This window comes from Cygnus atratus, chromosome Z (genome assembly GCF_013377495.2).
Source record: "Cygnus atratus isolate AKBS03 ecotype Queensland, Australia chromosome Z, CAtr_DNAZoo_HiC_assembly, whole genome shotgun sequence".
Taxonomy (NCBI): Eukaryota; Metazoa; Chordata; class Aves; order Anseriformes; family Anatidae; genus Cygnus; species Cygnus atratus.
The window spans coordinates 3,536,955-3,822,990 of NC_066396.1; the positions used below are offsets into that span (position 1 = coordinate 3,536,955).

Below are 286,036 nucleotides of genomic sequence, written 5' to 3' on the forward strand. Positions count from 1 at the left end.
GTGCTCTGTTTGCTCCCAGAGATGCCTTGAACATCCTAACACTACAGCCAAGTCTCCCAGCATTGTGGAGAAGTGGCATTTCTTCCTCCCCCAACAGCCCTGCTGTCAAGGATGGGTAACTTACTGTGGGATGGCCAGGAAAAAACACTAGAAGTATTTTAGGGCAAAAGGGTCCAGTCCTGCAGCTGGATGGCTTGAGTCATCACAACACTGCCTTTAGGCCCTAGGGTTGGTGCTGTCAGCATTTTGCTGTGAACTGGAGCTGTTTGGAGCAGCAGCACTTGGGGACTCAGCTTGATGAAGTGTTTACCTTCTGGAAGCATAACAGGGAGATGAGCTTTGCTTTTCTCACAGCCCCCAGGATTTTTCTTTTTCTGAAGGCTCACTTTTGTTCTGAGGGTTATTTATTTTTCTTGGCGGACAGGCTGGGCTTTTCTGCAACCCCAGCCCATACTCGGCTTCCAGCTGAAATGTTTCTGCCTGATTCTCTCTGCTGTGGGCTGTTCCTGAGGGGGAAAGGTAGTGGTTGTGAATGCACTGCTGCAAAACAATTGGGAAAATGTTCTGGGTCATCATCCACCCCACTGGACCCTGAGCCCCCTGGGACTGGCAGCACCCATGTGTGCTCCCTCAGGGACAGCATCCCCTCCATCCCTGCCATGCCACCTATCACATGCTTGTCAGAGATGTCATGCAAAGGGGCCCCATGCACCTTTCTGCTGCTTTCCAGAAAGCAGAGACATGGAAATAAAGCAGCAGATTTAAGGCATGTCCCAGGATTTCAGCAAGAGAAAGCTGTATCATAAGGAAGGACTCTTTTTTTTTTTTTTTTTTTTTTTTTTACTTGGTATGATTTTGAGACCTTGGAAAAGCCATGCTTCTGTTTCGTCTCAAACCTGTGCTTTTTAACCTACTTGGAAGCTGTCTCTGAATAATTTGCTTTATGATGTTTAATAGAAAGATTTCCCTTTCCAACAGGAGCCATAAAATATATATGGTGCATTTTTAACTGTTCGCTTCAAATTATTGCAGGCTGGTGCCTGCTGAGTGCTGCTGGGGAGGGTGGGCTACTGAAAACCCCAAAATGTATCTAAGAAGACTTTAAAAAGGCTTATCTAAGAACCTCCTGATGTACCACACAGGACTTCCCATATCCTTGGTCTGGGCAGCAAACCATCCAGCACATCCCACTTCATTCATCACTTGAGGAGCACGTGGCTGAGCTGTCCCACAGGTAGGGTGAGTGGTGGCAGGAGGCTCTGTATCATCCTTCCACAGCCCTGCCATAAACTCAGCTCTGGCTCCTTGCATTAGTGCGATTTAGTGCCAGGCTGCCTGCCTTGTTTGGTGTACGCTTGAGCTATGCTGGAGAAAGTGAGTACGGTTTTCCATGTCAGTTCTTAATTAAGCTTCATTTTCTATGGAAAGAACAAAAAGCAACTTTGAATAAGAAATTATTTCTTTTTTGTTCTTCCCACTTTGTCAGGCTGTAAATCATCTGCTCCTAACTGCAGCTGAGAGTGACCCAGTCCCGTTTGTCCTTCCCTTACCTGCCCTGGGAGAGAAAGCAGCTGGAGCTGCATGTTTATCCCCTGCTGCATGTGCTGGATGTTGGGCAAGCCTGATGCTGACATCCCCAGGTGCTGGGCACGCTTTGTGCTGCAGTGTCCTTCTGACCATCATGCTGCATCATTTATTTTTCCTTTCCTCCACCTATCTTATCTCAACGTTTGCCTGTCATAGCTGCCAGATGGGTATGTTTGTGCTTGTGCTTGGTTATTAATCTAAGTTTTATTTCTTTGGTTGACCAAGATGGGCAGTTATAAGGACAGCTTGTGTACGTGTGTACGGCCCATGCAGTGTCGTCTTCTGCCTGTCATATATATTTTACTGAATGCTGAATTCATTTGGTTGGCGACATGGCCTGCTATCTAGGGGATGGAGTTGCTGGAAGCAGTGGTGTGTTGCTGATGGGATGGAAGTCTCCAGACAGATCCTGGGGATGTTTGTTTTTAATGGCCACTGGCCTGTCTGGTCAAAAAAAAAAAAAAAAAAAGTAAAGTAGAGACCTCCATTATCAGTAAGGTGATCCTGACACCATGAATAATGGAGAGGAAATGCAGACCAGTGTGATATGGTTGCTTGGTGGGTCTCCTTTTTCACCTGCCTGTCTGTCTTACAATCACATGTCTGGGTAACACTAAGTAATTTTTCATGAGGTTTCTGAAGCTGTTACAGGCTGTGAGGAGGAGAAATGCTCCTGTTCCTGCCCCTTGGCAGCTGGCACATGAAGGGAAGAATCAACAAGACAATGTGCCCTCGTCTGAGCCATTTTCCAAAGAGCTACAACCGTGACCGACACATCCGGATAGAGTAGAACCAGATTGTTAACTGACCTGAACAGGGCCCAAGGTGGCACTGGAAAAAGAGAGGTCTCAGCACTGACCGATGAATAAATAATAGCGAAAAAGAAGAAAACCCAAAGAGCAAGAGAGACAGAAGGGGAGGAAGAGGAAATTGCCTCCTTCAAGGAGGTGAAGGAAGGCAGGAGGAGTCAGAAGCAGGGGAATTGTTGGTAAGGGCACGGGACTCCAGGACATACAGTGAGCCACGGAGGAGGAAGAGCACTGTGAAATGAGGGCAGCCTGGCCCTAGGTGGGGACAGAAGGACTTCAGCAATCAGTAGAGGAGCCAGGACAGGTTGCAGAAGTCAAGTCAAGGCAATTGTGGTGTGTTGTTTAAAGTGTAGGGGTGAAAAACAATGCTATGAAAGAAAAGACCCAAAAGAACAAAGAAGAGGAGGAGGAGGAGCAAGAAGAGGTAGTGGAGGAAGATGGGGATGATGAAAGCCAGGAGAAGAAAAGCAAAAAGAAATCAAAGTCTGAGGACTCAGAGGATGATGGGGAAGTGAAGAAAAAGAAGAAGAAAAACAAACGAAGAGAGTACAGCAGTGAGGAAGAAGAGGACTACGAGCACAGAAAGAAGAAGAAGAAAAAGAAGAAAAAAGGCAAAAAGAGCAAAGAAAAGAAGAAAGGTGACAAGTCGAAGAAAGGAAAGAAAGAGGACAATTTTTTGGAGTTGTACGAACAGGAGCTTCGGGACTATCACTCAGACTCCTCCAATGCAACAGAGGATGAGTACAACAAAAAAAAAGGTCAGCTCCATCGTTTCTCATTCCCCCCTTGAGCAGGCAGTTGTGCTGTTAGCCCTGTGGATGTCCATCCCAGGACCTTTCCTGGGGGTGCAGGCACTTGTCTTTCCTTTGTGGGGAGTATTTCTAATTAAATGAGGACTTTTGCTGTGTGAGATGGCACCGACAGATTGTGTCTGTATTAGCTTTCCAGTTTATGAAGTCGCTTTGCTGTGTGCATGGTACTGCTGTAATTGCGTTCTCCTAATTAACATTATTTGCACTGTGGTGCTGTTCAGAAGCTGGATCAGCAGTCAGACTCCCCTGTGTAAGCAGGGTACATAGCCAAGATGTGAGTTCCTTCTTTCGTGCATGCAGCAGGAGCGTGCCAGTGACTTCAGCCGCTGGATCGAGCAGGCAGTGCACCGCTTAGGATGGGTGTAGTGGCAAGATTCTCAGCACACAAACTCTTTTGCTGTTGCCAGTAACCAAATAGGTGGGGAAATATGTCTAGTTGTGTCTAAACCTTAATACTGTGTATGATAAAATAGTCTATTTTATATGCACAGGGTACTTTAGATCAATGCCTGGTGAGTTGTTCAGTGAGTTAAGGTTTTTAGGTGATGCACTCTGCTTCATTTGAAGAGCATGGTCTAGAGAAGGGTCATAGCCATCTACATTGAGGTAGCTTATGGAAAAAGGCTGTACTTGAGCATTTTATCTGCTGGGCTGGAGCATTTTGTCTCTTTGTATCTGTACTTGAGCACTTTATCTGAGAGCCCTGGGTAGGAAGGAGGGTGCTCCCAAGCACAGTGGGGTTATCTTCTTATCAGGGTGGGCAGCAAAGAGGTAAAGGACTGCCAAGGGGTGACACTAGCTCCCCATTACCTGTGTAACAGGATCTTGGCAAGGTGTTTAGCCTCTCAGCACTTTGTTAATTGGGGTAATGACACACCTTATGCATGGCAATTTGGAGAACTGGGTGTGCCCAAGGAGTCTTGTGAGGTATCCACACTCGTGGTGTGGATATAAGTTAACTATAATTGATGACTTCCATAGCGGTGCCTTATGGATGTACTGGGAAAGGGAAAATGATCCAAAAGCTGTCATGCAGGCAAAGCAAAATCCTTATGAATACAATGTTCAGGCCATACGCATAACCTGCTTCATTTGTGATGGCTCTTTGAGACAACTTCTTTCCCCTCATACCACCATTTTATTTTTTTAATAGTAGAGAGATATTAACTTTTGCACATTACAAAGGGAGAAGTTCCAGCAAAAGTTTGTAACAGTTTCCCCATGGTCTTCTGCTTAGTTTGTCAACAGTTTTTCCAGTGGAGGTAATAGCTTGTGGTTAAGTATGCTGAGAAATGAATTAAGCAAGGACTGGATTCTCATAGTTCCCATCAGAAATTAAAAAACTTGGGCCAAAAGCTGCAACACTTACTATTGTGACAGTTCCAGGGCCCCCAAGAAAATTTTCATGTGGCCAGACGTCCCAAGAGTGAATCACTGGTTGCTGCTTTAGTTCAGGGACTCTCCTTCCTCAGCTGTGGATCAGGTTTTTTACACGCTCATTTTCCAGATATTTATGGAAGTGAGGGCAGGGAGGGGAGAAAGGCATTGGGTAGGACGTACCCAAATAATGACCCACTGAGGTTTTCCTCAGTGAAAATCTTCTGTGGGCAATTTGGCATGAAAAGCAAAAGCTTAGGAGCAAGCTCTAAATTCCCTATTCTCTTACTTGGGTTGCAACTACTCCCTCTGCCATGCGCAATCCTGTTGAGCTTTGCATTTTGATTCAAAGCAGTAGATTTTATTTATTTATTTGTGACCTGGTCCTAGAGGCCACTGCTGTTTTTTCTTCCAAAGGACCACTGACTGAAGGGACTGATGTTGGTCAGGCTTCCAGGAAATGTGTAACCCAAGCAAACAGGCTCCCCGCAGCTCTGGGGATGTCGGCTGCCCTTGGTACTGGTGAATATGCAGTAGAGATGCTTTTCAGTCCATGAGCCACGATTCCTTTTGCTGTGAAAAGAAGAGAGATGTTGTAGATGTTTTATAAGCAGGGAGTTGATGGTGTCTGTGTCATCTGATGTCCTCTTATTGTACTATCAAGCAAGAGTAGGATTCCCTCTGCCTTTGTCGCATTCGACTGATGACTGAAGAACAAGGTGAATCCGGTTCCCAGGGACAGGAAAACAAAAGACTGACTGCGTGATAGCGTGGAAATTATAGCAGAGATAGCAGGAGTTTTTAACTCCATTGTAGCTCCTGCCTGTTCCTGTGATCCTGGTGTTAACCAGGACAGTTATTAATAAGTATTTGCAAAGTTTCTTCTGCAGTACATCTTGAATTGCCAATAATGCTACAAACAGGGCACCCTGTGTAATGTGAGGTTAATCGTGCAAGCAGTAGATTTAAAGCAAAGCAGGCATCCAGAGGCTGTTGATATTGCCACCTGGTTCCCTACCTGTCACTAAAGGCTCTGTAGGTCCCAGCTGGCTGAGGCTAGGATGGATGTCAGAGGCCTGAAACCCAGTCCTTGCAGGAACTCCATCTCTTTCCAGAACTCCTTCTCTTTCCCCATGCTGTCTTCTGGATATCTCCAGGGACTGACCTGTGATACAGGGGAGGGAGACTCGCACAGTTATTTATCCTCCTCCTCATGTTTGGGGTCAGAGGACCAAGTGTCGCTATCTGCTCTCTGGGTCACTTCTCCCAAAGCCACAGATATCTATGGGTTGGTAGGAAGAAAGAAAATATTTCTTTCCCCAGATCCTTTTGTTCCCTGAACCAAGTCTTCCTTCTGGCTGAACTGAGAGCTGCTGGCTGGTGACTCCAGCCTGAGCCACTCGGGGTGGTGGCAGATGGGGGAGAGCCCAGCCTAGGCTGGGGAGCTGCTTCTCTCCTGTGCTGGTCCACAGGGAAATGCTGCTGGCTTGGGACCTCTCAGGGCTTCTCTGCTTGCATAGCTGTCACTGAACAATATTTTCTAGGCCCAATTGGTGAGAAACTGCTTTTTTTTTTTTTTTAACCCCTCTTTCTCCCAGCAGAATTTCAGAACTAGGTATCATCCCCTTAGAGTAGCAAATCCTATAGCAGGTTTTCCTTGTCTCTTGGAAGTGTTGCTGTAGCGTGCAGCCAGACCTGACACGCTGTGCTCACTCAGCCTCCATCTCCAGGGTTCCCAGGAGTGTTTCATAAAGGATGAAAGATTAGGCAATTCCATACATATAACTGTTTAAATGACAGGTCTGCGTGACAGTAAATGACTAGGAAAGCCGAGGTGGCTCATGATGATAAAGACACTGCAGAGGTCCATGAGAAATGTATGCTCGTATGCAAGGAAGCAAGGCTTTGATCAGCTCCCAGGAGATGCAGGGTTTTGAGGCTGCAGTCTTCCCTTTCAGGGGTGGACGCTGAGCACTTTGTATGCAGTGCTGCTGGTTTGTGCATAAGGCACGATGATGGGGGATGCTAGACTTCAGTGATCTTGGCAGTGATGGTTAATAATTATAAAATGAAGGAAGCTACTCTAGAAATATATGTTTTATTTAACACATTGTCTCAAACAGTGATGGGAGGAGGGAAATGGCCAACGTTGATTTGTGAGTAGATATACGAGTAGCTCATCCTTTCTTCTGATGTGCACCATCCATTTTATTGTATTACATCTATCACACTGTGTTCCTTTAGCAACTGCAGTGAAGGGTTGCATGGAAAAAGTGTTCAGGACATGCTGAGTTCTCTTGAATGCGATTTAGGAGCAGAATGGAGGAGGAGAGCAAGTGCTGTGTGGTGGTCAGCTGCAGCTCTCCCTGTGCTATATTCAGGACTGGGCAGATGTATCACATACTTCTATGACAGATGATCAGCAGTTGCAGAATCACCTCATCTGTGCCCTGCACCCACTGATCTTCCCGAACTGAGCTTTTGGTTAATATTCTAAACCAGAATCTTCCTCAGAAGACTGATTTTTCTCCTCACCTCTAAGATGTGCTTTGGTTTTAGGTGCAAAACATTCAGAGAAGTGTTTAGTACCAGTGGCAATTTAATGGCTTGTGATGCAATGGGACATGCAAAGCCTGCTGCTGAGAGGAGGTGGTGTCACACCTGACTTGCAGATTGCCCTTCTTTACATCTGTGTTTTTCATAGTTATAAATGATGCTATGAAATATACATTTTGAAATGTTTAGATCACTTCTGGAGTTTGCTAGGTGAGTACACCCAGGAACTATCTGCTTGTGTGACAAACAAGCTAGCATTAAGCTAACTATGATAAAGTGTTGGCTAAGTTGCAGGAACACATTGATATTTTAATATGGGCACCAAAAATACTTGGGCCTGGCTATTCGACATCCCCACTACATGCCTGAATAGCCCCACTGGAGAGTTGAAAATGTCTGGAAGTGCCCTGCTGAAATGAAGACATATGAATCAGAAATGAGTAGCTAAAGGAATAGTTAGTGGTTAAAGTGCTGTGGGGGCTTTGTGGAAAGAATTCCAATGGGTCCTTGTCCTCTGCGGTCAGCCTTCCGCCTGCCACGGCTCTGCTGCTGGTTGTGCTAAGGGAAACTGGCATCACAAAGCTTTTGGAGCAAGTTCTCTGTGGGAAGAGCCAGCCAAGGGTCTGGGCCCCTGCAGATGTCCTCTCTTACTTGCAGCTTTGTGTCGAGTTTGTGTGTGAGAGGCTGGGGGGAACGAGCTTGGCTTCTGGGCCAAGCACTTGTGTGCTCTCCTCCCTGCTTGGGCAGGACCCAGCAGCCCCAGGCACATGCAGAAGCCATCCTTGCCACACGTATGTGACCCATTGGGGACAGCTCAGCCCAGCTGGCAGCACCAAAAACAGCATGAGGGAACAGCTGTACATGCTGGGCTGCCAAGTGCCCCTGCAGCTGGTGTGCCGGCTGGTGCCTGGAAAACCCACAAGCGCAAGGGCCGCAGCTTTCAAGCAGTGCTGCTCTCCTCATACCCCAAATATTTAAATGTGAGCAGAATGGCCAGTTCAGTTTTATATCCTTAATTATCTGTGGCTGCTCTTTAGGCTGAATATTTGTTTTTGGACTTTACCAGAAGAGAGTTTCTGAAGAGAAACTGAGCAAGATTTCACTGGGAAGCAGATGTTAAATGTAGATTAATGTATTCAGGTCTGAACGTGCTTCCTCCAGCCCTTGTGTCCCTTCAGCCTGGATTTAATTATACGTAGCATCCAAGGTGTAGGGCAAGGTGTCCTCTCTGGGGAAGGTGACCTTGAGAGGCTGTAGGATCATATTAAAAATAAAAATTAAAAAAAACACTATTGAATTATTTCAAACTCTTAAACTGATTGCAATTACTGTGGTGTGTGTGTGTTTTAATCCAAGCTTTTCTTAGGCAGTCTTTCACTCTCTGTTTGGAAGAAAGAAAACTGAGCAGCTGCTCTTGCTCACAGGTACAGCAGTCCCCTTCACTGGTGTATCAAATTCCCAGTTTCAGCATTGCACTTGTGATTTAAGGGTTGTGAATTTTGGTCCCATTTATGCTTTATTAAATGTGTCTTTTGAGCTATTTATCATCCTGTCCCAGGGCACTTGGTCCATTGCCTGAATACTGTGCCATTAAAAAGGCAGAATTGCCCTTATCTGGATGGAAAGCCCAGGCAGAAAATTGTGCTGAACTATGAGGCGCTATAGCACTATGAACTATAAGCAGAGAGGGAACCAGGGTAAAACATTTTTATTTTTTTTTTTAATTCCAGGTTTAATTAATCCCCATGCAGCTTTAAATGGGATGGTTTATCCATCTAAGTATCACAAACACATTTGTGGTGGTACTTCAGAGAATGCAAAACAATTGTGTTTTTTGCTGATGAATTGACAAGTGTCACTGGACAGATATCAGAAAGCACTGGTGGTTCATTGCTGTTGGTGGTGGTGGCTTGTGGAAACTATCAGTCTTTCATACTCTTCACCCTGGATGTTCAGACCTGCTGTATTTTTCTGCATCAGTTTGGTACACTTGCTCCACTTGATACATGTTTGTATAACGGCACCTCTATCAGACTTGCTCTGTTAACTGAGTGTTAATCAGAAGATAAGGTAGAAAAGGAGGAGATATGAGGTAGGAAGGTCATAGTTTCTATCAATTCATGTTAAAAAATTCTTTTTAAAAGTTCTATTTGGGGAGTAGCAACAGTCTTTCATGAATGATTAAGTTGGGGTATTATGATCAATTCATAATGACATCTAACAACCTGTGTGTGTGTAAACATAGGCAACACATGCTGCTTGTTTTTATAACAAGCTTCTGGCAGGTATCAGCCCCTGCTTATGCAAAGCAACAACAGGAGCTGGAAACTATGTCTGAGGAGCAAAAGGTGCTGGTTGCTCAGCTGGGGTGTTCAGATGGCACCGTGCCACCCTTCGCCTTGCAGGCCCCGGGCCTGTCCTAGGCCGCTTGTCCCCTCTCGGGACATTGCCTGGTCCTTGTGTGCTACTGACTTTGCCAGCTGTTGGCTCACGACACTGAACACAATCCTACTCAGTTCTCTGCCTTGGGATGAGTGGTTTTGAAACATCTCATTGCCAGCACCTTGTCTGTAAAAGCAACTCAGTCGTTCTCCAGAAACTTACTGGGAGAAAGGCCTTGCTCTGCGCACCCTGGGGAAGACGCTGCATCCAGCCCATCAGTGCCTCCAGGCCGAGGGGGGCACAAAAAGGGATCTGTGGTGGAATTACCCTTCCTGCTACCTGGTGCCTTCTGGGAACTGGGATAAGGAGCTGGCAGCAAGGAGAGCATTTCTTCTTCATCTTGGTTGTCTGACTGCCTGGGCAGCTGGAAGAAAGCGGGGCTGTTGTTGGAGTCTGGTCCTGGTCCTGGATCAAATAGTGGGGAGAGATTTCCACTGCATTCTGCAGATGCATTGTTCTGCTGCAGGCTTTGCTTGCTCAGTATTGCAAATAAAATCAATATCACATTTTATCCAGGCTGCATTACTTTCCACTGGACAGTAACATCTAACTTTGTTGTCCTTGGTCATGATTCAGAGAAACCCTGTGCTCTGGCTGGCCTTCCCTGCCTCCAAAGATAATGAAAGAAGCTGCACAGGTTTTTCTTGCAAATGTTTCTCTCCCCTGAGGCACTCTGTTTTCCTCCAGCACAATTTAAACTTGAACAACAAAAATGTCGATTGCTAAGCTAATTCTAATTTGCTGTTCCAGCAAAGAACTGATGTTTTTTCCTGGTGGTATGAAAGCAAAAGCACTTTTAAGTGATAGCTGGAGCACCAGATGAATCAAGTTTAGCTTCCCATGGTGCATGAGAATGAATCGCTGATTTTGCAATAGATGATGAAGCATGACAAGCCCCAAAATACAGCTACCCCGCCTGTGGGAACTGGTGGGACAGTACTCAGCTTTGGATTTAAGTTCTGAGAGAGAAACGAGGTTTCAGAGCTCAGGATAATACCAGTACGAACAGACAGTGGTAAGCTTGTGGGGCAACTTCCCTAATTCATGTCTGTGAAGTGTCTCAGAATGCAAGATAGAATAATTTCACAATTCTTTATATAATCTATGAATGGGAAAAATGGATAACAGTGTGTAACTAGTTCAAATAGTCATGGAAAAAATCCTTCTCTTTTGCTTTGAGTAATTAATTTGGCATCTGTGCCAGACGCAGAAGCTGCTTTTGCTAGAGCATATAAAGAGCAAGAGATCTCTCATAGTGTGTGAGGCCCAAATCTGTTCACGGTTTAGCCAATATGAATCCGAAGCCATTGTGTTCAAGTCAATGGAGTCAGTCAGGATTTGCCCCAAAGAGAACGAGAGAAGAATTTGATTCATTTTGTGTATGACGAGAGATTATTGCTCAAACTGTGACCTGATAAAAACAAACAAGATGATTTCAAAGGCCCATCTTCACAGTGGCTAAAGGATGGTCCCTTGATGAGACCCTAACCTCAAAGAGTGTTTAACTGTCGTGTTCATGTGCATTGAGAATCATTTGGGCAGCTATAACCTGAAGCAGTCAGCACAGGTGCTTAAAAACTTCCAAGGGTTTTTGTATAAATGTCAAGGTGCTCTAAGACAAACATACTGAAGTGCTTCAGTATCAGCCAGGGTGATAGGTACATTGCATGAATCAGCATTAAGCAGGTACTGAGAATGTGTGAATATTGAGGATAATCAGTGAATTCCCAATTGGAAATAGTGAAGTGCAAACAACTGTTACAGGTGCTGAGGTGAATGCATCCTGCTAAATGGATGAAGGTAGCTCTGATAGCCACAGGCTCAAAGCAGTTGATGTTATTTTGGGTTTATAGGCAAGACAAAGACAACATCTGGTTATTTTCTTGTACTACTGTGGTGTAGGAGGGTTTAATTCTTGTTCACCTTGTGCATGCAGTCTACAAGTACAGGCTGGGGTTGCAGATCTATTTGAGGCAGTAGGTAATGATGATGGAGATGAGAGCTGTGATGGGTACGGTGTGTGAAGGTGCTTGATAGGTGAGCTCAGGGAGGGATAAAAGGCAGAGGTACTGAAGGGTGGCAGCGCACTGCAGGCTGCCTCTAGGGCACCAGTGTTTCATGTCTGCAGTTGCCCTGGAGCATTTGTATCCTCTATTTCCTTGCTCATGCTCACAGCATGGCTCAGCTTCTTTTCTGCTTTCCTTCTTCCTTACCTAAACTCTTTGACTCCCCACTAGCTTTGATGTCCTATTCCATGTGTTAAAACATTCTTGTGACATAACCCTTATTTATTTATTTATTTATTTATTTATTTTTACCCAGGGCCACTCCTCTTGCTAGACAAAGTTTTAGGCACCGTCATAACCTCTAACTCAGTTCTCACTACTCGCTGTATAAGAATGTGACCCAAGGGGATCTGCAGTCACTGCCACAATTGGTGCCAAGCAGTCCCATGTAGTTGGAGCCAGAGAAACCCAAATTAATCAGCCAAAGCACTCTTCTGCCCTGAAGAAATTCCCTCCCCACTGAGCTAAGGAACTTTTGTGTGCCTTTTGGCTAGAAGATCTCAGTCTCTGCTTGCTAGTATTTACAGTAATTTTTTAGCAACCATTTTGAAGCAAATGTTTCTCTTCTCTGGCTGTTGAATGGACAGTTAATAGTATCTGCTCTTTCTTTAAGACGGGGAAACAGATGTAAGTTCTTCCAGCAACATTGCAATGTAACCTGATACTGATTTTATTCTGTCTGTATCATGTGCTTGAAATGACTGGTTTTGAATGCTTATTTTCAGAATAGAATCTAGTGTCGATTATCTCCCTTTTTGCTCTTGTGTATGCCCATGAAAAGTAGTAATGGGTTTGTAGTCCATAGCAAATCAGCTCTGCTCAGCTTGCTGAAACTTTCACCAGTTTCTGAAGTCTTAATGCCAGATAGCTGAAGAGTGGAGTCAGCTGGGGATTTGGTATCTACCAGATGAGATAAGTGAACCAAATTCCATTTGATTGAGATAATATTTGGAACAAGAGTCTGTATCAGTGGCTGTATTAAAAGCTTTATATTGACTTTGCCTAGCCCACTGGGAGAAAAGCAAGATTTGGAGACTAGCCTGAAAACCAAGCATTCCCATATATAACACTGTAGATTACTGTAACTTGACTGTCTTGGCACTCAGAATAGACTTACTTTGACCTTAGAGGTGAGATTGTTTGTCAACAAAAAAGCACCCACGTGGCTGTCTTCCTTTGAGCAGTGTCCCACATGGAGATTAATGTCTGTGCTGGGATCTGATACTCTCCCTTTTGCTTTTGTGACAGTCCCACCTCTCTTTAGGGGTCCCCTGCCCATGTTGCATGATGAACTCAGCCAACATTGGTAGGAACGACACAGATAGACAGGAGCATCTTAAGACTGGCTGAATGGCCTGACCAAGTAGCAGCTTGGAGGAAGAGGCAGGGACATTTGGGACATCCTGTCCCTATCTGAAGGGAGGTGGGTGACCAATGTCAATATTTGTTTTGGGAAATGTCCTTGTTTGCACCTTGTATTTGACCAAGAGGGAAATAGGAGTAAGGTAGGTGCAAATATCTGTCTGTGGAGAGGCTGAGAGCCTTCTGCTGAAGTAAGTCTTGATGTGTAAGACAGGCAGAAATCTGTATAAGATGAGGTTTTCGTATTTTGGAAATAAAAATTTATTGCAAATCTCTGAAGAAAGTTCGTGTTTCAAATCCTGCTGACCAGGATGGGAAAGTCAGAAACTCTTGAGGTGTGCAGCTGACAAAACATTGTGGTGTCTGCTTAGGAGTGCTGCCTCTGCTGACCCTGTGGAGATGTCAGCGTGGTTCAGCTGGCCCCCCCAGACTCCGCTCCAACAGCAGAACTCTTTGAGGAGCTCAGTGGTTCCTCATTATTACTCTCGTCGGTGTTAGTTGGAAGCAGAGCCATTACATGCTGACATCCCATAAATTAGAAAGGGAGGAGCGAGATTTTGTGGATGCACTTGGAAGCTTCAGTGGTAGCTATAAAATCCCTATGGATGCTCTTTTTATTTGCATTCAGTGATTGCTTCTGTCGAGCAGGAGTCTAAATAGCAGGACACAGCCAAATCTGGAGTGATATACCGAAACCTTGTTCTCTTCTGAAAAACTTTGCTATAATTTGTCTTTAGCTGTAGGACCACACAACAGCCCCAGGAGATATCCTGAAATGACAATGAGCATCATCATCAAAGGATGGGAAAATAGTAACCTTTGTATCTTATTACTTTGCAAAGAAATATTGCATTTTTTTTACCTTTTTACTTTATAACATAAAACGGATTTTTTTAAATTTTCCTTGGTAATAAGCATGTATTCCTTGAAAGACTGAATAAATGGGTGGGTGGTCAGATGTATTTATAAAGGGATCCTTTTAAAAATGAGTTAGCAGCTTCTGGCAAATTTGGGCAGATATTTTCACAGAATCACAGAATCGTCTAGGTTGGAAGAGACCTCCAAGATCATCTAGTCCAACCTCTGACCTAACACTAACAAGACCTCCACTAAACCATATCACTAAGGACTACATCTAAACGTCTTTTAAAGACCTCCAGGGATGGTGACTCAACCACTTCCCTGGGCAGCCCATTCCAATGCCTAACAACCCTTTCAGTAAAGAAGTTCTTCCTAATATCCAACCTAAACCTCCCCTGGCGCAACTTTCGCCCATTCCCCCTCGTCCTGTCACCAGGCACATGGGAGAATAGACCAACCCCCACCTCTCTACAGCCTCCTTTAAGGTACCTATAGAGAGCGATGAGGTCTCCCCTGAGCCTCCTCTTCTCCAGGCTGAACAATCCCAGCTCCCTCAGCCACTCCTCGTAAGACTTGTTCTCCAGACCCCTCACCAGCTTTGTTGCCCTTCTCTGAACTCTCTTGAGCACCTCGATGTCTTTCTTGTCATGAGGGCCCCAAAACTGAACACAGTACTCGAGGTGCAGCCTCACCAGAGCCGAGTACAGGGGGACAATCACCTCCCTAGACCTGCTGGCCACGCTGCTTCTTATACAAGCCAGGATGCTGTTGGCCTTCTTGGCCACCTGAGCACACTGCTGGCTCATATTCAGCTGTCTATCAACCAGCATTCCCAGGTCCTTCTCTGCCAGGCAGCTTTCCAACCACTCATCTCCCAGCCTGTAGTGCTGCTTGGGGTTGTTGCTCCCCAGGTGCAGGACCCGGCACTTGGCCTTGTTGAACTTCATACAGTTGACTTCCGCCCATCAGTCCAGCCTATCCAGATCCTCCTGCAGAGCCTTCCTTCCCTTGGGCAGATCAACACACGCACCTAACTTGGTGTCATCTGCATACTTACTGAGGGTGCACTCGATCCCCTCGTCCAGGTCATCGATGAAGATATTAAAGAGGACCGGCCCCAGCACTGAGCCCTGGGGGACTCCACTAGTAACCGGCCTCCAACTGGATTTGACTCCATTCACCACAACCCTTTGGGCCCGGCCATCCAGCCAGTTTTTAACCCAACGAAGCGTACGCCAGTCCAAGCCGCGAGCAGCCGGTTTCTTGAGGAGAATGTTGTGGGAAACAGTGTCAAAAGCCTTACTGAAGTCAAGGTAGATCACATCCACAGCCTTCCCCTCATCCACCAGGTGCGTCACTTGGTCATAGGAGATCAGGTTCGTCAAGCAGGACCTACCTTTCATAAACCCATGTTGACTGGGCCTGATCGCCTGGTTGCCCTTCAAGTGCCTTGTGACGACATTCAAGATAATCTGCTCCATGAGCTTCCCTGGCACTGAGGTCAAACTAACAGGCCTATAGTTCCCCAGGTCTACCCTCCGGCCCTTCTTGTAGATGGGCGTCACATTTGCTAGCCGCCAGTCGACTGGGACCTCTCCTGATAGCCAGGACTGTCAATAAATGATGGAAAGCGGCTTGGCCAGCTCCTCCACCAGTTCTCTCAGTACCCTCGGGTGGATCCCATCCGGCCCCATCGACTTGCGTACATCCAAGTGCTGTAGCTGGTCGCCAACCATTTCCTCGTGGATAGTGAGGGCCACATCCTGCTCCCCATCCCCTTCCACCAGCTCAGGGTACCAGGTATCCAGAGAACAACTGGTCTTGCCGCTAAAGACTGAGGCAAAGAAGGCATTGAGTACCTTAGCCTTTTCCTCATCTTTTGTAACTAAGTTTCCCCCCGCATCCAGTAAAGGATGGAGAGTCTCCTTAGTCCTCCTTTTTGTGTTGATGTATTTGTAAAAACTTTTTTTGTTATCTTTAACGGCAGTAGCCAGATTGAGCTCCAGATGAGCTTTGGCCTTCCTAATTTTATCCCTGCACAGCCTCGCAACATCCTTATAGTCCTCTTGAGTAGCCCACCCTCTTTTCCAAAGATTATAAACCCTCCTTTTTCTCCTAAGCTCGAGCCGCAACTCTCTGTTCAGCCAGGCCAGTCTAGTTCCGTGCCGGCTCATCTTTGGGCACGTGGGGACAGACCGCTCCTGAGCCATTAAGATTTCCTTCTTGAAGAGTGCCCAACCTTCCTGGACTCCTCTGCCCTTCAGAAACCTCCTCCCAAGGGACTCTGCCAACCAGTGTCCTGAACAGCTCAAAGTCAGCCCTCCGGAAGTCCAAGACAGCGGTTTTACTGGTCCCCTTCCTGACTTCGCCAAGAATAGAGAACTGAACCATTTTGTGGTCACTCTGCCATCAGTGGAAGATTTTAGGGGCTGGCAGTTTTGCACTGTAGAGGCAAATCTTTGAGTGTAAGTACATTCTTACAAGTGAAAACAGCCCACATTCCTGAGGATAATCACAGCAATGAGAGGCAAATTCAGAGGGACTGAGAGGGGAAGAGGAATGTGGAAATTGACTCAAACAGGGGAGAAGCTTGGAAAGCTTGTGATGGCACCCTAAAAGAAAGTAAGGGACTTGGTGGGAAGGGGGAGACCTAGCTTTCACGATGAAATAGATATTATACCTGAGATATTTCACTTCTGTCTTTTGTTATTCTTCCCCTTCTCAGCAGGGGCACTGAAGTAGCAAAATCAATCTTTTCAGCCCAGATTCCACATTTGGTTAGAAGTGTGACTTCCACAGAAATCCAATTTCAAGCTTTTCAGCTAATTCAGCTTTATTGTCTCAAATCGTAAAGTACAAGATGTTTATGCCTGGGATTTGCTAAGGTTGGACATGTTCTCTCAAAGCCAGAATATCCAATTATTCAGGAGAAAACTCCTGGGGTGGTTGAGAAATGTCAGTACTCTGCAGCTCTTGTCTTATGCCACGGATGCTGTGCCCAGCGAAGAGGCTTGGTGTACAAAATGTTGCCCCAACAGCACCCTGACCTTTTCTACCTGCTGGGTCTTCAAGCTGCAGAGATGATCCCCATCAGGATCGCACCCATCAGCTGTCAGTGGCTGATCAAAAATAAAAGTGAAAAAAAAAAGGAAAAGGTCCAGGTTCCAAACCGCTGAGCTCTCAGGCTCCTTGCATTTGAAGGAAGCAGCTAAATAAGCTGCATTTCCCAGGTGTGTTTTCTAGAAAGATTTAGCACCAGTAGTAGCATTTAACTTTTATTTTCTTCCCCCAGGGGGAGTCCTGGGCCTTGCTCCCATGACACTGCTGGAAAGCTGTGACATCATTTATTTGCACAGCTGGCAGCACAGCTGTAGTGATGGAGAAGAGGTGGCAGGGCTCCTTTCCCCTCCCAGGGGCACACTGTGTCTGAAGCGTGCTGACGTGCTGGTGTCACCAACACAGCCGTCGCTTTGTCCCTCTGTGCACAGTTAATTAAACCAGTGTTAACCACAGCATATGCTCAGTAATAACATGAGCTACTTGGGCTCCGGCACATCTGTCCTCTACTCCCGGATCTGCTCATGGTAAAAGCTGCTGATCCACCTGCTGCCTGCTCACTCTCTGCACAGAGGCTGAATTTGGGGTTGTGAACCTGAAGTGCAAATTTGTGCATGCTCGTGTTTTGAGGCTTCTGACAGCTGCATGACTCCTGTTGTGGGGACTGGAGAAGGGTCTTGATTTTTTAGGGGGGAGTATTTTGTCTTGTTGATGGTGTTAGATGTGTTGCGTTGGCTGGTGGCTGGTTTTGCATGCAATGCTGGTGGTACACAGGGCTCCCTGGTGCTGTGTGCCTCTGCTGGTGGCTGATGGCGAGAAGTACTGATGGTGAGATGTACTTACATGATACAGATAAGTTGTAATATGCTCTGAGATGACCGGACATAAAAAGCTGCTGTAAATGAGTGGAGCTTAATGATGCAAGCTAGCAGTTTCCAAAGCAGAGGCGATGCAGCACTGAAAACCATGAAGTTAATTCACAGTGAATCGCAAAGGCAAGGTGGATTACATGTCCTTCTGTTAACAGTTAAGGCGACCACTGTCTGTCTATGTTGTGCCAAACACCCCCCATTGGCATGTGTGAATGCTAACAGGAGGAAGATGTATGTACAATGTTTTCATTTCATCTTATATGGAAGCTGTGGACTTCATGTTCTTTTTCGCACTGCTACATAGAAATCTCCCCCTCCCTAAGCCCGTAAATAAAATATGCCACACCAAAGCATTCTTAAAATTTAGCTGAGCACAGGTTATGCCTTACTGCAGTTATTATGATACTGTCCCCTTTCTGTCCTATTCACATTCATGGAAAGGTGAGGTTAGGAAAATATTGTGGTATTTTGTTCTGTCTCAGTGCAGTAGAGCTACTGGAAATGAAGAGTTAGTTCCAATCAGTTGTACCTGAGTGGTCTGTGTTTTGCTCTAACACTCAGTCTCCAAACCTTTCAGTTAAAATTCTGTTTTAATTTCCTCTCCAGGATGCTTTGAGCAAATAGTGTTGGGGGGGGGGTGGTGGTGGGGAAACTGTGAAGCTCAGAGTAGATAGTCCTTTTTGATCCGTTCTTAATAAATGTGTAATATTGTAAGTAAAGAATGGGCCCTAATAAGATACGTCCCATAGATGGGTCTGATGCATCCATGAAGAAAGACATTTTTACAGTGTTAGGTCTGAGAAATCGTGTACTTACCAGTCAGGTTGTGCAAGATGAAGTGCTCTAAGTTTAGCCTTTCCTCTAGCCTATTGGTCTGAGCCTGAAGTAAAATACTGTTACCAACTAATGACCACTGTGTAGCCTAAAGCCAAAAAGAGCCGTCAGGATACTTGGTCTAGCCATAAGCAGAGTTTTATAACTTCATCTATTCTCTTCTGTACTGAGCCCACCAAGATATGTCCTTCAGAAAAGTGACCTGTTGTCAAGCCTGAAGTCTTGTTCCAACTGCACTCACCATCCTGCTAAAGAGATGTGTGTCTGACTGTAATCCAAATTTATTTTGTTTTACTTTCTGGCCATTGGATCTTGCTATGCCTTTCTCCACTTGAGCAGAAGCCTCTTTTCTAATTGTGCTTCTCCCAGGAAGGTATTGATGTGTGGTGATAAAGTCACCACTCAATCTACTGCTCAGAAAGCAGAGCATTGAGAGTCTCAAAGCTCCACAAAGAGTCTAATTTAAACATTTTCCTGCCTTATTCTCATCGTGATTTACCATTTGGTCTTTGGTGAAGTCTCCAGAACATCTGAAAAGCAAACTTTCTGGCTGTAGCAATTTCTCAGCTTCATACAAATATATCACCAAAGCAAACAGGGAAGTGTGCATTGCCTTGACATGTGCATAAATGAAAAATGGCTCAACAGCTTTACCCTAACACCTCACATAAATTCGTCTGTTATATATAATACATGCACATACATTACAGTATGGGAGGTGAGGTAGTATGTGTTCGCAGACAGAAGTGTTCAATTTTCAGCAAAATCTGTCATAACTCAACCCCTGTCTGCCTGTGTGTCAGCTTGATGTGGTGATTTTCACCAGTTGTGCTGATCCTTAGCAGCGATGATGCTCTCTGCCCAAGAGATGGGTTTTGGTGGAGGGTGCCGAGATCCATCTCCAGGGTTTGCAATTCAGCTTCAGTTTGGGAAATGACTTGGATCTATACTGCATGGGGTAAGGAATTTCTCTTGTTGTCCTGATCTTTCTCTTCTCCTTCCACAGTTTACGAGGTGGTGACAGTGACAGGAGATGTCCGTGGAGCTGGAACCGATGCCAATGTCTTTGTTACTCTCTTTGGAGAGCATGGGATCACTCCCAAGACTCATCTGACGAGCAAGTGAGTGTCTGGAAGGAAACCTGTATCCTTCAGGCCTGTTCTTCAGTAACGTTTATTGCTTTTTGATGAAACATAATATTGTGCTGACGGATATAAAGAGAATAAATCTGAAAGGTATTTTGAGATCACCAAGGAAATTTGAATTTTTGCTGTTACATACTTCCTACCAAATCCCTTGCAAACCTGTATTCCCTTCTGTAGGTGGAAACGTGTGTTCAGATCCATATTATGTAAGGCTCACACTTGAAAGGTGTGGGGATACTTGCTTTTCTTAAAGCTTAAACAAGGAGCTCCCAATTTAGGAGCTGAGAATATTTGCTACTTTTTCAGAGTGGGCATGATGGTCCAAATTCGTATGCCTAAATCCCACTGAAGCCTGTGTGAAATCAGGTACAGAGAGATAAGTTTCCTAAAGGTTTCTGAAAAGTAATTCAGTGGGTCTGAAGTAAATTTGATGGGTAACCACCCACACCCAGCTGTAGGAAATTGGAGGCAAGCATAAATGGAATAATTTAGGGTGAAAACAGTGTAATTTAGGAAACAGCCTCTCTGCTCTGTGCATAGTTGCACACCCGCTGTGGTTGCACCATTCTGTTTTTCTCCAGCTGATGCCAATCCATCCTCTGGATGAAGCTCCACAGTTCCTATCACTGCATTGAACTTGGTGGAAAGCATATTCTATAATTTAAGGTCATATTATGAGGCTTTTGACTCTGTCCACAACTTTATTTTTTAAAAAACAAACAAAACAACAACAAAAAAAACACAAACCATCAGGGTCAGCAGGTGCTCACCTCCCATGAAAACAAGGTGACTTTTAATAAAGTCCCATATCTGCATGCACTAATTTCCCCTTAGCCAGAAGATTGCACTAAGGAAGGACAAATTCCTTCTCCATGGGGTCTAGGACAGGCTGTGTGTCTCTGCTTTTCTGTGTTCTTATTGTTTTGGTTTTCTTGAAAATGTGCTTCAGAAATTATTAAGCCTGTGCTAATGTCACACGGTAACTTCACATTTTCTCCATTTCTACAGCACCGACAAGAGGTACCTGCACCTATTCTAAATTTTACCCTCAAAAGAGCTTCTCTTCCCAGTGAAGCAACTCAAACATGAGAGTCTGTAAAGAAAATGATATGGGAATGGTAAAGAAAATACATGAAATTTCAGCCCTGTTTGCCATATTTGAAACTCAGAAATCAGAGCTAGCCCAAGGAGTTTTATTATCTCTTCACCCTCAGAAACACCAGGGAGAACTTAATTATGTCATAGGTCTAATTTAATTATAAAATACCTAATCAAAATGCTTTGTTCTGTGATTTTCATCTGGATATCCCAATGAACTTATAAAACAGAGTAACATTTCTCTCAATTTCTCAGAGAAGGAAACTGAGGCGAGGAAGTAAAAGATGCCGTGGCCCCGTGGCAGGTCTGAGCTGGGAGCAGCAGCAGCTCTGCTGGGGGAAGAGCTGCTAGTGCCCAGACCTGCCTCCGAGTGCTTGGCAAAGCCATCAAAGCAGCTTCTGCTTTCCAGGGAGTTTTCTTGTGGTCAACATTTACATAAGGAACCATTTAACTGGGAAAGTGCTCTTCTGCACGTGGCTATGGAAAGAATCCAAATGTTATCTTTCAAAACTAAAAACTTAAAAAAAATACTGCATGCCCTTTACAGAAGAAGTCAGGAGATCCCATAATAGATTTCTTAATCAGCCGTGACCTTAAATGAGTTAATGGTTCTACGAGTCATCTCAGCCTGCTCTTTCCTCCTGTACTCACCACTTTTTTGTGTGTGCGACAGAAATCAAGGATGCACAGGGATGATTTTAGGTTGTGGCTGAAGCAGTCTGAGCCTGTCCAGATCTGGGTAAACATTTTGGGCCTGGTCCCTGTTGCTGCAGAGAGAAGATGAATGAGCCATTGGTAAGACAGAATGAAAGGATGGGAAGCCAACCTTCTGCAGTTCAGGGCTCTTGAAACCAGCCCTGTAGGAGGTACCCTTTAGAACTACAACTGTAATTTTCCACTGGGGGTTTCCCAAACATCAGCAACACTTCTGCATCTGAAAGCAAAGCCTCCTGCATCACAGTGATCAAGGAACAACGAGAGGAAAAAAAGCTTCTCTGAACTTAGAAATTTCTGCAGATATGCTTAGCTGATAGTCTTGTCTTCTAAATATTGAAGCAAAGCATGAAATAGTCCACTTGCCCCCAAATTTATTATGCAGCTTTGTGAATATGGCAAAAGGATGGAATCTCATGCATCTTTCAACTAAATGTTTACATGATTTCACTTATGACATGACTGCAAATGCATGACATTTTTATAGGTGTTTCCATTTCCCAGTGTATGATAGAAAGACAACATATCCTGCATTGACTAAAGATGGTACTACCCTTTCAGATTCCAGTTAGAATAGGTTTTTCTTATTTCTTTTGTGATTGTGTGCTGGTAGTGAAATACATGACATTTCAGCTCTTTTTGTCATGTACAGTGAAAGGAAGACATGGCAAGCTGTTGAAATATCATGTGTTTTTATCTTTTGTCAACAATAAGGTAACTGTGAAAAACAGACACAAATCTTCATAATGAACTGTTGAAGGAACATCACCTCTGGAAGTGGCAGCACCCAAATTCTGTCCAACAAGATGTATTTATTTAGGCCAGGAGGTTGAGCCAAGTAACTTTTGGGTCTGGGGGGGGCTGGAATAATTCCTTGTATTTGTTCTCTCTGAGTTGGGGATGGCAGCATCTCTGTGAGTGGTCCCCATTGGTGTCCGAGGAGGTGGCTGGGTGCTGGACCCAGCTGCACTCAGCAAAAAACCCAGCTCACAAAGCTCTCCAGATTCCCACCTGCCATCCTGCACCAGCTACAGCTCAGCCAGAGGCTAAAAGCATTGTTGAATTTAGGCTTCTTTTCACAAGCTCCATCACTAGTTTGAGTGAACACCAAGGCAGCTGTACTTGCATTGCTTGGTGGCATTTTGGCAGCCCCTGTGGCCATTGCTACAGCTATGAGCTGCTTCTCTGTGGTCCAACACAACATCAACCAGCAGTGCTGATCCTCCTCAGCATTTTGTTTCTTCTTGCTTGTGTGCTCTCTACCACTTTGGTGTTAAGAAGGGATAGGACTGATCACAAAACTCAGCCAGTCACAGTGTTCAGCAGCAAATTTGTGTGTTTAATGTAAAGGAATTCACTTTTCAGTGACAGGTTTACACTTTGTGCATGTGGCAACTGTGATAAATACTCATGATCCCCTGCCACCTTAAAAAAAATAAAAAATAAAAAAAAATAGCGGCTCTGGCACTGAAAGAAAGATGAAATAAATGCTAAGTGACAGCTGGCTTCTTGCAGTGCCACTGAATTTGAGAACTGTGCAGTAGATTTATTTATTTATTTATTTGATTCCCCGTGCTGAATACCTTAAATTGGTCATCCCTTCTACCAAGTCTTGAGTTACTGTACAGAGCTTTTCCAGTTCCCAATGCCAGTAAGTACAGATGAATTGCAGAGTATCTATGTGGTGGTCTTAAGAGCATGTTCATCTTTGTAGCCCTACTGCGACTGAGCTGTACCAAGTTGCAGAAGATCTGATTTAGTAGTTTAACAGCTCTGGAGTAAATGAACAAATACTCTCAATAATAAAAACTAAGTTGGAAAGTATTAGAAAGTTGGCATGGAAAGAGCTGTCCAGCTAGAAAGCAAAAGAACAGGTTTCCTATGAACCACAAGAACAGTGGAGGAATACCTCTTGCATAGCTGCAGAAGCACTTCAGAAATGAGTTGCAATACTTTTAATGGCACAGGATATTTCCTGTGTTAAAGCTGTGTATGTGTCTAACCTCCCTCTAATTTATGCTGGTACAAACCTGCAACACTTAACACTGCACTGTGAAGACTTAATGATCTGGGGCAGAGTGACCTGACAGCATGCTTTGGAGTCTAAATTTGCTTCTGAAAAAGAAACCAAGAGGGAAATTTGTTCCTTCTCACCCAGTCACACTGCCTCTAGCCTGCATCGAGCATTTCATGGACAAGACCACCTGAGAGGGTGCTTAGTGATGTTGAACAACCTGAAGATTAAAGCCTGTGGGATTGGTGTACATATAGATATAATCCACGTTCAACAAGACAAGTAGCATCCGGTAGTACCAGCTACAGGCAGGTCAGGACTTACAGGGAGGAACAGGAATTTACTCAGATGTTTCAGGGAGTTCAGCTGCTTGATCAGGTCCCTCTTGGTCAAGTGTCAGCATCAACTACTGTAAAACCTGTCTGGTTTTCTCCATGAGATGAACGTAAGATGCCTTCCTGGAACAAACCCAACCTTTCTGTCCTGTGCAAAATCCTGTCCTCACCCCAACACACAGTGGGTTTGGTCCTCAACAAAAGCGTGGAAAAACTTTTTCACATACAATACATTAATCTCAGCCTTAAAAATGTCTAAGCTTATTCTTATTAAAATTTTGCAGAATATTTCCCCAGGGACTGAGACAGAAACTTTCAGCAGATAAAAATTTGTCCCCAAATCTGCTGAAGTAGATGCAAATCAAAGTGTACTTTAATATTGGGAAATGCTGACTGAGCTTTGCAACATTATAGATGGTCCTATCTGCTTTGTATACAGTTTGTCTAGAAAATAACAGACAATGTGTAGATAACAAAGACATACTGTATAGCTGAGATTATCTAAATTAAATACAACTTTTGTTTTCTCTGCAAATCATGCCGCTGAACATGAAAAACTGACATTAAATTATTGTTGCTCCTTGTGATGTAAAGTGAAGGAGCTATTCAATGGGTGTTATTAAGGCTATTGAAATCTGTTCTGTGAATGCTTATGGATAAGACAAGGGCCATTTCAATGTGCCCTATGGCACTTTGTAAAGTTTCAGGGTAAGCTCAGACATGGGCTCTCATGGTGCTGGGCTGGTGTTTGGCTCCTGAGTGTCATCAGTGTTCCACAGTAATTTATCTCGTTCAATTAAATCTCCTCAGGTGGGACTGTTTTTTCATTATGTGGTAATTCTTCTGTGCTTCTTTACGCAGAATTTCTTCTGCTGGTCAGGTTATTTGTAGAAAAAAAAAAAAAAAAGGAAAATCATGTCCTCTGTATGGAGACATTTGCAGTCGCTGTTCTTTTCGGCTGGTTTCTTCTCCATCTGGAGTATTTTTAGATGCATGCTGCCTTATGCGGTATTTCCAGCCGCTCGCTGACTGATGTTGTCAGCTTCATGACAACAGTCTTGGCAAAATATTTGCAGTCCAAACTCTCTGGAGTATTCGCTCAGTCCAAGAAGGAGGTTAATGATGGTGCTATTGGAGCTCTGCGTTAAGGGTAGATATGGTTTGAACATACGTTTTTCTTCAGCAAGGCTGTCCATAAGTCCATCCAGGCAGTGTCCTCTCTCCAGCAGTGATCGACAGTGGTTGCATAAGGAGAAATAGAATAAGGTAAACACGTTGTAGGCATTTTCCCAATATCTTCTTGCATCTTCTGGCAAGCTGCATTCTCCATCAGAGCCTGATAACCCAGAGATGCCCAGCCTACAAGATATATAGAATGAGGATGACCAAAGCTGTTGTTTCGGGCCAGGAAAACCAACAGGGACAGAAGAATACTCATTCCTGCCACCTGCATGTGTAGAAACTGTATTGCCCACCTCTAGTCCATGAGAAACGTTCCTCCTGTGAAATTACAGGTGAACCAAACATTATGTTTCCCTGTCAAGTGACATGCTGTAGGATGGTTTTCCCTGAGTGACTTTCTGAGATATTCCCCTGCTGCTCTGCTCCCTGCTGCTGCTGCTAAACGTCAGTGGCAGGAGCAGGCGGACCTGCAAGGAGATGCTTTTGGGAGCTGGCTCTTCCCCATGTTTTAATGGAGCGTCTCTACAATTTGTTTGAACAAACATCCATGGTAGAGCACTTTGTGCTTCTGTGCCTCCATGGTCTCCATGGGCTTTTGCAGGAGGTTCTGTGTGTACAGAGTGCCAGATAAAACACTGAGCATAAAGGCAATGTAAATTGTCATTAATGCAGTGGTTTGGAGCTGTTGGTTCAGGTTGCTTTTGTGCTGCTAAAGGTTCTGGTTTTTATTTTTATGCCTCTGCTATGATCAGTACTCAGGTTTTCCTTCTGTTCCTCTGAGCCCACCTCTGGAAAGAGTTTTGTTAGCTGGTCAGAGGTGAAGATTGTTTTCTACAAATAGTAGTTTCTCTTTGTCAGCACACCAAGTAGCAATGAAACTCTCCTGGCACTGTCTCTGTCCTCTGCACTGGCGACCTACAGAGGAGATCCATGCAGAGATTTAGAAATACCACGCCTGAGCATGCACCAGGTCTTGTGGTGCGTTTTAGCACTGTGAATTACCCAGGCAGGGGACAGAGTGCTCTAAATCCTTGTTTGTACATTTGCAGTGCTGTGAATAGTGAGTGCAACCTGCAGGCAGTCATTCAACCAAATTAATCTGAAAACAGCTTCAGATACCAAATATACTGAGCATTTCATGCAGTAATATCTAGTGAGCTTCCTTAGATGTTTTTTACATTGCATGTGGGTAAAACACTACAGCAGATTTTAAAAAAAACAGAGCTGCTAAAGTCAATTAAATATGAAAAACAAACAAACAAACAAACAAAAACCAGTGATTGAAATGTATTTCTGAAGTCACCCTGGCCTGAATTCCCATCCAAATGTTAGAGTGAAATTCTTCCAAGATTTAGAGTAAGCCTTTGCTTATGGCAATCCATGCCCAAGCCCTGGGTTTGAACCCAGTGAAGCCTGAACATTGGGGATTTAGTGCTACCATTTCCAAGTCAGATTTTTCTCAGCTTTATTTGTCACCAGAGCTATGCAACCCAGTGTGCTGCACTGTTTGGCGTAATAAGTTCCTGATGGCAATCAGGCTGTGTATTTCTCAGCCCAGCCTGGACCAGCCTCTGACATGGCCCAGCTGAAATTTCTCTTTCTCCCCCCTCTTTTTGGATGAAATTCACTATAAGCCATTCACTCTTAAGCAGCTCAGACTCTTCCTACCCATTGACAGCAGGAATTTGCCTCAAGAAGCATCTCCTGGAGCATCTTTTTGCTGGGCACTGTGGGGCCATGCTCCACCTTTCCTCCATTAGACCAGCGGCTGCCAGGACTGGCACATGGTGAGCTTTGGACTAATTAGTCCCACTTACTACTTCTGAGCCATCTCCACAGCTCCATATGCTGTCTGCAGCGCTGCATCGATCTCTGTTGAGAAGCCACTGTCATTGCAGCGCTTGCTCAAGCCTGGCAAACTAATTGCCTACCGCTTGCTGGCTGTTTTCCCTCTGACAGCCAGGCTAGGGGAAGCTGGGCTGGATCTCTTGTCTGCAAGGCAAGGTTAACCGGTTTAGCCTTTTCATGTAGCAGCGATGGTCCTAGCACAGTGCCTGGGACAGCAGGACGGAGGAGGAGAACACATGAAATAACCTTTAAACAAAGGCGCGTGCACATCCTTTAATGATGCGGAGAAGAGTGCTGAGCAAAACCAAAGCCCGTTGCTTGGGTTATTAATATTCATTAACTTCCCAAGTACAAGCTGCTTGTCACTGCGGCTTTATGCTGCTGAAGCACGGCAGTTTCTTGTTCCTTTTAATATGACTTCTGGATTTTGCTGTGTTTAATCATCTGCAGCAATGCTTAGGATGGGTTGCCCAGGGAGGTGGTGGCATTACCGTCCCTGGGGGTGTTCAAGGAAAGGTTGGACGTGGTGTTTAGGGACATGGTTCAGTGGGTGACATTGGTGGTAGGGCGATGGTTGGACCAGATGATCCTGGAGGGCTTTTCCAACCTTAATGATTCTAGGATTAGCAGACAGGTGAAATCGAGGCCGGTTAGGGAGGGCAGGTGGGAGAGGCTGTGTCTTGAGAGCAAGGGCGGGTTTTGCCTTGACGTTATTCACAGTGGAAAGTATGAGCTCCAAATGATGGAGGTACTGGCCAACGATCACACCACAGGCTGGAGGCAGAACTGGGAATTAAATTCTACATCTCTTGACCTGGGCCAGTGTACTTCATTTTGTCTTCTGCCTGCACCTGTGAAGTACTAACTGCACACTTCCCCCCCCGCCCCAGAAAAAAAAAAAAAAGGAACAGCTCCCTGTCCTACTGGCGTTTGGCTTTAAATGAGATACAGACTGCAGGAGAAAGATGCAAAGGAAGTTCCAGTGGCTGTTACAAAATCACTGGCAGATGGGAGCGGAAAGAAACCCTTGGGACAGGCGGATGCTTTTGTCTCTGGCTGAGCTCTGGCAGGCCCGCAGGGAGTGTGTTGGGATGTGGAGCACCTTTGGGATGTGGAGCACCTTCAAACCATGGAGCTCCTTTTCCGTCACCCAGAGTGGATCTGCTCAATGCCCGGGGACTAAGATGGCAGGAGAGAACACCTCTGGGAGTGGGAAACAGAGATGAGGAGTGTACTGAGGGCTGTAACGCAACTAACGTGGGTGTGCACAGGTCTAGATTCACCAGTCTTCCACCTAGTTCAGTCAACAGGGGCTGGTCAATAAGAGTGAAATGAAGCTTCTGCTTGACCCCTCCAAATGAGGACTTTGCAGCCACCCCCGAGGGCAGCAGCTGGAAACATCCTTTAGTTTTTGCTGTTGCCTTTGTGTTTTAGTAACCGATGTTTGGGTTGGTGGAGTTGAGCAACCACGTAAGAGGTATTACCAAAAAGCTGGAGCTCTTAAAGAGTTGGAGCTCTTAAAATAAGTTTGGCCTCCTTAGTACTGCCTGGATATATCTTCACCAGAAATTATTTTCAGACACCTCTGAAAACCACTTGCCAGCATGAACGTCTTACAGTCTCCCTTATCTCTTACCTGTACAGGGATTTAATTGAGGATTTTTAAAATGTCTGTCATGTTTTACTCTTGGAGGCGATATGGAATGTGATCCAAGGCTTGCATCTACTTGGGCCAGCATTGCATTTCCGCCAAAGCTCTGGTCTCAGCTTCTGAGAGGATGCTTAGAGTTCGAGAAGGAAAAGGTCTGTTAAACGTCAGCATGTAGAGCTACCTGAAACTTACCATGGCAAAGAGGACATTGATAATTAGGTCTGTCCAGTGTTAGAAATGACACTTCGTCCTGAAACCCCAAAGCGGGCTGGCTGGCAAGGTTATTTTCTTACCATAGCTTTTGTTGCATGTGTATTACAGGAGCAGCACAGCCTTCGAGAGGAGCAAAACAGATGTGTTCCGAGTGAAAACCAACAATGTTGGACAAATAAAGAAAATAAGGTAACCGCATAACACTGCCACCAGACAACGTGCTCTGTGAAGTGCTAATCGAATGACAGGCTGCAGGGGTTTTAGTCTTGCCATGTTTTATTCATTATTTGTTAACACGCTCCCATCAAGGTGAAGTTAAGGGGTGGTAAAAGCTTGTTTACTGCCTAAGATTTGAACTGAAGCATGAAATCACCTACGGTATTGCTTATAAGTATCCACGCTCCCCATCAGGAATTGTATTCCTGTCACACGCAATCACAGAGGAAAGGATTTAAGGCTGTTTTTATGTTCTGATGGAGTTAAATTGGGTTTATTGTTCCATTCTGCTGAATTAGTGTAATGTGAATGACAATTATTATGTTTAACCACCATCTGACTGACCTATATAAAATTAAAAATTAGAAAGGAGTGCAAAGAAAGCTGGTAAGACTGGAAGAGGTGGACAAAGCAAAGAAAAAAGATCCAGGGTAGGGGGTAGAGTCACATATATTTTTGAAATGCAGTAGAAGGTGAATAAATGCATATGCTGAATGAACACGCAGGTGTGCATATGTGTGCATTCCTTAGCAGATAGTAGCTTACCTGACATCTTCACACGAATACATATGGAAGGTTGTTATTTGCAAAATATCCCATAGAAGCCATTAATCCTGTGAAACACTTTGGATAGCCAGGTATAAGAAGGCATTTTGTGTACAGTTACCCTAGCCTTGTCTAGTATTAAATATTCCCCAAAATTATAGTGCTAGTGTCCAACCTGAATCAAAATATAAAATCCAGGCCCTCACACACTGGTTGTTGTTCCTCCAGGATTGAGCACGATAACACCGGACTGAATGCAGGCTGGTTCCTGGACCGCGTGATCGTGACCGACATGAACAGACCTCACCTCCGGTTTTACTTCCCCTGCAACAACTGGCTGAGCAAGGAGGATGGGGATGGGCTCTATGTCAGAGACCTCATAGGCAGCCTGAATCCCATGGATGTGCCCAAAAGTAAGTGTTTTCCAACGGGCTTGGCTTCCTGGTGCCTTGTCAGAAAGGACAAGGTTGCTTTCAGATTACTTCAGCCATACAAAAAGTAATCGTGTGGTCTAAGCTAATTTAAGTTTTTGTTACAGTCAGTGGAGAGGGAAATAGGAAGACACAAGATGCCTCCAGAGGGTAATTCCTTTTTCCAACATTACACTTGACATCTCAGGGTAGGATAAATCACTATTTGGAGAAGCTCCACTTGTTGGTTGAGTGCAGGAGAATACATGATGATTGCTTGAAATTAGATTAAATGTCTGCAGAGGGATGCATGACATCCCACCCCAGAAGATGTAGCTGGCATGGTGTGTGTTATTAGAAGAGGCACTGTGGTTACATCCTAAGCGTGAGGTTCAGTGTTTCCAGGCTCTGGTGATGACCTGCCAGAAATTTCCACAGACAAGCCAACCCTCCGACTGCAATCCTACACCACTTTACTGAATGTGTATGATATCCATATTGAACTGGTGCCTATTTTTCAGAGTGGTTTTAAGCTAATGATGTTGAAACAGAGCCAGGACAGCTTGCAAACCAGACATGTACTCCCAAATTGATATCAGCATGTAGGCCGTGTGGTGATGTACAGCACATGTAACGTGAGTGGGGAGGCGAGCGAGACATGAAAGTGGAGCCAGCAAACCAGCCTCAGGTGGTCAGCAGTTTGTCTGCTAGCGTTAATGAGGAAACCAAGTTGTATTTCTCTGTTCACCTTGCCAGTCCACCACTTCTTTATTGGAGTTTAATTTTGGGCATGGAAAGTGAAGTGCACCCACCATTAGTCGTAAACCTAAAGTAAGGGAAAGGTGTAGTTTGGTAGAAAAGGGGAAAAACTTGTGTTTTTGTTAGTATCACGTCTTTTTGAGTTGCACTGCCATTGTTGATATGACCACTTAGCAGTGTTTTAGGGGGTAAAGCAGTTTATTGGAAGTCCTAATAGAGTGCTTTGAGTATTGATGGATGCTCTAGGAGGGCAAAGCATTGTTATTTTATTGATACCCTGTTGAAGTTAACAGTCAAACAATACACTGTGATGCTGTTTGTCCCAGAATTGTTGGATGATTTCCCCTTGCTAAGATGGGATCTCCTAAAACAGTTTCAGTGTGTTGAAGGTGTATGTATGAAAGACTTCATTATATTTATAATATACAAATAATGCACATTGACAAGAAATGTATGTGGAAGTATCTCACAGATGCAGACCTCTCCAGGGTGGATGCCATCAGGGGATGAGATAATGTCTGGAGATGCTCTGCCAAAATCCCCCACCCAGTGGCTGTGGGACTGAGAGCATCACAGTGCTTCACTGCTCTTTTATCCTCTCAGTTCGTGAAAAAGAAGAGCTTAGCATACTTGTGCTGGGTGGGGAAGGAGGGTTCTGGAGAAGGTAGTGGATGAGTCAAAGCAAGACACAATTAAAGAGAGGTTCCCTCGAGGAGGAAGTCAACTACTCAATCTTAATAGATCTTTAAATGACACAACAATTTCTCTGAACTTATTATTGCTCCTGCCTGGGAGAGCTGATTCAAACGAATGCCTGTGATTTCCTCCATCCTGTTCAACACCTGTCTCTCAGCAGGGAAAGATTGGTGGGCTAAACCCTCAGCTGGTAAAAATCAGTGCAGCTACAATGAAACTGATGGAGAGACTTTGCATTTCAGCAGCAGAAAAACTACTCCCAAGCACATGCTCTTCTGGAGGAGTGGTTTTGGGTTATAGATCAGCTGCTAACACTGTGCTTGGCTCTTGATGTCCAGGAAAAATACAAGTGAGATTGTCCCTGGCCTTAAGGGTGTGAAAGAGGAGATTCAAGCAGGCATTTGTCAGAAACGCATCTGTTCTTGTCACCTTTATCAGATAGAAAATGCCACTTTTGAGTGCCACAGCCTGGGAGCTCTGCAGCTGCCCCCATAAATGCGGGGAGCTGGGCTGAGGCCAGAGGCACGGGTGAAGGGTTGGACGCCTTCCAGGTGGCAGGTCTGAATCTGTAAGAGGAGAGGGTTAGCTCAGCTATCTCAGGTTGCAGTTCCCCTTGAACCATAATTAATGAAGGATAAACATTCCCAGGTTGCTGAGGTGAACTGTCAGCTGCAAATGTAAATTCATCTGAATTCATTTGGCTCCCTCTGAATTCATAAAGGTCTGAAATGAGATTGTGATATGATTTTCTTCATACATCTAAGTAATTTACCCTATTTTGTTATTTTTATTTCAAGTGAATTGAACGGTTGTGTTTACTCTTTGAGTATTCGTATTTTCTAGACTACTAGACAAATGAATAATTATGTGGTTTGGTGATTTTATGTGCCTGTAGAGAAAAATGGGTCGCTCCCTCTCAAGTCTGTGTTCCCATTAGCAGCTTTTACTGTTGTACTCTTCTTTCTAGTCATGTCTCTTCAGTCATTGCTTTCCTTTTTTCTTTATTTTTCTTTGTAAACCGTCCGGGCACTGATGTTAAAGACCTTAGTCCTGTGTTTGCTTTCATGCTCCATTTGCTGCCACAGTCCATTATGTTTTGGAGGTAACCAAATGAGTTTCATCCATGTTCCTTCTCCTACAACATCTTCAGCTTTTGATCTTCTGCTGGAGAACTTTCACATCTTTGTTGTGAAGATTTACCTTTCCTTTCTCAAAGGTCACTGCTGGGACGTGCATGCTTTCTGTGATGTGTGTGGGATGTGGACTGGTGAAAAGTAGAGTGATTTATTTTGTCAAGTTTTTGTTTTGTTGAAGTTCTGCAGAGGCTTTGTATCTGAAAGAGATTGTTGGTTTTGGACCAAAGCCTAAAGCCATGGGTAGATTTGGTCTCTTTTTTGGTACAGAGCACAAATCAGTCAGGGAATCCCTGTAGGGCTGTGAGCTTTGAAGGGGTTATTTTAAAGTTAAAAAAAAATGGCATTATTAAAAAGGCAGAAAAAAATATGCACCCCCAAAATTGTCAACATGTAATTGAAAAAGTGGACCAAAAGGGAAAAAAAAAAAAAGCAGAAAGCAGGAAGACAGTGATTGCAGACAGCTGAATGACTGCATTTGCTTAACTGGATAAAATGACTCCTGTTAGGTTCCCCATTGAATGCCACACATTTTTCAAGGAGAACAGGTTACATTTTAAGTGCTCCTGCCTGAATGATCCTCTGTTCCCTGTATTCACATCCATGGCATCATATGCCCATGGTGCTTTGATAGTGATGGTGTCACAGATTCTTATTTACCCAGCAGCTGCTATTGGCAGCCTGGATTAATTTACATTACAGGTATTAGTTACAAGGAAGGACTATTGTTCAGCCTTATGCTCTTTCACTTGTGTTTATGAAAACTTGGGTTTGTATGTCTGTGGCTAAGCCTTAATGCATGGGACTGGCTCAAAACCAATTTAATCTGATGGGTTTTATTTGAGTGTTGCAGGTGTTGGATCACTCAAAGGGTGTCTGATGTCCTACCTAAGTGATGGGGGAGGAGAGCATTAATAATAGCTTGTAGCTGCACTAATAAGAACTACTGACCCAATGGAGATGCAAAAGCAAAGAAAATTTGTGTGCCTATTCCCAGCCTGTTGTCTGTTACCTGCAGAGCAGACAAGAATCACTTGTGCTGTTCCTTGGAAGGACAATTATGTCCCACACCCCATGGTGATGCTCTTTTGGTTGGGCCTCACCACCCTTTCCCTGGTGTTTTGCAGCCCCAGGACTGCTCTGCAGCTCCAGTCTGAGCCTGGGACTTGGCATGAGTTATAACAATTGGTCTTCAGAGGGGCTGAAGGGTGTCTCAGGAGATGTAATATTGGAATATTTCTACAAGGCTGTATTTTTTCATCATTCTTAAAAGAATCTGAGATTAAGTAGGGTCAGATGATGTGTTAGTTATACATGAGCCATCTTCTTTTTGGGGTAACAACAGTCTGTTTATCAAGAGAAAGCAGAAACATTCATTTGCAAAGGGTCTTTTTCTCATCTGGCCCTTAAAACCATGCAAAATAGCACAAATACCTGAAAAGTGATTCAGACTTCCATGCAATTGTAATTTATACTGACCTGTCAAATTTTGGTGAAGTCTTGCCAACCTGCCTGTTGCAAATGAGTTTCAGAGCCAAGGACTGCTTTCCAGTTGGCTCCTTGGCCATCGGTGCTCTAAATTTATTTAAGATTGGACATGACGGGCTATAAATGTCCATGGGATGGCAGCTCATGTGAAACTATCTCAGGACATTTTATTCACAGTAGGACAGAACTGCATGCGTGTGACCTCAAACTGTAAAACTGTTCGATTCCCTTAGCTGGTAATAGCACTTTTTTTTTTCTGTGTAAAGTTTAATCTTATTTAGTCTAGTAATAAATGAGGGTACTTACAACTGATGTGTTATGCAGCACAGTTCTGAGGAGCAGGGCAGTCACAGTGCGTCGTATACCCACACCTTGAGAATGGGAGCGTCCAACGGGTTTGTGTTACATTTGATTTTCCCATACTTAAAAGTGCCAGGCATTGGTCACTTACTGTTTTTAATTATTATTAATATCGTGTCCAAAAAAATGGATTACAAGTCCAGATTAGATGTAGCTGTGCTGTATCTAGGGTTTAATCTACATGGTTTTATGCAGGCAGATATGAGGTTTATTTCTCGCTGTGACAAGAATGAGTGTTGAACTGGAAGGTTGGTGGTTGTGTCAGTTCTGGCCTGATTTTGGGTTGCTATATGGTGCCTCTGAGATTTTGCACCCTGAATAGATGCATCCTAAGAGGTAATGCCTGGGAGGTCATGTTGGAGGGACCAACTGGAGTCCTGTGAAGGCAGATCGGTCGTGCAACGTGCCCATGTGTTTGTGCATGCAGAGGGTGGCCTTGCCTTTACAGAATGAGAACAATATTTATTATACTTACAAATGGTAGAAGTTCAGCTGATCAAGTTGCAGGTCAGCCCCAATCCATTAGTCTTTCATGAGTTTCCTTGACCCACCAGTCTGTCCTCATCTGGGGCAGAGTTAAAGAGATCACCCGAGGAGGCTTGGACAGCTTGTGTTCATGGCGGGTCAGAGGAGAAGACCATGGGCACAAAGAAGCACAGAACAGTTCCCTTCAAACAAAAATAAGACAGTCTGTGCACACAAAGCAGCAGCCTGCACTAGACTTCTCTGTCTGGTGTGCCTTTGAGAGCATCTGTGTAAGCACAGGTAGAGTTAACAGGTCCAAGAAATTCTCTGAGGTTTTTAGATCCACGAGGACCTAAAACTCATATGTTTGAGCTGGGAATGTGAGCTGTTTTAATTCCTTCTTCTGCAAAGGAGGCTTGTGTTAAGACTTCACCGTTCATTGTTCAGTTTTAATGTTGTCTGACTTGAAGACTTATGAGGGACGGACCTGGCTGTAGCTTGAGGAGACACTTGGGGCAGCAGGTATTGATGCTTACGCTTGGCTTTGAGTCAGTAGCTCAATCCTTCCTGTCCTAGTGGGAACCATGTGTGCCTAAGGGCTGGACTGGATCTGAACTGATGATGTGGCCAATATTTCTCCATAACGTACTACTAATAGAAACTCTGATAAAGAGAGGGGGTTTGGATATGAGGCAGCAGTAGGTGATGTCCTATGGGCTTTGTACCCTCATTTTACACCAGGCCTGGAGAGTGGGACTGGTCCCCCTCCTGTTTCCCCTTGGTCATGGTTCAAAATGTCATGTTTTGGAAATTTCATGATCAGAAAAAATAAAAAGGTTATTTCTGAGAATGTGAAAGGGGGAAATTAAATATTAATAGGTGTTACCAGCTCATTGAAACTTATATTTATTTGTGCTGAGAACTGGAAGTGTATAATCAGCACATGAAAATGCAGCTAAATATATTTATGAAATAAATATGAATTGTTTACTTTTGAATAATGACAGATATTCACTGTATTAAGGATGAAGCCTTGCTGCATGCTGAGATATTCAACAAACGTTTGTAGAGTGAGTAATCCCTTTTACTACCCAACTGATATCACTGGGGAAAAAAATAAAAAAGAAAAACCTGTCAAGTTGTTACCTGGCAGACTGAGCATTCAACAATTGTTGTTGTTTTTGTTCTTTCCTCCTTCTCTCCCCCCAAAATAAACCAGTTGATCTAATAAGGATTTTACTCTCCTTATGGACTCTGTCCTTTGTATACCTTTCAATCACCACTCCTTAAACAAGTCAGCTGTGAGCATTTTATTTGTCATGTCTGTTTTGCTTCTTGTTTTGTCTCTAAAACAGGACAAGTGGAAATGTTAGGAGAAAAAAATGTTTAAAAAATGAATCGAATTAAAATGTTAGAAGAAAAAAAAGAAGAAACACTAGTGACTTTTAAACCACAAGGAAGATGAGATACACAGAGCTCAGAAATAGGATGTAAATAGAGATTTATAATTCACATAAAAGATCTCATGCTTCAAGGGGAAAAAAGTTTGGAGAGAAATGAGACATCTCTATGTATAGCTGGTATATATAGATCTATGTGTATCCAACACAGAACAGTGCAGCACAGCTGTGAAGGTGGGCATAATTTTCACCAATTATGTCTAGATATTGTAAGTATTTAAACTGGTATTGTGGAAAAAAAAATTAAAAATTTGATTTATACAAATAAGGTTGAAGTACAATGATAACAATATGATTGTAAATAGTCCTCTAAAATTATGTCACTGTTCATTCTGAGCAAAAATATTTTACCCAGGAGGTTCTTTTCAGTGATTTCCCCGAACCTGAATGTAACAGATCCAGAGAAAGCTGGAAGTGGATGTTTCTTTTTTTTTTAAAGTCTGTTTTTTTTTTTTTTTTTTTTTTTTTTTAATGGGCTGCCACCCTGGGGCTGAACTAATGAAAAATAATGAGAAATCTTGGAGAATTAGATGAACAAGGGCTTCCGTGCCGCGGTAACAAGACGGGTTGCCCCGTGCTAAGCTCCATGCCTCTGCAACTAAACTACTGTCTCTTGAGCAAGGTCATTTAAAGCTCACTTCAAAATATCATCATCACTTTGAAGTCACAGTAGGAACATCAGTTTAACATATCCTGCAACCAAAGGCTCCTGCATGTGGTAGATTGCCTCTCACAGGCTTTGCAGAAGGATGATCCAGGCTGAATCCTAATATATTAACTGTTCTGATGCATGCTCTGATTTCCTGTAAGATCCATGCATAATGGGGCTGAACCTTGTGGTCTCTGGGCTGGATGGAGAGACCAAGCAGCTGAGTTCATTACAGGAGGTGCACAAGGCAGTGATTGAGGATAATGTAATATTCAGCCGAGCAAACATACTCATTTCCTTTTCCTTTGTGTTATGACTCCTTGGGTAGCAGCAATAATCTCTCCTTCTTCAGAGCACGGTTTCAGAGAGCTCTTCTGAGACTATCAAAATGTTAACACAGGGTTGCACCAACCTCACAACCTTGACGCTGCCCTTATCGATGTGCACCCAAAGCTGTGCAAAGGCTCCTCAGCATCTCTCCCCACTAACACCGTGAACAGAACAGGACAGAAAAGAGATAAATTCAAATGCTTGCTCTGAATCTAGTGTCTTGGGTAGCCACAGGCTTCGTGCCTAACCATAGGCTGTCTGAACTTTAAGGTTGCTCTGACCAGCTGTCACCAAGGAATATGCTGTCAGAAGCGGTAGAAAGGAGCTCCCATTTTGACAAGTCATCAAGAAGAGATTTTGCCAGAGTGTTTTGGGTGAGCTGGAATGACTGACTCAATCTGACAGCGAGGAACTGAGGCATATGGAGGTTCAACCACCTTCCTGAGCTCATGCAAAAAGACTGTGGTGGGCTCAGGTTGAGCCCCTGCCTCCCCCTCCAGCAGCAATTCTTTTTGCTTTTCATACTAGCCATGCATGTATTTCTTTGGCAGCAGCAATTCAGGGACATCAGCGCTGCCTCTTCCCTACCCATTCCCCTCCCTTCTTTGCTCTGAAATCTGCCTGCTTGGCGCTGAGCAGTGCAGGGTGGATCTTAGACACTGCCACCCTTGGGAGCACTGTGAAAACAGAAGGATAATTACTAAAAGTTGCCTTATGAGAAGAATCTATCGCTGCCTATGACTCAGTTCCCAGCTTTTAACCCGGTGTGTTTCGCTTCTGAAGGCTCTGACGTTTCCTGGTTGTTGGATGCTGTGCTGCTAACCTGCTCCATGGCAGGTCATGCACCAGGGAGGGAGGCATGGATGTCTAGCGGAGGATTCACTGTGCCCCACAGGAGGTGATAACTCTCGGTAATGAAGCACGATCGAGTTTGTTTCCCTGCCTAAATCGGGTTCTCCTGCTGCTACGAATTCTGCAGTTTGTGCATTAACACCTTATCTAGTGCCCCAAACATTTTTAGCCACAAGATTTCCTTAGGCAACTCCCTCCTGCGGTGCTTCAGGTGACCACAACATCGTATTGCTAAATAAACAGCACTAACAGCTGAACCTCACATGGCTGAGCAGCCAGTTGCAGCTTGCAGGTGGAAGGATCTGGCTGGGATGCCTCCCTGCATTTCTCACAGTCAGAGGCAGGGGTGAGGACACATGAGGGCTCTTTGGGGTGGTGGGGCTGGGTAAAAAGGTCCTGGGCAAGGTGTTGGGTTAGCGCTGCACCCTGTCTCCTTGGGGTGGAGGTGGCAATGGGACCAGCCTGTATGAGGTGTACCAGGAGGGCGCACCCCTTCCTCCCCCAGGAGCAGCACCAGGAGTGCAGCACTGCACCACTGCTCTCCCCAAAGTTAAAACCCTTGGCTCTCACTGGGAAGAGCCCGGGTCTAGCCCATGGTGCAACGTTCATCCTCCCTCTTAGCTGTTAGAAGCTGTGTCTGAGTTGGTTAGTAACAGATAAACTGCTTGTTCACACCTCTGCTAAATTAATGCCGCGAGGTCATATCAGTTAGTGCCATCCCCCTGCTTCCCTGAGGGAACATCCTGGAATTGTTTCCAAATGCTTTCTCAGGGCAGCTTTGTGTGTGTCAGCGTGTCGGATGAGAGGTGTCAGGGCAGCTGGATCGTCCATAACTGAGCAGACACCCCAAGGCAGAGAAAAGGAAGGTGCTGTAACCATACAGGGCAATTGCAATTGTGTGTTGCGATGGGAAGAGGAAAGGCAGCAGAAAATAGTTAATGCTCTTCCTGCTAAATTTTTGTTAGCTGTTTTTCTCCTGGTTTGTGCCTCTGAAGCTGCTAATTTCAGTTCCAGGAAAGCTCTCCTCTCCGTGCCTGTGCTGCAACGAGCCTGCACTGCTAGATGGAGTCACAGCTTTTACCAGTCTTACATTAGCACTTCGCATGTTCCTGGTGCTAGGAGAAGCATTCAGGAAAAAAAAAAAAAATCCAGGCAACATCTTGATCTCTGTTTTGTAGATGAACTTGGAGCCATGTATTGAGGTTTAAAAAAGCCAAGTGGGTATTTTTGAAAAGATGATGTTACTTTTTTAAATAATTCATGATTAAGGGCTTGCAGAGTAGGGAACGACATCCACCCATGCCTGTAATGGAGGGTGCTTGACTTCAGCCAGATCTCTGCCTGAGTACAATGACAGCCTTTTTCTGCATGCTCCCAGCAGCTGAATCCTCCCTGCCTTTTTGAGATGTAGCATCTCTTTCTGTTTAAATTTGCATCTCTACCATGTAATTCTGCAAGATGAGCTGATGTACGAAGGAGAGAAGGACCCCTGAGCAGCATGAAGTGCTGCTCCCTCTGCTGTAACTGAGTCCTGGATTGCAGAGAGGGAGAGGGTGGTGGCAAAAATCCAGCATAGCTCAGCTTGATCCTACTTGTTCTCTGAATGTGATGGAATTAAACCTGGTCCTGCATGCAGAGCTGAGCAGGACAGGTATGGGGCATGGAGGAGAGGCATCCAAGCGTATGCCGTGCTTATATGTAAGGGGGCAGAGTGAACTCTTGCAGTTGTCATGACATTGCATGTCTTAGATTTGAAATAGAGCAATGTTGAAAACCTTTTCAAGGCATCAGAAGGGGCCAAGATTTTTGCCAGGGTTTTGCTTGCCGATCAGCTCTGTTTCTGCAGAAGCTGTTCAAGGTGCCCTTCCTATCCTGTTTCTGGGCACTGCTGGTGATTGCTCTTTGTTGGCTTGCTCTCTACCTGTCCCCCTTGCTGCATGTGTTCAGGCATCCTTCCAGACTATTCTTTGGAGGCTTTAAGCCTGACCCTACTAGAGTAATCTAACCTTGGCCACTGACGCTTGCCCTTCTGTGGATCCTTTTATCCTACCAGGCTCTTCTGACCCCTGGAAAACAGAGTGGAAAATTAATCACTGACATCAGAATAAATAATGTAGAGAAGGTGCACAGAGCAAAGCTTCTTGAAAAATGTGGTCTGTGATTGAAGATCCCGATGTACAGTGGGTCACTTTTAGTTGGAGCAGTTCAGTAACCACATGGGAGCTGTAAATTGCAGCGTCTCTATCCTTGGCTAATGCAAACGAAATCTGTTGGTGTTGGTGTATCTCCAGCAGGTTGTGAGAGCTCTTCGAACTGAAGAAAAAGAGTTAAAGAGAAATATTATCGCATTGCTCCCTTGAAAGAGGAGGTTCTGCCCTCCTCTTTCTTGTTATTTAGTATTTATTGCACTTTTATCATTATCATTTTATTTGTAATGGCATGTTTTGCGATGGGGCACCAAGAATGTCAGCTTGATTTTTAGCCTTTTTGGAGCACATTCATTAAACCATGACAGGTGATTTTCTCTTCTCTTTGGGCTCTGTCCTTGTTCTCCTCACCCTGGGAGCTGAGCACATCTTTATAATTCAAGGAATGGTCCAACAACCTCTCCTCATACGTTTGCTCTCACTTCCTCTGCCTCAGGGGGAGCATGTGCACCAAAGTGCCTGCTGTCTTTTAGAATAATTTTACTATACACTGATCAAGGTGGAGGAGGCAGGTGACCTGCTCTGAGAGTGGCAGCTCAGGGTTTGTGATGGCCTGTAGCTTCTGAGGGAATTAATTGGTTTCTGGTGCTGACTGGGAAGCCAAGACAAGATTCTCCACTAACTTTTCACCTGGCAAAGAGAAAAAATTCCTTACCTTGGATCACGGTGCAAAAAGCTTTATTTTTTCAGGGGAGATGTGTGTGATGTGGTTTGTGCCCTTGTCCCTTTTGCATGTGCAGAGTGCCCAGGAGTCAGACAGGAGGAGGTGGTGGAGCACAGAGCCTGCAGATTCAGCTAGCCAGGACTCACTAACAAAGGCTGTCACAGATGCTTTGCTGAGGGCATAGATCAGGTCACGTACTGTAGATTTTTATTTTATTTTTCTTAACCGGACAGAGTAGCAGCATGGTCCCCTTCAGGTTTTGGGGCTCCTAAAGTGTGACTGACCTTTCCTCAAAATACTTGGTGTCACCAGCCAGGCTTAATACAAGCTGAGCTGCAAAAATAGCTCTAGGAGAGCATTTGGACCACAGGGGTCATGTCTGAGCTGGAGCAGATGGCTGGCTCTGTAACTCATTGATGTTTTGAAAAAACAATGACTGTGTGTAGGTCTGAGGTCACTTAATGGCCATGTATCAACATCAAAATTTGCACCTTCCTCTCACCTATTTCAGCTTTTGGTGGAAAAAAAAAAAAAAAAAAAAAGGCTCCCACCATGTCAGGGCTTGAAATTGAGTGATCTCTGCCTCTTGCCATGAGCAGCAAATACCCAAAGTGCCAGAGCTCTGTGTCTCTGTCCACTGACAATGTCATAGACAGGGCCTCTGTGGATTTTATTTCTCTTTTGGAGAATAGAAAAAAAGGTTTGAAGATCAGTGTAAAAGGATCCAGGAGCAGTGGTTCAGATGTGTTTTCAAGATAGCACAGCACAGCCTGAGTTGATTTGTACTATTATGTTTTTTAAACATTGAGCTATTAATGAGTTGGGATTTCTGCCTCTCTCCTTGCAGTCAACAAATACGTGGTCCGAGTGTTCACGGGTGAAGTCAGCGGCAGTGGAACAGATGCGGATGTCTTCATTAATATCTTCGGTGAGAAAGGAGACACAGGTATTCAAATGTAAATCATTTCCTAAAATACTCTTTCCTGCTCTGCAGGCCTGCAATCTGAACAACGCACAGCAGCAATCTGGCAAATGCAGAATAATTTGGCTGAGCGAAAGGCACAACAAATGCTGTTGTTAGTGCTGGGGTTTCTCACATCCACAGCTCCTGGAAGCTGGGTCTGCAGGGCAGCAGTTGTTGTGGGCTGTGAGCATGGCTGTGGTCACCCACCACCAAAAATCCCAAACCCTGAGAAAATGCACCACCAGCAGAAACCAGTGTGATAGGCACCAGTTCACCGAGGGTCCCAAAACCAATGTGTTATCTACAGTGCATGCAATGTGTGCTGAATGTCACGGAATTACAGAGTGGCTGAGGACAGAAGGGACCTCTGGAGGTCATTTGGTCTAAGCCCCTTGTGCAAGCAGCACCACCCAGAGATGGGTGTCCAGCACCACGTCCAGGCAGGTTTTGGAGATCTCCAAGGAGGAAAACTCCACCACCACTCTGGTCAAATGTTCCATCCTGTCTCTGACCCTGGAAGGATAACGTTCTCCTTTCAGTGTGGCACAGGTTGTGTCTGAGCCTGTCGGGTCATTCAGAAAAATAATTTGTCCACATTTTTTATTAGCTTGCTTTAAATTGATGGTGGTATCTACTCCTTAATACAGAATGTATTGCAACAGTGGTCCAAAAACTCAAATTTAATCTAAAAAATATATTTTAATCTGAATACTAATAAGATGTGCCCAGACCAAAGTCTCTGGCTCACACCATGGTGAAGAGCAGGTTGAAATTCCTGGAGACTCAGCTAGCAAATCTCCTCTCTCTTCTGTACTGCACATATCCTGTCAAAGTCAAGAAATAATGATATGATGCCTGCCAAGTGTCCTTGAGCAGATTATGAAACCTAGTGGAGAGGTCTCATTCTTGATTAATTCTCCAGACTTTTACAAGGGGATTCATCTGATCTCTCCAAAGACTTTTGAAAGTGGGTGTCCAAATCTCAGCCCGTTGTCCAGGCACCCTGTCAAATGTACACAGAGGAATAACACCTCTAGAAAATGATTCATCCCCTTCAAAGTCAAGTGGGATGCATTGCCCCTGATGCCTTTCCTGTACAGATTTGGCTGGGTGCCTCGGGCAGACTCTGTCCTACTCTCATGCCACCAGCAGAGAAACAGCGCTGGTTGCAACCTGGGTCAGTGCTTTAATTCTTTTCATAATGATAAGCGCCTGCAAGATCTGGAAAAGCCAATGCCCCTGGTCAGGACTTAATTTGAAAATAAATCCTTCCTGTGTGATGCGGTGAAGAATCCTGTGTCCTGAAATGTCAAAATCTGCTGCATGTGACCAAGCCTCTTTTAAACAGTTTGGAGATTTTAAAAGACATTAAAAATATAAAAGGAAAATGTGGTGGTAGGGGAAAAAAAAAAAAAAAAAGGAAAGAAAAAAAAGATGCAAGAGCCATCTGGATATACATTTCTGAAAACTCTGAAAGCTGTAAATAACTCTGACATTAGAGTGAAAATCCTTGCCTTTTCTGTGCTCAAGGAAAGGTGCCTTTTTATTAGAATATAAAGTCCTCTGCCTTTACCTTGGATCCTGAGAGAGATCTGGTACCTGGAGAATATTTTATTTAGTCAGCAGTGGCATTCCTAAATATTTCTTCAGTTAAAAAACATACTTGTGCCAACAGCTCCTCAGCTTTTGTATTTTTGTATTTTTCAGGTGTGAGGAAACTGGACAATGACAAAGACAACTTCGAAAAGGGAGCAGAGGACAAGTTCACACTTGATGCTCCAAATTTGGGAAGGTTAAGAAAAATTAATATAGGCCACAATAACAAGGGTGGCTCTGCTGGCTGGTTTCTTGCAAAGGTTAGTTACTCCTTAAATATTTAAAGTAAGCATGTCATGGGATCAAAATATCTCAGTTTCTACCTTTTTAATGGCCCAATGCCCAGAAATGCAGGGATGTTTGGTGGCAGTGTGGTGCATCATTTAGCTGTGTGTGCCCACAGCTTCTGCAAATCAGGTGCAGAAGTTTTCTGCAGCAAGTATTTCAACTGTGATGGACCTTTGGGTCTGGGTAAATTGTCCAGCACCTCACAGGGCTTTGTGGCAGTGAGAAAATTCAGTTGTTAAGACAGGAATTTACCTGCTCTATTAATATTTCTCTTGTCTTTATCACTGCGGTTTCTGTGACAGATGAGGGGGAATTCTCCAAGCCAGTGCCTCCAAGCCACCCCCCCTCTTTATTGACTTAACTCATTACTCAGTAATGATACCTGAGCCCAAGAAATATATATTGAGTCTGTTCTCACTGGAAACTTGCAGAGACTTATAGGTTGGGAAAATTTAAGTGATTTGTCTCTGGCACGACTAAAATATAGACTTGCCACAAAGATTACTTCCTCTCCCACTTTCCTCCACATTTTAATCTCCTGCTCTAAAGAGTGAAGGTATTGCAGCTTTTAGTGAAATGGCTGAAAGAATATTTAAAAAGAAGAAATAAATGACTTTCTCCTCTCATCTCTTTTCTTATTTATTTTTTTTCCTCTGCTGGTATAGTTTAACACAGCTGGCTTAAATCTAACCCCAAATTTGTAAAACCTAGATAGCAGGGTGGTTTGATGTATTACCAATGCAAATATTAGCACGTGCTTTTCCACCATCATGATATGCAGCACTAAAAGTTATTATGTTGACTGTCCATGAAAAATGCAGAAGATGAAAATCAGAGCTGTTGTGCTACCTGTAATAGGCAGAGGAGGGAAAATCAAGGAAAAGAAACCTCATTCTCGCAGTACAGGTGTGGTCTGCATGATATGATTTTTGATGCTGGTTATGTAGGTTGAGTGCCATCACCCTAAGCAGTGACTAGCTGCATCCAATGGTTTAATCCCATGTTCTGCAAGAGAACCTCTGAGATGTTTGTAATTAAGTAAAAGGCAGCTTTTGCTTTACAAATTCAGCTGGGAGTTTGGAGGAAGAAGCTAAACCATAGCCCCATTATTTTCTACTGTTGGTTGATGTTTTTATTCTAATTTGCTCCAATATTGGGGACTCTAACATTGTCACTCCTGAATGAACTTGCTAAGCATCATTAGAATTTCCTCTCATTTTTCTTGTGCTTTCAGTGTAGCTTATACTCAGTGTTGTATTTCTAAATAAATGAATGAATAGAATTAATACTTTAACAGGAATCCCAAAAGGATGAGCTGGTAGAGGGCAATCTGAATGTTGATATTTCTCCCGAACCTCATATATTTTACTCTCTAACACGCCAGCACAGTGCTGCTTCCTCATGCTGAAAATCCCAGCCCCAGGAGACACTACTGTTCGTGTCTATAGAGGTGCAACAAGAATCTGTGATGCTACAGGCTATAGTACAGTGTGGGATGAGTGACAGAATGGGAAACTGGTTCCCAAAGAATGGTCTCACAAGTCTATCAGGAAGGACAGATTCCAGATTCTCCTTTTTTGCTCTTAAGGGAGGGGAAAAAAAAAAAAGAAAAAAAAAAAAGGGAGGGAAAAGTAGCAATGACTTTCTATCTTTAATAGTGATTTTCATTCTCTGAGACATAAGCCATGCAGGTAAAATAGAGATTTTGATTTCTTCTTTTCTGGCTGAAAATCTTCAGTACTCTTTGCTTTTCACGTGTGTTCAGAATACTGCAGTAACTCTATGGCAAGCTTCAGGAATGGTGGTAAGAAATGCCTTGCAGCAGGATGTGCAAGAAACTCCAAGTGGTTAACACTGCCTTAATCTAATATTAAGGAGGAAGATCGTTTCCTGCCCTGTTGCAGCAGAATATGTCTCTAGAGTACAGCTAAGAGCCAAATCATTCCAAACGAGAAACTATTTCTACCCCAGGGTTTCAAGGCTGTCTTTGCAAGTGTTTCCATCCCGGAGTCACTGAGTGGGATAAGAAGGTATTACTAGGTCACACAAGCTGATCCAACGGTCTTGATTTGTCCTAAAATTCCTTGGTATTATTTCATAACAAGGCTCTGAAGCTGAGAGAGAACGGAGACAGCCTGTTCCCAAAGCAGAACAAAGAGCTGCCATTCAGCTGCTGGAGAAGAGTAGCCAGCAAAGGGGCTCTGGAGAGAAGGAAGACAGGACAGCCAGCTGGTCTTGCTAGCAGAGACATCTGGTCTCGTACACTGCGAGAGATGCAGATTGAGTTCACTGGAGGGAGAAAAAAAAAAAAAAAGAAAAATGCCTGTTTTTTACTCACTGATTGTCTGAAATTCTATCTGTGCTAATTAGGGAGTGGCGAGGGATCTGCCAGAGTGTTGAATATATTAAATGTCAGGTGAGAGCGTGTACATTCAGCTCCTGCTCTTCTGTCACCTTTTTGTCTAACACCTTTGTTTTTATGTCTAACACCTTTGTATTTTCCACATGTATTTTGCAAAGTGCTGTTTCTTTCGTCTTAGGTGATCATTGAAGACATTGGCAATAAATGCGTGTACCAATTCCCAGTTGGGCGCTGGTTTGCTTTAGATGAAGATGATGGAAAAATCCAGAGGGACATCCTTGTAGGGGGCACTGAAGCCACAGGTAAAGGCATGTGCTGAATCTATGGTGGGAAATGCAAAGATACAAAGGTCTAATTGCTGCTTCTAGCCATGTTTTCGTTAGAAGATTGAATGCCTTGTGCTCAGGGACACCTACACTGGGCCAGATGTTGGTGACAGGCAGTTTTGTTGCAAAGGTCCCTGAACTGTCATTCCCCTTCCCCCCTCCACGTCTCACTGGTGAAACTGTGCAGGACCTACATGCTGATCTGTCACCCCATACACCTGGATAAGGGAATGACGGGCAAAGGATGAAAGGTCCAGCATGTGTTTGTGCAGGCCACTCACCAGCCTCCAGAAGGTACACAGCTGCTAATCCCACAGTCACCAAGGTGCCTCACAGTAAGGCATGTTATACTTCAGTCTGGGGAGCTGTGCATCGTTTTGCAAAACAAGAATGATGATGCTGATCCCCAAAACTGGCTTTTTGATTATTTAATGTGGTTAAAGCAGAGAAAACAAAATGCTATGTCATTGTTAAAGGAAACCTGCCTATAAAGTCGATAAAATAAATTACCGTGATGCAGAAGATGTCTTGGATATTATATGGCCTGTTTTTATTCAGTAGTATAAAGGTAAACACTTTGACTGTGGTGTTCCTTACTTCATTTTATGGTCTTACAACATCTGTGGTCTTTGTATTGCTCCCTGCATGTGCACAAAGAAAGTGATTTGGGTGCAGGATCCTGACTGCAGGATACATGCTGGGAAAAATGGAGAGAAGATGGGGGAAAGAAATCTTTCAACTAACATGCAATTAATTTACTAGAAGCTTCCTTTATTCTTTCACCATTCATAAATGTGTACTTTTCCTGCTCTCATGAGTCCTGTTGAAGATATTCCATATGTATGGGAAAAGAAGCCTGAATACAATTTTTAATGTAACCTTTAAAGAAAGAGATGGTTGTTTAGAAAAGAGTGAGTTCTGATGTTTTTGCGTAGTCCAAAGAACCTATTGAAATTCCTGGGTGATGTTAGCAAAGGAATGACTTATCTTGGACCTGAACTATTTTATACTTGGTCCCTTAAACACTGTTATACCTACACAGGTGTCTCCTTATTCACCACCGTGATACAGGTCTAAGATATGCCTGCCAAAGAGCTTTCTGAGAAATAAGGCTTGCAGGAAGAAATGGTATATTTCTTAGCCTAACAGTTACAATGGAAAAAACAAGCAAACTTCTGTGCAGATAGACTTCCTTTCAGAAATATTTTTCTTTTTTCTAGCTGGGACAATACCTCTCCCAAGTCTTGCTTTGCTGAGATCTTTGCTGAGACCTCTCTCTCACATTTCCAGAGTTTTGTGATGCTACAAATCTCACCACCACTGTTTGAAGTAACAACTCTCCATCCTTTAAGCATCTTCTGACATATCTGGTGCTTGGGACCTCTCAAAATCAGGCAACTTAACTGCCAATTCATTTTTTTTTCCTTTTTTTTTTTCACCTAATTGTCACCATATGGTGATTTAAAAAAAAAAAAAAAAAAAGTATTTTTCCATTGGGCCATGTGACAGGGAGTTTGTCAGCACAAACCTGTTTCTCTCAGACTCTCTGAAGGTAGCCATGCATTTCTCAGAGGTATGTGTGGAACAAAAACAAATGAAGCGTTGCACTGCAAGTTGAAAGTTAAAAAGACCAGTGGGAAATCAGTACAGCCCAATGTAAATCCAATAAAAAAAAATCTTACATTCAGCTTTTCTTTTTCTTCCTAACTGAATTCCTGATTCCTTCAGGTATTGTGTACAACGTTGCTGTAGTGACAGGAGATATCAGAGGAGCTGGCACAAACTCCAAGATCCACGTAATCCTCCATGGCTCCAAAGGCTTAAAGAACAGTGGGAAGATTTTCTTGGAAGGAGGTGAATTTGAGCGTGCCAGGACAGACCTCTTTAATGTGGAGATAGCAGCTCTTCTCAGCCCTCTCAGCAGGGTCACCATTGGGCATGATAATTGTGGCGTCAGTTCTGGCTGGTATTGTGAGAAGGTGAGACTAAGATGTCTGTAGGCAGCTCTCAGGCTGTTTCCTATTCATTCATAACCTGACCCCAACAACCAAACAAGTTTATTAAAAAAAAAAAAAAAAGTCTGCCTTTATTTGGATGACAATATCCATAGTTTAGCAAGTCAATATTATACATAATGCATGGCAGTAGCTGATTGCCTCAAAGGCACATTAGATGTGTAAATCAATCACCTACTAATTGGACCGATTGCCTCTTTGCAGTCACGAAGACAGAAATTATTTTTTGCTCAGCACCAAAAGCACCTTCAGATGTTTGCCCAATAGGCCACGCAAAAATGCAGTCTTGGATTGTGCTGAGCATTTCAAAGTTATCATCTAAATTCAGACTTTCCTGAAGCTTTTAGATGCTGCTTTGGAGCCCAGAAAAAAAAAGTGGCTGGTCACAGCTGTTACTGGGAGGTAGTGTTGCACGATGGGACGTGGGGATGTGTACAACATCAGCTGTTTTGCCTCTTCTTGCATGACTCATTTTGGTGTAACTCTGGAGAGGTGTGAATAACAAGACAGAAAGGTCTTAGACATATTTCAGATCGGGAATTGTGCAACCGGTATAGTTAACGTTGGTGGGAAAGGCTGAGAAAGCCTGGCTTTGAAAGCAGGACCAAGATCCCCAGCTCTGTCTGCATCAGTTACTTAAGATGTCAGTACCAGGGTCCTGTGGGCTGCCAGAGATTGAATATAAACTCACCTTTCCAGTCTCTTTCCCTAGGTGGTGGTTTACTGTCCATTCACTGGTATTGAGCAAACCTTCCCGTGTGGGAAATGGCTGGACGAAGATGAAGGAGATGGCCTCATAGAGAGGGAACTCTATGAAATGGTCTCCCTGCGCCAGAGAAGACTGAAAAGTAGGTACAAGTGCCCAGTATCTCCTGTGACACCCCCCCCCCCCACCAAGTGACAACACCTTGCATGCCACCCATTTACCATGACATGGGTAGACTTATGACAAAGTAGATGTATAAATGAACAGGGTCCTGTGAGACTTTTGGCTTCGAACATCCTGTCTGGGCACTTAAAAAACAAACAACAAAAAATTAAAAATGAAACTTTAAAAATATTTTGAAGAACAGCACTCATTTCCTTACAAAAAGGAATTGGACCTGGCAGCCTTCCTAGGGTCACTGGGCTGGGGCTGCCGCAGCCGCCACCTCACCTTTGCAGACAAGCCAGGCTACGTGTCATACCGCTACAGAAGCAGAGCGTGGCTGCTCCAGATGAAACAAAACCTAAAAGGACAAAACTGGAGGAAAACAGGAAGCAAAACACAAACTGGGAATCATGCAACCAATCTAATTCATGGTGGTTTGTGCTTCCTGCTGAAATCAACATTTTACTCTTGGTTATTGAAATAAAAAACATCTCTTAGCCCTGTCCAGCTGCCAAATGTGATGTGTGCAGGTTATTTGAAGCCTTTTCTCTAGCAGGGAGCAGGCACACATGTTTGTGTGGAGGTGCAGCTCTGGTGCAGGGCAGTACTCTACCTGCACCACTCCAGCACCCGGCTGTGCTGAAGGGGTTTGTGCCAAACACTGGGTCACTGCTCTCTCGCCGGCGTCGGTGTGCATGTGTGAGCAGAACATTTTAATTAGGATAATAGACACAGTTTAATCCGGATGCTTCGGGTGGGCTCCTGCTTAAGCAGCAGTTCATTTAAATAAGCTTTATCTAAATGTTAGTCGGTGTTACAACCACATTGCGCCTCTGCCTCGGTCCATTTAACTAAAGCATCTGCAACCTTTAACCCGCTATTATCAGCTCTGATTGTTATTGACAGGCTAATTCCCCTGCTGCCGCAGTGCAGGAGATAGACAGAGAGCATTAGCCCTGAGAAATCCATGACCTTTAGCTGGCAGATTATAGAAGCATAAGACTCGGCGTTAGACAAGCCCTATTATGTCATCTCGCCTATCTCCCTGTGCACGCAGGACTGTCCCTTTCTGCAAGTTGATCAAAGCTTGGTTCATCCTCGCTTTGGGTATCCATGGCGAAATCAGTCCCTGCACAGCGTCTGCAGGCTGCTCCCCAACGGATTGGAGCTCGGCGTGTAGCTCATGTTTACCCCCAGTCTCTTTTTTGCCTCCTTATCTTGAATGTTATCGGGAAACAGTTGTGTCAGGTCTAGCTCTCCCTGGTGCTCGTACCCTGGGGGAATATTTGCTTTGGCTTTGAGAATTCCCGAGCTGCCTAGATGTGAAGGGGCGTGCAGATAAGGGATTGGGGAAGGTGCCCACGAGCCCCAGGAGACAGATGACGGGTACCTGGGGGACACCCGGTCCCTGCAGACCTGTCTCACACCAACTTCTCCCTGTGTGGTTTCTCCCTGACAACCCTCTACCAGCATTTAATCCCTGTACAAGCCCCTCTTGCCCCTCCCTGCATGCATCACTTCTCCTTTCCCTCAGCAAAAGGTCAGAGGGGCCAAACCCTGCAGACAAGAGTGGTCTCTGGTGTCCCCGTTGCCCTTGTTCTTTTCCCCGGGGAGGCCAGGCTGCTGCATCACGTGCTGTGCGCTGACTTGGCTCTGCTTCATTGCTGCTCAGATAAAGCTCGCTGCTGATTTTCAGAGGAGAGTCTTCATGAGCTTTTTGAATATTATTAAAATAGAGGTGAAACTTTTTTTAAAAGAAAAGTTGCTTTTACCCATCTTTTTTTTTTTTTTTTTTTTTTTTTTTGGTAGCTGTCATCTCCTTTTTGCAATCAAATGCTGAGGAGATCAGTAAAAGTCTAATTTATATGCATGTCATTGTACTTTTACATTCCATTCTGGGCTCTGAAGGTCAATCTGTGCTCATGCAGGCTGGGGCATACTGAAAGGGTTAGCAACTCTTTCATTAGGATTTGTTAATAATTCAGCTGATGTATGAGTCAGGAAAGAAACCTGTCCCTTCTCCTGTAGGTGCTGCAGATATGAAATACAGTATTACCAATTAAGAATGCAGATGAGGGGCTCTTCAGAAGAAATAATATCACTTTCTCATATGTGCAGCCGTCCTCTGATGAAAACCAATGTAAAGTCACTGGAGGTAATGGTGTTGGAAGCTAGAGTTTTAGGTGCTGGAGAAGTACACCAAAGCTACACAGATGGAGCACATCCTTGGGTCCTTACCTTATTAGTAATTTATGACATAGAAGAATATGGCTCACCTGCAAAAAAGTGATTTATGTGTTTTCACATTTTATTTTAAATGGAAACACAGAATTATAATTCTAGGCAATCTCATTTCTGTATGCCAAGTGGCAGCTGATTATGTTTGTGCAGAAAAGGATAAAATGTCCTGATTTGCTTTGCTACCATTCAGCCATCTCCACCACCCAGAGAAAAGAAGGAAAGAATTCTGTTTTATTTGTTTGTTTGTTTGCTTTCAGAAAGTCCCTGGTCTCTGTGGATCTGGACAAGTGACATTAAAAATGCAGGGACAGACGCCACCATCTTCTTCCAGATTTATGGAGACAAGGGGAAGTCAGACGAGATGAAACTGGACAACAATTCAGACAATTTTGAAACTGGACAGACTGACAAATTCATGGTGTGAATCTCATGCTAGTAATAAATTTGACTTAGCATTGTTTTCCAGGGCGTTAGAGTCAGCTCTGTAGAGAAAATCAACATCATGAGACCTTTACCTCTGTATATCGTTCTGAAGTGGACATGAAGTCATTCAGTTTGCTGGTGATGCAAATGATTTCCTCATATGTGGATGTGGCCTGTCTTCTCCAAACAGGGCTTAGGCTGGTGTTCCACATTGCTCAGGTGGTGATGACTTCAAGTTATGGTGGTACTTAATTGCCACATCTTCTCTGTGGCTCCTGAAGGAAATAGTCATTACCTTCAACCCCACTCACACCCATTTAGACCATGTCTTTTTAAATGAGAATTAGCTATTTACAGGAGAATTTATAGAAGTGTTTCCTCTCCTTTGTGATCTGGTCTTCAGCCCCCATGAATGTTATGGGCTGAACTTGTATGGCACATTGAGTCTGGATGCTGGTGAGGGTCTTCTTGTATTCTCATCTCCTTTTTCTTTCAGGAAAAAGTATGTTCCCAAATTTAATTGGGGGCTGGTCAGGGAAACCTTGAGAAACAAGGGATTTTAATTCGTGGCTGTAGCAAAAATATTTACCCTTTTTGCATCAGCAGCCACAGCTTGCCTTCTGGAGGAAACATGGCTCTCCTTTGCAGGCCCTGCTTGAGAGCAGGCTTTAGCTCTTATTAGCTCTTAATGGTTTTAAGCAGCTCTCATGATCAAGAGTGTCTGAATTCAGTCTCTGTCTTCTCCCCTCCTGAAAAGAGAGGCCACGAGTTGTCTCTGTGGGGTAAGGTTCATTACTTTTAAAGAACATTAGTATTTTAGTCTAGTTTTCAACTTCTCTCTCATTTGTCTCTTAAAAAGTGTTCAGTGGTGTCCTTGGTGTGGATGTTTTGCTAACTTACAAAAATGTATAAAGCTCTTTTGTTTTCCCCTCTATAGATTGAGCTCCCTGATCTGGGCACATTTTATAAGCTTCGGATATGGCACGAGAAAAGAAATCCTTTTGCTGGCTGGCATCTGAATAAGGTGAGAGGACAGCAAGGAAGGATACACCTGACAAAGCACATTGGCCACAGAGGTGTGTTGTATCAATCCTGGGTCACTGTGTTCCTCAGCTGGCAGCTGAGTTTGATGTGCAGTGGTCAAAGGTGAATCCATTTACAGACTGAGGGGTGGAAGTGGAAATCGTGCATGAAAACAAGATGTAAAGGAGAGCACAGTGAAGCCTGGGCAAGAATATGCAGGGAGATGGATTCAATGCATGATTCTGGGAGGAAATTCTTTCCCATCCCTCTCAGTTCAGCTCAGCTTTGTATGGGAAATGAGAGCAATGTGAAGGGGCAGCTCCAAACAGCCCAGATCAATGGTGGAAAGTGCATTCCCCCTTCTTTCCAGTGTCAGACCACTGTAGTCCCCCCTCACCGCCGCCAGAAGGTTTTTCCCTTGCTTCTCAGAAATCTTGCTAGTTTGAGATTGCTACTGTAAAGAGTGGAAAACTGGTCCTTTTATGGCCTATTTAGGCTGGTCATAGAGACAGACTGACTTATGGGAGGCTCCTACTATACAGTGGAGTGTAACCTGTCCCGAAGTGATGACAGCCCTGTTGCTGGAGGTGGACCTGTGCAGACTGGAGGAGCCCATGGAGGCCGTGCAGCAGAGAGCAGCACTGTGCTGTCTGGGGGATAAACACAGTGATCTGCTTGAACAGACACATTTTCTTTGTTCCACCAGCAATGATCTACCACACTGTCAGCCCTCACCTAGGTCTGCAGAGCAGCAAGTTCATCTCTGAGCTTCACCCATACTCCTTCTGTAGTGCTTTGAAGACTTTCTCTGCACTTAAGAAAACATACACTTTGCTCTGCAGCCATAAATAACTGTGATGATAAATCACAATTTACCACTTAGGGATTTGTCTTGCATGCCTCTGACATGCTTTGACAGATTCTACTCTCTTGCATTGTCAGGGAGCTGTGAAAGCATACACAGCCAAACACCACTCCAGTGGGGAGAGTACTCTGGTGTCCTCCACACGGTGGGAGAAGGTGTCTGGCTGTGGTCTTCATTAAAAAGAAAGTGCTGGTCAGACATCAGGCCAGTGAAATTTTGTTGAACAGTTTGTCTGCAGATGGTAAGCAAGAATGCTTAGACTTTCCATAGCTTGACATTTCCCTACGTATGTCTTCTTTTCCTGCACAGAAATTGTGTTCAGGGAAGAAAAGAAGGATCTCATAATGTATTTAGGATTCACTTTGGGCCAAACTTCCTGACCAAACATGGTGATGATGCCAGAACTCAATTTTCCTGTGGACAGCGAGTCTGATGCTTTCTGGATGCATCAGGCTGACGGCACATAAATCCCACTGCTCGTGTATACATTATAGCATCCCAGAACTTCCAGCTGAAAACTTAACAATGGTTCCTTAACAGGTTCCAGTCCTCTCACATTTCATGCTGGGCTTACTCTTCTTTCGGGCAAGCATACATTTTCTACTACAAGAAGAACCATACTGCTCAGTCCAAAAATCCATCTAGCCCAATGCCTTCTCTCCTATGTCACATAAGTGCATGATTAGAGAACAGTAAGAAAAGGACAAGCATTTATGATATATTCCCCTAATATTCCCCCATCTTTTGACTTTTCCCAGTTGGAGACTTGCTTCCGAGCAGATCTACTAAATACAAAGAGTTTAGCAGGTTTCTATTCCATTTATTTGCTCAAAAGTTTCTGTCTCCCCTTGAACATTTAAACTTTTAGCAACCATAATGGCTTTCAGCAAGGACTTCGCAGGTTGATGGTGTCCTTCTCTTTGCTTTGAGCTTTGCTCTACTAGCATCATTTGATGTCTGCTATTTCTTGTAGCAAAGAGAGAGTGAACCCCCTCTGCCTTCTCTATTCCACCTGTGATTTTGGAGACCTCCATCATACCCTCCTTTTAGGTGCTCTTCCAGCCACCAGCAGACTCCTACCTTATTTGCTTCTTATTCATTTGGAAGCCACTCCACAACTTCGATCACCCTTGTTGCCATTTTCTGTGTGTTTCCTATAAATGCTATGCCCTGATTTTGTGCTGAGGGGACCAGAAGTGCAAATACTGTCCAAGATTTGCTTTGTGGATTTATACAGTAGCACAGCAACAGTTTCTGTTTCACTGTTTGCCTTTTTTTCCCTAATAATCCCTAATATTTTTTATTATTATTATTAATATTATTATTTATTTTTTTTAATCTCTAATCAGGACTGAGCTAGTATTTCCATTCTGCAGTTTGACTTAATGGTTGAAAACTAGAACCAAGGTCCTCAGTTTGTTAGTGCTAGAGAAACAGGGCTACAGTGTTGCAAAGAAGCCAGAAAGCTGCATTTTACATAAAATTTCTTTATTATTTTTGCCCTTTACTTTGGGTAGGGTAAATGTTAGGACCCAAGTTGTCAGTAGCAAATGTGTAGGCCCTGATGGGCCTACCCAAAGGGTAGAAGATTCCTCCCTACAAAACCCGTTCTCGTTGGTGATTAGCAAAGCCATCACGACAACCGTGCTTTAAAAATAAATGCATTAGCACACCCTGCCTGCTCTGCCTCTCTCCATCTCCATTTGAGGAAACAGATTACCTGTGTTTTGTCTGGGCACGATGTGGCATATGACAAGCAATTACTCAGGGCCACAGTATCCATCAAAACTTTCACAGGACGATGGAGTGATGGGGGAAAAGAGGAACAAAGAGGCTTCAGCTATGACAGCCCGTGCTCTTTTCGGAAGGCGCCCGGGTGCGCTGTGACAGTCTCATTATTAATGTGTGTTATTTCTCTGCTGCGACCTGCTCTTGCTTCCCAGGCACAGCCCTGTCAGGAGCTGGTTGCTTTTTGTCTCTAAGCCTCTGAACTCACGCAGTGTTTTGGTTTAATGAAGGTAACTCTGCTGAAAACGCTGACAAAAGAAAAATACTCATTCAACTGCGGCCGCTGGCTAGATATAAATGAAGACGACAATGAGATCGTGCGGGAGCTCCCTGCAGAGGGGACTCTGGTGACTGAAGTCATGCCAGGTGAGATCCACGGGCTCTGTGCAGGGGCTCACTTGAGGCCTGAAAAGGAAAAAAAAACCCTCTTTGTCTAAGGGATGCACAGACAGAGCGGTGCCATTCAATTAGCTCCTCTTTCTGGCACTTTCTCTCTGCAGTATTTTCTGCGTGCATCATTAGCTGCATGAGGCATCAGAAATCCCAGGCTCTGACTCCGAGCAGATTTCTCTCTGCTGGGAGGTGGGAGAGATCTGGCCGTAGCATCACTGTTCGAGCTGTATTTTTTTCTATTTCATATTTTCTCCAGTCTCCCTTAAAACAGGAAAGGCTAGGTTTGAAGGGAAGTTCATGGATTGCATGCTTAGCTGAAAACCTATCTAAAATTTAACGATCATTTTTGCACTTTACAGTTTTATTTAATTATATGCACATTTATGCAGCTAAATGTATAAATGTATAGACAGTTGCAGAGAACAGTCATGCAAGAGCATTAGCTATCTTTCAGTATGCATGAGCAATCACAAATATTTATTGGGTAAATTATTGGCTCAAACTGGAAGTTTAATTAAGGCAAGCCACAGAACTTTGTGTTGGCTTCCTGAAGTGGTCACTTCTATCTTGACCTCGGGTCAAGAATTAAATGCACATGGAGGGAGAATTTTGGAGAGCAGAACAGCTCAGGATGGCCACTGGGTTTTCTTTCATTTCTGCTGAAGCACCCAGTGGGGATCCACACTCTACAGACCACAAGTCCCCTCTTTCCTGAAATTTCCGACAAACTCAGTGATCTGCATGCAGCTGAACTGTTCCTCAGAAGAGGAAGAGTAATGGTAATTACAGAGGTTATTAAAATGTAAATAAATTTGTTTTTGAAATGTATTTTTAATCAGCTGTGGAGAGGGCTGCTTGAACTCAAATGCAGACTCTCTCCTGTAAGAAGCAATTGTGCTGAGAGGAGGCAAGATGTGACACCCGCACGTGGGGGTTTGGGAGGCAGGGCTGGAGCATTGCTTCTTGTTCCACCTGGAAAAATGGTAGAAACTCCCTGAAATCATCCAAGACATGGGTTCTTCTGTGCTGCCTCCTTGCTTGTTGAAGGAGATCATTACTGGCCTGTGCCATCAGCAAGTCCCTATCTAAAGGATAGGCTCTCACTCAGCATTAAGGAAAAAGCGTGGGGTTTGAGTATACAGAGGTCAGACCCGGGGTGATATCATGATCCTGTCTGCCATGGAGAAGGGATCACACCTTCTTCTGCTGAGCTGCTCACAGGGCTGTCTGCACCCCTCTGAAATTCAGTGATCCTGGGCTTCTGGTCTCCCTTCCATGAATGTTGGTCTGTGGGCTGGTCCTTCATGGTGACATTTCTTCTGGAAGTCCCTCCCACAACAGAACAGGAGGTCACAGCTGAGGTTGGGGTGGGGGGAGGAAGGTGGTGACCCAAAATCCCACCAGAAAATCCTGAAGAAATATCTCAGAGGTGACAAGGAGACAAGGCACGATCCAGCCTCCTGCACTGCAGGGAGGCCCAAGGAGATGGGACCAGTTGGCCTTGTTGCCCCCACCATGTAACCAGCATACCATTTAACTCTTTTTGACTCTTTCTCTGCCCGCCATGCCCATGGATGCCAAAACCAAGGCTTTTCCCTGAACAACTTGTTACAAGGCCCAACAGGAAGGGGAGGCAGGAGACCTGGGATGAGGCCCCAAGAAAGCCGTGCACTCCAGTTTGTGAAGTTTACACAAAGGGGAAGACACTTCCATATGCTTCTTTGGAGGGGTTTTATAGGTTTTCTTAACATTTCAGGCCTTCCTTTTTTTTTTTCTTTCTTTTTTTTTTTCTTTTCCTAGTGATAACATGGAAGTATAAAAGTCAACACACATACAGGATTATCAATTGGAAGTGTGAACGCTTAAAATTAATTGCAAGTTTGTGGAAAATGCTGTAAATTTAAATGACAATTAACTGTGTTGCTGAAATTGCTTTATTAATTTATGCTTCCACAGTGATAAAATACCGAGTGACAGTTTGCACAGGGATGGTAAGCGGCAGCGGCACAGATGCCAATGTCTTCGTCTGCCTCATCGGCGAGCAGGGAGACACGGGAGAACGGGTTCTCTACAAATGCATCAACAACGTCAATAAATTCGAAAAAGGCAATGTAAGTTCACGCAGCAGCTCCTTAAGATGGGCTTGAAAGTGCCAAACAAAGCTTGTGATGGTTTGTAGATGTTTGGTTTTTTTGAAGATGTGCATTTGCAAACTTGGCTGATTTCCCTGCTGGTTTGGCCTAGGAAAGTAGGGAGAAGGAAATCATAGCTGCAGGGTACCATACTGGTTGCTTTGGGAAGGGGGTTTAGGTTAGGGACAGTATACCCTTGCTTGACAATGTTATTGTCATACACAAGCGTCCTGATTTGCTTCCCAGCTAAGTAGTGGCTGTTGAAGTTGTGTCTTCAGTCTGGAGAAGGCTTCCAGGAAAGCTGTCCATCTTCCAAGAACAAGGGGAAGCCTTTCCCCCTCCATCTGTGATTGCACAAATTTGGCTTCTGGGGCAAAGGAAGGAAAAAAAATATTTTTTAATGTGAAAATCAGAACCAAAAGCTTAATGTGTTTTTTTTTAATTTCCCCCAGTCTCACCTCAACAGTGCATCAATTTCCATGTCAAATATTCAGTCTCTTGGTCAATGTGTTTTGTATGGTTGGGTCCTGAAAGCGGGGGGAAATGGCCTGAAACGAAGGCTGAGCCTGTCCTACTGAAAGACGGAGATTATGAAGAAGTCAATCTGTAGCTAAAGCCCCTGCTGCATTAACAAGCAAATAATGTGCAGATCTGATCTAAGGGGTCAACCTACTTAATATATATTCAATTATGAGGCACACATTGTATCTCTAGGGTCTGACTTAAACTGATAAAATGTAATCAGTATCCCCTGGAGGAGGAGAGTTTGAGAATCTGATCACAGAACTCTGCAGATTTCCCGTCTTCTGTGTCATTATTTGGTTGAAGATTTGGAAAGGAAAGAAAATGAAGATGAAAGGAGGTCATATTTTCAAATTTGACCATTGAATTTAGGCTTCTGAAATATACATTAATGCTTTCCATTTACCTTTGAGTGTTCAGAAATTCCAATACTTCACTGAGATCACTGATTTTTTTTGACTTTAAAATAACTTTTATCAGTTTTTTCTTGTGCTGGTAAGACTTGTCTGTGGAAACGCATGATATTTACATAGTGGTAAATTTCATTCTGCTTCTACATGATATAAACGTTTGCAGACATAGGCACTGCAAACATTATATTTTTGCCTATGTATTTGCATAATCACAGAATCACAGAATCGTCTAGGTTGGAAGAGACCTCCAAGATCATCTAGTCCAACCTCTGTCCTAACACTAACAAAACCTCCACTAAACCATATCACTAAGGACTACATCTAAACGTCTTTTAAAGACCTCCAGGGATGACGACTCAACCACTTCCCTGGGCAGCCCATTCCAATGCCTAACAACCCTTTCAGTAAAGAAGTTCTTCCTAATATCCAACCTAAACCTCCCCTGGCGCAACTTGAGCCCATTCCCCCTCGTCCTGTCACCAGGCACATGGGAGAATAGACCAACCCCCACCTCTCTACAGCCTCCTTTAAGGTACCTATAGAGAGCGATGAGGTCTCCCCTGAGCCTCCTCTTCTCCAGGCTAAACAACCCCAGCTCCCTCAGCCGCTCCTCGTAAGACTATTTAAGATTATTTATTTTTATAAGATTTAAGAATTTATTTTTTATAAGATTTAAGAATTTATTTTTATTTTTATTTTTATTTATTTTTATTTTATTTTTTTAAAGATTATTTATTTTTATAAGACTAGTAAGATTATTTATTTTTAAAAAGTAGGTCCAAACTATAAAAGAGAGTCATTTTGTCATTTGGGGAAGTCTTAATGAGTCATGAGTCATATTGGTTTGAAGACTGTTTCAATGGAGTCCAAAAAAAAAAAAGATACTTGGTCACAGAAGACTGAAGTTATTTTGAACACAGACTATTATTATTATTATTATTATTACTGTATTATTTAATCCCAACAAAATGAGCTATAGGGTAGCTTCATGAAGTAAAAAAAAAAAAAAAAAAAAAAAAAAAAAAGGAAAATAGGAAGAATAATTTTGGAAATCAGTTCATGTGATTAATAGTATCCAGATGATATAAGCCAAACTGGAATCTGTTAATGAATAACTGGTCTTTTGGCATGAGGAGCTGAAAGCTGGTGAGTGAATTGAAAGCTGTTTATGGATTGATCCTGACAAACTTGGAGCTCATATGTTCAAGAGACCGAACAACTATATCTACACTGATTAACTCAGATACGCCATTATAAAGAAATGTGGCTAAGTCACTGCAGTCTTTAATCTACAACCACTTAAACCAATAGCACCTTGATTACCAATTTAACTTGAAAAGTTTGCTTGCAGATGCAAACTAACAGCCTGTATAGATGGTAAAATTTAAAGATGTCTTTAAATTAAGTGTTTGCCCTGCTTCAGTTCCATCCATTTACTTACTCATTAATTTATATCAGCCGTTAATAAGTAAGATGAACATCAGACCTAATGAATCAGACTTCATTGACTTAGTCTGACTCAGTGAGGTCTTGATAACTTAAATCCCCATGTAGCAGTTTTGAGTTTGTAAGTAACAGTTGTTTGTGGATAGAAGCCCATCATTAAAGTTTGAAACAGTGGTAGTATGTTTAGTTGTCTATATTTTAAAGGTCAGTTTTGAGTCCTGAATGATGGAAGAAATTATGATTTTATTTATAATTATTGTTCTTCTCCAATTGAACACCATTATCAGGCCACCATGCTTTCCAGGAGCTAACTGGGTATTTGCTACTGTCATATGTGCTTCACAGGCTTTTGGGAGATGATAAAGAATGAGCAAATTGCCACATTTGGTTAGCTTTCTCTTACCTAAGACAGCATCTCAGCCAGAGGGTAGCCAGGGCAGTGGTGCCTGGTAGTTGGTTTGTATGGGTATTTAAGGGTATTTAGCTCCTGGGCTAGGTTCACACCAGCTTCTGAATACAACATAGACATCAGGATCCTGAGCACCTGGAAATACCCCTGTGCATCCACGTCTGACACCTGCATGCGAGGAAGTGTTGGGAGACCAAACTGTGCTCAGTAGTCCATGTCAGCTCATTTTAATGTGTGGTGGTGTCCTCAAACTGTACCTCCAAATACCTCTGAGGATTTGGTCTAGAGTGACCTGCCCAGGTTCTCCCAGAAAGCTAATATCCAAACGGCGGTTTGAGTGTGGATTTCCTGCCTCTCTGTGTAAACTTCTTAATAATCAAATTAGTTTTCTTTTTCTTTTTTTTTTTTTCTTTTTTTTTTCTTTACAGTTGTGGAGGGCAAGCAATGATGTGGAAGATTTAAAATGCTGGCAGATCGTATATTTGTAAATCTAATATTATACTTCTAGCACAAATATTCAAGCTTTCATTCTTTGGTAAATTAGTTTGTACTTACACCTTCATCTCGTGAAGAATTATCTTACAGCATGCTGATGATGTTGGTTTGATTGCAGTAATAAATTTGGGTTGTTTGTTTTTAAGGAGAAATACTGCTTTACCTTTTTGTCTTTCTCCTTCTCAAAGGCTGATGAATTCTTCGTTGAAGCAGTAACGCTGAAGCAGGTGAGGAGGGTGAGGGTAGGGCATGATGGCAAAGGAGGAAGCAGTGGCTGGTACCTTGCCAAAGTGATAGTGAGGGAAGAAGGACAGCCAGAAAGCGAGGCTGTGGAATTCCCCTGCTACAGGTACTGGAAACAATGCTTGTGCTTGCAAATCATGCCTCCAGCTATGCATTTGCCAACCTTTAAAGAGCCTAGCTATTGTTCCAAGACTGGAATTTTCTGAGCACAGCTTAATCCTTTTTATTTATGCATTCATTTATTTTTGCTAAGCCTGAAAGCAAAGAGTGTGGATTGGGAGGTTTAAGATACTGTTAACTCCCCTTACCAAATGAACAGCAATCTGAATTGTGAACTTTTCAGCAATTAGTTCAGTAATATAGAGAATTTCCAAAAGGTAAAACACAACCTTCCAGTCCCACATAGAGTGTCACTGCAATTGCCTGTTGCAGTCTGCAATCTGCTGCAGTTTGCTAGTTTTATTGCATGTGAGGGACAAGGTTTTGCTCCCTTGCATGCACATCCCATCTTTCCAGGAGCAATGGGATGCTATTTTTGTGTTGGGAGAATGTAAAATTGTTATGCTGCCATCTTGAGAGCTCCTTGCACGAAGGGAAATGCATATCATGCAGACAGAGATAGTTGTAGAGCAAAGGGTTGTAACTCAGCCCTTCGGTAGTTATAAATGTATTCTTCTCTTTCCCAGACAATCAAGTGGCCAAAAGAAATGTGCGGTAGAGAGGCTGCCCATGGGGAGCCAGATGCAACATCCATTCTGGCATTACCTGGGGTCCTCCACATCCTAGCACAAACGAGAGATAACTGGGTGAAAACATAAGAGAGAGTCATTCGGTGTAGTTCAGTGTCCTGTGCAGTCCCACTTGACCTTGAAGAATGTCCTCCCTGTAGGAGGGAAGTCTACTGAGTTCCACTTAACAGTATCAAGTAGCTGTTGTAAAAAGTCTTCTCCGGGGGAACAAGTGGAATTGTAAAATGCAAACACAATTATTCTTAAATTGCAAACAGGGGTAAACCCGCTAAGCTGGCTACTTGTCCCTTGTCACTATAAATCAGGCAGAACACCACTATAATCAGGGGAGTCAGCCTAATATAAAACAGGAGCCGGTCCCAGCCCCTCTGAATTGCTAAGCCACATCACATCAGAGAGCACATTCATTGGGGAGACAGCACTGAGCAGCAGATGCAATGTCATCTTGGTTGTGAAAAGCAAGCCAGCCTCTCCCTTTTCAAAGAACAAACCATGACGTTATGTCATTGCTGCCTTTTGATACATATTTAACAACCATATGTTTTACTGAGTTAAGCAACCCAGCTAGACAGGTTTTTACTTGGACATGAAATGTCCACGTGAAGAGCTGTTTTGCTCAGATCCTTCAGAGATATTTCCATGTCTAAATGCACTGTGCAACTGGCTCTTTTTAAAGATTTCATTTTGAATTGCCTCCTTTTTTGGTTGCTTATGTGTCTTCCCTCAGCTTGGAGTGATGACCTTGTTCCCCCTAGGTTTTCTCCTGTGTATCAGAAGAGTCCACAGGGCGTTCCCCTTAGGCCAGGGACTAAAAAAAGAGGAAGAAAAAAAAAAGAATAAAAAAGGGCTTTATCCCCAGGATATATAGGGTGCATTCAGGCTCCAAGTCACAAACGATGGAATTCCACTCTTCTTACCTTTCTTACGGTCTGTTTTTCCAAGTAAGATATGTGCTGTTTGTGCGGCTTTGTTTGCTGTCCTTGTGCCAGCATTATCTCCTCCCCTCAGATTGAGAAGGTAACATGACTGATCACCTCTAACCACAGGGGATAGCTGCTCCCTACCACTATCTTTGGTGCCTGTGTCTCTGGGGAGACTGGGGCATCATCGCAGTATACGGGTGTCGTCATGGGTTCTGGAGATATCTGAGGGCGAAGGTGCTCACCCACTGCATCCTCCATCTGAGGGATAAATTTCTCCATGACCTGCAGTGTTTGGATGTTCCCCTCCAGCTCTGTGGGCCAAGGACAGCTTACATCCTCACTGCTTTGGTGGGTGCTCAGAAGGACCTTCTTTGCCTGCTTCTTCAGAGCCAAGAGGCTGAAGTAGGCTTGTCCAAGAAGAGCTGCCTTCTTTTGGTGAGCCAATGCAAGTGAGGTTAGTTAGCTAATACAAGTCTCCATCCAGGGGACACTGGGTAAGCTTCTATTTCTGCTTGGCCAGTCTCTGGCCAGCCAGTGGACATGCTGATGTTCTCATTGCCTTCGTCCCCAAGACCTGATTAACTTCCACTCTTCCACGCAGCACATTTGCATGATCTGAAGGAAATAACTTCTGCTGCTGCATTCTTATTGAAAGCTGCTCTTGCAGACTTGCTGCAGCTTAGCTGTTGCTCTGAGTTAGCTAGAGGACAAAATGCCTTCCAGCAGGAACATACCTCACATGTGCAGAAAGCTCCAGAGGCTTCTTACCCCTGTAAAAACTATTCAGAGGCTTCTTACCTCTATAAAAACACATACTACAGCAGAGAGCCGTCTAAACAGCTTCCACTATATCTAACGCCTGTAGGATATCCATACAGATCTTTACTACATGTGACTCATTGAAATCTCTGTTCCTGCTCTTTACGTATTCATATGCATGGCTATGTTTTGTCTTTTAATTTGAAAGCTTTTTTTATGGTTCTATAGAAACATCTATAACGTAATAGTCACAACAGTTCTATGAGAAGAACAGTCTTCGTTTTACAAGGGAGCCAACAGAGATAAAGAGAAGCTAAGTGGATTAAGCGTGAATTTGTGTCAGGTTCAGGAAGAGCATCCAGAAATAATGACTCCCAGGCCTGTGCTTTCAACTCTTAAAACAGTTGGCTGTAAAGAGAAAGGCTTGTAGCTCTTCCTAGAGTCAGTGATGTTTAAAGCGGTCATTTGATCTGTGCACGCAAGGAGAAAATGCAACTTCTCCAGGTGTTATTTACAGAATTACTATACATCACTGAGATGCACGGCAGTATTATTCTTCCCTTATGAGCACATGATATTATAACATCCGTGTTTTTTGGAACTGAACCCTGAATCATTCAGTGATACAGTCTTACTATACATACACCTTATACTAGCTGATGTGAAGTAGTTATTGTGATAATAAATAACACTGAAAAATTTGAAATGAAGGAGTTCAACTTTTGCCCCAGAAGTGGAGCCAAACCTTTCCAAAGCTCAGGACTGAGTGTTTCAGTTCTCAGTTTGTTCTCAAGGCTCTGTGGAAGTCCAGGAATGGACTAGCTGACATTCTTTAAAATAGCCTATTTTTCATAATATTTATATCCCAGACAGAAATGAATTTTCAATCAGGCAGTCATGAGTTCATCATAGGATAGAATTTTTTATGTTATAAATCATTGCAGCTCTACTAAAATCTTCAATGATACTTTGTTATATTTTTTTTCTAAACATATGAACTGCAACATCCTAATTTTTCTCCAGCATAAGGGAATATCATTAGTTCTCTGGAGAACAGAGACTATGAATGGGATGATGCACTAGGAGGTCCCTGTAAAAGAACATTTATTCAATCAGATGCCAAAGGTGCTCATCATACAAAGGAACCAGAGAAACCTCCTTGTGTTGCATTAAATACTCTGCAACTTCTGTCTATTTTGTACATAGTGATATACATAAGTTGAATTTAAAGACACACATGCAGATATGCTTGCATGTCTGAATTTATCTGGGTGTGCTAATCACTCTTGTTGCACATAGGCTATTATCTACAGGATTTCAAATGCTATATGTGATACCATATTACATTTTTCCAGTGCTTCCCTGACTCTCTGATCCTCTAGACATTTGTGCTGGAGTATCTTTCATGCAGTATTTGTGTCCACTTTGGGTTATTGGGCATGCAATAACCCTGTAAAACCAAGTATGTGACACAAGATGCATGCACACCATTCCAAAATCTGTACTGGTGTGAGAACTACATGCACTGAAATTGCATGGAGGCTTGGTAAAATGAAAGAATGTTTTGACAGGTCTTTTGTATTAGGAATATGATAGCTCTATACAGAAAAATACCATTTTCTGTTGCCTGATGTGTTTATAATGTGTCAATCCATTTGTGTTCAGTGTAAGACTATAAACCTCTGGTTGCAATCTGCTGCTCAGTGATATGCTTTTGGAATTATGTTGGAGTAAATTTAGGATATTGCAACATATGTGCTGAAGAAAAGGAATACAATTGCATTGCTCATCCAAATACTTTCTCTGTCACTAATTAAAGTCATATTCTTGAGAAAATAGTACTATTCTCTTGGCTGAAAAAAAAGTAATCAGCTTCTTCTACTGCAGCAGCTTTAACCCACTTCTTCCAATCCAAGGCAAACTCCTTCCCTTGCCATCAGTAGCTGCCAATGTTGGTAGAGGGAAATTATTTACCTAGGGATGTGTCCTCCTTTATTGGATTCCTGACTGCTGAAGCAGTTAGCATTTGTTATGCTGCACACAGAGATCTGTTTCTTGTAGAATGCATTTTCATCCTGCCACCTTGGTGCAGAAGAGATTCATCCTGCTTCATCCCACGTTTCCCTAAAACATCAGCAAATAGGGTGACAAAACATGTTTCCCTAAAACGATAGTGAAGGTGACAAATCAGCAGCATGTACACTGGCAGCAGAAACATCAGCTTGCAGGACCCCAAAAAAACTAGCACCAAGAGAGCAGAAGTTTATTCCACCTTGTGGGCTTCTGCCCTCATGAAAGCCATGCTGGGTTCAGTGGTCCTGGGGTGGTAGAGGTCAGGCTCAGATTTAGTTGGTCTTCCCAGTTAACTTCCATGTGTGCAGAAGAACCTTGACTTTTGGGGTGACGTGATCCTCTAGCCATTGGATACCTGTCCAAGGATGTGAATCCTGAGCCAGCATCAAGAACTACATGATACAAAGGTATTAAGGACCAGTTCTACCAGGTAAAAAATAATTCCCCCACCCCAAAAGTGTCAACTCATGTAAAGTCTTCCTCTTTTAGGACTTGATGTCTTGGCATGCTCCTCTTCTGCCCTCCTTGCACTCCACCCTTGCTCAATTCCTGATATTAGTTTCCCAGTCTTCCCCATAGATTTTTCTGCTCCTGTATCCCTACCATGCCTTTCAGCCTCCACTAGGGTATGATACCACACCTGATGCCCATGTGTTGTGTTAAACCCTCATGCTGATCCCCTTAGCTTTTAGCCCTTTTCAAGCCACCTGCACATGGCCACCTGCTTTACAGAGTGAAAGGGAAGAATACGGGGTAGTCTGCATACCCGACAACCAGCACAAGTGTATAGGGGAGCTGTGGAGGTGTGTGTCTCTGTGGTGGGGAATGTATGCACCTCTCTTTTGCATGGGGACTTCCTTGCTACTGCTTCTGGGACTGGCTGTCTCCAGCTCCCGTTTGGATTTCTTTCCTGGTGCTGGTTTTCTGTGTGTTTTCTTTGGGCACATTGGGTGTGGGAAGGGAGAGGAGACTAAAAAGATAACGTTCCTTCAGATGGATGAAATGGACACCTGGCACATCCTCCATATTACAAAATACCTGCCTACCTCCTGGTCACTATGGAAAGTCCAAGTGGTCATGACTGTAATCTGCTTTTTTTATTACCAGTGAGATGCCGTAAAGGTGTTTGATCTAGCTATCAGTGGTATTTGTTCATGTCAATTCACTGTTTTCCTTCTGTTTGGCTCATCAGCAAAATCAAAGGTGGAAACTTAATTGGGAAGCCAGACTCCTTTGTGGTGTGAGGGTCAGCAAGGCAGAGTACATGTGGCATGGGGCCACTGCAAGAAGCTTGTGGTGCATCTACACTGCATCTCTTTGTGCAGAAGCAGGTTGTCTGTGGTCTGGTGTCATCCACGTAGCTCTGTGGCCTTCTTTAAAAAGAAGTAGCTTCTCAGAATTTGTTTTTCCATTTCTAGTTCTTGGAATTATTATAGCAATTTAAATATCCTGTGTGACCTGCCAGAGCTTGCTTAGATGTTCTTCGTGCACCCTTACTGGTTTTAAGTAGTATTTTTGACAGCAAAAATGCTGTTGTAGAGAGCTGTGTACTTGGGCCTTCTGTGAACTGCTCCTGCTCTCATGGCATAATATCGGGACAGAAATGGCCCTGCTACACCAGTGTGGGAAACCTGACCCTATGTAGATGTTTATGGGAATAAAATGTGTGCTGCAGCAGTCTGGGAAAAAGGGTTTTTTGAAGTGGAAAGTAAGAAGCTTCTACCAGGGCCTTTGCTGTATGTCATACAATGATTGCTGTATGGCATATGATGCATTTGGGGCTGTGAAAGGGACATCTGTGGAGGTACCAGTTTAGCAATTTGTTCCCCCTCCATTTTCCTTTCGGATTTTTTTCCCTTGAGAGTGTGGCTGCATTATGCTTTGTGCCTGTCTCCTCTTCTTGTCTAGTCTAGTCAGATCATTAAATAAATACTGAGAGACAAAGGAAACCCTTCCTTTTGCTGGTACCAGCTATCTCCACAAACCCAGCCCTGAAAATGGGAACAAGAAAACTCAGCTCCTCTCTGCTGAAGTAAGAAGGGTTATATGCTTATCTGTAAGAAAAGGAAAAGAGATGATAAACTAGAGTAAACAAACACTAGCCAGAAAAAGAAGAAAAAAAAAAAAAAAGGAAAAAAAAAAAGGGTTTCTGTAACTTTGATGTCATAAAGATTGTAATCATGGCAGCTGGTAATAAAGGCTGCAAGTATTTCCAGTCAATAACAGCCAATGCTTTCAAGAAACCGAGACTGTCCATTTACAGAAATAACTTATGACTACAAAGCTTGATCTTGCCAGACAGATGGAAGTCACAGGCGATGCTTATCTACTGTGCTCTGAGCAGGACTCTGGTGATCTCTCTTGGAAAACTGTAGGTTTGAAGTGCGACTGCTGTAGGGTCTGGTCAAGCTCCTGCAAACTTCACAGAAATATGGAGCCATGTGAAAATGTCATTTTGACTGTGGTGTGGATTTTTACTATGTATGGAGCCAGCCTAGATTTTAAAAGGTCTAATAGGTCCTAATTCTTCAAAAATAATTTATTTTTTGTAAACCAGATGGCTTGACAAAAATGAGGATGATGGTCAGATTGTCCGAGAATTAGTGCCTGCTGGGGAGTCACCAATGCTAAAAAGTGAGTTAAGCTTTGAAAAAAGATCTGGATTTGAGCTGTGTATGCACATAATTATTTGTTTTATTCTACTTAATAATTCATGGCAGTTCACGACACTTCTACTGGGCTTTTTTTTTTTTTGCCATTCTTATGCAGGGAGCTGTAGTAGGTCACTCAGAGGAAATGCCTCTGACCCTTAAATCCTAGCTTATGAGTGGAATTAAATTACATAAAAGAGAATAATTGTTACATTACATATGTAGAAAAGAGCTTTGATATTTAATGTTCTGATTTGTTGAAGAATTGCAGTTGTTTTTGTTGTTAGTGGTGGTTTTATTATTTATTTATTTATTTATGGTATAGCTTTCTCTGAAGGATCTTGAATTGTCACTGTTTTGTTAGAGAAAATTCCATTGAATGATACCGTGTTCCTGGAAAATGTTGACAAAAAATTACACTGACATTTTTCTAGAAAACTAGCACTTCAGTACTACAATTTTCTTTAAAAAAACAGTGCTTACTGTTATCAGGTTGAGATGCTTTTTGTTTGGCTAAAAAAGAAAAAAAAAGTCAAACCTGTTGAATTAAATTGCAAGTACAAAAAAATTGGTGAAATCACCCTACTTGCCTAAGCTCATTTTTATGGCTGGGTAATCATCGAATGGTAAGAGGGAAGAAGATGAGTTATTTTCTGTTTATTAATGCAACTGTTACATCTCTTATATTTTGGTGGATATCTCCAAGATGCGGCATCCACCTTGTGTTGTTTGCATGGCTGGAAATGTCATTCATGCATCTGTTTTTTGTACATTGATCTCAATTCAGATGTCAGTTATCACATCAGCGTGAAGACAGGAGATATCCCAGGTGCCAGCTCAGACTCCAAAGTTTTCATCAAACTCTACGGTGAAAAAGCAGACACCAGCAAGGAGCCTCTGCTAGTCTCTGATAATGATCTAGGCAATTATTTTGAACGTGGTCGAGTGGATGAGTTTACTCTCGACACGATGGATATTGGGAAGGTAAGAATTAATTGCAGGTGGCTCTGTGCTTCATGTAAGTGGCTGAATTCAGGATCAATATATAGCTAAGGACTGAGTATGATGTAAAAAGCTCTGACCTTTACATCAGAAATTGAGAAATGCATGTGGTACAGACTATTAAATTGGCAGTCTAGGGTATGTGCTGGCATGTGAAATGCCTGTTTTGAGATTATTTTCAAATATATAGAGAATTTATTTGTGTACACAATGGAAGAGCAGGGTGCCAGGAGAAGTAGATTTGTATGTATTAAGTAAATTCTGTTTTTGTTTGTTTGTTTGTTTTGTTTTTCCTGCCCTCTTGGTTTTTGTTTGCTTTTTTTTAAAGATCAACCGAATACTGATTGGACATGATAACGTGGGTCTCCGGTCTGGCTGGTTCCTGGCCAGTGTCCAGATCACAGTTCCAGTCCAGGGAAGGCAGTACATGTTCCCCTGCAACCGATGGCTTGACAAAGATGAGGCTGATGGCAGGGTGGAGGTGGAGGTCTACCCAAGTGAGATTGTGCCCATTGAGAAATGTGAGAGAAGACACGTTGAAAATAGAGTGATTTTTTTAATAGATAGGATTAAGTTTGTATTATTAGTTTTCTTAAGGACCAGGACACCCCTGTGTTAGACATCAAAAAGTTCCTGTCCCAAAGAGATTATATTAGTGAGGAAAGTAAATTTTTCTTTTTTTGTTTGTTTGTTTGGTTTTGTTTCTTTGTTTGGTTTATATTTTTTCCTAAAACATTTGGAAAAACACTACCAAGTACTCCTTCCCCTCTTCCCATGTGTCTTCATTACAACATCAGTGGGCTCTGCCTTTTTCACCCTTATGTGTCTTTCTGGACAAAGCCTGGACAAGCACACATCCTGTCCTGCCTGTATTACCACATAGTTTGATATATGTAGACTAAATTCATGCTGCTCATTTGACTTATATCAGCAGATTTGTTCTCTTTTAAGGCTAAGGTTAAAATTTGCCTTGGAATCATCGGAAAGTATGTGTTTTTCCTCTGTTCTGTGTAACTCAGTCCCTCATGTTACATTATGAACATCATTTAACCACCCTATAGTTAATACTGAAATGAAAATCCATTTTAAGGCTCTATTTTGCAGCCTGTTGACACTGGCTTTATAGTTGTAGAAGGGAAAGCTATTAGGTTAGTGCTCAGTGAAGAGTTGTGCTATCCCTTATTTTCTTTGGATAAGAGCAAATGCAGTCACCTCAGCTACATGGTCATTTGTTAAGACAAGGTAATTTAATTTTGAACCTAAGCCCTCAGGATCATTTTATATGAGCTTCTATTCTGATTTAATTGATTTATTTTTGGACTAGTGATAAACTACGAGGTGTCTGTAGTTACTGGAGATGTGCGGGCTGCAGGCACCAATGCCAAAGTCTTCATGCAGATTTACGGCGAGACTGGCAAAACCGAATTGATCATCTTAGAAAACAGATCGAACAACTTTGAGCGGGGAGCCACAGATATCTTCAAGGTATGGTGAAGACAGTCTTTGCTGCTTTTGTGAGGGGAAAGATATGACAAGCCCATACAGAAATATTGTAAGAATAATTGGCCCAATCATCAAAGTAATTGACTTCAAAAAAATTGCCAGGTCTGTTGGCATCTGCTGACTTCTACATCTTTTTGAGGAGCTCTGTATTTCATGGAGTGACTTTTATATTCTCAGGGACTGATAGCAAAGGTGTCATAGAAAAACATAGCCCACTAGCTGTTTTTGTTTACCTTTCCTTTCAAAAGGAGATACTTACGTTGGATTTCAGAAGCTTGTAAAGTTATATTTTGTGCCTGACCACATCATTGTCCCTTTTATTTATCCAGTCAGGAAAGAGGAAACAAAATATAAGAAATTCCAGCTTTGCCTCTAATCACACATCATTTATGACAAGTACAATTTTATAATTTTATGACAAGTACTATGCAGGCCCAATCCAGCATAGATTTGCTGCTGTAATTTCTGCAAGCATATGACTGCCCCATGGTTTTTTCTACCTTTAACATTAGTCCAACATGCACAGTATAGTCATGGTGTGTAAGGTGCACAACATGCTCCTCCAACTATCAGTCTGGCCAGCTTTTAAGTCTGTACAGCAGCGTCCATAACTACTTTTGAGGAATGCAACAGTAAGCAGTGTGTGAGCCAGGACCCAGCTAATCCAGCAAGAGATCCTGGACTGACAAAGCTGATCACCACAGTGTGGCTGGGCATCTTCTGCTGAGTCAGGCCTGGCTATGTTGGGCCATCATCCTCTTCAGGCTTGCTTGCTCACTTGCTTGGTTTCTCTTTCCAAAGAAACTGAGATTTGAGGCAAAAGAATGGTCTTGGTTCTTGCCCTGATGTGGGGTCAGAGTGGGACAAGATGTGCTGTCAGGGCATGTCAGAGCCACATCCTTGTCTAGTGATGTAACCTCAGGAGGCACCAATATCTGGACAGTAAAGAACAAAGTCCAGATGGAAGCCAAATGTAAGGCATACCTGTTGTAAGTTTTAACTGCACGAGGATCGGCATCGAGGTGCCTTGAGGTCTCTGATCCACCTCAGCACAAAGTTACACACCTACTTGCAATCTAGTTGTGTAATCTGCCCTGAAACATCAAGACTGGGATATCCTTCCCATTGCCAGAGGTCAACAGGGTTGCCCTTCTCACGAGCTTTTCTATGTTTTTGTATTGTGTATTTTGGAGTTCAGGTAATCTCTTCCTGCCCCAGTCTGTTGCTTTTTAGAATGGAGTTAATGATGTTTATCAATTTCTATTGAGTTCTTTGGGACCAAAGATGATTAACACCTTATAAACACCTTATAAACACTTGCCTATTTAAAACTCTTTATAATTTTAAGATTAGATTTTTCTGATTTTAAAGGAAATAATGAGGAATAAAGCCAATATCAGATTTATAATGAAGCCATATATACAGTCTTCTGTTTACATAGCTATGCTTATTATCCTCTCCAGCATGTTTGTTGCTGGACTTTAAAGTTCTGACCATTTTCTGTGTTGGTGTTTTTTTGTTGTTATTTTTTGTTTGATTTTTTTTTCTCCTGTATGTGCAAGGCAGAAGCTGTGAAGCATTAATAGACATAGCCTCTACCTCGTTCATGATATGAATATTTACAGAAAGATATAGACAAGAATAAGATTGTGTGAGCTAAATGTTAATAGGAAATGTCATCAGTTATAGACAGGGAATGCAGGATGGTTGCAGCAAATCTAAGAGTAAAGAAGTATAAAGAAAAATGCATTCTTTATGCCAGGACAGCTGGATCAATTTTAGTTTTCTGATAAGCATCTTGTGTGCAATTGACTTTGTTTTAATCTACTACAGAAAAAAATGCTTCTAGACTGAAACCTTTTTGCCAAGTTGCCAAATTTCAGCCTGAAACAAATGTTTGCAAGTTTTATAATATATGCACTTTCTATCAGCACAAGCAATCATCAGAAACAAGTGATTGGTTGTTGAAGGATTGCATGGCATAAAAGCCTTCGATTCAACTTCATTAGGTAATAATACAGACAAATAATCTAAACCAACAAGGTTTTGTATCTGCTATATTGAACAGACAGATGGAAATCTTCCTTCTTATTCAGCCTTCTGTCACTGATGCATTGCAATCATGAATGGGTTGTATCCTCTCTACAACACTAGCAAAGTGAGAAGATACTCTTCTTACATCTCATTTTCCAGATGAGATATAAGGAGAAGGACAGTCCAAACCCAAGGTCCACATCAGAGCTTAGGTTATCTGAGTCCACGTTTACTGCCTATTATTGCTCCCTACTTAGTTCATATCTCATGCTAGACATTAAATATATCTTATTATTCCTTTCAAAAAGAACTCAGGCACCTCGGAGCTCATGAAGTAGTATATTTGGCGTATTTACTTTTATTGATGGTATGGAGACAATGCTGGGGAAGAGAGAAATGAAGTAGGGAGACCAGTAAGTAAGAATTCAGCTCCTATCCCAACCACAGTTGTTCTGGATGTCTTCAGATCAGTCTGTTAAGATGTGATTTGTTATTGAAAGCATAAAACAGGAAGGAGAAAGTAAAGGTAAACAGGTTTAAAAAAAAAAAAAAAAAAGGCCTTATTCTCACTTCTCCAGTCAAGTAGCTGTTCTGGTTGATAGAGTTGATGCTCCTCATTTTTATGAATGCATTTTCTGAAATGAAGATGTCTTATGTCCTGTTGGGTGTTGACTTTCCTTTGATGGCAGATAGAGGCTGCAGATGTTGGCAAGATTTATAAGATTCGGATAGGCCACGATGGGAAAGGAATTGGCGATGGCTGGTTTCTGGAAAGTGTCACGCTGAAGCGGCTTGCCGTGAAGATGAATGAGTCTGATAAAAAGAAGAAGAAAAAGATAAAGTCTGAAGAGGTGGAAGAGGAGGAGACCAAGGTGGAGGAAGTAATAGATGTCTATACGTTTCTAGCACACCGCTGGCTGGCTAAAGATGAAGGTGACAAGGAGCTTGTGGTAGAACTGGTGCCTGATGGGGAATCTGCCCTGGAGGGTAAATATCAGAGGGAATGTGCATGTGTGCGTGGATACAGCAGTTACATGAAGGTCAATAACCATGCTGCAGTGCTTTGCATGACCACTTATGGCTCCCCAGCCATCCCACCGCCCCAGGCCCACAACATAGCTTGCACTATGGATTGGCTGATCAGCTCTGGGGAGGAGGACGGTGGTGAAACTGGAGACAGACTGAACTGGGAATATGCTAGCAAACTGCTACAGGATTCTCCAAGCCATGTCTGGAGAACTTGGGTTGTGAGTTCCATGATTTGCCACCGTAGCTGAGAGTTTAGAAGGTTCTAAATATTTGTACGGTTAATGCCAAGCATAGAGAAAGATGATGCCCCTCATATTTTAAGATAGATGCAAGCGTTTTAATGCATTCCAGATAAAAGCTTTCTTAAAGCCAATTGCCCCAGTGTTTTTGGGTCACACACTACTATGGTGAGCCACAGATCTGACAATATATGGCTATTTCTGGGGTCCTTTGATCTCTCTTTGCAATTTAACTTGCAGAGAATACATACGAAGTCCACGTTCTCACTGGAAATGTGTGGGGGGCTGGGACGGACTCTAATGTCTTCTTGAGCATCTATGGCGTAGGAAGAGGAGACACGGGTGAGCGCCAGCTGAAAAGGTCCAATAACCTCAACAAGTTTGAAAAGGGCCAGGTAATGCATGAACTCAATTCACTGGAGCAAGCAGAAGGGTGGCAGAGCTCTCTTAGTTATCATGCTGGTCATTCATTACTGTCTCTTCTCTGTGAGGCTGTTTCTTCTTCTAGCTTAAAGCTCAGATGTGTTTTATTTCTGAAATTTATATTTAAAGCAAAACACCTCAAAATATTTTCCAGAGGAAATCCATTTGAATAATAAGCTGAACACTCTTCTGTGTTGGAGCCACCTTTTGCATCTGCTTCCTGTAAGCATTCTGGTAACAACATTTCCTGCCAGGAATACTTGAAAACCACAAGCTGTAAATTAATATTGGAGCTCATTTGTGAGGCAGTTCAAGCCATGTTAGTATTTAGATTGCAAATACGATTCTAAATTCTTGACTCAACCAGTCAGGGAATAAAAGCAATATTGCATGGTGTGCTATAATTAGGTTATAATCCAATCCAATTAAACAACATCTCTTGTAGGTTGAATATTTGCCATAAAAATGCTTATGAACAAATAACCAACAACTATTATAGCCAGACATTATTGAAGGAATTATTTTGAATAGAAAAAAAATATGGAGACAGTAAGCAGTTGTGGAAAACTTGCAATAAGACAAAGAGAGCCTAAGGTTGTTAAATAAGCTGTTAGCTGTGATTTATGAGCTTGGCACTGGTGAGTCTGCAACCTGCATGTGGTTCTTCATTCAGTGGGAAGAACTCCAAGCTGCAAATGTATTGCCCTCTGCTCTTGGGAGTAGAAACCCAAAGTCTACCAACAAGTTAATCACATTAAGATGTTTAAATTGTTATCATAACAAGGCCCATCCTGTCACACTAATACTGTTAATAAATGAACCTCATGGTTATAGTAAATGACAAAAGGAAAAAAAAAAATCTCCAGTTTGAAGTAAAGCACATGGAAGCACAGATGAGAGTTTCTTTGGAGTTAGTGTTTGTGTCCAGTTCCAGAGTGAAACTGAAGGGAAATGCTAACCCTGAAAGGAATGAGATTTAAGAGAGATTATTTAAACCTACAGGAGGCTGAAACTGAGATGAGGTAAAGAAAGGAATGAAGGGTTGTGTAGCTCCAAGGCTGTTACTGTATTGTAGGAGCCAAGCGTGAGTGCTAATGGGACAACCCACAGCTCTGGAGTTATTTATGTAGTTATATATCCACCCTATACGGGAGACTTACAAGCACTTTTAATTTTAGTGGGGAAAAAATTGCCCTGGCTACTGCCTCTCCTTCCCCCTTTCTGGGAAGCACAGTCACTTGCCTCTTGCCTCCTGTGCAGGTGGACGTGTTCACCATCAAAGCCGTTGACCTGGGCGAGCTGAAGAAGCTGCGGATCCGCCACGACAACTCTGGTGGTAGCCCAAGCTGGTTCCTGGAGAGGGTAGAGGTTGTTGACCTCAAGGAGAGCACCACGTGAGCAGCCTGTAGCACATTTTCTGTGTGGTCAGGGAAAGGGGCTTTTTCTCAGGAGACTGCAGAACTGTGGGAAGGCAGAGGAGATGCAGAAGGACATCACCGTAGCTCCTGACAAGCTCACAGGGAGCAGGCATCCTATGGGAGTCTCGTGTCTTTGTGAAGTTGCAGTGAGCGTAGGGCCTTTCTGGGGAATCTCTGCGTGGGGTTTTGCTGTCCCAGCATCTCTGCAGTTTGGGAACCAACTGTGTTCTGAAGGAGACCTCACCTTTTCTGTTTATCCTGGGAGTATTCTCCCTCATGAAGAGGTTCCCTCACAGAGCCTGCAGCTGCATGCCTCCTTTCAAGGCTCTGCTCTGGAAATTCCTCACCTCACATTTCCTTTCTATTTTGTACCTAATGCAAAGAGCTGGGTCACAACCAAGTCCTGATCTAAGTGAACTCCCATGATTTTCACAGACAAAGCTTAAGGTGTTAGAAATCTTAAATAAATGCTTGCCTTTGAGTTTGAACTTATTTAAAAGTTGCACAGTGCGCTGGTGGGTGGGACTGCTCATAAGGACCTCATGATGGGTCCACTCTTCATAAGTATAAAATGCTTGGAAGACTGCAGTTTTCCTTGAGTTACTTAACTTCTGGAACTGAAAAGTAAAAGGATTTGGTCATATTGGGCTGGCAACTCAGAAACAGCACTTTTCAGTAAATGCTCACTAACCTGTTTATGGATTAAGTTCCCAGTAAATAACAAACAATACCAAAGCTCAAGAAGGGAAACATGTATTATTCAGCTCTAAGCAATCTTTTTATTTTTTATTTTTTAAAGTAACCTCTGATCTGTGCATATTTATGTTATTAAAGCCTGTGAAGTCCTGTGTAAGTGCTGGGTGCTGCTGTCATTCTTGTAGGTATTATTTTCCATGCCAGCGGTGGTTAGCAGTTGAGGAAGATGACGGTCAGATTGTCAGGGAGCTGGTCCCAGTGGATGAAGCATTTGTAAAGAAAGATTCGGAAAATGATGGCCAGTCTCTTGCAACGCTGGGCCTGGAACAGAAAGGTCTATGTTAGCCTTGTATTTCTTCCAGTATGGGGTTGTAAAGGAACCAAAGTGTTAGTAGTGCTAAGGGCATTACCGGTTAGCGTTGGCTGGGCTGCAATTCAGCCCCAACCATGAAGTTTCCAGGTGTGAATGAAGTGTGAAGTGCATGTCAGCCAGTGAAGGGTGGACACTCCTCATTTTTGGGTGATTTAATCATCTTGCAAGATTGGACCCAAAGAGAGAAAGCTAGGAAGATGGATCATGTGTTTAGTCATCATCTCTCAACTGAAACGTATGTTAGTTGTTAATATCTAAGGCATAAATCCCAGCTATTTCACATGGTGGACTAGAATGGTTAAATGTTTTAACAAGAAACTGAGCAGAGAGCAAGCATAATCAGGGAAAGAAGAATCAGGGAAGAGACCTAAGTTTGTTTCCGTTTCCATCTTGCATCTGTTGTCCTCCAAATTAATTTTGTCTCTACTGTACATAATTTTACACAGAAACCACAGAACAGTGATACCTTCCTGGGTCTGATGTGGCAAGGTGCTGAATGCCTAGCACTTCCACTGGCTTCACTGCCTGCAAAAGCTCTTAAGCTCTCCCTTAGCTCTCCCTCCAAAGGCTTTTGGATACATGAATAATTTCCACAAATTACATAGGACCTGCTGGCTGAGCAGCATCTTGGAAAACACATATCTCACTATAGCAGAAAGGTGCTGTTCTGGAAAACTTGAGCAGGTTTTTGTAGCTCAGTGAAGGCTATATTAGACTTTTCCATATTTCTAATGAATTTACTGAACTTGTTAGATGATGGTGCAGTAGGAACCTCCCTAATGATGCTGTTGTGAAGAATGTGTTTGTGAATATGAACTGTGTATGTCGAAGTATGCATATGTTCTGGTATGTGTTATGTGCATTTGAATTATTTGGTGCTATTAGAATAAACAGAATGTTCCCCCCCACCCCCAAAGGCAGATTTGAGGAATCTTAGAGATGCCCAGGCAGCAAATAGGAAGGGTGAGCACATTTCTCATCTGTAAATATGCAGACAATGTTCTGAATGACTGGAGCAGCACAAGACTGTGCAACCAGATAGCCCTGCTCACAGCATATGGCAGGAATTAGAGATTACAACATGGCTGCAATCAGTCAAAATAAAGCTCAAACCAAATTCAAATGTATGCAGTAAAAGTAGAATTAATTCCTGTTCAGACTTCACACTCTTAAATTAAGAAATTTTATCTGACAGCTAAATCAACTACATACACGGTGAAAGTGAAGACTGGAGACAAGAAGAATGCTGGGACAGATGCCAACGTCTTCATCACTCTCTATGGAAGTAAAGATGATACAGGTATGGCTCTACGTGATGGAAAGGGGTGACACATCACGGGTGGATATAGATGTCTGAGAAGACAGGTCACAGTCACTTTTTGCTTCCTCAATGCCCATTCCTCAGTCTTTTTTAGGACAACTTCATGTTCTCGCTGTCTCTGCATACAACATGATAGCTGGGAGCATACCACCAGCTGCTGTAAATCATTGCTGAACTTCGAGATGCTGATTTGCACCAGCTGCCGGTCTGAAGGCTTTAATTTCAATTATAGAAGCAGCACAGTTGCCTGGGCCTACATTGCTGAGCAGTAAATGTGGTGACTGATTTGCTTTCCTCAGCAGTGAATCAGCATGCTCCTGAAATCCAGCCCTGCTCTGCCTCTCTGAGTGGCCCAGGAGCATTTAATCAGTTGATGAGCCCTGTGCAGGGACTCTGGTGGCTGTGGCAAGGAACTGAGGGGTAGGACCCCTTTCCTTAGTTGCAAGCACACAGCATGACAGCACTGTCCATGGGGCACAGACAGTGGATCACCCAAGCCAAGAGTTTCCTTGGGTGCGGGTGTTGATAGAGGTTTGGGTTCAGAGGGCAGGGGGGACAAAGCTCAGATCTCGAGATGAAAAAGCCATTTTTCATGCCTTTAGCCATCTCTCTTGTTCCACTGCTGACATTCCCAGAGGATTTGTTTCACACGCTGAACAATGTCCTTTTGCATCACCACAACAGGGATAGTCAGCCTAAAGGCCTCAAAGATTAACAAGAACAAATTTGAGCGTGGGAAGATAGATGAGTTTACAGTGGAGTCTGTGGACATTGGAGACCTAAAAAAAATCAAGATAGGCCATGACAATAAAGGTAAGATAATTTGCTTTGTAATTTAGTATTTCTACAGGGTTCAGCACATTGCTGTATAAAACCTCTTCCAAGACCCCAAATGTAATTTACCTTTTGGTGATGGATCCTTGCTGTCACTTTGTCTGTTGTTGTCACAATCTTTGCTGCTAATGTTATTTAAAAAAAAAAAAAGGGGGGTGGAGGGGGTGGGGAACGGGGAGTTTTTCTTGTTCACCATGAGACCTACAGACTTGTCACATCTATTTATCAATATTTTTGTTGTTTTCATTATCAGGTGCTAACTGCTTTTCAGACATATATGTGTCTCAACTACAAACAAGGGAAGCACTGAAAGGATACACTGATCCCTTCCTTATGGGGCACTGAGGGATAAGTGTTGATAACTTCCCCATTAATCCAAATTAATCCAACCAATGGAGTGAATAGAACTTCCACACGCACATCTTTAACTTGTTGCATATAGAAATAAAGTGCATTAATTCAAACCTGGCCAGTCCACTTGCAATGGTCTTTATGATTTTTATTCCATTGGCAAAAGAGGAAAATTTATTCTTGGAGGCCTGGAAGGCAGTGATTCATTTGCTGTTGTCTGTAAAGGTTATGTGTGTATCTCTCCAATCACAGGTAATTCAACTGGCTGGTTTTTGGAGTGGGTGGAAATCGATGCCCCATCCCTGGGCCAATGCCTCAAGTTCCCTTGTGGCCGTTGGCTGGATAAATCAGAGGATGATGGAGCCATTGAGAGAATTATCTTCCCTGCAGAACTGCAGACAACAGAGTATATCCCATGTGAGTAGAACACTATTTCCCCAGGATACACCCATCATTACAGAAGATAAAATCTCACCAGTTCATGTTTTATTGGCTTGGCTTCTCCCCGGAATTGTCTTTGAGAAATTTATAAATACATAATATGTCAGTTTCTCCAATTACTACAAGTTCCTCTGGGTTCTCTAGATTAATGTTTCTTGTATTTTCCAAATCAAAGTGTCATTAGAAGCTATGTGACCATGTATAAATGCCTTTTTGCTCCCTCTTGTCCTTTCATCTCCAAGTCCTTAGCCCATTTCATGCTGGTTTCCCCATCTCCAGTTTCCCTTTGATCTCCCTCCATGCTAATGTTGCTGTTTCTGATGTCAAAGCAGACACTTGCGGTTTCACTTCCTAGCCTTGGTCCCACCAGTGCCTTTGGCACCGTGCACCCCTCTCTTGCTGAAGGGCCCTCTTCCACACTTGTGTCAGTGTGGTGCTTTTCTGACAATGTTGCACCAGCCTGACTCTTTCAGGATTCTCCATTTTTTCCTCAATCTTCACTTCACTACCCTTTAAATTAATGTTTGGGGTAAACCCAATGCTGGTATCAAAAGCTACTGCCTGAACTTACTTAGTTAGATATCAACATTTACAGCTTCCCAAACTCTTTCTCTGCCTCAGTTTCCTTCTTCATAAGTAATTGTAAGAATAACTACATAAAGACTGTCAACCACTTTGACTCCTTTTGACTGTCAACCACGGTTGATGCTGAAGGTCTCTTTCATACTGGCCAGCTATCCACATATCCACATACATGTATCCTGTAGTCTCTAAGCTAAAATCAACTTTCTTTTCTGAAGATTTCTGCCATTTGTACCTCCACAATGATCTGACCAAGGTATTCCTCATGTCTTTCTTTCCCTAAACTGTCTGGAGTGGAAGGACAGATGTTCTTTGCTCCTCTCCTCACTTTCATCAGTCTCCTGGAATATGATATAGTCCTTATGTTTGAAAGAATAAATTGGTAAATACAGTGAACATGTTCATGGGAGTGAGTGTAAACCAGAGACCTTGTACGTGCTTCTCAGCAGGTTCTTCCCTGATATCCCAGTCAATACACATTTGGCTGCAGATGTTGACTATATAATTTATTAATGTCCCAGTACATAACAATGATGTAATAGTTTCTGGAATGCTGTGCCTTTGAGTACACAGTGTATGTAAACCTGATTTTTGTCAGCAGTCCACATTCAGCATTTGAGAATAGGTCTCTAGCAAAAGAATCACACCAGGCTTGGTGTTAGCTTAGGCAGTTTCCCCATTCAAACCATTCCCACCATGCTATTTACTGCATTCTAGTTTCCTAACTATTAACCTGGTGGTTTCAGTGTGCCAGAGGTAACTAAAATGGTTGGATTTGTTTTATGATGACTCGTGGCCGATTTGTCTCATGAAGAACAAAAGATGAAAACATGTCATTGGCAGTCCAGTTAAAATCACGCCTGTGGGGATACTGCTTTAAAAGTGCCATGTGAATGGGACGGGAGTCTGACAACTGAAAGTTGTGCTGCTAGTGACCTTGTTACATGCTGCTTTGCTGATTCAGTTCTAAGTTGATGTTAATATTCAAACAGCGAAAGCAAGCACCACAGATTTCAGTAGAGAAAATCATTTTTAATTCATAATGCATAGCATGTGATTTTTGGTTTCCAGGATTTATTTTTTTTTCCCCTTACATATTGGAGAAACTATTCTAGCTTACCTGGAACACAGTAGAGCAGATTTTGTTGGATTGGGCAGAAGGAATATTAAGTACCTCCAGGCTGACTCTCTGTAAAAGAAAACTTCATCTCTGTTCTCCTGAGGGCTGTATGTAGAGAGCCTGTGTTTTTAATGAATGATTAGCCTCCGATATGCGTAATCAGAGTTACTCCAACAGTAACAGACACTGTGCCAGAAACACTCCCTTTACCCTTCAGAGATGCTGAATCTGAAATACAGCACAAAGCACTGTTGTGTAAAGAATAGCAAAGATGACTGAAGTCGCTGCAGCGTAGGAGGGTGCAGATGACAAGCAGCTGAAAAGATCTTGGTGAGGGACATGAAACGGTGGAAGGTGGGTGGGCGGTGTATGGGAGAGGGACAGCAGGGATCCTGGTGATAGTGATGGGTGTCGAGTGCAGTGCTTGTGGTAGCAATGTGGATACTGGGATTATGTCTGCCCAAAGTAAGGAGAAGTCCCTGCGGCTAATAGATGGTGCCCAAGTCTTACCTGACATTTACCACCTATAGATTTCAGAGAGGAGTTAAAAGAGACAGATGTTGGACTCAGTCTGCCAAATGGCACCCCTGATATTACATGTAAGTCCTCACGACACCGGGTGTCTGATTTCCCACTATTATCAATAGATGTTTGGTCACTCACAAGTGGTGGATTTGCAGAACGATTCAGCTAATCCTCATAAAGATGACTGCTTTTGCTTGTCCGTCTCTTTCTCCAAACTCCATTGACTTTAGCGATTACATCTCCTTTGGCTTCAAGGGAGATTTACACCTTTATTTGATGTGTGGACATCTGAATCTTGGTTTCCTAATTTGTGAGCTGAACAGCATCTCACCTTGGAAAATGGGTGGAAAGGGACTTGACCGAGGACATTCAGCAAGTCTGTAGCAGAGCCAGGAATAGTGTCCCATTCTTATTCCTGGGCCAGTTTTGTTCCTCTGCGAGTCAGGCTCCAGCTGGAGTTAGGACTGAGAAGCTGTGAAGATAGAGAAGGACAAGAAGGACATCAGATCTTGGGTAATGGGACATTCTGGAGAAAACAAGGGAACAGAGTCAGGAAGTATGTAGAGGCTTGATCCTTATTGTCCTGCACTCCCCACTGATCTGCTAGTATTTTACCTTGTTTGCCTGGGTGTTAAGAACTATATGCTGTCAAAGAATAAGGTGGTACTATGAGAAAACCAGATCAGAGTGGATAGCAAGGTGTTTTATTTCTTTTCCTTCTAATTGATTCTTGTTACTTGTTCAGTAGCGAAAGAAACAGTTTTTTTTTTACAAACAAAGCTATCTTGAATATTTATATAATGCCTCCAGTTGGCTTAACTTCATCCATCTGGCTGGTTGCTCAAAAATTTTTCAAATCATGATTTACTTTAAGACTTGAGCTGTTGAAGTAAATTATCTTTCAGTAATTTTAGATGGCTGATATAAATATATGGAACACTTTCTGATCATTTGATAAGCCCCAAAATCTCAGTAAATGGACTTGAATCATGGTCAGTTGGTTTTATAGGGTTTAAAGGAATTCCTCTGGATTCTCATAATACAGATGAGCATAATAACTAAATGAGCAGAAGTGAAATTACTACCCCATCCTCTTTAACAGCTGATTTTTCTAACCCAGATTTTATTTTAGGAACGTTCATCTGCTGCTTGCTAACTTTTAAAATAATTATTATTTTCTGCCACTTTCTAAACCAGTTGTTCCTTACGAGATCACCATCTACACCAGCGATATCTTTGGAGCTGGCACAGATGCAGACGTCTTCATTGTTCTCTATGGAAGCGATGCAATCTGCACTCAGCAAAAATCCCTGTGCCTCAACAAGAGAGAGCAAAGGATGTATTTTGAAAGGAACTCAGTGAATCAGTTCATCGTGGAGGTAAAATCAAAGACTTGTGCTCTCATCTTCGGTTGCCCTGAGGGGATTAGGAAGAGAAAATGTAACAAAACGGGAAATTTTCCTCTTTTAAGGAAAGCTATTTGGCTCTTCTGCTCACAGAATGTGAGTTTAAATCCCTGTTCTACAACAGATTTACCATGTATTGGAGCAAATCACTTCTCATTGAGCAACTCAAAGTTAGTAGCAACTCAAAGTTATCAACACGCGGTGTCCCTGTGGCCTGAAGCCATGTTAAACCTTGTAAGGGCTGGTTCAGTTTTATCATGGAGAGGAGATGTACCCATGCACAGACAGAGAGTTGCCTTTCCATGTCAAGTTGAGAGGCACTTTGGAAGGTCAATGCATAGGAGTCTTTACATCTTCCATTCCCTAGACCATTCTCTGGCATCAGCCTAAATGTGTGCTGGGTCTAACGTGTCCTTCTCTTTACCACCCTTATTTGCTTGCAGCTTTGCTTTTCCTCACAGTTTGTAATACTTTGAAATGAACCAAATCTTTGAAGTATCTCTGAAACTAGGTGGCATAGTATTTAAGATCCCTGTACATTGTTTCATGCTCCTGCTTCAGCAGATCATGCTGAAGTGTCTAGTCCATAGTGCTCACTGCTTGCAAAGTGCTCCATTTGGGGTGGATAGTCTGGTTTTTGTTCTAACTCAATGGCACGCCGAGCATCATGGTATCATGTTTTCTTTCTCTTGCTCCTCTGACAGAGAGATTGCTACTTTGCTGCAGGCACCAGGATTTTCTGAATACACGGAATAACTTTTTGAAAGATCTTATCAAGTGTTTACCGAAGTATTTGCATATGTATACAAATAGTAAACCACTGCATGTGAATGACTGCGCTCATTTACATCTACAGTACTCAGCAATTCCTATTCATAATGTATTCCTATGGCTAAGAAGTTATCAGAGACAAAAATACAGGCACTTCAGCCCTGGCCTTCTCTCTTGGTGCTACTTAATACACTCACCTTCATTCCCTAGGTGCAAAACTGACACTGACCTTGTAGAAAGCCTTACAACTTCTCTGTGCTTTGAAATTTTTTATTTGTTCGGTTGTTTGCTTGTTTTTCTGTAAAATAATTGAAGACAAATCTTAAAGCAAGCTTTTTAACAAGTTAAAATGATTCCAGCCCACATGGTTTTTGTATGGCAGGAATTGTAAAATAAACCCCTAGCGTGATTCCTTAAAAAAAAAGAATATGACTTATTTTGGTGGAGCTTCCACAGAGTTTTTTAAAACAGAGGTTGCATTAATGCATAGGTATAAATCTTAAACTGAGTGTTATTGTTATTTCTTTTTTCCATAAGATTTATTTCAGGCTTGGCAGAATGTGAAACATCAGTACTTTTCTTATACGAAGCAAGTGAAAATGCAGTTTGTTCTCCAGATTTATAACATTATATTAACCTGTCCCCGAACTTCATTGTCTCTTCACCAGTTCCTCTTGCTGCAGCAGAGGGGAAGGATGAGGCAAAATACATTCTTCTTTCGCTTGCTTGTGTAGAGCCATAATTTGGAGTTCAATAGAACTTGTAAACAATTTGGGGATCTCAGGAAACACAAACTGAAATTTGCCCATTTGTTTTAGCGTTTTTACTGCCTCTGCCATTCTGTATTTTGCAAAAGAGGCACAAAAATATTAAAGACTTGTCTCAGCTACATTCCAAAGTGATGCTTTGCTGGAGATGCCTGTAGCAGAGTAAAAAACTTTTCTTATTTAACATGAACCTTTCCTGTCACGCATCACTTCATTGTTATGTATTGATCGAAAGCCTCATTGAAAGATGAGTAGTTGGGCAGGAGGGAGGAGGAAGAATATAATTTCCCCCAAGTGTATACCTGAGTGCATGCGTGAGGTTTTAGAAATGAATTATAAGCATTTAATTATTTTGCAATTGATGCTTATGCTGTCTGAAGCCTTACTGAGCTGAGGAGTCTCCTAAAATTGCTGATGTCTTTACTTTAGTATGGGACAATTTTGTTAGCTGGGAAGACAAGGGAGTGGTCTCCAGTGGTGTAAGCTGAGAAGTTCAGTTTTGTAATGTCTCCAGGAACAAAATTTTCCAAGTCTCTGTGGAAAGCTGGATGTTCTTCTTCTATGTGAAAAGGAAGCTTGCAGTCAACATTGTTTTTTCAAAGGCCGACTGTGCAAACGCTTGCACTGGAATCACCAAAAAGGTATTGCTTAGCAGCAGACATGTATTTTCCTGTTCAGGCCTTTGGAAGGAAAGTGTCTTAAATACAATATACTAGTGACAAATTACTCCAGCAAAAAGGTGAGGCATAAAAATATAGTAGCCATTTCATAAGGTAGTGATCCTGCTGACTCGCTCAGAAGGGCACTTGGGTTCTGTGGCAGAACAAGGGAGGGAATATAAAATGGCAGGTTGTTAATACTGTGCTTTGATCTCAAGGCTATTTTCCCAGTGTTATAACAGTGCACAACCATCTAATCACATAAGGTTTTTTTCAAGAGGAAGGGGATATAGAAAGAACAATTCTAGATGCAGCAGCACTGCAATTCCCAAAAACTACCTTCATTCCCACTAATACAAAAAGCTTGAGATGCAGGATTGCTGCTGTGCAACCAAACCTATCATATACAGGGGGTAAGTTATGTAGTGCAAAATTCTCTCTGTTTTGGGGATAGAAGCTCAGCTTTAGCTAAGATACAAGTTAGGGCGTATTTAGCATCAGCACTAGTATTTGCTCCCAAGGGACTTCATACAGACTGGAAATAAGAAATAAGATTTATAAGTAGTGTCTCAAAAGTCACCTGTTGTTCATGCCATATCTTTATTTCATTTTATTTTATTTTTTTAGCTGGAGGATGTTGGTGACATTATTGAAAAGATTCGCATAGGACACAACGGTGGAGGGTTGAACTCTGGATGGCATTTGGATCGTGTGGCAATTCGAAGACTGTTACCAAATGGGAAGGTAGGCTGTGAATCATGTTGCTCTGGAATACTCTTCCATTGGCAGCTGCTTCCATTTTCCAAAGAGGGTTTTCAGTACACAAAGTGTGATTAACAGTGAAAAATACTCCCCAAACTACAAGGTACATTAATTAACTTCTTCAAGCTTGGGGATCTGGGGACAACAACCATTTATTATCATGTTTTACTCTTCAAAAGTTGATTATACAATTGTGCAATCATTGCTTTTTTTCAAAAGTGCTGTTGTCATTGTAAATTTTTACTAGAATTAGAGGTATTTTCTCCTGGCAATGGATGGGAGGATAGCAGTGATATTTTTCCTCAACCTTTGGGGGTTTTTGCTACTGTTTTGCTACTGTTTTGCTACTGTCCTTAGTGTGAAGGAGCAATCTGCCTGCTGGGTTTGGAAGCAACATTGTCCTGGCTGTCTTGCTGGGCTGAGAGGGGAGATTCCTGAGTTTGTACCTACTGCTGTGCAAATTCAGCTGAGGAACTATGGGCCTGAACAGTTGTCCTTGTGGACACCTCCACCATTGTGGCTGGGTGTCACAGACTGCCAAAGACTTGATCAGATATCTGTGTGCCAGGGTCATATATCTTCTTCAGGGCTCAAATAATGGTGGATTTGAGTGATATGAGAGGCCAAAGCTACATATTTTCATGAATAGGTTTGCTTTGACCAATCACAGTGAAGGAATCGGGTGCATCTTTTAAAAATAAAGAGTATTGTTGCTAAACACGGACAGTAAATTTTTCATCAGTCCCCTAATTCTGGAAGAGCAAATGCAGGGAGCAATACAATGAGGGCAAGCAAAAGGCTCATCAGTGTAAGTCCCATAATCATTCACTAAAATCATCAAGTTAGGTCACAGGACTTAACGGTTGCACGTGCCAACAGGATTAACAGAGTGCAGCCAAATTGGAGGTCTTGAACCTCTCCACATAAGAAGCTGTTCCTTGGCCCTGCCTTGGGTGCTGGCTGTAGGAGCAGGAATGAGTGTGACTGCCAGGAACTGGAAGCTCAGAAGAAAATCAGCTCCTACAGGACCAGTTCAGAACTCTGGGCAGTGGCTGTATTTGGGAGCACCTGGGCTCTGTCCTCTGCCTTGTCCTTCCTTCCCTCATTGAGTGGATTTCTGCTTTCATCTCTATCCCATTGCTCAGATCTGCCCCTTCCTCAAGCAGCTTCTGATATGTAGTGTTGGTGTGCTCAGATGTGGTGAACCTACTGTTCATCTTGTTTCGTCCTTTAAAATTTCAGGGGTGTGCTTTACTCTTTGCCTCACTGAGCGACTCAAAAGTCTGCCTTGAATTGAACCTCCTCATCACACTCAAGCTTGTTTATACTTGTTATACAAGTTTCCACACAAGCCAGTTCATTGCTTGCTTCTGATCACATTTTTTGCCAGTCTGCTGTTGTCAGATCCTCTACTTGTGTATTGACTAACCCTAATCTTGTACAGCTTGATTACATTATTGAACAAGATGATGATGTGTTCTTGGTCAGAGACTAGGGAAAAAAGAAGAGGGTGTTGTGCAAAGGCATGGAAACCAAGTGAAAAGAGATTCCCTCTTCCTATACCTGTAGTTGACCAAACACTTTGGGAAACTCTGAGAGTCCAGTGTTAAGTGCTCTGCCATCACCCCATAAATGTGCTCAGGGCTGCACGGCTGTGCAGTCATTACAGAGGTTTTGAAGGACAGACAACGAGAAACCTGGGGAGGTGGAGGAAGGGAGGAAAGCCACCAACACCTTAAAATTTGAGAGATTTACAATTCTGCTGATCTTTTGATTATGGCATGGGGAAAAAAAAGAAGAAAGCAGAGCACTGCATGATGCCACTGATCAGCCGCAGGATATTATGACCTGCCACAGGATAGCAATATGCTGCCAACACTTCTAAAAGCTGTGCTACCTGATTAGACTGCTAAGATGTGTCTGGATGTATCTGTAATGTTGCAAAAGAAAAATGAGGTCAGTAACTTTTCAGATTAAATTGAAAGCATTTGGGTAAGAAACTAGAATTGTTGCATGCCAATAAAGCTCTGTGCTGGCATGCCAATTATATCTGATAATTATATATCATTTGTTACAACTTGGAGAAGGGCAAAGCACTGACTTTTAGAACACTGTCATACCCTGCCTCTAGCTTACGGCCAGGCCCAAACTCTAATGAAACAAATTCTGTTTGGAGCTGCAAGAGGATTTTACTGTGGGTAACATAAAACAGTGCACTTAACGTCACTTAAATATTAATGGAATCACTAACAAGGAAACTCCAATAAAAACCGTGGCAATGTCATGGTGATTAACAATAATGATACAATTAACTATTGCAGTAACTGCACATTATGCCCAACTGTGCAGGCACTCAAGTCCCTAGCTGTCCTATTACCAAATAAACAGTGTTCGTATCAATGGCACGGCATTATCAGCTTTAAGGAGCAGTTAAAAGCTTCAGCAAGAGAAGTGACCGAAGTGGGATCTCTACCGGGAGGAGAGAGTTTCATCACTGAAACATTGCTCTGGAAAGGCTTGTCTTCCCAAACTGTAGGTGGGGAGATAAGCACTGCAATTGTTGTTCGTTGGCTCGGTGTACAGCGAGGTAACATGGGTTATGTGGTCAGAGAGACAGTGCAGAAATAAGGATGCAGAAGTAGTGGTGTGGCCAGATGTTAAGCAATGTATTTTTTTATACAGCACAAAAATAACTTGAGAGTAAAATATTTGAAATCATCTAACGTACTGTGTGTCAAACTGTTTTGTTTGACACTGTGTAAAAAGTCATGCTCCAAAATACCTTATGGGCTTAAGGATTGCAAGTCTGGGGTTAAATACCAGCATCACATGGAGCAGCAGAAAGGAGGATAAATTGTGTTGTATTGACAGATTTGGGCTATCTGGGTTCAAAGGATGGTTCTGCAGCAGGCTTGAGCAGGACACTTAATGGCTGTATCACACAAGCCCCTTGGGGGTGTTCAGCTCCTGCAATACAGCTTTTCAGGGACCTGTATGATGACCTGTTCATATCAGGTTAGCAGGGACTGATCTGAGGTGCATGGCCCATTCCTCCCCAGTGAGCATGTCTGGGAAGGCAGGAGCCAGCTGCTCAAGGCAGTGCAGGGTGATGTGGTAGTACACAGCAATAACAATGCTCAATATTGTGGCAGAGAGAGCTCTTTCCTACTTTTATTATATAACTATAATATATATATACACTATGTAAATATAAATAATAAATACAAAATTATGTAACTTTTTAGTATTTAAATAGCAAAAAAAGTGAAGAAGTGGTCCTATGTTATCTTGATAAATAACAGTGAGAGTAATTAAGGTGGACAGTACTTTATATGTAAAAGCTCCGTGACACATGGACTACTGGAAACAGCAGAAAGCCCCTGTGCTACTATAGGATAGAAATGCTGAAGTTGTCAGTAAGGAAAGTGCCATTTTTTCTTCCTTCTTTTTGTTACTGTGAGCTGAACACTTTTTTCTGTTCAGACTTGTGGGCTCTGCAAGTTGCGTGATGGCTCATGCCTGTTTCTTTATGGAGACATAGCCTGGGGTGCTCAGCACACAGAACGTCTCCTGCCTCTTACCAACCATCTTGGAGGCCTTACAGGAGTCTGTTCTTAATGAGTAGCCTGGGACTGATTTTTGTTTACTAAGTGGAAAACACATGTTCTATTGTTTTTGTTTGTTTGATGATAGAAATCATATTTGTTTCCACCAAAGTGAGTCAAAACAAAGGATCAAAAATTCAGTATTTTTGTCCTCTTAATGCACGTATGGGAATTGCCTGGAAACCGGCTTGAGTCAGAGAATTACATGGCAAAATCTTGAAGTATTGACTCAGGAAAAAAAAACCCTACTGACTTCAAAGAGAATGCTGCCTGAGTAAGGATTGAAGAGGGACTGCAGAGTCTCAATAAAACATAGCTTCAGTGGAAATGGTGCGGTCCTGATTAGCAGTTTGCAAGATCAAAAACTGGAACTCACAGGTATTGTAGAGGACAAAGATCTACTGGGTCGTGTAGCCAGTCTCACACAGCCATTGGGAATACTGCTGTCTGCTACATGTTCAGAGCTTCTTCTCAGCGTCCTCAGATATCTTCTTCCTGGAGTCTGAACAACTGAAATATTTTGTCATGTAAAGATGCACTCTGTTCTGCTTTGTCTCAACAACCATACCCGTGTGGGTTGGTTGCTGCTGTGCCTGCTCTTTCAGGTCTGTGTATACTTACACAGGCATGCATACATGAATTGAAAATCCTTGCTTGCATGTCAGGGTAGTGTTTTCAAAGGAGGAATGCTAACTCGCGTTCGCTTTGTTTTGAAAATCTTCTCTGTCCTGTTTAATTCAGGGCTCGGAAACTGTCACATTTCCATGCGAAAGATGGCTTGCAAAGTCTGAAGATGATGGCGAGATTGTCAGAGAACTGGTACCATCTGATATTTTTACTGAAAAGCTCATGAAGGACGGGACCCTCAAACAGATAGAAGAAGAGGTTGAAGACCCATTAGAAGGTAATATTATGGTAGGACTAGAAAGGGGCCTATTTATCTGATTTTTTTTGGGGGGCGAAAGGTGTTTGGATGTATAGTTCAAGCAAATGTACTACTGCTACTATCTGTTCACATTTCTTTCTCTTCCCATCCTGTGGCCTGAAGCACTTCCATACAATAACACTACTGTTTTCCTGTAGGGTATTTACAAACCCATTGCAGCCACCCTTCCACAAAGGCATAGTTTGCACATCTCTTTTGATGCACAGCAAATTCCCAACATCTTGACCTTGTCTTCTAGGCTCTGCAAACTTCTTTACATTTGCCCAAATTCACCTGTCCTGTGCACTCCACCCCTTCTTATCCTACCCTGTCAGTCTGATTCATTCTCCTCTTTCCTCCCAAAGCTATTTTAACAATGCTCTCCAGGTACATATGGACACCTTCTAAAAATTTGGCTCTAGGCAGCCACCCTTACCTCATTCAAATGCTCCTGGGGAGCAGAATAAGTTATTATACAGTTATCTATTTTTCAATCTTATAAAGTGTTCAGATTCTGTTTCACCTTCATGGTACATCAAGCAACTGAAACAACTGACGTTTTAGCCTCAACTCTTTGCTTCCCTGTATGCCTGGCTGTTCCTAACTCTTTCTTACTCTAGGACCTCCTTTTCCCTCACTGAGCTCCTCTGCCCTTGAGAGAAGTTATGAACCTTCCAATATCCTGAGCAGAACAAACTGAATGCAGCTGCCATCTTCATTCCTGGTTCTTGCATCTGGTAACAAGATGATTCAACGGAGGAAATCACTCCTCTCTCTGTTTCTTTTCTCTCAGTCTGATTTGCATTTACAGTACACCATTGTCAGGGTGGAATATATATGAATGTGAAGTGTTTTCTACTGTCAGGGAAGTGAAGAGGTGCTTTGTGTGGTGTCTGCAGAGGCACTTTGTATGGAGTACAGCCTTTGCGCTGTTCCTTTAGAAGAGAAAGGAGTGCTCTTTCCTCCTGTTAGGAACTACGTGGTAGCTTATGGGAGATTTTATTTATTCATTTATTCTGATGGAGGAAAAGACAGTTGTATTATCGGTTAGTAAGCACCAAGACTGCTAGATACTTTCATGACATACTTTAACCTACTAACTCATGTAGTTTTGCCTTGCAGTCACTACCATGTGTTAACTAATCTGGGTGGTCCATTTTTTCCTCCTAAACCCAAAGCCTTACAACAAGTTCTACAAGCTATGGAATAGGTAGTTGAATAACTGAAGATTTCTTTTGGCTGAGATTTAGTGCTAAGTCTGCATTTCGGTCCTGAAGGTGTCCAGAACTGGCAAGCAAAAATCAAAGAGAGATGAAGTGGCTAATTAGACTGTATGCATCCCTTCCTTCATTACTAACGTGGCAGTTGTCACTCAAACACAAAGCTGCAGCTGTGTATAAACATAATATGAAGAGGCAAACCAGAAAACCTAGCATTATATCTAACCTGATAGATGGTCTCAGGTGATGATTTTGATACTTTTCTTAGAGAACTAAATGGAAATATTTCATGTACTAAAAATAAGAATAGTCTCTGTTTTATTGGGAAAGAAGGAAAAAACATTATTTATATTTTCTTTGATGCTGTTAAGGTACAAAGAAGAATATTAACAACACATGTAGCAAATCTCCGTGACTAAGACTTTGTCCCTCTTCCTCATCTGTATTGCCCTGGGATTTGCAAGGAGGCATTCTCTAGGGCTTGCATGTCACCAGGGTAATCAGAGACTTACACAGTTCCTAATTGTTTTCCTGGAGAAGATGTTCTTGATTTGTTTTCCCTGTGTAATTAGGAAAAGTGTAGCAAAATAGAAAAAGGAGTATTTAACAGGTTTATTAAAGCACATTATTAAAGATTTGATGGGGCTTTATTGGATCATCATTGAGCAAGCAAAAGAGAAAGGATACTCAAACAATACATCTCAACACTTCCTTAATTAAATACTGTCTGAAAAAAAAAAGTACTCAGAAACATGTTCTCTTTCTGTTTGGGGAATTTATAGAGATACATGCCGTTAACTCTAGTAATAATTGCACATCTGAATCCCTGGAGTTTGTTTACGGAAGATGGAGTATTAAGAATGCACAACACTGAACCACTTCTTCTCCGATGTAGGTCCCTGGGTCCTCAGTACGAAAAGGTGCTGAGTTCCCTCACCTCTTATTGACTTCGCATCCAGTAATAACCGTAATGATTCTTTGCATTTTTAACTACGTACTGTGTGATCAAAGCAATATGCAGGCATTGATTAGATGGAGAAAAGGAAAGTCAGCAAATTTCAGTCAAGTGCTTCCCCAACCTTGGGATCATTATCAGAAACCTGGAAGGGTAAAGCATATGGGATTCTAACTCCCCAGGAACTGAGTAATGAGCAGAAAGTCTGGGGACCACCTTCTTAGGTAAATTCAGTATCTAAGATAGACCTTGAAAATTCACCTGGCCAGAAACCACATCTCTGCTTCCTTCTGCAGTTCACACATACAAAATCAGCGTGTTCACTGGAGATATCTATGGTGCGGGGACAGATGCTAATGTTTTCCTAAATATCTATGGAGATCTGGGGGACACCGGACAGAGGAAACTCAGCAAATCTGAAACAAACTTCAACAAGTTTGAAAGAGGACAGGTACGATTGCAATGGGTTAATAACACTTGATGTTTTGCAGCCTTTAACCTACCAACTGCATGACTGTCTTTATAGGCTGAGTTTTCCTATGAGGGATGAATTGATTGATTCCATTTATAGTCTTCATTACCTCTTAAAATGCTTTATGTGGATTGTCAGCTATGTATTACAACTGACAGGCACTGCAGCAAACGGGTAGGTGTTTCTGTGAAGTCGCTGATAAAGACCAATTTTGAGCTTGGTCCACGCAAACTGTCTTGAATTTTTAGTTGCAGGTTTGAGAGCAAACAAAACCTGAGGTCTCTCATTCCTCTAGCCTCTGTGCAACTAGTTTGCACATACATACTGTATATTACAATTTACCTTAGAGCATGATAAATTAATGGATCCTAAACTGTGCCTGTCCTTGACAAAATAATTCCAAAAGTGGTTTTCTGCAGTCTGTCCATGAATCATATTCACAGTCTCATATGATGATACTCAGATAAAATGATGGCAAAGATTGTCTAATCTGGACGGTCTACATAAATCTAACTGCATTAGAAAGGGAAATCTTACTTAGACTTAAAAATCAAGGGGTAAAATTCCAGGAGTTTGATATTTTAATTCATTGTAAAAGTAACATTTTGTGCAGTTGCCCTCATAGCAGACGAGTGCTTCAAAATGCTCCCCTGCAGAACAGTTTTAATGCACAGAGATGCCTCTACAGATCACTGTAAAGCTTTTAATCAAATGCCATCAGGTGACACAATTTAAACACATGTTGTGCAGCGTAGACTCCATTTGCTTTTGCCCAGTAGATGATCTGTTCAGAGCTCTTTAACAGAAGCAACTGCTGTTGAACACCCTGTAGGAGGACACATTTACAATACAGGCTGTGGACCTCGGCATTTTGTACAAGATCAAGATTCGTCATGACAATAGCATGTTCAGTCCTGACTGGTTCCTGGAAAAAGTAGAGATCCTGGACGAGACCACAGAGGAATCATTTGTGTTCCTGTGCGAACGCTGGCTCTCCAAAAAGAAAGAGGACAAAAAGATAGAGCGTACGCTTTATGAACAGGTACAGTTATGGCTCAAAGCTGTGATCCTAGCCTAATTGCTACTAATAAAAATAAAATGGTTGAATATTTGCTTGAAGTCCATGATGGCTTGTTAGGGACTTACGGCTTTTAACTTATCCAAATTGAATTTGTGTCTTTCAGACAAGAACTGAAAGTGTGGCCACTCTCAGCTCAGTATTGCTAGTACTGTAGTTTGTAATATGAATAGAAAAATAAGGACTGTAAATGAAACTCTTCAGCTGAGAGTCAAAATGCCTTGCTTGTGCACAGCAGAGTATATTTCCCTGCTGCTCTCCTTGCTGTGCCCACAAAGTAGGTTAGTTACAGGTACCACCATTCTAAGTCCTCAAGCCAAAATACTGGGTCCTTCAGCTTCACCCTTACTGGACTGTATGGACTTGAACTTTTTGTCTCCTTTTTCCACCAATGCTAAACATCAAAAGTCTAGTTCTGCTGCTACCTTTCAGAGCACCAAATGCTTTTTAGTGAAATGCCCTTTCTATTTGCACATTCTATATTGTTTTATCAGGCTAATATAGCTAATTGAAATTCAAGGTACATGCACTAATTAAAATTAGCAAACAAGATTAATAGACCTTTCTTACTTCTATACAGTGAGGCATAGTAAAGCAGCTGATTATAAGTGCATTGTATTTAAGGAGTCCACTTTGCAAAACACAGTGACATTTTAATTGAAAGTTACCACTAAAATTATCGTCAATGAAATTGGGCCAGACTCATCCGGAATGGATATAAGAAGAGTTACACCATGGATGAGTATTGCCATATGCCCTCTCATAAAACTTTAGCAGACAATGCTGTGAATTTTTGTGGTCCGGCTTACCCCGTTGCTGATATTAATTCATAATGAGGAAAAATTAATCGCTTTTTTTTTTTAGTTATGTGACTGTGTGGTAAGATCACCATGTTTATTGTACAGTGACATTAAACACATCTGCAATAACTTTCTAATACAATAGATGTTTTGTATCATTCAGTTTTGTAGTAGTCTCCCTCTTACTCTCTTTAACCTGCACTAGGAAATTTAGTCTGACACCTGAAAAGCAAATCTGGCACTGTTCCATCTGCTTGAATTTTCTGTGGTTATTGCTCACACAGGTAGAAGAAAAATCACAACATACTATTAAAGTCTATTAGGTCCATTATATTTTATTTTATTATAACACATGTCCAAAACGGCCTGTCAAAGTTACTACAATGAGGCAAATAAATGACCTGCAGTAAATTACAAGTCACATTTATTTAAACAACACTGAGCCAAAAGCTACCTGGGGAACTAGGGGGATTTCTTGTCAGGTTGTTCTCTGAGGTACATAGGAACAGCTGACAACATGGTGAGCGCTGAACCTCATTACCCTGCCTTACATGCCTTTCTAATTAGACCTATGATGGTGAACGGAACAGCCTGAGTGGTTCATCTCTCAGCCTGTCAAGTCAGGATAGCAACGCAGACTTGAAGGAAAAGAGAAAATCCCGTTTGGTCAAGGCAGCAGAAGAAGGATTATGTAAGTGAGCAGCGTGTCTGGCTGCATGCGTGCGTGTGCTCTTGGCTTTCACCCCTCGAGAAGATGCATTTGTCCTGGAGAAGAGCAAGGAGAGGCAGAACAGCAAATTGCTTCCCTTCACCTTGTGGTGTGGCCACTTTGGGAATGGCTGGAGTGGCACAAGGACTCTTCAGAAATAAAAATAAATAAATAAATAATAAAGATAAAAACCCACAGACCTGAAGACTCATACTCCCTCCTCTTCCACCAATGACTTCACCGCATACAGCACTTCAAAGCTGGGGGGAAGAGATGGTGATGGTGCCCTCTGAATAAAGGGGAATGATACAGTGAAGGGAATGGTTTATGCAAGTATTGTATAATTTTGTTTGAAGTATCCTTTAAAGTATCTAAACAGAGGCACCCTAGAAAAGTCAGCCATTATCAACAAAAGATCCTTTCTTGGACTATAAGAGACACTTTTCCATGTGATTCCTTAATATAGCTCTCATTGCTGATATCAGCTGTTTTCTCCTCCCTTATCTCTTCTTTGACCTACTCAAGATGTTGTTACATGAAGCATATTAGACATGAATTAACAAAGAAGGCTTTAAATATCTTGAGACCTTATTCGCCATGCTTCAGCCAGCCACCTTCCAATTTCAGGATCAGACTGGTAGTGCCTCATCACCAAGGTGTTTGTTTAGTATTTGAGTGTGATTTGCTTTGTATCTCTGCAGTTTTTCTTCTTGCAACACACAGCTGCATCACAGCTGCTGTCAGGTAGGGATGAGAGTGGGATACAGAGAGCTCAGCAAGAGCACAGAAAAGTCTCTCTGCTCTCAGAAAACCAGCTTTGTCTGGGAGTGCTCAGGGGACCTTGTTGTTTTTATAATGAGGGTTGTCTTATAACTGTGTGGTGGAGGAGGGTCTGCAAATGTTGTTGCTCCAAGAAGTCCAGGAAATCTGGGCTGAGGTTTCTGCTGAAATAGCTGATGGAAACAGTTGATGGACCTGGTGTAAAGTTGCATTGTTAGGCTCTGGTTCTTAACACAAATAAAGCTGAATACAGAAGTCTGTTTCTTGATTGCTATGGCGTAATGACAACACAGATGCCAGGGTTCTTTTAGGATCAGTAACTGCTACTACTTTATTGATGACAACTTCATTATATCGTGTTGCCTCCCATATTGAGGACAGGCTCCCTTCTTATACCCTTCACCCCACAGCAGTACTTTTCCACTAACTATTCATTGGTCAAACAACTTTGCCCGGCATCCAGCAAACCCTCAGCAACTTCCATGCCTTGATGGCCAGAGAACAAGCAACCCCAGACGGCAAGGCGTCTCCTGAATCACCCTTTTTTGTTCCCTCTAAACTCTTTACATTCCTGATGTCTCATAGTTAAGAGTCCAATGTTACCGCCAACCATGGGGCTTGTCGACCCCCATGGCCACACTCCCACAATTGCAATTTACAAAAATTGCACAGGTTTTGCTTCTGCCCTGGCTCTGAAGGAAAATCAGAAGACCAGTGTTGGTCAGCTGAAGTTGGCCTTTGTGGAAAACTTCCCAGTCCATTGATTTTCCTTTATAATCACACTACCACACAGGTCTATTTCTCTGTATTTATATACCTTTTGATTAACTACTTCTAGGTTCCTGTACATTGACTTACCATCTAAATTATATTTACAGTTTGTTAATATCCTCCAACAGGTCTTTTAGATTTACATCAAGATTTCAGATGTGTTTTAACAAGTAACTGAGTATCAGCTGAGTTGCTGTTACTGTCTGTATATGTTCTATTAGTCCACAGTAAGTAGAAAATAATTAGTCTTGCCTTAAACTTCTGTGGTGAGCCAAGTAGGAAATGATGTAATTTAACTTAGGAGTTTAAGGTAGGCTTCACTCACATGGACCAAGGGAACTGATTACTGCAGCTCAGCTGATGCTCAGTCGCTGCTGCTGTGATGTGCTATCTGAGTTGCATGTCTCCAGGCTTTAAGCTGTGAAGCAGACATATTGCTGCGCATTGTTTAACGCAGGCTGTAACTGTGTCTTGGGGCAACTCTTCTTTTGTAATCCCATATTGTGCTCAAACGAAAAATAAGTGATTCCCATGTTCTTTCTGATATTACTTCTCTGGTGAGACAATGGGTAACATCTGCCATGTTGACATTCCTTGTAATTTCTCAAATAATGGGTAAAGCTTCAGCATTACTCCCATGAGGACCTGTCTCCAGCAGCGCTGAGATAGTTCCCATCCTCCCCATTGTGCCAGGGTGGTCTTTCTTCCCTGAGTCCTGGAGCTTGTCACCACCTCTATCCCTGTCGCAGTGACGTGGCCTCATTAAGGAAATGCTTTCTGAAGGAATGTCAGATAAGATGGGCTGCGTGAGCCAGACAGGCACCTCCTGAGCAAGATAAAGAGCCAGTTGTTAATTAGTTGATTAGGGAAGTGGTATTGGGAGTTGCCTGGGAAAAGGAGTGATGGTTTGAGCAGCCTGGTTCTGACTGTCCCATGCTCAAGATGAGTGAATACCTCTGAGGGTAGGGGGTGATGTGAGGATGCAGTATAGAGAAAAGCCCTGTCGACTAGTAATCTTCTTGGATCTGGACTAAGAACCCTGCTCCATGCTGGAAGGCAGTGCCAGGGGCGGTGTGGTCCACAACCCTCATGAAATTCAGTGCCCTGCAAGGAGGACATGTGCCCTTGAACAACCTAAACTCTGTGCAGGGACTTAAGGGTAGAGGAATCAAAGGGAAAAGGGCTGGAGAACCTGTGGTGGGCCCAGGCTTGTCTTCGGGTGTGGATATGTACCCCAGGTTTTGCATTTTCCCAGTGTTTGAAGAAATAGGGCTGTGGAGTCCCAGAGAAAGAAGGAGACGATGGAGAAGGGACATAAACACATTAAAGGACCACTTTCATTGCTTTAGAGGAAAAAACGGCAAAAGGTGTTTCCTGCTGACTGATCGTTCTATGTATTTGTGTCCATTATTTAAAGTGGGACATGATAATTTCTTATAGACTTCATGTTTTCAACATAGGTGTTTCTGGTACTTTGGTTCAAGGATTCAGTATCAGCTGGAAAAGTGGATAGTCCTGTGAACTTTGTATGTCACAGAATAGGATAAAAACTGTATAAAAGAAATATCATTTTAGAGCTGTTCTAAACAGAACCCTTAAAATTCTTATAAAATCTCTTGCCTACAGCTAAACCTTTCCTCTTGTTAACACCAGATGCTCCAATGGTTACTTCGTGAAGAAGACATCACATATTATTATGCTGATGTGCACAGTGAAATGTAAATGGTACCATAAAGAAGAGAATAAGTCTTGCCTAATCATCAGTTCATTTTGTGCTGGTACACAGATGCCTCAAGCTGGGGCTGAATGAACCTTTTTGGGTTCTGCTCAGTCCAGAAGTAAGGGCAGATTTGGTGTGCATGAGTTCAGGACTTCCCTGGTATTGTTCAAATATTCTGAGCTTGCAGTAAGTTTCTAATCTCCACTCCAAAATATTGTTAGTTATCATAAAGCAAAATTAGATGTAAATCATGCGTAATTTGAAAGCCAACCAAACTTTAGTCAAGGTTTATGAACCCTCATGGAAAATGAAAAACTGATGATGAAGCCAGGCTGAGTTTCGAGTCTGTGGCAATGCAAGTTTCAGAGCTCAGAGTCTTTTCAGAATAGCTTGGACAGCCTTGCAGAAATGTTCTGAGAAATCAGACGAGTATTCAGCATCTAATTCTGCACCACCCGCTCGGCCTACCCAAATGAGCTTTTGGAAAGCGCTTGAAAAGCAGTCTGGCACTTCCTCCCTTTTAACAGCTGAACTGAAATTTCTGGAAACCACATACATACACACACACACGCACACAAAAAAAAAAAAAAAAGTGAAGTCCCAAACCTTGGCCTGAAGGTTTTTCCTCTAATCAATATTATTATGTACTGTATAAAATTATTGACTGGCCTGCCTTTAATACAAAGAGTGTGTCTGGATTTGCAAAGGGAGACTGAAACCCTGAACTGCCCCATAGATCACAGCAATCCTTGAGCAAAGCACACAAGAGAACAGTTGCAGCTGTGCTGGGACATTCAGGCAGTGATGTGTTACCTTGAAGTCAGCCTAGACTTAGTTGCCTTTATTGAATGGTGAGTGTGAGATCATTTTTGTCTAACAGCCTACTTAAGATTTATGTCCTCAGCCTCTTATCTTCAGGAGGGTCTCACTGTGTAAATAAAGATTCAAACCCTCTGCTGTTCTGTCGCCTATTAGGGAGGAAATTGGACAGCATTATACCTGTATAAACTCCTTGCAGCCAGCAGGGCTGTCAGGGGAATTTAACCCCTGCAGAACTCAGTCTGAAATGTGTATGTGAAAGTGGTTTTCCACACTCATTTGTAGCTCAGTGCAGCATGGGGTTATCCCTTCTCCTAATGAATTCAATGGGATGTGAAGCTATTTAGCATGCAAAACTGCTTTCTCTGATAGGATTAGTCCCTGGTTTTCTGAAGTCTTGCGTACATGTGTATATGTGGTGCTTTTTTGACGACTAAACCTGTCTGTTGCAGTGATCCCATATCACATCACCGTCACGACAGGCACAGAGTACGACTCCAGCACCGACAGCCGAGTGTACATCATCATCATGGGCCAGAAAGTGCAAACGGAGAGGCTGTGGCTGGATCTCCCAGAAGGAAAAGATGAGTTTGCAGACGGCTCCGTAGAGAAATTCTCTGTTTGGGGCCTGGACGTTGGGGAGATCAAAAAAGTGGAGGTACTTTGTGAATGCAGTGTGAGCATGGGGGGCACATGAAACACATGGCCAAGGAAACTACATGTTCCTGTTATACTTGGTGACAGAAAGGCACTTGGGTCTGAAATGACTGTAAATGGGGATGTGCTAATGAGATTTCACATGCACCCAAACCTGAAAGAAGTACTTTTTATGTCTGGCAAAACTGAAATCCTTGGGAGGCAGAAGATAATCCTGAAATATAAGGAAGTTGTAACACATTGCAGTTCTGTCCCATCTCTGGCACTGTTTTCTCTTAGCCAAGCCATGTTATTGACAGATGCAGTGAAGGTTCCTAGGATGCAGTCTTCTGTCAGTCTTTTTCCTAGTTGATTCATATAGTACTTCCAGTTGGGTTTCATAAATGGCCTGCAGTGAAGAACACATCTTGTATAATTTTCTAGCTAAACATGAAAATTGTTTTCACAGCTTGGAGGATCCAGGCTTAGAGAAGAAAATTAATCATCGTTCACAAGTAACGTGCACAAATGGATTTCAGAACAGGAGCCATTTTTTCTGCTATGGCTTAGGGAGACAGAATTTGCATAGACTCTCCATCACTGAGCCTAAACTTCACATGAATCTTCCAGACAGTTTGTGTACATCATTCTTGTTTCATATGAGAGTTCCATCTCCTGAACGCCTGCTTCAGCCCCCAAGTGCTGAAAACAAGAGCATCTGAAGACTTCGTGAGCGTATTTTATTTTTCTTTTTTATTTTATTTTATTTTTACACCACGTCCTGGGTGGCAGTAAACCTATATATTGGTGTGCATACTTGTGTATTCAGACAGTGACAAGTGAAATAAATATATAGAGAAGTCCTAACTAATTAAAAAATCTTTGCAGCTGTAACAGCTGATAGACTGAAGCACTCCCATTCATTTTCGTTCATGCAATGGATTCTGACACTTGAGAAATCTCCGTACTAGATCTGAGTTTATTATCGAGCCATTGATATTTCCTTAATGCACTCCAAGTGCATGGTTATTATGGGTATTAGAGGCACTTTCTATCTAGCTGTCTCTAGGTCAAACTTGAAAGTGAAGCCAGTGCATAAATCCTTCTCTTCCAGACTGTGTGCATGTGCATCTCTCCCAGCCTGGTTAGCCTGGCACAGAGCAGGAGAAAAAAGCCTATATAACCCCTCAGTGTCAGAGAGGGAGGGAGAGGTGGCTGGGGAAGGAAATAGGCAGGGATGCTGCAAAAGGGACAGCGAGCAGGGTGAGGAAAGGACGGAGAGTAGGAGAAAATAGGAGCAGAAGCTTGGAAATAGAGAGAGGGAAGGAAAAAGAAATTATTTGGCAAGGATTACAAATGGGAAAGAAAAGGTTGCAAATGAAATGCAGAGAGATAGAAAAAAGAATTAACATATAGCTTTCAAGGTGGATGATGCTCTTCTGCACTCTCACTGTTAACCTCAGTGATCCCACCAGTCTGTTACCTCATCTCTTGCTCATTTTTCCCTTTTATTTTGTAACCCCCAGGCTTGTGGCTGGAGGAGCCACCTGCACCTGGTTTTGTGCCTTCCTTCCTGCAGTGCTCTGTTCTTGGAAGGTCACTTCTTGTCCAACCACATCCCAGTGATGATATCCACGTGCCAGTCTGCCTTGGTTGCCATGGAACCAGTCCATATTTTCCTTGTAGAAAATTGCAGTGTTCAGGGCCACTGCAGAAAACTGCTAGTTATGTACTTGGGAAAAGTGAGGAACAGTTCATTCTCAGATTTGTCATTTGGCTGCTCCTGGAAGAAGGCAGGAGGTTGTGAATATGAGTTACCATGTGAAAACAGCATAGCATGGGGATTAAGGTTCCAGGAGCCCTCTGCATAACCCAGGCAGTAGACTGTGGGATTTAGTAGGATTGTAAGATTTGCAGTGTGATGCCACTTTTAGTTTGGCATTATCCTCCTGTGGCAAATATCCTACAGTGCAAGCAGAAACAGTGGAGCATGAAGTAAGTTGAAAGGGGCCCGTTTGTACCTGTCTTGTAAACCTACAGATATAATATTTGCTACTGGTGTACTTCAATAGACATGCTGACATGAAAATAAGTAATATGAGTTATTGGTTACAGGCACTTTATGCTGTGTTCTTAAAACCGGCTTCAGTATTTTTTTCTCTTATCAAACAAAGGTGTCTTTGTCCCTAGACTGCAGCTGCAGCAGCAGAGAGGCACAGGTGTGTTCAAAGAGTCCTGCACTGCTGTGTGTGTTTCCAAACCAGTTCTGGTTCAGTGCCTTTCTCGATCACAGGCACAGAGTAAAGCCAAGGAGATAGAAGTGTTGCAAGTCCAGTTGTCCACTGAGTAGGGAGACCTGATTCTGGAAGACCACTTTCTAATACTCTCAGAATTAGCAGAAACCCTATTCCCCGCCCACCCCACCCCCCTTTTTTTCTCTTTGGCATTTTTTCCTTCTGTCTACCTTTAGATTATCTCCCATTTTTTCCCTATTGTGTTCAACGTGTGTGTCAGCTGCTCTGCACAAAAAATGTGCCTTACTTTTGATGAAGTACCCAGCAGTCTCCAGAGCACACTGGGCATGAGTTACAAAAATTTTCAAAACAGAACAAGGATCTACCTGCCACTGAAGTACATTCAAATTTCTTCAAATATCTCAGCCCAAACAACTTGTCTTGATATTGGTCCAACCTACATTGGTGGTCTCAGGTATTTGTTCTTACTAGGCTCAAAAATAAATTCAGAAATGAGCTCATGAATCCCAGTGACTTTACAACATTGTTCTTGGGGACTGTGGAAAATCTGCTTGTGTGCAGGTTCCCCAAGACACTCAGAATGCAGGATGTTTTCTTCTGGCCCACCACTGACACCAATCGAGTTACAGGTTGCTGTGAAATCTGGTGCCTGCCCATGTCTTGGAACAATGCATTAGGAGGTGGCTGTAATGAACTCAGAAGAACAGACTTTAATAGATTCATCACGATTTCACCTCCAGCTGCTCCATCCCTGCTACACTGCAGAGCCATTGCCATGAACCTTGCCCACTACTTTGTCCACACCATCCTGCAATGGGTCTAGAAGGAACAAACTCTCAGAGGAGCTTTGAGTGTAGAAAAGGGCAGCCACGCTGGCAGAGAGGGAATGGGAAAGCAAGTGTTGATATGCCCATTCACCTCACACCCCTGGAATCTCAGAATTAATGCATCCATTGTAGACTTGAAATTTCCCTAGTGGTTAACTCTAATTTTCTGCAGCTGCAGAGACATTAGTATAGTAATAATATTCCTAATAGCAGTGATGGCTGAGACAGATAAAAAAGTTCACTTGTTTTGGGGCAAGAAAAGGATATGGCAGATATATTACCCTAGATGAACTTGTTATTTAAAATTATTTCCTGAGAAACCCTAAATATCCTATTTTTTTTTTAAATGAGGGCTAAGGACCTCATTTTCCAAGTAATGGCATGAACAACACTTGCTCTGAAAATAATGATCTGTAGGGAGGTCTTTTGTCCAACCTTTCATGTGCAGAGAGTTCATTGGAATGACTTCATGACTGAAAGAGTCTCTTACAGCTGTTAAGATACGTAATCTTCCTTGTAAATCTGAATAGAAGATGGATTTCTTGCATCCTTTAGAGGGACACATGTGGGTCCTTGGAGAAGTCTGCCCCATCAGCAGCTACATGGAGTTCTCCATCTCACACTGAGCCCTTACTAGGTCTGGCAGAGTAAGTGAGGTCTAGCTGAGTGGAAAAGCCTCTGGAGGAAACTCAAAATGCCACAGAAAGAAAGGCCAGCAGCAGTGCTTGGGCTGTGCTTAACTCTGAGCAGCACTGGAGCAAAGTCCAGCGCAGAGCCCTGAGACGTGCCCTTGCTTCAGATGCCATCTGTACCTGATATGCCTGAGCACTCCTTTTTATGCTGTCCCTAGTTTTCCTTTTGCAGCTGATCCACCTGTAGGAACATTTTTTGTTGCTCTTCATGGTCTTGCCAGGCACGGTCAACTCCAGGCGTGCTTTAGCTTTCCTAACCTCACCCCGCACACTTAGGCAGTGTATCGACATTTCTCCAGGTCACCTGTCCCTACTGGCACCTCCAGGATGCTTCCTTTGTCCATTTCAGTTTTGTCAGTCTCGTGTGACCTCCTGCTCCTCAGGATGGCCCGCTCGCGAGCACAGAGGGGAGGATCCTTAAAATCAGCTCCAGATATAAGCTCTGTCTGTTGGCTCTTGCACAAACCCAGAGCTTTTACAGTTTGAGGAAATAGGAAACAGAGAAACAGACTGATACTTGCAGTCAACTTATGTTGATGTGGATTTGTGAGGGAAGAAGTGCTTGAATAATACATGTGGGTGTTTGCCTAGCTGCATCTTTCATCTTGTCTATGAAGCCTTGGACAGTCACTTTTAAATGTTGCTACAGCAGTGGAAGGGGTTGGAAAGATGGAAGTGGGTGTCTCCAGGGACTGGCCAACAGCAGTTGATGGTCAGAGGGGCTGAAGTAAAGTAGTAAGAGGATGGACATGTTTTCATGTAGGTCAGTGTAGCCTGCCTATTTCATGATCCCTTTGCTTACATTTGGGGATAGCAGTGTCCTGCCTTTCCTCATGAGTGGCAGCAGGTGACCTGAAGCTCCTTGCCCGTATCACCTACCTTGTACACTGATGCCTTGCCTGCTGAGCAGGGATGGCACAGACAATTTCACAGCTTGCTCTGTTCCACCGTGGAAGTGGTTTATGTGAAAGTGTATGTAATCAATGCAGTTAACCCCTCGTCACTGGTTAAAGCCAGCATTCAGGGCCTCTCCTCCAAAGAAATTCCCTTTAACCAGCAGGTGTTTTCCCTGTGACTCTCACAGGTGGGGCATGACGGTGCTACCCCTGAGAGCTGCTGGCTGGTGGAAGAGCTCACCATCGTCGTGCCCACCAAGGGTGTCATGTACAACTTTGTCTGTAAGTGCTGGCTGGCCAGAGACAAAGGCGATGGTCTCACCTCCCGAATCCTCAACATCCTGGATGCGGACTGTGTTAACATCGGTCTAAAGGTAAGCAATAGGCTGATCTGGTGTCTGCAGTGGTTGCACAGCCCTGTGCTGATATAGGTCATGTGCAAGCAGTTCTCATCCTTTGGTTTCTGCTTGTGGTTTCACTCCACATTTAATTTTTGCATAGTGTGGCTTCACGTCAGCTTTTGTAATCTGGGATTGGGAAACCTTAGTGCAGTTAGAAAATAATAATAATAGGAAGCTGTTGAAACTTGGAGACATTTGTAAGTTTGATCTTTAAAATGAATAGCACATTAAAGTTGAACAAACAGTGGGTAAAAAATATATTGTCTTTCCATCCCAATAAAAGTAATCTGATGTAATATGTGCCATATTTCAACAAAGGACAAATTGGAAAGCTGAGCTATGCTGAATTTGGAGGTAAGATTTATAATAGAAATACCAGTCTAGATGAATGGGACAATAATACTCTGTTTAATACCTGTATGGCAATTTTCAATCTCTACAGTTTTGTTTCTGTTTGCAGTGAGGTTGTACTTTCAAAGGACATTAATTTTTCTTTATGCTGCTCTTGATCTCCAAGCTAAATATATTCTCCTGAAATATTTTGTTACACACATGCACAAAAGCTTGCTAACATTTTTAGCATTTGTGGAGGATTCAACAACTCAGCGCAGGTTTCAGTGGTAAAATTTCAGTAAGAGGGGAAATAAACTCCTTCAGATCGAATACCAAGGTTAAAACCTAACGGCTTAAAAACTTCCCATTGATTGTTTAACCTCCTGGATAAGGTTTGAAAACTCTATCAGTGATCTGATGGCTTGCCTCTAGATTGAGATAGATGTTAATGAGGACTTATATTCAGTCTTTCTTTAAAAGCCCAGTCCTGAACATTTATTTTCATAAACATGCCACAAATAGACACATCTAACTAACATTTTTTCTGTGATGTTGAGCCAGAAACTCATTGAAGGGTTTGAAGGAAATCAGGGGAGAAGTTTAAGTCATGAAATCAAAAGTACACATTTGACTTTCTGATCAGTCTCCTAGTTGAGGGAATTTGGGACTGTTCCCTCATAAATAGGTGTAGTTAGAAAGTGAGTTAGTTCTTTTTTTTTTTTTTTTTTTAAATAGAGTTCAAAGAAGACAAATACCTTTAATGGTTTCAGGAAAGTTCATGCTTTTATGTTTGTTTGTTTGTTTTGCTCTTGCTTGACCCTTGCACAGTCATATGCACCCATTTCAATTTAATTTCGTTCTTGGCTTGATGTTCACTCTTGTTGTTTTAAAATTGAGTAATTTGGCTTTCCAAACATAGAGAAAACAGTATCCATTACAGTCCTTAAAAATCTTTAATGTACTTTTAAAATTGTTTAAAAATTTTTCTTCTCCTACCTATAGCAAATACAATGCTCCACTACGATTTTAAAAGTGTGGATGAATATGTGATGGACAAGTTGCTCAGGTTTAAACAAACATGAAAAATAATTTTTCCATGGCATTATTCCTTTGCACTGTTGATTTACGTGGCAGCTACAATTCAGGTCAATATAATCTGCATAACAGCTTACTGTTTGAAAAGTTTTGCTGGGGCTAATTTTTTATGTTCTTCCATCTCTTAAATCTGGAGGTCTTTTTACCATAGGCACAGGCTCGAAAGCCCCTAAGTGGCCCAGTAGTCTTAATGCCACTGACAGTCACTGGGATTTGCACGCTTTCGAAATATTTTATTCTGAATCCTATTATTCACATGTCAGGAGGAAAGAACAAAGTTAGGCTAATAAGGTGAAAATGATGCCAAGCAGCTTTTCACAAATTGGCATACCTTTCAAGTGTGAGATCTGGGAACACTGATGTGTTCCCAGATGCAACGCTGTGTATCCCATTGGGAAATAGGGTAGCTGCATTTTTCTGCCGTACAAAGTGTTTAACCTGTTAATGGTGTTGGATTAAATGTTACTCAGGTGGACACCAAGAACTTGGGGGAAACACTTTTGCAGCCAAGGGAAAGAAACAAATGTGGTTTTAGGAGATTTTTTGTTTTTAAATGGTGAGGGTTTGGTGCTGGGCAGAGGTCTGGAGGGGTGGGAGGAGAAACCAGTAGCCGAGTGCTGGAGACCCACACACTCGATTCCCATGGAATGTTTATCAGGTCCTCATCATGCCACAAGCATTTTCTCATCCTAATGAATGTCCCTTGTTCTTGTAGTGTGTGTAGGCTGAGAAAATCTGCCCCAAAAGTCCTAAATTATGCAAAGGTGATGGTCCTGTAGCAAGTTTCATTCTCTCACTTTGCCTCAGAAACCATTAGTATGGAGAAAACCCAAGAATCCATGTTGTGACTATTTCTTACAAAGAAGCAGAACCCCACAGAGCCTGTCTAGCCTTTTGCCCAGCCTTTTGTGTGGGTTAAGGACAGCTGTTTGCATGAGATCTGATCATTTCAAATCCTCTCCAGATCCTCTATGAAGTCACGGTTGTGACTGGAGACATCGAAAGCGGTGGTACAGATGCCAGTATTTTCATGACTGTCTTTGGATCCAATGGGAACACCGAGGAGATACAGCTGGAAAAAAATGGAGACAGGTACAGTAGCTGTCATTTTTGTTGCTTAGAACTGGAGTGATGACAGATTCTGGTTTCAGGGCAAGAAACTTCTGGGGCTTGATCCTGCTCCCACTGAAACTCATTGATTTTATTGATTTTGAATCAATAGCACTCTTTTTAAGTGCTATTGTAATGTGTTTAGCAGAGTAGAGGAAAGGAGTGCACTGTATATCCAGGGGAATAATCTGGTGTCATTGATAAGAATTTTGTTTAACCTGTTCATCAGTAGCTTTAAGAGATAAACATTGCTAACAAAAATATGAATGGTGATGTCCCTCTTCAATCCCAAGAGGAACTCTTGACATTGCATGGAAACCACAGGTACAATTTCTGCAGAATACAACTTGTGTGGAAAACAAGTGATGATTTAATTTAAACATCGTTTAATGGCTATGATGGGAATGTAACTGCATAATGAAAGGAAGACAAACCAACACGCACATACCTGCCATGGGAAGGTGCTGACTCTGCTATGCCTGCTCCTCCCGTCTGCTGAGCTGAGCAGATGTGAGCCAGCTTGGGACCTGAAGCTGCGTGAGGGGTGCCAGAGCTGAGACAGTAAGCTCCAGGCCCCGCTGAGAAGTGGGGTTTCTTAGTTTGGGCTCTGTGCCATGCTACATCAGCTGCCCAGTTTGGGAACTGTGACTGGCTTTTCTGCAGCTGGCACAGAAGGGACACGCGACAAAATCTCTCTGGGCAGATGTGGTCGTACTGTGCACAGAGAGGAAAACAGGGTGTGAGCCACACGGAGTGCTGCACTGCGTGCTGATTGTGCTAAAAAGGTGAAATCTCATGTTTTCTGCAGCAGAAAGAGCTAACAAATGCTGTAACCCTAGTTTGACGCCAGCACTTCTGCAAGCCAAAAAAAACCCACATGCTACCAATTCATTTCCTGAAGCTTTCCTGTTCCTAACACCTCCCTCAGTACAGAAAGCTTTGGCGTGCTGAAGAATGAGCATGGCACTAACCATCTTTCAGAGACCGTCTTTCATCATGCTTTAATTTAATTAGCTGATGACCTCTGATTTTGATGTTCTCAGCAAAGCACCTGCAGAGTGTCAGGAGGGCTGGAGCACTGTGCCACGCGATTGCAGCTCAGCTTGCGGAGGTGATGCTGGGCTCTCCTCGCAGCTCTGGGCGATGCAGCTTTGGGTACCACGTGTGGGCTGGGTAGCTGAAGACAAGGCTCCCTGCATCGAGGTTTTTGCTGAGGGGATGTTTTACTCGCCGCTGTCACAGCAGAGTGGGTGTCTGAGCAAGCACGTTCAGCTAGGCTCATATCCTTTGTGTGGTTAGCTGGTAACAAGCACCAGCCTTGTTCAATCTGAGGGAAATGTAGCAGAGGTGCTGCTGATGAAAATCTCCATGAGAAGCGCGGCTGAGTCACGCAGGCAGCCAGAGCTCTGGGCTCTGCTCCCCACCGCAGGCATCCCATGTGTAGGCAACACACCTGGGCCACCAGCGTGTCCCAGGATCGGGGGCATCGCCACTCCAGGACCCCAGGCAACCTCACACTGGTCTGTTTGCCGGTGTTTTAAGGCCAGCATTCAGTTCTGGTCAGTGGGAAAACTGACTGTGAATGTCCATATCTAAAAGCAAAGCACAGGTCACTTCACTGTGCATCACCAAAAATATCCAAAGGGACTGAGGCAGCTTCGAGCCCTCAAAAGAGGGATCTCAGCTTTGCTCTCTGTGGCCAGGCGAGCAATATGTATAACTAGGTGGCCTATCAAAAACTTCCCATTTGTTCATCTGTGTGGGATGGATAAAATCTACTATAAAGATATGAAGACACAGTAAAGGATGACACACAGTCCGTGGGGTGTTAGTTACCTGGGCTGTCTTCTGCCAGGAGATCTGCAAAAGATGATGGAAATTCATTGGGAACATATAAAGAAGAAGGACATCTGAAAAACAGCTATTGATATGTTAATATATTTGGGGATGCACTGGCACATCTCTTCTGGCTAAAGGGGCTCTTTACCACAACTCAGATGCCAAGAGTAAAGAGCTTCATCATCTCTTTAGTATCCTGTGCAGAGGATATTTATGTGCCCAAATACACATATTACTGATTTCCACGCCACTCCCACGTGTCTTCCTCCAGCTGGTAACAACAGAGGCTTCCCTGGCTCCTGTTCCACATGGAAATCTCACCAGCCTTTGTGCGAGGGCTGGGCGAGAGCTGCTGAGAAAGCTTTGTCTCTTCACCGGGGCTGTCCAGGGTCCAACTCACTCACAGCAGCTTAGGGCATTGCGAAGAACTGTCTGTTTAACCTGTCACAGATTTAAGGCAATTTTAGCTACATTACTGCTATTGCCAAGGCCGCTGGGCAATAGAAATATTTATAATTGTAGACATGGCAGGAAAGCTAAATGAAATCCCTCAGATAAATGCCTCAGTGTCCTGGAAAAGGCAAGGTGCCAGACAGCTCATCTCGGTACTTTGTCCCTTCTCAATTTTTTTTCAGGCTTCTGGTCATGTGCATTTAAATTTGGGATAGAAAAGTGCTCCTGGGTCACAGAGTTTGTCATTTTAACTATTGTTTCCATCTCATATAATGACTTCTTGGATGTAACAGGTGAATATCAGCCTTACAAGCTGTAAACAGGACATTCACTGAAAAATGATGGTTTGTTTTGCTGACAGACTGTTTAGCTTAGAGTTGCTCAGCGTGGAAAGGAGTGGAGTGAGAGGTCTCAATGAAGCTTTGTAGCAAACAGTGATGGTAATGAAAATTGATCACAGGATCATGGGGTAATTCAAGTTGGAAGGGTCACACCTTCTTCTGACATAGAAATGGGAATCAGTCCAATCCAGGCACAAAAACATTCTCTTTCTCATGGTGAAAGGCTGTCTTGGTATCCAGTACCACAAAGAGACAAAAAATGGAGAGGGGAGTTTTTCAGAAGAGCAAACATAGCCCTTAATAACTAGGAATGGACTGGGACCAAAAAGCCCTATCCAAAATCCTCCGGAAGAGGAGGGAAAGCAATGCCTGGATGAAAACTGAGAAGCTCAAGCCAATCCTTGTTGCTAACATCTGCAGCCATGCAGGCTCAGATAATGGTGTGAGGATAATCACATTCATGCTGCAGGGTGTAATCTGAGCAGGGGTTGGTAAAGAAATACTTTTTTCTTCACATCCCTGGCACTGCACAGCTGTAGGAAGCTGAGTACATTGCCAGGAATGAGACAGCATCATTATGGATTATCTGTATTATGGCAGTGCCCACAGATTGCAGAGCTCTCTCCAAACCTCTCTGAAGACCCAGGTCCCACCTTGTAACTCACTGACTTGGAGAAGTTTGTGCAAAGGAGGAACCTCAGCAGCAGAGTGCCACACTGGTGCTTTTCAGACCCACAAACCTGGCTGCCCTTCTGCCCTGCGAGGGCTGGATTCCCATCTCTGAGGCTGCAGCAGGTCCGCCAGAGTACCTGGGGGTAAACTGGCAGGCACACTTTCTCTGATAGAGTAATATCGAGCCTCAGGCAGTGGAGCAAGGGTTACTTCTTGGCATCATTAACATTAGGAGAGAGGTAGGGTAGTGTAATATCTACTTCAAGAAGCATATGTTAGCTGCTTTTCCCTTTTCCTTCTTCCTGCTGAGTGCTGTGGATAAGCAGTTCCCACACCTCAGTGTGCCTGTATGCAGCAGCCATGCACAGGGTAAGATGTTTGAAGCAACGTTGCAGAAAATCATCTTGGTTCTTGCCAAAGACTAAGCTTGTTTGCAAATCCTAATTCCCCAAATTCAGGAGGGGAATGTGGGATGGTTTGGGCCCCTCTCTAACACTGTTTGCCTGCACTTACTAAATGTAGGCTTTGGGTTCCGAGTTGCAAGGTTGCTGTATTTAGCCAAGCTGCAGCTGGCGTCTATCACCAAGGCAAACGCAGAGTTATGCGATGCATCTTAGCAAAAGAAGATTAAGCACAACTGCTTCACCTTCTTGTAGAGATGGGCTAAGGGCAGGCACGTGGGCAGATGCCAAGAAGAAGGCGATGTGCAGAAACCTGGCTGTGAGTCCCTGCCTGCTGCTCTGGTTGCAATCAGAATGGTGATGCACATTGCAGGCTGCCTGGAAGGGCTCCAGGTACCTCGTATGGGCTTGATTTTCCAGGGAAGGAGGAATCCCTGTCAAATCTGGGCTGAGGTGTCTTGCCAAAAACACAGTAGCTGGAGATTGCAGGGCAGAAGAGCTCAAGTCCCATAAAGTGCACTCAAACTTTTAATGTGAGGCTGCTGGCAAGGTGCGAGCGGCAGTGTGAGCAGGGGACCACGGCGTAGTGAGGCATCATGAAAGCTCCTAGGTCTTTCAATCCCTCCAGATTTGAGCGAGGCCAAGAGGACAGCTTCATTATGGAGATTGCTGACATCGCACCCCTGAGGAAGATGAGGATCCGGACGGACGGGAAGGGGACGCGCCCGCACTGGTTCCTGGAAAGGGTAATGTGCCTCACATTGTGTCTCCTCGTGCACCTCTTGTGTTGAAGCCTTTCTGCACTTGAGAAACAGGAGAAAGACAGCAAAAGACTCGCTTTTATTCATTTCCTGCCTTTTTCTATTCATTTTCTCATGTTTTGTTCCTGCAGGAGTTCAGTCCAAAAAATGGGGAGCAAGGGCAAAGCAGCGCTGTACAGCTGTTCTGTAGGCTTTGCTGGTAGACTCTGCCTTCCTGCAAAAGAGCCTTGGCTTGCCACCAGGCACCTGCTCTATTTTCTGGTCCTGGTGTTTTATCCCCAGCTCTGCAGTCCCCTGCCCTGCTCTGACCCCATGGGAGAGTGGTTACCCCTCTGCCAGGCAGTCTGGGCCGGGTGGGAAATGTCCAGATAATCCAACCTTTCAGGCAAATTTCTCTCCCCCCTTTCCGTTCTTCTAACATGCAGACCGATTTTTTTCTTTTCCTGTTCATAAAAGCAAAGTGTCATTTTCTTCCTGAGTTTTGAATACAGCATGCAAAATGGCTCCGACTGCTTCTGCTGATTGTATTTTTCCCTAATGTCCTATCTTGCAAAAAAGCTCTGTGCTTGCCTTTATCTTCTCTATCCAACCACCAGCTCCATGTAAACAACACTTACGTTTGGGTAGTAAAATGTAGTTCCCTTGTTATGGGCCCTATAATTGTATTTCTAAGATAGAGATAGAGTAACGTGCCAATTCCACACAATCAGAAGTCATTAAGGGAGGAAGGCATCTCTGCCATGTTTATTTAGCGTGCTATTTCTGGAGCAGGTATCCTGCTGGATTGCTGTAGCTTAACTTTTTGATAAGAATAGGTAAAAATCCAATGACTTAACCCATGGCCAGAAAGAATAGTACTTTTTTATTATTATTTTTTCTATTTTTTTATTGACTCCTTTATCCTTTTGGCTACTCTGAAGCTGTCTTTCATTTCCCCATAAATAATAAGTTTCTAAACACTGGTCCTAGGTGGCCCCCAGTTTCCAGTGCAGTGATGAATTGCTGTTCATCTACCATGGTCTACAAAGCTTTGATTTTTGAACATTATCACTTCTGACTTTTTTCATAGTGACTCACGTGCAGCTTTCCATAGCAGTAGACCTTCAGCATATGTCTTCCAAATAGATGCCACAGACACAACTTTTCTCCCTGCGGCTGCAGAATAACTCAATCTGTTCTCTGATTTGATTCTGTCATCTTGGTCAAGCTCTCTTTGCCCGCTCCCTTGTACCTTCCCCTGAGTTTTATAAATTGTATTCATATAAAATGAAATTATAGAAAGCTAACTCACCTGGGAGCATTCCAGATCTTGCAGACATGTATTAGCAATAGCTCAAAGGCAAGGGACGGCACCTCTAGGGGCAGGTGGCATATTTCATGTTCCTCTCACCATCTCTGTCCAGCTGCTCCAACACCTCAACCTGCTGGAACCCACCCAAAGCAAGGCTTTCCCAGAGGTGTGGACAAAACATACTCTCATTTGGACACAGTTGATGGGTTTATAGCCCTCTGATAGCTGTACAGAAGCAACTGGTGGACCACCCATACAACTCTTGGAGAAAAATATTTTAGAAACTTTTGAAAACTTTACCTGTAATTTGTTTTTCTTAGAGAAATAGAGGATCTCCTCGCTCCAGTGATACGTAGAGAACTTTATTAGTTTTCGTTCCCACCTTCCCTGCAAAGGTAAACACAGCATTGGCGTTCGCAGGCAGTGAGTCGGGACAGGAGCGCTCTGGAGGAGGGGAGGAAGGATTTTTGTTCCCTGATTTGTATTCCAGCCTTGAAAACTTATGTAGCTTGGTGTGACATGAAAACTGATCTAAGCCCATTTCCATTTCTGTCAAAAGTGCATATTAAAACTGCATAATGAAATACTTGTGGGGGTAGTGCTAAACTCTCAGACAGATGGTTCACAGTTAGTGCTAACTAGCACAGTGAAATGAGAAGCTAGATTAAGCTATCAACCCCATAATTAACCATTTGTTGCTCCATTTATCTACAGGATATTCTCAGTTTTCTTGTTCTATTAAAATAACAATAAATGATCTTTTTAATTCTCTTTGGTCTTTTTGTACACTATTTGCTGGCTATAATTTATACTGCTTTTAGTTTACCAGAAATAGAAGTGCATAAATACCAATTAAAATGCATGAATTATCAATGATGTTGTACACAGCCAAAAGATTCAATTTACAAGCAGAGAAGTAGTCATATATTCTTTTTTTTTCCTGTCTAGATGAAATACATTGAAATTTCATTCAGAATCTCAGTAAAGCAGTGAACTTGGAGCCAAAGACTCCAACTGCACCAAAAGTGGCAATAAGATTTAAATGCTGATACTTAATCTATGAGAGGGAACAAAATTTGATGAGTGATGTGCCTGGTCAGAGTGAATACTTTAGATTATTGCTATTATTGATACAGCTACTTATATCTATGTACACTGTATGACATTTTATAGATGTGGTGCCACACTTTGCAAACAGAAAACCCCTCCGCCCAAACACTGCACTTTGATGAGCTGGAGCACGCACAGAGAGACTTGCTGAAAGCCCTCCAAAGCAGAGCAAGTTTCTGACCTCACACTGCTGGGAAAGACACAGAGTTTGGATATTTTCCTCTGCCCATTGCTGAGTCTCATATTCTGCCACATCAAACTATGACAACACTGCTTGGTGTTTATGAAAAATCAGAGAATAGGTGACTTCTAACTCGGGGACATTGAAATCCATGCTTGGAAAGCTCCTCCTGGGCTAGCCAGTTCCTCAGGCCATGTGAAGGTTTCTCCTGCTGCCCAGTGCCTTAGACAGGGAGTAGAAAAGCTAGGAATAAGAAGGGATGAGAGCTTTCCAAGTGAAGTAACAGGAACTGTCAGACTTGAATTCTGCAGAGTTGGTTCCCTTGGCATTTTAATGTTAGTTCGTGCTGTCAAAGCCAGGCAGATAAGAAGCTGTCTTAATGAAGCACTAATTGCATTGCATTCAAACGTCACCAATAATCCTGAATGTGGGACTTTGTCTTTATTCTCTTCTTTTTCCTTTATATGAAGGAGATTAAGAGAATTTGAGACAATTCATTATAGCTGAAGCTGATTGTTGTTCTTTGCCACAAAGTCTTTCTGTTTTACAATCAGAGGACCCTGTCTTTAAGTGAAGACTAATGACATGCAGCAGGACCATAAAAAAGTGTGGTTGAGTCTTTAAAGATGAAATTCAGGACCTACTTATTTTGGTGTTAGCGGGGTGTGAACCCCTGGGGAGCGTATTTTTTATTGTAGCTTGGAGAAGCCTGGCTAGAGGTAAATCAAATGAATGGACATGTCAAACCTTCCCGTTACAGCATACAACACACTATTAATTTCAAGTTGCTGGCTTAAAGTTCCTGGCAGCTGCAATGTTTGCTCAGCTACAAAGCAAATTATCAGCATTTTATTCATACACACTGCTCCCACTTTCTTTTCATGTTTTATAGGTGTTCTACAGCCCGGTTAAAATCCATGCATAATTAGCAATAATGCTTAAGCTTAAAAGCATGCAGGATGTCCACAGTGAGTTTTAGGTATCCTAAAATAATAGTTTATATGAAAGCATGACCCTCATCCTCCAAATCACAATTCTGCATTAGCCTGTGTGTGTGCAGCACATCTCCTTCTAGGATTGGATTCATTTTTGTGCCCTTTTAGTCACTGAAAAGCTACATTCAGATTTTGCCTTTTTTACCAAACTATTTAAACCACTTGTAGTCAGCAGGGAGACATCTGAGGGACGGAGGGGTGCCTTCAATGGCCACTTACATGTCCCAAGCTTGGACAGCAGCACGGGAATGATGTGCTGGGGTTGGACACCCGTGCTAGGTCGGGTAGCAACATAGCCATACAGGGATTTAGCAGGCAGCTGCCACAGGCCTCCTGTTCCCTGTGTGCCCCTTTTAGTATTTAGGGCATTTTAGTAGCCAGACGGTTTTCCCTAGACAACATCTGAAGCACTGGGCGGGTTGTTTGTGAGAGGTCTGATCTCCTGGGCTGCAAGGGTGCTCCAGCTGGCAGCTCTGATCTGCTCCTACCCCCTGCTGCTTCCCTGGCATTTCCCTGCAAGCTTTGCTCAAGATGTTTTGCTACTGACAGCATCGCTGTCATTTTTGAGCAGGGCAAAGGTAGAGCTGGTTGAATTTTTTCCTGCAAAGAGTTTATATACCTGGATGAAAACAAACAAACAAACAAACAACAACAACAACAACAAAAAGACATTTTAATTCGATGTGAGATTATTTGTGGTTCGAATTTGCAAATTTTAGCCAAAGTGAAGTTTCCAGGTTGGACTCCCAAGAGGATGCAGTCGTGGTCCATGCACCCATGAGAGAGGAGACCTCCTGCTCCGTACCCCAGCAGAGGGGCCCTGGCCAGGCTGGAGGGGACCTGAGGTGGTGAGACCAGGTGGCCACCTCAGTCAAAGCAGGGATTTGAGTCAACATCTCTTGGCTCACAGAGCAGTTCTCTGACCACAAGTAGTGTCACTGGCTGTGAGCCAGAATCCTTTTAGAAAAGTGGGGAAGCTTCAGCAATGCAAAATATCCTGTGGCTCTGGGATGAAGGTGCTGGGTTATGGGTCCATGGCATCAGGCAGAGAGAAAGCTGCAGATGAGTGTCTTACCCACAGGACTGAACAATACACACACAGCGCTGCTTCAGCTTCAGAGCAGCTTCTGCCCTCCTTAAAAATGTTTTTTATAACCTGGAACAATATTCTTTTTTTGATCTACTGAAGGCTCTAGCAAAGCTGATTTGGGGTCAGCAGAAGGCTATAGACTGGGACAGATGCAGTTTGAGGACAGAATTTAAGTATATTTTCTGTAAAGCTTCATAAGTTTCTTAGGCTGATATATGAGAATGTAGCAGACGTGAATATAGTCAAGGGCTGAACCCTATGACATGCTAAGAGATGCTAAGTTAGATCGGGCTTTTAAGCCTTGAGAAGAAAAGGGTAAAGGAGAATCCAATTGCAGACTTCTGTTGCTTGGAGGGAGGGCACAAAGGCAGAGAATCGAGTCTCTTCTCAGAGGAGAGCAGTGAAAGGGCATGAGGCAAGGGACACAAATTGCAGCAAGAAAAATCCTGGTCGGATATAAGGAGAAGTCTTCACAGTGAGACTTGTGGAGCCTTGGAATGGGGTCCAGAGTGATGGGGAATCTCTGTTCTTGAAGATTTTCAAAACTCAGCTGGACATGGCCTTGCAGTTAGCCCTGCTTGGAGCAGCAGGTGGGACTAAATCCCCCAGCGTGTCCCTTTTAATGCAACTCTCCACAGTTCCATGATCCTTCTCTTCCTAACTTCATGTCACACCTCACTGACACATCTTTCCATGGCCTTTGCAGAGATGTGCATTGCAAGATACTGTTTCTTGATGCTCTGCTTCACTTAGGTATGGTATCTGTTTCTGTCAGATGGTAACAAAAATGGTACTTTCCATCCCCGTCTCCTCCCTTTGCTCCAACTACCCCGGTTTAGCGACAAGTTACTGCCAGAGTTTTGCTGTAGGCAAGGGCAATGCCTTTTTCCCAGTCGACTGAATGCTCTGCAGAAGCCCAGTTTGACCAAGACATGGAAATGCGGGTATTTTATTTGTTATTTGCTGGAGTAGCTCTCTTCCTTGTTCTAAATATGTCCTTATTCTGTTCCTATCACCATAGCATCTGAGCTGCTGGCAGGGACACATGAGGCAGTATGACTAATATCTGTTGCATGTTGTTTGTTCTGTCACCTTTTCCCAGAGGGAAAAGTGTGTGAAAGCATTAAGTTCTCCTGGCCTAATTTTTCCCTGTGCATTTCCTTAACTTGTTTGGGGTTGGTTTTGCATATCTCTACAATGATTGCTGTGTGTTTGCACAGAAGAGACAGGTGAAAGAAAGGTACCGTGTACTTCAGGGAGAGCTTAATGAGGTTTTTAAAAACTCTCTGTTCCTTCTTCTTTGAAGTTAATACCATACAGACATCCAGGAAAGGTCTGACTCTCACAGAGATGAGCTCTGCCCATAACATGTCAGAAGATCAAACTTCTTCCTATGCTTTAGCCCATGCATGGAAAGGTCCAATATTATGAAGACTATTTCTCAAGACAAGTCACCACAGCAAATGTTGTCCATGAGAGAGAGTTCAATTTATCCTGGAAGAACTCAGTACAGGTTTCCAAACTATGACCAAGCTCTATCCATGTTATACCACACTGTGCACTTTATAAATTTAATCTTTGCTTTCATTCAAACTGTAGCTGTAGGTGGTTTTTTGTTGTTGTTGTTGTTGTTTTCCTTTATTTTGGCTCTTCACAGATAGTCATGAGGAACCTGACTAATCAAGAAGTGGCCACATTTACTTATGGTGAATGGCTGTCAAAGGTGAAAAATGCCACGGGAAGTCTTGTGTGCGAGATGCCAGCCATGATAAATGATGAGCAGATGATGGAGGATACAACGTACACAATTCAGGTTAAAACCAGTGATATTGGAGGTATGTCCATGGTGGATATTTTATGACTTTTCTAGTAAGAAGCTCAATTTTTAGCAATGGAAAACATCTCCTGATTAATTTGAAGCTATGTTAAGAAAAGTATAATCTAACCCTACTGTGCTGGAACAGTCATTTTGGCTGTCTGTTCATCTTAGCAGAGTTACTCTGTGGGATTTGTTCTCATCTGAGCAGTGGGCATGAAACGTTTAGACACAAAGTCTAGATTTGACTGTTCACTGCTTCCTTTGAAGAAATCTTAATCATAAGTTATTGCCAGACCATTTTGCAACGGTTGGGAGCCCCCTTTTCCTTTATGGTCAGGTCCAGTTTTAGGCATTGGAATGGGCTGCCCAGGGAAGTGGTTGAGTCACCATCCCTGGAGGTCTTTAAAAGATGTTTAGATGTAGAACTTAGTGATATGGTTTAGTGGAGGACTTGCTAGTGTTAGGTCAGAGGTTGGACTCGGTGATCTTGGAGGTCTCTTCTAACCTGGATGATTCTGTGATTGTAATGACCACATAGGGTGGACAAACAGGCTAATGTCAAAGCTTCTGGGCTCTGGATTTTTGGATGGCACCCTCAGCTTTGTCCAAAGAGGACAGCTACAATTCACCCTCCCTTTTTAAGTGTATTGAAACCGTTTATTCCTAGCCATGAAAAAGTGTCCCTAAATACATATAGAAGAGGTAAAAGCTGCAGAGCTTCAAGAGCCAAGAAATGGGATTTGTGTGTCATTTCCTGGGATCACTGCCTCTTTTCATGAGAACTTCTGTCAGGTTGCAGAGTGAAAGCTACAACCAAGTACACAATTGCCTCATGCCAGCCTGGGGCATGTTGCACATTATCTTGCTGAGAACTTGTCTGAAACATTGACCCTCTAAGGGTATTCTGCCACACCAGTTCACATATCACCTCCTGATCTCCACCCCTCTCCCTATCTTCTCCCCCTCTCTCTTTTAAATTTACCAGTGGTATTTTATGCAGCTTGTGAGGTTTTATCTGAGAACATCAAAATTCTCTTGGCAAAGTGTCTTCATGCCACCTCACCATTTTTTATCTATCTATCTATCTGCTCTGCCTGCTGCTTGTCTGAAAAACATGTAGTGAAGTACTAAAAACAAAAGAGAGGAAGACTTGCTTATGTATCTGGCAATCCATCTGGTAAAACGGTAGATCTTTCTGTGACCTTTTTGTGAAATTCAGCCCTAACACACAAAGGCGATAGAAATGGAAACGAGAGGAGAATGGAAGATGACAGCAACAGGAGACAGATCTGCCCTTCCCATTGAATGAGGGATGACGGGTATTAATCATGAAGCATTTTATTTCATTATCAGCTGCGACAACCAGTAGGAAGGAGCAGATTACAGGGAGATTTCAGAGAGTCTGTTTATGATTAGATCATACAGCTCACTGACATAGTGCTGAACTTTATCCAGCTTATCTAAAGAGGGTAAAAGTCATGAACCATCTCCCCTCTTTGATCGTTATGTATTCCACTATTACTCCTGGTTCGACCAATTGAGGAAAAAAGACCTTTTATCCTTGACAGTCAGTTTATACATGTTTTATCATTTCCTGACATGCTGATATTGTCTAGGGACAGCAATACTCCACTGTGAATAGAATCAACAGTGTTTATTTCTAGGTATAAAGTTTTTCGCTGCAATTGCTTTCAACTTTCCAGTCCATCAGATACAATGAAAAGAAAAAGAATTTAAAAAAAAAAAAAAAGAGAGAGAGAGAGAGAGAGAGAGAGAAAACGCAGAGTAGGATTTGTCACTCCAAAAAATTTATTTCTGATCTTAACTCCTTCTAGGCTAAATTATTTCTGGCCAATTCATGCAGGAGAGGATTCTTAACCAGTGGGCTGGCGCATCCTCTGGAGTATCCTTCTCACTCCTTCATCAGATTCAGACAAAGGCAAGACAACTAAGCTGGACTAGAAGGATAAAGTTGGGGAAAATGAATCCCAATATTGTCCTGTAACAAACTTGAAAGAAGTAGTCATTTCCTCTCCACCATATACCATAAACAAAATAGCAGTCCTGTTTCATTCTTTTTTCAGAAGAAACACTTTGAGTTACAGTTTGGCTTTACAGAAGTCATTTACCTTGGATGATCACATAACATACAGAGGCTGTATCAGTGAAAATCTTATCCTGCAAACAGAACAACTCCTGTCTCAAAGTTCAAAGGCCACCAGCTATACCTCAGATGGCAGCTCTCAGAATACACACAGATAAGGGGAGAAGGGCTTGTTACAGCAGGCACATCCTAAGCCAGGTGGGGAGTCCTTGGTTTAAACCAAGATCTGGATTTACTTTTGGTCTTGTAAGAGAAGTACAACACAATCTCATTTTCTTCAAGGTATGGCCCACAGATAGAGCTGGAGCACGTGAAATGACACAGAAATGTCCTCACCATTTAATTTTGACTTATGCAGCCTTTCTGTGCTCTATATGCAGGCATCATACACATGGTAATGCAATAAAAGCTGAGGCAGAATAAATACTGCTTTCTCATTTTCCAAGCATTAACGAAGCAGGAGGTTTTTATCTCTGCTGTTATAAGATTAATTAGTATGTTGTCAGCTCAACTACAGCCTACAAATTACATAATTTAAGACAGTTGGTGTCAGTTACTAGTGCTGTATCCAAGTCCCCATAAAGTCAAAAGAAGGACATTCTTTGGCCTCAGAAGGCTATGACTCAAATCCAGTTTGGTTAAAAACTATTCAGCTGCTCAGTAAGAATCATAAAATCATAGGCACTTTTGTTGGAAGGGGCCTCTGGAGGTTATTTTATCCAGCTTCCACCTCAAAGAACTATTGCCAGCACTAGGCTGGATTGACCAAGGTTCTGCCCGTCTCATCTTGGACACCTCCAGGGATGGTGGTGCCACCATCTCCCCAGGCACCAGTTCCAGACCTGCACCATTTTCCTAAGAAATATTTTTCTCCTAATGTCCAGTCTGGACCTCCCCAGCTGCAATTTCTGGCTGTGGCTCCTTGGTGTATGTCATCTCTGCAGCTCATGGCCCTGTCATCGTTTTATTGCTCCCTCTACATGGTCACAGGGTCCTTGTTCACCTGTGCCAGCTCATCTCCCCTGGCCTCTCCTCAAGGCCACGTGTCCCAGCACCCATCCATTTTAGCAATCATCTGCTGGACTCTCCCTGCTGTCCCCATGTCCCCCTTGACCTGGGGACCTAAACTGATAACATGGTGTAAGTGGGGACTCCTCAGCACTGGGCAAAAGAAGCAAGATCTTTCCTTCAGTAACTGGTTACCCCTCCTGATGTAGCCTAATTTATGGTTTGTATTGAACACTGAGAACTTGCTGTTAGATCAGGTTCATCCCAAACATGAATGTTGGTTCCACAACCTCTGGGTCCTCTTCATCTCCCCAGCACACCCATGTGCAGAGGTTATTCCACCCCAGATGCAGAACTTTGCATTTCTCCTCTCTGAACTTCATGAGATTTCTGCTTGCCTGGCCCTCAAGTTTCTCAGGGTCCATTTGGGTTGGAGTTCTGCCATTCAGTAACTCACTGCCCCAGATTTAATGTCATTTGCAAATCTGAGGATACACTCTGTCATCGTTTAGGGTGTTGATGACGAAGTTCAGTGGTGCAGACACTGGTACTGACCTTATTATTAAGTTATTGCACTTATTGCCAGCTAAGGCTTGCACAACCACTGGGCTTCCATCCCTTCATTTGTCAAATTTGTTACAGTTCCTAAGTGTGCCTGACAGTTTCCTGGAATTAAAACTAAAAAAAAAAAAAAAAAAAGATGGAGGGGTGGGGGGGTGGGGGAGGGTGGCAGGGAGAGAGAGACTAAAATAGGTGAAATGTACATTGATTCAGCAATTTCTGTTCTTTTCTTTCCCATCTCCTGCTAATTGCTTATGAGGGAAATGTCACAGCATGAGGCCTCCATAAGCTTCTTCCTGCTGGGAAGGTTTTGCTAGGAAACGGTTGGTTCTGTGCTTTTTGAGACCTGGCTTTAATTGGGAGCCTGCTCCTTGTAAGGAACTGGACTTTAGTTTGCTTTGTCCCTCACCTCAACAAGCTTTAAGGTCATAAAAGGTACTGCCAGATGAACTGCCTGAATCCCTGATGTTTTATCTCCCTTCTTAAGTCCTTTCCAGGGAACTGCTGAAAATTAGCCCCAGTTTAACATACACAATTTTTCACGTGGACATCAAATGATGTTTTACCTTTTGCCCATATGACCCTCTCCCCCCGCCCCCCCCCCCCTTTTTTTTTTTAATTTTAGATTTTTTTCAGTCCTATAAGAAAAGTGGTGATTTCTTCCTAATTTAAGTATTCAAATGATTATCCTGAAGAAGTGGTAGCTTTGTCTAAAAGTTTTCATCCCCCCTGACTTTGTCTCTGCATTGTGTTTTGAATGGAGTTGTGGGAAATGCAGTCTGTGTGGCCCAAAGTGGATTTAAAATACTGTTGTATAAGAAAGGTTTGGCAGGCACTTAGAGTTTTCAGAGCTAGGATATCCAACCAAGGGCAGCAGACACTGACTTTCTTTGTAAGCCAGATTTGGGCTTGATGATCTTACTTTTATTTGCTAAAATTTAAGGGCCTCAGTTCTGACATACCGATGAACATCTGTCCACATGGAGTCAAGTTTCTTTCTATGAATCTCCTTTCTTAATGTAGCATCAAAAATAAAAAGGAATAAGATGATAGTTCATAATTTTGGTCAAATTTTAAATAGTACCCTGTAAAACTGTGGTAACGTCTTCAGCTAAAATGTTCACAAGGTCATTTCAGGTGATGGTATAGACTCCAGAAATTATGAAAATTGACAACATTTCTGTTTTGTTCTGTAAAATATGGGCAGTAATGGACATATGAAATTCAATATCAAGTAATAAAGACCATCTTAATGTATTTTCCATACATGTACATGAGAAAGGCTGGGAGTTGTGTGAGAAAAGGAGACTTTTTCCATTGGTTCAACTTGGAAAATATTTTGAGAAATGGGAATATAGGAGAAGGCTTATGGGAGAGGGAAAGGGGGAGTGGGCCTCAGAATGCCACAGTGTTTTGGCTGGTCATCTGCATTTTGCTTTTAAATCCATCAAGAGTAAATATCTGTGCTCCCTATTAGTGCTGTTACCATCACACTCACCATACCTTGACCACAAGACAAGGTGTTCCAGCTGTATTTGGGGGACAGGATCCAAGGGCTGGCTTGTTAGATACCATGGGGTGTCCTCCTCTTAGGATCCTGCACAGATTCACAGTAATTTGCTAGCTGTACCCCAAGAAACCTGAGCATCACTGCAGCCACCCCCAGGCTGCCTTTGATGCCTCCCTTTCCACACATTTGGAGACTGGGTGTCAGCCCTGCATGGCGGGGCAGCTCGTGATGATGTGCCTTTCTCTGTCTTCCAGGAGCAGGCACGGATGCCAACGTGTCCTTGGTTCTGTTCGGGGAGAACGGGGACAGTGGGATCCTTGCCCTGAAGGAGTCCAATAAGTCCAACAAGTTCGAGAGGAACCAGATGGACGAATTCAACTTCTCCGACATGCTGAGCCTGGGAGACCTCTGCAAAGTGCGGATCTGGCACGACAACAAAGGTCAGGGTAGTGACACGGGGTCTGGGACAGCCTGCCAGGAGGGGCAGACACCTCGGTGGCCACGGGGCAGGCTGAGGGCACCGTTCCCAGCTCTGCTGCACACTGGGTAACCTCAAGGATTTTCCTTGGACCCTGTGTCCCAGCTCGTCTAGACCTGTGCTCTTCATGCCTGAGTCTGTCTCCTCCTGTGCTGGTGTAGGATCTGCTCGAACAGGTCCCCAGCTTCCCTCAGAGCATATAGCCAATGCTGCAGCACAGATAATGATATCTCCTCCAAAACACAGGCATTCAGCCTTCTACCCCAACACAGCAGCTCCTTTAATGAAATACTTTTGTCACAGGCCAGCATGGCACTTTTCTTGCAATTTAATGCTCTCCGCCTGACACTGACACATGGGGTAATGCAGCCTGACATAGCACGGTAAGCTTTGGAAGATAGAAATAAAGATCTCTGTCTGTCTTTATTAAAATCAGTACATCATACAGTGGGCGTGCAGTGCCCTGCTGAGAGAGATGCTGACATTTCCCTGCTGCTGGACACCCTAACTGGTTTCACAAAGAGCAGCATTGCCTGGTACCGCTGTCATAGTCACTTGTGGTGTTGTTCAGGTACCAGGCGGCATCTCGTAACAAATACATCAACCACGCTGCTGTGATGACATCTCATTTCATCCCTACCCAGCTGACGTCTTTGTCTAAAGGAGGCGATTTTGAATTAAAAATGAACGGCTTGCTAATGGCAGGCCCTTGCTGCAGCCCAAAGGTGAAGCTGGATGGCTCCCACAGACCCACCAAGTCAGCATTAACTAGGTGGTCTGAGAGCTGATTCTACCTGATTTTAGTTGCAGAAACACTTAATTCTTTGAATCTGCTGTTTTGATGCTGAAATGGAAAGAGCTATTGAAATCCCCACTGGGGTTTTAGCTCAGCAAACAGGCATCTCTGCAGTTGCAGGGGTGGTTTCGATGTCATTCTGAGAGCAGCAAGAAACCACCATAGACTTGCAGATTTCTCTTTAAATATATTACCAGCTAAAATTTCTACAATGACAGCATTTTCCCCAGGAGACCTCGTGGCTCCCAGTGGTCAATCATGCTAACAGAATGAAATATACCCACCGGATCAGAACTGAACCTCAGGGCTCAGGCACGTGAACAGGCTGAGACGTAGGAAAGCAAGGACTGGGTCAGACCAAGGAGCCATCGAGCCCAGCAGCTGTTTCCAACAGCAGCCATCACGGGGTGCCTGAGGAAGAGGAGGAACTGAGAGAGCGTGTGTAATCCTGCCTCATCCTCCACATCTCACTCTGCATCCCTCAGGGCGTCTCCTGCACTGGTTATCATTTTTGTCCATTAAGTAATGTGCAGTGAATTTTCTCATTCACGTGCTTGTCCAGACTCTGCAGGAGACATTTAGCACCCATGGCAGTGAGTCCAATGGGTCTGCTCGCTGCTCTGTGATGAGCAACTCCTCTTTATCTTGCATGGGGCGCCTGCTGCCTTTTCCTTCTTGTACGAGTGATCATGGTTCACCTTCTCCTTGCCACTGGTGATTTTATTGTTGCACTCTGTGGAGCTACCACTTTGCAGCTGAGCTATGGTAATTGCTTTTTACATGCTCTTGGTTTGTGGCAAAGGGAGTTAACAGAGCTTGGCCCTGGGCTAAGCAGTAAATAGTCTCAATTAGTTTAATTTTGCTGTTGGCTAAGAGTGTGTAGTCAGATAGTCACCACAAGCCAGCTAAAATAGTATACCATGTTTCCAGAACCTGGAAAAATAGCGCATATTTATGAATATAAGTACACTTTGCAACCTCATATTCTCTCTCCTTATTTCCCCCATATCTCTGGTTTCCATTTATAAATAATATTTAATAGGGATTTTACCAGACCTAGCTGACTGTGGGGTTAAGCCTTGGACAAACAATGTGCTCAGGTTTTGTTCAGCATAAATGTAGTTGTTTTTCCTCTCGGTGAGGAGGACAACTGTAGTTTAAGTCATAACATATGTTGTCTTCATTGTTCTTGCATTAGTCATGTGAAAGGCATATCCTATCTACAGCTTCACACAATGAAGCATGACAGTTTGTTGGGTGCGTAGAGTATTTATTACTGCTGGGATCCCAGGCTATAGCTGTCCTTTGCATACATGCCTGCTCTCTCTGTATAATTTATATAGGTTGGCTTTGCCACTGGTTAGAAATTCCTGCCTCCATTTTTTTGGAAAGGAGTAGAGAGGTCAGGGGTCAAGGGTCATGTATGGTTTTCATCAGATGCTTGGGGGACTTTGGGTATTAAACAGAAATATGCTTATATTTACCATTAATTTCAAGCATCAGATTTTGCTCATTCTTTCCTTATTTTTTTTCTATTTTGGCCTAAATGTTTCTCTGTCAATGTTGTGTGGAAAACTTAGCCTCACACTGGACTACCCCATTGCTCCTCACAGGCTGCATACTTGGAATGTGGATGATGTTCTTCCCCTAAATTTCTTTATATCAATTATATTATATTATATATCTATATCTATATATCAATTACATTATGATATATATCAGTCTTAATGGCAGCATCAACTTGTTTTGACTCACATTACGTGCTACTAATCTAGCCCATGGGCTTCTTAAGGGGACAGCTAAGCAATAGGTCTTCTTTTTCCTTTAAAAATAACCTGGTCCCAGGAATAAGTCAACCAGGTGGCTGCCATTTGGGGGTAAAATGGACCTAAATGTCTTGCCTAAGGTGGCTGTTTGCCATGAAATCCAGCTCAGCATCCACCCCCATCAGGGAAGTTTTGCTGCAGTGGATATGCCAGCAGTTCACATCCCCCTTTTTTTTTATCGTTTCACTGAAATTTGACTGTACTGGAGTTTTCAGAGTTGAAGAGACAGTAATTGCTATGGCAAAGGCTGTCAGGAGGTCTTTAAAACATAAACACTGCATTTGTCTCCTCAGGAAAAGCATGTCAGAGTGCCAGTTTTTATAGTCCCACTTTAATGTTTTTAAATGTCACTTTCCCCACCAAAACCACAGAGTGACACCTCTGCGTGAGATACAAAGCAGGAAAGAAACCCCCATCTCATTCCTTCCACGCCAGTAGGATTGAGTAGAAGTTGGTTCTCGTTTGAAAACAGGCTGTTTAGAGACTTGGCAACTGCAGTTTCAAGGAACTTGTTCCTGATTTTTCAGATGTTTAGAGCTCCCCAGCAAGAGTCTGGTAACAATGAACTGATATGAATGAAATTTGGCTTTGTTTTGCTCCACGTCTTTTTATCCTGCCCTTGTTCACTTTGAGTTACTGATGTTCTATCTAATATATTTAGACTCCCTGAGCAAATTTAATCATTTCCAGCCTCCCCATCTCCTGATCTCAGATAGTCACTATGTATTTTCTCATATCTCAGTTCATTTACTTCTACATTTATGCAAGATCAGTATCTGTAGGTCTGTAGAAATGCTGGCTTTCTAAATGTAGGTCTCATTTTTTTTCCCCTTCAGTTTAAGGACTAAATCACCATTCTGGAAGAATGGCTTAAAGTTTCACAGTACCTCAGTAATGAAATTATTTAGCTATAAAAACTTTTTGGTGTTGTTTTGCCATTTTCTCTTTGCAACAAGGAGATGTGGGAAATGTGGATTTAGCTCCCTCATCTGCCTGAGTAGATCTGAACCCAGACGATAAACAGTCTTTCTAAAGTCATTAATTTCAGATTCTTGATTATCTCAGTTGCCATCAGCCAAGAGGAGCCAGTAACAGTCTAATTATGGATAAACCAGGCTTCTCTGTTATTATAAAAGCAAAGATAGAAGCAAATAACCAGGTTATGCAGCCCAACTCCTTCTTTGCCTCAACAGGGCCCTTCTTTCAATTACACCAACTGCAATGACATTGTCTAATTGAGTTTTAAATAGCCTAACTGCCCCAATGACTCGTTTTGGGTGGATATTCCAAAGAAGGAAGCATCTTATTCCCCTTTCTTGAGCTGGATGCAATCCAGGGAATGTTAGTATGCATTTGTTTTTCCTTTTCTTTCTCTGAAGGAACTGCCTTCTTCAGGAGCAATGTATAGGATCAGGTCTTAAATTGCCCAGGCCTTGAACTCCTAGCACACTGCACATCCAGAGATATGTTTCTGCAATTCACTGACATGATTCCAAGCCCTTCGGGCACTGGTAGAGCATAAATTATTAAAAGAAACTTAAAGATCTGCTTTTCTGCTCTCTGTAAAGATTGGCTCAGCTATCAGACTTAAAAAGGTCTTTTTAAGCCCTCTTCTCAGAGCTTGCCTGTTCTTTCATAAACTCTGCTGATCCTTGGGGCAGGTTTGTTTAACAGTTTCTGCTTTAAGTAAAAAGTAAGAGGAAGAGAGACAGATGCACATAGCTGCTTGAGGAGAGGAGGCTGCTCCATCCCACCTGTTTTACTGATGGCTCAGTAGAGAGGAAGGCAACTTCAAACTCTACATCTTTCTGCTTCTCTCTGTCTTTCTACATCTTTCAACTCTTTAGACAAGACATAATGGGGTACACAAACTGCAGACCTGTGTAGCATGCCAGCAACCATGCCGTGGCTGCTCAGTCCCACAGACTGGCCAAATCCATCCTCAGTCCTCAGCATATACCCTTCAGAGCCTTCCTGTAAATGCCATGTGCCTTCCTTTCTCTTCCTTGGCAGGTTTCATCCTTACACTCAACTGTTTTATCACAGAGATGTACTACAGTCATTACAGTAGGAACATAAGACACGGCAGAAATCTCATAGTCCAGAGTTGACATAAAATAGAAGAAAAAATAAAATAAAAGATGTAAGCAAACAAAACATCAGATTTGGAGAGAAGGCAAAGACTTCAGTGTTGACCTTGCACAGTCATTCCTATCATCCCCATTTCCTGTAACCCTTCACTAAAGAAAGGAAAGAGCCCACAGGGCCAACCAGTAGCTGTAAAATTATCAATTCCATAAAAGCTTCCCTTTGCTACAAGCCTCCTTTGCTCCTCTTGGTGGCAAATTATCCTGCACCCTTGTTAAATGCTTTTGCATCAAGTATGCTTCAATAAAACGTGAAATATGCTTCAATCACAAGAATATTCTCTGAGAAACTGTTATATCTTCACTCTGAGCTGTTAAGTGTTTTTGCACAGGAGTAGTTTGTCAGTAAGATGTGTGTTTTTTTGTTGTTGTTAGTGTTGTTCTTTTCTGAGAGTAATTTACGGATGCTTTTGCCCTGAGTCAAAACCCACCCTGAACAAGTTGCACAGGAAACACAGGTGGGGGGCAGGGAACCTATTTTCTAAAACTGTCCCGAGTGTTAAGCTTTTGTTTTGCCAAAGGTTGTGTGAGGTTTTGCATTGCCTGTCTGCTCGGATGAGAAACGTTGTGGTGTGAACTAACATGATCCTCAAGGAGAAATACACAAATGCATCTATTATCTATTTTTATTCTGCCACTGGCTTGCAGAATGACCTTGCGTAAATCACATCCCTGTACCTAATTTTCAATTATGTAAATCAGGGATAAAAATTATTCACCTCCTTAAGGTGTTTTGAGATGTACTGATGCGGAGCTAGATGCTATGATTTTAGCACCTCACAATTAATGTTCCTTTTCTAGCGATCTGACATGTCTATCAAAACTCCCACCCCTTTCTGGGTGACGTCTCACGTGGTGGGATTTAAGGCTGGACAGTCACCTAACCAGACAGGAGGTAAATGACATCAAAGGACACAAGGCCTATGAACTGCATTTGTAATGGTCATTACTTTAAGTTTCAGAACATCTGAAAAGTAAAAGAAAAAAATGGAATTAAGGGGCTGAGCAGTACTGGTCACTGGCGGTGAATAGCCAGGCAGCAGCAGTTCTGCACTGCCCCTTGAGCAGTCAGTGTCACAAGCAGGATTTTTCTTTTACTCATATGAGAACATAAACACCAGTAATGACAATGGTTATCCTTAATTGGGCATCAAATGCTTTCACAAAAAAAAAAAAAAAAAAAAAAAGGCATGTTGCAAATAGAGAGGGGATAGGGAGGAAAATCATTGAGTATGGCCACAGAGAAGGGAGAGATTTTCATTTGTATGGGCACGTGTACTCCAGCCTGGATGTGGTTCATCTCCCTGGTCTGCCAGCAGAGATTGGATTCCCCCAGATCTGATTTCGCTAGGAATTCACTATACAACGCACGGGCTTTCAGCATCACCTGGGAAAGAGGCAAGATGGTCCTGTGAAGACCTCGCAGACATACACAGAGGACCCCTGCCCAGCATCACTCAGTTGCCAGCTTGGGCTCTTTTGAAAAGGAAGATATATGGGACAACTAGCTGCTCTTTTGGATAGGGGCGCTTGGGAAGAGAATACATTTCCCTACATGACACTAAATTATACAACTGCCAGAGTCAAGCAAGCAAAGTGATTCTGTTTTCCCCAAAGCTCTTCTCCTCCTCTAATTACATTTGAAATGTTTTGCATGCTATTGAAAATGTCACTTCCAACTGTGGACCATTAAGGAGTCTACGTGGCACAGCCACGGGTTTTATTAGGGCAGGTTTGCTGCTGGAGATTTTGATGGCAGTGAAACAGGCCTGGAGGGAAATTCCTTTTGTTACAAACATTGAACACTTGTTACCATGATAGGGAATCACCCACAAAGGCACAGTGGTGGCCAAACTATTTTAAAAACCAAGACCTGCATAATCAAGCAGAAACTGCCCAGACTTTTGCTATTTCTTTCCCTCTGCCCAATAACAGATTAACAGAGACAAATGTGGTCATCCTGGTTTGCCCTGAAGTTGCTGCAGAAAAGCCCATGATATTCTCCGAGGCATTTTTGCCACTGATATGTGCCTGAGATTTTGTTTTCCTGGTACTGTTGGTAGAGGTGCCAAAGGGATACAAACAGAATTGCTTTGGCTCTTGTGCAAACACTGAAAGTTGAGCAATGGAGAGACTGTGACCTTTTGCACCAGCAGTGTCCTGGCACCCAGGCCAATAAGCCATCGCTGCAGAGATCCTCCAGCTTTGCCAGCAGTGGCCAAGGGGAGTCCTTGGCTATGCCCACAGCACTTTGCTGTCTCCTCTTCCTCACCCCCTGACTGATGCCTACACCGTAAACCAGCTTGTGCTGAGGATCTGCTGCCTCTGGGGTTACGTCCATACGGGGCATACTTCCCTTTCTCTGAGCCTATTGCTCTGCAAATTCCTCCCAGGAACAGAAAGTAGGAATAAAGTAATATCCTGAAACCAGGATTTCACAGCCTGAGAAGTGGTTCTGCAGACACAGAAACCTGTTCTCCTTCCACTGTTCTCCTTCCACTGTTGTGGCATGTTCTCCTTCCACTGTTGTGGCACACAGAGACAGGTCAGCCAAGCCTCACACTCAGACTCTGTGCATAACGGGACTTTGCATTTCTTTTCTAGATCAATATAAAAATAAATTAGATGTATTTTTTCCCAGTGTGAAAAAAAAAAAAAAAAACCTACTTTGTCTGGTAAAGCAGAATAATTTCTTCAGCCCCAAACAAATCCTTCCATTTTCACATCAGGTTTTAAATGAAGCTTAGTGCTGTAGCAATGAAGGTCTTGATGTGACATCCACTGCTGGCACCAGGGCAGATGGACAGGGCAGGGCAGGGGGACATGCTGCCCTGGGTGCTGGCAGTACAGAAGTTATCCAGGGTGAATTTTTTCTCTCAAGAAATGGAAAGCAACACAGGATACTTTTACAGCTTCCAGGTCTCCCAATTTAATTTAAACTGCTAATCATCAGGAAAGAAAAGAGGAAAAGACTGAAGACCAATTCTAACGAGAGGGAAGAGAAGCACTCTTTGTTTAAAGCAGGCAGGGGATGCTTTGAAGCAGGAACATCACTTTTTTAAGGGTGACCAGCCAGCTCCTTGACACAAGGTGTGCTTCAAGGAACATCCTGTTGTTTTTTGCTTTTCAGCATCAATCCCCTGACAGAGCCCAGAGCTTGCTTTTTAATATCCCAGAGCTGATAAATACATTTTTTTGCAGGGAACATCAGGAAAAGCTGCACTTTGTGCTTTCTTTGCCCTTAACTCCAACACATGCTGGAAAGCCAGCCCTGGCCCATCTCCTCCCATGGTAAAAGTGCAGGTGTTTGTTGCAGCTTTCCTGGTGAGCAGCTGCTGGGGCTGGGCTGGAGACGAGGGAGGAGGATGTGCAGGTCTCATTCAGCCATCTCCTGAAACCACTGCTTAGCACTGATCCCGCCGCTGTCAAGCTGTTCACTGCCAGCAACAGGACTAAGATCACCGGTTTATTCCGTCCTAGTCTGCAGTCATTGATGTCTCTCGCTGGAGAACCATGGGATGTTTTCTTCCTTTCATCCTGAACTGTTTTAACTAAAGTTTTGATGGAAGCAGAGCAGCCTCCCAAATATGCTGCAGAGATGTTCATTCAACTTAAATGGAAATGAGCCTGCCAAAAAGATTAACGGCTGACACCGCCAACGTGCTTGGAATAAATTTCCAGCCAGTCCCAAAGAGCAGGCTGGAGCACAGTGGGAGCCCCGGGGAACTTGATAAGCTCTGCCCAGCAGGCACTAAACTGATGAAGATCTGCAAGGGTACAATGTGCCAGCCCTCCCCCAAAAAACCCTTCACATCTCTGCTCTGCTGCTGAAGCCTGGATGGGGCCAGGCGTGTTTGCAAGGTGCACCTATCTCCCTTGGCACTGTCCTCCCTGTGCAATAGGCACATAGACACACTGGAGCAAGCCCAGTGAAGGGCCAGGAATACGACTGGAATTGGAAGAATGAAGGAACTGGGGCATCCAGTGTGTGAGAAGAGGTTGATGGAGCTGGGACTGCTCAGCCTAGAGAGGGCAAGGCCCAGGGGGATCTTACTGATGTGTATGAATACCTGATGGGGATGAGTAAAGAAGATGGAGCCAAACTTTTTGTTTTGTTTTGTTTTTTCCCCTTCCACACAGGTGATCAAACACATGTTACCCAGACAGGCTGTGGAGTCTCTGTCCTTGGAGAAAGTCAAAGCCTGGCTGGACACAGCCCTGAGCAACCCACCGTAGCTGGCCTTGCTCTGAGTAGGCGCTGGGACTAGGTGGTCTCCAGAGGTGCCTTCCAGCCTCAATGAGTCTGTTGTTCTGTGCCCCCTAAACTGGAATTTAAAAAGCAAATAGTGTCTTCAGTAGAGGTTTGTGCTTTCTATAGAGTCATTTCTTAGCTTGGAGAAGGTTCAGAAAGCTAAAGCACACAACAAGAATGCCTCTGAAGCTGGTAGGAAACAGCCAACAGACACTGTATGGCAGTTCACAGGGCAGGGTGACTTGTTGACATAGCTCAAAAAGATGCCATCATTATCTTTCAGGGCTAAAGGGCTAATTAAGATTAATATTTGCAAACTAGGGAAGCAGGCACATGGCATTAAGCACTTGGAAGAACAAGAGCTATTTTATACCTATGGGATGTAAGTAATAGCTCAGCAGAGATATCTTATCATGAACACAACCTCCCTTTGTCTGACAATAACAAGACTTATAAGTAGAACTGTCAGAACCTCCCATGCCCCCTGAATCAGCATGAGTTGCTTCTATTTCAACAAAGAAATCAGGAAAATGTTCCCAAATGCCCTGTTCTTGATTTTCAAGTTACTTTCCGCTGGGGAAAAAAATATATAAAAAAAAGGAAATAGAAAACTAAGAGGGAACTATGACTCTTCCAAAGGACTCAAGTCAAAAGTTAGGTGATCTCTTGGTCCATGCAGGAGCATCCATCACTTTGTGTTACATTCATGCCCAGCCACAGCATTAGTAAATTCACTCTGGTTGCTTGGCAAGAGCAGGATAGCATGGGTGATTTCCTTGCATGTGCTAGCTGACAGGGTCAAAGGAGCAAGTGATAATTTACCTTCTGACCTTCAAATACAGATATGGAGTGATGGGGGAGTAATGCAGGCCAGAGGGAAAGACATTAAACCCTACAGTTTTTGGCCATCTAGTACTTATATTTCTATTTAGGCTTTAAGGCTTCACACTTCCCTTAAAGTGGAAGGAAGAATCAGCAGCAGTTTCTGCAACACAAGCTACTCCATTTTTTCTCCAAACCCTTTGAATTTCAGGAGATTTCATGCTTCTGGCTCCAGCAAACAGTTATGTGGAGCCTTGATTTTGGGGGGGGGGGGGGGTTGTAAAGTTTTGTTGTCCCTAAACTGCATCAGGGCTTCATCCTGCCCTGACGGTGGTGCAGAGGCTGCTCCCCATTGCAGAGCTGCATCTCCTGCATCCTGCTGGGCAAGGACAAGAGATGGCCACTTGCACGGACACCTTGAAATCCAGCTTCTCTGGGACCACACTCCAATACATTTATATCTGATCACGAGCCAGAGAGTCCCTCAAAAGCATGGCCTTACTGTGGAAGGGGGATCAGATAATGGTCTTGAGCTGGTCCATGTTGGTTTGGTATCAGAGCAACATCACCTACACTGGTGACATTATCTGAAACAAGTACCAGGTATTTCCAGTGCCAACCAGGTGCTCCTGGCAATGAGTATCTCACCTCCTTACCCAAACAACGTGAAAATATCCTAACTATTTTTTTTGTTGTTGTTATTTTACTGCAAAGGAATAGCACCGGGTTGGCACTTGGAATACATCGATGTGACGGACTCCGCCACAGACAAGACGTTTCGCTTCCAGTGTGACCGCTGGCTGGCTAGAGGTGAAGACGATGGGCAGCTCATAAGGGAACTGGCTTGTGCCAATAATGACATCTTGGAACTGAAGGAGCGGACTGGTAAGTTTAGAGGTGACTTGTTTCAGGCATTTGCTGAGGGTCCTCAGAGGCCATAGGGCCACATCTCCTGGAGGATGCTCCGCTGGGGCTTCCCATGTATTAGCAACTTGTGTTCTGGGCTCTGAAGGTTGGATTAGTTAAGGTACACTTTAGTTCAAAAGTGCAATGCTGTGATCAGAGAGAAACAAATCAGGATTTATGAGGAAGAAAAGCATCTCATTCTGGGTTGAAACTTAAGAGGGGCCCATCTGCTGTAGTTCAATCCAGCAGTAAGCCGTAGGCATACATGGTTATGGTCTCATTAGAAACAATGGGCTTTAATCTTTGAGGTGGAAAATAAGTTCAGTCCTTAAAGCACTGCAAGTAACATTTCTCCAGCTTCCTCTTGAACATGTTTTGGGCTAGAGGCTCCCATATCTCAGCTGAAGATGACAGCTGAGCTTAACACCCCATAGACCTGGGTAATTCCCTGCTCTGGGTAATTCCACCAACTCCAAGGTAATCACACTGGTGTCTAATGTGGTGAATGAGTGAGAGAAAAAGAGCAATGTTATTTAACCGCATTGATAATTTGCTAAGCACACCTCAAAAACTCCTGCAACACAGTGCTCTTCTTTGGGAAAGTCCCGGAGAGTCAAGAATCACATTACTTCAATGTGATTCCACTCTGCCCCTGCAAAATGACAACCCCGTGACTGCCACCGTGAGTAATGACATGCCACCACAGCATCCGAGCACGTCCTGTGGGTGCCCGGATAACTTCACTGTCCCTGCGAGGCTGTTCTATGCTGTTAGGAACTGTGCCGCAGAAACTGAAGTATTTATGCTGTGTTAAAATAGTAGTTCTTCACACAGCAGGGAGATGGACACGGCTTGTTCAAGAGCAGATCCATCGACTCCTGCTAGCTGATCAAGCAGTACTCAGGTTTTCCACATGCTCTACCCCTGTATGAAATCCTAAGCGCAAAGATGTCACGAGTCCCACAGATCTCAGTGTGTTTCCATCCTTGTTTTGCAAATGCTTTCTCATGTGCTGCGATAAATATTAGGAAGAGAGTTTTCAGCCAAAATGACAGCCAACTGAAGAGATGTCTTTGACCATCTGCTCTTCCTTTGCTGCCTAACACGTGTGTTAATTATGCCTTAAAGCCTATGAAATTGTCACTGTAACAAGCGACAGAGAGGATGCGGAAACGAAGGAAAACATCTGGATCATCTTAGAAGGGAAACTGGGCCGCTCAAAAGAATTCCTTATGGAAAACTCCTCCAAGAAAAGGAGATTTGAGAGGTAGTGGGACTGGGTGATGGGCTAAAGGAATTCCTCACCATCCGTGTGTCTGCCACAAATGCCATGTCTCCTCCACATGGTCCACAGAGCTGCACTTGTGCCATGCTCTTTCTTAACCCCCTTCCAAAAATGCCGAGAGACTTCTCACCTGGAGTAAAAGGAAGATGTAAAATCAGTTTCTGATGGGCAGACAGAGAGCAGGTTTTAAAAATGATGAGAAAAGGCATTTGGTAAAAGACAATGTAGATGATGCATACCTCTGTGTGTGTATGTGTGTCCTTTTTCATCAGTACATACAAACAGGCTTCTGGTGAGCCTCTGGGGAGGCTGTGTATTTTTGAGCTGGGAGTAGCAGAAGGAAGCTGGAGGTGGTTTTAGTTCCTTTTACAGCATCTCACTGGCAGTGGGAATCAGAGGGAAAGTAAAAATAGTTGGAGGCTAAATGTTGTCAGAGCCACTCAGATCTGGCTTTCCAGCCAAATCTGGGGGTAAGGCTGAAAGATCACTGTCGTGTGAGGAAAGCCAAGTATCAGCTTCATGTGCGGACAGGCTGGAGGCACATCTATGTAACGTGGGGCAGGTTCCTTTTCCCATGTGGGGCCAAGGTCCTCCAGATGTGGGGTGGTTTTCTCTTTTGTTTAAGGGCACAGCACACCCTTAGGAGCCGAGAACATATTCAAAGCCAGAGCTGCCAATGATGTTCAGTTGCTCTGCAGAGAGGAAATTTGTTTTTTATAGCTCTGTGGAAGGTGAAACTACAGCTGATCTGGACTTTGGAATGAATGGCTGAGATTTCATGGGAAACATGAATGACTGGGGAGAGCTTCCTCCTGGCACTCAGCTGGTGGGGACTACAGTGGAGTTAGAGACACCATCCCTCAAAGCATTAGTGACAGTCCATCCTTGAAGGCAGGTTGGAATAAGGACCAAAGCCAAGGAGACAAACCTAACAGATATGTAGGGGGCATGATGGGGAGCCAGACAAGTGTTTGACAGAGACGTATTTTTTCTCTAAACTATTTTCAATCTGGATTCCTAAAGCAGGAAGGGTGGCTGAACTAGCAGATTTAAAACAGCGATGGTGGGTAGATGTGTAACAGATACCGTATCTGTCAAGAATGAATGAATAAGTGCTGGAGGGGAAATTAGTCATTCTTTAGCTTTATCTATAATGAGGCAAATTGATTTTGTATGTGGAACTGCTCAAGTTTATCCTAGAAAGTCCTAGTGGCAGTAATTTAGTGTCACCCCTAATCAGACAAAATAGTGAATTTAAATATGGAAATTAAACTTTGTGTTGAATGATTGTAGGTTAAATCAAATGACTTTAAATGAAGGCTTATCTTCTATCTTCCATAGCCATGTGCAAATTACTTAATGTCCATATGAGACGAGTCACTGCCAGCAATCAAGATATTAACTGACACTGCTCCCTGTTTCCTATAGGGGAGCAACAGACACATTTCAGTTTTCTTCAAAGAACCTTGGTGACATTGCAGCCATCTGCGTTGGTCACTGTCCAAAAGATGGAAAGAAGTCATCTGCGAAAGCTGATGTCTACTGGCATGTCCAGGAGATTATCGTAACAGAGATGGAGCTTTGCAACAAGTAAGTGTCTCCTGTCTGCAGGGAGCCGCTCCTGGAGGGCACGAGGACACTGAGCAGCTCTGCATGCATCCTCCCAAAGCGTCTCAGACTTAAGCAGTCGTGGAAATCCTTACGAAACCTTAACCCCTTTCTGAAAGCTAAGGGCAAGCTGTTTGAGGTGTCAGGTAAACAATATCCCCTCCTCTCTCGCTGTGCGATTTCTGAGTTGTCACCAAGGCCGTTTGCACATGCAAAGTTCCTGAACAAGGTAGCTGGGGTGAGTCTTACAGCTATGACAAACATCTCAGGTTGTAGGAAATACACACACTGACTGAAATTTAGGGGGTGCGAAGGATGCTCTGCACAGACTGGCTTTCAGGTAAGTCTTGTAAAAACAGCTCCTAGAAGAAAGTTGAGAGTAAGACAAAACCTCAGCCTCAGAGCAGTTTGGATGATCCGCCTGGGATGGTCCAAAAGCACATTGGGAAGGTAGAAGCAGCTTCCAAATCACAAATACTCAGCTACTCTGAGTCAAATATGACTGAAATCTTCCATGCTGGAAGAATGAACATCTCTGAAGGGCTCTGTACATGTCAGGGCCCACACGTCCCTGTCTGTGGAAGGGGCGATGTTCACGGCTCGTGGGGCAGATAGCGCAGGGAATATGGAGGAACTGGAGGAGACTGGCTGTTTGCAGAACAAACTCCTCTTCAGAGAAAATATCCACAACGTTAATAGATTTTTCTGCACTGTGATATTTCCACTGCTGCAAGGGAACTTAACTGTAAGAGGTTTGTTCCAGCAGAGACAATTGAGTGTTTAAAAAGAAATCCTTGAAGTGACTATTTTTTTTAGATACTAAGAATTTCTCTTAGCTAATTAATCAGGCAGCAGAAGAGCCACAATAACATTTGCTGAATGAAAACTCAGTCAATTATAACCTAAAACACTTTTCTCCTGGTGGGGAAAAACCTGGAACCCTCAGTGCCTGGCCATGCAGTCAGGTCTGCCCGTGAAACTCTCTGGGAACATGCTGAAACTGCTGAAAGAGGATGTTTTGAAGGGGACAAAGACTTTCTCACAAAGACCCATGCCTTTTAAAGTTGTTTTATATAAAAGAGAGCAGCCAGGAGATACCGGTAGCACTTGCAGCCCGCGAATTATCAACTGGAGCAGACCTCACTGTGAGAGCGAGCTCTCATGTCGGGTACTGCTGATCCCAAAAGTCCAAAAAAAAAAAAAAAAAAAGACTAAATTAAAAGAGTTATGAGATTGCTGTAGCAATAGTTTTGAATGATACTGTTTTTTGTTGTTGTTGTTGTTGTTGTTTTTCTTTTGGTACTTGATGTCAGTTTGCAAAATGTATGTATTTGGAAGGTTTTTCTTGCAAATCCCAGGGCTAGAGCAATTATCTTTTTCCTTCCTGCCCCTCTTGAAGACTGGCATGCTCCACCATAATCCAGACCATAATAATGCAGATCAGGAAATAAAACTGCAGCATCAGGCAGCCTCCCCCTCCATTTTCATGCAATTTTTCTGTCCCTGAGCCTAAAATTTTGCTCCCAGCAGAATATTTCATTTGCAAACCCTCTTTCCAGGGAATAGAGAGCTTTTCTTTGGCTGCAGAAAATGTCAAAAGACTTGAAAGTGCTTAAGAAGCACTACAGCTCGAATAGCAGCAACCCTTCCTCCAGGTGCTGGTTCTACTCACGCGCTGCAGTCCAGCCACGCTCCCCCCCCCCCCCCCCCCCCCAAGGAGGACCTGCTGCACTTTGGCACGGGGGGAGAGGGAGGAGGGGGAAAAACTCATTTGGAAATGATCCGCACCATTGGAAATGAAATACATCATTAGAAGCGCCGTGCTCCAGCCTCTGGCTGGCTGCCAGGTGTGCAGCAATTTGTGAGCGCGTTTTGTGCTCCCTGCACATCACCGGGGGCAGCACCGCAGAGCCGAGGGCTTTCAGCATCTGGTACCTACCACCTCCATGCTCCACGCTCTTCTGCCTGCTCAGGATGGGCTGGGTGGTGTAGAGGAGGAAAGGGGGGCTGCATAAACCTCCTCCTCCCATCTTCCCCAGTCCATTTTTTCCCGATTCCTAGCCCGATCCTCACTGCAGTGTGGGTGAGGGTTGCTGCTGAGCTCCCTCCACGTGCTGCTGCTGCAGGGATGAAACCTCTGAGACCGGCTGAACTCCGCAGAGGCAGGCTGTGTTAGGTGCAGGGCTGGTTGCTGCCTTCCTCGGTGGCTCTGCAATTAGACGTGCCATCACACAGCCAGCAGAGGTGGGAGCTGCCCCACGCCAGCCCTCGTAATGCAGCCTGTCCGTGTCTGTCCAGGGAAATAGGCGATTTTCCAGCAGATGCAATGTTCAGTCTGGGTGTCTTTCTGGGGAGAAACTCCGGTGCTAGCAAGTAGATGGAAAAGTATTGCAGCAGGCCCACAGCACCTGCACAAGAAAGAGGTGACCACACCACTAACGTGCCTTCCCTCCGGCAGGTACTACTTCAGGTGCAACGTGAAAATCCCGCTGCGGTACAAGAGACGGGACTACAAAGTCTTCGAGTGTGCCAAGGTCACCGAGAGCTTTGCCAGCAAAGCCCGCAGCTTGGTGCCAGTCAAATACGAGACCATCGTGGTCACGGGCTTTGAGAAGGGGGCAGGGACAGACGCCAACGTGTTCATCACCATCTTCGGGCTGAACGGGGACTCGGGCAAGCGCGCCCTGAAGCAGAAGTTCAGGAACCTCTTTGAACGGGGCAAAACCAACAGGTTCTACCTGGAGACGTTGGACATGGGCGAGCTCAAGAAAGTCCGGATCGAGCACGACAACAGTGGGCTGGCACCCGGCTGGCTGGTGGAGCGGGTGGAGATCACCAACTCGGCCACCGGCGTCACCACCATATTTCCCTGCGGGAAGTGGCTGGATGAGAACCGGGGCGATGGGTTAATCTGGAGGGAGCTTTTCCCTAGGTACTGAGGAGCATTTTGCTCCCTTCAGGACATGCGTTTTTTCCCACTATGCAGTTTTTATATTGCATTTTCCTTTTCGGAATGCTGCCTTTTTTATGGAGAGATTTTTAGTAGCAAGATGTGCTTCCTGGGTTAATATTTTGTAAAAGTAATACTGTCTTCTTTTTTTTTTTTTTTTTTTTTTTTTTTAATGGATATAAAATTGTGAACGAAATAAATTCATTTCTTTCTTACCTACAATTGGAGGTAACCAGTAGCTGACCCAAGAACTCCCCCAGCAGCAGGTCAGATGCCACCTTCTGCTTTCAGCACCTTGCCCTGCTGGGGCTGGAAACGCCCACTGGCCTCCACACTGTCTGCTTCCCTTTTGGGGTGAATAAAGAGAAGTATGACATTGAGACAAAATATTTAAGAAAACTGAATTGGGACATCCCGGTTTTGTCTCACATCACTGCAGCACGTGTTCCTACGTATGAACACTGCCTGGTCTCGGGCGGTGGGGTCTGGGGGCTGTTTTCCACCTGTGGGCTTTCCTCCCACGCCAGACCCAGCTCCCAGGCTGGATTCAGAAGGTCCAAGGGCTCCAGCAGCCAGAGCAGCTCCTGGGAGCACACTAGCAGAGGACCCAGCAGACAACCCGTTCCACTTCAAGGAAGCTGTGCTAACTGTATTCAAAGCTGGCTCAGGACAATCTTGCCCTACAGAGCCCTGAACACCAACCCCCTTTCCGAGCAGCTGCCATTCATTTTAATCTTTAAACTCTCACAGCCTTTAGTGGGATGGGTTTGCCCAGCAGCCAGGCTTGCTGAGGAGGAGAAGGAGGCAGACCTTCAGCCCCCAGGGTGCTCTAACGAGCTCGGGCTTATTAACAAGGCAGCCACAGAAGGGGTCTGCTCCCCCAGCCAAGTGTTGCAGCTTCAGCAGGTGGGGTGAAGGCTCCTCTCCTCCTCCCGACACGCAGCTGCCTGATGCCCACCTACCAGGTGGTAGGACACGTCCCTTGGAGGGGGGATTGTGGTGTCTGAGCTGCCTTGAGAAGACTTTCCTCCTGGCCCGGCTGTGTGCTAGGAGAGCTCCTTCCCCCTCCCAGGGTGATCCCTTCATGCATATAGGGATCAAAAGGGCTGAGAGTGAGTTAAACTGATTGTTTTGGAGTAGAGTGAGTGGGGTACGTGCTCCCAGTAAACCTCATCGCTGGTCACTGATGGAAGGACAACAGCAGCCCTCAGTGCTCCCCCCCTCCCCATGCACTGATGACCAAGCTCTGAGCAAGGACTTAGCCAGGGCTGGGAGCTCACAGGAGGAGCCGAAGGGACCTTGGGAGGCTTGGAGGTGTGTGCTGGGGCCAGCAGGTATGTTTTCATCCCCAAGACCCCCAGGGAAGGGGCTCACACTGGGTACACAGCATGGCTGCATCTCACTTGGACAGCTACCAGCAATAGAAGGGATTTCACCACTATGTCAGTAGGATTTTCACTGCTCCATGCTCCCAGCCCGTGGGAGCACCTCCTGATCCACACCCTCCTACGTGGGGCGAGCAGAACAGGGAAATCCTTGGCGTGCATAGGACGTGCTTGTGAGAAGGCACGCCATCAGGACAGGCTCCATCTGGAAGCAATCATGTAACAAGTAGCTACAGCCACAGCTCACAGCTCACAGGTCCTGTTGAAGCAGGAATGAGCAACTTCGTGGTCACCAAATTGCTGTGTAGGGATTGCGAATACCTAGGCTGACATCAAAACCACCTGCCAGCCCTGGATGGGCATGTTCAACCCCAAATCTGTGCTGAACTCCAGGCTATGCTGCCCTAAAAGAGAGTCAAGGGAGAGTTTGCTGATAAGGAGTCAGCAACTTCACTCTCTCCCCGGAAAGGCAACATTGGCAAAGCATAAAAACAAACAAACAAACAACAAAAAAAAACACTTTTTTTTTTCTTCTAAAGACTTTAAAAACGCCCTTTGTTTGTGCAAAACCCAGCTCCACCCCAGCTCTGGGGAGTCATTCTGTTGCTACAACTACTAACGCCACAAAAGTAATCAGTTGAGTGGAGTTTTTCCAGGGGCTGGATTTGCATTAAGCCGCTAAACCCAACACATTCCTGGCCAAGCAGAGGACTGGGGAGGAAAAAAGCCAAAACTGCCTTAGCTCTGTGCTTTCTGCAGGGCTCAGGGCATGTCTGCCTCCTGGGGTAGAGGTGGGCAGATGCACAGCTCCTGCTCCCCTACCTTCCACCTTATTTTTGCTCTTTGCTTCTTAATTGGTGTGGGTTTAGTGCACATGCCTTCAACCAAAACCCAGGAATGTGGGTGAGAAGTGAGGGCAAAGGACAAGGATGGTGGCACCCAGTAGGAAACTGCAAAAATGGGTTGTCCTGTTATCTCCGTGGTCCCCATCATTTTGGGAGCCCGATGACATCCTGCACTTTGATGCTCTCAAACAACATGATGTTTTTGGTTTTTTTTTTTCTTTGATGCTCTCAGTGACAACAAATATAACCGAGGAGACCTTCACAGTGTCAGACTAACTGGTAGGGAGTGACTGTTTCTTGCTGCAGGACACTGATAATTAAACCAAGCATCTCTAGGAAGTTACAGTGAAACATCTGATGGCATTTGGTACACCCACACCAACCCTATGTGCACAAAGGCAGGGTAACTCACGGCTGCGAAGCATCCACCCTACAACACCCCCTACCCCATCATTTAGTGCACAGGCTGATTTGACATGGAAAAATGCCCCACTGAAAAATAATAACAAAAATAATTGATATTTACTCTTGGGCTTGTACAGTCTGAGTTGCAACCCCTGGGCCAGCTGATGGTTTAGCTACTAAAAAAAATAAAAATAAAAAAAAAGGGTAAATGGGGAGAGCGGATGCCCGCAGTGGCTGTGCTGTTGTACCTTAAAGGGTGCAAAGCCATTTTCAGCTCACTGTGCTCGGCGGGGCCGTGATCAGATCTCAGCAGCACATTTGTGCTCTGCTGCGGCAGCTTTGAAGCAAAACCGATTGTGATCTCCATCAGCTCTCAGCGCTGTAATGCTTTTGAAGGGCATCAGCGAGATCTCGTTGAGCAAGCGTGCTTTCCCTGCTTTCTGATAGAATTTGTAAAAGCTTGCTATAACGGGAGTTTCATCTTGACCGAATAGGATGCATCCCTAGCACAGCCCTTACTGGATGCTAGAGGAGCCAGCAATTCTGCCCAGCTGCAGGAACCAAATCTCTGCGATCAGCAGCGTCTGTCCCCAGGGCATGCTCAGTCTAATCACATAATTGAGACTGGTCACAGCCTTTTGACACGAAACACACGAGGAGGAAAAGTCATCTGGAGAATAAGCAGGAGGGAGACTGACACCATTCATTGCGTGAAAAAAAAAGCAAGAGGACCCATGAAAGGGGTTGCAAAGTTGGGTGTTTAACCCCTTGGGTTCTCCAAGGGTGACAAAAGGATGGAAAATGCCCTCAACTCTGTCCACCTTAAAGTTCTTGTTCTTTAATTATTATTATTTCATTTTTCAGTAGGTTTTTCTTTTCTTACTGCTTTAGGGCTGAAGGAGACAGAAAAAGCTCTACCAGCATTCACTTCTCTGCATGCTAAAGGCTTCACTTTCAAGGGGGGGTTCTCCAGGAGGGCTTTGGGCACTCACGTGGGTGGGTTTCACATGTTGGCCATGGGTGGGAGTCAGTAAATAAAGACCACACAAATATTCTGCCAGCTCCCACAGGTTTATAGTTAGCAATGCAGTTCATTTTATTAGTTATAAATAAAGTACAAAAAATCCACCAAAAGTGAATCTAAGCATTTACACAATTTCTAATGTCTTTTCATTTCTTCAATGCACTATTGCTTTAATATTAATAATAAATATTTTTCTAGCTTTCTTCTATAAAATAGTCTATGTAGCAAAATGTTGCACAGCACAACAGAACAGCAGTAGGAGTACAAAAATGTGGGTGATCCTTTCACCAGCCCGGGCCATTAAAGGGGAAGAGTTCTGTCTGCTTGCCCCATGTTTTACGTGTCCCTCTGATGGTGTCTTTGTGGGGTGACACCCGGCCCCTATCCCCATACAGCCCAAAAACACAGTTTAAGGGAGGAAAGTTACAGAGCAGCAAGGGAAGACGTGGAAACCCAGGGTAAGGCAAAGGCAGCAAAGCAGAGCAGCACCCTGAAGGGACGAAGAGGAAGGATGAAGGTACAGTCATGTCGTGCCTTCCTGCCCCAAAAGAGAATTGCTTCCAAAGCCTTTTGGGGTGGGGACGCATCGAGCCCTGCTTCTGCGTTCGTGCACGGCCGAGCATCTGCACTCACCCACAGCAGTTATGGCTTAAAGCTTAAAATGTTTTCCAGGGTGCTTTAAAACCCTCCTGCATGGCTCAAGCACTGGATATTCAGGAGCCTTTAGGACAGGGCAGCGTGTTAGCAGCGGTGCAGTCGTGGCTGGGGATGGGGACGTGGATGCTTGGCCACTGCTGCAGGAGCAGGACATCAGCCCAGGGCTGGTCCCCTGGGAGGTGACCCGGGGGGAACAACGCAGGAGGGTTCCAGTGCCTCTCGCAGCCCTACAGCAGTTCAACAAGCCTTAAATCAAGGTTTCTGCCCCAACAGAGGGGCTGAAAGCAAGTGGAAGGTTCACAAGAAGGTTAGTTTTGAGAGTTTCTGTTCCAGGCATGTTTTACAGCTGGATTATAGCCAAGTCTCAAGGCCTGGTGTGAAAAATGGATCCCAAATTGTCCATCCAGCCCCCATTTCCCAGCCCCGTCTGGGAGCTGCGAAGGAGCTGAGGTCCCACCACCCTGCCCTGACGGCACCACGCCATGGGGACCATATGTCCTCCATGCAAAACCAGACGGAGGGGGTCATCTCCTAAAAACTGCTGGCAGACCCTTGGTTTTGTAGTGTCCAAGCCCAGGCTCCACCATTTCCCTCCTGCGTCCCCCGGAGCTCCCAGCTGGGTGCATGCAGGGGATGGCTCAGCAGGAGGCATGCAGCCAGGCCAAGCACCCGACAGGCACCGAAAAGCCAACAGAGCCGCAGCACCTGGGCTCCCCTCCACATTTTTTTGAAGCAATTTGCAGAGTCACACACCAAATACATGCAGTGCCCCAAGCACAGCCATGCAGCGGGGCCCACTGGGCGTTATTGCAGGTAACGCATGCAGCGAGGGCAGGAGCATCACCACAGGCACTGTGACAGTGCGGCGGCAGGAATCGACTGAAATTTTGGTTTTTCAGGGCACTACGAACCGCCTTCAATGGACAAGGACATGAGTGAAAGGATCACCAGAGTTTGATTATGAGTGCAAATAATATTCATATATATGTGCTAAACACAGTCACTATATTGCAGTTTTCCACTATGTCACAGCATACAGAATCAAAGGTTTGCATTTTTATGGAATGTATCCAAGGTAACAGCACCACAGTAATACAGTTTGTAATCACACACCCTGATTTTTTTTCTTTTTTTTTTCTTTTTTTTTTTGACAAGATAAGCATTACCCCCACATCCCATGTTTAATTTCTTTTTAAGTACCGACGCATGCAAAGCATTCCATTCCCAGAAACAATGCAAAAATGAGGTAATAGGAGTAATAAAAAAAATTAGTATTAATTTCTAAATAAATAAATTATAATTAAAAATGCAAAAAACAACTATAAAAATAATTAAATAAGAACCCACAATATCTACAAGTTAGTCATAAATTATGATTGTTAAATATAAGGCATTTAAACTCACAAAACCCTGTAAACTATCAATGTTTTGTTCCTAGAGATTTTCTGTTTGTTTCGTTTGTTTTGTTTGTTGTTGGTTTTTTGTTTTTTTTTTGTTTTTTTTTTAACTCCTCCTATCATCGCGACCTACTCGTAGAAATGATTTCAACGCAAACAGGAACCTGACACACCGCTGCAGATCCGCACGCTGTAGGTTCTCACGCACCTCAGGATCAGTCACTCACACGAGACCACGGGAGTTTGGTGCTTTTCTTCACCAGATTTTTTTGTCTTTTTGTTACTTTTATATCTAAAAACTGTGCTTGTTCGTTAGGCAAATAGTAATACTTCCGCATAGACTTTAAGAAAACGCGCGGTTCGGAAGCGCTCCTCCTTCCCTCCCCGCACAGCCAGGGTCCCACTGCCCAGCTCCTCCCCTGCTTCACCCCCAGCTCACGCCTGGGTGCACCAGACCGGCTTACAGTGTGCTTTATGAACAACATCTCGCTTTTCTTGTCCGTATTATCGGTAGCATTAGGATTATTTTTAATGCTGCTTGAATCTGCTGCTGCTGGAGCAAGCCCCCTATGTCCCAGTGCTGCACGAGGCCACATCACTCCAGACATTAGGGCTGGGACTGCTGTATCCCCTGTGAAACCATTTCTCGCAGGTGGCAAATAAATGTCACCAAACAAATATACGTCACTGTGTCCCCCCTGCACTCCCTTCTACCTGCACAAGCACAGTGAGAGCGGAGGAAGTCTCCAGCAGCCCCACACCCCCTCCTTCATTCTCATCAGCAGGTTGGCAAAAATAAAAATACTAATAATCTCTGTGGGTCCTCCGAGGTCGGTGTTTTCCTGTTACAGCTCACAGGAATCCTGCAATCTCCCAGATGGTAATTTATGATCATTTCTACGTGGAGAGCATCGCTTGGCTCCAGCAGAATGGGTGCTCAGGGAGCCAAAATTCAGCTCCGCCGCATCTGCATTATAAATATATAAAGTTCAGGACTTGTTCCCCTGGCTCCTCCGCATTTCTCCTTTCCTAGTTTCAAAAAAAAAAAAAAAAAAAAAAAAAGGCTTAAAAGAAAAAGAAAGGCTTTTTGGTTGTGAATGCCTGTTCACCAAAGGGTTTTCAGCTGAGGTCCCTGCAGCTGAGGTCTTTATTTCTGGGGGAGCATGGATAAAAATGGATCACTCCTTCAAGGGGTGTTCAAGGGAAGGTTGGACATGGTGCTTAGGGACATGGTTTAGTGGTGACATTGGTGGTAGGGTGATGGTTGGACCAGGTGATCCTGGAGGTCTCTTCCAACCCTAATGATTCTGTGATACTTCTATTCTAAGGACTGCTTCCTGATGTAGTTTTGTGCATTTTTATAATGGAGACTGGTGTATTAGGTTTCATTTTAATAATCACCTTTTTCTCCATACGGATATGGAGTGAAATGCATCTGTGTCTAACAATGCTCTGATACAGGGCTAAACCCAGCCCCTCCAGAAGGCAGCAAACCCTTGAGAACTGGCATTCCCCTCCTGCACCAAAACACCCACAGTGATGTCTCATGAGCAACGATTCCTCCCATCCCATTATCAGAGAGGGATCTCTGCAATCCCTGCTCTGAGAGACTTGACCCCACAGCCTATGAACCCAGGTGGATTGAGGAAAAAAATGGAAAAGAAAGAAAGGCTTCCACCTGTGCTGTACATCTGCTTAATCTCCCTGTGGTGTGATTTCTCACCGGGGAAGCAGTGAAGCAGGTTGACCACGTGTGATTAAAAAGGCCTTGCTGTGGGCTGGGATGTGGAACAGGAGCAGGGCAGCTTGGCTGCGGCTCTACCCCAGCCCAGCCACAGCATTAGCAATATCCCCAAATCATGCGGTGGTGGGCTTTGTCCCCTTGGAGGTTCCTCTGAGAAATTACACCCCAAAGCACAGGTACAGGAGTCAGCCCAATAACCAGCATTTTGGACCAGCAAGGAGCCTGGGAGGTGTTTAACCCCAGAGGGGCCATGCCACGGCATGCTGAAGCCAACCAGCCTCTGGCTCACAGGAGAAAGCAGTATGGAAGATGGCAAGCACAGAGAGAGCACATGGCCTGCCTTGGATTTCGGCATGCCAAGCCACTTTGTTAAGACACAGAAAGTAAAGAAACAGCATCCCCATCAATATCGTGCCCCTCCAGAAAGCATCCAGCACCAGCAGATTAGCAGGAAGCTTATAGGGAAGCCTCTCCCTATTGCTTCACTCATTTTGTTCCCAATTTTATTTTATTTTGTAAGCGTCTCTGAATTTGCAGCACTGTAAACGCACGGAAAGGAAGCACACGCGGCCGAGGCAAAGAGCGCAACCCTTCTGACTGTAAACAGGATTTTGCTTTTTCGCCTCTTCCCCTCAAGGGTGGGAAAGCTTGACCTCCTCGTTCCCCCTCTGCAATGTATTAATCAGGCACCAAAATAAGGAATCTATGAAAAAATATTTGGTGCAAATTAGGTAACAGCAACATGTCCACCACAAGATGAGTAGGGCATCAAACACAACATTTCTTAAGCTAACATGCTCCAGCTGCCATCCATAGAAATAGCTAAAGGACCCCTATAACATGTTTCTACGTATTCGAGAGGTATATATACAATCCTCATGAAATGCAGGATTGACAGGCCAGACTACCACAACTAGTTCCTTCATGTTCAACACTAAATCTTCTGCAGCACGGGGTCTCTGAGCTCCGGGAATGCCAGCTCCCTTTCACCGGGCCCATATCCTGCGTATGTGCAATATCTCCTACCACTAGATATTGTACCGCCTCCTCCTCCTCCTCCTCCTCTCTAACGTGCCTGCAGACTTTTCCTCTCAATCAAATGGCTCAGAAGGCAAAAATTTTGCTGCAAGGGTTTATGGCCATACGACCTGATAAGGAAAATGGTGTGTCCAGCCAGTCCTTTCAGCTGTCCGAGCCGAGCTGTGTTTCAATGTCCACCCTGCAGATGGGGCACTTCTTGCTGGTGGCCAGCCACTGGTCCACGCACACTTGGTGGAAGAGATGCATGCAAGGTAGCCTCCTGCGGAGAGAGAAGCACCACCCGTTAGGGACCTCGTGGATGGAGGGGGTTCAGGGGGCTGAGGACATCCAGAAAGGTGCAAACTGGCCACCCAACAGCATGGTTTTGAAGCAGGTGATCCAGACCCAGGAGATCCTATGAAAATCTGGCTCACCTGCTGCTGCAGGGCACTTCCTACCCATGGCCCATGCCAAGGTCCAACTAAAAGGCATGTGCTTTCCTAAACCCTGAGATAAACCAAGTGAATTTGTCAGGACAAGAGCAGGGAAAACCCCACCAAGGCACAGCAGTGTTATTGGGATAAGCACAACTCAGATGTCACCGAGAGGCAGTGGAGCAGAGGGAAGGGTCATACCTGACGTCTTCTCCATCTTCAAGCATGGACAGACAGATTGTGCATTTCTCATCAGTGTCCGACTCCTCTCCATCCTCCTGCTCAGCTTTGCCCTCCTGCGGTCTTCTCTGCAGCAAGGTTAAAGACATAATTTGGTTGGGAATTGATTTCCTAATGCTCCGCCAAGCCTTGGTAGTTTCAGCAAGGCAAACAGTAAGAGCTTCATCTATCAGCCAGATCCTCCAGCCTGGGGAAGCCAGCCCAGCCAAAACAGCCAGCAGAGGGAGGATGCCACCAGCACGCTGCTGGTCCACACACATCCTCCCAGAACTGGGGGCAGTGGGGCCGATGGCAGTGCCCCAAGGAGCAGCCTGTCCACTGCTGCCCCAGCACAGCCCCACCACCTCCTCGGTCCTCCATGCGCCAGGGATGGCCCCACAGTCTCCTTTGGTGGGTACCTCTCCTGCAGACCCCAAAACATGTAGGTCACTGCTTCCAGCAAGGGCACCAACCACTGTGGCCACGCCAGCTTGGCCAACAACTTAACCCCATGCTGCACCATGGGGCAGCACTTGGCCTGCCAGATCCTTCCTCTACTTTCCCACACACACCCATCCCAAATAATACATTTTTTTCTGCATCCACTGGAGATGTGGTCAGAGATAACTGCAGCAGGAGCTGAGTCCCTTCCAACGTGGGCAATGAAACATATTTGTTGTTACTGGGGATGACAAACATGACTTTTCTACCCAAATGAGCAATTTTCCCGTTTTCTATTAGCACTACCCCAAAAATTGGCATCTGGTTCCTTAAGGGCAAGAGTTCAGCTCCATCAGAGGAGCTGCCCCTTGCAAAGTGAAAAGAGGGCGAGCTGCCCCCACACCACAGAGCGAGTGCCCTCGTGGTGAAACAGGGAGCTGTGCTACACCACCGCCTCCGCCCAGGAGTCCCACAAGATGCTAAAGCACCAGTTCTGGATTTCATGGTCCATTTTTGGGAATACTTCAGTTGATGATGCTGGTTTGCCAACCCTGAGGACTGCAACCCACTGAAGTCCTTCCTTCTGTCTGCTCCATGCACCCAACTCTTGGCCAGCTGCGGGGGGCTGGCAGCCAGTTTTGGGGAGCTCACCTTCTTGTACTTGTGGGGGAAGGTGAACCTCTCGATGGTGTTCTGCACGGCACCACGGCTCACGCTGCCCAGCCTGTCCTCCAGCTGCAGCAGCTCCTGCGGCACGGGAACAGCAGCAAAACGGCATCAGCATTGCTTGCGGGAGGCACCAGTGGAGGAGCACAGGATACCCAATATTGCAGAAAATGGGGTGGATTCTGAGCCCGGTTTGGCAGGTCAGAAAACAAAACCCCATAGAACTGGAGGACTTCATTTATAGCCATGAAGGGAGCCAGAGTCAGCCAGAGCCAGACCCAGGCACTCTGGAATAAAACATCTTTCCCTAAGCCACCCAACCCCTTTTGCTTCCTGGTTATTACTGAAATGTCTGCAGGTCTCAATCCCATTCCCATCTGCGACTGCCAAGCCATAAGGCAGCCTTATGAGTTTATGCCAGAGCTTGCATGGATTCCCAGGGCTTAAAAATTTAATAAACACAGTCCCCAAGATACATACTTCATAGCTCTCCCGCACAGCCGACGTGTGCCTGCTTGGGTTCAGTCCCTGAAGAGCAAGTAACTGGAGCTGAGGATAAGGGTAATTTCTGATTTCATGAACAACCTGCAGGAAGTGAGGGAGAAAAATAAAGCCACCTGTGCTAGCACAAAGAAATCCCTTGTGTGCCCTGATTTAAATTTAGCGCTTCAAAAATTGAAAATGAGAGAGCAGACTGACACCTTCCCCCATGGAAGTCTTCTTTTAATAACCAAAAAAATGAGTAGATTTATTACTAAAAAAAAAAAAAAAAGTAGAACTCCTATAAATAATAACTACAAACTCATGTCTTATAAATATATCAAATAAACTCTTTGTTATAATTATTCCTATAGCATCCATAACACTGCAGCTCCAAACTCTCAACATGGATTAGCTTAAAAAGAGATTTAATTTTCATTTTTAAATGCGTTGATTTCTCTTCACCCAAGCTCTGGTATTTAAAGCTTTGCTGTAGCGTGCAGGTGTCAGGGTCGGACTATGGGCACAAGGGAAGAGCACCCTCGTGGGATTTCTGAGGCTGCTTTAAGGATGAGCAGGGCTCTGGGTGGCTCAGCTCCAAATACAGTTCCCTGCTAGGAGAAGGACCAGCAAATGACCCTGGTCAGCCCATCTTAATATTATTAAGATACTTTTGTCAAGCCCCAGCTCCACCCCTGCAACAGGTCACACACAAATTTAATAGGAGGCATCGAGGCCGATGCAGATAGCAAATACGTGAGGAGGGATGGTCTTGGGGGCTGGGCTTGGGGAATTGCCACCTATCACCAGTCCTTCTGCATGCAGGGAGCTCTGGGAACCTACAGTTCACTCCTGCATTAATAACATTATTATTAATAGTTATTGAGTCTCCCAGGTTTTGCAGACCAGCTTGTGAGTGCGCTGCAGGTGATGGACCGAATCTTTCCAGAGCAGCTGAGCTTTTCTTTCCTTTCCCTAACCCTGAGTGCGATGATGCAACATTATCCTTTCAGACACTCCCTCCCACGGCCGGAGATAAGTGGGATTCACAGAAGACAGGTGATAGAAAGATAGCAGCCTTTATTTTGACTGCTTTCTGGCAGACAATGCATAAAACATTTCTCGGTAAAAGCATTTCACTTACCATCTGTGTCGAGGATGTGCTTCTGGGGAAGTGGTGCATCCGAGGTGTGGCCAAGTAATGCTGATAGGGCTGAGGGACCGGCCGGACCTGGAACTGGGCATGAGTCAGGCCTGCATCCACACTGAGGTCCCTGCGGGCACGAGGAGGAGGAAGATGGAGCTGTGGCTGCCTGGCACAGGCTGCAATAAATCACGCTCACGGCAGGGGAGGGCTCTGAGCTGCCATGGGTGCCTCAACCCGAGGTGATGCTGCTTCTTTAAAAGTCTTGGATTTGGGCAATCACCTTTCCCTCCACCAAGGCAGAATGAAGGAGCAAGGGGATGATTTTATTGCACTAAGTATTTCTGCTAGCTGGGGTCAAGAGATGTAGGATGTAGCTTGAAAATTGCAGAGCAGTGTTGTGGGGGCTCTGATCGATCCCCAGGCTTGGTAACTCAGCCTGGCCAGGTCCTTCCTGTGCCACCATCATTGCAGATGACCATATTTTGCCCTCATTTTGCAGGAATGCAGATATATGCCTGAGGGCAGAGAAACAAGGAGCAATTCTGGGTGGTTGTTAGGCCCATCATCCGTGCCTGTGACCTCCTTGGAGGTCTCCCAGCCCGGGTCACTGGAAGGCTTGTGGGAGGACAAGGGAGATATTTCCTGCCGGAAAGGGAGAGTGCATCAAACCTGGCCTCAGGGAACCCCAGAAATGTTGTTTGTGAAATAAATAAATAAATAGAAGGTTTTGAGAAATTTATGGATGAGACAGCTGTAGGAAACAGCGTCACACAACCAGCAGGCCACCACTGGTGAAGCAGGACATCCCTAGCAGTCCCACTGCCCCATACACAGCCTGTCCTGAGGCTCATTTTTGTGGGTTTGGGTGCTTTGTCCCTCCAGAAATCAACCCAGCTCAACCCTGCCACTTCAAGTGACCGAGATCCTAGCAAACACCGCAGCTCTGCCCAGTTCATGAGCAGATCCGAACTGCAAAACCCATCCCAGACTGCATGGATGGGATGGGAGGAGACCTAGCACAGCCTCTATCCATAATCTATCTATCTGTAATCCAATTAGCTGGTCCCTTGTCTCTCCAGCCACCGAGTCTCTCAGCAAACAAGTGCTCTGAATGTCATTCACTCTATCATAATTACAAAAGCCAGCGCTCTGATAACTATTGTCTTCGCATTTGTCAAAGCAAAACTAATTAGAGCACAGGGGTTGATCCTTGTTCCAGCCTGAAGTTCTCCTTCTCTCCACGGAGGACAGAAGCAGCGAGTGCCACGGCTTGTTAGGAGCAACCCAGACGTGTCCTGGAGCAGCTGTGAAACAGCAGCAGCGTGCCCAGCAGCAGTTAATGGACATGAGGGGACAGTAAATTTTATTCTGTGATTCTAAATGCAAAAATCCCTTACCCAGCACAGCCTGCATACTAGGTAATAACTCCAGTACTTTCATGCCCTCTGATAAGTAAGTCCCCCCACATCAAATTGGAGCAAAGAGGGGGTCTGTCTTTGCTAGCCATGTGCTGACCACGTGCTGGCCATGTGCTAGCCATATCCTGGACAGACAAAGCCTGGCAGAGGATAAGACGCAGTAGGAGACAGGCAGGAGCACAGCCAGGGTGGGAATCCACAGGACTGGGCATTTTCCAGCTCCCCTGTCACATTTTTGGAGATTTATCCTGCTGCTCAAGATGGTTCCCAGGTGGATGGAAGGCTTGACTGGAAATTATCAGACGCTGGGTTCATCCCAGCCCTGCCTCTGGCCTGATGTACAACGCTGGCCATCTGCTCATATTCCCTGCCTGCAAACAGATGTGATAACCCACAGAGCACCTTGAGACCAGGGGCTGAAGGGATTTCTCAGAAACGAATGGGCATTATTAGCTTGCACAAGTAATTGCGACAGCAGCACTGCTGAACTGCTGTGCGGTGCTGCATCTGGATCCTTAAACCCAGTACTGAGGCTCCTGAAGTGATGCCTGCCCAAAGCAGAACACTGCATGCAGTGGTGTTTTCCCAGGGTTTGGGGATGAACGACCAGAGCATGTTAGCTGGAGAAAACACAAACCAACCATCACCTTCCGCCTCGTGCTACAGGTACAGCATCTTGATGCTCAGAGGTGAGGTTCAACAGCTGCGATGCCTACAGTCCATGGGCTGCCAATGACCAAAAACTGAGGGATAAGGGCAAGAAAACTGGCTGAATGGTCATCGATAAATGCCTGTGGAGAATGGAGCTAAGGGTGAGTTTATTTCCCCTCCAGCAGAAGATTTTAACCAAGGCTAGGCCGTCCAAGATGACCGATGACCTTCAGCCCCAGCTTCCAGCCCTGCTTCCCACCTCGCTGCCTGCTGCCCCTGCCTCTGAGTGAACATTGTCACGGCTCACGTGGTGATAGCACATCAGAGGGCAGTTTTTATATCCATCTCTGGGCAAAACCGTACATGTGCCCCGAGGGGAAGTGAGTCACCCCAATACGTGTACACGGTATGTGATTTCTGGTGTGCCCACTCCTTAGGTTTTGTAAGGCAATGCAACAACACAGGGGGAAAAGGAAGGGGGAGGAGGAGGGGAAGATTAAATTGATGCTTTATCGGATCCTTCTAATGATTATAATTAAGCGGTATGCACAGAAAGAGAGGCAGAGAGAGCGGCTCTATCCAGATGAAGCACGAACCGCTTTGCAGCCTGATCTGAACAATGTCACACCGGCCGAATTCACCTCACGGGGGTACCAGTAATGGGAACACCTGAGAAGAAAATGACAGAAGGATCTGGCCATATTTTAGGTTGTATATTATTACCCCAGAGGAGGAAGAAAAACCGTGTAAAAAGAACTCTCCATTTGCAGAGCAAACCGCTCAGATGTTAGGAAATGCCATAATTAAGATTTCCTGTGCCATTTTATTTTGGTCCCCTTATGCATACACATTACTATTGTCTCTAATTACATGTTCACATGCTATTTTTTCCTTTCAACGCACAGAATGGACTTTGCTCAGCTAACAAGGAGCTACTCAGAAGTATGTTTTTATTCTCCTATTCTTACAAGTAGGGCCCCACGCCTTCTTAAATGTGCAGGAATTCAAAACTTGCTCTGAAAACAGAGCAATCGATGCTTTGCTCAGCTTTCCCAGGGCATCAGACACTGTGATGGGAGAATGATTAGCAGGTACTAATTCATTCACCCCACCCTGTGGGGCAGGGCAGGGCTGTGCCCACTAATTTAGGCTACGGAAGAGTTGTGGACACTGTTTTGAGTGCCTGGTGGGCAGCAGAAGATCTCATTCAGAGAGAGATGTTGGTCTAGAGGAAACAGACCCTGGAAGATGCTTCCCTGGAGGCTGCAGCATGACAAGCCCCTGGGGAAAATTAAGGCTTAGGTGTACTCTGCATCCATGGATACATGCAGTGCCCATGGCTTGGGCAATATCGATGCCTTGATGCTATTGTACACATGCATAAATGCTTTAGCATGGACTTGTGGCTCTCAGGGATGAGTTTCCCCATTGCACACTCCCCACTTTATATCTGTTGTACTCAACCACCAGCTCAACCACTGAGCCATGAAGGTATTCACAAAACACCACAGCCCCCATGGGACTTTTTAAGCGCCTCATTCAACACAAAGGGGGAGATGAGGAAGACTTACCAGTCCGTGCCTTCGGCTAAATACCTGGGCTGGGGCCCCATGGGCTGTGGAGTTTGCAGTTGGTGGCTGAAATCAAAGCTGGGGTGCAGGCGGTGGGGCTGAACGGACATGCGCTCCTGAGCCCGCCTGCGGGAGGAGGAGAACAGAAGAGAGTTAGCGATGGGTGGGCACATGCCCACATCAATAAACAATAGGAAAACCCAAAGATTTGGGCTCGCTAGCATGCGTCCAAGTCAGAAAAGCCCAGGCAGGTGTCAAGGATGATGGGAAGAGGAACCCAGAGCTATGGCATTTATTCTTGTTCACCACTGACATGATGAAGACCTCCACTTGCACCCCCTGAAGCATCCACATGTGCTCAGTTTACAGGAGCTGCTATTTGGTGGCAACAAGGAGAAAAAAATAAAGAGGAATCTAAACTTCTTCCTTAGCAGCTTTTTGCCTCTCTCACTATTTTCTTTTTCTCCACAGTCATCCCCATAAACAACAGACAGGACGAAGCATCTTCCCGGTGCGGGTGTTATCCATCATCATAAGGAAGCAGCAGGTTGTCTCGTCTCCCTGTGCAGTCCATAAACTCCCGGGGAACCTCATTCATTACAGGATCACTCAGGAGTAACTGATGGCAGAATTTACTCTTGCTGGCCTTTGCCAACTTTTCTCTGGGTGATGGACATGCCAGCTTGGGACCTAGCATCTTCTGCTCCAGCTGCCCTTGTGAGCAGGGAGAGGTAAGTAGTAGGAAATACAGTGAGGTTTTTCTAGGGACTCAAGTTTCTTCCTGCAGTTTTTGCCCATTTGAACTACCCTCTGCTCAGGGGAAGAGCATGTGCTGCTGGGTCATCGTCTGTGCTTGGGAGAGATGCAAGGTGGATGCGCAAGCAGGCTCTGCATTACAGACTGAGAACCCACGCTCCCTGCTGAGTCCCCGTTCACCGAAGGGGCTATCACAAAGATAATCCACGGGAAAACACTGGACAAACATGTCAGGAAGCTGGGAGATAAAGAGACTTCACCTTTAGGGCACCCCCAGATTCCCATTACCAGGACCTCGTGCCCAATGCCCGAAGGTTTCTGACAGCCTCCTGCAATGCAGCTGTGCTGGATGCCTTCAGGAGCAGGCTATGGGGCTGGGCGAGTGGCTCCTGCCCTCTCCCACACCACAGTCCCTCTTCTCTGACAACCTGTTTGCATATGTAATACTGCCAGCAGGTACTAAAGCAGTTTCTATGTGAAACTGTGCTCTATAGTTTTGTCTGAACTCGGCTTATGACTAAGGGATAAACACTTGTATCATCAGTGCCTCAGCCTCGCACAGATTTGCTGCCCAATTATTAACTAGTCGTTAAATCCACCTGAAATCCAGCTTATGCAAAACAAAAGCTGGATGAGAAGAATCTGCAATTTGCAGACGGAAAGGATACAGAAAGAAAGCATTTCCCGTCTGTAGCATGCTTTCCAAACAAAGCATTATCACGAAGACTCATCCTTTGGTTCCCGGTGCACGGGTACAGCCCACAAACAGCTTCCATATGCTTCCAAAAAAAGCACGCTGCTCCTACACGTTATCCGAACCCCTCTCTCAACAAACACTGACAGGATGAGGCTGGGCGGCCATTCCCACCTCTGCTGAGCTGCAGTAATTCTCTCTGCAGTCGTCGGCCCCGTCTAAATTTAGTCTGTTTTTCCTGATTGAATGTGCTGTAGATCAATGGCTTCTTTATGCCTCACTTCACAGAGGTGGATCACAGCTGGGAAGCACACCTAGGTCCAGAGGAGGGGGTTCTGCACTTGCAACACCCGGTGGGGCATGCGGATCTCATCTCCTACTTGGTTTTGAGGCAGCAGCTCACGCATGCAGTCTGCCTCTCTCTGTGATGCAGGATAGGTTCGCTGCCACCCCAGGGTGTTACACTGTGATTCCCCTACAAGTGGTGGCACTAGATGGCCTTGGGACATGCTAGGTGAGCATGGCATGGATCCCCACAGGAAGGGTACACCCCCTGGTGCACCCTGCCCTGCAGCTCCTGGCGGATGCATTTGGGGAGAATACAGGCAAACGTAGGAAGGGAACCTAATGCTATCAGCAAGTTTTAACAGGGCTTTGCAGAAGCTGCTTTGCAAACGTGAGCCTAACAGCTTCCCAGCATCCCAGATGTGGGATGGCCCATCCCTGGAGGTGCTTAAGGCCAACCTGGACAGGGCTTTGGGCAACCTGGTCTGGTGGGAGATGTCCCTGCCCATGTCAGGGGGTCAGATGGACAATATTTAGAAGTCCCTTCCAACCCAACTCAACCCAACCCAACCCAGCCCAACCCAACCCAGCCCAACCCAGCCCAACCCAACCTAACCTAACCCAACCCATTCTGTTCCTCTGACTCCTTCAGACCACATCTGTGGAACATGAGCCCCCTTACCTGGGATGGGGCATGAGCCGGCGGTGCTGGGCCTCAAGGAGCTGCTGCTGGAGGAGGTATTGCTGGTGTAGCGCCTGAGGTAGGAAGGAGGGTCCGGCCACGTCTTGGAAGGGCAGGGCTGGCACTGGTGCCAGGGACTGGTGCAGGGGGCCGCTGTGCTGGTGCGCGGGGGCCATGTGGGGGGTCAGCCCCGGCTGGGGCTGCACCGCGTGAGGCAGGGCGAAGTCGGCCGAAAGCTGAGGCTGGGGACCCAGGTGGAAGTGGCGGCAGGAGGTAGCATGGGGATGCTGAGACCTTTGAAAAGGAGCACCTGGAAGAGAAGAGCACGGCCGTCACGGGGGCCGGCGGTGGCTGAGGCACCCAGTTGCAGATCCAGAGGAATTTTTATGCAGACAGCCGTTTGTTTTTCTCCTCTGCCAAAAGGCAGCGGAAAAGAGCAGGTCAGCTAATGTCGATTGCTCAGGGAAGAAAATGTTGATTTTGACTAAGAGGTTTTTTTCCTCCAAAAAACATTGGAACCAAAACATGGGTTTGGGTTCAAAGTAGCTTTTTGGCTCTGAACAGAAGTGCATGCTGATGGAAAATTTCAGCTTGTTTTGGTTTGCCTGTCTTAAAGAGAAAAAAGGAACAAAGGAACAAAAGGCTCAACATTTTAGAGAAGGAAAAAATGCATTGTCTAAACTGTGTTTCTGCAGGTTAACAACCCACAGAACTTCTCAAAAGTTGCTGACTTTCTATGCATGCAAATCAAAGTATTTATTTGCCTGTCTAAAAAGGCATTTCTTTGCCTGTCTGAACCGTAAAAAGGCATTGAAATAATCCCTGCCCTGAGAAAGTGTCTCTCAGTGGCTGCAGGACATGGACGGGACACCTTCCTCCCCCAAGAGCCGGGGCTATGATTTTGACTAATAGTTTTTTCTTTGCTCAGACCCTTTCCAGCAGCCCAGCCTCGTCAGGTAATGGAGAGTGGCTGCAGAAAACACAACACGAGCTGCTGTGAGATCAGCCTTGAGGCTGGTGGGGATGAGGAAGAAATGAGGTGTGAAAGATATCTGTGCTGGAGGCTTTTTGCAAACATCTGGCACTGGCTTTCATCTCCCTCAAGGTCCTTGCTTGGATGGGCCTGTGGCCCAGCCCAGCACGTTAAATCCTACATTCCCAGCGCAGTTCCAGGCACCACGGCAAAACTTTTGGCTCTTGAACTAAGGAGAGAAGCAGCTCAGCACTGAAGGATGAGACTCCAGAGAGGCCATTAAAGATGTCTCTTTGCTGGGTATCAGCCCCAGGATAGGACACTGGCCTTTTTATGCACTTGTTTGAATGCCTCACCTTCCTTTTAGGAAGGAAATCCCTATAATTTTGTTAATCTTTGGGACTGGCACAAAATATCGAGGTGTAACAGCACCATGACACACTGAGTGTCATCCCAAGACACAGGCCAGGTGTGCAGGTGATGCCTACTTGTCCCAGGTCCTTTTTGCTTCCATCTCCCTTCCACCCATGGGCTGGGCCAGGCCAGCACAGGAGTTGGGGGAGCCCCAAGCTCTTTCTGTTCACACCCTTATGGAAACAGAAGGTGCACAAAGCAAGCCAGATGCCAGCAGAAGGAAGAACCGGAGAGGATCTAGAAGAAATGAAAAGCTTGCAAAACAGTGTATAAGTAATTATACACAACGTCTCTTAAATACAAACTCATCCTCCGTAGTGCCCCCCTGAGAGAGGCAACGGGGAACAAATGCATGTGCCACCAGCAGCAGAGCTTCTGAAGATGATAATTTCTCATGTTGTCAGATAACAGCATGATTCAACTGCCCTATTAATTAAAACCAGAGGAGGTGGGATCAGACCCACCGTTCCTGAATGGCAGAGCTACTAACCCCATCCAAGAGGTGTCTGCGTACCCTGTCCCCCAGTACTGCAGGTTATTTTGGCTGCCCTAGGCCTGGCCCCAGTTCCCAGATAAAGGATGAATAATGAAATGGGGACCTGTGCTGCCCTGCCCATTGCTCCAGCTGGGCAACACCACAACCACGGTGAGATGCCTCCTAACTCTTGTGTTTGCTGGACACTGGCAGAGCCACTCACGGTGAATAGCTCAACTCTGCTCCACCCAATGGAAAACAGCTACAGCAAGTGATGGGAGACAGATTTAACACCTTCAGGACTTCATGGGGCCTGAAGAAAAGGTGCAAGAGGAGGTTAAATCCCACCGCTCACCCAAACAGACCAGCCTGTGCCGCAGGGCAGCAGTTTGGTTGTAGGTCAGACAAAACACAAGGCAATGAAGCTGAGAGATATTTCACCACACATTTACTGAGCCAAATTTTGCAGCACATAATAAAAGTAGAAAAAGCCAGTCTCTCATCCTTTGTGCCTCTGGCCTCTCTTGATGCCTGGTGCCACATTACCCAAGGATTTTCAGCCTTTTGTTGTGTCTGGGGAGACCTCAGTCTGACTTAGCAAAATGTCTACAGGGTCTTTGATGCCAGAGCCATGATGACCAGAGGGCACAGGGTGGGCAGATCATGCTGTCAGGGCTTTTGACCAGATTTTTTACTCCCATGCCGACAATCTTGGCAAAGGACTTGGTCATACGCTTCCCTGTGGTCCAGAAAGTCTCTGATGTTTGGGTGGGAGGGCATGCATGGCCCATGCAGAGCCAACATAACCTAAGGTAAAAGTCCAGCTCTGTAGGGTTTTTTGATATAATCTTTCTTATTTTAGGCACTAGTCAATGGAATTAACTATTTTTTAGTTATTTTTCCTGTATCCACAGGTTCAATGATGTATTTAACTCCATAGGAAAAATACTATCCAGACCCAGACCATATGATTAAATAAACCCCACCAATTTTTCTTAACATAACTCACTATCTTGTGTTGTAGCTGTTCATTTCCTACAGTTAATCCAATTGCTGATGAGGATTTTGATGGCAAAGCAAAGTCTTCAGAGAATATTTCAGCAAAGCTGTGCTTATTAGTTGTCATCAAATCATGCAGCTGGCATAACCGAGCCAGCCTGCACAACAGAGCCAGTCGGTGCCAAACACGGCTTTGGTGGGCCCCAGAAAGCTTTGGGAAGCCAACAAGCATGCAAAACAGAACATTTCATCCCTGTGCTATCTGTTGTCAAGTTTACCCTGTTCTGCTCATCATATCTAGCTGCGAGGGGGCATCTTGGAGACTTCTTTCCAAGGACACAAGTTGATCTTGCACACACGAGGGCAACCCAGTGTCCCCCTGCTGACACCAGGTGGGCAGCACTGCTCCAGACAACCCACCGTGACCAACACCAGAGCCTGGCTCACTGGCACTCACTCCTGGTCAGTGCCTATTAATGATTACTCACCAGCACATCTTCCTTCACTTTCCTGAGCCTCAGTTTGCTCCCAGACCATATTTGCATTCTAACTTAAAATCATGGCCCATAAAATGCCTCAAGAAAATTTGATTCATGTCTTTAATCTGCTTTTTATCTGGGCAGTAAAGTCTGCCACAGCAGAGAGCAATCATTGACTGAAAACCAGTCCAGGCACCTCGCTTCACCTTCTGTTTCTATTCCCCGTGACAGAGGCAGGACTGATATTTCCATTTCTCAGTGAAGCCTCGAGGACTTTTCTACAGCAAAGGCGATGAGTTGGAAGCTGTGTCTATCAAGCTCCAGAGCCACCACCTGCATCCTCCATGAGCTGTTCCCCACTGCCTGTCCCAGTGGTGCTGCAGGAGGGCAACGTCCCTCTGCAGGGCAGAGGCCATCTCCCCACGACCATGGGCTCAAGTTTTGGTCCTCATGCTACTGCAGGATTAGGTTCTCCATTGGGATGCTTTGACCTTGCAGGAAGAGGAGTTGGCCAGCTCTTGGGAGGTTTTTGATGACTTACTGCAAAGGCACCAAACAGGTTCATCAGCCTCATTGGTCTTTGCCACTGAAAAGTGGAGGGGGAAAAATAAAAAGAAAAGAAGACTTGGTTTTTGTTCGTTGGCTTCTTCCATCACACCCCAAAGCCAAGGCCAGCAGAGAGGGCCCACGGGGTGGGGAATCAGCACTTCACTATCTCCTGCTGCTGCCAAAACATGCGTGCAGACCAGCAGCCACCCCACCTGGTGGGGCTCACCTCCTTGGCGCTGTGGCCTCCAGAGGTGGTGCTGAGGACCCGGCACGGGGCTGGGTCTGCGACCACGGGAGCAGGCCCTGGAGCAGCGCCATGGCCTAGGGAGGCCATGGAGGAGCACCAACAAGGGAGCACCACCAGGATGCGTCTGATTTTACACAGCTGCTTTCTTTGGCACAAGTTAGTAGGTTCCTGAGAGTTAAAGAAGATGTACGTAATCTGGACTTCTATTCCTGGGCGTGCTCTGACCCTGATATTGATCTGTATGTCCCATCGCTGCACATCTCAGTGATGCCACAGCCCCTTTCCCTACCTGCACCCTGAAGATGATCTCAAACCAAAAACCGTGCCAGGAAGATCTCTCAGTAGCTATTTAGGAAGTGCTCACAGTGCTTCGTGGGAAGATGGCATTACAGGCAGCGGACTTAAATTTAGGAGTTATAAATCTGGTTTTGGAAACCCATCACGTCCTCACAGCTTCTTTCTCTCTTCCACAGCTATTTTTTTTTCTCAGTTCTACAGTTATATTTATTGTTTCTATAAATTATTTGAAACAGCCTGGACCTTTTTTCATTAAAAGACATGCTGTGAATTCCTTGACACTCCCAGGTGAACCCCTGCAAATGACAAGCTCATATATATTTTTACAGCTTGGTAGGTGACACCGAATCTCAGAAAGGTACCGTTTTGCTACTGGCTGCTTCTGTCCCTGGGGATCCTCCTTTGGCATCAGGCAGGATTTGACTGTGCATATGCACATGCAGATTTATCCAATGTTTCACCCCGTAAGGATGCAGGGATCCAAGTGCTCATTAAATGATGGCCCACCCTGGAGATGCAAAGCCCCTGGGTAATGTGTGGAGGGAGACAGAGGATACTACAGCTCTCTAAAATCAAAAACAATAAGCAAAACAAAACAAAAACAGAAAGCAGAACAATTTCCACTCCCTTTCCTCATGGCAGCAATATTTTTGGAGCAATGAGGACCAGGCAGGATCAGACCTGCAGCTCGCACTGGAGACGGGCATCTCGAGCAGACAGCTGCAGCCGCGTTTGCAGGGAAAACAAAATCTGTCTGATGCGGTTAAGCTGCCGTGGTACATGCGAGTTGTTCCCCTGGGAAAGGCAACCTGGCCCTGCTCACCAAGCCACTAACAGCGGGCACACGCAGGGGCCGGAGGCAGTGGGCAGGCGGGGGGTGGCAGGGATGCTGGGGCTATTTATACATCCTCCTGGCTTTGCTCACTGACAAATTTTGCCACCACGGCAGATCTGCCCTTTGCAATCCGCCCAGATGAGGACCAGAGCCACGCCATCTCGGTCGTTTGGGGCTGATTAGAGCCCTCCTGGGGAGGCAGATAACCCCCCCAAAACCAGAGCCAGGCTTTTAATAGCACTGCCACGGTGCCTGCACTTTGTTTCCCTGGACATGCCTGTGGCTGTGCGTTCACAACCCCCATGGAGGGCAGCGTGGTCAGATGTTGCATCTGTACCGATGGTTCATGGCCAGGAAAGGCTGAAATCATGGGAGCAGCTTTGGGTATACGTGGCCACGGGGCTCACACTGTGTTTACAAACAAGCTACAAACTGCCTGGCATCATGAATGGGTGCCATCAGTCTTGTCCTAACACTTTGCAAATTTTTTGTGAATGTAATCCTAATTAAAATGTCCGAACTAATAATGCATATGAAAATATATATAACATAACATAACATAAAAAATAATTTTAAAGCCTCTAGACCAAATCCACAGCATATTCAACTGCATAAAGATGTAGTGTCCCTGCACAGAAGGGGACACCATGCCCTCTCCCTCCCGGTGTAGGACACCAAACTGTGAGGAGAAGAGATCACGGAGGGGAGGACAGACGAGGAGGAGGAGAGAACTGGAGAAGAGCTTATCAGATGGGAAGGAGTCTGTCCCGATTTCAGCACCTTCACCAACAGCTTTGTCATTTTGTTTAGCAAATGGGAAGAGCTGTGCCAAAAATAATAGGCAGCCGGCTCAAACCCAGCCCGGGGCGCAGGCTGTGTGCCACACGTCTAGTGCCATGCTGAGCGTAGCAGACCACAGCACCAGCCCTGGTGAGCGTTAGTGATAGGTAAGGAGTGGTTTTGGTTGCTTTATGTGCTTGGCTGGGCTGTGCAGCACCCAGGGACCAAGTCAGGATTGAGCCCTCGTGGTGGGCTCCACAATGGTCAACCATGGTTGATGTGATGGTTGATGATGGTTGATGGTCAAGCATGGTTGGGTTCTGGGTGGGACACCAGGTTTTGCGGTGGGTTCTGCTTCATTGTTGTGCCTCTCATGGTCTTGCACATTTGGTTGGAAAGGGCAGCAAAGGGGTTAAGGGGAAAGGGGGTGAGATGGGCTGAAGAGGGCTCCTCATTGCCTTTTAATGGTTTGGTGGCTGCTGCCAGACTCCTTGCATCCCACCTCCGCAGACCTCCCTGCTGGCACAGCAAGGCACAGCTCATGTCACCCCCAAAACCATGGATCAGAGCAGACATTCGTGCACACACCCACTTCTCCCCCAGCCCTGTGGCTCTCCTGAGCCTCCACGTTACCCACAGAGCAATCCCCTCTCCTGCAGGGACCACGTGCAGCCCTGCTGGACCCCAAAAAGGCCAGGACAGGACTCCTTCCAGAGCCCGGGTTCAGCGTTCAGCAAACAATGTTTACAGCTGGTGACAACCATTACTTCTCAGCATGTTTCCATCAGGGGTGAAAGGAAAGGCTGAACTGGTACTGAGCAGCCAGATGCAGCGAGAGCAGTGATGAGATACGGCCGGGCAGCCCAGACCTGTATCTCTTCCTGGGATTTTTCTCCCTACAACACTTTTCCCCTAGCTTCAGGAGGGGAAAAAATTTCCGTTGAAGATGCTATTTTGCAGGAACATGTTGAATACAGCAATGTTTTCAGAGGAGGAAGGAGAAACACTTTGGTGGTGTTGCTACACTTGAAGTTGTCTTTTTGCTTTTGTACTTCACACTATGTTTTAATTATAGCTTTATTCTAATGCCTTGCATTCAAGGGTGTATGTATGCTTTTTGGATCATCACACCAATAAAAAGCCAAAATGAGCTGAAAAAAAAATGTTTTCCTGAGATGTAATGGTCCTGATTTCACTCCATCTGGGTGCGAGGAAGGAGGGGGAGCATGGGGGGGAGCTAGGGGGCAGGGGGGCTACAGCACCTCCCAGCCTATTCTATGTTCCATACAGCAGGAAAGGCAAAGAGCAACAGTTTTTCCCAGGTTATTGGCAGGAACCTGGGCCAAATAGTCTCTTCTCCAGGTTTTGGGGTGTTAATCCAATTAACCAAAAAAAAATAATAATAAAAAAAAATGGATGGGGACAGGAAGCACTTGGGACAACTGAGGCAACAAACTTGCCTGCTCCTCCATGCTCACCTGTCAGGCTAATTCCATCTTTTCGGGGTACTAGGAAACTAATTCATCCTCAACTTAAAAAATAAATAAATAAAATCCTGACATGCCAGAGGTCTGCTACTTGGCTCTGCCTGCAGGGAGTGGCAGGTAAGATGAGGCAGTGGGGAGCTCTTGAAGCGAACCCTGTCTTCTGGGGGCTGGGGACGTGCAAGTGTGGGGGCTTGTGCACACAGGAGCCCCCACTGTGACGGGCAGCGATGTGCTGCTGCCAGCTGCTTGGAAAAGGAAATCCAACACTCGGGTTTATGATGTTTCTTTGCTTGCCATGTGGCCAAAGGGCTCCCCAGCCAGTGGAAGTGCCCAACTCCCAATACACTTCGCTGCCCACAGCATCCCACCCCCCGACCTCAATTAACCAAAAGGACTTTGCAGGTCAGACCATTGCCGTGCATCCTTTGGAGGGGTTGTGCCAGGGCCCGTTTGCACCCCCAGCACCGCAGCAGGAGCCAGAGCTGCACGGGTCAGGGCACCTCGGCAGGCCCCTGAGCTGAGCTGGGTGAATTCAGGGCTGGGAAACCCCCGTCCTGCCCCACTATGCCCTGGCGATTCTTTTTTTATACTCTGTGAATAAGAAATCTGGAGCTAAAATCAAAGACCCTGGAAGCCTGCTCCCTATTAAACTTAATATTCTGATTTTAGAGGTATGTGTCACTCTAGGAGAGAGAGCTGTGTTTAAAGCACGAACAAAACATCAGTTTCTCAGAGCGGAAATCGCTCTTACTTTGCATTTCTGCATGCGGTCCTGGCATGAGCTAATGCCTCTGAGTCCTGCTGTAATAACACAGAATGGAAAACTCTACCCAGACAGTGAGAAATATGTATTTCGTGGGGAGAAATGTAAAGTCATCCACCTAGGAAAAGCCAGACTGGTGCTGCATGCAGGGGGAGCAACAAGCCCCTTCCGTGGGTGCCAGAAATGGGGAGGGGGCTTGGAGAGGGGCTCACACCCAGCACCCCACAGGCAGCACCACAGCAGCCCCAAGTCTCTGCACTGAGAGGAAAGAGGAAAGAGGAAAAAATATGACTTGGGACAGCCTAAATGGTGCCTTGCATGGGTTGGTTCTGGCAAATAAGCCCAACAAAACCAGGACTGGCCCAGTACCTGCAGCCAAAATCCTCTCCTTGGCACCTGGGCTGCTGAAACTGAGGCTGGATGGTTTCCTAAAGAGCATCCCTGGCTCAGGCAGGGATTAATTTTGGGATGGAATGACGGAGTAGGTGACAACCGCTCTCACTTATACCTTGAACATCCACCCGCTTGTGGATATTTTCCCCTCCCGCTGAAGTCAAAGGAGGCTGATTTCAAGGGACTTGCCTTCCAGCCATGGTGGGAACAGAGATCATGTTTCTGGGAACAGAAATCATGTTCCTGCTTATTCCACCAAGAATATCCTTTCTCTGTAGCACACACACAGCTTTAGAGAGAAATACACGATTTTACCAGTAAATACAATACCAAGAGGAGATGGCTGGGGATAAGGGATAATGTTAAGGCAGCATCCCAGTGGGATGCTGCAGGGACAGATCCACAGCTCAGGCAGCCTCTGGTGTCCCCGCAATGGGCTTCCAAAATAGCCCAGGAGCATCTGACAGCCTGCACAGAGTTAAGACTGAGTCAACGTTCCTGCCACCAGCCTCGCTTCAGAGGGGCTCGTAACTCTCAATATTCGTGCTCTCGGGAGGCCAAAACTTGGCACAGAAGCAGATGGCCCAAATGCAGCTTTATTTGGTAATAAATAGCTTAAACCTCATAAGCCACTTTAATTTTTTTCCAGCTGAAGAATGTAAAATGGGAAATCAAAAATGCTTGGGATCTTTTTTCCCTGCGTTCAGAAAATTTTGAAAAAGCGGCTTGTATTGAAGAATGGCAGGGTGTTGCTTTTTGGTTTTGGTTTTGTTTTTCAGATGCGCACAACCCACAGTGCTATTTCTCAAAGGCCTGGCCTTTTCAACCCCAGCCCTGAAGCGAGATCAATGTCCTTTGCACAGCTCAGTGCCAGCTTCGCAGCCAGGGCTCTCTGCTCGGCCGAGACCTCCAGGGGCGGCTGCAGCACGGGGGTGGTTCAACCTCCTGCACCTTCAGCCTGATGTTCAGGAAGAGCTACCACACGGCGGAATTCCCCAAGCCCTTTAATCGATGTCAGTAACAAGTTGAAGAAGGATTTCTGTTTTGATCGTGCCCCTGTGACACCCCACTTCTCCGGTTATTGCACCCCAGCCCCACGTTTTTCACCATGCACCTGTTGGGATTTTAGCACTCTCACATTTACTCCACGCTCGGAGGTTGCCCTACAGCAACCAGCTACTTTCCAGCAGCCAAAAAGCCAAAGAGATGCTCCAAGCCCCTCGGCCCAAGGCTTGGCCAAGCTTCAGAAGTCCATACCAGCTGGAGCAGATCGAAATAGCAATGGTTTTGCTCAGGAGGTCAGCTCTGGATGTCAGAGGGTCCCCAGTGGGATGCTGGGCTGCTGCCCAGCTGGTGCCGTTATCTGAATGCTTCGTTTTCTGTGGGGCTGGGATTTTTTGGAGGAGTATGGGAATGTTGTGCTGGCTCTGGGTCGTGCAGCACAGACTGGGGAGGACTCCGCAGGTGTTACCTTAGGAAAAAGTCCTCTCCTTGGGGTGGGGACCCACTCCTCATCCCCTCTGAGCCACATTCCTGTTTGCTGGGGGGAGGTGACCCTCCGTAGGGGAAATTTCCCCCAAAACAGCCTCCCACCAGCTTCCCCTCTTCAAAGCCGGGCTTGTAACCCAACAGCACACAGAGAGCCTCCCCACGCAGTTACCCCACAGCTTGATGACCCCAAATCCTGGCAGACCCAGGGGAAAATTACTTGCAAGAGAGAGGGACCAGGAGACTGCTGGCTGGCAGCAAGGCCCATTGCTCGTCCTTGCCCCAGAGGGGTTGGGAACCTCCTGGAGGTAACTCCAGCTACAACAGGGTATTCCCACCTCTCGTTCATGTAAGACATCTCATAAGGGCCTCTGGAGAAAGCACCAGCCGTGGTCCAAGGCTGGGAAAAGCCTCGCTACCACGGGAGGAGCCAGGGGCTCAAGCAGGCTGGGAGGGTGCATGGGGAGGAGCAGGGGGACCCCAGCAGCAATGTCTGTGCTGTTCTTTGAGCAAAACGCAACCTCCAGCAGCCCACTCCCCATCAGACTATTCAGCCAGGTAAGGCAGAGCTAAACTGGGCATCGCAGGGTGGGAAATGGGTCCTGATTGCTCGCACTGCACCAGCAACCGCGGCACGATGGGCACCTCGTGGGATGGAGAGCACGGGGGGCCAGGGGAGCTGCTGGGAGAAGAAGGCACGTCCCGGGGGGGAACAAACCAAACCGTGTGGCCTCAAGTCACCTGAAGGGAGGGTTTCCAAGGTGCTGGCAGGCCGGTTTACCTCCCTTCACCAGTTTCTTTTAAAGCACTGCCTCCTCCCGCTGTGCGGCGCGGGAGCGAGCCGCCTGCCTGGCACCCGAGCTGACCTCCCGTTATGAGCTTTACTGTTCCTGACAGTGGTTTTGCCAAGCCCGCTCAGACAGCAGTATTTTTCCTCTCCCACGTGGATGTTGTTTTATTACATCCACCTCGGAAACCTGCGTGCTGCCGTTCAGCACAACCCGCAGGCACGGCGGGCAGGGGAGGGCCGTGCAGCCCTCAGCCCTGCTGGACCAGCTCACCCCCAAGGGAAGCCTGTCAGCAGCACCAGGTTGCCATTGCTACCCCGTTTCCCAAAGCTTTTGAGAAACAAAACAGGGACTGAGAGGGATTTCAGCTACTGGGGCCATGGGTGCTGCTCTTACAGAGGCAAAGAAATAAAAGGCAGAGGTTTCCAGTCTCATCCCATTGGAGCAGATTGCCCAGGTTATAGAACAATCTGTAAATTGTTGTTTACAGGGATGGTTAAGTGCCCCATAAACACCAACAGTGGTGATAACTGAAGTGTCAGTGGGGAGGAAGGGAGGATGCTGCAGCAGCATCCCTGGGGTTTCTGCCCTGCTGATGCTGCTCCTGCCGGCACGACGGGCACTTTTTAACCCAACCGATGCATCAACCCACGTATTTTGGGGGACCATCCACTACCTGCCACATATGAGGTGAGATTTCCGTCATGCAGATGGGTTATTTCATGTTTGCAGACTATCTCATCCAGGCTGTTAGTGGCTTTGGTTGGTGTGAGATTCAGCAGCTCTCCAAACTCCTGGTCTTGTACCTCTGGCGATGGTAGGAGGTCCCAGTGTCGGACACCAGGAACTGGGTTTGGGGAGAACTGCTGAGCCCAGTTAGACCAGCCAGCCATGCCAGCACAAGAGGCGAGGAATTAGCCAGGTAAATTAACACAATGCTGTTGGGGAAGGTTGGTGGCCTGGGTGAGACACCTGCAGCCTTGATGAACTCTTTCCACAAGTCTTTCCCCAGTAAAACTGATGCCGTGATTCTGCTTTTCCCAGATAAAACCTGTGTTCAGTAAAGTGCCTGAACTGGCAACATGCAGGTCAGGTGAAGCCTTTAAAAAAACAGATTTCCAAATAAATACAAGTTCTGGTGACGTGTCTGTTGGATATCCCAAAATGGCCACGCTGATCCAACCTAAGAGCAGATCATTGCCCGTAGACCACTCCCACCTCTTCGCAGACCCAGAAGAGCAGTTAATAAACCTCAGACTGGCTCAAGCTTTCCTCCACACCCAGAAATTCCTCTCTGAGCATGGCTGTCTGTCCATCGAAGCTATGGGAGGTGGAGCGGGAGCTGGGATGGGAGGCTGGCAGAGACAATGCTCCGCTTCGCAGCTGCTGATTAAACCGGGATGACGATGCTCGGCACAATGCCAAATTAATTAGCGCTAGCCACACGATCTACAGGTCCCTTTTGGCTTCAAAAATTTTAGAATCTCCCAAATTCATTTTCACGTACCTCACCAGCCTGACATTTTCCCTTGAATTTGCTGTTCCTGAAGCTGTATCTCCCTTTGATAAGAGGCTTGTGCCATTTTTAGACACCACGAGCTCGAACGCACGACAGGAAGAATTCAGAGCCTTTGCAGCTTTTGGCCTTTCAGAGGGGATGGGCTAATCTTTGGCTGATATTTAGCAGAGGCTTGCAGCGCAGCACACCACCTCCTGCTTGGTATTGCAATGACCTTTCGGCTCCATTTGTGAGGCCATCTGAAATCTGCTTGATTTCAGTTCCTCCGCAGGACCTTCAAGCAGATTTTTCGTGCTGTGGCAAATCACAGCACACCCAAATTAGCTGATTCTGGGCTTAAATAACACACAGAGGTGGCAAAGCACCTGCCCAGTGTGGTGTGTACCAAGCTGGTTTATGGACCCTGTTCTACAGGGGGGACAGGAGAGGGGCAGAGGACAACCTGGTCTGGGAGGCAGAGGTGGTGGTGGTGGACCTGGGGCCAGGCCGAGTGTCTCCGATGAGAAAGTGCTCATACAACCACAGGTCCCCACCATGCCACCCCCTTCCCCACTTCAGCGAGGACCAAAGCCACCTTTTCCCCTATGGCTGGCCAAGGTCTCCTACACCACCCGTGTTTGCATTTAGGGATGTCATCCCGGCCGTGCTAACACTGATCTGGGTGTGACCATGGCTAGTAAGAAGAACCAAAGAAGAGCAGCAGGGCTGGGTTTATACCATTAGCAGCCCAGATGCCCCTTTTTGCTCTACACACCCCCTTTGTCTCAGCCTCAGGCAGTTTTCTGCCCTACAAGCCATACAGACGTGTGCCCAGGAACGGGAAGAGTTACCCCAGGAGCAGCTGGGTCAGCCCTGGGCGGGGGCAGTGGATTTACAGACCATGAGAGCTCGATTCCACCTACGTGTATCACTCCTGCATCTCAGGGGGTGAAGGCCCATCCATCTCAAAGCATCTTGGAGCACCTTCTACAGTGTCAGTCCTGGATGTTCAGGAAGCCTTTAGGAATTTGTAACTTGACCTTTTCAGCTGGCACTGTGCCACCCTAGAGCCTCCGCCTGGCTCCAGCAAGACATCTCCCTCTGCTGCAGACCAAGGAGGGGGGGCTGAGCCTTTCCTGCCAAGCAGCTGGGATGCTGAACTCCTTCCCCAGCTTTGCTCTCTCCCACAGGAGCCCATTTCTGGAAGACCCCATGTCTCACCCGTCCCACCACAGCAAATGTGCCACAGCCCATCCTTAACAAGCAGGCGACAAACCCGGGTGCTGCTCCCAGCCTGGAGAAATTTCCCACCAGTTCAGGGCAAACAAACCATGCCACGCTCTTCCCAGCAGCACACGGAAGCCTACCAAGAACGTGCAGTTCTGAAGCGGAAAAAAAATACACCTTTTCTAGCCTCACATGTGACCTCCAAGCCCCAAGGATTTTTACTGATTGCCAAATTTAATTTATTTTGCTGTCTTCTCGGGGTGACGGCTTCACAGAGCTGGGCCAGCGTTGTTTCCATTACAGCCTGATGGTGTTCAGAGAAGCTTCAAATTAAATCTCAGTCACACATTAAGGTCAGGCAGCTCAGCTCCGTTAAGGGGTGGCGAGGCTCAGCCCCCACGTAATGGATGCTGCCCGTGCCTCTTAATGATACCGGCGGAGGGACCGGGCAGCACCCACACGCGGCGATTGGCACCCTGCTGACACCGGGACCACACAATTGATTTAAAAAGTCCATTCATCTTCTGCAAACCACAGCTTCGGTTTTCCTGACCTGTGACAAATCAGCACGAGCCTCAGTTGAAAGACAGAGCCAAGAGAGGAAGAAAAATAGAAACACCAAAAAAAAAAAAAGAAAAAAGAAAGAAAAGAAAAAGCAAGAAACAGATTTCAGCAGGGTTGTTCTGTTTCAATTTCTGCCCCTCACTTTATGAGCAAAGTTAAAGGTTTTCCACCCCACTGTTAGATTTCTGCTTGCCACAGAGAGGGCAGAGGGGATTTAAAGATGCTTCAGGTTCCTCCCTGTTGTTGGACTCGTGGGATTTGGGTCTGGATGTGCCCACCGCAGTCAGACCTATAGGTTGCTGTTCTCCACCTGCTTTTCACAGACCAGCAGACACCAAAATTGGTACCCCCTTGGGCTGGATGAGAATATCAGTCATTTGTGATACCCAGTGTATAAGCAGCTGTGTGCCCAACGCCATCATTTCAAAGACATTTTGTGAGTGATCGGGGTGGGGGAGAAGAGGAGGTGGGGAAGAGGAGGAAACAGGGCCTTGGGGCAGTACCACAGTATGGAAAGTCTGGGTTGCAGGCTGGAAGCCATCATGTTGTCACTGCCGAGGCATTTTGGAGGTTTACAATAGCTCTTTTACTCCGTAAAACTCATCCTTCCTAAAGCAAAACATTTATTCCACTTGAGTACAAATAACAGTTAAATATAGGCAGATCAGCTTAATAGCGTAGTTATGCCTATTAAAGTGACTGTAAAACTAACATCAAGGCATTTCGCATTAGTTCCCTCTCAGTGGCTCCAGATCTGATTTACTTGGACAAATCCCCTGCTATGGAGAGGTGGCCACAAGGCTCCGCATCAGTCGGACTTGAAAAGCCAAGATCTGTCGGCCACACGAGGGAAGCAAACCTATTGATCAGCGCGGCTGGGTAAAGAAGTCACACGGTTGCTGCCGGCAGCTGGGTTTTCCCCAGATCATTATTTTTAAGCAGATTTCATAGAGAAGATGTGGCCTGAGTCACTCTTCCAGCTGCTATAATAGGTGATAATGGGAAAATGCGTGACCTCGGATTAAAACAAAATAAGGTTAAATTCATTCTTTAAAGAAAAGTCTTTCTCCTCTACCTTTCCTCAGTAAGGAGCATGGAGAGGAGGGTGAAAAGCAGACATCCACTTTTCCCCATCCCCGTTTGCCTTTCCCCAGGAACTTTATCCACCAAGCAGCAGACTCATCCACGCTTTCCCCGTTCCCCAAATTTTACACCTGGTGGTCTACGAGGTAACACCAGCGTGTTGTACAGGGAGAGGCAGGAAGGTGGGAGACCAAAAGCATTCACTCAACCTTAGGGAAGGCCAGAGGGTCCCACGGAGCTGGGCTCAGCCTGATGTGCCCGCGTACCCATTGCCCACCCAACCCAAACGTGACGTTTGGGCAGATGTGGCTGCGGAAGTGGATCCCCATGGGGATTCCCCTTGTTTGGACTCTGGTGCCAAGCAGAAAGAAGGTGTCCTACGTTGAGTTTTATGGTGGGGAGAGAGGAGGGCTCAGTTTTGCCCTCTGGAAGGTGGGAACTGGGGGAAACAGTCACTTTTCCATTGTGCTTTTAATCATTTGGCTTGGGGAAGGTGCCCCAGGTGCAAACTGCACCCCTGCCCATCCGTCCTCCCCGGGAGTGCTAGCCCAGGAGCAGGCACCACCGAGGTGCTGTCAGCTCCATCCTTGCACGTATCCCAGCCTTGGCTGGACAAGACCCTGCCCCGAGCAGGAGGCTGGAGACCTCCAGAGGTCCCTTCCCAAATTAATTTCTCAGCAGCTCTGTCAGCCGGTGGAAGATGCTCTAGCAAAAGCATAAAGTGCCCACAGCAGCACGATGGAGCAGCTGGGTGTGCGCCTCCCCATTACAGCCCCAAAAGCACCGACAGCATGGAAGAGTCTCCTCTTCCTTGGCTGCAAGGGGTGTGCTTGTGAATGCACACCCATACACGGAGCACAGCACTTCTGCATCATGAGCAGTGAAGATTTCACTTAAAGACTGGAATAAAAATAGTACTAGGTGTGCGTTTTCCTTTTATACCATCAGTTTGCTGCATACCTGAACCTTTAGGGAAGGCAGGAATAGATTACATATATATATATATATATATATATTTTTAATGGTGCTAACTGCTGAATCCCAGAGAAGACTTCTGCCTGAGTTGAAATAATAGGGCATGAGTGATACCAACCCACGTAATGTCCGGTGGTTGGTGGTTCTGGCAGATATCAAATAGAAGAGAGAAAAGCAGCGATTATAATGGTGCATTTCAGACCCAGCCCAGCCCTGGGGAAAAATACCAGCTGCTCAAGCCACAAACCCTGTTGACTCCGCAGACTCCCAGTAACAAATAAAAAGGAATTAAAGTTGGGACCTGAACTTTTAAGTTTACGTTAATTAAAGCCCGGTGTCTCTAGGACATTGCCGAGCTGCAGGCTGCATTTCTAAAATTTCTCTCGTGTTCTTTGAGAAAGATAAACTACAACGCACAAAACCATGGAAGCATTTTGACCAAGCAAATCAACCCGAGCCCCACGAGGAGGTGCTGGCGGGCTCAGAAGTCACCCACGATTTGGCAGGTCTGCAAACCTCCAGTCCAGAGAGGAGACCACACACGGGCTGTCCCCAGCCCCGAGTTCCCTCATGCAGAAATCTCGACTTCTGACACTTTTACAGAGAGATCGTTCTGGTTTTCAGAGTAACGACACAAGCTGTGCAGATGGAAAACCTCCTCCCAGGGCCCCTGGGTTCAGGTCATTTACTCTCCTGCTCTGACAGTGTATGTGGGTTTCTGCTCCGCGATTTGGAGAGCCACACAGCAGTGCAGCCCCCACTGGCACTAACCTGCGAACAGCTGTAAAGGCAGGGATGCTCTCGTATTATGGATGCAGCTCGGGCAGAGCCTCATTTTTTCAGTGAAGAGCTGTGACTAACTCAGCTGAGCTGCCCAGTCCTTCAGAGCAGCTTTGGACAAGTTTCCATTTCGCCTTGTTTTGTGGAAACACAGCAGTGGCTGCCCCATCCCCTGCCCAGCCTGGACATGGTGGAGACCCACGGTTCTCCAAGCCACACCAGGGCTCAGCCAGATCCTCTCCCACAGCCGCAAGACTTCCAGGATTTCTGAGCCCTGGCAAGAGCGTGAAAGCCCCCTTCCATGCCGGGAAGGCATCCTGCGTGCAGACACACAGGGAAAGCAACTCCTGCGCCTTAAGGGCTGCGTCACGGCCAACCCAGACCCCAGGGAGAGGCGGGGAGCAGCCCCCCGAGGCAGGCATGAGTAAGAACAAAGCACCTTTTCATTAGCCTTTTGGTGCCTGGACCTTGGCAAACAATTTGCATTTTCATGTTACTGTTGTGTTCTGGGCTTTTATCCCCCTCTCCCTTTTTTTCCCTTTTTTTTTTTCGTTAAATCACAAAGTCTCATTATATTTGTTGGCTTTCTCCAAGCTCCAGCTCCCTGGCGTGATGCGGGAGTGCGTGCGTCACGGCATCGCTAGGAACAGGCTTGGGCTTTACGCTGAAAAAAAAAAAAAAAAAAGAAAGAAAAGCAACCAGGAACTGGGTCTATTCAGAGAGGAGCATTATTTCGGGGTGCCACCTCTGCACACCCACCCGCTCATCGAACTTACCTCCAGCAGGCTGCCTTCGGAGAGGACTCCCCAGGGTCCTCTGCAGCGGTGGCAGCTCCAGGTGGGGTTATTGTTGGGTGCCCTGGCACTTCTCTCCTCCCTGTCACCATCCCTTGCAGGAGGGACTCACCACGAATCTGAGGCTCTTTGGCTCTTGTGCTGGCCTGGACGTCACCACCAGGGATGCCACCTCCCACCAGGGGACGTTGCCGGTGAGTTTGGTTTCTGCAAAGCGTTTCCGCCCCTACGTTTCCCATTTTGAATTGCAGGGTGTTGGGAAGGGGCCCTCGCTGCCTCCCTGCTCCCATCACTGAGACGAAAAACCTGTGACCAACAACGCCAGCGTGCCAAAGCCAGGAGGTGGGGGAGAGGCGAGGCACCAGCACCCCCTGTTCGACGTGGTGAAAGAGCAGCGGCACTTTTGCAAAATTATTTTATAGAAATCACCTGTCCAAACCTCCCCCCTCTAAAAGTAGCATTTTCTAGCAGAAGTGCCCAAAATGCCCACGCTTTAAAGCTGGCACTGTGGTTACAAGCAAGCCCCCAACATCCCCGTGCTCCCAGCACCAGCTATTGCAGCATCCACCACACCTCCCGAGGCAGGGGCTGGAGGACAGCAGCCTCTGCAGCCTCTGCGAGCACAGCCTCCCCATCCTGTCAGCCCATACAGGGCTCCCCACAAGGTTCCCCATCTCCTGGACATGCTGTGACAGGGACAGCAGAGCCTTGCCCTCCCCTCCACCCACACTTCATATCTCGAGTGCTCGAGCACCTTCGGTCCCCGAGGCAAGGTGAGGAAGGAGCAATTCAGAAAAACCCACCACACCCAGAGGGAAAAGTGTGGCAGGTATTTAAAAAACATGCTGGGAAAGGAAAGAGGTGAAGGTGAGGGAGCGGCGTGAGGGTAATACCACCAGCAGTGCTGGCCAGGACGGCTGCACTGGCACGGGACAGCCGGGACGCAGAGGAGAGGAGCTCTGGCGGTGTGCGTTTGGCACCCAGCCTGCCCGGTCCAAATCCCTGCACTAACCAATGGTAACTAGCACTTCTGGCCTTAGATCTGGGACCAGCCTCATGCAAGCACTTGCTAAGAGCCTCAGATGTGTCTCTGCAGACAGACAGAGGATGTTCTTTACAGCAGGTCACGCTGGGCACCTAGCAAACATACTTTGGCTTCCCAAACAGCCCCCGGCCCTGTTCGGGAGGAACCTCTTTCTGGCCAAGGAACGATTTACTTTGCCCCCTTCCCCTTGGTCCACGTCCCATTTTTCTAAGCTTGTAACTGCCTCCTGGAAAGGTTGTCCTGCCCTGGGACACCCCTGCACCCTACAGGAGAAGCACCTGGATGGCATCACGGGGTGTTAAAGCACTTTCTGCTGACTACATACACCCGATTCCTGCACAAGCCGATGTCACCACACGGTTTCACAAGCACAGGGACACGGGACTGGGGCAGCCCATCCCTGACCACCTCCTGCTTTCCAAGCGAGTACTGAACGCTGAACCCACCTCTCCAACACGCAAGGAATTACAGTGAGGTGAAACGTTCCTGTATGAAAACCCCTCCCGAAGGACCGCAATGCAACGGTTTTATTCTCTGCTTCCAGGTGATGCTGTTTTATTCCTTGCTGTAAGACACTTCACCTCTGGGGCTGTGGCCCGTCTCGTCTCAGCTCAAATGAAACATTTAAAAGCCCTTTTCCTGTCATTTTTCTGAAAAAAATCAAAAAGGATATAAAGCCAGGAAAATAAATTTTCAGCCAGTGGACCGGGAAATCATCATCATCATCAAAACCAGACCTGTTGTCACATAGCACCCACTGGGACTCGACACCCCTCACCCGGGGGGGGCAGTCCCCATGCAATACGCCGCTCCCTGCACTGCTGGTGAGCTGCTGGTGTTCAGCCCACAGCTCCACAGAGCAACCTCAGCGCCACACGTCCAGCCCCCAGCAGTGAATTTAACGCAGGAAGGAGCCAAAGAGCTGAGATTGAGCAAGGACGGGTGATGGGCGTGCTGCTGGTTTAGTAAGAGCAGAAAGCTCTTCTGTTGGTCGCCCTTCATCCCTTGCAGATTTTGGGTTGAGGGGCTCTGTGCCCCCTTGTCCCCCATCCTCCAGCCGTCTCCTGCCCACCCAGGCTGGCCCATGCTGTCGTTTCCCACCCGAGCCAGTGATCAAAAAGCCCCACACCAGGTTTGTTGTGGCCGCAGGGCTCTTCCCAGAGAACACAATACACCATTATCCCCCGTTAACGCAAAAATTCCCATTCAGGTCAATGAGGGCTGAGCAAAACCAGCCTGCACGGCTATAATTGCGGTGCTGAGCTCGGGTCGCACGCGTGCAGACCCAGCACCTCCTCTGTCTGGTCCTTTTCTCATAGGATTGCAAGCAACTGAGAAAATAACTATTAAAAAACGTGTTCTTCGGGCTTGTTCGTCCAAGCCCGCTCATGTCATGCTGTTTCTGTGCAGAAAGCTGCTCCGTTCCTTATCTCGGCCCCTGGAGATCTGTGGGATATCACAAATAATGATTGGACAAGATAAGGGTTTCCCAACGTGCCAGCTCCTAGCATCTAAAATGCCTCATCACAATGGCCCCAAACAAACCAGTGCCGGGGGATGCTGTATCTCATCGATTTCCAGTCCAAAACCCTGCTCTCTTCCAGATGCTTTGAGCAAAATTTGCATTTTTCCCCCCATTCTCACACCCCAAGACACCCATCTCCAAACCCTACCAACACCCTCACATCCCACCGGTAGGAGCAGAGACCAAAGACGCCTGATTTTGGCCACGCAAATCTTAATCCTCTCCCAGTCCCTTCCAGCTCCGAGCACGGAGGGAGCTTCTTAATTCCAATTAGCTGCTGCTGCAGTAAAGCACCCCCCCGGGGCGGCGAGCTGTCAGGATCCGTCCCCTCAGGGCTGACCACAGCAGCATGATGTTAACAGGCCGGTGATTCACAGCGCTGCAGAGTTTGGGGGAAATGTAGCACCATTCATGACCGAGAAACTCTCTTGTTTTCGGCTAAATATATAGAATAATCACTCATCCCCCGAGCAGCAGATGCAAATTATACATAGTATTAGCCTCAGATGCCAGCCGCTGTCGTGCCGGTGCGGAGTGAAGCCGCTTCCCAAGGCTCCACAAGTCCCTTAATCTGCCTTTTGACGTCAAGTGACAAATTTCTTGCCAGGGATCATTAATGGGATGACTAATGAAAGCTGATAAGTGCATTTATAAATGAAATTAAGGTATTAATATTAAAGGCCAGGCTAGAAGAAAGAGAAATGTGGATTTAGCAACAACAACAACAACAAGAAGCGTGGCGATGGGCGCGGGATTTACAGCTCCCTTCCCACCGGGCACGTTGTAGACGTGGCATCTGCCACCCGGGGGACACAGAAGGTGCCAGGCTCCATGGACACTCCTCCTCGAGCACCAGCATCTCCAGTACCTTCAGACACTGCCTGAGGTTTAAAACGCTCCTTCCTGGACTCCTTTGCTCGAATTTGCCAGCAAATGTCAGATGATTTTTGAAAACGTGCCGATAGTCTTGCAAAGATTGCCAAACTCACATGAAAACAAAATAATTAGGCTGGGGCCAGTTTGCTGCCAATTATTTTTTAACACCTGAAACTAGATTCTCATCTTACTCATCCCACTAAAACCCCAAGCAACTGCTTTAAAGGTTGAGGGGTAATTTTGGATTTATGCACATATCAGCACGTTCAGACCTTTAAAGCCAGATCCCGTGTCCTAGCACCTTCACCACCAACCCAACACTCGTTTCCAGCTCCAGCTTCTCCTCACTGAGGTCTGGGGCTCACAGCTGAGCCCGTTCAAGTCTCAGCTCCCACCAAGTCTCAGCTCCCACCGGCTGCCAACAAATGGTCTGAATGGAGCAGACAAACGTCCCCCCATGCCCCAAGGGCACAGATGAATAGATCCCATCCAACACTGCAGGGTTGCACAAGAATGGGCACCACCCCACCTGCAAAACAAACATGCAAACGAGCAAACAAAACCAGGAGAAAGCCTCCTTTTTTCTGTAGATGCCCAGCGTATAAGCAGGAATATCATGGAAACAGGTTGGGGTGCTCACGAGTGGTGGCTCCTAACACATCCATAGCTCCCAAAACCACCCAGATCCCTTTGGACATATCCGTGTTTGAGCTCGCAGTGCAACGGAGGAAGAGCTGGATGCCCCCAGAAGGTGGATGAGGAAGCCCAGAGAACCCCACGGGAGGAGCCCAGCACGGGGAGCTGCCACAGCACGGCAGAAGCACGGGGCACTCTGTTTCTGGATGTCTTTTGGAGATTCCCCAAGCCTGGAGAAGATGAGAGCAGTTTTTTGGAGCAGCTCCTAACTCGAAGCCAGCCTTGGGTGCCTGGACACCAGAGCCACCATCAGCTTTGTCCAGCTCCAAGAGTCCTCCTTGAGGGCCCTTCAAAGAAATGCCATGTCCCACAAGAAACCATTGCCTGGTTTTCTCCACTTTCAGGGAAATGCCTGCTCCTTGCACCGTTCATGGAAGAGAGACACACAATAACAGCTCCACAGCATCGCCAGAGCCCTCCAAGGAAAATGAGCAATGGGCAGCAGCACCATCAGAGCTGATAGTCCCCAAAAACATCACCCCAAGGTGAGCCATCCCCAGAAGCAATAAATTCAAAGGAGCCTTTTGCTGGACTGCAGGGTTCCTGCTCGGTGCCTTCTGAACTGTTCAGAGCAGTTTCTTCGAAGCAGAGAAGAAAACCCCAGGCTTCAGTTAGGTCACAGAGGGAGAAACGTTTGCCAAAACCCATCTGAAACCAAAGCAGCCGGCCAAGCTCATCACCTGAAATCAACGTCTACTGGTGCCAAGCATTGCAGGGCTGATGGTCCTTTGTAAGGGAAGATGCTCTCCTCTCCCTGAAATGATGGATTTCATCTCTTTTGAGTGGTCTTCTGCACAGGGGTACCCAGATCTCCCCCACACCCCCTCCTCGGGTGTCACCTCCAGGCAGGGAGGAGGACGGGGACACGGTGGCAGAGCCATCACCTCCAACTTCTCCCTCAGGGGGAGACCTCCTCCAGAAAGCACCAGGATTTTTGTGCATGCTGGCACATGCAAAGTTGTGTTCCCTCAGTTATTCATGGAGACATCCAGGTTATTCTCCAAGCTACCAAAATCCTCTTAGGGAAAGGGTATCTCCCTGTGGGGAATCTCCCCACAGGCGCATCCTCACATCGGGGGGGGTCAGAGCCCACCAACGTGCCCCAGATTGCCTCTCCCCATAACTGCATCTTCACTGCTTCCAGCTTTGCTGCGGACCCTGCTCAGCTTATCCACCCAAACCAAAACCCTAATTCTCATTAAGAAGCTACAAGCCATAAGCATATGACTTTCCTGCATGAACGTTTAAATGAAGGGAGAGAAAACAAACACGATTAAGGACACTTACTAAGAGAGATCCAATGCACGTGCCCAGCGGCACAACCCAGCCACTGCTCGGGCTGTGAAATGCAAAGGACCAGCAGGCAGGAAAATGGGTGAGAAAAGGTCCTGGAGACTGCAAAATTAGGAGAGGGGGAGCAGAAAGGGTTAAGCAGAGGGGACCCAGAGCAGAAGTGAGTTTGATCTCACTGAGTGCTGCCTGCCCTGAGCTCTGCAGACCTGAGCGCTCCAGCACAATGTGGGGCTCTGCCGTGTCAGAGGGAGTGCTAAACAGTTCCCAAAAGACCCGAGTTTCACCCTAAGAAGGTTTAGCAGTAAGATGAGACAGAAGAAGGACTAATTAGGGCCCTCCATGGGGTCCTGTGTGGGCAGCCAGGGGAACTGTGGCCCCTGTGCCCAGCCCCACCGCAGATTGACCCAAACTGAACCAAGAACGGGAGAAAATGAACATTTTCCCCAACGGGTGTTTGTCCCTGCCCCGAGCCCACCGCAGCCATCGTGCTCAAAAACTATGCGTTGCACTTCTCCATCCCAAACCCCATGTGGCCCAAACTCCTGGACTTCGAGCAGGGAGCTTGCAGGAAGCAGTGTTTTGAAGCTTTACTTCAGAGACCCCCATTTAACAGGAAAGCAAAGCCTGGTGTAACCGCTTGACTCCAGGAGCTGCGGGTTTTGTAAAACCACCCAAATCCCGTGGTATTCCCAAGGGTCCCGACGCTTGGCAGTGCCGTCATGACTCCCCCGGTTGCAAAGCCAGCTCTGCTCTTGGGGATTAAAGATGCTGAGGTTGATCTAGGCATAGGAGACCTGCAACGCCCCCCCACCTCTGCACTTCCAGACGTTTCCCCCCCCAAAATCTCACCCCCCTCCAAAAATAATCAAGCTCACACTTACTCCATGGAGCTCCTTCCAGGCGGCTCGTGGAGGAGGCGACCGAGCCTGCAGGTGGGTGTTTCGGGGTCCCGCTCTCCCCCAAAACACACGCCCCGGGGCCAGGTTTTGGTGGCCAAGCACTGGGACTGAGGGGCCCCCGGGAGGGATTTTGGGACCCCCCTTCTCATCCCAGCCACGTTTGCTCTTTCACTTGGGCACAAACTCACCGCTTCTCAAATAACACACCTCCACGGGGCCGGATCCACACGCAGCACGGTAAGTCCACATCAACGCTCACCAGACTTTGCTGATTATTCCCCAAATGAGGAACGGCAAAATGTGACCGCCATCCCTTTACCTTTTCCTTAAAAATGAGCCCTGTGCAAGACCCAGATGGGTCCGGCTCCCATTTGGCAGCACGGTTATTAAATTCCCGCAGATGTGTTTAAGACCTTTACACAACCCTTACATAAACCAATCTCAGAGCCAGTTTTGTCCGTGTTCGGGATTATCCTTCTCCCTGTTACAGAAAGAGGTTATTTAGAGCAGACCGCGGGCTGGGGTTGGTGCTGGAGGGACAGAAGCGCTGCGTGTGCCTCCACACCCACAGCAGCACCAGCACGGGATCTGTCTGGGCTTTCCTCAGCCCGTGGATGCTAAAATAAAAAAAAAAAAGATTATTTTCTCTGTCCAGGTGGCTTTCTGAGACTCAGGGTGTCAAAGGAATTAAGTCATTAAAGTGCAGATGTGTTTGATGGATTATGAGCCACGGAAGCCCGCTGGTTACTGACTAATAACGCTGGGAGGTGGAGGGGGGGAAATGTTTCCTCTCCTATGAATGTGTTTCTAACAAGACAGGTCAAAATATGATGGGAATGATAAATTGCTTAGGATATGTCGCCATTAACCCAGCAGCTTTTTATCACCAGATTACTGAGGTATGGTTAAAGAGCATACTGACCGCCCCGTTTTGCTCTGTACCAGCACCACTTTGCAGGGGAAGACCTTGGGGGATGCAGCCACCCACGGGTTCGGGGGGGAAAAGGGTTTATCCGTGTCGGGGTTCTGGGGCAGGGTGGGGTGGGGGGGGTGTTCATTTTTTTGCTGTTGCTTTACACCATAACCAAAACTCTCACCGTTTCACGTGGGGTGGGGGGGGGGGGTTTGAGTAATCGGAACAAACGAATGAAAAAAATAAAAAGATAAGGAGGAAAAAAAAAAAAAAAAAGGTCACATCGGAAAATGATCAGCCCCAACAGGCATGCACGTCTCCCTTCATGCAAGCGAGAAGCACAGCCTCCCTCCTCGGGGTGTGCGCGGGGACATGTGTCGCGGAGCTCAGCGCTGGCCCGGGGCGAGGATGGAGCGAGAACAAAGGGGCACGGCACACACTGCATCCAGGGGGGCCCGCTGCCGCTCGCATGGGGGACAGGATGGCCCAACAGGCATCGAGATACACGGAGAAGGAAGTATGGAGGAGGAGGTCGTAACTCAAAAACGGAACAGAAAACAAACAAACGAAAAAAAAAACGAAGAAAAAAAAAATCTGAGGGAAAAGCCAGGAGGGAGGTGGAAAGGCATGGCCTTGCAGAATGATGCGGCTCCCGGAGGGGTGCTGGGGGAGGCCGGGCGGGCGCCTCGAACCGCTTGCTTTTGTTTGGCTTGCTAGTGGAGCTCTGTAGGGACGGTGGCAAGGGGATTTCAGCGGTGGGAGCCACCGAGCTGCCGAAATCCACCTTCCCCCTGGTTAAGGATGAGCACCCGGGCCCTGTGGCTCTCCGTCTCCTCAGGGCGCCGCTCGGACAAGGTCCCCCCGCGCCCCAGCCCTTCTCCTGCTGGCCCTGGCACCCGTGCACCACCCTACAACCAAAATTTGAAGGTTTTACAGGACCCTTCTGCAGGTCTGGGGCAGATTTTACGGCTCCTGGTGACTCCTCACAAGGCCGGAGGCCGACTCCGTGACCACAGCAGGCGTCAGAAGATGGAGGGCCCGGAGCAGAAAGAGGCAGCCAGGGCAGCAGCAGCCGGGACGGTTTTAGGGACCTGGCAGGGATATTTACAGCCCTGGGACCAAGGCACAGCGACTTCTCGCCTGGCAGATGGCAAGCACGCATCCGTGCTCAGATATAGGGCCACAGGCAGGGGGGATTTTTACTTCCCAGGGCCATTCACCTCTTGTTAATCAGAGTTAAAGGAGAGAACTCCCCCATCCATCCGGAGGCCGTCCCTCAGTTTTGCACCAGTCTGGTAAGGAAGGTGTAACATAACTAGGATAAAATCAGTGGCAGACCCTTGATTAATTACCTATCTTTTCTGATTAATAGCTTGGATTTCTGCTTTTTCGGGTTTTTTTTTGGCTATTCCGTTGTCAGGCAGGATTCTGCATCGGCACACTGGCAGCACAGAGCGTGCATTGCGGGAGCAATGTATACACAGAGTAATGCTGAGGGTTGATATGGGATGGGGAAAAAAAAATGTATCTATGTTAAAAAGCCCCCATATGTGCGCCAGGGAGAAATCCACTCACTCAGACCTCACGATGGGGGGGGGGGAGGGAAAGCAAGGAAAAAATCTAAACAGCAGGATACGACAATAAATGGGAAAACAGCAATAGAAAAAGCACACTAGGTTAATATAGGAAAACTAGTTTCTTTATTGAGAGATCGTATATTAGTATTAGTGGAATCGTGTGTAACAATGTCATCATGCACACAATACAAAAAGGCAAGGCCCACCATGCTATGGAAGGGCAACAGAACAAAAGCAGCGTACACTGAGCAGATGTATAGGCTACAGCACATTACATTTCAGCAGGGTATGTCTCTACAGAGAGATTTACATCAGAAACTAGGTAATGTAAAAAAATACAGACCATGCTTTAGTTTTAGTACAAGAAAAAAGGTGGAGATACACAACCAAAGGGTATTCGGTACAGAAAATTACCCACAAAATAAGAACAGGAAGTAATTCAGCACAGCAGAAAATAATGTTATCCCTGGTTGATGGAAATCCATTTTGCTGGTCGGGTGTGTGTAGGGGTGGGGGGCTGAAATCGGGCTTTATTTTAGGGGGGGTCCCCGATTGCCATCCCACCCCCCTTTTATTTGGGATGTTACGGATCACACCGAATTGTGGATGCCCTCTCCCCATTATTATTTTTTTTTTTTTTATCTGGGGGGGGATTTTTTATTTTTTTTTTAATTTTTTCGTGGTTTTGGCAGCGGGACCCCCCTGCAAGCCCCCCCGAAACCCCAGCAAAAGGAATCCCCGGGGCAGGGATTTACAGTGCCATGTCCTCAGCCGCACAGGATGGGGGCACAGATGGCGGGGGTGGCCGCTGGGGGCGGGGGAGCGGGGAGGGGTAGGGGGGGGAGGGAAGGTGAATTAAATAACAGAACGAAAACAAACGGAAATCGGTATTTATAAAAAATAATAATAATAAAAATTAAGGGGGATGGATCTATGGAAGCGCAGGCGGGGGGAGGACAAGCGGGATGTTGGGGGGGGGGGGGGAACAAAAGAATATAGGGAATTGGGGGGCGTGGGGGCCCGGCTGGGGCTCGGGGGGGTGGGTTAGGGCCGGGGGGGTGCGGAAGGGGCGCGGAGCAGCCCCCCCTCCCCCCCCCACGGTTCGGGCGGCCCCGGGACGCGAACCCGCGGCCCCGTCGCGGCGTGGCGGTACCTCTGTTGCGCACGGAGCCGAAGACGGGCAGCACCAGGTAGCCGACGTGCACCAGGACCATGCTGCGCGCGGGGCGGCGCGCGGCCCAGGCCCCGGCCCCAGCGGCTCCAGCTCCCCCGCTTCCCGCCGGCCCCTTTTCCCGCGGCGGCGGCTGCGGCTGCAGCGGGAGCAGCAGCAGCAGCAGCGGCAGCGGCGGCGGCGGCGGCGGCAGCGGCAGCAGCGGCAGCGGCGGCCGGGCCGCGCTCCCCGCGCGCGCGCGCGCACGCACACACAAAGGCGGCCGCCGCCAATGGCAGCGGGGCGCGGGCCCGCGCGTACACGCCCCCTGAGGAGAGGGTGGGGGGGGGGGGGGAGGAGGGGGCGCGGGCACGCGCACAGTGTGACTGAGGGGTGGGAGGGAGGAGGCGGCAGCGTGGCCCCATCCCAGTTTTAATCCCCATCCTGTGGCACCCGGAGGCCGCCGGTCACAAATCTGCCCCGTTTATCCCCGCAGCGTAACTGGAGAATGGGAAATAAATAAATAAATAAATAAATAAATAAATAAGCAAAAATCGACGCTTTCCGCCCGTTTCTGCCAGCTGCCCCAAAGCCAACTGCTTGGGTGGCAGCTGGTGGAGGGGGCTGGGGCTGTGGCGCATACACACACACACACACACCCAGGAACCCAATCCCCAACACCACTGGTCAGCATTAACATTAAAATTACTAAAATAGGCCTCGGTTCCCACCTGCCTTCACACTCGAAGCTTGCACCCACAGGCACCCCCTGGGGTCCCAGCAGCCCCGTCTCGGGGTGTCCCCAAACGCTGGCCCCAAGTTGTCCTCCAGCAGGGACGGCATGGCGCTGAGCTTTTGCCTTCTCCACAAAAATAGGGGTGAAACCCTCCAGGACACGGGAGTGGGATCAGCCAGCTCAAAACCCTACATGCCAACATCATTCGAACCTGGCTTTTCCTTGCAGACCTTCGCCACAATAGCAGAAAAGCCCTGGTGAACACATACACACATACACACACATACACACACACATATACACATTTAATGTATTGTTTAATTTTATTTTTTTTCCCCAGAAATTTTGAAGCCAGAGCGTGCTCCAGGAGGACATCTCGCACCCGCAGCGGCATTGCCATCGTGTTGCAGACGGGAAGATGTGGTGTCCACACCACCAGCACACCTGATGGCACGCTGCTGGGGTTTCGGGGCTCTCGAGTCCTTGCTGGGGGGGGAAATGCCCTGCTGGGCTTGGAGGGTGGTGACCAAGAGGAAATCCTACAGGGAGAGGTGGTGGGGCCACGGCAGCACAGCCTGGCTCAGAGCAATGGGAGCCCTAGCCAGGCTTTGACTCCTGGGTCACGCCAGGGCTTTGTTTGAGGCTTACACTCAGCTAAATTCACACTTATTTTGCCATTTCCTTAATTTCTTTTTATATTTGGGTGTGCTCAGCGGTTAAATGTGTCCATTTTCGTCAAAGCTCGCCTCAGGACGTACACAAGCACTGCAAGGTGGCGTTTACACCCAGTATTTGTCCGGCTGTGGGTAAATCCCGACGGGCTCGCTCTTGCTGTAGCTGGGATGCTGCAGCCAAGTGCGAACCCAGCCGGGCAGCCCTGTCGATGCTCGGGATGCTTTCACACCCACCAGCCCCTTTGGCGTGATTTTTGGATCACTGTCCCCTGCTCCTGGGGATGGAGTGCAGGATGCGGCAGCAGCCCGTGCCTCCGGCTCTGGTGCCATCTAGTGCCTTCCACTGGCTGCTTCCAGACCGGATTTTCCGAGCTAAAATGTCAGTGGCCAAACTGTATTAAAAACCGCTGCTAACCGGCCTGTGAAGCACTTTAATAAAGCATTTTCTGCCTTCTGGGGAGCTCAGCCACCCTGGCAAGCGTGCTCCCTGCCTTGTGCAATGCCCAGGTTGGCCTGCTGTGAAAGTTACCCTAATTCTTCCTCTTAACGAAGGCCTGGAAGAGGGAGCAAGGAGCCAGTCATCCGGCAGCAGGATGGGTTTTAATGGCCGGAGACCACCACAGCAGCATCTCATTGATGCTTCCCGGACACGGAAAAGGTCCTTGGTTTCTCCGCGGGGCGTGGAGGACGGTCTTGTGTACCCCAGGAATGTTCTCTTGCGATGGAGATGACCCAAACTGCATTTTCAACACGCCGAGCCTTGTCCCAGACACGCCGCGAGCTGCCTTTTGCAAGCACCCCTCTTTTCATCCGGATTTATTGTGGCTTTGACTTGGAAGCATGCTGGTGTCAGCACCACGCCGCCCACCCCAATTCACCATCCCGTGACTCGCGATGCCCTGAAGGCACGCACCACAGCTCCTCAATAATTCAAGGGCAGGCATCTGGTTACCCACTCCCATCTCAGTAACACGGCAGCATTTGAGCAGCTTCGCACCCCCTCCGAAGCAAGCAGACACCAAGGATCCAGAAGGCAGCTTGGGGTGCTACAGGCGGGTTGGGTGGCTGGTTGCACAGTACGTGGGGTCCCACAGCAAACCTCCGCCCAGCCCCACCAGCCTGCGGCTGGTTCCGCTTTTCCCAGGCCAGACATGGCTGTGGTCAGGTAGAAACACTCAGGGCTCCTTGCTGGACACCATCCCCACCAGGAACACGTTCCCGAGCTGAGGTTTTGTCCTCACCACTCCACCACACTGAAGATGCCACTTCTGCTCGTGGGGCTCCTCAGGAGATGCCCCTCCATGCCAGCCCTGCCCCTCTCCGAGCGGCTCTCCTGGGGTTTCTCTGAGGCCCATAGTGGTCCTTTCCTTGGCCTCCACGGTGCCACCAGGAGATGACCAGTTCCTCAGAAGTCTGGGGTCATGATGGGCCAACATCATTCAGGGACTCAGAGAAGCACTTCCCTAAGGCAGGTCGATCCCCACAAAGCTCCCAGCTTTCCGTGCCCTTGGGCTGAGCAAGCCCCCACAAGAGCCAACCCCGACCACTCAGAAGACCTACCTGCCTGCCCAAATCTATTCATTACTCCTCACCGCTGCTTTATTTAAGTGCGAAACAGCTTTCTTAGGGTGCCCTACCCTGGAAGCGCAGCTCTCAGGCATGGGAACAAGGAGGGAACATCTCGGGGACGTGCTGCTGACCAAGAGAAGGAGAGCCCAGTGAAGGGGGTGGTTTCCAACCCATCGCTGTGTGCTGGAGAGCTTCGCCTGTGCTCTTTGTGCAGACGACAGATCCCGTAAGAGCTGTGAGTGCTGGCAGGAGGAGGGTGTTGGGGAGATGTCCCAAAATAGATATGGGGCGCCCGGCTGGGGACGTGCAGCTGGCACATCTCTGCCAGGGGTGTTTTTATTGGAGGTTTTGTCACATGTGGTCCAAGGAGAGTGGGAATAAATGGACCCGAATGGGAAGTGTAATCATGTGGAAAAGCAGTAAAATTACTCCATCGTGGATCTCTGTCACATCCCGTGCCAGGTGAGATGAGCTTTGAGTAACACACTGCAAGAGCGACACGTTTCCTATCAGGGTCTTACCAGCATCGCTCCAGCCCAACCACCCCGATGTGAAAGCCCCTTTTTGGGGGCTTTGAAGGCACCCTGCTTCCTTGGAAGGCCATGGAGGTCCTTGATGCCAAAGGCCAGGGATCCAGGGGGCTATCATGGCAATGACAGGAGCAATCAGGATATTTTAGGATGCAGGTAATTAAATCTGCCTGTGGTGAGTTTCTGAGGAAGCCGATGCCTGGTTCAGCTGTGGCTGCGCAAGCTGTTGGCTCCTCTAGAGAGATCAGCTTTGAAACCACCCTACTTCAGTATTTTCACGAGTGACCTTGGTGTAGAGTTGGAGATTTCTACTGAAAACTGCTGACCAGGCAGGCTTGTGCAGCACTGCCAGTAGGGGAAGAATTGGATGAGCTGGAGTGAGAGACGTGACACTGGGGTTCGGTGGCATTAGGCTTAACGCAGACACACAAGGACCTGGCAGAAAGGAGGTGGGAAAGGTTTGGGTGCCCTTGATCATGGGCCAGGCAAAAGCTATCAGTGGATAAAACAAATGTGATCCTCAGCTGTACGAGATGGGATTTTGTCAGAGCCATGCGCAGGAAACCTGCTGTGAAAGGCAGCGGCCAGACTCCAGGTCTGCATTCAATTTGCGTCATGTACAGTAATGAAAAATGAATTTTGCAGAGAGCTCTAATTTGTTTCTTTTTCCAGCCGTAAGCTACCGTTTAGTTCCAATAAAGGGACAGCGGTCACCTTATTTGCACCAAAGCTGGAAGTAAACACAAGATGTTTTTATACACAAAAAGGTATTTTGCAGGAGTGCTGCCCCTGTCCCTGCAGAGAGGGGAAGTTGCAGCTCCATCCCTGCAATGCTTGGGAAAGAAAGCCAAGCGTCTGGCATTCACAAGCTACAGCCCTAAAAAGGAGAGGGAAAAAATAAATAGTACTTCAGCAAATGGTGGTGAAGCACTCAGCAAAGGACACACTTTGCGGATCCTCCAGGGAAGGCGAGAACTAATTTGTTCGGTAAAACCCTTTCACTTCCCATTTTAAGGCAGACAAACAAAACTCAGCCAAAAAATTTATCTGCACTGCAATGACTTCACTGTGGAAAATACAGAATGCGAGCTGTTCGGGCAGCTTTTGTCGATTCTCGTACAGCCCCAGAAATGACAATTCCCACAAAGCAAACTGGCCTGAGCCACGAGGGATGTGCTGAGCAACTAAAGAGAAATGTTAGGCTTTACGTACTGCGCATTTTGAAGCTCAAGGACTCTGGGTATCTCTTGGTGATGGAGAAAAAGGGGTTCGGGGAGGACATTGCCTCTCATCTTTCCACATCTGCACCAGACACTATGATGCCCTTCTCTCGCTGGTGATGTGCATGAACCAAAATCTCAGTCTGGCATCCATGTTCATGGCAACAACCTGGCCCCCAAATTCCCATTTTCAAGCTTCACAGAAGCCAAGAACCCAATGGGGCTGAAAAGCCAACTGACTTCTATTATCCATCTTGCTATTTAAAATACATGGATAAATGGCTCTCCTCACTCGCACCACGGAGAGCCTTCTCGTGTGACAAAAACCATCAGAAATAAATCAAACTACCCTATCTGGCTGGAAACATAATGGATTTTATATTGTTATTCCTGCTTCCATGGGGGCTGTGGGAGGACTGGCAGGCGACGGGGCCCTCAGTTTAGCACGGTGCAGTTATACCTACCGTCCTTGATATTAGTGGAGGCAGTAGATGGGAGTTTAGGGGTTCCCCAAACGCAGCTCAGCGTGCCACCACCTCTTGTGGCCTGCAGGACTTGGGCACAACTCCACTGCTGGCCCACAAGTCCATTTAAAACAGCAGATTTCGGCTTGCCAGCACTTTCTGGCCACTCTGGTGCTTCGTGGGGAAAATCCGAGTGCAGCGGGGTCATGGTGGCCAAGTGCTCTGCTCGACCTGCAGAGACCAGCAGGGAGGATGGGACAAGGGGACACGCTCGGAGGAAATACCACAAGGAGGCTGCTCAGGCAAACAAACAAAAAACATCCCAAACAAGATGATATTGTTTAAATAATACACTCTATTTTATTTTGTCTTAAAATAGTTTAACCTTTATGCTACAGACTTATTTCAAAAAACAGAAGGTCTCATCTTGCACCAAAAATATATATATTTATATATATATATAACACTCTGTTTTATTATTATTTTTTTCTCCAAAGACCATTAAATACTAGATGGAAAATGAGAACTAAATAACGAGTGTTGAGAAGAATCTTTTTTTTTTTTTTTTTTTTTTTTAACTAGAGTCGCACATTTTAAACATTTAAATTCTAAGCAATGATTTGTCTTCACTACAGAAGATTCCAAGTTCACACTCCAGCAATTCAGGAACTGTTAAACCATGAAGGGCTTGAGCCAATGCACACTGAAGCTGACAGAAAGCCCCGCATCAGCTCCAATGGGCTCTGGATCAGGCCCTAAGTGCATTGGTTCTTAGCCATACAACGGCTAACATTTCACTTTCCTGCTGAGAAGAGCAAAACCATCCAGGCACCTTTTGCTCTCTTGTAAAAAACAAAAAACAAAACAAAAAAAAAACCACTTGCTAGCTATCCAGTGACTGTGGTTTTCGGATCACTACCCTTTCAAATTTGTTAGGAATAAAAGAAAATAATGTAGTGTTTTAAATAAAATAAAAAGAAAACCTGCATCAGACTACGATACATGAGTTGTTTAAACAAACACAGTGCACAATTGGAGGAAGTTTGGTTAGGACGCAGTCGCTTTTATATATACATGGAAGTCACATCATATACAAACTGAAAAACAGATAGATAGTTTGCGTTTTTAATGGAAGGACTACAAATGGGTCCCTGCAGCTTTCCTCAAAACTGATCTTTAAAAGACTCGATGAAACAGCAAGAAGCAGCCACACTGAATCACTGTTCCAAAGTCACCTTACAGCATGTGTGCTAGCCCACGAAAATGACAGCCGAGTTACGCGATGAAAACATGAGGATAAAACGATCAACAGCCACTGCTGCCAGAGTGTCCTGACGGTGCAGGCTCTTTTTTTGTCCCTACTGCAAGGAGTGTGGGCTCCGCTCCTCCCTCCCGCCCCCGAGAAAGAAACCCGTCCCTAGAAGCACCACATACACTGTCTGGTCATGCAATACACTTATCACAGTTCAATGTTTTAGAAAGCTTTAAACTGGAATAGCAATCCCTTACCTAATTGTTCTCTAAAGTGCAGTCATAACCTTTCTGCTTATTACAGAAAAAAAACTGTCATTGACTATACCACCACTGGTTTTTTTTCTTTTTTTTTTCTTTTTACATTACATGACAACGCAGGTAATTGAATTTTGGTGGTTCTTTTTGTTGTTGTTGTTTTCTGCCCACAGAAAAAAAAATATTGGAAGCCAAATAACTTTAAAAACGAGCCAACACAAAAATGAAACAGAACTTCCCATGTCCTGACTACCCCCTCCCTGTTCAGCATCAAATGGCAAAAGTCTGCTGAGAGAGCTGTAGAAAATTTCCATTAGAAACACTGGAATACAAAGGAATATTTTAATTGCACAACAGACATTTAAAGTGAATATCATCTTGTTTAAGTCTAATCTTTGGCTTTTGCCTTGCGAAAGGCTCAATACGACAGATTAGGGCCAGGAACCTCCACATACGCTACAGAAACTAGAGCCCACTGAAGCAAGCGGTTCCACTGATTTCGGTTGAGCAAATATTCCGGTAGAAAGCGTTTCCTGGATCATACCCTAAAAGCAATTCCAGAACTAGGATAAGAGGCATGACCTAAAGCCAGGAAAATGGTGCAGATCTAGTTAAAGAACAGATCACAACCTCAGGCCCTGATCCTGCAACAACCTTTAGGCCAGAGTTTGAAGCACTTGAATGGCCCCGTGAGTTTCAGCAAACTGTCAGAGCTTAACAATACACACCTGCTAAAGTGCTTTGCTAGGCTGGGGCTTTAAACTTTTTTTTTAAAATTATTTTTTGAGATGTTCAATGAAGCAGATAAGCAATAGAAGAAATGAGGACTAGGAGCAAATACGTTTCGTTTCTCTTCTTCCCCTACTCGAGGCAAGATTCAGAAATAGGTAAAAAGCTCAGATACGTTTAAAAAGGAGAGGGATGTTGGGCCTTTTTATTACTTTTCATTTTCTTGTGCTTTTGCAATAATTAGCTGCTAGAAAGTTTCTACTACGACTATTTTAAACTGTAATAAGCTGTGGAAAATGATCAGTGAAACACAGTAGTCAAGTAGACAGAAGACTCAGCACTGAAAAGAGTGTAAACTATAAATTAAATTGAAAATAAAAGTCCTTTAATTAAAAGCTGTTCAGTGCATATGTTATGGGCCTCTTGTATTACAGACAGTCCCTCCTGCTGGTAACGTAACCACATCAGCTTGGGTATAAATACTCTCAGCCCAGCTTTCGGAAGTGTTGAATACCCCCAGTTCCACTGAAATCAGTGAGGACACAGCATTTCTCAAAATCACTGATGCTCACACAGCAAAACACTAACTTCTACTAACAAACCCGATATACTGATAAATTAAAAATGTTCTGAAGTTGGAGGCAGGAAAGGGTGAGAGGACAACTTTGTACACATTTCCTCAAATTAACACACGCAAGTTAGCAACTATAGACATGCTTTAAATTTGGAGCTATTGGGTCTTTATTCTGGGAAGAATCCTCCTTTGAGAAGGCAAAGAAACCATTTTAAATGATCTTAAAATTATACTACATTCTTATGGAAATGAAAAACTTCATGAGTATGAATGTCGTAATGCCAGGAATAGGGCTTCTGAAGCTGAAGCTATAACAATGAACTTCTGTGCCACAAAGGGAGGAGGGATGGGGACAGAAACACAGTGACACCGCATTACAGTAGATATTTGCGTCTGGTATCCTCATCCAACGTGAGGTCTACTACTTCTGGGGGCGAAGACCAATTCTGCTGGGGAGTCACAGCTGTCCATGATTGTGTTTGCTGAGTGTTAATGTACTGAGAGCCTGCGCCGTGCTTCCAGGAAGACACGCTCTGGATCACGCCTCCCCTCGGGTGCACACACCTGTAGCAAGGCAAAAAAGCAAAAAGCATTAAAGCTGCTGTTGAATTCAGGAGCAAGATTCTTAGCTGCAGTGTTTTACTGTTTATGCATTTCACTAACACGTCCCTCCCCAAAATTTCCTTGGGGCTTTTCCATTTGTAGACCCACGACACCTTAAATACCCACTGATCTGCAAGTTCGCCACGCTGAGACTAGACTTAAATTCATACTCGGGCAGAGCTGGGGAAGGGGCTGGTGGGGTTTACATTCTTTTTAAGAACTCTTACTACCAGTGGGTGTAAAGTGATGTTCCCCATAAATATGTGCATGGATCCCCAGGATCTTGAAGAGTTTTCTGCCCCATCACGTGTACTACCATGCGTTATTCAGCAGCATTCAGTTTCCTGCTAGCAATTTTACCCACTGGAATTTTAAAAAGGGAAAAATTGAAAGCGAGACTTGATGAGACAAAGAGAAAATATAACTTTCTATAAGAAATCAAAAAACTGTGTTGCCGTAAGGACATAATGATACCTTCATTACAATAATAAAGCCATTACACTTGATTTTTCTTTGGTCACCTTAACTAAAAATTACAAACACGCTGGGAAATGCTCCCTGCTAACGGTACAGCCCCACTTCAGCAAAACATTTAGGCTTTCAGTGATTGCAGTCAATGAGACTAAATCACATATTTAAAGATAAGCACACGCTCAAGTGCCCTGCTGAAGTGAGGTACATGTCTACTTATTTGCACAGTACTTTTATCTATTATATTGATAACAGGTAAGTGACAAAATAAGTACAAGCTAGCAACAACTAGAAAAAAAACATAACAGAAGACTCAGCTTGCTATATGAAGCAATGAGAAGAATTACTGGTCTTTAAGATGGTCACTCCATTCATAGCTGGAAACCTCAAACAAGCACTAGTAAAACTTTATACCTTGTGCTCCAAAAATTGTTTTCCTCTTGTAAGCAGGAGATTTGGGGCCGCTGGGGTAACCTTTTCCCTCCTCTTTGTGAAGGCACGTGAACTGTATTTCAGGTACCCACGTTTCCTGCACTGGTCAAATATTCCTGACATTTACATTTTATTGGCTTTAATTCAAGCTAGCACAATTTAGTTTCTCCAGAACGCCTTAGGTTATGCTCATCATTTTTGTCTCTGGTTAGAGAAAGAGTTTCATGAAATAGGATGAAAAATCTCATTCGCTGAGCTCTAACTTGTCAGAATACAAACGTCAGATACCCTATTTAGTTTTGGATGCAATGTTCAGAATTACTTTTTTATTACATTTTTGAGCTTAAAAACACATACTTAGACTAGGTATCTACAAAGGATTAGTAATAAGGGATTGGAACTCTAACAAATGGAGGGGATTTTTTTAAGCTTTCTTTTAAGAAGAAATATTTTAAAGCTTAACTGACGAGAAAGGTTTGTAGCCAAAGCAAACTAAATACAGCGCTCAGTCTCAGGGACTATGGTTCATCATTCCAACACAGAGCAGCTCTCCGTGCTTAGGCAAAGCTAACACTAACTTTTCTCCCCGAAGATGACAGAAAGCAATCTATGACTTATCTCATGGAAATGATACCTTGCAGAAAAATGTGTTTATCCTCAAACAAGTCGCACAAGCAGCCAATAACAAAATGTTCAATCAAATATTAACTTAGGGAACATGCTTTCCAACCTGTAGCTACGGGGATGATAGCAGGTAAAGGGACAAAACAAAACAAAAAGAAAACCTAGGAAAAAATAGAGGAAGACTTTTATACACATGCATGATTAAAAAAAATAATTCTATCGGACAAAAAATAAAGAAACTGAGAAACATGACTTGGTGTCCTAAGTAAATGCCAAGTATATCTCTAATGATGAGAAATGCCACCAAATCACTAGCAATCTCAAAAACTACAAATGGGAGACAAACTCTAGAGTGTCACAACTCACACCAATCCAATGACAACATGGAGCATGGAGCACAATGAAAACAGTGTGAGCAAAAGAACTGAATCCAAACACCGTACTAACTAGGCATGCAGAAAATACTGATCAAAAACCTAAACCTTTTCCAAACGACAACCCTGTCAGAAGCCCATCAATACTTCATAACTGCAAGCCTAGACCTGCAAGAGAAATAAAACTCTAAATAGGATTCAAACAACCAAAATGTGCATGTATTTTACGGAACCAGTAAGAACTACTCTTTGAGAGATGTCAGAGTGGTTACATGAACAAAGGAAAGCGCAAGAAGAAGAGTGTGCTATTCATCTATCTTTGCTGAAATTATTGCGGTCCATATCTACTAAAACTAATTTTAAACAGCAACTCTGCATTTACTTAACATTCCCATTCTCATACATGGTAAACATTACCGAGACAAGCAGCGTGGCAAGTGTTTGACTCGGGGACCTCAAGCAGAAGGGTTGTGTGTATATAGCACTAGACAGATTATTACACGAAATAGTAGTGGAGAACAAGTCCACGTCACTTGGCATCAGGACAAAGATTCTCTAAGCCCTGGGTCTGCTGGATAAATAGGCAGGCTAGCCATGAGAAGACTTCCAGTGTTCTAGAAGCTAAGACTAAATTTATCTTCCTTCAGCACCTTAGAACTTTTATTTTTTTTCCCCCGCATCCAACAGCAATGGACTGCATCCAAACTATCTGTAGTTTCCTACCCAGGAAACTGGGTCCTGCACACCTTCCTTCTTCCTTTCTTCAAGAACGATGTGGTGAAGGAATGACGGAGAAAAGCTCTGTTCCTTCTCTTGCACACCCCTTTTCCTCCTCCTAGCATTCACCAGGCAGCAGTCTAGTTTTAAACAGAGCTTGTGTGTATACTGTAATGACTTGGTTTTATTTCACCAAATTGACTCTCTTCACTGTATGAAAATACTGGTCTTGCTCAGCTGATTCAAAATACCTCAAACCAAGGAAAGACCATATTCTAAAGATTGAGAAAGACATCAAAATATGCCTACCAAGAATAACAGCCAAAGCACAGCTCAACTGCTATCTGTCCAAACTTGAGAGAAACCTCTGGCTTTCCTGCCCTGATCTAGTTTGGGGGTATGAATTATCTTTTATCTTCGAATAAAACTAAGATTAATAAGGATCTGATTTTTAGGCTAAAAGGGCTATCTTACCGGATTGGCCATTGAAAAGATGCTAGTGGTTTTACTTTTACAACAACTGATAAATTAAATAAAACAAAAATTATTTAAATGCTTAAAGTGAATTATTCTGAAAAGAAACAAGAACCCAAATAATTATTTTGGTTTATGTATTTGCATATTCATACTGTGTACTTAAAAACTGAATTCCTAACAATGTTTCCTGACATATACAAACTTGGTATCTCAACATTTGGTGTTGTAATATTTCATATGTTTAGCCTGCTGATGTTTGATAGCAAGTCACAAGTTTAATCTAAATACATATGACATTGATAACCGTTCTCTAGGAAAACATTCTGATATCACCATGACAAGCTGAATAGAAAAAACAAAGTGCTACCTTTGGGGCATCAGTCAAGGATGATAACTAGCCAAGGGGAAGTTAGCAATTTTTTTTCCTTTATTATTTTTTGCAACATAGATATTCTGATAAAATGTATGAAATATTAAAAGTGAAAAGAGTAAGAAAAAGGAATTCATACCTGGCATGTTCCTGAACTCCGACAATCTCTACTTCACTATCAGAAGAGGCAATATTAATTTCTTCATTGACCTGGGCGTTACCAGAAGAGGTTTTGTCACTTGCAAGGAAGCCTGGATCCAAATGACCTATAGAAGGGAAAAACACAAACAAAGCCTATGTTTAACAGCTTACATTACTCACAAATCATCTGGAAAAGGAATTTCTAGAGCTAACCCAACAAAGATTGAAATACCAAGATCAGAAAAGGTTGTTAGATCAACTTAGCTAACTTTCAGTTCGTTATCTGATACAGGATGATCACTGGATTTATCCAATCTCAGTAGCTCTAGCGATGGTGTTATCACACAAATGTGAAAAAAAGACATACCATTGTGCCAGGAACACTTCTCTTCTTTAGGGGTAGCTAGACTTTCCAACTGTTATTTTACAATAATGCTGTTAGCCTGCACCTAAACCTCTTCGAGATAAAGCAAGATGACAATCTACTGTCAATAAATCAAACCCAGTGACACTATCGGAAAGAAAGCCTACAGGATGGATATAAACATCACACACCCCGAGGAAATAGAAATGTTGGTGTCAATATTTTCTTCTAAACCAGGAGATAGAAGAAAACAAAACTATCGGTTTCTGGTCATACCGCTTCACATCTGCTGTAAAATTATTAGAAATACTTGAGAAAAAAAAAAACAACAAACTTTCTTCATAACCTCTATATATAGCAGTGTTGGGTTTTGTTTGTTTGCTTGTTTTTTAATTACAGCTCCTCAATGGCTATCCAGTTCATCAGTTTGTCAAACAACAAGTCCTTTCTAAACACAAGAAGTGTGGCAGGTTTTCGGTTTCCTGCCAAGTACTGCTGAGTACTTCACCACAATTAGTGAAACTGCATTGTGAAATATTACACTTGCACGGAAAACACAAAATAGACAAAACATTTTTGTTTAATAGAAAATATACTAATTCAATACTTGAAAGTATAAAAATATATACTTTTATTGTCTCCTTAGCAGCAACCTAGGAGAAGCAGGGTAGCCTTGAAGATGAGACTACCTACTTCTTGGAAACAATTCACACAACTGTACTACACATGGGAAGAATCATTTGTAGAGCAGGAAAATTTGAGATTAGCCAAATATATTATCCATATCTAGTTTGACTGGACACTTCCTCAAAGATAGGAGGAGGAGGTTGCAATAATCATCTACTGAACTCCCAAAGCGTGCAAACTGCAGAACTGATTAAACCCCAAGGTGGACCAAGAGGACACAAAAAGAAGAAATTAACCCGAGAGCAAGCATCAGGAAGACTTTCTAATTGAAAATACTCAGAAACATTTGAAATACTCAGAAAAGATGGAAGCAAAATAGAAGGACAGAGACAGCACTGCATGTTCGCTGTTTCTGGACAATGAAGGCGCTTGGTGCAGCATAGGAGCAAGGCTGGAAAGGGAAGGAAATCCATGTGCTGCAATGGGCCTGAAGGAGGAGCTTCCACCTCACAAGGCAAAAAAAGACTTTAAGCTGAACTTAAAATAAATAAATAGCCCAGGCAGACTTTTCCTAACATTACTGTTCAGCTGAACATTTCTTGGCAAATATCACAGACTGCCATAAATTCCCCAAACGGGTCACGGATATTTCTTAAATAGAAGTGGCCGGGCACACAGGCAAACTGTGCAACATGAAACGGAAGCTCAGAGGCTTTGATTCACGCGCTGGCGAAGCAAACCAGGAGCTCGAGGTGACTGCTGCCCCAGCGGGTCGCATCGCCCCAATCCTGACAGCCACGGCGGCTGCGGCACCGGCAGCAGAACAGCAAGGCGCTCCTCGACCGCTTCCAGCTTACTGCTACTGCTCTCGGTCTGCCCTAGTACATTAACTGCTGGGGCTAAAAAACTGACTTATGCCATCCTGCAAACTCTGCTAGACAGGGTAATGCCCGGCAGACGGGCTTTTAGAGCCCTACAATGAATCCTCGAGGTATAAACAAGAGCCCCGAAAGAGTAGGACGTTACCATAGCTTTACCTTCAGACAACAAAAAGGTACTTAGCAGTAGGGAAACCATGATTAGCAAAGTAAATATTACAACATGTAGCTGAGTGTAAATCAGGATTACAGCACACAGATCTATAGCCTCTGGCCATACAAATTTCATGCCTAATAACATGTTTACGCTTTTTTAATGTGAAGATGACGCCCAAAGGAGATGTTTTGTTTTCCCTACAACATCAGCTTGCAAAACAACTCCAAATATTTGCCCATACACAAAAATGTGATAGTGTGTCCCAGTACGATTTTTCACTTAGATAAACTTTACGGTGTTATTTTCCCATGGGAACGCATCTTTTAATGCATGCTAAACTAGATACTGGCTTGAGATTAATTTGGAAAACAGAATTTTCAAATCTTACATCTGCTTTCCAAATGTGCAGTCTTAGGCATGGTAAGAAAAGGCTGGCACTGACAAATGTATAGTCAGAAGTGTACTAGAGGTACAAGGCTCTGGGGCAAAGTATACACAGGGGAAAAAAAAAAAATCACCCTTTCAGACGCTTTCCCAGCATGAGGAGTGAATTAGTCTGGACATGCTCCCATTGGTTCAAGGATAAAGAAGTTTCTTGAAATTATCTCGGTTTCTTTTACCTCGCAGCCTCGTCCTTGCAAAAGTAAGTGCCCTCGGATATAGGCAGAAGGAGGGATGACAAACTTCTACCTGCATCGCTCAACTGTACTCAGAAGAGGTAAGCAGAAGGAAGCTTGGTAAGAAACGTTCACTTTTTATTTCCTTACATTCCTTTCTTTCTACTAAAGTACCAAATCATTAGTACTATGTAATAAAGTTAATTTCAGCTGTTCTAATAATTTTTTTTTAATCACTTAATAAAGGAGTAGGCTTGTTAGCCTACTATCCTGCAAACAGCAGTGAGCTTGGAAAGCACAGGCTAGCTTCAAAAAGGCTGGAACATCATCCAGCCACAGAGCATAGCGAAGATAACGCAACAGAGGTTCTCACAGTCACGTAACGGAAACGTCTGCCATAGAGTAATGGAACAGCTCCTTCAAAATCTGCTACGTACTTGTATTTTTTTAAGCCTGATAGACGCAGAAAAGTAGCTGTGAGCTACCAGGAGTCTTCCAGTATTTAAAAACTGAGTAACACAAAAAACTTCTCTGCTCCACCAACACAAGCAAGACTCCATGTATTATGCAGCTAAAAATCTTAACCGTGTATCAAAAATGAGTGACAAGGAAGGTAATAAATTGGCACTTGAGGATGAAGAACTTGAGAGTGAAGACGATAGGAAATACTCCCCATTAGCTCCCTGCTTATATGGCTCTCCCCCAAGACACAGCAATATATCCTGTTATTACCCTACTCTTTTGCTAGTGAAGCACTGCAAGCACCAAGTGAAGCTGAGCAGTTTTTATGAAGCCTCCCACAGTATTCCTGCTCTTGCTTTCTTGTAGGAAATTTCAGTCTCTTGATGCGAAGCCCACTTACCAGCACTTTTTCACCCTTCATCTGTTTGATGTTGGTATGTCCAGTTTTCTGGATTATGTTAAAAATGCAGGTGGTGTATGGGAATAATTAATGCTTGTATTTTAAGGAAATAAAGAGAGAAAAAAAAAGACATACATAGACAAAGACAATTACAATAATTAAAATAAGATTATGATTGGTTTACTAACTAGTGGCATGGGTCATCATAATCAACCATTAAGTAACAAGTTTAGCTCACTCTCATTAGAGAGGAGGAAAAAAGAAAAAAAAAAAGACCTTTTTTCCAATAAGTAATTAAAGGGGAGGGAGGAAAAATAATTAAGAAAATTAGTTTCCAAAAAATACATTGCAGGAACCTTTGCCAATTTTTACCAGTTGTACGTTGGAATAAATGCCAGACATTTTCAATAAGCTCCTATACTGCTTTATTGCATAATCCATGCAAGGTGCTTTTAAAGATGAATAAATCACAAAGATATTGAAAGGACGGAAGGCAGAGACAGTGGCCAAGATGCTGGAATGAATGAACATCAGAGGAAGGGAACTTGAACAGACCTGTATCAGCACTCAGCTCATCTATCAGCCCTCTGGTTCTCCAGGTAGATCCCGAGTCTTGATTTGCTAAAGAATTATTGTGCTCTTGAACTACTGCAGCCGCCAACAGGTTGTCCACATTTACCACTTCTGGGTCTGAATTTGTGTCTGATATATCATAATGAGCTACAACTGGAGGTCCATCTGCAGAAGGAGAGAAAGGCAGCAGTTGTCAGAAATCAGCATACACCTTTTAAAGGCACCTTAAAAAGTACAAATAAGTTGTTTAAGGATTAATGCAATCTCCTAGCAAAGCTCTTAAAGAAGTATAAATTGTATCAATTATTGCACTTCAGTTAATGAACATAGTCTGAAATTACAGAGACATTTTAACCTTTGTATGCACAGAAAACACAAATGTGAGGGAAACAGAGTTATGAATGTATCAGTTATTTGGGTATTATCTTTCACATTAACACCCAACAGCTCGGTATCTGACAGTGTTACATTTACAGTCCTAAAAGGATAAAACTTTCAGTTTAAAAGAAGAAATAATATACTACAGGACATTAAATTTGGCAAGACATTTCGCTAGAGAATTTTACAAAACTCAAGTGACAGCTTACATTACTTTAGGGTTGATTGAATAAAGCTAACTTTCTGATATAACTGATCCAGTTACAACAATTTAACATTAGGCAAGCTTCCTTACGTAACAGCTATCTGTCAGGGACAGGGGGGATTTTTCAAAACTGCATTTTTTTTGTTTTGTTTTATTTTATTGTTTTAAGATCAAGAACAATGAGGAATGAAACTATAGCATGCAGTGATAAAAAAGTTTTTTTGTTTGTTTGTTTGCTTGTTTTTTTTATGATTACCATGTGCACCTTTTGCCACCAAAGTGAAGGGGGAAATAAGCAGAGAGACTTGCTTACGTGATTCTGAAATCTATTACTGAGGAAAAACAAAAAGATATTTTTGGTCCATTTTATTAAGGTAGAATATTTCCTTTTCGAGCAATGAAAACCCCCTATGATTAGGAAGCATACTAGAAACAGAAGAGGCTCAGAGAAACCTCAAATTCAAGACAAGGATTAATGTGAAAGCAAAGAGAGAATAGCTAAATAACATAATGCTGAAAGGATGTGCATTTTAATTCAAATACCTTGTCTCAGCTAGTAACTACAGCTTATCGATTCAGAGTGGGTGAAAGTGTTTGGAGTTCTCATTCCTCAAGTGCCAGAATGAAAACTTGGTTTGGGCTAAGACTTCAGCCACAGAAAAGGGTACAAAATGGAAAAATGGCCAAAGCTCAGCTGCTTCCCTCGTGCAACTGCACAGCTCCAAAGGAGTGGTGGCAGCCGAATGTCTGAGGGGCTTTTTCATAACGTTATCAGTCATATGGGACACTAATAACGTGTTCAGAAAGACAGGACCTTCAGAGTTACCGAGTGATTGAAGAAATTTTTAAAATTCACTAAGAATAAAAAGAAAAAAAAAAGTTTCAGGAAAGATTGGTCTCACTGAGAAGTAACCAATGTCTACTGCTGAAGACAAAGAATGCAATGAACTAAAAGTTTCAGATCTAGGTCTCTGAAAAGCTGCTTCTACTTAGGTTTGCTTTTGTAACTCGGTCCCTGAAACATAATTCAACACAATACCCTAAGAAATGCCTGGTCTGTGATTAGCAACGCGCTTCATTAAAGAGTGACCATATTGCTTAAGTTGTACTAAAGATCAGTTTTGCAATGAGGTATGAAGAAATTCACAAAATATTTGAGATCAGACCTGCCTCCAAAACAACAATTTCGTAAAACAATGTTATATTACAAACTTAAAACAGACCCGACAAAAATAAATGAGTAGTTAAATGCCAATGTATTAAAGACCAAACTGTTCACAACATGAAACACTGATGATTATGACTAGAAAAGAAATCCCGATAATTAACTGAAAGGCAATCTTTTCCTTTTGAAAAAGCGATTGCAAAATAATGGCATTCCAAGTTCAAAATTAAGCTGGCTGATGTTCGGTTAATTATTTGTGCAAGCTGATGATTTGATTACATGCAGAAGTTACAAGTGGACTGACTCATGAGAGGAACGTTTTCTTTCAGTCTTATCATCAGAGTTCAGCATGAACATATATAATGTGATCTATAAAAATAAACAGTTGAGTGCAGAAGATACGAGGGTCAAGTACAATATTGACTATTTGACCATTTTTACAATGGGTTATCTAAAATTTCATGAGCTGTGTACTGTTCCTTCAGGTCTTTGTTTCTTTCGCTTCTTGCTAAGGTCTCCAAAAGAAGCAGCGAAATTTGATTTAGACAGACGTGTCTACACAAGTAAAATTGTATTTGGACAGAAAGCACCAATAGTCTCAAGTCAAAATTGTACCACTCCTACATGTATAATCATGCAAAAATGTATAATAAATGTATATACATGCAGAGTGATATTCTCATCACCTACCCATAGAAATAACTTGTGTGAAAGTCTTCATCAGTAGGAAATACAAGCATAAACTTGTTATCTGTAGCTCCACTCTTGTATCTTCCACACTTCCAAACAGCACACCTTATAACTTAGCTTAAATTTAGTATACATCAAACAGACAAAAATATTTTCAATATAATTTACATACTGTAATTATATTTGTCAGCGTAACAGCCACCAATTTAAAGATCTGGAGAAAACAAGCTGCCTGTTTACAAAGCAAGCACAGCAGAGGTCTCTTTGTGCTTTTCTCAGCCTTGCCTTTCAAAGCCAGATTTGGAAAGGGAAGGGCCCTGGTGCCAGGGTTGCCCACACCTATCACCAGTAAGCGGCCAAGGGAACGAGTCCTAGGATTCTCAGCACGAATAAAAGAAGAAACAAGCAAGAAATGCTTGCGTGTGTACAAAAAAAAATAAAATAGTCATAGATGACAACCAGATGAAAGTTGCAGTGGACATATTATCAAAAAATCCTCTAAAATAGCTCTGGTCCCCAAAGCCTGTTTCCTTTTTGGCAGCAGGCAGATGGGGCAGGAGGGGTTAACCGTGACGGTGTGATGCAAAGTGACTGCGGGGTGCTGAGAAATAAGGACAGCTGGCTTCAGCCAGGAAATAAGGACGGAAAAGGGCTCTCACGTTGGAAAGGATCAAGCAAAGCCACAGCCACAACTCTTATCGGGTTGCCTTCGCGATAGAGCTGCTCTTCGCAATAATTGGCTTTAAAAGGATTTCGAAGGAGAAAAGCACAGACACCAAAACAAAACCATGGCGGGATCACGATTTAACACAGCACAATTAGGAGGTTCCCTACTCAGTAATTTAAACAATGTCTTTAGGAAAAATCGCATCTTCTGAGAACCCAAGGAAGCTGGAAGCCTTACATTTCACTGGTGATAAGCTTTAATTTATTACTAAAGCACTAAGTGCTTGAAAAAGACAAGGCTGAAAGTTAATAAGTACCAGCAGCAAAATACAGCTGTTGACATTTAATGTTAACAGGGGGAGGGAAAGACTGCAAGGATTTTTTTATTTTTATGTTTTTAAACGAATTTGGAGGCAGAGGTCATGACAGGGACAACGCTTCCAAGCATCTCCCTCGATTTACAGAGCCCACCAAAGCTAACTCCACTCAGGACAACTGAATTAAAAGCCACATGCACAAAAATCCAGCTCTACACATAACAAGTTTAGTTTGCAACGCAGCAAATTCAGTCGTCTCCTACTTGCTAGCCACTGCCATGCTTTTCACAGAGCCACATCTCCTTTTATCCCCCAACTCACGAGAACGCCAGCACGAGCGAAAAGGGGGAACCGAGCGTAAAAATCCAGCTGTGGGTTAAAAGAGCAGCGACCCTCGGAGAAGCACTGTTAGTTACCTTTGTGCTGAAGCAGCTGCCTAGCAATGCTCAGCGTACCGGGGGTCACTTTGCAGTGAGAAACAAAGGGCAAGCTAGCACAACCTGAATGGGGATTTACTCCTCCGAGTCATTCAGCTCTCTTAAATTTAGGCACGGAGACCCTGCTTGCCGCGCAAATATCCTCCCTCTGCAGCCAGAGAGGGATTTTGGGGGACGGGCAGGCTGGGGGCTCACATCGCAGCCCCCAGCATCACCTCCCTCCCTCCCTCCCATTCTCCCCAACATGCAGGGCTCAGTCCAGCACCAGCAGGGCACTCAAACCCGGCACCAAAACTGCCCCACAAGACCAGCTCCAGCCCTAGGGACGGGACTTACGCCGAGTACTTTATGCACTTAAATTCCCTCCAAGTAAAGGAAAAAGGCTGGGGGCTCCAGAGGACTGCCCTGGCTGCAGTCACTCCAAAACTGAAAGCCTAATTCTGGTGGTTGGAGCTGCCCTCTGGAGCCAGCGGTGTCTGGAGACGCGGAGCCTCATTTAGGTGTGAGCAGCGCCACAAGATCTCAGACGTACAGACGTGTACAATAACAACAGCAACAGTAATTGCAGCGCTTTATTCTTGACAAAGCTTTCCACTAGTGATCTCAGCGAGGCGGTTATTCACCTCCTCTTGCCTGCGGGGGGAAACTGAGGCACGCAGAGATGTGCAGCTTGCTCAAGGCTAACAAGCAGTGGAGCTGAGCTGAGCTGAAAACAACACTCCCCTCAAATTACTGAGCTATTTTTAACTGGGAAATTATGGGGGAATTTAAAAATAGCGTTTGGGAATGTTTTCTTGAAACGTGCAAAAGCTGAAAAGGCAACACACCAAGGCACCCAGGTACTTGCGAGCCTAAAGAGCCACGGCCTCACCTCTGGGTCTTCTTCAGGAATAAAGGTATTGCTGTTTTACGCCCATCCCAGTACTCTGAATTAAATTATTGGTTTTTATACAGCAAAAGAGAATGCTGAGATATTTTAAAAGAATAAAAAGACCCGAGAACGCCCTTCATTTTACACCTTGCACAAATTTAAGAGATAACTATACTGACTTCAAGATTAAGCAAAACATAGCATGGACTTTAATAACCACATTACTTAAAAGCTCAGATAATCACTACGGCAACCAAGGCAAACAAATTTTGGGTGCCAAAAACTAAGATTCAGAGGACTGCATCCTAAGTGGCTTGCTGAAATAGCTTCATAGTAGACAAACCAGTAACTTTCACATAAACAGGATGGCTTCATATATAAGACTACAGGCTGAAGCAACTGCTTATTTTTTTACATTTTAGATAAACTATACAAACCTGGTATTATTTAAGACATGATCCAGAGCTATAGCTAAAGTAGGCTTGGTTCAGATGGCATAAAGGATCTGAACTCTAAAGCAGTTCCCAAAGGAGGGTGGGGGGCAGGAGACCTTCTCTTTTTCTTTTTTTTTTTTTAATGTTGTTTAGCAACATGAAACACTTCATTACTATTTATGTTTATTTATTTATTCCAGGTTACAGTAGTTACATTTCAAAATTTACAGGGTTAGGCAAAGAATACATGGTAAATACAATAAAAAACAATAGCAGTGTAACAACATTCTCCCTAAAATCATAAAGTGAATAAAAAAAAAGATGAATCCATTTTCCTCACAGTTTCCTTCATTTCACACAGCAAAGCTTTTTTTTTTTTAAACTATAATAAAATAATAAAAACCAACATGATCAAATGAGTATCTGTTCTCAGACTGGATCATTTATAATATATCACACCAGAAGAGATCTCAAAAATTCAAGTCTTGCTGATCAACATTCATTCTTTCAGGCTGTTTGACGGTCAGATGGAAAGTATCTTGGATTTGTTTTACCGAATTATACCGAGAGATGCAATAAAGTCATTTTCAATGTGCGTTAAGCAAAGGCACACGGAGCATGGTTGTGCACTGAGAACAGGAGGAAATGCACGATGTCTGTCGCGCAACAGGACTCACTGTCGCTGGTGCTACTTAATGACTGCTTAATTGCAGAAGCAGACCTATTAGCCAGATCTCTTCCCCAGTTTTACTTGGGAAAGGTGTATCAGGAGGGACTTGAAAGCATCACACACAGCTATGACCACAAAGCCTCCTGTGGAGGCACGACTTACTTCAGCAAAAGGCAGGCAAGCACAGGCAGGCTCGCCCCGCCAGGAGCATCACGTTTTTGGGAGCACAAGCTGCATCCTCCCACGGAGAGCTGCTATGGCTCGATGAGATACCACATGCCCGTGACAGTCCGGGCTAACCCCTGCCCATCAGTCTGAGACGTAACAGAGCGCTCAAAATGGGTTTTAATTTAATCTTGTTCTCCGTGTGCCTTCGCTTTGCTGATCCAGCACCATGAGATTAATAAAATCTGTGAGAAAAAGCGGTTTCTAGCGGCATGTTTTGCAAAGTACTGTCCATCTTCATCAACCAGCCTGAGTATTTAGCTTCTACAGTACTAATTGCACAGCGCATTTGTTCTAATGCTTCCAAACACAGCTGCAGTGGTCACAGAGCAGACCTTGATCATTTCAAAAAACAAACATCAGCTCAGAGAGCCCCATTTACACACTTCTATCAGGCAAAGAGTACCCCTAAAGTAGTCTCTGACCAAAACCTGCAGCAAGTTCCTTTGCTAATGAGGTGAAATGCCAGCCCCATTGAAATTAGTAGAGATTTTCTACTGGTTTTAATAGGGCTATTAATTTCTAATGCCCTTGAGATAGCACTTAAAGACATTTACAGTATATGATACAGAAAGAAAATATATATATATTAACAAGAAAATGCAGTGATAATATAAATACGTTTCAATTGGCAAGATAACTGCCCAACCTAATCCCAGCCCATTTAAATTAAGACTGGTCCTCCAGTCTTAACTTTAGCAGCTCTGACAAAATAACCAAACAATCCTGCAAAAACACTAAAAGACACCATGAACTTAAAAAATAATAATAATAAACAGATGCATATTTCTACCTGAATTATTTTGTCCTAATGCTGTTAGAAATAACAATGAAAATCAGTATACCTGAAAGGTCTAGGATTTTTTTTTTTTGCCTTTTTTTCCCCCTGCTCAGTTACTTTTCCAACAGACTGTTTTAAGGCTCACTGCCTTGACTTGAATTTGTTTTATGCTGCTGTGTGCTACTTGAAAAAAAAAAAACCTTTTTCCTAAATAAGCCCTGAAAATTCACTTACTTTGTTAGAAGCATGTGAAGTAAAGCCCCTGACCCTCAGCTAAACCAACGTGTGTGCCAAACTTGGGGACTGCCTGTAGCTCTCAAACCCCTCTCAAGGGCAGAAGGGGCACAAGCGCTCGGCCCCCCAGACCTCCAGGGGCTTCTGCGTTGGGTCCCACCCTAGGAGCAGATCCTGTAATGTTTCATTCACTGAATCCGCAGTTTGACATTTCGTGACATTTCAATTAAGCCCTTCTATAAAGGCTCATTTGCACTTGTATAAAAACATTAATGAAGTAGCTGTGTTTTGCCTCCTACTAGATCCTGGCTCTGCAGTCGACTGAACGGGTGTTCAATTACTCCCATGCAGAAACATTTGCCGCATTGAGAACATAATTCAATATTAAAAATGGCAACGTAGAAACCTGAATAGGCCAGTTGGGTTTACATTGGCACCGTTTACACTGGAGTTATCCCAGTCTACGCCAGCTGATCTGACCTGACGCATCTACTCTTTCAAAAACATAAGACCACAAGTAGTTATTTACTTAAGAAACTAGAATGTGTCTTTAATCCTTTCTGAAGTATAAATCTTAGGAAAATTACACAAACTCCAAATCATCATTTGTGATTCTCCATACCTGTGCAAAAAGTTCTACTGATTTCTCCTCTATGTGTTAAATTCAGTGGTTTTGAAGCAATTTTTTGAGATCTGAGCAAAAACATACATTCAAAAATCTACCTCCAGGTTGAAAAGCAAGAGAGTTTCCTCCTGATACACTTAAATAAGGCTGGACTACTTTAATGCAATGAGATTAAATGATGAGATTAAAATTTCTGTTAAAATTTCAGCTGAAGAAATTCTAACTCCCTGAAAGTTTCTAGTCAAAGCCCTTTGAAAACAGAATTATAATGGAACTCAGGGCAAACTCAACTGTAGTCAGATACTACAGCAAAAGTATTTCCATTTTTCCAGGAAATAAAAACCTCTGAAGTTACCTACCAGGAGCCCAGAAGTTTCCAAAATCATTTACAGCCATTGCTCTTGCACAGGTATTCTCAGCGCTAGGCAGCTTTCACGGGGAAAATGAGTTCCAATTACATCTCAGATGAACTATCCCCTCAGCCTTCGGGATGCCTTTCAATAAATTGACCTTAATATTATTACATCTTTAATTGTCTGCTTGTTCTTCTACATTTATAATTGTTTTCATTTAAAAAAATAAAATAATAATGGATAAAAGTGTTGGAGAATTTTCAATTTTTGCCTACAGTATTCAAATGTAAATTACCTGTTAATACACTAAATTATTTCAATTCTGCTTTGTTTTTGTTATTGTATTGTTTTTAAAGAAAAAGATTACTTAACCAAGACATTGAAGGTTGGCAGAAATTTCACTGGCTACATCCCCAAAGTTATTATCTATTTATGTGATCAGTACATAAAAGTCAGTTTAGAAGTCTGAGAGAAAAATAAGCTCAACTGATCCCCCTACACAAATTGTTTTGAAATACCTAATTGCTCCATATATACTGTTTTATAAAAAAAGGCTAAGAGCATGCTTACGGACATACTGAGTTAAGTGATGCCTACACATTAAAAGAAACCTGTCACCTGCAAAAAGCTGCTTCTGCATGCATGAGAAGGCTTTGTGAAGTTGTCATGCTTTAAAATATGCTGCTCTTATCATCATCATAAAGGTATATATATCAAATCTATGAAAAACAGAACGATTTTTTTCGTATCAGCAAATTATCTTCCCTGAATGACCTTAAATTTTAAGCAGATAAGTTTATTAAATTGCAATTAAACATAACTCATTTAAAGTTTACCTACAGTTAAGTTAAAAACACACACAAATTCAGATGAGGGGGTCTTCTTGTAAGTTCATATCAAAATCTCTGTATCAAAATTAAGCATGAAGGTGATATGTTCTGTATAGATTTTACTCCAGTTCTTAAAAATTATCTCCTGCATAGTCTTTCAAACATGCTGAAAATAACACAGCTCTCTAACCTCTTTTTCTATTTAATGAAGGCATCACAAATTTAAAAAAAAAAAAAAAAGTCTGGGCCAAGAATAATGTTAAAACACCAGTGACAGTATCATACCAAGAATAAAAAGCACTTCTTGAATTCCTGTTACAGGTTTGATCTGAAAGCCACAAACTGATGAAAAATCTCCCACTAACTTCAGGAAGGAAGAAGTTAGACCTACAGAAGATACAGGGGTTGCTTCCAACGTAAAGAAAAGGAATTTGACTAAAATAATTAGAAAAAAACAGAAGTGACCGATATTTAAAAGACAAAATAGCAGAGCCAAAAGAGACCTATAGTGTTCTCTTTACTTAAACTATGCCTATGGAAAGAATTTTCAATTTCCATTATTAAAATTTTGATTTGCATTAGAAACTTTTAACAAGTTCTAGCTGATGAGAAGTATACATTTTTGGTAGCTATGGAGAAGTTACTTCACATGAAGAAAGGCCTTACTGGAGAGGTGAACAAAAATCCCTGTGTGTAGTAGTAATAGTAAGAATTAAATAGAGGTTTCTAATATATATTTTAAATTAATTCTACTTTAAACATCACAGTTTCAAGCCTGCCTATTCAGGATAACTATCAGTATAAAAAAATCCACGCAATAGCAAGTTATTGTATTATTTAAATGAAACTAGTGCTCTGGCATTCCCAGTCACAAGTGAATAATGATTTCAGCGGCATTCCAACGAGGAAGCTCTTGCTGTCTGACCCAGAGCAGCAAACCTTACCTCCCGACCACCACAGTGCTTGCTAATCTGCCTGCCAAACCTTTGTTTGAATTCCTGTGCCAAGAATCAATCCATCCAGCGACGGCTGCTTATCTTAGGACTGACACCACTATTTTTATCCCAGCACGAAGGATGCAGTTTGATCGTATATACATAGGGAAGCAGCAGTGCTTTGTTTGCACAGGTCATGCACGCGCACACATGTCCTTTTGGGTGTGATTCATCTCGCCTAACTTTAGCCAAAAGTTATCTCACCTAAACTATTTAGAAGGGGAGTTCAGACAACTGATGGAAGAGAAAGACGCCGCCAGGAGGTATCCTCTACAGGTGCTTCTCTTTCCAGAGATCTGCAGAACAGCAAACTAGACACCTAAAATTAGAGGAGATGATTTCCACCCAAGCTGAACACATACATATGTATATATGTGCTTATTTGCGCACACAGCGTAAGACAGCTGCTTCCATAAATATGCCATATGCAAGACAGCAGTGACATTAATAAAAACTCTGGACAGAAAATGAACTACTAAATGGGAGACAAAAAAATCAGTTGTGCACATTGGTTATATATAGCTAAATCTTTAGGGCAAGCTCATTTATTACTTCTACCTAAAAAGGAAGAAGAAAAACTAATGTGTGCCATGTTCAAGCTGCAGAACTTGCAAACGAACAGAGAGTTAAGGAAAAGTTATGGGTCTGCATCTTGTCTGGCTCTCTAGGGTGCATCTTTAAATATAAAACTTATTTCCTTATATAAATGTTTTAACATGCAAAAAGAGCATTTGAATGAGCAGTCTAAATGCTCCTGTTGTAACAAACATAGCTCTATTCCTTCTGGGGTATTTAAACAAGGATTCTACGTTATATTTTCCGAAGTCGGGTGATGAAAGCCTATGGTGTTTCCCACTCCCCCCTCCCTTTAAAGGTGTTTTATGTGTGTGCTGGCACATGCACATGGGTGTAAATTCATTTTTTTTTTTAAAACTACATATATATATTCTCTATAAATTAAAAAAGATACCATGGTAATCAAACCCAGAAGAGAAAAACAAAACAAATATGTGAGAAGAGAAAAGCAAACCTTGTTTTTAGCATAATCCAAAGTAACATCAAGATTGCAAAGATAGGAGATAAATATATATATATATATATATTTAAGTTTATGATTGATTCAGATCAGGCTCTGCAATATTCCCATTCTCTGGAAAGATAGCTGGAAAATTGTTATTAAAAGTCGCTGGAAACTCTAACGTAGCATCAACATTTTGATAGCCCATGTAAGAATTAAACGACTGCTGTGGAAGTACTTGGCTATCAGGCATCTGTATGAATGCCCCTGACTGCGTGGTAGGGGGGACTCTTTGGCCAACTAGTTGCATTTTAGGTTCCCTGGGCTCCAGTTGTTGCTTGCTTTCTTCATCCGTGTCAAGACGGGTTAGCTTTTCTATCCACATGCGAAATTTCTCCTCTGTCTGCCTCTGCATCTCGGCAAAGCAGTTCATGGCCTCTTCCAGGACATTGCCTATGCAGTTCCTATCCCATACGGTGCCCCTGTCAAGCAATCCTGGAATTTCCCTGGTCGCTCCTCCAGATCCCCCAGCACGACTGAAGCCAGCTTTAAAGACATTGAGGCCATTTGATAAGACATCATTAAGCAAGAACATAATATTGTTTATTAAGGCATGTTAACTCAGGAAAATAAAACTTTTCTAATTGTGTCCCTTGGATACGACATCGGGGAGGAATTAGCAAATATTGAATCAACCAACAGTATTAATGTTAAAATAAACAACATTTTACACTCACTGAAGTTATCATAAATTTTGGCTTCAAAATTATTTTTATTCTAGAATTCTCAGACAACTCTGTCACAAAGGTCTCATTTGTTTTATAAATCAAATTAGTCCAATTCCCTTGCAATTTCAGTTCTGAATTCAACTGAAAGAATCCGAAACATCATGCAACAATAGGTTTACTTCTGTTAAGCTGTGGTCCAAGATGCCACTGTTTAAATGATAAACCTGAATAATTATATGCATTTTACTTAGCTAGTTGAACCCTTTCATAATGGACATACACAAAACCGTACACAAATAACAGAGATAAAGGCTGAAGCAGTGACTGCAGCCTCTAAAGTAGCCAAGCCCAGATCCTACCGCTCTTGGTTTAACTTTGGAAAAAATAGTGAACACCAACGAAGAGAATACACGACACAAACGCATACAGAGGAGCACAAAAAGATACACGGACACTGCGCTAATACACGAGGTGAAAGCAGCTTTTGTCAGGTCTGACAGCAGAACCCAGCTCCACCAGAGGAACAACCCACGGGCTGTACCAGGTCAGCGTGACGACGCCGATGCCAGCAGCAGCACACCTCACACCGACTACAAGCGTGCCCTTAACTGCAGAGCCAGCGGCTGGCCGTGCGGCATTTCTCACAATACTCCTTCTAGCCAGTGCTAAAAACAGGCTGGGCATAGCTGGCAGGAGGATTTTCTCCTTCCATCCATCAAAACAACAGTTAACGTGACTTTGGGATGTTCAGGAAGAGCTTTAGCAGCAAGAATGCAAGGCCATCCTCATTATCTTACTCTGCTTATTAACAAGAGAAGGCAGCGGTATCTGTATTTTTAAGTTTAAAGTTCACTCGGGAGTCCTCTAGGCAGCAACAAAGCCCCAAGAAGGTCAGGCTTTGCACCTGTTTGATAAGCAATAACCAATGCGTGCATGCTGGCCTAACGCAGGAACGTCACCTAAGGTGGTCCACAATGAGACAAGCACCACGTTAACTACACAAAGCAGCTATATAAACTGACAATTTAGTACATAAATACAAAACTCGTGGGATTCTCTAGCTTAAGAATAATAGAAAATATTTTACGAGGGAGAGAAATCATTGCACAACCTAAGCATACTTACTAGTAAAAGCATAAGGCACTAACTCTTTATTGGGATTCCACTGAGCATACAAAATTACAGTATCACTTGAACAATACATTCATTTTAGGAGCTATTTAAGTGAGGTATACATAAGACCTTCAGTAACAGCTAAACAAAGCCTGGGATTACTCTCTTTTTACTTTCGAGCAGTAGCAAGGCTACCAGTTGAGGGACAAAGACTTTCTATTAAAAAACCTACTTTTGAAGTCTTCTCTCTCAGACATGCTGGAAATTCATCATTCCGGTCCACTGCCCCAAAATAAAACACTTTATAGTAACTACCTTCCATCTCTTTGATGGTATTTAACTAAAAATAATTAAGTAAAATGGTACCTTTTTCCTAAAATGTGGTTCCTTTTGAATATTCAATGTCTTTTTCCCCCTGAAAAAAAGTACTACTTCTGTTCACATACTCCTAGTGTTGAACAGCCGATATGTTTGTATTTACTCTTTTTTAGTCAGGGATCTTATCCCAAGACAAAAGGACTAAACAGCACTCTGACTTCCACAGATTTAGGAGCTGACGCCTTTAAGTAATGTTGAGTAAGTTTTAACTGCAATTTAAATTAAAACCACTGCTGACAGTGATATGTGAGATACAATATAGGCAGGCTTTTAAAGTTAAGAATGAATTAGCACAGTCAAAGCTGACAAAACTGTTTTGTAAACTAAAGAGACTATGTACTGAAATATACATTACCCTGTAATGTCATTTTTTTAAAGGCATCATTCATAGTATATCTACAATTTACAGTAGCAGCAAATCAATCTGCTTCAAAGGCTTCCCTTGCAGTTCTACTTATAACATACCTTACTCAATTGTCATTTACTGGTGGCCTTTGGTGTTTACAAAAAGTAAGTCTAAAAATGCATTTCTATCAATATTAAAAAGCTAGCATTTATCAGAGTGGTCCCCTTGCTAACTGCAAGCTCGCAGCTCTAGTTTTAGAAGTTAGCCAAGACACTATCACCTGCAGAACAGCACCTATGAAACTCCCGTCATCTCTTTAAGGGATCTGTTAATTACTACCCAAATAATGACCATGTCCAAAGTCATTTAATTTAGGAAACCAGACAACACTTAAGAAGTCATGCTGCATCTTCACTGCAATCAGCACTGGTGGACAATACCTAGCCATTATCCTATCCTGCCCTTCCAAAGGGGGAGCTGACTCCAAATCACTCTGATTTTTCCCTGTTCTTAGATTTGCCATTCTGCGTTCCTCCAACAAAATTCACCCCTTGCAAGATGCTTCAGCCAAGGTCTGTGCACTAACCTTCGGAGGAAGTAAACTGGCTCAGACTCCCTCACACGCATCGTGCTCCTCTCTTCAGATTTCTGTGTATTAAAAATCCTTTTTTTCTTCTTCAAACAAATGAGTTGCAACATCTTTTTTAAGATCAGTACTTCAAATGTAACAGATTTTTGAAAGTCTAAAACGTGAGTCATCCCTATTTCAATTCAGACCTCGAGTTGTAGAAAGCACAATGGCTGTGAAAGGACCATTTTTTCATATTATATTTAAATTTTTTTAAAAACCCTTTACTTCTTCCAAAGAAAAGTGTTTACAAAGAAATAAATGTTGATTTCCAGCCTTGCTCTCATGCCAATATCATTTGGAGTTAACTTGCATGATCAAACCTGAAAGCATTTAAAGGGAAACCTTTCAATAGCAGCACGTCTAGAAGAATTTATTTTAGGACTTGAAGATCATCCTCTTACGCCCAAAGCAAATGCTATCTAGTTTTTGTTACAGCATGGTAAAACCCTACTGCCAACGGAGAGGCTCAATTGTTAAGATATAAGAAATTATTCCTCACCTGCAGTAATTCAAAAATCATGGCATTAAACGAAATAAAGAGCCCGAACTGCTTGAGTCAGTGAGAAGATTCTCATTAGCATCCACAAGGTTTAGGCTGACCCTGTATTTTCAGGTTTCCAGCAACGCTTCGTTACCCTGTATTATTTTAAGATTTTTGTTTTTCAGGTTTCCAGCAATGCTTTGTTACCCTGTATTATCTTCTGACTACTTGCTCCTTCCCAAAACTTTGAGGACGCTCAGAGCACAAAGCTAAGCGTGCTAAAACAGCTTTCCGTTCAGGAAAACAACCTAAACCACTTTGCCCATCCCAACAAGAGGGCCCATGAACCTGTCACTGCAGGGGGCGCGCTGGGAGCCACCAGCCCGCAGCTCCGTGGCGCCTGCAAAACCCGCAACGAGCACAGGAAGCGTTTTTGGCCGCCCTTGTCCCATCTCTGCAGGGGATGGTTTTCCCTTGGACTAGCAGACTGCTTCCCACAAACCATCGCTGTTCCTGTTTAAAGGAAAACTGCAATCTGGCAGGTACACGTTGTGCCTAATCCCAGAAGGACAGCTCTAGAGTTTTGCCGTCTTAAATGTAATTTGGTGCCAGGTGGGTGATAGCAGCTACCAAATAAATAAAGGTCACTGTTCTCCAAGATGGGTTTTGCACTCCCACATCTTGCAACCCAGGTAAAATCAGGCCTTGGTTTAATAATCATTAAATCTACAGGTTCCTCCATGAGCCACAATGGGACCTTTTCACTGCACACCTCTCACGGTGAGACCTGGAGCTCAAATACTGAGGAGCCAATTGACACGGAAAAGTACCCTGGCGTGCCTTCAGATCTCAGCACTGCAAGTCTGAAGTCTAGGCAGATCTGAAAATACCAGGTGGTACCTTTCTGGGTCACAAGGTACTTTATAACTTTATAGAAAAATGAAAACAATATACCCTGGGGGATTTTGTACTGGGGGTGGTTGGGTTCTTTTGGGAGTAGAGGGGCTGAGCTGTCCCAAAACTCAGTGAAAGAAAGTTTTCTTACACAGGCTTTACATTAGGTTTTATTGCCCAGAAAAGTGTAAATAGAGTAAATAAAAAGGCACAGAACTATGAAAGCTAGAGGTCTGGCTAGCTACTAAAATGGTAAAAATAATTTTAGAGTCTCTATTAAAATTTTACTGCACAATAATTATAGGAGGATTATGCCTTTCCCAGACTTTCCAATAATAAACATTAACTTCCTTTGTGCAACCTGCTTCCTAGCAATATGTGGGAAAAGTGCCAGTTCTCCTGGTGGCAGGATCGCTCACCATAACCAAGCCAGTTAGAACAGTGATCATTATTTGTAAAATCTGACGCAAATATTCTAAATAACTCTATTCTAGCAAACATTAATTCAGAAACTTAAGATTAATTATTGCAGTTTTCCTTTCACTCTTCTTGCCTTATGTAAGCTTAAACTTATCTCCAAACAAACTTCTAGCACAGAAGGCAAAAAGTCATGTAACCCAGTAAAAATTGGCAAGCCAAAAAGTTTATTTTTATGTGATTTTATTTTTGATTGCCATACGATGGTGGTTCTATGGTATAATATGCTGCAAGAGTAGTTCACACAAAATCCTGTCCATGGCACTTGGGCTAATAAAATAACAAAGACTCAGCAGACAAGAACTTGAAGAATTCAACTTTCTTTCACTAATAACATCATAAGAAGGCCCCTAAAATTTGCTGCCTCCCATCTTTTAACATGGATGTGTGGGAAAATCAAAAATATAGAAATTATAGATCCTTACAACATAGGAAAATGGTAACAGCTTTGTCTAAAACGCTGAAAATTTAGATTTGGAAACAGCTTGGGCACCTGTGTAAACAAATTCATATTTCTGTCCCCAAATAGGTGACCATCAGCAACCTGCAAGAATTTACAATAAGGCTAAGTAGGTTTGTCATGCACTGAAATGGAGAGCTGAAAGCACAGTGTAAGTGCAGTAGTGTACAGGGCCTTACTATAACACAGGCAAGTGGTATGCCATGTTATTTTGAACACAGCTGCAGAGCTGTGGTCTTAATATATTAAAGCAAAGCTGGCCACTTATCTTAAGAATGTATTTATTAGATTATCACCATCTAATGGGATTTAACAGCACTGACAGGAATTCATATAGGCTTACAAAGGAAGAGATCTGAAAATTCCAGAATTCAAAGATAGTCCTTCCTCCAATTTACCATTTCTACACTTTGTTGGTATGCAAAAGTGCACTGAAACCTCAGAACAGATTTTAAAATTTGCCCATATCTTGTTAATATACTGCAGTCTTCAAATTTACAGAGCTGCAGTTCTGGTTTTTCTCAAGTGTCACTCATCTAATTTAGCATGACAGCTGAGAAACGATGTCAGATGCGTTACAGTTCAGTTTAAAAAACATCCTCTACCTGGTATCTCTGCAGTGATTGTCTTGCTGCTCCCTGAAACCTCTTCATCATCATCTGATGAACTTGTGCTCGAGTCACACGTCAGGTCACTATCACTGGTACTGCTGTCCTGCAGCAGGTTGTACTTCTTGCGAGCAGCTGCCTCCCGCTTCTGTCTTAACAGCCGGATTCTTTCTTTGTGCTTTTGGCTTCGGTGACCTTTTACCTTGGTAACTCGACCATTCTGCTTATCGCTAGACTGTCGGTTTTTCTTGGCAGCCATTGTTGAAGTTTCGCTTTCGGACCTGGATCGCCTGGATTTCCTCCCAACTACAGCCCCAGACACCCCCGAAGGGTCTCCCTCTACAGCAGCTTCAGCTTGACAGGGCTCATTCTCTTCTGTGGAAGACAATGTGTCTGAGTCAGCCAAATGCCCACTGGAAGAAGGGGAAAGCATGCAGTGATTAGAAGAGTCACTCTCATAAACTCGACCACCCGTTGGCTTATCGCTCTCCGTGGATGCCAGCTGAGACTCCGAGGAGTCTCGCCTCAGTTCCATCAGTAAGCAAGGCATTGAAGAGAGCACCGCAGAGTCTGACGCAGCGGGCACACCGTCCTTCTGAGGATGTGGCTCCAGTTCTAAAGGTCTGTCTTCATCAGGAGCGGTCTCCTGCTTCTCGGAAGCCTTTGGAGGAACTTCCGAATCGACAAGTTCTTCTGCTTTTCCCACCGCCTCCATCTTCATTTCAGAACGCCGAGGTTCTCCTGGTCTCAAAGCATGGAGCACGCGGACTGGAAGACTGGGTCAACTAGATATGGTTTTCAGCAACACAGCAGCCTGCACAAGAACAGAACAGTGAGAATCATTTACCCAAAGAACTCACTCAATCAACTTGTTGCTTTCAATCACAGAGAGCATTGCTCAGCACCACACTGTTTTTTTCCTCTACTTTTTCCTAGTGAACTCATCCCGTTACACCCAATCTACTCTTCCTTTTACACGCTTCTGAAAAACAGCACTGGAATCACAGTAAACATTTCTCATCTCACTAGATCAAAACAGATCAGGAAAAATATTTATGAACTTTTCCTTTATAAAGATTTAAACAGTGTATTATAAGCAACATATGCTAAACTTCCTTACCTAGACCTTTAAACCTTTTAATGAAGAACTTTAGTACCTATAAACAAAGCTGGAGCGAAAACTCCCAGACTTGTAGCCATCTGCCTGGAGAGCCCAGAACATCGTCCAGTTTCCATATTTATGAGAAATCTCTTTGCAGTTGATCAGGACTCTGAACTTTATAATCTAATGTTTTTAAGATAATTTACAAAACTTACAGTACGAACGTGAGCCACGTGTAAAGACCTATCAGGAGCATCTAAAACGCCGCTCAGTGCTCCTTGAAAGGCTCCCGTACACGTCCTGGTTGTACAAGAACCTACAGGCTGACCTACTTTCTCTTAAGTCTGCCAGGAGAACAGCATCAAATAGTATGGGCTGCAAGCAGCAGACAGTATCCACCCACACCACTATTTTACTTTAAATTATGATTTAATAAATTGCATTGCTTCAGCACAAGTACAAAAAACAAGCTATTTTTCTGATTAATAACTTGCGTGTTATCAACTAAGCAGCACTTAGAGCACCTTCAGGAAATTATAAAAAAAATTTTTAGCAGTACAATATTTATCATTTTATCTTAATTTTTCACACTCTGCCTTCAACCCAAATTTTCATTTGGAATTCAATGCAAGAAAAAAGCAAAGGAAGTTCTCTCAGTTACCACATTCACTTGCAGATTAATTGTATGGAACAAATGGTTCATGGGTTTAGAAGTACAGAAAACAACAAATTTATGGCACTTCAAAAAAAAAAAAGCATAGACACATAAGGAAAAGCAATATTAAGCTTTACTATTTTAAAGCAGCATTTTTGCAGACAAGGGCAAGTAGGACTTGAGCAGCCTAAGAGAGCATGGATGGTTCAGAGAGATTTTTCTATGCCCTGACAATCCTTCTTGTTTCCCCATCTATCCCAAACTGCCTGTAAGTAATGCTGCTACCTGTAGCACATAGTAAGGCTGCTTCCCTGGTTCAAGATGCTGTGGGTTGTGCTGTCTGCACCTAACCCACTTCAAAACTGCACTTTCAAAAGAATATTAAAGTTGAGGTCGTGTCTCCTTCAGGCAAATGAATGAAATGCTAGATGACGCAAGGGATTTATGAAAATAAATATGGGAAACACCAGTTAAGGAAAGAAAACTTAGTTAATAACAAACAACAGAAGAAAAGCACAGGTGACAACTCTAGGTATACTAAATACGAAAAAGGAAACAAAAACCAAGTAGAAACACCGTTTCACATAAAAAGTAAAAGAATGGAATAAGTTTAAAATAAAGGAAAATATATAGAAGAGAAAAATGTTCCCAATATTTGCACTGAGAAAAAATCTCTTGAAACCAACTTAAAAGAAGAATTTTTGGAGACGGTAATTTAATGTAGGTAATAAATACCACGTAAGAGCCCATTTATTTACCAGGCCACAGCACAGTATCAACAAACCCACATGATGAATACACCTTTGAGACAACGGCATCCCAACGCTGTAATAAAATCAGTATTCCTACATATTTCATCTGCAAATCTACATTACCGAATAATTTTCCTAGGAGACATGAAAGCGAAGCAGAGATTTGATGAATATATAACTCTTGGCAAGCCATTCACAGCGGGGTACGCACTGTAACTGCTAGTGCAACTCCCAGCTTTTGCTTGGTAATACACTTTGAACAGAAAAATACCTTTCCTAGGAACTTTGAAATGTGATTTCTACTCATGCAAGAACAAACTTGGTTGCTCAAACACATACAGAAAGAATAATAACCTGGCCAAAAGAAATGCGTTTTAAAATTCAAACTAGTAACTACAGGACAGCTTCTGCAGCCTTCACCCTTTTAGCCAGGGGAGCCCAACACAGAGCTAAAGGGTGGCACAAATTGACTAGGGATTTTTTTCTCGCAAGCATCCTACCCAGGAACATCATCTACTCACAGCCCCCAAAGGGAACATAAGGATATCACTACTTGACTTCCCACCTCGCTGGTCTATCACACACAAAAAAAAAAAAGAGAAAATTACGTTTCATCTACATGTTGCAACCTTGCTTAGAGTCTAATTCCAAAATAGAGCTTTTTATTATTATGTAGGATCTTGCTTTGTCAACTCAAACCATACCGGACCTCTTTTCACACAGGCTGCAATAACTTGATAAAAATTCCAAGCTTTAACAACCCAAATGCTGACCATCACGGAACCACAGGACAGTTTCTGTACAAAGGGTCTGGTCCAGAGCTCTCTGCTCCCAGCTCCTGCCCACTCAGCGCAGGACCCGTGAGATCGGGCTGGCCACAGCCTGGTCCTGTCAGACCATGTCAGGCATGTCTGCGGGCAGACCCCACAACCCCTCGGCACCCCCATTCCTGTGTTTGTGCCAGCTGGACTCCGCGCTGTGACCACAACCTGAAGCAGCTGAGCAGATTGCCACCACCTGCCTACCCGGTCCATCTCCCACCAAGCTGACTACCAGAAGGGTACACGTGCCCCTGTCAGAGGTCCCGACGGTCCCGGCATACCATACCTGCTGCTCAGACGTGACCCGTCCTTCCTAAATGCACGACGGCTGCTTCCAACCACATCTGCACCCCTCGCGTGCCTGCGAATGGCCTCCAGGAGGATTGCTGCGTAATGCTGCTGGGCACCACGGTGAGGCCAACCAGCCTGGAGCTCCCCGGATCCTCCTCCCTGCCCTTCCTGACCAAGGGACTGCCATTTGCCTCGCGCCTGTCCTCAGCAGCCTCCCCTAGACACCAGGAGCCTTCACGGACGGTAGAGATGGTACCAAGGACATCCAGCAGCCTCATCATCCACGAACGCAAGTCTGCCCTGCTGGCTTACGCGATATTCCTAGCTTCGTCTGCAGTAATTCTGGTGTTACTGCGTATAAAAAAACTGTACATTTATCTTGGGGGAAGAAGGTTTGTCGTGATTCAAACAGACTTTGCTGTAGGGAAGAGTGCAGACAGTGTGGGGGTAAAATATCTATGCCAAGGAAAGTCACATCTCAAAGAAGAAAAAAAACATTGATTTAGCCCTATTGGAGGAATGTATAGATCATAAAGAGAAATAGACTGTACTGAAAAACTCCCGTCCCTTCTTGTCACTCTCTTTTCTTGCAATGGTATTAGAAAAGGTGATCTCAAGGTAACACAAGAAAAAGAACAGTTGTCTTCTTAAACGAGAACATAGCACTGGAAAATAAGCTGTGGTGCTTACAGACACAGATGGATACTTAATTAGATATTGCTCAGAAATGTCATTCTCCTTTTTCAGATGCACAGATATTGACCCAAAAAAGCAATTCTGTAAAAACTTCTGGGCTAGCTTTTTTCAGCAAATTATTTTATCTTCCAGCCACACAAAGCAAGTACCAGTATGTGGAAACCTTTAAACATCTACCTGTACATGAGAAATACTTTCAGGTCACGGACTCATTTGTAAAGGCACACAATTTGCTCTCTTTGAAAACTGCACTTTTGTGAAGAAAGCCAGGAGGATTCCAAAGGTCAGATGAGCAGAGACAGCCCAGCCAGTCTAACAGCTCACTGCCACTCGTCAAGATGGTTTTTACCCGCTGCTTACGAGTGGGCAGTCCTGCTCTCTCCTTCGCACCAAAGCTGGCTCAGCCTTTCTTGGGTAGATTCACTTCAGCAGGAAAAAAAAATAAATGTATATATATATAAGAAATTTTCTGCCAGAGCTGGCAGTAAGACTAGGAGAGGGAGGGCATGGAACAAAGCATCCCTTCAGATAAAAACAAACCTGACAAAAAAATGCCTGCTGTTTGGTCTCATCACACCTTGAACTCACAGGTTCCAAATCCCCACAGGAGGGACTGCCGAGTGTTTCTTTCACAGCACTGTTTGCTCTGAGATTTTTGAAGATAAAAAATAATTAAAAAGTAAAAAATGAAATTTAAACAGAGGTATTAGTAGTTCCTAAAGAACAGCTATTGTGGAATTTATGCTATTAACATATTCTACTGCACAAATAATTGTATCAAGGACAGTATGGATGCTCTTAATCAATAACTGGCCACATGTGCATCCTTCATAACATTTTTGTTTTGCTTTCAGCAAAGCAAATGTCCTTCAGAATTGTAAATCCTGCCATGTCAGTAGGAAATGAGTTTCACCCAAAACAAATGGTAAGGCCTGACATACTTAACAAACATCATGATAGCCTCATCTTCATTGTACGTTGTCTTTTTAGGTGTTATTGAACTGATTCATGATAAAGAATGAAGCCAGCGCCCTCTCAGCAGCTGTGGGTACGACAGACTCAGAAGAACTAAGTGCCTCGTAGCAGCTCGCTCTTAAAAGTCACTTTAGAGCATAGAACCACAGAATATCCTGAGTTGGAAGGGACCACAAGGATCATCAAAGTCCAGCTCGTGGGTCCCCAAAGGACCACCCCAAAATCAGACCATGTGTCTGAGAGCATTGGTCCAACGCTTTTTGAGCTCTGCCAGGCTCAGTGCTGTGGCCACCTCCCTTGGGAGCCTGTCCCAGTGCCTGACCTTTCCCCTGCTTATGACTGCTCTTACACCAGTTCCAGCAATTGCTTACATTAAAAAATACGTATCTAGCAAAATACTGTCCTTTAATGCCATTTTAGCATTGAAAGAAAAAAAGGTTGAACAACCCACCTCCTCGTACCACTAGCCATTCATTCACAAGCTATAATTTGAAAAAGTATGTTACTCGTTTAGAAAACGGAGCTAACTAAAGCAGTCTGCCCAGAGGAAATACACCTCACAGCTCCAGTTTTCATCTAAATGGTTTTACATTTATATAGACCTAAACAATACAGTGGCTCAAACTTCCATAAACAATGATTTCTATCAGCAGTGGATTATCTCCCATTTACCCAAAGCAACTGAGCATGGATGGAGTAAGAGGTAAACAAGTTATAGACAAATGTATACAACTTAGCCCAATAAAATTGTGTAAAAGTCTTTTTTTTTTAACATTAAAAAATGTAAACATTCTGGCAAGAGCAGCAGGAGCTCTGAATCAAGCACTTCTTTAAGGACGGGGAGATGGGAAGGACAGAAGCAGCACACAGCCTGGATACTGAGGAGCTGACCGTAACACCCAAGACTAATTCATACTAACAGAACAATAACTTGGACAAACACCAAAGTTGTGCCCACTTGTGACAGAGAATCACACGACTCTGGATAAGTGGAGTTCCAGTGACTGGCCACTTCCTAATGTTTGCCTAAGACCTTTGCAGGTGTACCCACATATTTGCCATGCCTTCTTTTCTACTGTAACCTGCTTCCGCACCATTAACATCCATCAGGCTTCCTAATGCAGCAAACTCATCAGTGCCATTCTCGTACTAACACTATGCGTGGATGTTCCCAACAACAAAATGCCTAAGTAATTAAAAACTAATCAATCCACAGGATTAGACCACTATACAAAACCTAACTTGCGTGATGACAAACAAGGAAGCAGCGATGCTTTCTGGACTGCTGTCTTTTGTACTCCTCCACCTCCTCCCCAGGGATACCGCGCATTCTTAGCACATGCCTTTTATTTCCCTCTAAGTGTCACACATACCTCTGCACTTAAAACAACACAACTGCAAACAGGACTCAATTTACCTCAAGACAGTTGACTCAGCGCTGTGTGGATGTGCGTGCACGATGCTCTAGAGCAGATTTTTCATAACACTGAGCCACCCCCGCACGGATACTGTGTAATTTATATAGTGTTCCTTTGAAAATGCTGCCCCGAAGCTGACTCACGAGCATACCTAATTCTACCTAAGGCACATTTCTGGGAGTGGAGTTGGCTCTTTATCAGATGATTCATAAATCAGGCCTGGTAGCAACCCTAAAGAATAGGACCCTTTCTGCAAGGGACGTGGTAAGAGAATTGAGGTGTGAAACAAAAGAAGAAAGGATTAAAGTAATGCTCTGTTTCAACTGGTTTTGCATAAACAAACCGAGGTTAAAAATAGGCTGCTCCTACTGCGGGCTCAACAGGCTGCTATACAAATTATTCAAGGCGGAATAAAAACGACAAGCATATGTATTAAACAAAGGTTCATGAAGCATCCTTTGAAACCTTTAAAAGCAACATTTTCCATTGTTAATAAGAAACAAGGTTTTACATTTAAATACAGGTCTTTGCATTATAATGTTTAATGCACACATCCTGCCTCTTCCAAATAAAATAAACTGTACAAATAAAATAAAGTAACTACCAGCTATGGGTTACTTTACAAGCTGACACAGCCTTCCAGAAACATTCACCAGCTGCATCAAAATCCCACAAAAATCACAGTCCTTGTAAAAATAAACCCATTAGCATACAGATAAAGGCACATTTACCCTTCTAAAATACCAGTTCTTCCTCAGAGCATAACTGTTTTTCTTCCAAGTGCACAGTGATCTAAAGTCTACAGCACTCTCTACTCCATAAATTACAGAGGGCATATTTTTATTACTATCTGTTCCTAAAAATTTAAGAGTTTCACTCAGATTTTCTTTATTCTTTCAATAAAACTAGTGGTAGAAATCCATGCTATAGAGAGCCATGTTTCATTTCTTTTTCTCTCTGCCATATATTCGCTTGCACAAGATCACCCTACTGAGGATAGCCATAGAGATGTACTATCTTTTTGTAAGACTTTGAGTTTAACAAACTTTCCCATTTTACCTACCCGTTTCTATAACTCAAAAGAAATGTATTCTGTGCTTCCTCCGTTGGTTCATGCCATTTTAAATACGCACACCTCTTCTCCAGAAACGTTGGTCCGTTGTTCTACTGTGGTCAATACAGCAATGCTCACAGAAATGCCACATCTTAAATTGTTTGGGAACAACAGTAACGCTTCAATCCTGGTCTTCAGAGTGCAGATTTGCTTTCTATTAAGAACGTTTACCTGTAAAAGCCTGAAAGTAATCACACATTGCATTACCCGCTAATAGCTCAAAAGGCAAGAGCAATGTAACTTTGAGGTACGAGTCATCTCACTGCTGTCTCCGGCAAAATCAAAGCTGATCCAGCACAGACAGGCACAAACGAACACTCTGTACCCTGCTGCTGCTGCTATTTGGAAAAAGTGAAGCAGCAGCGAGTGCTGTGGGATACTCATACGGCAGCTCCACAAGTCCTTCAGCCTCTCCAGCAGCTCAGTGCCACTGTGAGGAGGCAGAACTGCCCACCTGCTGCTCCGTCTGCGATTCGACCTCCCAGGAGGGAGCTCCCCACCTTATCGCAGGGCCAGGGGACTAAACGAGATCAGAGAACTGCACTCCAGGAGAGCAACGTGAGCAGCCTAACGCAAAGGACCTGCAGCGAGGGACAACACTGGACAATTCACCTGATCTGGCAAAACATCGCCCTGTAATTAAACAATCCTTGACGCGGGGAGCACAGACACTCTCAATAGAGAGAGCTGTTTTGTCAAGTTCTGTGCCACTGCTCCCTTCCAGTTAGGGGTCTTCCTGCTGCAGGAACCACGCTGACTCCTGCACTCCTCCTGCAGCTGGTGCAGCACACGAAGGGAATCACCAGCAGCTCACAATCTCTCAAAGCTACCTAAAAGACGAAGTCATTCAATGAACTAGCACTGGTATCAATTTGACAGCCATCTGTCTTTAACAAAGATGAGTTAACAGGCATATTAAGCAAATTTACAGTCTGCAAGTATTTTACACATCGTTGTCACATATTAGTATGAAGGGAGTAAACACAAACCAAATTTCGTGTATTTTAAAACTTGAAATACTTTAATTCAATACCAATACTGTTTTTTCTAAAGCCAGAATCTTCCTGCCACATGTGGAAGTGACATAAACGTTTTACGGTCTGGACAGCAGAAGAACTAGGTGACAAGCCCAGACTCTACGCAAAGGCTGGAAAAGATCTATAAGCCAGACCCTCACCTCAAGTCATTTCCTCATCCGCAAGTTATTAGCATTCATTTTTTGACTTAACTGTTAAGCTAGAAGTGCAAAATCTAAATGCTGTGACATGAAATTGCAGTAGGCATACTACTAAAAAATGAATGGTATCAGTACACTAAAGAGAAAGTCATGCAGTCGAATTATGAAAATTTTAGCAACAGTAGACATCAACTGCTGTTGGGCTGTTACTGACAACAAAGTCTCTTTTTTTAAAACTAGTAATAAGAGATACCAATTTATTTTGGTGTCTAACAGATCGCTGACGTAGTCTTTACACATCCAACATGCTCCACTGAAGGAAGCGCTCATGACGCTGCTCTGTTGTGACCTAAGGACCCAGTAAGCCACAGACAGAGCTCCAGCAGAAACAGCCCGCTGCCTTCTCGCTAAGAACGTTCACCTGTGCTGCTGGACTGTAACCAAGACCACAGCTCAGAAGACAGCCAAACCTTTAGTCTGTATTTTCACAAATCCTAACGCACTGCTCCCTATTTGAGGTTTCCTAAGAAACTACTGTGACAAAAAAAAATGGGAAATTCTCACGCGACGCAGCAGCCATAGATGTGTGGACGCAGGCAGTCAGCAAGAGACTGGGGCACGATCTGCTACAGCAGGAGAACAGAGCACGTAAGGAAAAAGGACAGGAGAGGGTTAATTAGCTTTTGACAGCCAGCAGGTGAATAAATTAGTAGGAAGTACGCAGGTTGGTTCTACAGCTGAACAAAAGCTGCTCTGGGTATTTCTAACACACAACTGACTGGGTCAGAAGCCAGCTGCATGTGCATTATGAATAATGCTTTTAATGCTGTTTTTACTATCAGATACTTCCTAAAGCATTTACTTCCAGCTGGCACAGGTGAAGAAATCAGACCTTTGCTAGGACAGGACAACAGACAGACCAGGAAACAGGCATTTCTTTCCCATAATGTACAGAAGACTTTGCATATATTTGACTACAGGGATTAAATATCATTCTTGGTAAGAGAACACCAAGTTATCAACTATAAAGAGAGCAAAAGAAAACTGGATGGTAGTTTTCATCAGTATCATCCAGGTATTAACAGAAAAAAAGCCTTACCCTTAACTAAAAACACTATTTACCCCCAAATGATTTTTGCATTATTGTTCTTTACTTAAGAAAAAAAGCTCAGCTGGAAGAGCTTTCTTAAGAATAATGCTAATAATTAACAATAGCAGATGTGTAAGTAACATACATACAACTTTCCTAGATGTAGAAGAAAAAATAGTGTTAAGTCTGGAATATTTATTAAATCCCACTGTGTTCATCCAACACAGCCCTATCATTGATGTAGCTTTACGAATTCCATAGGAACAATAAAATTCACTACAGGTGTTAAGCAGAACAAGCACTTTCACCTTACAATACAAAAAAAAAGAGAAATCAAGCATCTTATTAAAACAACTTTTAAATTACGTGAGATTTACAGTTTCATAAGCCCTCAAAAATTAGCTAACTGTGATATGATACTCACTAGACTTCCCTAGCTTAGTTTTGCTGTATTCAACAATTTCTGGAGTTTCTGTGATTATAGTGGGCTGATAAAAGCTGTAGATCAAGCATGGCCTGGGATCCAAAGCCTGTGAATTGCCTTTGACATGACTTATTAATATCAGTAACCGAGTCATAGAAAACAAAACTTAATTTCATTTAAAAAAAAAAAATAACACAAATTTATTTTTAACTCCTCATATTCTATGCAATGCTGATCCAAAGGTACTACGGGTTCTGGAGGAACCATAGCTATTGACAACTCAAACTGTATTTATAAGTAATTCAGCTCGTGGACACCGTTGCCTACAAGCACGTTCTTCCCCACACGACAACTTCATTTCCAAAAGATATCCTGTGAAATGCAACGAGGCCTCAGGCTACCAGCATTTCATCCAGCTTACTTCCTTAGCAGAGTCTCTAAAAAAAACAACCCTTATCTTACATTGTATTCCTAACGAGAGTACTTGGGATTAATAGACAGCTTCCTGGCCCAGCCTTTATCACTCTTCTTCCCTAAAATTTTGCTTGTACCAGGTTACTTAGATGTCTCTATAGCAAGAGCTGGCATTCCCACAGAGCAAGAACTGGGAGAGTAAACTGAGGAGTCGGGAGATTTCCAGCTGATTAGAAACCATGGTACAGGAGAACCGTGCTATCTTAATCTTATCTGGCTATCATGTTAAGTTGCTTCTTTTTACTTCAGCAAGTTTGACAGGACTGTTGGAGCATACGGTGCAAACTGCTATCATGGAAACGTAATATTCCCAATGAAAAATCAATTACTGAAATGTTAGAAACTACTCACAGACAACCGGCATTGCAAAGCCTGGCTCTCAGCTATTCCCAGCTCTGCTACTGAGAGCCTCTTGGTCTCTATCCATTTTGAATGAATGGAAGTGAAATCTGCTTTCTCCGAAATAGTCTTGGAAGACTAATGACCAAGCACTATGAAATAGGACATTACAGAAGAAACGTGGCAAGGACATTATCCAACCACAGTCAGTTTCTGCCTGCTCACTTTGAGGAAATCCTAAAGCATAAAAGCAGAAGAACATCCTGCAGGATGCTGCAGAAGTTTCATTATGAAGTCAAAGCAAAGATCCAAGCACACTGAAACAACAGTGCTAGCTTGAGTCTTAACTACCTGCATTTAATTGAAGTGTCCACCTGTTCTTCTTATGACTTAAAGCTGCCAGACTGAGACCCAACAGCTTTTAGATGTCTTCTGGGAGATGAGTATCACAAGGTGTGATAAGGCCAAAGCCTGTACACTATTTTGCTAATTAAATCCATTTCTGAACATTCAAGAGACAGGGTATGTGGTGAAATCGATTTTAAAATACCTTAAATAAAAAGGGGTACTAGGTCAGATCCCTCTGAACCTAAAGATGACTCACCACACAGCCATGGGCACGTTACTTGACCTCCCTGTGCATTCAGTAATGCATCTGCAACGGTGTAACTGCAACACCTCAGCCACTGAGCTGCATCTCATTTCCAGTCCTGAATGAGTAATCGCCGTGTGCCTCAACTGCAGAAACAAAGTCACATCCGTGCAGAAATTACTACACCGTATCAGCTCTGCTCGTGCTCATCAGCCATGCGAAGGGGAAATACAAACAAGTGTGAACAGGCAACCACAGATTTCAATTCTATTAGCAGCAACTGGGTGAGCGACACCATCAGTTGCTCCAGGCAAGTTCAGAGATGGACTTGGGATAAAGCAACTGCAGAGGCTTATGGTTATTCTACACCTAAATTTGTAATTAAAAAAAAAAAAAAAGAAAAATACTGTGTTGTGGTTTTTTTCCCCCTCAGAACTGCCCAGTTACATCCAAGCTCCCAATTTGCAGACTCAAAGCAGAAATTTTCGCTGCAGCAGATCCCCGTGCCGTAACAGCTCAGCTGCCCCACAGCGACGAAGTCAAAAGCTTCGGTTCTCTGCTGAGCTCCGCTTCGTGTGCTGGAAAACTGAGCCAGAAGTGGCTTCCTTGCTGCCCTGTACACAGCCTAAGCTGCAGTCCCAGCATTGTAATCGTGCGGCAGTTCTTTTTATCCCTGTGCTCATTCCCAGCCCTGAGCCCGTCACGCTCTCCCGCGGCCGTTTCATTTTTTGTTCCCCACAATGTGTAAGTCAGCAAATACTGTTCAAGTTCTGGTACTTCCTTCCAGGAGCTCCTCTTCTGAGGTGCGAGTTAACGTGCTTGCTGCTGCAGTACTGAAATCTTCCACTTTGATCTAGTAAATGTGTTATTAAGCCTGCTGCCCAGTTTCTGTCAATGTTTACGGGTTTGAAAGCCACACGGTCAGCTGCAGACAAAAACGCAGAAGCCGAGATTGACCATAGACCCCGTGCTGTCAGAAAGTACCATCAACCCACCGCCTCTGAGACGTTACGGAGAATGAGACACAGGTTGATGGAACAATTTACTCATGTGAAAAGTTTCCAAGCTTTCAACGTTTTCAGCAGTAATATTTTGGCCAGAGCGTAACCAGGCAGCTCTGACCACGCAGAGCAAAGCCACCTCAGCACAGCGTGCGGATACTCTCACCTTGGAAAAAGATGTTTTTGTGAAATGCTGATAATCCAGGTGGGTCGCAAACAGCACAGGCATCCTTGGTGGAGCAGGGGGATGATGGGATCATATGTAAGAGACAGTGAAAAAAGTGAACAAAATCGGTTCTGGCCTTGGAGGCAAGGCGAGAAAGCCTGCACTGTAAATGTAAACACCCAGCACGGAGACGGGGGGGGGGGGGGGGGGGAAGGTCAGGAAAAACGAGGCAATTATTTCTTGTTCTGATCAGGTTACACCAACCTATCTCCCTAACGCTTCGCGTTCAAAGCCCCTCATGATTCTCTATATTTGCTCTTTGTTCATCCAGTCTTATCTTACCCCACTAATCCCCACCTCCTCCACGCTGTCAGCTGCCCGTTCGCCAGACGCAGGCAGACATCCTTCCTTCCTACCTCCCCGTTATCGCTCACGGCACAGCTCGGCTCACGTGCTGGGACCGCCGCACATTTACCGTTCCCAACTGCCTTGCGGTCGGCTTCGGGTTTCTTCCCCTTTTGCTTCCCTCCGCGGTACCCAGCTCGACGCATCCACTCATTTCCCAACTCGTTTTTTTGTGCGCTTCGGGTTTTTACCGAGCGGGCAGCCCTCGTGCAAGAGCGGAGGGTCAGGCTGCGCCGCGACGCGCGTCGTGCGCGAGGAAAGAGCCCTTTCCTCTTCCTGATTTCCCATGAATTTCTCATCGCACCTCTTTGTGAAGCCTATGTGCTAGCCAACTAGCAATTAGCTCGAAGAGCAAACAGAAATAGTCAACACATTATAATTAAAAATTCAAGTGCTTAAAAATGAGTCAGAAGTGTTATTCTCATACTTGAGCACAAATACCAGCTGCCTATACTCATGTACTGCCTTCCCTCACCCCCCGTCCCTCCTCCTAGCCACCCAGACAAAACACCAGCCTTGCTGGTATGCCAGAACCACAGAGAGCAACCTTTTATTAGCTTTTAGTAGCCACATAACCACCTGCTTTGGAGCTTCCTTCGCCAGCAGCAGGCTCCTCTAGATCACTGGACACATGAAATGCTCAGAAAACTGCTGAAAACCGACTGCCATGAGGGAGATGAGCTCACTGCACTTCACCCCACTGCTTTTGTACCGAGCGTTTACCTGTGATCTGAGCTCCACGTGGGGCGTCTGGGTTTAGCAAACACGCCTCACAAGCAACTTACTGTTCTCCTCAAAGGTCGTTACAAACTTATTTCCTCCTCAGAGGCAGCTTTCCCTCCTCCAGGGCAGAAGGGAAGCTGCACTGCCTGACTTCAGCTCTTCTCTCAGAAACGGCGATTACGGGTGTGAAGGGAGGCAGGAGGGCCACACGATGAACACCTCAAAGGATCGCCATAACCACTTCCCACTTATTTGGAGTACACGGTATATCACCAAGGTCAGACCTTGAGTTTATAAACCGATTTAAGCAACTTAAAACACTTTAGGACAAACATTTTAAGTGTAAACGTTTGTCTGCTGTTCTAATGAGAGAGGTAATACATTTGCACTTAAAGTTTTCAGCCTGAAAACTGCAAGTATCCTGTCCTGTAAGTAGATTGCTGTTTGGTCTTATGCTTGACAAGTACCAGAAAAGACTTAAAGCCAAATAAAAATCTACTTGGAGAGGAGGTGTTTAAGAGAAAACTTACATTTTTCAGGAGATGATTACGGGTCCAAAGCTTTACACTGTTCATTCGCTTTTAAAAGCCAGAATTACAAGCCAGTAAAAAAGTAACAAATTGGGACTTACACTTATGCCACAGCCTCTCCACATCCAGGTTGTTGGAGCCTTTGAGGTGCAGCAGGGCACTTTGTGCTGGTTTAAAGCACGCAGGGAGGTGCAAGCAAGACCCTGCTTAACTTGGTTATCGCCGTCAGGGCCTCACACAGATACCTACGGACGCCAACACGTGCAGCCGGATCCCACCACGAAGGAACCAAGACGCAAGCACAGCCAGGAGCTGCTGGGGAAGGCTGGAAGCTCCCTGCCAGCTGCACAGCCCCCCGAAAAGAGGGGGCGAGACTTTCTGGAGCAGCCTCGTAGGTGTTTGCCTGACAACCTCGATGCGAAGCTGTAACACTGAAACTGGGGAAAGCGCTTGGCTGCTGCAAGCCGCTCGGTCTGCCTCTCTTTTTACTCAAAGAGGGGCAAGTGGCAGAGTTAAACTTTACATTCTCCTCGCTCAAAGCCGCACCTGCGCCCGCTGCGCCTCGGCAGCCACCTCGGGCTGGCTGAGCGGTGGTGACACCACAACTTTTCCCCCCAAAAAAAAATCCAACAACCCCCCCCCCCAAAACACCGCCACGCGAAACGAGGCCGCGCACAGCACCGGCGGGGCGCACAGCACCGGCGGGGCGCGCAGCCCCACACCTCCGCCCCCAAAAGTTGTGCTTTCCTCCCCAAAATCTCACCCCTCCCCCCCGCCTCGAGGAGCGGGCAGCGCCCGTAACACCCCCCGTCCCCCCCCCCCCCCCCCCCCCGGGGGCGACAGCGTGACGGGACGCGGGGTAACGGCGGCCACAACGGCGACAGCGGCCGGGCCCGGCCGCTCCGCCCGCACTCACCTGGGCGCCGAGGGCCCCTCCTGGCCTCCCCCCCGGGGGGCAGCGGCTGGGGCATGGGCGGCCGGGAGGAGCCGGGGGGGAGGGACTCCGCCGCGGCCCCGACACCGGAGAAAATGTCCCCGGAGGCCGCGGGGCTCCGCCGCCCGCCGTCACTTCCGCAGCCGGAGCAGGCGAGAGCCGCGCAGAGCGGCCGCCGCCCCGCAGCGCCTCGCCGCGGCGGAGGCCGGGGACGGGGAGAGGGGAACGGGCACGGGCCGCGGGGTCTGGGTGTGAGGGGAGCGGGGTCGGCCTCGGCTCGGCCCCCCTGGGTTTGGCCCTCGTCAGGGCTCGCGGCAGCGGCCCCCTCAGGGAGCGCCCGAGCCCCGCCGCTGGCCCCCCGGTGCCTCAGGGGAGGCGGTGAATGTGGGGAGTGAAGGGAAGTCGACGAGTGTGGGAATAAAGATGTGTCCTAAAGATGTGGTTTTGTCCTAAATATGTGGTTTTGGGAGTGCTTCGGAGCGGCCGTCGCTTGTAGGGGCACCAGACTCGTCCAAAGTTGCTGCATACAGAATCGGCGCGTCAAAATCGGACCGTCCAAAATCACCACATCCAAAATTGGCACATAAAAAACTGGCACACAAAATCGGCCCATCCAAAGTTGCCCCATCCAAAATTGGCACCTCAAAATCGGTGCATCAAAATCAGCCCGTCCAAAATCACCACATCCAAAATCGGCCCATCCAGAACTGGCACATCATAACTGCACATCAAAATCAGCACATACAAAACTGCCACATAAAATTGGCCTGTCCAAAATCAGCCCATCCAAAATTGGCACCTCAAAATTGCATCAAAATCAGCCCATTCAAAATCGCCCCGTCCAAAACTGGCACATAAAGTCAGCCCATCCAAAATCATCACATCAAAATTGGCCCTTCTAAAATCCACCCATTCAATATCAGCCCATCCAAAATTGGCCCACCCAAAATCCGCCCATCCAAAATCAGCCCAGTCTGCCACTAGTGGTCTCAGTAGCAGAGGGCACAAGGAGGGCACTGTGAGAGGACAAGGGGCAACGGGTATACGTTGAACCACAGGACATTTTGTTGCCCCATGAGGAAGGGCTTTACGGTGAGGTGACAGAGCACTGGGACAGGCTGCACAGAGAGGTCGTGGGGTCTTCTTCTCTGGAGATATTCCAAGCCTGCCTGGATGCCATGCTGTGTAACATGCTCGAGGTGACCCTGCTGGGCAGGGGGTTGGACTGGGTGATCTCCAGAGGTCCCTTCCCACCTGAACCGTTCTGCGAACGATCCCGGGGCACCCCTGCTGGCAGCTCAAACCCAGAATCACCTCTGATTTAGCCATGCCCTCCCACCAATTAAAACCATCTCTGAGAACCTGGCTGGCGACCTCTGGTTCAACAGCCCAGCATCTCTATTTAAAGGAAAGGACGTGCTCCAGAGACACGACTCCTGAGAGACAGCCGGCGGGTGGCACACGGTTACGCACGCATTAGGGCACAGCAGCGAGGAACAGGCAATGCCGTTTTGGACGGCGTACAGGAAAGCATAACGGCACAGGCAAGGGCGGCGAGCATCTGCCGCACATTTGCAAAGAAGAGTGATAAATGTAAAGGAGCTCAAAGAACCACAACTGAAGGAATCAGCAGCCCGGAGGCATTACGAAAGAAAGAAGAGATTCTGAATATAATAGGTACAATATAATTAGTAAACTAAGCAGGGACACATTAGTGATCTGTAAATATTTGAATGAAGTAAATGGCATGAAGGGAGAAGACTGGTGATACATTAATGATTTTAATGGGGTGAAATTAAGAAAGGGCATGTTTAAGCTGAGAATCAGGGTGGAAAGCTTTTGAATAGAGAACCGTAGGCTGGAAAATTGTCGCCCTAAGGGAAGTGGTGAAAGCTTTATTGCCTGAGACTTTAAATGCCAGATTAGGACAAATACCAGGGGGATCATGTTGAATTTTCAGGGAGATGGGCTGAAAGATTAGGAGAGGAAGAAGAAAAGCAAGAGGTGGTGCCGGCTCCAGGAATTTAGGGAGTACAGCCTAGCAACTCCAGTACACTCCTTCGGCTCCCTTTTATCACTCCTAGGCTGCATCTGCCAAGAGTGAAATTATTTCGGCATTAGCTACCCCCACAAGGAAGCAATAAGAACTCCTCCGCCGCAAAGAGTGGCTGGGACATGGGAGTCTCGGCAGAACACCTCTCGGAAGGCTCACCAGGGAAGCAGCGGAGGTTTGTTTAACTATGGAAGGAGGCGCAGCACGAGCTTCCAGGGGACCTCGACATCCCCTCTGCAGCACTTGCGCTTCCCCAAAGACAATGGGAGGAAATTAGCTCAGCGTTCGCCTGCAGTGTGACAATGTCTAGCAGACGCGGGAATGACCCTGTGCTGTGCTCCCATGTCAAAGTAAAAGCTGGCTGCCAAGCTGCTCAGCTAGTGTTTCCAGGCTGGTTTCCCTTGCTGGGTCTTGCAGGGGGAGCAGAGCTCCTCCGTACCTGCTCACATCTTTTGTCCCCCCCCACGGCAGAAGTTTCCCTCCAGCTCCAGATCAGGAGAATGATTTTTCAAGAGCCCAACCCTGTGGGTTCAAGGGCAGCATCCATAAGCACATTACTAAACATCCTCTGCAGAAGGAATATATAGAAACTTCACCTTCTGAGTAACATTTAAAAAACGCCCATTTTCCAAGCTCAGCTGCAGGCTGCCAAGCGTCTGAAGTCACAAATGCTGAAACCCAGCCAAGCCATCGTCTCTGTGCTCCTTCTCCCTCACAATGTCGCATCGTCTCCTCCACTTGCTGACCTAGGATCAGAGAAAACGTGCCCAGGACACCAGCACAGGGGTGGCAATGCCCCACACGGCCCTAAAGGGCTCACCCCTTCTCTAGCTGCAGCCCTCCTCTCCCAGGGAAGGAAGAAAGACAGACAAACCTTCCTCACTGCTGGGTTTTGCCAGCCAATGTTGGCTAATTAAGCAGCTGTGCTGTGCTGCTTAATTAGCATTAAAGGCACATCTAGCATGGGGCTAGAGGAAACATTTATTACATTAGGTCGTGGGTTTGGAGGGTTGGTGGTATTTTTTTTAATTTTTTTTTTTTTTTAAACCAGAGATTGCATGGTTTAGGAAGAATGGTGTAATGCTGAATTACTTAAAGGCAGATGGAGGTAGTGCTGTGTCCCACCACGTAGGTGGAACCCAGCTAAGAACGAAGGAAATGCAAGTTTGACTTGAAGCACATGCTTACTGGTAAAGCCTCTGCTTACTCACTTGTGAATTATTTTTTTTTTAAGTGAAATATTTCTGAATTGGAGAAGCAGAAATCCTTCCAGTCTGAAACAAAATTGTTTTAATGAAGTTAGCGCATAAGAAAACGTAAAATGTTTCTAAAGCCATGTGAAGATACTAACAGCAACAACATACTTGGAGACAAAGCTGAAGGATTTCCTGCAGCATACATGGCTGTGTAGACCAGAATTACTATTGTTCCAGTGCTGGTCCCTGTAATTTAAAAACTCAAAGAAGAGATTAGAAATACAAAATCTTTCCCAGACCTACTCAGTACTAGATGTGATAAAAAACAAAAAAAACCTTAAGTACATTTACAGGCATGTTGGCACATCCCATTTTTTTGTTTAGAACTTCCCAAAATGGCATTATTTATCAAAAGAATATTTGGAGTGTTTTACGGGAGAAAGTACAATACGCAGCCAACTTCTTTTTCAAATACATCTTGAAACTACTTTAAGATTTTAAAAATATATTTAATTCCAAAGTTTTCTATCTACTTAAGGGTTGAGATGAATGAAGAAAATTTTGAATGTTTTCGGCCAGAGTAAGCTTGAAAAGCAACCTCAATGAACCATTTGCAACAAATAGAATATTTGTATAATATGGACTAGACAAATTATAGGCAAGAGAGTCCATCTGCATCTTTTGATCCAATGTATTTAGAGTAAATATATATGTATTTTATCTCATTGGCCTTAATTTTGCCTCCTGATTTTATTTCTCTATTTTTATTATTCTAGTTTAAGTACCTAAGCATTTTCATTTAAATAAATCCGTATCACTGAGCTGATTTGAAAATGATTTTTTTATTATTATTTTCTAAAGCAATTATTATTTTGCATGTTATTCTGATAAGAACAGTCTATCACTTTGTGGTAAAATTTATTACACATTTATACAAGTTTATACTTGAGGTTGACCGCTGATTTTCACACCTACTGCATAATTTTAAATCCTTTTTTTTTAAAAAAAAAAAAAAAGAAAAAGAAAAAGGTGGAATTTGAATCCTCATATTTCCTAGGGGGAAGAATTGAATGAGCTGTGACAAAGCACACACGTCCTGCATGGGTCGGCAGTACAACGGGGCGATCCCCAGCTCAGGCTGAGCTGAGGGAGCCCCACAGGACTTCAAGCATGTGTAGGTGTTATTACACAGCATCCCCAAAAATCAGGCTCAGAGCGGAGCAGCTGATGTAATCTGCAATTGGGCTGAAGAAGCAAAAGCCTCCCCAGGCAATTGTGTCATTCCCAGTTGGGTGATTATTTCCTAATATGCAGCAGCAGCGAGGTCCAGCTGGCAGCCTCCCTGCAGGCTGCGGCGCAGCTCCCTGCCACCCGCTCTGACCTCCGTGGAAACACTCAACAGCTGCCAGGGCAGAGGGCAAAGCCCAAAATCAAACATTTTCTCAGCCAAGCGCGCTCCTGTCTCGGCAGCACCTCTGCAAGTTGTTCCTATGCTGGCATCCGATCCCCAGTTTGGAAAAGCTGGGCTGCCCTGAAATACCAGTGGCGAGGAGGGATGTCTCTGATCGCCCTGCCCATGCAAATGAGTAACTGAAGAGCTGAGACGTCTTACCGACAGTCCATTTGCTGCATAAATCTCATTTATTTCACTTTCCCTGTTCTCATCAAAAGCTGAACCGTAGGACCTGACAACTGGCCCCTGATTTATATTGCATGTGCTGCAGATGGCTCAGCTGTGGCACACAGCTCGCATGCAGCTGCTGGGTGTTCCCCCCCCCCCCCCCCCCCCTTACATTTCCAACCCCAGGAACCAACACAGGTTTATCTTTGGACAGCTCTTGAGTCAGAGTCCGGCCCTGCCGACCTCTGTAGTCGGGCTTTCTGCCAATGAGTGGGCCACAACACATGCTGCCGTGCTGTGAAATAGCACAGCCAGGAGCCATGCAGCTGCCCTGCGGGTGCAGGCGTACAAACCCCCCTTTCCCCCGCCAGATTTCCCAACTGGTGCGGTATTGTGTGATAAAGTGGTGCTCAGGGAGTGCTGCTGCCCCAGGAAGCCTACTCAAGCCTTGAGTCATGGTAATGCATGTGCAATAAAAAGCCTTCGTGTTAGCTGAGTAAGTCCTGAGGCTTTCATTGTCAAACAGGGCTGGTAGCATCCTCGAGCAGTCATCTAATCCATCTTACTATCTCAAAGCACGATCAACTCTCCTTAGCATAATAAATGCTTAAGCAAAGCATTTCTGATCTGCTCTTAAAAGCCTCAAGTGATTAAGATTCTGTAATTGACAGGTCATGACCTCCAGTGTCTTACAATGGCTTCCTTGTTAAACTGCTCTCTAACGTCTGCCCAGATGTGTTCTAAGACCATGACTTCTTTTCCCTTCCACAATACGAAAAATTACCTCTTTGAGGCAATTTCCCATTAGCCTGTTTAACCCATGTGTATACACAGAATATACAGCTCATCCACCTGTTCTTGCCATCTTGATTTTTAGCCCAGAAAGAACTGAAGATAGTAGTCATGAAACCAAGGCAACTGCTGCTTTCCTAACTTTCTAATTAAAAATCCTGAAGCTAAACATCAACTCTCTCTGGCATCTGGAAGAAGACAGAGATCCCACGGGCATCAGCTCTATGAACATCCTTTAATTCTTCCCCATAAAGGTGCAAAAAATGAGGTGAGGAAGGTCACAAGGTGATGAGGCTGTAACACTTTACTTACTCTGCTGTCTTCCTGAGCTTGCAGCTTCTTAGAGATGCACGTAATCATCATAATCATCAGATGCCAATCTCGTGATCCTGTTGCTTCAAGTGAGGACATGAAGCAACAGAATCTCTCATCCTGCAGATCAGTGAAATCAATTTCTGAATTGAAATACGCAGGAGCTCCTGGTGACAGGCACACCATGCTCAACCATTACCATAATCTTTTGCAACTGTAATAGCAAACAGATGTAGCTACAGATTGCTACTGAGAGCACCACAGCTATTTGTCTGGACACTGCCTGGTACACTTGACTGATACAAATGGCCCATGGTCCGTGCTCGACGTCTTTAGGTGTTGACACTTCCCAGGTTCCCCCCCAACCCCAGGCTTCTCAGATTCTGGCTTTTTCATACAAAACAGCGTTTAAAAACTTGGGTATTCATGGCTTGTGTGGTGGTGGCATAGAAAGAGAACGGTTCTGCAGACCCTTTTGGAAGATGACATTTGAGGTAGAAGTGGAAGGGACCATCTAGTTTCAAAATACTATCTCACAGTAGGTCTGCAAAAATATCCACATCTTTAGACCTCTAGAAGTCTTACTGTAAAGCCCCCTTCTTCTGTTTTTAAAGTTATTACATGGCTATCCATAAAGCTATCTTTCTACTTTCGTTTGCTTAACACTAGAATGTAATGAAGAAAAAAATTGAGAGCTACTGGTCTGCTGTCTAAGTGTTCAACATGGGCAAACTTCATAGGTTTAGGGTAATGGGTTTCCATTTTCTCAGATGGCAAAGAAACTACAGATCCTTAGGCAGTTGGCACTGCTGCATTTCACTCCAGCTCTTACCTGTGTGAGCAGTAAGATTTGTTGATGTGTGAAGCCTGTCCAATAAGCCATATGAGGCAAGTCAGAGCTGAATTTGTTTCCATTAAAGTAGACAGCCATTGTTCACACACACACACACAAATCCCCTTTGTGGGATGTCCCAAATGCTGAGGGCTTTAAAACACAATGGGAACTATGATTCTAGGCCCTATTATAGGCCCCTATATGGCCCTAGGCCGTATTTTCATATCATTTATTTTGATTAACATATCAAATCCCTGATGAAGACATTAAATAAAGTTGATTGCATTCCTCCTTAAAGAAACCACCCAAACTAAGAAACACTTCAGACACATCTACAATTCATCTTCAAGAACCTGGTAAACATTAGACATGCTATGTGTGGTAGAAAAAAAATGATGGCTCTCCAATTCTGAAATAACAAGAAAAAGAGAGCAAAAGCCAACGGTCTAGTAGGTGCAAGGCATCTGTCATTACCATATTTGCACCACCAAAGCAAGGACTCCAGGGGAATAAAAAAATACAATCCGGAGCCCAGACAGAGAAAGAGTAGAGCCAGACAGTCAGTTCAATTCTGTGTGGTAAGGGCCTACCAGATGCTGGTAGGGACAGTTCCTGGTGAAGGTGCCATCTGGAGGTTGGTTACAGGTTTGTATCACATATGGAAAAATAACTGAGAGAAAACAAGAAGCTTGCAAGTTATTTTATGAAAAAAGTAAGTGACATTTACAAATGCATGGCTACCTGAACCCTTACAAAAAGATTACACTTACTGAGAGGCCACAAGCATGCCATCAAACAGCAAGAAGAGTAAGGCAGAAAGCTGCAGAAATACAGTAAGTCCAAACTAGTGCAAGTAAAATAGAAATTTGGAAGAGAAATCTTCCATTCAAGCCACTTCAGGTGAACTTGTGTTTACTGGGTTCTGGCATCTCAAGAGTCAGCACGTCAATTTGCCTTGCGAACTCTGCCTCCACGGCATTCTAGAAGGAAAAAAAAAGGCACGAGAGGACTCAGCGATCACACAGTAGTTTTCGTATATTCTTCTGACACAAACACATCTGCAGAGATCAAACCTCAGGATATTATTAGCACTGATTAACCCAAGCATTGAACTGAAAGTACTCGCTGCTGCAAGTGGCAGTAGTGTCAGTAGTCACTATAGAGGAACCTCCAAAGGAACAGCCAAAAGCACTTGGTAGCCTTTGTACTATGCCCCAGTGGGACACCTTCAAGCTGAACTGATACGCTCCAGGGTGTACACACCTGAGAAAAGCCTTACAGACCGTTAAGGTGAGCTTGTATTTCTGGAACATGTATTTCTGGAATAAAAATAAGTGGATCACCAACCTGACTAGTCCCATCTGAAAACATACAGAATACTCTCAAATAAATGTGCTTTCTGATCACAGTTGTAAGGCTTATCACTAAATACCTTGTGCCGTATCTATAAATGAGCAGACAGTAACCCAGAGAAATAAGAGACAGCTTCTATGGCCCAGCTCGCTCTGGAAAGGTACATATAGACTTCCCAAACAGCTTTAGATGAAGTTTTTCCCAACAACGCCTTGCAAGTTACACAAGCATGTATGAAACGGGCATTATTTTTTATAGGGAAAGGTCCCTGTTGCAGACGACAAGGCAGCTGTTCAATAACACATGGGCCCTGCTACCCTTTGAGAATTCAGGCACAGTAATGAAGGTCATGAGACCAAGAAGCTGTAGCACAGTTGAGTGAATAAACGTTCTGACAGGTGAACCAGAAAATCCAGAGGGATACAGATACCTAATCCCCACTGACACCATTATGCTCAACTGCCTTTGTAGCTTTAGATATCGTTCCTCCAACAGTTCCTCCTACCAATATGCACTACTTCTGCCACACCAGAGCAAAAATTTCCCTCTAGAGATCACTAAGACTATAATATGAGGTAGATAAATCCACAAACGATTAATGCATATAGCTTGTTTTGGAATGACAGCACCCATTTAAGTCCCTGTGAAAGATAAAAACTCTTACCAGTTCTCGTTTTACTTCTTCAATCTTCACTTGCACAAGGGAAGGATTCTAATGAGAGAAAATGGCATAAAAATCAATATTTCAACTTGAATCACAGAGTTCCTGCATCACTGCAAGACTCTAATCATGCGCCCCAGGGGATTTCAGGGATAAAATCAGTTGTGTACACCCTTCACATGCTATAGATACTGACATTAAAAGCCTATTATCAGTTTGGTTTGGACAATCAGATATTTTTCAAGATTCTGCTATAACCTGATGTCTAAAGAAATATTTCTAGACATTTTCCAAAACTACCAATTGAGGAACTAGATTTTAAACATATCCAGGAATGAATTTACCAGAGCACCGGCTTTTAGCAGCGTGCAAGTATGAACCCTCCTCCTTCATTCTGTCTGCACCAGCAGCAAGGCATCAGGGCTCTCCCTGTCTCCACTGACAGGGAGTCAGGGGGAGGGAGGAATTGGGGAACCTAATCCAATTTGAACATCCTGTTTTGCTTGAGGAGAGGAGGCAGCTGCCTCTTGGAGTAAGATGGATTTAAAAGAGAATCAGTCCCATCCTCTCCCTTCATCTTTTTGTTCTAGGAGGGAGATGGCATTACTTGTATAAGGGAGAAATCAGGTTACAGGAAGGTGTGCTGCGGAGCAAGAACTCTGTTAGGGCTGAGGGGGTGAAGGGTGGTCCAGCAGACAGGTCCCCAGTTCACAACACAAAATACATGATTCATCTCAGAATTTCTACATGACTTTGGACGACTCCCTTTGTTTCTCTGAACCTCTACTCCCTATTTATAAAAATTGGAAGAAATCCTTCACCTCCCGGAGGTTACCTGTATTATGGACTGCGGGGTGCTCAGATGAGGAGGTAACAGGAGCCATACCGGGTAACTCAAGTACACCTGCGACCATTTAGTTTACGGCTTTATTTACTGAAGCCAAAACCCACTCAACTATCTGCTCTAGTTTTCGCCAAATCTCACTTGAATGACAGAAAATCCTTGATACTCATCTGTAAAAGTAATGGTGATCTTCCAAAGGAGATCAGAAATACCTGGGCTGAGTTGTCCCAAGTATCTCAGGCAGTGACACACACACATCACACAAAGCCAAAGACATTCGTTTCACAGATTTACCATTTCCCCACGATTTCTTTAAGCCACTATTGTTTACAGAACTGCCCTCAACTGAAACAGTCTTTTGTAACATGGGTTTTTCTCATTTGAAACAAGTAAAATCATTTTTATAAGAGGTGCTTCAGAGAGCAGCCTAATGAGGTGTGTTCCCAGCACCCACAAGAGAAATCAAGGAAAATGATGGAGCAGCCAGTACTCGTACAAGCTACAGTACTTGCTTAGGGAACAAAGTCTACATATGGGTATTTCTTCATCATTTTTACAACGCTGCTCAGAGCTTCAACCTCTGCACTGTGTGCTGTGTCTGCCATATTGACAGCCTGATTTACTAATGTATTAGGACACATGTAATCTAAAAGTTTCTGTTATACTAAGAAACTACATTTTCTTCTAAATTTTTAATTTCTAGCTAATTCATCTTGATACTGAGCTCAACCAGCTTATTTCTTCACATCACATTCCTAGACGTTTTGTTAGAGCAAAGTTTGCCAGGCAAACACACTTACTTTTTTTGGCTTTGATTAATCAATATACAGCTTCCTGTTTAATTGAAGTCTTTTGTTTACACAACTCATTAATAGATCTCTAGAGAGATCCCTCTATCTATTGAAACACGCAACAATTTCCTTTATATTTTTGAAGTCCATTGAAGTTAATCTGACTGCACATATAAAAGGACAGTGAAAAATAATTACAGGAGTTAAATCTAGGTAGGACTTGAGTTTCTTCTTCAAAAGCACAATTTCTTTCTGCATTTCAGCCAGTTTCTGTGGACAGAACAAAGTAGATTACATTCCATAGTCTTACTTGTAGAAGTGATGTAAATCAGCGAAGTACATTTACAATTATCTACAGCATTTCAGAATTCACCCATGTTGGTTAGAGATCTTGCAATCTTTCTCAAAATGCACAGAGAACTAAAAATCTACCATTCACTCAGCTATCAGTCAGTTAAACCCAGTTCAAATTTTTACACAGAGGTACTTCCTCTTCCTTTCTGAGAACATAACAGCATTGTTACCTACAGGATAACCACCCAATCTCACCTCCCTGACAGGAGGAAGCCTGTCAACTCAGAAGCCACCAGAGGACTTTCATGGTCGACATCACTGTAGGCCACACACAGACCTGAGCCCCAAGGAAGGAGATACAGTCTCATGCCTACGGCTTATGTGTGAAAATTTTGCACATGCAGCAGAAAAAAGAGTCCCCAAACATGCACTGCTTTGCTCATTCTGTTAACAAGGGGAAGTAGCTTCTCCATGGGGCTTAAAATTTAACACATTACAAAGCCCATAATTTTTTTCAAATAATCAACCTAAGACATTCCAAAAAAACGCACTCTGAAGATGAAGTCATTCGTGCTGCCTAATTTACAGTGCTCTTGGCAGAGCAGACATAGAAATGCCAGTGAGTCAAACATGCCCTTTTACTCAGGTTTGGGAAGATGATGAAGGTCAGATAAAGACTAGAAAGGTTCCAATGCCATTTTGTATTTAAAATTCCAACACGATTTTTAGTTGGCACTCTTCTGAAACACTGTGCAAAGTCAACATTGCCACCCAGCGCTGGTTCACAAGAATGACAATGTACATTTAGGAAGTGTATTTTAATTGTTCAACCTAATAAGGCAAGAAAAGATAGTAAAAGAAATGAAAAGAGACTGAAATGCCCGTTACAGTAATAGCAGGTAACATTAAAACATGTTGAGTGCAGACAGAACAACTCAAACACATTAAATATGTATAAATACTCAGAAGAAAGCTGGATGACCTATAGCTAGTAACTCAAGAAATGTGCTTTTTCCTTAAAAAAACATCCTGCTGGACTTATGATTTAGCTTAAAATGTTAGGTTTAAAGACAAGAAAAAGGCACACAGAGGTTCAGAATCTGGGTTTCACTCGACCTCCTCCCTTAGCTCGGCAGCATTTGAGAGATTAGAGAGCAGGTGTATTTCACACACACTAGAAGCAATCAGCTGGGTCATTTTATTTAGTAATTGCAATACACTGGCAGGCATGTAATGAGATATATTCCACAGAATATCCACTCCATTTGCAACATGGATTGCTGTAGAAACATCTGTCTTGTACCATCAGACCTACCTCAGACATGCTCACTAGTGACTGATGCATCAATGATTGATCCAACCCTGTGGCAGCAAGCTGCTCCTACAAACAGGAAAGAGTTCAAACATAAATGACAAAACATAAGAGGAAAGAGAAAAATTTTGCCATTTCCTTGGGTTTTGATTGAAAGAGGCAGACAAGAACACAGTCTGAAAAGAGCAGAAACATGCTACTTGAACTACAGCTCTAGCTGGTGTATGAAATCAGTCACTACTAAAATTTATTCCAAGAATAACAAATCTTTCCAGAAAATTAGTGGGAGAAGAGCACATGGCAAGGCTGTGAAGAGGTTTCTCAGTAAAATGTCATTAACACTAATTCAACATTTTCTATCTGGTATTTGTCAGGATATTGAACAGCATCCAAGTATTAAATAAAGCATTCACGTATCCTTCACCACATAGGTAAGGGTGAAGAAGACAGAACAACTTCTGCCTTCAACATTTAATCATTCATTAATCCTCCCCAAATGGCTATATTCAGGATTTTGACACAATTTTCCTCAGTGAATCATATGCTCTACTGTTAATATAAGAGTATACAGACAAGTTAACAGTACATCACAGCAAGCACAAAGTAGTCTGAGCTAATATTCTCAAAAGGGAAAGTATCTTTGCATTTACCAAAAGACATTCAGAAGAATGTGTGTACTTATCGGGAACAACTGAAGTATGGTAACAACTCATCCTGTTAGCCCACACGTCCAAAATCCAGAAGTTTAGGAAGCTCCAGCAATATCCCTAACTAGTTTTGGGCCTGACCAATCACAACTATGCCAACCTATTACAACATCCTGTTAGGTAATTCCTTCTGTCTACCTCAGCAGCCTTAATCCTGATTCTGAAATCCTCAGATTTGTCTGTCAGGAACTTCAAGTTCTGGGATCGGCTCTCAGCCTTGTCTCTTTCTACCTCAAGATGTTCCTTTGTTTTTTTAAGATCCCTAAAAAAAAAAAGAAACAAACCTTTACATCCAAAGAGACACCAGTATTCACATACCACTTAGTCATCTATGCTCAAGCTAAACACCATAATACAACCAACTCCAGAGGGAGAGAATGCTTGCATTTTCCTGTGAGATTCCCCCACGAAAATATCCATGGCTGTCAACTCCAGGCTCCCAAGGGCCACAGGATGAAAGGTCGAGGGGAAAGCCATCTGTGTAACAGCACAGAGTAACAGTCTTCTGCTTAATTCTGTAATTAATTCACTTAGGGACATGTTATGCAGGCTAAACTTATGAGCATAGAAAGGGGCCATGGCAAAACTGGGAGAGACGTGTGAGTCTTCCATCTGTGCTGCAAGAGCACCACAATTACAACTTTGACAGAACCAGACAATAATTAGAATGGAACTGTGGAGATCATCTGGACCAATGCCCAGGGAGGGGCTGATCACAGTGTACTTGGCAAAGCCCTTCAGATGACATCCTTTAGGGAATGGACTTGATACTCATTAATTTTTTCTTTTAGACTTCCACTGGTTAAAGGAAATTCTTACCTAGGAATCTTTTTGGTTTTGCCTGGCTCCTTCCCTCTAACTACAAAGCCCACAGTAAGCGTGGTAAGATGTGGTTTGCCTTCAACCTCAGCTGAATAGAACTGGTGGAAGATGCTGCCCCAAATCTGAAAACTGCTCGTAAACCATTTTTGGTTTAAAATAATAGGTCTGATCTTAGCCCCAAAGTCTTTTGACTTCTGAATGTGCCCATAACACACAGCTTTTGGCAGATACTTCCCAATACTGTGGATTACAGATGCATCAAAAACCTGTCAGTTCGGTTACCCCATTAGTTGTCACAAGGAACACACCACATGGCAGAGATCAGCAGCACTGCTTACATCTTTCCCCCTTCTCATCCATTACTCACTCCTCTAACTGCTTTTCCAGCACCAGTGCAGCAGTTAGTTTTTTCTTAATATCGGTCAACTCCAGTTCCATTTCTTTGTTTTCTGAATCTGTTGCGTACAGCTTGGAACTCATATCGTTGATGGCAGAGAAGAAGCTGGTGGAAAGAAAGATTCAGTGGGAATACTCAGTCAACTTTTATGAAGCTCAGAATTATTGTTGTTTACCCCCCACACACTTTCCACAAATGACCTGTTTTTCTCATGTTACGATGCATCAGGTAACTTACTACCAGGTATTTTAGAAGAGGAAAATAAATCACTGAAGGTATTTGCTTCTCTTAATTAGCAGAGATTTAGTCCAGAACGGGAAACAGCCCAGCAAACTGAGTACTGGGAAAGGCTAAGCAGGACCTGGCATTCTAGTGAATATAGCCACCAGGTTTGAAATAATAAAATGCTCCACTCCTGGCTTGCCAAATTGCCTTTGAAATTCAGTTCCTGAAAGTGCATGTCCCTGGGACACACCCAGAAGTATTTCATCCACTTATTCTTCTCAAATTGTTCAGTTCTGCCTGCCCCTCTGTCTCTAAAGAACTGTAAGAACAAAGCTCCTGAACATGATTTTAAAAAATTGTATTCCAAGGCAGATTTCAGCTCCTCCTTACTGAGGATGCTCAAGGGACTCCTGCAGTGTTACAGTTTAAGGGCAGGCAGAGGGGCTAAGAAAGAACAGACTAACAGCTGCAATTGCTCTGTGGCTGAGACAAGGAAATCTCCTTACAATAACTGAGGCCTTATAAGAGAGGAGCTGAGACTAAACAACCAGCTACACTTCCACAGTCCTCGCCTCTGCAGTATAAAAGCTGCTCCAGCTTGTGGACAGTTGTAGGGGACACATCCCACAGGCACTGATCACGAAGGCATGGGCCAAAAAGAGATTTAATTGTGGCTAAGGCACCTTCTGGGCTTTAGAGACTTTCCTTACAGGGAAAAATCAAGTGTTGTGCTCAGTTTCTGTGTCCTCCAAAGCTGCCCCAATGGTGCCAAAGAAGCTGGACAAGTAAGACCCCTGTTGTGAAAGTACAGTTTGAAACTGTAGAAAGGGAAATAGCACAGACCATCACCCCTTATGCAGAGTGGGAAGAATTACCTGGCAAGAGAGGTGTCCTTCGTTTCAAGTGTCATTGCGCTGTTCACCAGAGTGTTGAGGTAGGCGGTGCCTTCGCTGGACAGACTGGATAATGAAAGACCCAGGCCTTCTGTGAGAAGGCCCTCTAGATAGTTAGCTGAAAAACAAGTTGAACCAAAAAAGATTTTTTTTTTTTAATATAACTGTTATTTTAGCTCTAGGTAGGACCCAATTCCACTCCAGATGATTTTTTTACCTCTCTGCTATTATGGAAAGAGCCATCGTGCTTGTCATATGAAACCTCTGCTAGTAATGATATTCCTTCCTACCAGGGGAGTCTGAAATTGCAGCAGAGCTCACACCCATACCTGTCTGGTAGCGTCCACGTTCTCTGACAGCCTAAGTCAACTGCACAGTCTCCATTATTATTCATTTGATGTCAAATCATTAGAGGACTTGAAGAAAAAATCAAATAGGGTTTTTACAACATTGTCTTCTTGTGCGCAACGTCACTCTCTTTACAGAGCAGTAAAATTCCTTCCTGAAAGAAGCCAATGAGGGGATGATCCTTTAGCACATGTGTTAAGATCTATTATGGCCCCCTGAACCACTCACTTGCTCCAGAAAAAATGTTATTGGACACAGAGTCCAGGCTGCAAGAGCATAACTTAATCACCTCACTGTTGTTTCAGATTCCTCAAGTGTTTTCCTTAACAGTGGATTAGCACCAGCTCAGACTCTTAAATTAGCTGTAGGGTCTCTCTGCAATCTATCCAGCCAATATTCTAATGCTGTTCTTATTCAGCAGGCTAGGAGGCTTTAGCAATCAACCTGCTTGTCCACATTTACAGCCCGCTCAAGCTGGCCAAAAAATTGCTTTTGACCAACCTTATGTCAAGAGTGTATTTTGCTGAAAGGAAAGCATGAAGCACGTTGGAGTAAAAGCTGTACCATAACAAAAGCTAAGCTTATTGCTAGTTTGTTTTTTAAATACGCTAGGTGATAAAGTTTTAATAAAAAAAGTCTGCAAGGTAACTAAGGAAAACTGTGATGAAACCAAGAACTGGAGCTTCTAACTCACCATCTGCTTCGTATTCTTCTGCCTTCAGCTCCATGTCTTCTATCAGGAAAGCAATATCTCTGTCTCTGGCTTCACTGTATTCTTCAAGCTTACACAAGATATCAATGGTCTGTGCGTTCACTTCATATTGCGGAATGGGCTGATTGTCAAACACTTTCTTTAGCCATGAATTAACCTGCCGGAGAATGGGGGGAAAAAAAGAAACAGCCAGGTGAGATGAGAGAAAATAGCTGAAGCGCTGCGAGCTCTGCGCTCCTGACGAGCGGCTCCTACAGCAGCCAAAGCACTGGTGGTGGAAGGGGACGCAGCTCCCTTCGTCTCGGCTTCGGACACCCCCTGTGGCTCAGAGAACCTTTTAACGTTCCTCATGTTTTCAGGACCCCTGCTCATCTCCTAATTTTATACATTTCACCTTTTTATTCTCACGCTCTGTTCGCTACGGACGCAATGACGACCCCAACCACCACAGCCCCCCCCCCACCCCTTACTCCCCTGAGCCCAGGGCCGAGCGGTGCCGGGGCCACATGGGCTCGGAGCCCCCAGAGGCTCGGAGCCCCCAGAGGCTCGGAGCCCCCAGAGGCTCGGAGCCCCCAGAGGCTCGGAGCCCCCCGCCGCCATTACCCGCCGCAGCTTCCCCTCCATAGCCCCAGCCTCGGCCTCAGCCATCAGCCGCCGCCTTGAGCCTCCCGCCTCCGCCCCGGCCTTCCCCGCGCGCCGCGGGGCCTGCTGGGAGTTGTAGTCCTGAGGGAGCGCCCCGCTGCCCCCTCCCACCGCCTTCACTGCAAGCACCGAGCCCGCGCCGCCTCTGCAACGCAGCCACAGCCGCGGTTGTCCTCTCGTTTGTCTTTTCGGGTCTGATTTTTAGCACCTGAAGCCCTTTTGCTTTATGCTTTTCATAGGCTTTTTAAAGCCTATTGCTTTATCCAGCCAGTGCAGTTCAGCCACAAGGTTGCTAACAGACAAGCAACGGGGAGCTTTCTATTTAAAGCTTACATGTAATACCTTAGATATGAGGTTACAATATCCTAACTTTAAATCTCAAAGCGCAAATAAAATCGTAGAATCATAGAACCACCCAGGCTGGAAAAGACCCCCAAGATCATCAAGGTCAACCATTAACCTAGCAAAACCATATCCCTAAGCACCACATCTACACGTCTTTTGAATATCTGAAGGAATGGTGACTCAAATACCTCCCTGGGCAGCTTGCTCTAATGCCTCACAGCCCTTTCAGTGAAGAAATCTTTCCTAATATCCAACATAAACCTCCCCTGGTGCAACTTGAGGCCATTTCCTCTTGTTCTCTTGCTTGTTGGATGGGAGAATAGGCTGACCCCCACCCTGACACAACCTCCTTGAGGTAGTTGTAGAGAGCGACAAGATCTCCCCAAAGCCTCCCCCTCTCCAGGCTAAACAACCCCAGTTCCCTCAACCAGTCCTTGTAAGGCTTGTTCTCTAGACCCTTCACCTTCCCTTGTTGCCCTTTCTCTGGACATGCTCCAGCACCTCAATGTCCCCCCCGCGGTGAGGGGCCCAAAACCGAAGACAGCACCCAAGGTGCAGCCCCACCAGAGCCAAGTACAGGGAGACAATCATTTCTCTAGTCCTACTGGCCATGCTATTTCTAATACAAGCCAGGGTGCCGCTGGCCCTCCTGGCCACCTGAGCACACCGCAGGCCCATATTCAGTTGGCTATCAACCAACATCCCCAGGTCTCCTTGCGTTTGACAGATTTCCAGCCACTCTTCCCTTAGCCTGCAGTATTGCATGGGGTTGTTGTGCTTCAATAGCAGGACTTGACACTTAGCCTTGTTGAACTTCATATATTTTGCCTCGGACCATCTGTCCAGCCTATCCAGATCCCTCTGCAGGACCCCCCCACCCTTAAGCATATCAACACACCTAACTTGGTGTTGTCTGTGAACAAGGGTGTACTCGATCCCCTCATCCAGATCATAAAATAAAAAATTGGTTCAATTCACTAACTGCAGCCATTGCTTTTAACAGAGCTGATTGAAGTGCTCTGAATGTTTTGAAAGAATTTGCTTTTTCCTCTTACGTACCCAATAGTTTAAGAAAAGTCTTTAATCAGTAAAATATTGAAGTGATTTTTGATGGAATTGTATGTTTCGTGCATATCACGATACAAATTACAAAAAAAAAGACACATGAAACCCTTCACCAAGAAGGTGCAAATTATCTTTCTATACTAAAGGGCAAAAGTTAGAACCTGAATAGCTTGTGTATCATTACTTGCATAAAAAAGTTGTGATCCTTTTTGACTAACATTTAACAATTCCTGCAAAGGTCTGCTGGGAGCCTTACCAGACTCCTGCATGACTCCAAGGCTGCTGTCCCAGCGTGCTGCCCGACTTTTGGCACCCCCCCCGCCTACGGGCCTTGCAGCGAGGCGCTGTGTGGCTGTCACTGTCGAGGGCACCCAAGCAGCCGTGGGGTCACCTTTTAGGACACCGGCGGTAGCAAGAGATGGGCTGAGAAATAAATAAGCCGCTTTGTCAGGTCACGAAGACCAGCAAGGCGCTGCACGCTGCGGCCTTTTTACCTTCTTTCCCAGAGCGTAGATTTAAGTTTTTAAGAGATTTAAGTGCTTTTCTGCAACATGTTCAGCCTCCAGAGGCTGCTACGAGAGGGGTGAAGCCCCCAGCCCCACACGCCTCCCTCCCCGGCCCTTCTGCCCACTCAGGGCCACGTCGAGGGCACCTGCCATAACGCCTATTTTTCTGAACACCCCATTTCTCTCTGTTTTTCCAGACACGCACAGAGGGAGGGCTGAGGGGCCGGGTCAGCTCTCCGAGCCCCCGCCCCGCCCCAGGCGTGGCCTCGCCGCCCATTAGGGCGGAGCGCGGCGCCGCCATTTTGTGGAGAGAGCGCGGGGCCGGTAGTCTCCGCCCGTCTGCTTCGCCCCGCAGTCCTCAGCCACCGCCGCCGCCATGCTCTCCGCCCGCCTGGCCGCCACCCTCGCCCGCTCCCTGCCGCGGCATGCCGGCCTGGTGAGCTCGCCTTCCCCTCCAACCAGCCTGAGGGCTGAGGGGAGGGCGGCCGCCGCCGCCATCTTGGGGGCCGCGGTGACATTGAGGGGCCGCGGCCTCCTGGGCTCGGCCGGGGGTGGGCGAGCGGCCCTTGGGGGTCCGGTGTGGGGTGGGGGCGAGGGGGGGCGATCCCCAAAATACCCAGGGGCCTGGGCCCGGCTAGGGTTGGGTTGGTTTGGGGAATGGGGATAGGGTTAGGGGCGCCGTGCCCTTCGCTGAAGGTGAAAATTGGGCCATGAGGGGTGGGGGTGAAAGAGGCGAAGTACCGGTGGGTCGGGGGGTTTTGGGGTGTGCAGCCACTGGGGGGCACCACAGGGTGTGGGGCGCTCCTGGGGCATCTCCAGTCCGTGTCCCTTGTGAAGGTGAACGCAGGCCTTCATGGGATTTCAGAGAAATCGTGTGCATGCTGCTGCGGAACTGCACTGTGAGCTTCAGGATTTATAGTTATAATAACCATTTAATGCATTCATTATCACAGCTTTTTCTTTTGTGCACTCATATATATTTTAGCTGTGCTTCAGAAAATTTGCCCTTAGGCTTTACAAGGAAAGGTCAGTCCTCACTTCACCGAGACATCGATCCTCCTAAGACATAACCTTATTTTCCCTTGTGCAGATGCATGAGGTCTTCGCTAATTTATTTGTGCCCCGAGCTTTTGATGCCACAGGGAATGTTGGCAGATGAGAGGAGGTGCTGCTGTGGGAGCTGCTGCAGTGCTGTGGTGGTGACAGTGCAACACAAAGGCTGTGCAGAAAAACGCAGCGATTTAGAGCAGTCTCTTTTAGCGCCTGTGGTTATTTATTCATGTTGGGTTTGGTTCTGTAACTGCAACTTGTGAATGCAGAGCTTTGGAGCTCAATCCAAAATGGAGATACACTAAATATCTAATCTCATACTGACAAATTTTAATGTAGTCTCTTTTTAAAATACTGTATTTTGTGTGATGAAAGAGGATTCACTTACTGAACCAGTTACTTATTTTAGGTTTCCAGAAACACCCTGGGTGCAGCATTTGTTGCCACAAGAAACATCCATGCCTCCAAAACACATTTCCAGAAAACCGGTGAGTCTGAAGAAAGGCCCTTATTATAAGAGTACTGTTTAAGACCTTGATCAGTCAGACAAGGTAATTCGAACTTGGAGTGTGAGGTGCATGTGTCAGCTGACAAAACAGTTGAGGACACTTATGTACTGCCAGTGTTGGGAAGTGAAGTGTCAGTTACATGGTCACATCTGTCAGACCTAACTTTAATAATTGTTCAAAGTATGTCCAAACCAATGGGGTGATCACATGTCAGCTGGCTTACTCAGCTTGTCTGCCTCCCAAATACCCAATTCAATCTTTCAGTCCTGCAGAATAACTTGAAAAATGACTCAAATTCCAATTTCCTGTCTGCTTGTTGGCAATATTAGAGAAAGGATGACTTTCTCAGGCCTGCTTTGACCTTTTGTCCTTGATTATAACTCTTGTGCTGCTGGCATCCGAGAAGGCAGCAGCACTGTGTAGCTGTGTTTTGGTAGCAGTTTATGTACAATTCTTGATGTGGTTTAGGCCTAGTAAAGGTATTATTAGGAAATAAGTTTCACTGTGTTGCTTACTGTTTCCTAGCTGAGGAAATAAAAAGTTGTTGGGGGCATACTGCCAAATCGGAGGAAGATGGAAAACATATTGTTATAGCTTATATTGAACAACTTGCTCTGTAAATTTATTAAGTGCCTTTAGAATATGCTGGTTTACAAATGAGTTGGTGTTTTCATGTGTCCAGTCTAAGTAAATGCACTGCCTGCAGAGAGAGCATGTCTCTGCTTTCTGAGTGAAGTCTAATCTACTTAGCCTAATGGCCCTCCAGAGGGAGGGATTGCTAACACGGTAGGACATACTGAAGGAAATCAATGACAAAACTAAACAGCCATCAGTGTTTTGATTGAAGTCTGTTCAGTGATGAGTTGAAGCTGTGTTTATTGGCTGTGAACACAGAAACTATTACTTACCTTTTGTGTTATATGTAAGGAAGAATGTTTCCTGCTAGAACTTACGGTATACCTGGGAGAGGGTACCTTGGCTTGTGAGTTAAAGACATTTTTACTGAATTTATACTCTGCCGTAATTTGCTAAATCTGGTTTGAAATACCTTTTCCTAGGCACTGCTGAGGTATCCTCTATTCTTGAGGAACGTATTTTGGGAGCTGACACCTCTGCTGAACTTGAGGAAACTGGTCGTGTGCTCTCGATTGGTGATGGTATTGCCCGTGTGTATGGCCTAAGAAATGTGCAGGCAGAAGAAATGGTTGAGTTTTCTTCTGGGCTGAAGGTGAGCTTTCACTAAAGCAGTTTGTTTATTGTAGAAATTATAAGATGACTTTTTAAAGGAGAATCTCAGACTGTGCTTGGTCTTACCCATATGAGGCTTTTACAGACTTAATTGTAATTTTAATGTGTAGTAACTAGTTGACTGCTAGTCAAATACTACAAAAAGCAAATATTGTTTGAATTTGTAATACTTTGCTTTTGGTATCATTATCTGGTTCTTGGCCAACACTTGAGCTTTATTTGCCTTCCTCTAGGAAGCGTTAAGGGCTAATTTGGCACTGGATTTTGTTTTCTTAGGTTTTAGGCAGGCTTTTATCATTACCATTGAAGAATAAGCTCTGTGATCCAGTACAGTGCACAATTTGGTGACTTCTCCTAGTCCTAAGGGTGGACTAGAGTTAAAAAGCTGACTGTTCCCTGATACTACTGCAGGTTCTCTTCCAGAATTGTTAATGCCCTGGCTTGCCTCATGCAGATAAGCCAATTCTCCTGTTGAATTCCTAGGCAAGAGAAATGTATTTGAAACCTGCTTATCCTTTCTGTTTTTCTTTGGGAGAGGAATGATTGCTGCAAGTATAATTCTGTAGTAAACTGAAGGCTTAGGCAGGTTCTGTCACCAGTACGGGAGAAGATAAGCGCATTGGACTCGATCCTTGTGGGTCCCTTCCAGCTCAGGGTATTCTATGATTGGATGTAAGCAGAGCATTGATAATTGTTGCCAGCATCCCGTATTTCACACTGTAGACTAATCACATCAATATTTTAAAGCATCAAGAATTCACCGTAGATGTTGGTATCGCTTTTCTCATGTTAGCATGATCTTTGTCCTAGGGAATGTCCTTGAACTTGGAGCCCGACAACGTTGGTGTTGTCGTGTTTGGTAATGACAGACTGATCAAGGAAGGGGATGTTGTGAAGAGGACTGGTGCCATTGTGGATGTTCCCGTTGGGGAAGAGCTGCTGGGCCGTGTTGTAGATGCCCTAGGCAATCCCATTGATGGGAAGGTAAGTGTAATAATGCTAAGCGTTAAGCTTTCTCCTGCGTGGTGCAGACTGCAACAGGGTTTCTTCTCTCTTTTAAGGGTCCTATTACATCTAAGACACGTAGGAGAGTTGGCTTGAAGGCCCCTGGCATCATTCCCAGAATCTCTGTGCGGGAACCTATGCAGACTGGTATTAAGGCTGTGGACAGCTTGGTGCCAATTGGCCGTGGACAGCGTGAGCTGATCATTGGTGACAGACAGACTGGGTAAGTTAAATGCCCAAACGAAAATGTTTCCATAAACAGAGACTTGAATGCAGCGTGCCCTACTGTACGAACCTGAATGCAGCTGGGCGGAGGTTAGGAGAACAGTGGGTAGCTTAACTTAACCAAACTCTGTGTTGTACAGGAAAACATCAATTGCAATTGACACAATAATCAACCAGAAACGATTTAATGATGGAACAGATGAGAAAAAGAAGCTGTACTGTATCTATGTTGCCATTGGCCAGAAGAGATCTACTGTTGCACAGCTGGTAAAGAGGCTCACTGATGCAGGTACAGATTTCTGATGATGGTTGAGCCTGGCAAATAAGGACATCCTGTTCTTGTAATGATGAATAATACTATGAACTCTCCTAATTGAAAGTATAGACAGAATTCTTTTCTTATTAGATGAAAAAACTACTTCTTTTTCTAGACAAGCTCTTACAGTTATCGGCAGGGACAGGGGACACCTTTTCACTTCATTGGATTAGAAAACTATTATGATGCCCTGAAACTGTTGAATTGCTTCTGAAAACGTTACCCTTCATGTTTCTTCATCAGAGCTGGGGGATTTTCCTCGTGGCAGTCAGGCAGGCCTGATTATAAGCTGTGGCCTGCAAGTACTTTTATGGACTTTGCATTTGCTTTGTATGCACGCACATCAGCGTGAACCGCAATTTAAAGTCTGGTGAAGAGACTTCACTGCCCAAACATAATTCATTATGTGATAGCATCTTTTCAGAAACAGTAATGTCTGGCAAAAAAGCTGCGTATATAACAGGGCTTAGAAGAACTTAGGCACTTTGCCTCTTGCCTGCTGGTCAAGCAGAATCATATGTAGTAGAAAAAAAAAAGGTATTTTAGTGGCAGTTTGTTTTGGACTATGAAGCAGTGTACCACCTTCTTGTAAAAGCCAAGAAATCAGGATTCCAGGTCTCTGACTTCTAGAGCCCAAGGGTGTCTTAGTAAAAGTTTAAGCCTCACTTTAAATGAAAAATAATCTGCAAGTGCCAGACAGTAGCTGCTGTGAACTTGCTCTTGAAATTTCCTGAGTTCGTCAAGCTAACAGGTAGGTTAATACCATCCATTGTACTTTCCTGTAACCAGTGATACTGCCTGGGTTTACTTCAGCTAGCACGTCGTATGCATGTTGCATTTGCTGATGACTGCCATGATAAGGTAAAGTACTTAAGTGACGAGTCTCTCAAATTCTTTCCAGATGCCATGAAGTACACTATTGTGGTGTCTGCCACAGCATCTGACGCTGCACCCCTTCAGTATCTGGCTCCCTATTCAGGCTGCTCCATGGGGGAGTACTTCAGAGACAACGGAAAGCATGCGTTGATCATCTATGATGACTTATCCAAGCAGGTCAGGAAGCATTGCTTATAGGTCTTGTGGTCCAGTTGTGGTCCAGCATTGATGCTTATAGCTGTAAGATCACCTGAGGCTTAAAAATTCAGAATTTTAAATGAGCTGCTGGAGTCTGAGAGCTGTCTTTATGGTTCTGCACAGGCTGTTGCCTACCGTCAGATGTCTCTGCTGCTGCGCCGTCCACCTGGCCGTGAAGCCTACCCAGGTGATGTGTTCTACCTGCACTCCCGCCTGCTGGAGAGAGCGGCCAAAATGAACGATTCCTTTGGAGGCGGCTCTCTGACTGCCCTGCCGGTCATTGAAACTCAGGCTGGGGATGTGTCTGCTTACATTCCAACCAACGTCATCTCCATCACTGATGGACAGGTAGGGCTTTCTCTTCGTCTGCCAGTAAGTTACAGAGATGTACTGGTATGCCTGAGGGAGGCTTCTGACCAGGATAATAAAACAAATTTATCCCGTAGATCTTCCTGGAAACTGAGCTGTTCTACAAAGGTATCCGTCCAGCCATCAACGTCGGTCTGTCTGTGTCCCGTGTGGGTTCTGCTGCTCAGACCAGGGCTATGAAGCAGGTAGGCATGTAACGATAGTTCCTGTCATCAGAGATGAGTAGTGTGTAGGCTGTCCAATCCATTTCGCTCTTCACAGAGTCATGAATACAAAGGGAATTAAGTTTTGAATTCCTTGGCATTATGAAATAACTTAAAAAAATCTAAAAAACAAATTTATGGGGTCTGTGGTATTTCCATCACATACTGGCAGGAAGCAGGGCATGGGGAGTGGAGGGAAGAGTGTCTGCATAAAGATGTTTGACAATAGTCAAAACCAGTCAAAAATAGGCAAAAGTTCCATTGTGCTGAACTGGGTGCTGATCTAACGGGATACAGAGAATGCTCTCTTAATTCCACGCTTTTTAATCCAGATACAAGTATCAATCGTGATACTTCCAGGGAGGAATAAGATGTTAAAGGCTAGACAGTGGGGGATTTTTTAGAAATGTGATTAATCACCTGTTTAGCTGACTTGTGACAACTGTCAGCTGAAGATGACCTACAGACAACTAGATTCATTTAAAAACTGGTGACACTCAGTGTGCCCTCACCTTTTACTGTAGGTGGCAGGTACCATGAAGCTGGAATTGGCTCAGTACCGTGAAGTAGCTGCCTTCGCTCAGTTTGGGTCTGATCTGGATGCTGCCACACAGCAGCTGTTGAATCGTGGTGTGCGTCTGACAGAGCTCCTCAAACAAGGACAGTACGGTGAGTGTCTTGGGTGTAGCACGTCTGCATTCCCTCTTAGTCTGAGGTGTTGGTCGTTGTGGCAGCGTGAAGATGTCCTTTGGGTATTGTAAATGCAGGCTTGACTTGAACCATGTTGCATACACAGAGCTGATCTTCAGAGAGACTCTGATAGTGATGTATCCTGGTGCAAGAATTGCTGACGGTAGGAATGTTTTCTTTCATGCAGTTCCCATGGCTATTGAGGAACAGGTTGCAGTCATCTATGCTGGTGTAAGAGGTCACTTGGACAAGCTGGAGCCCAGCAAAATCACTAAATTTGAGAGTGCTTTCCTGGCTCATGTACTGAGCCAGCACCAGGCCCTCCTCTCCACGATCAGGTACGATAATTTATCTTAGTTCATCCCAGGGGTACTGACCTGGGAGCTGGAGCCCAGATAATGGTCGCTGAACCATTAAGGTAGTGTATCCTCGAACATCAGGCCTTCCGCTGCCTCTGACTGGAGGTTAAATCAGCCTGCCTGCTGTCCTTGCGCTGTTACACAGATCTTGGCATCTCGTCTACAGTTTTTACTCAAAAAAGTCCAGCTGATGCTTAATATGAACCTATTTGCATGCTTCTCCTGTAATCTGAAATTGAACTCACTTCAGGCAGTGAGTTGGCATGCTTTTGGCATGCTAATAGCATTAAGCTATTAGAATACTGTGGATTAAGTGCTCCTAGCTGCCTTGTTGCTGAGCTGACTGTGGGGATTTGAGTATTTCCACAGTCTTGTCCTGTGAACTGTTCTAGCTTGCTTTGTCCTGAGTCAGATTTGTGCATTCCATCTCTGTGGCTTAGCTGTGCCCAGTTCAACAAGACTCTGAGAGTATTTGTGGACAAACCTTAATTCTTAACAGGACTAACTCTTCTTGAGGAGAAGGGAAATTCTGTTAGTAAAGTTCTTTCTTTTTTTTTTTTTACTTCAGAATTAACAGTGCATTTATTTCTGTGTCAGAAGCTTAACTAAACTCTGTTTCAACAGGACCGAAGGGAAGATCTCTGACCAGACAGAAGCTAAGTTGAAGGAAATAGTCACAAATTTCCTGTCTACTTTCGAGGCATAAACTTGTAACCGTTCAAACAGACCAGGCGGTTTTTGTGGCCACATGCTCCAGCTCCATCAAAGACTTAAAAGTATGCGCGACTTGAATGTACAGATCTCACTAAGAATAAAAGTTTCCATGTAAGAAGACTTGGATATTCTGTTCTTAATTATTGCCCTTCTGGCCAGCTGCGCTAAGTACACGTGTGCACGACTTCCCTGGACACGTGCTTGCTAAAGGAACTCTGGTTGAGGATGTTTGATTGCTGAGTAGATCAGACTCCCTGTGTAAAACCTGGGAGGGGTAGCAGTGGGTTTCTGTGACTGACTGCAGTCCCCATCGTGACAACTGAGGGTTGCTCTTGTTGCTCTTATCCTTTCTGCCAGGCAGCTGATCTCAGAGGAAGGCGCACGCCTGTGGAAGCTGTCGAGCTGTCTTGGCATGGGTGGTAGCTAGTACCTGCCCCTATTCCTACCCTCTGGCAGTCCCATACCGTGACAGTATTTCTTAGAGCTGCTAAGTCATGCTCCTGGTGCCTGCCTTTCAGGAGATGGCGCTCTTTCAGAGCTGATTGTGTCTCAGGACACCTGCACCTTTGGCTGTTACATTGAGATTTAAATACTACCTTTCTCTGTGGTTTGCGGCCGTGCTGTCGATACGCTGCAGTCATGACTGGTTTGTAGGGAGATTAAACATCGCAGCATCTGTTCCGCTCCTGACTTGTTACACTAAACGGAGCGTACGTGAGGTACGGGGGCCCAGTGTTGGAGTGTGTAGCTGAAGTGGGAAAAGTTTGCCTTCATCCTTAGCTTCAGGCGGGATTTAGCTCTGCTGACAACGTTTGTGAACGGATTGGTGGGGAGGCTGGAAGCGAGGGGAGCTGTGGGAGGGTCTGGCCACAGGGTGGTGCTCCGAGGCAGAGAAACAGCCTGTGGGTGGTGGTGCTGACTGCTGGTGGGCGCTGCAGGGGCTGGCTCTGACTAAATCACCGGCACCCAGGAGAGCTGCTAAAAGGAGCCCCCATGTGCCAGAGGAAAACAGTTTGCTTTTTGCTGCGTTTTTGTTCACGTAGTGCTTGCTGTGCCTGTTCTTTGCTGCAGCTCCCAGCACCACGTCCCTGTCGGCGCTGCGCTGATGCTGCCTCCACGTGCCGGTGGCGCCAAGCGGTGCCGTGGCAGCGCACGCCGTGTGCCTTGGCCCCTGTGGCTTTGTCCTGCTCTCTATCTCAACCCCACGGGGGCTCACCTGGCTGGCTGAAAGTGCCCGCAGTGCAGAAGGTGAGGATGTGGAAGAACACCGGTGATTTATTCCAGGATTTGGATTTGCAGCGGGTCAGGGTGCACCACGGCTCGTGTGTTCTCAGACGAGGTTGCTGAAACCTCCTCGAAGCCTTGAGCCCGGCCCCAGCCGCGACACTGGCTGCCACCACGGCAGGAACCGTGGCCGCGAGCAGCGAAAGAGAAAACCCTTCGAACACATCTTTGCTGTAGGTGTCACACCACCCGGGGCTCACACGCGGGCAGACCGATTAAGCGGAAAATGCCTTATTTTTACATCGCTGGCCTGTTTTAGCCGTCCCGGTGTTAGAGGCAGCGACTTACCAGGGTGAACCGGGCACCAACTGCGCCCATCGGAGGAGAGCCCATCTGCTTTCCTCTCCCACCCCAGGTCGGAGACCAGAGCAGCGGCGCTGCGCCGGGGCTGGGAGCAGGACGTGCGCCCCAAAACCTCCCCCGAACCCTCCCCGCCTGCGTCCGAGGCCGCGGGGCCGGGCTGCGCGCACCCCGCAGGGCTCTGCCCCCGTCCCGGCTCACGAAGCCCAAGCCCTGCGGCTGTCCCCGGGCCGGGCGGGGCCAGGCGGGGCCGTGCCGAGCCGAGCCGTGCCGGAAGGGCGCAGGGGGCAGCAGCAGCAGCAGCAGCAGCAGCATGCGGGAGGCACGGTTCAGGGACCACTTCTGGGTGAGTCGGGGCTCCAGGTGGGAAAAGGGGGTGTGGGGGGGGGGGCTCGTCCTGCCTTGCGGGGCCTAAGGGGATGCTCGGGGGCACCCCTGGGTGCGGGGGAGGGGGGGCGGGGGGGGTGTCCGGCTGGGGGCTGCTCCCTCGCTTTGCTGCTGCTGAGCCCTGGGGGAAAAGGCAGGGCGTGGGGAATGCTGCGAGTTGTTCTTCGGGGTGCGGACTGTGCTTTTGGGTCTGCAGAAGCGCTGGGCAGCCGCTTATCCCCCGCAGAGCGTCGGCACCGCGGCTGTGCGGTTCCCCTGGGTGTGCTGCCCTTCGTTTGGGTGTGGGAATCAGGAACCAAGCGGCACGGCTTGGGCTCCGATAAATCCCCAGTAAATCCCCGAGGTCCCACCAGCGATGCCCGGGAAGCAGCCCTGCAGGACGGGGAGAAGGCGCCTGGGTCCCGGAGGAGCCGGCGTTGGGATTTCGGCCGCGGCGTGCCGTGGGATGTGAGGGTGCGAGCACAGCACCGCGCTCACACGGTGCCCAGCACCACGAGCGAGGTGCCTGGCGGAGCACCATCAGCGTGCAAACCCTACGGGTGCGCCGAACCGGCTTCGTGCCTGGCAGCGGTTTCCCAGCCGCTCATTGCCAAGAAGCTTCCACGGCGCTCCCTTTGCTTTGCAAACGTGTGGGAGTGGAGGGGAGGGCTGCCGGGGTGGTGGCAGCGTCCCCCCCGGGCACCCGGCGCCCCTCCGATGCCGACGGGTGCGCTGGGGCTGGCACAAATAACCACGCTGCTGAGCTGCTGCGTTTCATCGCGCTTCGGCTGCGCGTTGGGTTGTAGGAGAGATCCTTGTTCCCTTTACGGCAAGTGAGGCTATTCACTGGGTAATCTGTACGTAATCCGGGCCCAAACTCTTGGTGCTATCGGGGTTTCTGCCTGGTTTTGTCCCTTCTGAAGCATGCAAGCTCCCACCCCGCGTACCGGTGGGGTCAAGCAGCCAGGGCTGAGCTGGGATGGGAACATGGCTGCGCTGCCTCGAGGCCCCGCTTCAGTCATTTTGCCCATGGAGAAGGCAGCAGTGAGCGTGCATCACCTGCGGGGAGGAGAAGAGGGGATGAGAGATGGACAGAAAAGCCCAAATTTAGGCCAGGTGCAGAGGGGCTGCTGCTACGGCTTCGGTTTGCTGTAACGCAGGGAGGGAGCGCAAACTTCCTCCTGAGATTTTTCCCCTTTTATTCACTTTGCTTGAGCCAAAAAGGGAAGAGGAAGGAGAGCGCTGCTTTGCCGAAGCAGAGGATTGCACAGGGCTTGGGACAGCCCAGGGCACATTTCGGGAGGGCGGCAGCTGCCCCAGGTGGCTGCAAGGGGGGGAGGATGCTGCCATGGAGGGCTGGAAGCAGAGGGAGAGGATTTCAGTGCTCTGTCTGGTGAGCCAAAGCCCAAAAACGACCACTTCATAAGCATGAACAAATACTGTGCATGGCCAGCTGCTTCATTTAGGCCTTGATTTTGCGTTTTGGGGTCTGAAGAAATGACGACGGCTCCATCTCCCTTCCTGTCCCCAGCCCCGTGGGCTGCAGCCGGTCTCGAACCTTTTCTTCCATTCCCTTATTTGTTGTTTTTGCTCACCCTACTACATCTCGGTGTAAGCTGCAGCCACCTACAGAAGAGCTGTGCAAAAATAATACACCCCAAATCCTGTTTGGTTCCTCTTGCCCTGCCTGCAGCGATTGCTGAGAGTTGAGCAAGCGTGGGGCTGTTTGCATGTTTTTGCAACCTGCCGTTCTCCTTTCGCTACGCCAGGACTCGTCTTTCATTTTTATCGTTTCCTTGGTAAGCGCCCGGTTTTCCGCAAGCCCTTCTGGCAGAGTGTTTTGGGAAACCCGACAGCAGGGCTTTGGGTCTCATCAGAGCACTTGGGGCTCGCGGGCGTCTGTAAAACTATGCAGGGAAAAGGGAAATCTGGTAGTGCTAAAACAAGCTTTACGTCTGACCCGCTGGCTAACAGCCTGAAACCTGGAGGGCAGATTCTTGGTCATTTCTTCTTATTTGTCTTCAGACAAATCTTATTTGTGTTCAGAGACAAAAGCTCTGCCCTCTGCAGAGTGTGGCAGGGTGCCTTAAAAAGGAGGACTTGGTGGGACATTGAGAAGATAAGCAAACGATACTGAGGGCTGAGACCTGCTGACTCCTGCTGAGGCTGCTCTGGTTAAGTGATCTTTGCATATACGACTTAGGTGTCTGCGCCTTTTAGGCACTCCCAAACGTTTATCTGCCACCTTAAGAAAATGAGGTGCCAAATGATGCTGCTAAAACACTCCGCAGCAAGTCTCCTGCAGTAGAAGGTGCGCTGGCATGTTTAATTTTCTACCAAAGCATGTGGGATAGGGTCTGAAAGCACCGGTGAAGTGTGTTTGTTTGCACCCTGGGAAATTCATCCTGCTGGGCTGGTTCGCACCGCAGTGGGTTGAAGCCCCGGTCTGTATCTGCTCTCCCCTCTTGCTGTCTGTTTTTTAACCTGCCCAGATCTGCAGGGCTTCGTGAGGCCGGGGATGAGCTCCTCTTGCTCCGTGTTTCTGCAGGGATGCAGAAGCGGGGTGCCTGCCGGTCTTCAGGGTGCTTTCCCTGCCCGCTGTCTCATGGCATGATGCAGGCTGGGCTGTTTCTTTTCCCTCTGCTCGTCCTTCTCCGAAAGGGACCGGCTTTCCCGGGCAGCCTGATGAAATCCTCAGGTGCTGGCTCGCAGGGAGACCGCTGGCTGTTCTGGTTAGGTGTGGTTGCGTCGAGCCTGACGGTCCGTTGCTTTAGCATTCACGTTTGGGGTGCTGCTTCGTGGGGTGCTGTGCTAAGGTGGGGGGATTTGCAGAGAGTGTTCACCCCTGGGAGGAGTTTTGCCTGCCCTGATGTTCCTGCTTGGAACTTACCGGGCGGGGAGGAACCGCGGCCTCGCACCATCTCCTCTTCTCGCCCTCGCGGACCCAGCCAGCCCTTGGAGTCAGGTACACATAAAAGCAGGCTGTCAGGCCGTGGGAGAAACGCACCTCTGGGTGATGCAACCTGCTTCGCCTTCCTCCCGCGCTGCAAACTTGGCCGACTCGGGGTATGGTCAGGGCCGTTCCCCTGCAGGTCTCTCTCACGCCGCACGATTTCTTCTGCACGGTGCCAGCCGTGGATGAGAGCTCGTCCTCCTGGCCAGGGCTCTGCCCCCTGGGAGCAAAGGATAAGCCTCTGGGCTACCTCTGCTCCCTGCAGAAATCTGCTCAAAGATTTTTCTCGGTCTCGGTGACCTCTGTGGTGCCTTGAGCAATTTTGAGATCGTGTTGACTGCGAGCAAGAATAGCACAGCCATTTGTCATCGCACGGTGTTTCCAAATACAAAAATAGACGTACAACTTCTGCAGCGTGTCTCTGAGCAGATGAGACTCAGGAGAGCTGCTAAAAGCTCTGCACAAGTAAAACACGTCAAGTAATGGTCCGTGAGCAGTGCTGAGGGTTTGGGCTCCTGAGCTTGTGACTGCCCGGCTCTGGTTTGGCTGCTCAGGCCGAAGAGCTAAGGGACAAGGATGTGTGTCTGGGGACGTGCACGTGGCCGTGTGTGCATGGTGCAGACAGAGCGTTGAAGTCACTCGTGAAATTTTGTGTGCCCCAAACCTTTCATTTTTGGGGAGGTCGGGACAGGTTGCTTTTTCTCCCGCACCCTTATCTTCACAGGGTTTGTGTCTGGAGGGGGATCGATGTGAAGAAGATGGAAATATCAAAGCAAACAGCTTTCCCTTTAGTGAAAGAGGGGCTTTGCATGCCCACTGGAGCATTTAAGTCTCTCTTTTGCTAAAAGCACAAGCAAAATCCCCAAAACATAGTGACTTCATGCCATCTGAAATGCCAAAATTTCAGGAGGGAAGCGGCACTTCTCCACCTGTGCTGCAGATGTGAATCCCACCTTTCCCTTCTCGTTGCATGAAGCCTCTCATTTTACCTCCTCGCTGGCATTACTGACAGCCACGTGAACTCCTCCTTCTCGAGAGCATCGGGGGCACGGCACAAAGCCGGCAGCGGTCAGGACAAGGGGGGCCGCGTGCCGCTGAGCCCCTCCGAAAGGGCAGGGACGGGAATTTCCACTCCTCTGCAGCCCTGTGGACTTGGGAAACATCAGCTGCTGCTTTGTCACCTTGAAATCATCCGCCTGTAGTTTCCACAGGCGGTGCTGTCCCCTAAATAGCACGTCCGCTGTTAACCCGGCCGTGCGAGGCAGAATTTGGGGCCGGCGCGCCCCGCAGCAGGGGAACACCAGTCGCCCGGCCTCAGTTCCCCAGCTGCAAAAGGGGGGACTGGGGCCTTTTTTTAAAGCCCTACAGCCAAGCCTACAGGGATACCCCATGTGTGCTTGCTCTGGGATGCTCTTGGGGCTGCGCAGAGCCATCGATTTCTTGGGGAAGGAATTTGCGTCGGTGCTTTCCAGGTCCCGGCCGTTTCCATGCAGCCCCTGCAGACCTGCACGGAAGGTGGGCTCCGCTTTGGTGCAGCGGGACAGAAACCTCCCTGTGACACCCCAAATGGACCGTGTTAACACAGGGAACCCCAGCTGGTCAGGTTACCTTCTTTCCAACAGCAGGCTGCTCAGTTATTTGCCCTTTCACCATCATTTTCGGTGTGGGAAGGCTGGCACCATGCTGCTGGCTTTGGTACGGCAGAGCTGGCCCGGCAATTTTTGCCTGACTTTTATTCTCTTAAGATGACAGCAGCAGAGCAGCCATTTCTTTTATTCCCCTTTTCATAGCAATCTTCTGCTCTTATATAACCGCCTGACTTACTAGTGCTAAAAACTGGAAGGAAACCAGCAGGACGTGAGGGGTGAGGTGCTGTTTGCAGGGACAGCTTGGGGAGCCTCGGCGCAAAATCCTGTCCTCCAGAGCCCTCTTGGGCTTAGTTTATTGTGGCTTTAAACCCTGTCCTCCCTCCCTGGCTCTGTCCTCCCTGTATCCCCCTTCCTCTTTCCTCTTTCCCTGCCTCCCGTGGGCAGTCACGCTGGTCCCCCGTATTCTTTCCGTGCTGATGTCCGCCCAGAAGGGCGCTGCCAAGGTGGTTTTTGTGGTGTGTGACCCTGCCCAGCCCAGCTCCGTGGGGCCGGGAGCCCCTCCTGCCTGCCCCTGCCCATTTTATTTTGGGGTAGAAAGTCAAGTTAGGATGTTCCTGAGTTTTGCAACTGTCATGAAAAGTGATTTCAGTGTAAGCGTGCTTCCTTCTTTTGCAGAGCCAGTTAGCAAACGGAGAACCTGTTGCGTTTTTTTCAGTAATAAGCTCATTTTGGGAGGAGGTTCGTGCTCAGTACAGAAACAGAAAGTGTTTGAGGATCTCCCAAGGTCCTGTCTCCTCCTCCTTCCCATGCACACCACGATGGAGCAAAGCTGATCTGGGATTCCCAGGGATCTCCTGCTGGCCCTACTCCACCAGATATCCGCTTTATCTCCCGCTTTCTGGCCACTCATATTCTTGCTTGGGGAAGTCCACAATGATGAAATCCTTTATTTATTGCAAATGATGGCCCTGTTCCTCCTCAATTCTCTCTCTGGGCACAAACTTACGAGAAATCCCCCCTCTGCTGCCAGCGCTGTAACACCAGTTATCTGCATGCTGTCATCTTGGCTTGGAAACGTTTCCTGAATCTCTCCATCCTGCCATTATTCCTCTTTAAGCTTCATAATAATTATTTGTGGTTTCTGCTTCCTTTCTCACAGCTTCATATCTGCTTTTGCCATTGCTTCCTTTCTGCAGCCCGTTTCCCTATTCTGCTCCTGCCTGTGCTGTTCCTGCAACGCCAGCCGGGCCCTTCTGCAGAGGACAACAGGTAGTTTTGCTCTCCTCCTGCATCTGCTTTGGGTTTCTTCCAGAGAAGGAGGGTTTGTAGTCAGAGCATCGCTCTTGTAGCGTCACAGCACTTAGGAGCCCTGCTCCAGGTCTTCAGGGTGGCAAATCCTCAATGGTTATAGGACAAAATGTTTTTTTTATCCTAAGGTGCTTCCCAGCACAGGATAGAGGAGAGAATGGGGTAGAGTTAGGCAGCCCTCATCCTAGCCCAGCTACATCATTGTCACATTTTTTATTTTTTTAAATAGCCATCACAGGAAAATCCATATTTTTGAGAATAATTTGAGGGAAAGCAGTGATCCTTCAGAAGTCTATGGGAAGCTCCTCCCCGGTGCGGGGAGCGCTGCGGGGCAGAGAGCCCTGGGTTGGAAGATGGGACCTGGCCGTGATGTTTTGGGGGACGTGGAGAAGTGTGACATGCTGCAGGGCACAGAGCAGGGGTGGGGAAGGACCTGCTGCTTAGGGAAGTGATCTTTGTGTTGGAGTTTTGGACTGACGTGAGTGGGACAGGGTGGCTTTTCCCGAGGCCGAAGAGGAGGCTGCTGCAGCAGCAGTCACTCGGTGCTGCGTGGGCAGCCAGGGAAGCTCACGGGAAGCTCAGTGATGCCGTGGAGAAGGGGGTGCTCAGCTTCCCCCCCCCGCCCCGGCCTGGCTGTGGGTTCCTGCAATGCGGCCGGGCGTGGGGATGGTGACCAGACAGACAAGTGGAAGTCAGCACTGACCGAGATCCGTCCTGGTGTCTGCGGAAGCTGGGAGGAGCAGGAGTAAGACAGGCCGTATCTGGAGGCCCAGAGGATGGTTAGTGTTTTGTTCCATGAAATCAGAGCTGACAGCTCAGCTCCTAGGAGGAGACGTCCCTTTGGGCCATGTGGCCGTGAGATCAGTTCTTCGTCCTATGTGGTTTCGTGGGCTAAACTTGGGTGAGCCATTTTCTTCTGAAACCTATCTAGGGTCTGACGTTATTTTAAGGATCTGAACCTCCTGGCCTGTATCTCAGGCCCTCCTCTGGAGAGCGAGGATGGACTTTATGAGGTGGGAGGAGGGAAAGTGCTGTAGGAGTTTTAGGGGGGCTCAGTGCGCTGAGAGGCCAGAGGTGCTCAGAATAGGGGGAGATCGCCAGGATGTGGCAGGCCTGAGCTCTTCTGACCTGTGAAGGTCATGAAGGTGCCTTGCCACCCTTGCCATCACCGTTCTCCTCATTCCAGACCCTCTCCCACCCCAAGAAGAAAAAAAAAAAGAGCTTATTTCATATAATTTATGAGCAAACCAGAAAGAGGCCCTGGCACACTTGCTCCCAGCTGAGCCATTGCTCGTATAAGTGCCGGTGGAGGTGGCAGTGGTTATGGACTGCACCGACAGGGACGTGAATCCTATTCTTGTGTTTTCAGAGCACAGACCTGACGAGCACAGTTGGCTATGACAGCATCATTCAACATTTGAACGACGGCAGGAAGAACTGCAAAGAGTTTGAAGACTTTTTGAAGGAAAGGTACGGAGCTGCCTCTGAAAACGGGTTTGGCTGAATCTGGGAAGTGAGGCAGAGGCACTTCTTCTATTTCTTGTATTCCCATTTGGGTTTCCATCATGTTTCTGTCCACTGGGTTGAAGCATCTTTCACTTTTGACTGATGAGGAACTTGTTTTTTCACACTATCCTTTCTCTGCATGGCTGGAATAAAGTCCATACCTGGGGATCCTCAGCTGGGAGCGTGGTGCTAGCCACAAAGCCCAGAAGCACACTATTAAGGGCACTGTCCAAATGCCTTTTGAACACTGGCAGGCATGGGGCATCAACCACCCCTCTAAGAAGCCTGTGCCAGTGTTTGACCACCCTCATGGTAAAGAAATGTTTCCTAATGTCCAGTCTGAGCCTCCCCTGGCACAGCTTTGTGCCGTTCCTGCAGGTCCTGCCATCAGCTCCCAGTGGGAAGAGACCAGCACCTCCCTCCCTGCTTCTCCTCCTCAGGGAGTTGTAGAATAAAATAATTGGCTTCCTAAAATGTCTGTATCTTTAATGCAAGTGCACATGTCTGTGTTGACAGTTTGGCGGTGGGGTTCACCTTGTCTAACTCTTTTTTTTTTCCATGGGGTTACCTCCTAAACAGATGTAGGTGCATCAGACACTTGAAATTGCAGGCTCTCCTGCTCTGCATCCCCATCACATTTATTCCAGACTATTTTGTCCCAAGTCTTGTATTCAAGGTTTGTTTTCTCCAGTCAATACCAAAATTACATTAATTCTGGTCCATTCTACAGCAGTCTTCATATTTAGCCTATTGAGCACATTTGGTTAGCCCTGAAGTGCTCAGGCAGTTGGACTTGATGATTTTGTAGGTTCCTTCCAATTAAACCATGCCATGCCATGCCATCCCATCCCATCCTCCGGTAGACCTTCTAATGTAAGCTCATGGCAGTACTTGTTTCTCTCCACGGACTGCAGACAGCTAGGGCAGCTTGCCCAGCTGGAGGTATCTACATTTGACCAACCAGGTCTAGCCCTGGATGTTTGCACAGATTTCAAAGCAACTGTGAAAGGCTGGTTGCTCTTAGACTGCAGCACACAGATTTTCTGGGTTTTCCCACTTGCTTCCAAGGTGGATAGACAATACGACCTGTCAGAGGTGTTATTTATACACAGTGTGGCCTCTTCTTCAAATGTTATCTTCAAGGACCAGAATCAGGTCTGTGCACTTTGTTTGTGGCAGGTGGGGAGGCAAGGTGGGCTGTCAACTCAGGGTGAGTCCTGGCTCCTCGTGGGTCGATCCCGCAGTGTGAAAGCTCAGGAGCTGGCAGGACTCTGGGCGTAAACACAACAAGCCACAAGCCCTGGGGTAGTTTGTGGTGGTCGGGGAAGTGGATGCCCAGGCTTTCACCCTGTCTGCAGCCTGGGGTGTTCTGCACACCCGCTATTCCCTCATCCGTGCTCAGGGGATGTCTCTTGTGAAACTCCTTCTGTTCTCGGCCTCTGCTGCAAGCAAGTTTCAGTTTCTGAAATGAGAATTTCCTCTCATTTCTCTCTTTCCTCAACAGAGCGATTATAGAAGAAAAATATGGCAAAGAGCTCATTAACTTGTCGAAGAAGAAGCCCTGTGGGCAGACGGAGCTGAAGTAAGTTCAGAGCCCAGTGTCTTTTGCTTTTATAGGTGTCCGTAATTGGAGCAATAAAGGAGAAGGGAGAGGGAAGAAGGCTGAGAGAAACGAACCAGTGTTGAAATGTGATTGGGATGTCACCAGATGTTCAGAAGTCAGCCCTGTGAACGAATTGTGCCCAGTTGGGTTGGCCTTTGCCAATATCAAGTTGGACTCCACCAACTTCCCACCTGCTGTAGAGTAACCAAGGCGTTGTAGACGCTCAGGCGAGATGTGGGCTGGTGGTTCAGCAGAGAGCCAAGCATCATGAGACCTTGGGTTTGCTCCTCACTGTTTCTGTGGCCAGAGGAAAGTACACGTACTTCCTTGAGTCAAACCACACGGATGTTCAAACCCAGCACGTTGCCACCCTACACGGGTGCCGTAGCCACTGCGGTTGGCTCCATTCGTGGATCTCCATTTCCCCATTGCCCTGGGAACCATCTGCTTCCTGCTGTACTTCATACGTGCCTGGTTTGGTGTTCTCTGCTCATTTGTTTACAGCTCTATATTGGTCTGTCACTTACTTTGTTTCATTATCTTAATAGGGAGGAAAGTTCCCTACATTTCCAACCACTCGTCCATACTACATATAAAAAAAATGTTCATATGTCCCAACTGATACTCTTTGGAGGTTGCCTAGAACAGTTGTCTTGAAACTCAGAATATTTAATAGTATTCACTGTCCAGGAAGAAGACGTAAGGTAGATCTCAAACCAAGTGGACTGTATTATACTCACTGGTAAGGAAAAAGCTGGAAGTGTAAAGAGGGTAGATAAACCTGCTTCACGCTGTTTTGGCTGGTCTTGAGTGAGGGACTTCCTTGCCAGTTCAGAAGTGCTGTGCTGTCACCATTGAAGCCCGTGCCTGCATCTGGCAGTGCTTTCTTACTCTTTTAATGCTGTGCCTGTGTTTTTCAGCACCCTGAAGAGATCCCTGGATGTTTTCAAGCAACGTAAGTAATCCTTCTTCTTCATCTATCAGGACATTTGGCAGTGTTGAAGCCTTCAGGCTACTGCTTGGGAAGAAACAGAGAAATCTGGGAAGAAACAGAGAAATCTCCGTAACTGTTTGATACCAGGATCAAGTGTGGGCTGTCCTCATTGTCTCGCTCAGCCCAGTGCATGGAGTTTGGGATAGAGTGCTCCAGGGCACAGTTAGCAGAGGGGACCCATGGCAAGTCCCTTTGGGGATCTGTTGGCCTTTTGGGGCAGCTTCAGAGTTGTGCAGCATCTGTAGCTGTCCATGGAAAGCTCATCTGGGTGGTTTTGGACTGGCTCATCCTGCCCTTTTGACACAAATATGCAGTAATCAGAGCATCCAAGTGATGAAGCTTGGCCACCATGCAGTAACCATTCCTCACCATTCTGCTGCCTTGTGTTGAAGTCTGGCAGCCACAGCTCGACCACCATCCATCCTGGCCACATATTTCTGCTGCTGTGTTCCTGGGCTGATGCTGTAATGAGGCTCTGCCCTGCAGTAGCTGACGCTTTAATAGCTACGGGTTTGAAATAGCTCTGGGTGTTGGCTCATGAGCCACAGTTTGTCTTAGCTCCTTTTGTGAGCTGCAAGTGAGCGGCTGCTTTGCTTGCTGGCTGGGTGTTTCGTGGTACGGCTGCTCTCCTCCAGCAGGGCTAGCTCAGTGTGACACCGAGGCAAGCCTGAGATTTATTTAGCAACAGTTTTTCTATGCCCCAAGTTGCTTCTCTGCTAGCCTGGGGGAATGCTTCATTCAGACAGACGCTTTAGGTTGTGATGTGCTGAAACATGCCTGAATTAATCCAGATTAGGAAGAAAAGTGACTGTGCTCGTTTGAATAACTTTTCTTGGTACGAGTTTCTTAAATGGAAGTGCAGGCCCCAGCATGACCAATGATGAATCAGTCTTACGTAGGCAGACCCTGCTTGGAAAGTGCTGCTGCTTTCAAGTTTCTGCAGGGGAATTCATGAGGTGGGACCATGGGTGGAAGGGGTCTGTGGGTCAGTCTGATGTCAGCTAGAAAAGCTGGCTTAAGCAAGAGCCTTTTTAGGAAAATATATATATATATATATATATTTTTTTTTTTTCTTTGCAGAGATAGACAATGTGGGACAAGGTCACATCCAGCTGGCGCAAACCCTTCGGGAGGAAGCCAAGAAAATGGAGGAATTCAGGGAGAAGCAAAAGCTGCATCGGAAGAAGGTCAGGAGCTGAGGGCACTGTGGGAGGAACCTTCACAGCTGGGCTGCCCCTGCCCCCTGTCCCCCTTGGTGCCCCAGCCCGTTCCGTGCCCACCAGGGCCAGGAAGTCCTGGGCTCCTTCCTACGTGTTGCAACCGTGCTGGAGAACTGTGCGGCAACCCCTGACTTCCTTCTTCTCGCTGCCACGTGCTGTCCTTCAGGGTCCTTTGGGGCTGGAGACAGCAGGGGCTCCCTCCAGCCATGCCAGCCTTGGCTAGGAGTGTGTTTAAGGTGTATGTGTAGTGCTGTAAGATCTACATAGGGTTTGGTAAAATTAACAAGCTCTTTAACATGTTCTGGCTCGAGATTCCCTTGTCTGGAAAACGAGGGGAAGCTGTCAGAGCCAGGGGCTGATCCGGACCTAGCAGAGGGGAGAGGGCTTGCCAATTCTGCCGGAGCCCACGGAGGTGATGCCGTACCGTAGTTCATTCCAGAGCTCTGACGGTCACTGACGTGCTGACTCTGGGTCTGTTGTCTTCACAGATAGAGCTCATAATGGAGGCGATCCACAAGAACAGGAATTTGCAGTACAAGAAGACCATGGAGGTAAAGCAAGTGTGCTGCTGTCTCTTGCCCTACGGGCTAACGCTGCCAAAACGCGCACGGAGCGAGGGCAGGCCTACGTGTGAGGGCCTCCCTCCCTCCCCTTTCGCAGCCGCCTGCGTTGTGTCTGCATTAGCAACGTGCAGAGCGTGCTCAGAAAAACCTCAGTAGCATGGAAGGGAAATGCTGGCTCAGATACAAGAGGTTTAAATGTCCAGGACTCAGTTGCCTTGAGCTTTTCGTCCTGAGCAAAGAACAGCTCCTGCTGTGAGCACAGTGCTGCCCAGGCAGCAGGGCTGGGGCGTCCGGGACCCTGAGCATCCTCTGTCAGCTGGATTTTCATCTCTTTTGCTTGCTAACGTGTTCCTGCCCTGTCTGGCGGGTCCCCTAGGCCAAGCGGCTCTACGAGCAGCGCTGCAGGGATAAAGATGAAGCGGAACAGGCGGTGCACCGCAACGCCAACCTGGTCACGCAGAAGCAGCAGGAGAAGGTAAGGAGAGGCAGGGGCCGTGGTGCCGGGCAAAGGGACATCTCTTCTGGCAGGTCTCCTGCCCCACGTCCCTTCTCTCAGCTCTGGGGTCTGCACGCCCGTGGGTGATGCACCAGGGCTCTCCTATACCTCTCTTCTCTCCCCCCAATTCTGGCAGCTCTTCCTGAAGTTGGCTCAGACGAAATCGGCCCTGGAGGATTCAGGTGAGCGTGGAGATGAAGCGTGCTGGCTGCGTTTGGGGGGCGAGGGGAGCACCTCCGGGGGCAGGAGGAGATGGGCTGAGAGCCGTGACACGGCACACAGGAGCTGCAGCTCCTCAGAAATGTGTCTGGAGGTACAGGAGGTGGCACCTGCCCTGCAGAAGGCTGCATGGCCCCGCCACGGCTGCTGTGGGGCTCCCATCCCAGTGCATTGCCCACCAGCAGCTGAGCTCAGGCGTTACTGCTGGCTTCTCCGTGGCATCCCAGCCATTTTAGGCTGGACGTGGTACCTCCTAGTGAAGGAGTTTTTTAAAATTAATGTTAGCCAATTGATAATTTGATTTCCCTCACAGACAGGAGTTACCAGCAGAGTATTACCGCACTGGAGAAGATCAGGGAAGAATGGATGAAAGAGCACATCAAGGCTTGCGAGGTAAATGCCACAAAATTCCTTCACATGGCACTGTGGTCCTCTGGATGTCCACCCCCTTTCTGCAGGGCCTGGGGACAGAGCAGACGTGCCTTCTGCTCCGTATTCCCTTCACAGGACAACAGCAGGACGTGTTGCAGGTAACCCTGCACGTTTCTCCTGCTTGGTTTCTGGATTCAAGGTCCCACCACTTCAAAGTTTCCACTGTGTTATTTTTCATTTCTTCCACCACCTTTTAAAATTGACAGATTCGATGTGCTCAGTAGTGACATTTTTTTCCTGTTGCCTGCCTGCGCGTTTGGTGCTGCCATCATCTGGCTCAAACGGTCGTGGCCTGGACACGAATCGAGGCTGCAGCCTCAGGAACACCCAGCAGTGTCTGCCTTGGATGCTGACCACCTAAGTGCTCAGACCACCTGTGCCTCTATTTTACTTTCCCCCACTGGGATGGAATTTGCTGTCTGTTTGGTGTGCTGTGTCGGGGGACGTGAAGGTGCCCGTGGTGTCGGCAGGCTCTGGAAGCCCCCCTGCAGGTGGGGCTGGGAAGCCAGGGTTTCACTTCCACAGAGAGATTATGTGGAGGTTTTCCCCTCTGTACGTTGCAAAGGCCGTAACTGATGACAAATGCAAACGTACACTTGGGATGGAAGTCTGTCTTTCGCTGGAAATGTGTAAAGGTGCGTGGGGTTTGGCTACACCAGACAGCAAATTTCAACAGACTTGGGTTTAAACTGGTTACGAAAAGGGCTTGGCAGGAAACAGGAAGGAGACCAACCAAATGCACCTCCATTTTCATACATCCCCAGCCATTTTTTTTTCTTTCTCTGCACCTGTGGAAGGGAGGTGAGAAGGGAGCTGGGACTGTAGGACCACGGGGTGCCCAGGGAACCCCCACTGCCTTTAGGAAGCTGGCCTGGTCTCCCCGAGGGGTGCTGGACGGCCCCTTCCGCATGGGTGTAGCAGGGCACTGCCACCTGTAGACCTTCCTGAGCTTAACACCTTCTTTGGAACACCTGGTTGCACAGAAGGGTGCTTTCTCCCCTGGGGGAGGTGGAGGAGTTGTGGCTTCCTTGAATCCCCTTGATGCTCAGGACGTGTGAGCAGCAGGGCTCGGGGGACAGCTAAATCCCCGCCGCAGGCGGGGCTGTGCTGGCAGGGGACCCGCTGTTCTGCCCGTGTCGTTTCAGTTCTTCGAGACGCAGGAGTGCGAGCGCATCAGCTACTTCCGCAGTGCCCTCTGGCTCCATGTCAACCAGCTCTCCCAGGGCTGCGTCCAGAACGATGAGGTGAGCCGGGAGGAGGTCCCTCCACATCCATTTTTCTGTTTTGGGTCTGAGACCTCTAAGAGGCCTCTTTTGGACCAGACCCTTGGGATCCCTGCTGCCCGCCTGGGTTCTCTTTGCCCATCGTTTTGTCAGGGTGTAGTAGCAGTAATGCAGTAAGGACCCCCTGAGTGCAGCTTTTGTGCGTGTCTGTGGTTGGAGAAATAGTGAGAAAGCAGTACAGGAGTGAAGATGTGTCCTCAGCTCCCTGCCACCAGCGTCATACACTTACTGTTCCCCCTGGCTGAAGAAAATTGGCTGAAAAAGAGGCAAATGAAATGCAGTGGGAGGTGACCTTGCGAAAGATTACGCAGGATTATTATGACTCCTGCATATCTGAGGCTGGGAATGGGAAAGCAGAGCCTGATTTGCTTTCCTGTGCTCTGAACTGTGTTAATCCCAGTTGGCCTATGCCCTTTGATCAGCTAACATGGACATGCAGGCAGAAGGGTTGTGGCCAAAGCTCTTAGAGATTAAGTTTTCTTTGGGATTCCTTCCTCGTTCCCTGTACCATTGAAGCTTGGGTCCTGGATGAGCACTGGGCTCCCAATCCATGTGCGATAACTGATTGAAAAACGTCCTTTTGGTTTTTGATCTAATGCACAAAAGTGCTTGTCGTTTCTCTTCTGCAGAAATACGAGGAAATCCGCAAGAGTTTAGAAATGTGCAGCATTGAGAAGGATATCGATTTTTTTGTAAATTTGCGCAAAACTGGAAGTTCGGCCCCAGGTGAGAGCTCGGTGCAACCTCCCAACGTAGTGCTGACTTGTTTTTACTCCCCGTGGTGCTGCTGCCCGGATCAGCATCAATTTGGATGCAAAACCCACTGATTTTGTAACATCCTTCCTTTCGTTTCCCAGCAAGCAGCACCAGTCCCTCTGCCACTTACCACCAGCCTCTGACGATAATCTCCCTGTTCTGTAACATTTCAAACATCTTCCCAGAGAGGGGGGAAAAGCTTAGCAGCTGAATGTTGGGGTTGTCAAGTGGCACCTTGTGAAAGGTCTGTGCTTTACTACTGTTAACTCTTCCTAGCTCCTGTTGTTTATGAAAACTACTACAACACGCAGAGAAACGCGACTCCTGTGAGAAGTCCGGTTTCTGTACCTATATCACGGTAAGGGACATAATTTGCAATTGCTGTTGCAAATGATGCTGTCTAAAACAAACAAACAAACAAAAACATATTTTGTTGCTTTTGGTCTGTTGGAAGCTTTGGGAGTATTACAGGAAAATATTTCCCATGCTATGTAGCCCATCCCTCTCTCCAGAAGAAATTATTCCAATCTGCTGCCTGCTACATCATGCTCAAGGAAAACCTCAAGTCCACCCAGAGCTTTTTGCTCCCGTTTGTCTTTTGAGGTTATTTTTCCCTTCTTGATGCTGGGAATCTTGTTCTGAAGGTGCTTGTGATGAGGTTGAGCTCAGTTTTTCTTGTGCCAAGCCTCTTCCACAAGTCCTTTGGGTTGAGGTGAGGGGCTGCGGTACCCGGGCAGCAGAAAAGCAAGGCAGCCTGGAGAGAATTGAGGACAGGGTGAAAGATGCCTCTGCCACGAGGAAGATGAGGATTCAGGGCTAAAGACTCTTCCCAAGGATGAGTGTGCACCTCTGGCTGTTGCGTCAGGAGAAGAGTCATGCCTAATTATGGCTTCCTGATGTCTCAGCCCAGGCAGAGGCATGTAAAAGGCATGCCCCGAGGCTCACTCATGAATGTTTTGCCAATGCACTGTTTTTTGGTGACTTTTTCCTCTTCCGCACCACAGCAGCCTCAATTCCTGTGTCTGCCAAGCAGGCTGTTGGTGGTGAATGACCGAAAACATGGCCAGGTCTCCAGAAAGCCCAGGCTGGCCAAACCTCTTGCCCTCCCGTGAGCTCTGTGAGGGTGGTTTGGGAGCTGCAAAGCCAGAGTAATGACCTGGGCAGGTGCCCTTGGATGGGAGGGAGCCCCATAGCCATGCAGGTCCTCACCTCTGTTTCTTTTTGAGCAGGAGGGCGCCTCTACCCACCCCAACCAGTGGGCCAGGTGAGTTCTTTACCTTAGCTGGCTTGTGCTCCCACAGAGGATCTCTCTGCTCTTGCTCTTCCCCATAGGATCATGAGCTTCATCTCTCAAAAGGGATTGCTCGAGGTCCAGCTCCTGCTATAAGTCCAGTCCCCATGAAAAGATGCTGGGAAGTTGGCTACTGACTCTGGAGGCAAAATTTCACCTAGAAGTTCAGATCAAAGCCCCTTGTGTGCGCATTTTTGAAGCTTTAGGTTGCCTAAGCTTGGTGTCTCACCAGTCTCTGCATTTTGGGCCCTTCTCTGTTTAAACAGCGTGAACTGTATTATCTCCAGGCCACTTTAGGGATGGGGTACTGCAGTGGAACTCAGTAAAACTAAGTTCTGCTTTGGCTTTTAGGCAAATCAACTCATCTCTTTGAGCCCCACTCATCCCTGGCTCCCTTTATAACAGAGGTGGCCAGTGCATGGTGGTCTTGTCCTGCAGTCTCTTAACGAACACTTTTCACGGGCAGACCTAATATTTTAGTGCTTTGTGTTTTAGGTGATCCTGATTATGCCACAATTGACGGTTACAGCTTGATACACCGCTAATAGCCACAGTAAGTACTCAAGTTTGATGAAGAAAGGGTTTAAGAAGAGATGCAACTACAACAGAGGGGCCGTGCAGAAAGAAAGGCCACCATTTAGGGGATGACACCTTGAGGTGACTGGGTGGGAGTGACGATCGTGTCAGCCCTTCTGTCCTTGTCTGAGCTGGAGCTGTGATTTTGATGCTGTCCATCCTGTTCTCTAGGTTCTCCAGGCAGAAGATACTGTCAGTCTGGCCAGCGCGGCAGAGTCGGTGTTTTCAGTTATTCTCAGCAGCACAGAGCTGCAGTGCTTCTTCATTTTAAGAAAGTATTTGGGGACTCTGATAATTATTTGTGCATTCAGAAAGCACCTACTGAAAATCTGTTCCTTTGATAAGCAAACTCCTTGGACATATATTCCATTTTCACGCTCAGGGGAAGAAAAAGAATATAAGCAATGGAACTGGACACAGGGTCTTCTGCATTGGAAGAAGTTTTTGATTTGAAGTTCTTCCTGTGTGCAGCCATCTGGGAGAGCCTGGAGCCTTCTGCTCTCCAAATAACTAAAAAACACATGTGCATTGCAAAGCTTTGGGCATGCTGGCTTGTGTTCAGAGCTAAGGGTACACTTTGGCCTGTTTCTGAAGTCTTTTATTAACGGTGATTAAACTTGTAATTTGGATTTAATTTCAGTCATGTTTCTCTGGGAGCTTGCTACATAGAGGAGCACCATCGATTACATCATGGGTCTGGCTTTGCCGTGCTGATACTTGGTGCTGATTTGTGCCTTGTGTGGTGCAGCAGCACACAGAACAGAAACCCAGCGAGGGGCTGTGCCACTACAAACCTGCTGGCAAGTCTCTCACCCTGCAACATTGTTGAGGATCAGAAGGAAGTCAGTCAGCTCTTCCACCACCTCTCCAATGAGGGGCTTGCAGTTTTTTAGGCTCACGGTATAACTTGTCTGTGGTAGGCTCCACATACTCCCATTTGATTAACTTCTGGCAATCCCTGAAGTCTGGACTTGTATCGATGCTATAGCCAAATGTAGAGTCCGTTTTCAGCGGGGATTTGAGTGCCAGTATGAAATGAAAGGGAAATCATCAACTGTCTACCTTAATTACTTCTCCCTCTGCTCTAGCAAGCTTGACAACAAAATATTTGTTCTGACTTCCTCACCCTGGCTCCTAGAGGCATCCTCAGCAGTAACCCTGCAGGGTCTGGCTGGTTCTGGCTGCACACCACTGGAAACAAACTTAGCCACAGAGCCATGAAACTCATTTCCTGGTCAGGTCTCCTCAAAGGACTTCCCCTTTTTGTTGCCTTATATATGATTGCATGTTTGATGCAGAAACTCACATACCTCAGGGCTGCTTGTCTCTCTGTGCTGTGTGGCTTAACAGCTCCTCGGTGCCTTGCTATACTGAGCATGGGGATATGGGGCAGAGGGTGCTGGACACAATTTAGCTGTCTAAACTTGGAGCAACAGGGGCTGCTGGCTGCATGATGTTCTTCAAGTTGAATCCACACAACTTCAGTGTGTGCCTAAACACACTGGTCCCTGGGGATTTACTTTATTTCTTATGTGGAAATGATCACAATGAGCTTTAACTTCTGTCCTGCTGCATGAAATGTACAAAGTGCACAATAAAGGAATAATTTGTCCTTTTTCTTTTTTTTTCCTAAAAGACCAAGTATAGAAATACTCTTCTGAAGGAGCCTGTTGTAGTTTTAATTCTTTAAATATATATATATTAAAAATAACAGTTCTGAGTTGTGTGCTGGATTTTTTTTTCTTCCTATGCTGTCTTGTTTGCTTTCTGCAGCGTCTGGGGCTGATACATCTTCAAAGCATCCTAGCATAATCAGGTGGGCTGAGCTGTATTTCCTGGAAGAAAGCCCATAAGAACATATCTTTCCACAGCTTTTATTTCAGTACTTGTTCTGGATAAATACCAAGATAGTTATCGGAGAGAATGCACCAAGGGAAGCTGGCATGAGAACAATTATGTGTGATCAGCTGTGAGCTGTTGGCCATGTAGGGCTGTTTTCCTTTGCTTCCTGTGTTTTTGGTTGGATTTTTGTTTTTGAGGGTTGGATGGGATCTGTAATTCATGAGGCATGTTTGGACGGATTCAGGACTTGACTCTACCACTTTCAGCTTGTAAACAGCAATGATTCCTTTACGGTTCCTGCAGGTTGCTGCTGCAGCAAGGTAAGTACGGTAATGGTATGGTAATGATTACTCCATAAGACATTTCATGCTTGCTTTATAGGGATTTTTCAGCTGACAGAGTACAATAGCGGGTGCTAGGCTTTTCTGGATGTGGAGGTTTCCCACAGAGACTGAAACTTGGCTTGCACACTCACTGAACGTGCAGAAGTAATCCCAAAATAAGGGTGCTGGTTCTAGAGCTCTGAATACTTAACAGTTGTTCAACAACTCATTGAAGAGACCCCAAGCAAATCCTGGCTTGGAAAAGCAGTGTAGAGACATGAAGTTACTGTGAAAAAAGCCTGTGTGACCATAAATGCTGAACTGATATTTATATTCATCAAATCCCCTTTCCTTGTTTTCCAAGCGGTGCATAAGACTTTCACCCCCTTACAGGCCCCAGTGGAGGAACCAGCCTCCTTGTGGGTCCCTATAGGAAGGCTGGGCCTCCCTGCAGACTCCTATAGAGAGCCTTAGCCTCCTCCCAGACCCATCTAGAGGAGCCCAGCCTCCCCCTGTACTCCTTAAACAGGAGTCTGGTCTTCCCATGGACTACTATCCACAGGGCTGCATTTCAGGACCAATTCTCTTTAATGCTGGATGATTAGGATGCAGGACTTGAAGGTATACCAAGTAAGTTTGTAGATGATACTAAATTCAGAGGAGCTGTTGACTCCCTAGAGGGAAGAGAGGCCTTGCAGGGATATCTTGACAAATCAGAGGACTGGGCAATCAAGAAGTTTAACGAGAACAAGTAACAGATTTGCACCTGGGACAGGGCAATAGTGGATACACATACAGACTGGGGGATGAGAGGCTGGAGAGCAGCCATGGGGAAAGGGATCTGGGGGTTCTGGTTGATGGCAAGCTGAACGCGAGCCAGCAGCGTGCCCTGGCAGCCAGGAGGGCCAACCTGGGGTGCGTCAGGCACAGACAGCATTGCTAGCTGGTCGAGGGAAGGGATTGTCCTGCTCTGCTCTGTGCTGGTGTGGCCTCACCTCGAGAACTGTGTGCAGGTTTGGGCACCACAGTGTAAAAAGGACATAAAACTATTAGAGATCATTCAAAGGAGGGCTACAAAGATGGTGAAGGGTCTGGAGGGGTAGATGTGTGAGGAACATCTGAGGTCCCTTGGTTTGTTCAGCCCAGAGCAGAGCAGGCCGAGGGGAGGCGTCATGGCGGCCTGCAGCTCCCTCACGAGGGGAGCGGAGGGGTAGGCGCTGAGCTCTGCTCTCTGGGGACAGCGACAGGACCCGAGGGAACGGCATGGAGCTGGGACAGG

General features: G+C 45.2%; 6 protein-coding genes across 11 annotated transcripts; 3 read left to right on the forward strand and 3 right to left on the reverse strand.

The window, feature by feature from the left end:
- Positions 1–2,766: 2,766 nt before the first annotated feature.
- On the forward strand, positions 2,767–142,590 carry LOXHD1 (lipoxygenase homology PLAT domains 1). Its single transcript, XM_050716349.1, has 42 exons — positions 2,767–2,950; positions 19,642–19,756; positions 28,944–29,024; positions 29,826–30,010; positions 41,918–42,016; positions 43,742–43,890; positions 46,459–46,582; positions 48,335–48,585; positions 49,334–49,469; positions 51,991–52,151; positions 53,094–53,180; positions 56,063–56,198; positions 58,182–58,336; positions 61,831–61,991; positions 68,947–69,023; positions 69,828–70,024; positions 70,371–70,563; positions 71,367–71,527; positions 74,269–74,376; positions 74,431–74,566; positions 75,088–75,242; positions 76,531–76,664; positions 77,570–77,718; positions 78,953–79,057; positions 79,763–79,891; positions 80,516–80,680; positions 84,129–84,310; positions 87,162–87,278; positions 91,643–91,805; positions 94,298–94,452; positions 95,306–95,515; positions 96,919–97,042; positions 101,603–101,808; positions 106,645–106,830; positions 109,250–109,377; positions 113,730–113,847; positions 120,187–120,364; positions 125,786–125,971; positions 136,567–136,737; positions 137,887–138,025; positions 139,472–139,633; positions 142,110–142,590. The coding sequence occupies exons 1-42, from the start codon at positions 2,767–2,769 to the stop codon at positions 142,588–142,590; spliced, it is 6,639 nt and encodes a 2,212-aa protein (XP_050572306.1).
- Positions 142,591–146,317: 3,727 nt separating this feature from the next.
- On the reverse strand, positions 146,318–188,641 carry ARK2C (arkadia (RNF111) C-terminal like ring finger ubiquitin ligase 2C). 2 transcript variants are annotated; one of them, XM_035560036.2, is made up of 9 exons: positions 188,388–188,641; positions 160,523–160,832; positions 158,106–158,231; positions 154,463–154,592; positions 153,319–153,423; positions 152,824–152,919; positions 151,714–151,820; positions 151,207–151,358; positions 146,318–149,343 (listed from the first exon to the last, which is right to left on the reverse strand). In XM_035560036.2, exons 1-8 carry the CDS (start codon positions 188,446–188,448, stop codon positions 151,241–151,243), a joined length of 1,053 nt encoding a protein of 350 aa, XP_035415929.1. In that variant the 5' UTR covers positions 188,449–188,641; the 3' UTR covers positions 146,318–149,343; positions 151,207–151,240. The 2 variants fall into 2 exon arrangements, with proteins under 2 accessions (XP_035415929.1, XP_035415930.1); XM_035560037.2 differs by having other exon boundaries at positions 146,318–149,281; positions 188,388–188,470.
- A 5,271-nt stretch (positions 188,642–193,912) lies between these two features.
- Positions 193,913–237,522, reverse strand: ARK2N (arkadia (RNF111) N-terminal like PKA signaling regulator 2N). Of its 4 annotated transcripts, none has more exons than XM_035559972.2 (5): positions 237,348–237,522; positions 221,684–222,500; positions 204,659–204,841; positions 200,597–200,723; positions 193,913–196,953 (listed from the first exon to the last, which is right to left on the reverse strand). In XM_035559972.2, exons 2-5 carry the CDS (start codon positions 222,405–222,407, stop codon positions 196,764–196,766), a joined length of 1,224 nt encoding a protein of 407 aa, XP_035415865.1. In that variant the 5' UTR covers positions 222,408–222,500; positions 237,348–237,522; the 3' UTR covers positions 193,913–196,763. The 4 variants fall into 4 exon arrangements, with proteins under 4 accessions (XP_035415865.1, XP_035415866.1, XP_035415867.1 ...); XM_035559973.2 differs by lacking the exon at positions 237,348–237,522 and adding an exon at positions 233,619–233,638; XM_035559974.2 differs by lacking the exon at positions 237,348–237,522 and adding an exon at positions 229,460–229,686.
- Positions 237,523–244,859: 7,337 nt separating this feature from the next.
- On the reverse strand, positions 244,860–254,237 carry HAUS1 (HAUS augmin like complex subunit 1). The gene is made up of 9 exons (XM_035559965.2): positions 254,137–254,237; positions 253,516–253,690; positions 252,456–252,591; positions 251,326–251,460; positions 250,275–250,398; positions 249,433–249,498; positions 248,022–248,093; positions 246,192–246,239; positions 244,860–245,154 (listed from the first exon to the last, which is right to left on the reverse strand). The coding sequence occupies exons 1-9, from the start codon at positions 254,179–254,181 to the stop codon at positions 245,071–245,073; spliced, it is 885 nt and encodes a 294-aa protein (XP_035415858.1). The 5' UTR covers positions 254,182–254,237; the 3' UTR covers positions 244,860–245,070.
- Positions 254,238–255,979: 1,742 nt separating this feature from the next.
- ATP5F1A (ATP synthase F1 subunit alpha) lies at positions 255,980–263,973 on the forward strand. The gene is made up of 12 exons (XM_035559963.1): positions 255,980–256,527; positions 257,551–257,629; positions 258,709–258,878; positions 259,709–259,882; positions 259,960–260,126; positions 260,269–260,417; positions 261,346–261,497; positions 261,642–261,866; positions 261,965–262,072; positions 262,615–262,759; positions 262,968–263,118; positions 263,764–263,973. Exons 1-12 carry the CDS (start codon positions 256,468–256,470, stop codon positions 263,843–263,845), a joined length of 1,662 nt encoding a protein of 553 aa, XP_035415856.1. The 5' UTR covers positions 255,980–256,467; the 3' UTR covers positions 263,846–263,973.
- Positions 263,974–265,651: 1,678 nt separating this feature from the next.
- On the forward strand, positions 265,652–284,302 carry PSTPIP2 (proline-serine-threonine phosphatase interacting protein 2). 2 transcript variants are annotated; one of them, XM_035560018.2, is made up of 15 exons: positions 265,652–265,783; positions 273,023–273,123; positions 274,664–274,741; positions 275,683–275,717; positions 276,837–276,943; positions 277,465–277,527; positions 277,916–278,014; positions 278,172–278,217; positions 278,568–278,647; positions 279,832–279,930; positions 280,599–280,695; positions 281,002–281,083; positions 281,955–281,989; positions 282,512–282,569; positions 282,764–284,302. In XM_035560018.2, exons 1-14 carry the CDS (start codon positions 265,751–265,753, stop codon positions 282,559–282,561), a joined length of 1,005 nt encoding a protein of 334 aa, XP_035415911.1. In that variant the 5' UTR covers positions 265,652–265,750; the 3' UTR covers positions 282,562–282,569; positions 282,764–284,302. The 2 variants fall into 2 exon arrangements, with proteins under 2 accessions (XP_035415911.1, XP_035415910.1); XM_035560017.2 differs by lacking the exons at positions 279,832–279,930; positions 280,599–280,695; positions 281,002–281,083; ... (1 more) ...; positions 282,512–282,569; positions 282,764–284,302 and adding an exon at positions 278,893–279,776 and having other exon boundaries at positions 278,568–278,784.
- Positions 284,303–286,036: the final 1,734 nt, after the last annotated feature.

Bases quoted from the DNA above. Each gene is read 5' to 3' on its own strand.
- LOXHD1 (XM_050716349.1), top strand. From the start codon at position 2,767: ATGAAAGAAAAGACCCAAAAGAACAAAGAAGAGGAGGAGGAGGAGCAA. The intron at 2,951-19,641 runs GTGAGGAAGAAG...CTCCTTCCACAG, and splicing joins CAAACGAAGAGAGTACAGCA to TTTACGAGGTGGTGACAGTG. The intron at 84,311-87,161 runs GTAAAATCAAAG...TTATTTTTTTAG, and splicing joins TGAATCAGTTCATCGTGGAG to CTGGAGGATGTTGGTGACAT.
- HAUS1 (XM_035559965.2), bottom strand. From the start codon at position 254,181: ATGGCTGAGGCCGAGGCTGGGGCTATGGAGGGGAAGCTGCGGCGG. The intron at 252,592-253,515 runs GTGAGTTAGAAG...CTTGTTTTTCAG, and splicing joins AGAAGAATACGAAGCAGATG to CTAACTATCTAGAGGGCCTT. The intron at 251,461-252,455 runs GTAATTCTTCCC...TCTTTCCACCAG, and splicing joins AAGGACACCTCTCTTGCCAG to CTTCTTCTCTGCCATCAACG.
- ATP5F1A (XM_035559963.1), top strand. From the start codon at position 256,468: ATGCTCTCCGCCCGCCTGGCCGCCACCCTCGCCCGCTCCCTGCCGCGG. The intron at 259,883-259,959 runs GTAAGTGTAATA...CTCTCTTTTAAG, and splicing joins GCAATCCCATTGATGGGAAG to GGTCCTATTACATCTAAGAC. The intron at 262,760-262,967 runs GTGAGTGTCTTG...TCTTTCATGCAG, and splicing joins CCTCAAACAAGGACAGTACG to TTCCCATGGCTATTGAGGAA.
- ARK2C (XM_035560036.2), bottom strand. From the start codon at position 188,448: ATGGTCCTGGTGCACGTCGGCTACCTGGTGCTGCCCGTCTTCGGCTCC. The intron at 154,593-158,105 runs GTAAGTCTTCCT...TCGTGCCCGCAG, and splicing joins TTAGCCGAAGGCACGGACTG to GGACCTCAGTGTGGATGCAG. The intron at 153,424-154,462 runs GTAAGTGAAATG...CACTTCCTGCAG, and splicing joins GCACATCCTCGACACAGATG to GTTGTTCATGAAATCAGAAA.
- PSTPIP2 (XM_035560017.2), top strand. From the start codon at position 265,751: ATGCGGGAGGCACGGTTCAGGGACCACTTCTGG. The intron at 265,784-273,022 runs GTGAGTCGGGGC...TTGTGTTTTCAG, and splicing joins GGTTCAGGGACCACTTCTGG to AGCACAGACCTGACGAGCAC. The intron at 278,785-278,892 runs GTAACCCTGCAC...TAAAATTGACAG, and splicing joins AACAGCAGGACGTGTTGCAG to ATTCGATGTGCTCAGTAGTG.
- ARK2N (XM_035559972.2), bottom strand. From the start codon at position 222,407: ATGAAGATGGAGGCGGTGGGAAAAGCAGAAGAACTTGTCGATTCGGAA. The intron at 204,842-221,683 runs GTAGAGGATGTT...CTCCTTCTGCAG, and splicing joins AATCACTGCAGAGATACCAG to ATGGACCTCCAGTTGTAGCT. The intron at 200,724-204,658 runs GTCTGTTCAAGT...TCCCTTCTATAG, and splicing joins TGAGCTGAGTGCTGATACAG to GTCATTTGGATCCAGGCTTC.